The sequence below is a fragment of the Melospiza melodia genome, chromosome W (genome assembly GCF_035770615.1).
Source record: "Melospiza melodia melodia isolate bMelMel2 chromosome W, bMelMel2.pri, whole genome shotgun sequence".
Lineage (NCBI taxonomy): Eukaryota > Metazoa > Chordata > Aves > Passeriformes > Passerellidae > Melospiza > Melospiza melodia.
Window position 1 is genome coordinate 15550578 of NC_086225.1, and position 288358 is coordinate 15838935.

Sequence of the window (288358 nt, forward strand, 5' to 3'; positions counted from 1 at the left end):
GGCCTCCCCCAGTACTTCAGGGACTGGGACAGGGCCAAATAGGAGCTGGGTCCATAGCATGGCTGTTCTTTTACGTTGAAATTATGAGAAACAGGAGTAATAACAAAAATAACCCCAGCAGATTTTGGGCAGCCAGACCCTCCAGGCTTGGGCTGATGGGATACAGCCATGCCAAGGACCCCAAAGCCACAAGCACCACACCAGCCCAATGGAGACCAAAGCTCAGGATGACCCTATCTGGGTGCTACCCACACCAGAACTGTTGACTGGGGTGGGTGGCCCCACCACCAACCCCACGTGGTAGCCACTTTGAGCAGCATCTCTCCTGCCTGCCTCATCCCTGCCACTAAAAAAGACACTTGGCACAGCCTGGGATCAAGTGTACATTTTTATTTTTTAATGGAACATAAGCTCCTTTAGAAAAAACATTCATCTGGATGACAATACCCATAGAAAAACCCAGCAATTTCATTCTTTTTTTTTTTTATTTATTTATCATTTGTTAATTGCATTTATATTAAAGCAAAGTACATATTTCTTTTTTTTCTCATTTATACACATTGCACAATACATAAATAATCATGCTTATAAAACGTCTTTATATTTACAAGTAATAATATATTTATATATAACATAAAATGCATTTTTTCTTTAATAAATCTCAGGGGGTCTTAAGGAGTCCTTTTTTGTGTGTATTTCCAAAGCACTACAGTGCTAAAGTTCCAATGAGAATGCTCTCTTGTTCATTTAAACCTTTATATACAGAAAAATAGCTTATGTTAAGGTCTAAACATGCTCATTGAGCTAAGAAGAGTGCAAAAGTATCATACTAGTGTATGATTTCAAGAAGAAATGAAAGCACAACTGCATTATCAAATTGAATGTTACTGGGTTAACCTGATCTAAGAAGTTACAACAGACCGACTATTGTGAACACTTTTTCTTTTTTCTTCCCATTTGTTTTTTATTTGTTTTGTTGGTTTTGCTTTGTTTTGGTTTTTTTAGGATTAGGCTTCTGTTGCTTTATATCAGCTCAAATGATAAAGTGCGGTCCATGCAAGAGGTTTCTCTGCTGTTATTTTCTCCCCTTGCATCAATTCATGACCATACAAAATTTAAAAAAAAAAGCAGTAGAAGAATAAACACAGTGACAAGGTGCCAACTCAGCAACAAGAAAAAATAAAAATTAAAAAAGATGGGTAAAGACCTGGTTGGGAAGATTTTGCACCATTCTTTGGCAACAATGTGGGGTTAGCACTGCTGGGGAAGAGGTCTTGGTGTCATCGTCACCAGGGATGGGAAGGTGGTGCATAAAAAATACAAGTATCTTGTTCGTTTATCCAAGAGAAGGAACTGTAACATATAGCAAGTGGCTTCTGAATCCATTGATCACATAGGATAATCCTTTCAGAGGCATGAAATAATTATCTTATGTGAGCCACACCCTTTTCTCATCCTTCCGAGTTATTGGCCATTTATACTTTAAAAAACTAGGTTTATCAAACTACCCCAAAGCATAAAAAAATATTTCCAAAGATTTTTCTCAAAACAAAGGGGGGGACATACAAACTAAACAAAACAAAACCAGAAAGTTTGCATGAATAGCAAGCACTCAGAAGGAAATATTAGCAGCAAAGTAATATAAATGCCTTGAGTCCACTCTGTCTTGAGTTATCGGTTATTTAAAATAACCTCCAACCAGCATGGGCAACTGCTGATGAACTGTCTAGTGTAGCATTGGCCCCAGCCTTTCACAAAGCTGATCTGAAACGTAAATCCTGTCCATGGCTGCTGCATGAACTCATGGTCATTTGGTCTCTGCAAGCTGTACGCCTTCTCATAGTCAAAAGCCTTGATGGAAAAACCTGGAAACAGTTTGTGAACCAGCAACATCCTGGACTTGGGGTTGTCCAGTGTGGCTGACTTGATGAAGATGGGGTAACTGCTGCGGTTGTACACCCACACTCCATCCACTTCCCTGGTGAGCTGGATGCCGTAGCCAATCTTGCCGCGGACCTTCTGCACCAGTTGGCTTTTGTTTTCTGAGTTGAGCTGTCCGAGGCAGAAACCATTCCCCTGAGGTAGATCATAGAAGATATCCAGGGAGGGCTCTTGGACAGAGTACAGCCGACCCACACGTGTCTTCTCTTCCCAGTATGCCACCACACACCAATGTGACCAATCCCCTGGCTCCTGAAGAACTTGGGAATCTACAGAACAGGAGAAAAAAAGGAAGAAAAACAGAAATTTAGCACCAAAAGGGGTAATACAACCCAAAAGTGACACAATGCTGGCAGGTCATTGCCTGCCAATGTGTTCATGACGCTCTCCACGTACACACCAACACCCATGGCACATCCACCATTTCCAAAAGCAATGTTATTAGGACCATTTAAGTTGACCCAGATTTGGAGAATTCCTGTGCCATTTCAGCACCTAATTCTAGTTAGAATTATGAGTCTTAAATCACCATGTCTACCTTCAAAAGTGGCTTGAGACCTACCAGCAGCAACCATGGTGCAGTCATCCTCACTCAAACCATTACCAGGACCACCTTCAGTGGCACTAGGAGAGATGAGATGCTCTAGCCAGCTGCATTTACCAAGACCAAACACCCTAAATGTCCTTATTTTCACTCACCAGATAGTGGATCCACTTCCATAAATAACTATCTACTCGACACAGATGCTGAGAAAAAATGAGGTGCTGCTAAGAAAACCACATTGAAGGTCACCCCATGGGACCAGAGGGGGCAAGGAATCACCTACTCTAGTTCACAGGGCTTTTCCCTACCTGTAGTCAGAGCCTGGGTGGTGGAGAGAATGGAAACATTGGATGACATCCCAACTTGTGGGAAGCACTGAGAGATGGTGGGGACCAAAAAATCTCATACTTCTCAACAAAAACGGCCTAACCCCTCCTGAAATTCATTCATGTAGCTTTTTTTCTTTTACTTCCTTGCACATAGCTATCCTGTGCAAGAAGCAGGGATACAATGTAGCAGGAAAAAGCAAAGGGAGGCGGGGGGGGGGGAATGTGAAAAGCCCCTTTTCCTCATGAAGGATCCCTAACAGCCTGGCACTGCTCAGCAGGTAATTTGTTCCAGCCTTGGTAGTCATGTTAAGACCTGAGAACTATTTATCTCTGTAATTGCATTTAAAAAAAATCAACCTTGGTATGCTAGTGAGTGCTACCAAAATAATCCCCTGCAGCATGGGAGCAGATATGGTAATGGGAATAGTGGGTAACCCAGCACCCCAAAGCTCTTTCTGTGGACCCCCAAACCCCTTTGCTCAACATAAGCAATGGCAGGAACATGTTGGCTGCCCCGATTTCTTTATTTTTTGGTATTAAAAAGCCCATTTCCCCAGTGCAGGCATTTTTCTTCTGTCTCTGAGTTGTGTTTCAAGCCCTGCACTGTGCTTTTAAGAGAACAAAACTAAAACCCAGCCACACACTTTTAATTTCCTCATTTCTATCCCAGTGGGGGAAATATTTCTCCAGTTGCTGGAGGCAGCTACTAAAAATGGGCCTGGCTGTATATGCTGCATAATAGGGACCCTCCCTCCTGGGTGAAAGTGGGGATGGGAGTTCTGGCAGTGGGGAGGCAGTCCCTGGGACAGCATTCATCAAGGTGCACCCCAGTTTGTCCTTCCATCTCCCCTTTTCAGTGCCTCCCAAGACTTTGTTGCCAATAATTTTATATCCTGCTGAAATCTAGCACCACTCAAGGGAATGAAGGGGAATAAGGTGGGTGGTTTGAGTTACCTCTCTCCTAAACCAAATGGGGTGCCCCCAGTTGGTCAAGAAACATGCCCAGCATAGTGTTTCCTCCACCCATTAAGGAGGGTAATGCTCAGGAAATAGAGGAATTTGGGGGGATGCCCCTCAGTCCATAGAGGAGATACTACTGAATACAGGAGGAGAATGCTCCTTTATCCATCCTCATCTCAACCAGCCATCACTTCCCTCCCTCCAACTTCCTGCTACACATTAAGCATACTGAAATTCTTCTGGGTTTTTATTTATTTGGACATAAAAGCATCCCTTTCAGGAGGCAGCAGGGGGGAGAAGCCTTTTTCACTTGATATTTGTGCTTGCATTAGTGAAGACCACTTAACAAGTAGTTCATTGCTGCTTACAAAGAATTATTTGTCAGAACATTAAAAAAAAAAAAAAACAAACCCAAACCACAAAAAAAACAACTGCCTTGGCAATGAATGCCTTTATGGAGGGCTGAATGAATTCCATTAGGTTTTTCAATTATATGGGGTGACCAGACCTCAAGGACGAATCTTAGGTAATCCAGGATATTTTTTTTTAGGAGATGATACCAGCACACAGTATAAATACGCCAGAGCCTCTTTCATTTGTGGACTTCAGCTGTTGACTGGATGTCTAGTCAAAAAGACATGAGAATATAAGGGTTGAGCTTGGATAAGTAGGCTCAGGCCTCCCTGCTACCAAAGATGCTTTTCATGGTTGTTTGGACCCCAGCAGAGCTTCCCTGCTCCCACCTGTCTCCGTGATTCTGGCATCCACTGGGAAAAGCCAGTAGCATCATTTGGGCAGCAGAGGCAGGAGAGAAGGAAAAAAATTATGCAAAGATGTTTCCTACAGTGATGGATATTTTTTTCCCCAAAAGGCTTTTTTAGTGGCAATGAGCATGGATCTGGGCAAATGAAGCAGATAGATGGATTTTGCCCCAAAACACCCCATTGTGTTCCTCCTGTGCAACCTGGAGTCATGGCACTGACCCACTATCCAACTCCCATCTCTGTCTGCTGCCAACTCTCACAAAAAACCCAGATCCCAGGAAATTTGCAGCCACATCACTCAATGCTTTGGGATTCTTGTTTGAGTTAAAAACATCATGTTTTACAAGCTCCTTGGAGCAAATACATCCCTTTCTAAATGACTGGAAAACTCACAGCAAACAGGGAGTGTTCCCATATTCCAGCAAACTGATAATGTTTAATGCTATAAACATCTGCACTATTATTTCATTATTAAGTATCCCTCCATTTGCTGCTATCACTAGGTTATTAAGATTTTCCATGGTTTCACAGAATCAATTAGGTTGGAAAAGACCTCTGAGATCATCGAGTCCACCCTATAACTGAACACCACCATGTCAACTAGACCATGGCACTGAGTGCCATATCCAGTCTTTCCTTAAACACTTCCAAGGATGCTGACTCCATCACCTCCCTGGACAGCCCATTCCAATACCTATCACCCTTACTGTGAATAATTTCATTATAATATCCAACCTAAACATCCCCTGGCACAGCTTGAGGCTATGTCCTCTCTTCTGGTTGCTAGTTGCCTGGGAGAAGAGGCTGATGCCCATCTGGCTACAATCTCCTTTCAGGGAGTTGTAGAGAATGATAAGGTTCCCTCTGAGCCTCCTTTTCTCCAGATCAAACACACCCAGCTCCCTCAGCTGCTTCTCATAGTGAGACAGAGTAAAGATCCATTCTGAATTAGGTGAAGTGTCTAAGAAAGGTGAAAAGTCTGTGAGGCCAAAGCTGAAGGAAAAACTCGCATGCCGAGACAGCAAGGAGACAGAGAAAGAAAAACAGAAAAGACCACAAGGTCGATTTGCCCCCGACTTAGAAATTCCTTTGATAAAGAAGAACTGGTGCTAGATGTCACACGGAATGAATATGTATGAACTTATTGTGAAACTGTATGCATATGCATTTGGAAGGGGGATAGAAGAAGACCCGAGGTCTTCAGAGGCATGCATGCCTTGTTCGGGGACTTGCGTCCAGTGCGCGTCGTAAATAAACATACCGGGCTTTACAACTTTTATAAAGTTGTGAGGTTTCTTCTTTTCTCCGCAAAACATTATGGCGAGCCAGCCAGGAGTTCTCTGTCCCCGCAGGGGCAGGGGGGATAGACGGACCTCCAAGGCGCGCCCTAGGATTTTTTCCTGGTGGGGCTCCGTTCGTCTCAACTTGCCACCTGCGAGGACAGACAATGACCTGCTGGCCTGCGGAGGAAGATACGGTATGTACTGAGGGGCCCTGGGGAAGGGAAAGGAGAGCAAGGGAGTAAACCACCCAGAGACGTCTGGGTTCAGCTGATAGAGCAGCTGTATTAGAGATGGGGTTCATCGTTCTGATAGAGCAGACCGCAAGCGGTTCTGGGGGTGAGCCGGGTGAACCCGTGTATGTGTGTTGGGGGTTCATAGTTCTGATAGAACAGAACTGTTGAGCCCGTGTGTGTTTTGTTTGTATGCGTGTGTGATGTCCGGACACTGTGTTGCTGTATGGTTAATGTGTGCATTGTGTGGTCGGTGCACTGTGTTTCTAATCGTGCAAGTGTATAAGTGTATGGGGTATAAAAGAGAATAAATCTACAGTGTGGGGGGGTCAGTACTACCCGTGCTTGAAGCAGCCGAGTGAGGCCTGAGGCGCCGGCTGCAGCAGGCTGCGGGGGCAGGGACAGAAGTGCCCCACAGAGAAGCGAGTGGAAGAATGTCAGTGATGGTATTTATCGTGTTTAAATGTAGTGATTTGTGTAGATTTGGTACATTTTAACCGTGAGTATGAGTATGAGCTCAGAGAGTTCCTTTGCCTTGGATGTTTGATTTTGATTGTGTCCAAGAAAATTGATGTGAGTAAATGCTGAATTATGGTATGCTATGTTGTGTTGAGAAAAGCGAGCACTTTGAGAGATATGCCCTTTCCCAGTGGTTTTGTGTGGTGATTTTCTTCCGCTGCATTGTGGTAATTTGATTCTCAGATTGTATAGTAGTGTTTGTGGAGATTTTAAGATTTTGTTGCAACAAGAGTGGCATTTTACATAGGAGAACTATAGTACGGTGATTTATGCTTAATTACGATAGAGTTAAAGGAATTCCAAGAATTCCCCCCCTCAATGCAATTCAAGCCTTGGCTCTAGCAAATTTGAGATAAAGGAGGGGTGCGGGTGCGAGTGTTTGTGTCTGAGGGCATATCAGAGTTTCGGCTGTGACTAGCACAGCCTTTTTGCAAAGCAGTAAAACAAGTGTAAGTAGACACAGGGCTTAATTAGATTGTGCAAGAAGAGAACTAGAAAAGACTGATATTTTGTTTGATCAGAATATAGTGTCTATGTCACGTTTTTGATTAGCATGCTGTGTGAGGTGACAGTGGCTGTCCCCTGGGCACAGGGACAGCTCTGGCTGCCCCGTCTCCCCAGGGAACACGGGAATGGCCTGTGAGCAAAAGCTGGATGTGCAGTTATTATTGCAGTGCGGTGTTTATGAGAAACACTGTTTTTGCTGTTCTAATAAGTGTCAGGGCACATGTAAATTAGAGGTTTCTGGTCAAGTGGATTCAGAACCTAAGGTCTTAGAACTTGTGTGTGGGAACCACATCTGATACCTGCCACCTGGAGCTGTGTGTATAGGAGGAAAGTTGAGAAACTACTGTGAAGGTCTGTAAAAAGGTTTGAGTGGAAGCGAGATAGGGCAAGGAGAAATAAATAATGAGAACTGACCAGAGCAAAGAGGTTCCTAAATTAGCCCCTTTTGGGAAGGGCTCACTGGGAGAAGGCTGCCAGTAGGAGCAGCTCAGAAAATAAAAAGATTTATAATACTTCATTGCTGTTAGTACTGTTTTAAAATAGGAGGATAAATGGGATAGAGTTTTGTATGCTGAAATGTCTTTGTGTTTTAAGAAATCACCCAGATTTCTTGAAAAGGGAAAACAAGGCAAAGAGAAAGCAAATCAAACATGTTGTTCAGCATGCAGCATAAGATAGCAACGTATGAAATCAGGCAAGAATTATCATGCTGAAATGCAAAGCAATCACAGTTCACAAAATGAGTACATATGATTTGCTAAAGGCTCCTCCCAAGGTAAGGGAGGAAGGGTAAAGATGACCTCCCCAAAAAGGAAGAATTTTTGTTGACACAAGGGACATATATTAAGTTTTAAATAAAACTTTAGTACCTGTGGAGAATGTTTATGTTGCAGTGTGGGGAACAACTGAACAACTGGCCAGTCTGAGAAGGCATCCTTGTGCAAACCTTTAAAGTGATATGTGTACTATGTGTACCTAAAAGCTTTTGTACAATTCGCTCAATTTGCTAAACATTCTCAAATGAGAAAGGTTACTCTGGAGGCAAATGATATAAAGATGTTAGGCTTAACATTAACAGACACTGAAATTAAGAAAGACATTAGTAAGGGGATATTAGAATAAGTAAACAAGTGTTTTCAAGGGTATGGGCCTCTGCTGTACCAGGGAGAGTGAAAGATGCTCCCCCATGAGCATCAAGTTTAACGAAAGAACACAACTAGTGAGAACTTAGTAGTACCCTCAAAAGGAAAATATTGAAGGAATCAGCCCAATAACTGATAGTACTGGATTAAGGGCTGTCAATAAGATAAAACAGAATTTATACCCTGTGGTAGCAAATCCATATACCTTACTGACTTGTTTAACACCTGAGCTAACCTGGTTCACTGTTTTAGGCCTAAGAGATGCCTTCTTTTGCCTCCCTATCCACGAAGCCAGCCAGGAAATTTTTGCATTCAAACTCAAGCTCACATAGTCCATGTGCCTGAAGGCTTCAAGATTCCCCACTCCGATTGGAGAACAGCTTGCAAAGACCCAGAGTCCCGGGAAGCTCCACAAGAGGAAAGGAGGCTGTTGCAGTACGTGGACGATCTTCTAGTAGCCACTCGGATGAGGGAAGCGAGAGAAGCCTGGACGGTAAGCCTTTTGAATTTCCTAGGACTCCAAGGACGCAGAGTCTCAAAGAAAAGGCACAGGTAGTGAAACAGAAGGTAATCTACCTGGAGTAAGAAGTGAGTGCGGAGCAGCAGATTTTAAAGCAAAGAAGCCGTATGCCAAACCCTGAAACCCCAGACAATGAAAGAACTCCGAACCCTCTTAGGCATGGTAGGGTAGTGCCAGCTGTGGGTTTATAATTATGGACTGCTCGCCAGACCTCTCTATGCTCTTATTGCCAATGGAAACAGAGATCTCCACTGGACACAAGACACCACATGGGCCTTTCGCCAGCTAGAGAGAGTGCCCTCATGTCAGCTCCAGCTTTGAGACTTCCAGATGTAAGTAAACAATTCTTTCTATTTTTCCCACGCAAGGAATTGCCCAGGGAATATTGGCTCAGGACTCGGACCCTTACTGAAGGGCAGTTGCTTACTTCTCTAAGCAACTAGATGCAACAGCCAAAGGATGGCCAGGTTGCCTCAGAGCTGTAGCAGCAGTCGTGCTGAATATTCAAGAGGCATGCAAGTTTACCCTGGGACAAAAATGACTGTGCTAGTGTCCCACACAGTGTCTGCAGCACTGGAAGTAAAGGGTGGCCACTGGCTCTCACCACAGAGGTTCCTAAATTGCCAGGCCATCATGGTAGAGCAAGACGATGTAGAGATAGTGGTGACTAATATTGTCAACTCAGCTTCTTTTCTCAGTGGACACCATAGTTGCCTAGAGACCACCGAAGCTACCTACTCCCGCCACCCAGACTTAAGGGATGCTCCTCCGGACGATGCAGAGACCGGGTTCACTGACAGGAAAGCGACACTGCAAAGTTCACAGTGACTACCTGCAGAGAGGTAATCGAGTCTGGACCATTACCAACAGGTACCTCTGCGCAGAAGGCTGAGATAATTGCCCTGACCCGTGCCCTGGAAAGGGCAAAAGGGAGGAGAATAACCATCTACACAGACCCAAGGAATGCATTTGGAGTCATACATGCACATGGAGCCATCTGGAAAGAGAGGGGACTGCTGACCTCACAGGGAAAGAAGAGAAAATCCAGCTGCTGGAAGCAGTTCAGCTACCTGAAAAGGCATATTAAGGCACACTAGAGAGTGAGCTTAAAATTGGAGGAAAGAAATGAGCTGGCGGATGGAGAGGCAAAGAAAGCAGCAAAGGGTGAGGTACAGATTTTCCTCGAAGGTAAGCCATAATACAATAATACTAACCAAAAGAGACGTACAACTGCAAGGGGTGGGCTACCATTGAAAGAGAGCTAGTAATCCCTTCCCATTTTCGTGGTTACTAGTGAAGGAAGGGCACTAGAAAACACACTAGGGCCTAACTACTTAGAAGCCTTTTATAGAGTGTGGCTCCTTTTTTGAAATGACCAAGGCTGCGAGTGATACAGAGTGCATTACACAAATCTGATTGAAACAATCGTTGTATCGTTGTCAGGAATTTATATGCCACTATCACTCAGGTAAGCCGACAATGTGATCCTTGCCTCCAGACTAACCCCAAAATACGCCCCCGGCCAAAACTCGGTCAGACTGGGAGAGGCCATGGGCCTGTACAGCAGTGGCAAATTAACTTTTCAGAACTCCCAAGGAAAGGGGGCTATCAGTATTTACTGGTATTGATAGATACATTTTCAGGATGGCCAGAAACATTCCCCACCAGAACTGTCAAAGCTCAAGAGGTGACCAGATTATTTTTATAAGGAATAATACCATGCTTCAGAGTTCCAGGCACGATGTCCTCAGATAAAGAATCATATTTCATTTCCAAAGCAGTGCAACAGATTAGTGGCCACCTGGGCATAGATCAGGAACTTCACACCCCATATCACCCCCAATCAAGCGGCCAGGTGGAGAGAATGAATCATTTGATTAAGCAGCAAATCATAAGACTGAAGCAAGAAGTTAATCTACCCTAGCCCAAGCTCTTCCACTAGCAATATTGCAAATTCAAACTAAACCTTGAGCTAAAGGAATGCTGAGTCCTTTTGGAATGCCTTATAGAAGACCATATAGAATACAAAGGGAATGTCCAGAATGTCCACCTACATGGTGGCATTAAGCAAACAGCTCAGAGTAATTGAGAAACATGTGGCTGGAACTCGGAGCAGGGAGTTAGATAGCCTGGGGATGATGTATATGTTAAGTCTCTTACAGAGAAGACTTCGGAACCACAGTGGGACAGACCACTGCGAGTACTTCTCACCACCTTCAGTGCAATCAAAATCAAGGAGCAGAATGCCTGGATCCATCACTCTCGGGTGAAGAAGGCCCAGAAACCCCTTAAGGAGTGACGCCAGGAGACAATGAACTGAGATTAAAACTTACTCGGGCAAAATGAGTATATTGCGGTCGGGAGTAGCTCATATTTTAGTTTGTAGAATTGTATTGTGTGTAATCATAACTGAAGTTTCAGAACTTGAGAGTACCTCTGTTCAAAGTAATGCTAAATGGCCTTGGTCCCTGGCATTTAATCAGTATACTGGATCCATAGGAAAACCTTCTGAGATAAAAGATTTAAACATATCTACTGTAGTAATCCACGAGAATCAGGTATGTGAGGAGCAAGAATGGCAAGAACAGGAACTGTGGACTCTTCAAGGAATCAGAGGAGAAGAAATCAAAGTAGGGTGCCAGGTCATCAATAGGGTAGCTTATGAGAGACCAGATGTAATTAGTGTCTGAAGTCTGTGATAACCTAAGTGAATCAGACTGTTGGTGTAATTTCACCTTGATACAGCCTGTAGAAGTGACCTGCCTTTGAGCTCGAATTACTATCAGACTTTCATTTGAATTCAAAGTGGACACTGCACTTTTTACCACAGCAGGGCCTTATACACCCCATACTAGTTCAGACTCTACCCAAACTCCAAACTTGAACCTAACGTAGTAAAGAATGTGACTGAACAACCGCTCCTTAGGTCATTTTCCAAGCCGGTTGGCTGAACACTCAGGCAATGGCTGGTAAAGGGTGCTGAACTGCAGGTGGTAAATTAACCCAAGCAAGGAAGGTGATTTTCTTTATTTATAGCTATCCCTTTTCCTACTGAGATTTGGATCAGTGATTGTCCCAGTCTGAGGCAGTTGGATTCTGCTTAAAAGTGGTAGAGAGAGACCCCCCCCTCAGAGCTCGGCAGCAGGCTGTAGGATTTTGAGCATCACTTTTGTGCTGAGTGTTTCAAGTAGCAGAAACCTGATCCCAGTTTCTTCTGAGGCACTGCAATGAATTTAGGCTCTTCTCTCAGACTTCCCCTTCATTGTTTACTTGAGGCTTGGACCTGAAGCTAGGGGCAAGGTGGGTGAGGTTTCGTAGACCAGGAGAGACATTCCTGCTTGCCACACATCTGGGAAATCAGGTGCTCTGGAGGGGGAAGGAGATTCCTGAGGTCTCTACATTTCAGAACAAACATCTGCCTCAGATATGACCTAAACCTCTGTCAGATACACTTGTGAAGTGTGTCTGAATTTGCAGTGTGAGCCCAGCACATCCCTCGGGCAGGGAGGGATGGTCATAAACAGAAAGCAGTTCCTGTTCCCCATAACAAACATCTAACTGTGATATTAGGGACAGAATTAGGAGTTTTAAATGGAATTGATTCAGAAATACTGATGAATCAACTGGCCACTGCAGCAGGTGGCCTAACAAAATTGAAGCAGCCTTTACAGTAATCTCTATTGGCATTAGGAACTAGCCAGTGACAGATTTCAAAAGTACTGCCAAAGTAAGGAAGTATGAAAAGGCCGGGGACCAAGACCACAAGTTGATAGTAGAAGCACTTAGTATAGTTCAAGATAATGTGTCTTTAGCTTTCAGTTGTATACAAGCACAGTTATGGATACAAGCAACAGCAGCTCTGATCATATGGGAAAGGGGTGAAGGTAATTTTCCAGCTGAAATTCAAGAAATTGTGTTGGATAATGCAATTGATTTTGAAAGGAACTTTCAATCCTGGCAGACTATGGTGAATTTCACCTATGATCCTGTTTCTAATGTGGCAACTGCCTTTGTGCTTACCATACATAATGCCACTGTTTATGTTATCCATCCCATCATTGCCCTAGGATTAAACCATGAAAAAACAATACTCTATCCTTCAGAACATAGAGTGTGGGCACGAAAGATGAATGGAAAGTGGCAGACAGTAAACTTGGAATCCTGCTTTAATAGAGAACAGATGGGATTCATTTGTGAAAGCAATACTATTAATGCTCAGGATGTGTGTTTGGACACTGAACAGAGTATTTGTCACTTTGAAATTCATCCAGTCACTGACCAGAAAACTGTGCTCGTATATACTGGAAAAGGGTGTATGCCTGCTTGTGCTGCTGTACAAATTGATAGCAATGATGTTATTCTGTCTAGTAGAAACCATTCCAATCTCTGTATTTGTAATTTTGTTAAGATTATTGGGTGTGATTTTTGGTATTTGGTACCAGTAACATCCCACCAGCTGATTTAAGCCAATTACACAATGTATCACAGACTACCACCTACCCCTAGTGGGATGAACCTTACATTGGTAAAACAATTAATTAAGCACCAAGACCTATTGGAAGGCTTGAAAGGAATCCAAGGATGCGGAAAGAAAACCTTAATTACTGTCCAACATGATACAAAGGAGATAACCAGAGTTCTACAAAGAATAAAACAAAATGTGGATCATCACTGGTGGGATGTGATCTTTGGGTGGTCACCAACTGCAAATGGAATCTTTAATAAGTTGTGCCACCCCATTGTAGTTTTACTAATATTAGTTGGGATAAGATTAGGATTATCTATTATATTGTTAATTTGGAACTGTAGAATGCTACAACGAATAGCTGTACTAACATCTTTGTCAAACGTACATGGTGAAGCACTAAAAGACACTTACTGTCATGAAGGTTTTCATTAAGTAAAAGAATTTACTTATTTCCTAGGAAAGGGGGGAATGAGACAGAGTAAAGATCCATTCTGAATTAGGTGAAGTGTCTAAGAGAGGTGAAAAGTCTGTGAGGCCAAAGCTGAAGGAAGAACTCGCCTGCCGAGACAGCAAGGAGACAGAGAAAGAAAAACAGAAAAGACCACAAGGTCGATTTGCCCCCGACTTAGAAATTCCTTTGATAAAGAAGAACTGGTGCTAGATGTCACACGGAATGAATATGTATGAACTTATTGTGAAACTGTATGCATATGCATTTGGAAGGGGGATAAAAGAAGACCCGAGGTCTTCAGAAGTACGCATGCCTTGTTGGAGGACTTGCGTCCAGTGCGCGTCGTAAATAAACATACCGGGCTTTACAACTTTTATAAAGTTGTGAGGTTTCTTCTTTTCTCCGCAAAACAATAGGACTTGTGCTCCAGACCCTTCACCAGCCTTGCTGCACTTCTCCAGACCCACTCTAGCACCTCAATGCCTTTTTTGTAGTGAGGAGCCCAAAACTGGACACAGCACTCAAAGCGTGGCATCACCAGTGCCGAGTACAGGGAGACAATCACTTCCCTGGTTCTTCTGACCACATTATCTCTGATACAAGCCAGAAGGCCATTGGCCTTCTTGACCACATGAACACACGCTGGCTCATGTTAAACCAGCTGTCAAACAGCACCCCCAGGTCCTTTTCCGCTGAGCCACTTCCCAGCCATTCTGTCCCCAGCCTGTAGCGCTGCATGGAACTATTGTGGCTGAAGTGTAAGACATGGCACTTGGTCTTCTTAAACCTCATGCTCTTGGTCTCAGCCCATCTATCCAGGTCCCTCTGCAGGGCCTTCCTACCCTCCAGCAAACTGACACCCTCTTCCAACTTGGTGTCATCCACAAATTTGCTAATGGTAGATTCGATCCCCTCATCCAGATCATCAATAAAGATATTAAACTGTACTGGGCCCAACACTGATCCCTTAGGGGGCAGTGCTACTGACTGGCTGCCAACTGGATGTGGCACCATTCGCCACCACTCTCTGGGCCTGGCTGTCCAGCCAGTTCTTAATCCAGCGAAGAGTACCCCTGTCCAAGTCGAGGGCTGCCAGCTTTTCCAGGAGTATGATATGGGAAACGGCTTTGCTGAAGTCCAGGTAGACAACATCCACAGCCTTACCTTCATCCACCTGGTCATAAAAGGAGATCAGGTTGGTGAAGCAGGACCTGCCCCTCCTAAATCCACGCTGGCTGGGCCTGTTCCCTTGGTTGTTCTGTAGGTGCTATGTGATCACACTCAGAATGATTTGCTCCATAACCTTGCCTGGCACTGAGGTCAGGCTGAAAGGCCTGTACTTTCTTGGATCCTCCTTCTGGCCCTTCTTATGGATGGGCATCACATTGGCCAGCTTCCAGTCATCTGGGACCTCCCTGGTCAGCCAGGACTGATGATAAATTATGAAGAGTGGCTTGGTGAGCTCTTCTGCAAGCTCCCTTATCACCCTAGGATGTATCCCATCTTGTCCCATAGACTTGTGAGCATCTAAGTGGCCCAGCAGGTCTCTAACTGCTACCTCCTGGATTGCAAGGGGTCTATTCTGCTCCCCATCCCTGTCTACCAGTTCAGTGGGCTGGTTGTTCTGAGGATAACCGGTCTTACTGTTGAAGACTGAGACAAAGAAGGTGTTAATTACCTCAGCCTTTTCCTCATCTTTGGTAACTATATTTCCCCTGTGTCCAATAAAGAATGGAGGTTTTCCTTGGCCCTCCTTTTGTTATTAATGTATTTATAAAAACACTTTTTATTATCCTCTACAGAAGAGGCCAGATAAAGTTTTAATTGAGCTTTTGTCTCTCTAATTTTCCTTCTGCATGACCTAATGACATCCTTAAACACTAACACTTCCTGAGTTATCTGCCCCTTTTTCCAAAGGTGATACACCCTCTTTTTTTCCCCAAGTTCCTGCAAAAGCTTCCTCAGGGCTCCAGCAGGCTCCCCTCAGCATATTGTGCAAGCTTATTTTGAGATGACAAAAAAAAAAAAAAGGAAAAGGACTGAAAGAAAAGTGACTCTGCTCTCAGGAATTTAGGGAATTAGTTGTATTGATCACTCATAATTGGGTCTACAGAGAACGGCCATCTGCAGCAGAGCTCAGTTCTGCACAGAGTGGAGAAATCAAGGCAATGACTTGATGCCCCCAAAGTCTTTGGGGTAACATTGCTTGGAAATTTGGTGCAGATGTTCATCACCAGTAATGCCCCAGCACAACCACATTATTCGATTTTTTTTCCCATTTGTTTTATATCCTCCTGAATTTTCCTGCGTGGCTGACCTGACTTGACCAGTTATTTCCTAATACACAAGAGGTTGTAAGGTTTCCCACCACCTGCCTCAACTTTTATGAACATCAAATCCTGCCCAAAATCACTCAATAAAAGGCCACAGTCAGGATTTCTCTAGCGTTGAGTGTGCTCATGCTGCCTGTGGGCTTGGAGCATCATCCTGCTCTGGGCAGAGATGCTGCAGAAACTGCTACATCCATACAGAAATCCTGGAGGATGAGACACCAAAGCAATAACCACAAAAAATATTAAAAGCTGCTGAAATCAAGAAAGTTCAGATGAAGGTGAGCGTGGGAGATTCACACCATGGAAACACTCAAATTTATCAGTAATAGCTCCATGCTTGGTTCTCCCAAGCTGTGGCAGGAGGACACATCTCCCATCAATTGGAAGTGGCAGAAAAATTCTGGTATGGCTTTTCTCCTCAACACATGAACACTTTTAAGATGATGAAACCATGTCATCTGTACTTTTTTTCCCAAGCTCCACCAGTTTTATTAGGAGTTTGGAAAGAAAAAGTTCTTTTTCTTTCATTCAGGAAAAACCAAAGCATTTTATAAAAATGTAATAATAATAATAACAATAATAACAACAATAATAATAATAATAATAATAATAATAATAATAATAACAACAACGATGATGATGATGATGATAACACAGGTCCTATTCAGTTCTCAGCTCTCAGCCTTGTCCTGGTGCCAAGTTCATGAATGTAGAGGGGAGGTAAGCTGGATATCTTTTGTTTTGCTTGTTTTGTTTTGACATAACTAAAGGTTTTCCTGTAATCAAGGACCTTGAGAGAAAACATCAAGTTTAGCACACAGTGAGCTATCTCACCTGCTGGGACTACTCCCAGCCAATCAAGTCAAGAGCTGTCTAAATCATCATTGATATCTGCAATAATAACTTGTCACTGAAAATGAGAATAGAACTGTGTTCCTGATAAGGTTTTTAAATGTCTGTAATTGGATCTTTCCTCAGTGATATTAGGATTAGACCCAAACTAAATTATCCAATTGCAAAAGTGTTTCAAACTATTACTTTATATATATATATATATATATGCATTTATGGATTTTTTTAAGAGCACACCTTTGACCTAAAGCACCTTCTCATGCCCTTCCTAAACTACTCACCATCTCATCCTCTCTTCTCCTTCATTCCTCTGTGATCTCTAGGGCTGGATTTCCCACCAAACATCAACCCTGACACAACACTCACCATGGTATCATCTACCCATAATTGCTAATAAAAGTCTTCTAATTTTCATAGAACCATTGAATGGTTTGGGTTGGAAGGGACCTTTAAAGGCCATCTAGTCAAACCCCTCTACCATGAGCAAGGACACCTTCCACTAGATCAGGATGCTCAGGTTTTGTGGTACCCTCACCTTGGCCACTTGTGGAGGTGACATTGCACACACAACCAATAATCCAGCATGAACAGGTAAAGGCAACAGATAAATTACTGTAGATGTCCACCAAGAAATCATAGCACCAAAAGTAGATTGGTCTTATGGACCTGTCCTAGAAGGGCCAGGACCCAGATGGGAGCTCCTGGGGCAGCAAGGAGATCATAGCATCCTAGAATGGTTTGGGTTGAAAGGAAACATAAAAATCATCTAGTTCAAACTCCCTGCTATGGGCAGGGACACCTTCCTCTAGACCAGGTTGCTCAAAGCCCCATCCAACCTGGACTTGAACACTTATGGCGAGCAGGTGTCTATCACCTCTCTGGGCAACCTGTGCCAGTACCTCACCACCCTCACAATCAAGAATTTCTTCCCAATATCGAATATAACCCTGCTCTCTGTCAGTTTGAAGACATTCCCCCTTGTCCTGTCACTCCATGCCCTTGACAAAAGTCCCTCTTCAGCTCTCTTGTAGCCCCTTTAGGTACTGGAAGGTACTTTAAAGTTTCCCCAGAGCCTTCTCTTCTCCAGGCTGAACAACCCCAACTCTCCCAGCCTGTCTTCTTAGGAGAGGTGCTTCAGCCCTGTGATTACCTTCATGGCCTCTTCTGGACTTGCTCCAACAGGTCCATGACCTTCTTATGTTCCTAGGAGGCAGCTCTCTGCTGGAAAATGAATGCTGTGGGCACCACCAAAGAAGAGAAGAACCTATGGTCCTTCTTCCTTTATCCATCAGCACATTGTGCTTAAAAAAAGTTGGCTTGACTGGTGTCAGTACAACGTGTTGTTTAACTGGGGCCAAAGCTGAGAGCAAGCTCAGCACATCTCATGCCCAGTAATCTCTCTTGGCTGACCTTAAGCAGCATTTGCAAGCCTGAGGCAGAGCCATGACTCCCATCTTCTCTACTTGTTGAGATGGAAGAGAAGGTGACAAAAACCCCAGAACTTTTTATTAGTTTTTGCATGCTCTTCTGGACTGTTCTCAGGACAGTTTGTGGCATTCCAGTTGCAGTTTTACCCCTCATGCTACTGGCAAGTGCTGGTTTTGCAGGATATCAGGAAAAACACCTCCCTGAACTCTTACTCAAAAGCAAACATCAAGGCAAGGAAAACACCAAGTATGATGTGCAACCACACAACTCATCAAAACAAGGAAAAACAGGCACAAGAAAGGAAATTTTACTTCCTTTCTAGTTTCTCAGATAATTTGCAGGCTATTTGGGTAGGAGAACAAAAAATAAAAAAACAAAACAAAACAAAACAAAAAAAAAAAAACCCAAGAAAAATCCTTAAAGACAGATTTCCAGGTATGCTTAAAAAAAAAAAATTCAAATTAAAGAATATATCCTGCTGCAGAAAAGGATCTTTGTGCCTTTAACAGAGTTTGTGGCAGCCTAGAGATACCACCCATAGCAATATTTGCCCCAAACTTTTTATATCTCCCTACACACATTAGACACTTTCACCTCCCAGCTTTTGATGGCTGGGATGGTTTCTGAAAAGCTAATTTAGAGGATGGGATGGTCATTTGTTAAGCTCCTGTTGTTTGCAAAGAAAATAAACCCTTACATACTGCAGGGATGCCACCACCCAAGGTGGCCCATGGGGCTCCTCCTCCACACCAACACAAGAGCCCCCAAAGAGCTGAGGCAGTCAGTGACATCAACATATACTTAGAGAGTCTTTAATCTGTGGACTATTGACATGATAGACCATAATATCTCTTCAGGAGCTATTACAGCCCATTGCGTCCATAGGTACTTATGGAGTCCTTAATCTGCAGATTGACAGGATAGACCATAAATTTGTGTCTATGTCTAACTAGGCAGCTCTTATTACTCATCATAGTAGTCATGCAGGCTAAAGAGCCTTAAGATTATTTGTTAAATTTTCTAACAACTTGTCCACTCAATCATTTAAATGGCTCCTTGCTCCTAGCAAAATCAGTCAACCTTGCACAAAAATAAATGTCCAACTGATTTCCCCCATGAATTCAGTTGGATGATATTTTCTAAAGACTGGCAGCCAGAAGCCAAGATGTTGCCAATGGATTTGTAACCTTGCAAGTCCAATGGAAACAAAGGGGATAAAATGTGGCAGAAGCCAACAGGGGAAGGAGTCTGGGATTTCCTGATATTTCTAGGGAAATATTTCTTTGGTTCAGACTCATGCTAGTGGCAACCTACAAGCTTGGGAGTACTCTGCTCAGTCCCCTTGTGACCCAACCAAGAACTTCCATCACCTTTACCACAGCTGGGAAACTTTCTTGTGAAATCAGGACAAACACAAGGTTGGGTTAGACAGTGGGCAGAGATGACTGATCCTCTCAGGTTCCCACCCCAACTTGGTGGTGCCTTGAGTCAACCTTCTCCCAACCTGGAACCCAGGCCTGACCTTTGAGGGTTAATTTAGGGATAGGATAATAATAGCAAGAAAATAAAGTGAGAAAGGGTCCTTGCAAACATGTTCTTGCAGACCTACAAAGCCTCACAAGTGGGCACGAGTATGGCAAATGCCAAGGCTGGCCCAGGAGGAATGTCCAAGATTGGAAAATATGGGGTGATTGATGTCCCCTGCATCAAAGGATGATAAAGAAAGAACCAAAGAGAAACCACTGATTTCATGGAGTCCACCAAACTAGAAATTTGATTCATAAACATCTTATTAGTCACTGCTACTGTCTAATTACAGTGATTAATCAATTACCACAGCTAAAAACAACTTGAGAAGAGAAGAACCTTTTTTTTTTGTGCCAGCCAAGTAAAGCTGGAGCTACAAGGTGAGGCAGAGAATACACAGGCACACACCAAAAATGCCTGTCTGCCTGTGTCCAGCAGTTAGAGAGGAGCCAGCTGACTCCAGTTTCCTCCATACCAGGCTTTGGGCCTCATCAGTTATGCAAATTATAGAGTACCATGCTGTCTGAAGGAAATATTTTGACTCAGCCCAGAGGAAAGCCTTAGAGGAAGGGTGGGGGTAAAGTAGCCTGCCAAATCCACTCATAATATTTACAGTAAATGGGCTTCTTTGCTGTTGTTTAGTATACAGTCAGTCTAATTATTTTTTAAGTTTTCATTTAAAGAACCTTCTTTATCTGCATCTCCTTCTATTCCCCTCAAAGGTGTGGGAAAACTTTTCCCTTGTTTCAAAAAAGCAGTAGGATAGGAATCCCTTCCCCAAACCTCAACATGGCAGTCAGTTGGGATAAGGGGATGCTTCAAGAGGGAACACCCTTCCAGAAGGTTGCTGCTAACATCCACAGGGGTTTTTAAGATTCCTGGACCACCCCAATAGGCGCAAGGGCATGCAGATCTATGTGGAAAATCCCCAAAAATCCTATTTTGATGTTGAAGCCACAAGAAGCCACTGGGCCATGCCAACCCTGGGGTCACAGCCCCCCTCAACACAGACACCAAGCTTGGGTTTAGAGGATGAAGACCTTAAAAAGCTTTTGAAATTAAAAATAAAGCTCCACTGTCACAAGGTTGCCTATTACCCAGTGATGCCCTCGGGAGGGCAGGGATATAGTCCCTAGGAAAGCCACAGCTCTCCACAGACAACATATGACTGTGTGGGTGGCAAGTTAAAAACCTTGTAAAGACCTTAATAAAAACCGAAGCAGAGCAGTCTAAGATATCCAAACTGTCATGGTTATAGAGAAAAGGGGTGAAGTTTCTAACACTGTTTGATTCCATACTGCCCACATCATGGTGGCAGCATGGTTTCAGCAGGAGAAAGCCAGGGCAGAAGGGTAGTCATCTTTTTTTGGGCTCAAGGGAGGGGTTTTCAGGTTTTGGGGTCAGCCCAGCATACCTAGTCCCTCTCTGCTACCGGCAGTCCCTTTCCTGTTTCTCCAAGCCATGTTTTTTCTGGTTTGGTGTTGAAAGACAGCACTGGTGAGCCTAAGATGCTGCTCCTAGAAAAAGAAAAGGGAGCGAGCAGCAGCAGCATGGAGTGGAGCCCAGCCAAGCCATGTGGACTTCAAGCTGCAGCAGCTGCCATAGCTGCAGCCAGAACCCAAGCCACAGACAGAACCACGAAGCACTCCAGTCCTGCTCCAGCAAAGTCAGGCACAGGAGAATGGTCCCCTGACCTGTTTCAGAGCCCTGTCATGTCCCACCAGGTTTTGTCTTGTCCCTGTTTTTTCCATTGTTTTTGGCTAGGGTAAGAAAGCTCAGCAGCAAGCCTACCCAACATTTTGTCTTCCCATACACCACATGGCTCAGCAGAGGGCCAGTCGCCATTTTGCCTTTGTCTGGGAAACCATGCCGGGCGCTGTCTTCGAGAAGCGTTTTTGTTTGTTCAGTGGTGAATACCCTTTTGTGGGTAAAAGACTCTTTCTTTTGCACACTCTTTTATTAATATTTTTGTTGTTATTACGATTTTTCAGTAAATTGCGATTCCATCGTATAATCTCTTCTAGTGTTTCCTCCACTATCAGAAGGGGGGCAGGGGAAAAAGGGCAGCTTGAGTGGGTTTGATTTTCCCACTGGGTTTTAAACCACAATACAAACTGATACCTAATACACAGATGTGTGTTAGGATATCCCCCCAAATGCATTCCATGCAACACACATGGCATTACTGCCAGTCTCATTTCAATACAAAAAAAAATCTCTCTGCTCAGTACACCAACCAAGAATTCTTCGCAAAGACTGAAAACAGACATAAAAACATGCTTCCCTCCCACACCAAAAAAAGCCTGCCTCCCCCATGCTGCTCCCTGTGAGCAGTATCCCTCTAAGGGATGTAAACACATGGTAAAAGCAGGGTTGGAACAAAAGTCCTTCTCATGCTTGTTGTGCCCTGATCCATAACAATTATGAAAACTGTTTAGCTGGGCTGGCATTTGGAGCATTTACTGCATTCCTGCCGATAAATTCCAGTCATGAATCTGATGAAAAGGTCTCCCTGCCACCCCCTTCTCCCTCCCTCCTTCCTTCCCTTCATTCCTCCTGGCTTTCTTTACAACCTAATACCCTGTCGATGTGGGGCCAGGGCCTACTTAGGGGAAAAAAACCACCCAGTGCCAGACTGGAGAAAGCATGCAGACTGAAAAAGTTTGACTTTATAATCTAATCACACCTATTCCTAAAATCAGGCAGTGAAGCACGCTGGTGTACAGACAGGGTTGCTACCCAGGGATGGACCAATGGACAAACAGCATCAGCCCCTACCCAGGTAGGGAGAAAGCAAGGGATGGACAGACAGAATGGACAGTGTTTGGATGGAGTTCACAAGCTTGACCATGCACACATCCCTCCCCTTGCCTCTCACTTTGCTCTGGATTAATAACATGTAGAAATTATAGAGAATATTACATTCATTAACTAATTAACCCTCCTGATGCTCCGTCAGAGCTGGCACCCTCTTTTTGCAGATGGAGGCTGGCAGAGGTTTGCCCTGGACTATAAATCAGGGCAGGTGGGCAGCACACAGATTAAGAAAGAAAAAAAACAACCCAAAAAGCTCTTTGTGGCTCATCCCACCCCACTTTTGGGTGCAGCAGCTGAGGTGTGACCCAGACATGGACTGTGCCACTGCCAGCCAGGGTGGCACCACTGAGACCAAGCAGCATCCTCCCATGGTGTCCTAGGGTGACATTATGATGCTTGTATCCCCATCTGTATGTTCTGTTTGTTCTGGATATTATGTACTGTACCTTCAAGACTGGCTGTGAAGACCAAATGTTTTCTTTTGGTTTTGTTATTAGCCCGCTCCCCCACAGCTGGCGGAACACACAGACGGGGCAGTACATAGTGCTGCTTTTGCTTTTTGCTTGGCTTTTTGCTTTGCTCCTGCTTTGCTCTTGCTTTTTGCTTCTGCTCGTTAGTTAGTTTAGCTAAGCAGCCCAAATTTTTTCTTGGACTGTTTTTCCTTTCCCTTTTTTGGGACTACTCAAACCTGCTCCGGATTGGGACCTGGGAAACACCAAGTTTGCACCTTGTGGCCTGCAGCAGCTGCCCCTAGCACTGGAGGGACTGATAACAGAATGACCAGTCCCAAGAGAGACTTTCTGAATTTGTCATCTTTTTCAGAGCGGTGAGTGTTGTCATCCGGTATTGTTCATTTTGTGTGCTGGGGGGTGCTTTGCCTGTTAAATAAACAGGTTCTTTCCACTTCTCTCTGAGGAATCCTTCCCGAACTGGTTGGGGGGAGGGGCCGTGTGGGTTTGCTTTCTGGAGGGGCCCCCTTTTGGAGGTTTTCCCCCAAATTTGCCCTAAACCAGGACACATGGGGGCAAAGATCAGGTAATTTGGGGTGTCACCAACATCCAGCAACATCATCCTGCAGGGACAAAGCCCCAGGGGATCTGTGGCTCAGCACCACCCTTCAGCAAACCCAGCACCAATCACACTGGCTGCTCCAGAAAATAACCTTAGTGCAACATCTCAGGCAAGCCAAAGCTTCATGCTCTTGACACCCAGGATACATTTTCTATGCTTGGCTGTGACAAAGAACAGGAAAACTACAGGTCACTGTGTATGACTTATGGGTTTGTTCCTTTATCATGAGCTAAAAAGTCTCAGCCTGGCTTACAAAGAAAATAATTTCATCAGTTCAAACACAGTGATGTAACTTCAGGGTCCCAACTCTTTTTCCAAATAAAACTCCTGTTATTTTATTCCCACTCAAAGGATGATTTTATGGAGTTATTTACTCTGTCTGCTTTGCCTGGGAAGGTACTGCCAGAGCCCAGCTACAGGGTCATTGGCAGCTGTCCTGTGTGGGCAAGTAGGATCTCATCTTATGGTTTAATTTCTCAACTATTTTGTCATTTCCCCTGCTTTTCTACTCAAAATCTCACCTTGTACACCAACATGCAGACATACAACCCCTCTTGTATTACTTTGCATCACTGGCAGTGATCCCCAGCAATTTTTAGTATCCATAAATTCAACCCATTGCTTTCCATCACTTAAAATCATTAGATCCAGAGCCAACTTCACAGGTTGTAAAACTGAAGGATGTTTGAACTTCTACCACCTTCCCAACACCTGAGTTTCTCCAACACAAAGCAAACTCTTATTGATGCAGATTTGGCAGCTCTACAAACAAAATCTATTCAACCTTTATATGTATTATATAGAATTCTATAAAAATATAAAATATTTTCAATATACAGTGAATATATTTAATATATTCAACCTATATAAAATATATATTATATATTCATTATATATTGAATATACCTATATATTATATATAATTATATATATAGAATATATTTAGATATATATATAGGCTGAATAAATTTTGCTGAATATATAACTATCCATAGTCTCATTCATTATGTACACATATAGGTACATATTTGCAACAAGGCTTAACAGCCCAAGTGCTTCTGAATTATTCATTTAATAGCAATATTTGCCTTTCCACCTGCTCAGGAATTCAGGGAAAAAACAGGAAAGCCCATGGGAGCCAGAACTTTACCTCAAAGATAGCTCACCAAATCCCAGCACTCCACCAGGCATCTTACTTCATCCCCAAGGATGGGGCACAGAGACGGGTATTCACCATTGCACATGGAGAAGCATCACCAAAAGCCCACTGGGCATTTTACTTCATCCCCAAGGGAGGTTGAGGAAGCACCACAGAGCCCGGTACTCGCCATTGCACATGGAGGAGCATCAGTGAGAGCATTATCAGGACCTCTTGCAACCACCCTACAGTGCTTTGGCATTGTCAGCACAAGCCAACTGGGGAGCTGAAGCCAGGAAGTTTTTTATACAGAGGTTAAAAGGGTAGAAAAGGACTGAGACAGCTCTTACAGGGTGGGAGGTTTTTCCTCCTTGCAAGTTAAAACCAAGATAATGATACTGTGTGTGGACCAATTTGAAGGGTTGAGCAGCCAAACCAAAATTAGTCTCCCAGGCAAGAGCTTCCTAAGCCTCACAGTTTAGGAAAGAAAGCTGAGAAAAAGCATGAGAAAAAAAAAAATCCTTGGGAAGCTCGAGTTCACACTCAAGCAAAGGTGATCCAGCTAGTCAAATATTTTTCTGGCATAATAAAAATAAAATCAAGTGCTGGAACAGACTCCCTTGGAAAAGCAAGGCCTATAGGATATATTTTTCCTCCTTTTCTTTCTCCTCCTCCCCCAGCACTTTCTTTCACTAATAACTATATTTTCTTGTATTTTCTTTTTCTTGTCTCTTTTCTCCTAAAAGACTGATGCAATTTTCTGTCTTGTCCCAATGTTTCCTGTTAATTAATAGGGTGAAAGTTATCATCAGGCATTTAAATGACTACCCAAAAGAGGAAGGGAAAAAACACAGGAAAAATAAAGAGAAAAGAAAAAAGAAAGGGGAGAGAAAGACTGTCTATTAGCAAGCACCATGTCACATCCCTAACAGCACAAAATCCCCTGGAAAAAAAATTTTGGACCCAACAACTGAGACAGAGTAAAGATCCATTCTGAATTAGGTGAAGTGTCTAAGAAAGGTGAAAAGTCTGTGAGGCCAAAGCTGAAGGAAAAGCTCGCATGCCGAGACAGCAAGGAGACAGAGAAAGAAAAACAGAAAAGACCACAAGGTCGATTTGCCCCCGACTTAGAAATTCCTTTGATAAAGAAGAACTGGTGCTAAATGTCACGCGGAATGAATACGTATGAACTTATTGTGAAACTGTATGCATATGCATTTGGAAGGGGGATAAAAGAAGACCCGAGGTCTTCAGAGGTACGCATGCCTTGTTGAGGGACTTGCGTCCTTGTTGAGGGACTTGCATCCGGCACGTGTCGTAATAAAAGCATACCGGGCTTTACAACTTTTACGAAGTTGTGAGGTTTCTTCTTTTTTCCGCAAAACACAACTTGAGTCCATCAACAAAGACCCCCCCCAGGGGTGGCTGCCACAGCAGGTCTGTGTACAGGGGATGTGAGCCTCCACTCTTCCCTGGATGAGAATGGAAAATTCCTGCAATGCTTTCCCAGAAAAGCTCTTTTCTGGCATTAGAAGGAGGATGAGGAGAAAGAGGAGAAGAAATGAAAAAAAAAAAAAAAAAAAAAAGGAAAATAAAATTTAAAAATAAATAAAATAAAGTAAAATAAAATAAAATGCAGAAAAAGAGGCAGCTGGCAACATCCAAGATGTTGCTTTTATTAAAAGAAGTTAAAAGAATAAAAATCAAACAGAACAAAGTGAATAATCCAAAGCAAGTGAATAGAAATCCTGGGAGCTGCTGCGCTCCTTCCCTTCCTTGACCTTAGCCCCATGCAGGATCAGGCCACTGTCTCCTCTGTACCTTCCTCTTCCTCAGCAGCAACTGTGACTCAGCCAGTACCCCGGCAGCATCAAAGCCAAGCCAACAGGCTCAGCACGCTGATGGGGGGTGAAAACAAAGCAATTTAGGCAAAAAAGTGAGGGTGGTTAGAACAGAGACTATGCCTCAGCAGTTAATATCTCAGTGCTGAAAATAAACTGGAAAGGAAGCTCCTTTGTGACAGTAGGCAAGTGGCCAGGCAGGGGGTGGCAGAAGGACCTGGCACCTACCCGTTGCCCAGCCCATCACCCTCCTAAAGCACCTGATTGGGGCTGAGGAGGGAGTCCTTACACACCATTTATTCCATGTGCACTCGAAAATGGGGTGTATCTTTTTTAAAGTCAGCATGGAGGTTTATGATCTTGGCTGCTGCAGTTCAAAATAGACATTTCCCATGCCAGCAGCAGGGAAATGCATGTGGTTAGTGGCACTGGTTCCTCTAGGGTAAGTAATATCCACTGGCAGACAGTGGAGATGGAAACGATACAGCCCACATCCCTGCCAGCCTGGGGCTGCTTCTCTACAAGTGTTTTTGTCCCATCGAGTTTTAAATGTCCCCAATGATCTAGTTGCCAATGTTCATGGGGACAGCTTTTGCAAGCAGAGCATGGTCTGAATTGACACCTAACCTCCAAAATTCACCTTTTTATCCTCATTCCTCCCCAAAAAGTGTCAGGTTGCAGGATAAAACATGAGTGGTCCCCATCATGAAGGACTTGCTGGTGGTAGGGTCTTCTGCATTTTATTGTCAGCTGCTCTCAAAGGACCATTTGGTTGGGAAAATCTATCAGCATCCAGAAAAATGGATTTAATGGAGCTATACAGGGATGGATTGAAATACCCAGCATTTAATGGGGGGCACCACCTCTGACATAATTTCTGTTTAAAACCCATCATAGAGGAGTATCTAGGAAAGGTTCATAAGGCCCTAAAGCATTTAAAAAGTAATTATTAAATGGGTCCTATTTGCTTTGGGGGAATTTTAATTGGCGAAGAGCCCAGAGCTGGCAGGAGGATAACCTCAGCATCCCCACAGCAGCACAGGGGTTATCCCAGGGTGTTCCTGGGGGGGTCACTGCAGGGTGAGAACCTCCTTAAAAAAACCTCACAAGGCTGAAGGAGCCAGAGAGGGTTACCAAGCCAAAAGTCCCAGGGTTGGTGCCAAGCTCCTGGCTCCCTCCTCCCTGTCAGCCACAGTCAGATGATGTGCAAGGCAAGTTGAGAGGTTCCTAGTCTAACCCCTGATAACTGTCCTTTCCAAGACGGGATGGTGGGTTTTTAGGTAAGCAGGGAGGAGAGGTTATCTCTCCAATGAAGCTGGGAAGGAAAGGATGCAATGCCCTGTGATGCTCAAAACAAAACAAACAAAAAAACCCAAAACAAAACAAAACAAAAAAAAGTAGAAAAGTATGCATGCTCAAAAATAAACTAATAAATGACTTAAAAAAAAATCCCCAGCAATTGTTTATCCCTGGGACAAATATGGAATCCTAGTTCCACAGGAAGATGTCAATTTCAGATTATAATAGAATGCCAATTTGTAAAAAAAGGCACTTCACAGGTGGTTATAAACTCCATACAAAAGGGAGGTGGAAAGAGGGGAAATGGGAAAACACAGGCAGAACTCTGCCAGAGAAACTGCATGGGATGATCCTGTTTACATGGGGATATGTAATGAGGAGCCACTTTGGAGCACAAATAGCTCTGGATTTGGGCAAGGTGCTTCTTCCCTAGTGAGCAGATACCAGCAGGGATCAGAGCCATAGTGAAACATTTCTGACCTGTTTGCAATTTTGAAATGAAATATCATTCAGCCAAGTGGTCCCTTAAACCTGATGAGGTCCCACCACCAGAAGAACCAGAGAAGGGAGTGATGCTGATGCTTCTTCAGACTCCAGAGGTCTTTTCCTGTCTTTTTGTTTCAGAGGAGTTGGGAGGGAGAAACTGAGGCTGGGCTTGCTGCAAAAGAGCCCCATGGGTCTCCCATGGTCGAGCCTTGCAAAGCCTTACTTGGTCCAGCATCCACCAAGAACTGTCACTCAACATCCACTGGCTCCAGGAGACCCTGGGGCAGTTCCAGAGTCAGGAAAAGTCAACAGGATTGGGCTGAAATCTTGGTAAACTTCCAGGTTTGGTATTTTATGAATAACCCCTTAAATGGAGGAGGTGAGGACATAAGCCAGTCATCTTGCTTTCCCTCTGTGATGGCCAGTTCTGGGCTTCTTGAAGAGCTTCACTTTGCCAGCAGATCCAGCATCATCCATTTATCCTGCAAGAGAGACATCTTCTCACCCACCATGAGCACCATAACCTTCCATCAGTCTCACGCAATGCATGGGTCAAGAGGAAGATGTCCAGGGCTGAGTGAAGATCATAGCATGGAGAGCCAGCATTGACACAATCAAGCACCATCAGCTCACTTCTACCCTTGCAACAGAACTTTCTCCACGGGTCATATGGGAATTCAGCTCTGACTAATCCAAGGTCTCCAGACCACAGGCCAGCCACATCCAGGGTCTCCAAGCATGACTTTACTTGTTTGAAAGAAGAATTAGAACCAAAGATATCTGCCAAGAATGAGTCAGCTTAAAATACAGGGAAAACTCCCCTCTGTCTCCCATTTACAGAATTTATTTTTATCGACAATGGGATATTTTTGCTTTTTTTTTTTTTTTAACCACATTGAGGATAGAAAGGATCTAGGCTGAGCACAACCATGTCAGTGGGAGACACCATGAGCGAGGAGTCCTTACCTACCCACAGAGTGACCACCAATGAAAATAAATAAAGGTAAGGATAAGTGGAGCCAGTGCCTCGGGGAGAGCAAGGGGTACATCAGCTGGAGAATGGGATGGCTGGGGAAGAGACAGCAGAGGTGGGATGAGAAGAGGACACCAGCACAGCATGAAGGACTATCCAATATTGCATTCCTGGGCCAGGAAGAAGAACAGAAAATAGGAGGGGGAGGAAAAGAGCAGCTCAGATCAGTTATTGCAAAGGAGAAACACTTCCCATACATACCCCTGGCCTCACTGCTCCCCCTCCCAAATCCTCCAGTGCCTCTGGTATCCATCAATGAAACTGCTTTCAGCCTCCAGAGACTGAGACCCCAGTAGTGGCTGGATCTCAGACTCCTGATCATCAAAGGAACTTTGTGGAGAGATGCAAGGGCACTCATTTTGATCCCCTTTTTAATGCTCCTCTTGTCATCATTCTTTCAAACCCCCCCACCATGTGGTTTCCCTGACAGAATGGCTGTGAAACCCAGTCTGGCTGCATTCCCAAATTCTCATTGCTGAGAGCAATCTGCCTCACTAAATTGTGCTGTTCCAGCTTCAAGACATTAGAGGTCTACTGGCCTTGAACATTGCTACTACACCAGCATCCACTGCCCATCACTGGTGGTCAAAGCCTATGGTGCTATAGGAACCCACTACCACCAATTGCCCATAATGTCTTCTTCCTCAGCCACCTACTCCAATTTCCAAATCTACCAAAATTGGCTTTTTTTTCTGGCTTTTATAAAGCCATCCTTTAATCAAGGAGCATCAAGAAGAGTGTATAGCCCTGGTCTGGAGAGGATGAGGGATGCTGGATTCTCCAACCGGCATTATGGATCCCCATCTTCCCAAACTAGATAAGACCAAGCCAAAGCACTCGCCACATACCCTGCCAATAACCCATTAAAGCCCTCTTCAAATACATTTTTCTGCTAACTAAAATATGCAGGAAGGGGTAGAAAAAAAAGCAGGAGAAAGTCAGTTTTGGAGTATTGCAGCAAAGTGCATTTATTTTCCTTTCTTGACTGGGTCTCTCTGGTTGGGAATTTTCAGCTCTGCACTTCTGCTTGCAGAAGGGAGATGTCAGTAAATCAAAGCAAATTAAAAAGAAAATGCTCTTTCATGTGGAAGCATTCAGCTTTGTTTCAGGGCTTCAGTAACTAACTGTATTCCTTCATGAGTCAACTCTCCTATCAGCTCCTCATTAAATTAAATGGCTACAACTACATTTGGAGAGGAAAAAAGAGCAGGTAATGATCACAAAGAGTTCTGTTTCCAGACCTGGTGGGAAATGAACATTTCATAAGACCAAAAAAAATGCAATACAATGAAATTATAAAAATAGAATAAGCTTAAAAAGCATTTTCAGGGCCAAATGTGCTTTCTTTTGGGGAGAAGGCTCTATTGAGGAGCTGGAGGTTCCCTTTCCAGAGGCCTTTGGGAGGCACCCAGAACAAGCCATGTTATTTCCGGCAGCCCAAGCCCTCACTTCCCACCTTCCCTTTGGAAGCAGAGCAGCCAGACAAGATGTTATCAATAGGTTAACCCTTATAGAAAACCCCCTTTTAAAAGTGTGTACTTCTTTTGCTTATTTCATGTGGTATCCTGTGGAACTGAACTCTCTCCTTTGCAATGAGTGTATTTCAGAAGAAAAAAGGAAAAAAATCTAACAACATCCTTATTGTATTGTTTTGCTTCTTGTCTTTTTTCTTTTTATAGTCTCTTTTTTAATTCCCTAAAGCTATAGGCTCCAATAACAGTAACAAAAAAACCTCAAAACCCAAAAGTCTTCTGTATCAAAAAAAAATAGTGTCAAGTTTCTCTGTTCCCTCTCCCCCTTCTTTTGATTAATTCTCATTAGGGCCTTTGAGCAAACAATATGCTCTTCTCTCAAATAACAGACAAGGTATATATTAGACCCAAATGAAAACAAACAAGACTCACTTAAAGACATCCACACCAAATGCAATTCCTGAAGAGAGGCAGGGGCAGATGCGTGCATGCAGTCACCAACGACCTATTTCTGAAATTTGTTTCAGGGCAATGAATAAAAATAATAAATAAATCAAGGAGACATCAGCACAAAAAGAAGGACCTTCAAACATCAGTCAGTACATACAGGTATATGGTTTCAGACACTCTAATTCTGGTAGAGACAGAGCCCATCCACCAACTTGGCCCATCCAGGATGGAAGATGAGGTGCTGAAGACATCACACCTTGGAAAAGGGGTGGGAGTTGGACTAGATGACCGTTAAAGGTCTGCTCCAACGTAAAGCCCAAGAAGGGTGGGGAAACCACCCTCCAAACCTCCATCCCATAACAGCACCTGGAGGCTAAAGGAAATGGCAAACAGAAAAAATTATTAAAATCATAGAGTATCTCAAGTTGGAATAAATCCATAAGGATCATTGAGCCCAACTCCTTCTGCAATGCCCTCTGCAAAAAATGGGGCCACCTTTCCTTGCCAGGCACCATGAGCCTCACACAGATGCAGGATACTGGTTACCCTACCAGGAGCAAAGCCCAAGCACAGCTCTCATCCCAGAGACAAGAGGTGCCACCACCACCAAGTCAAAGAGACCTTGACACCAAATCCTTCTGCAAGGCACAACTGCACCTGCTCCCATAATCCATGTATCTGAACAAATCATCAGCCAACATCACTTAGCCTTCCCCAACAGGCCTCTTCCTGCCTCGGTCCAAAAATTAATGGGGTGTAAGTCTGAAATTCAAAGGAAATATGGGCTTTCGGGGATGGAGAACCTCACCTGGGATTTCAGCACATCCTCTGCATGAGAGGTATGCGACTGCTACTGAAATAAAACCTAATTTCCCCTTCAAGCGTGCCTTTCTCAACAAGGCACATCCCCAAAACTCTTCAGCATCACTTCGCCTTCTGTTGGGACCCTTGGTCAACTCAACCCACATCCAAGATCAAGAAAAAAAAGAGATGTCTTACCTGAAAGCCTCCCAGAGGCTAGACAATTAGTTCTCCCTGTTTCAGTGGAGGAAGGCACAGAATCTGGACAATCTGATGGAGCAGAGGCAAAGAAAAAAAATTCCAGTATATAAGCAGTTCTTCGCAGGTTCCCAGCAATGCCATGAGCAGAACACACATTCCAAAGGGCTTAGCAAAAAACAATTACTAACTGTCCAGCGCAGAGACTGTAGTTCATCAAGAAGCATCCACCCTAACTTGTTGCCTCAGTCAAGTCTGTACACTGTGCTTCCTCACCATCCAACACTGACTATAGACTGGCAAAAATTACAGACTGGCTGCCACCTCTCCGCCCAAGTCACTGGGTAACAAGATCAAGGTTGTCACCATTCTGATGCAAGCAAGCTCCCAAAAATGTTTAAATGCATTAGATACTTAAATATAGAAATGTTTTACACTTCCAATTTAGTCAACACCTGTAACTCACCAAAATGGGAACTAAAAAGGAAATGTATCATTGCTGCACTTTTGCAGCAAACAGTCTACATTTGCATTTCTCCACTCAATTTTTGTCACCACCAGTTGCTGGTCAATTTTATACCCTGCTGTCACCTCCTAAGGCAGGTGGGCAACTGGATTTACTCCTCCATACACCACCAAAGGGCAGAGTAAGATTGCCAGCCCTATTAAAAGTTCCTCCTGATGCATGAATGTAGTTGAGGTCAAGATTTGGAACTTGGCATCCCAAGCCTGTTCCTCCAGATGAGAACAGCCAGAAGCCAACACCAATCCCCTTGTCCTGCAGGCAAACTTCAACTTTTTGGTCACTACCATGTGTGGAACAAGCTCAAGGACAAACCTGAGAAGGCCTGTGAAGTTCACAAAACCTTCTGCTCCTCAGCAAGTTCCCAGAGACTTCGGGTTTTGTCAAATTTGGGCTCCCTAATGACATCACTTTGCTCACAGCTGTATCTCAAAGCAAGGGCCACCACCAGGAATCAAGATAATTTTCTCCCTACTGATAAAGTAATTTTTCAAGATTTCATCCCTGAAATCCAAATGGACAAGAAATTCCTGTCTGTAAAACCTCATTTTATCAGAGTAAAGCCCTAACAGGAATATACAGTTTAACAGGATATACTTAATCAAACCAAAAACAATAGGGGAGACAGGAAATGGACTTACTTGCAAAATACTGTATATGATGCCTTGTCATGAGAAATATGGGTGGTTAGTTGTGTCGGTGTGTTTTTTCCTTTGTTTTTTGGGTTTTTAACCCTTTATATTCCGGGCAGAAGATTCCCCCTGCCCCTCTCCTGGGATGGCTGCAACTGCTTGGGCAACAGATGCTTCCTGAATGCAGGCTGGACCACCCTGCTCTGCACTGGGCTCCTGCCCCCAGCTACAGCTCCCTGAAGAGTCCCTGTGGGATAGAGGACATAATTTCTCCTTTCCATGTTGTCTTGTTCTAGGGATCATATGCAACCAGGTCCCCTGTTAGCACATCAAACAGGATGGCAGGAGAGAATCCTATCCCAAATTAAAATGCATAAATTAAAATGCATAACCCTAGCAACGGGGTGAAGTGCTTTCATGACTTATCAGTTCCCTTCTTGTATCTCATCATCCACAGCCAGTTCTTCTCATCAATGAATTATCTTCTGAAGTTGCTTTAGAAATGCAATATTTCTCACAATATAAAACCATTGCAGAGACATACAATTAATCCTGGTGGCCACCAGCATAACTTTGCAACATGTCCAATAGCTCCTGGAAGCTGCCTAACCTTCAGCTCCCCTGAAATTCAAGGCCACAGGAAGGCATTCAGCTCTTCAATGACGTCTCAGTGGGTTTCCTGAACTCTCATACTCCAGCACCACCATGACTAGCCACCCAGGAGCATGATGGACACAGCAACTTGCAGCCCCTTGTCCCACTTAATGATGGGTCAAAATGCCTGCTTGAATTATGTGGAGGCACTGCTGTCCACCTTGCTTCCAACACAGCTGCAAGCAGCAGCTCCTGCAGGAACATCAGGGATGCTGAACGCCCACATGCCTCCAGGCTTGCAGGGTGAGACTAGCCCCGTGCAAACCACTGTCACCCATGCCTGCAAATGTCCCATGTAAAGAAGAGGGGAAGTCCTCTCCTTGATGAATGTCCTCCCCATCCCTGGAAGTGTTCAAGGCCAGGATGGATGGGGCTTTGAGCAACCTAGCCTAGTGAAAGGTGTCTCTGCTCATGGCAGGAGACTTGAAACTAGATGATCTTTAAGGTCCCTTCCAACCCAAACCATTCTAGGATTCTATGAATGAGCAAGCCAGCCTGGACCTCCAACCTTCCCACAGGTAACCTGGCCATCAAGGGCAGATCTTTCCACTCTGCCAGATCTAGTCTGCCAATGTACAAACTGATGTGGCATTTCACTGCCTGAAGCAGACTTCCAGCTTCTTGTCCACCCCTGCTTTCCTTCAGACAGTGACACAGCCTGTATCAGCCTCCATCACCTCCAAAAAAAACAGTTGAATCCCCATCATAATGGTTCTAATCTAAAAGAGGGGAGATTCAGACTACATAGAATAGAGAAATTTTTTACAATGAGGGTGGTGAAACACTGGCACAGGTTGCCCAGAGAGGTGGTAGATGCCCCATGCCTGGAAACATTAAAGGTTAGGTTGGATGGGGGTCTGAGCAACCTGGTCAGGTTGAAGATGTCCCAGATCGTGGCAGGGGGGTTGGACTGGATGAGCTTTAAAGGTTCCTTCCAACCCAAACCATTCTGTGATTCTATGATCATGGGCACTGGTGACCACTTTGAGAGCCCATATTGGTCCTGGTATTCCTGTCTGTCTCTCCATATCAAACACAAGACATGGCACTAAATACTTAAATATTTTTGTTACCACTATCACACTTGATGGAAAAGCAAAAGTTTCTTGCTGAATGCATATTCCCAGCTCTATCAGTAGATGCAGCTGCCCAAGTCTAAATGGAGGGACCATCCTCCCCCCAAGGTCCCAGGGGAGAAAATGGCTGAGACAGGAAACTCTTGGTCCCTCCCCAGAAGAAATGCCAAGAAACCCTGAGCTTGGAAAACCCACCTGCAACAACAGACTTCCAGGCTCCACTTCAGCCTGTTGCAGCCCAGTAAAGAGTTCAGCTGTAAAACAGATTTTTCTTTCAAAAAGGAAAAAAAAGGAGGATTTTTTTGGTGAGTAACCCAGTTGTTCCTGTGTTTCTGATAAGCAGCATTAATCACTTCCTATTGGCCAATAGGAATAACTTTTCCTTTCAAAATGGCACATTCATGTTCTGCAGCTTTTCTGTTTACACACGTTTTGCTACTTTATGTCATCACTTGCTGATTAATAAATATATCACTGGGCTAACTGAAAATGAGGTCCTAGCAGAGGCAGATTGGATGTTTAAACCCTGCTAACAGGTTTATCCTAACATCTTTGCAGGAAACTAAAATCAAGCTTTAAACCTTCTCTCCTGCAGCTCCGAAGCTCTTTACACCCCATGCCAGGATCATTGGTGAGTGGAAAGAAAAGCAATAAAGGCAGAAGAAATAGAAACTTTTGGGGAAGCACTGCAGGGATGCAGGCAAAATAATGCCAATCTCACACAAACCCACAAAATTTCGCAACCTGGCAGATCCTCAAAGTCTATTACAGAGCAACCATTCTGCATACCAGCACATGCTCAGGATGTTGAACCTACTCCAGATATCCTTCTTTCATTCATGACTCTTTATCTCCTGGCTTTTTCAAGCTGAGGCAAAATAGTTCATGCTTTGTGACCTGTTGTATTGTGTTCTTATATGTTTTAGTTGCATTAAGTTGTACTTTGGTTTATCCCAGTTTCTCCCCTGTTATAATGGTTCTGCCCCTGCTGCCTCCTCCCTTCTTGTTAATGTCAATCTCCCTACCTCCTCCCCCTGTTCCGCAAAAGTGGCTGAATCCTTCCCTTAACCCCTCCCTGGTGTCCTGTCCTTCACTCGATGGTCCATCCCCTCCCTCTAGAAACTTCTACCAAGGGCATCAAGCGATAGGTTCAGGCACCAGGGCCCCTCCCTCGGGTGGCTCTTATTGGTCCCCCTACCTGCCTGTTTCCCTGGTCCCCACGCCCTCCTGTATCCCCATTGGCAGGCAGGCAAACCCCTCCCTGGTTTACTCCCCTCTTTCTAACACCCTGCAGACCCCCAAATCGGGTGTCTTCAGCTGGCTGGTTTCCCTGGGTTTGGGATCTCTTTTGAGCTCTGGAAAAAACCTGGACTTTGCCCCCAACTGGAGTCCACTCTCCTTCTTCTGCCTACGTCGTGCTGCTGTCTCATCTGAAAGGTGAAAGCCTTAGCTGCTCTCCTGACCTCCCAAGGAACGGGAGAGTGTCTGTAGCTGCTCGCTGTGCCAGAGCAAGCCGGGGTGGCTCCGAGCACACACTCGGAGAGGCACTGCGACAGTAACCCAATTTTGAGTTAAACATCTTTGCCTATTTCCACAAGTCATAAAAGGACTTATAAGTGTTTCTTTAAAAGTGTGCAGAGGGGGAAAAAACAACAGTCCAGCCTCCAAAGGAACAGTATGCAAGGTGGGACCCCACACAGTACCAAAGCAACCTCAAAGGTGGGGTTTCTTTTAGTCCCAAAAAACTGATTAACAACAGTGTAACAAACTGTTCTTTTGGCAAAAAAAAAAAAAAAAAACAAAAAAAAACAAAAAAAAAAAAAAACCAAAACAATAACTTAGTATTGGTCTTCTTTGCCTCCATGTACCACCATGCCCTTCCTGACTGCTATGGCCATGGGACATGATCACAGAGACCACTGTGCTCCAGCCAACACTCCAGATCCACTAATTCTTGAGGAGCCAGGAGCTGCTCCTTCCTGACCTGCTCCCCTTTCTGATTCTCCCCACATCTCCTCCTTCTTCCAGACTGATTTATCTCACACCCGGCAAGCTCACTGCCAACCAAGCGTTTATGCAATCACAAAAGAACTGGTGCCAGCCTCAAACGGGCTTCTCCCCTGGCACCCTGACATTCAATTACAAGCAACAGGCATGCAAAGCTGTGCTAAAAAATAAGAAAAGAACAAGAAAAAAAAACATTTCAACCCCTTTTCCTAATTTTTTCAACCTGACAAGGTGGGATTAAGTTCCTTTAAAAAGACAAAGATTTCTAACAAGTCCATTTATCAAGGTTCATTTGGATTCCCAGGAATCAGGGAGATGAGGTGCTGGTTCCTAGCACAAATCCCTACAAAATTCACCTAGGGGTGCGGGACCACTGCCATTTCCAGCTGGGTCCCATGATTTTCCTGGCTGATTCGAGCAATGCAGGCCTGTGCTGCAGTGCAATCCCTCCTAGAGTTTCTTGTCAAAGCTTTAAAATCCTACTTTATGCAGAGGGTGTCTTAGATAAATTATATGTTAATTATATGTCTTCAAGAAGTGGCAGGATGCATAGAGGCAAGCAGCCCAAAAGCAAAATGCATAACAAAGGCTGGAGATGTTTCCCTTAGTTAAGAAAGGGATTGTTTTCCCTTTTATCTGTAGTCTGCATTGCAAAAAGTCCACTTACCACTTGGCTTGAGAAAATCCATTGAATATCTGGAGTAGGGTGGAGGGGGAGACTCTGGAATTAGAAAAGTACAGAGAAAATAAAGGCAGAGCCATGAGAAAGAAAAAAAAAAAAAAGATGAGAATTTATGATAAGAGTGGTATTCTTTTAGCAAAACTGTCTTAGCTCTGGGGGTTGGAGGCAGGGCAGAGGCAGTGATTGCCTTGATATTTAGCTGTCAGATAAACAAAAGGGGCCGTCTGGCGCCAACCTCCGTGCTATCTACTCGGGCTGTCTAAGCAGGGCCTCCTTGGCTCGGCGGAGCCACAGCAGCGCTTGGGCCGCTCGGCCCTTAATCCCCAGCACCGCGCGGAGACGGAGGAGAGACTGCTCCGCCCGCCGTGCCGGGGCGGGAACTCACCCCCTCCCCTCTAAACAGAAAAAAAATTAAAAAATAAACCAAGGCAATGGAAATAAGGTTTCGTGTGTAGGTTCGTTGGTTTGGTTTGGTTTTTTTTTTCCAGAGGGGGAAAAAAATTGGTGGGCTGGAAGGCGAATGGGGCTTCATCCCTCCATCTTCCCGTACCCCTGCTCCCTCCGCCGCCGTACCTAGCTCGCACAGCCGGCTGAGGTGGTGCGGGTTGCAGCAAACAAGCTCGGGGTGAGCCTTGCTGTAGGATTCACAGCAACATAATCGCTTCACTTCGGAGCAGTGGCGGAGGTCGGGCCAGCGGAACACCTTGCAGAGCAGCATCGGCAGAGGGTACCAGTGCTGGCCCAGCCGGGAGTCAGCCTTGGCGGGCAGCAGCAGGCAGGGGGTCCGCAACCCACCGCGGGACTCCACGGCGTGCAGCAGCTCCTCCAGCTGCCGCTCCTTCAGCCGTTTCAGCACGGCGTGGATCAGCGCCTTCAGTTCCGCCTCCGCGCCCGCCGACGCCCGCCCGCCGCAGCCCGCCTTGCCCGGGCAGCACCCGCACTCCCCGCCGCAGGCAGGCGCCCGGGCCTCGGCCTCGGTCACGGGCGCGCCGGAGTCGCCCGCCGCCACCTCCTCCTCCTTTCCGCCGGGTGCACGGCTCCGCCAGAGCCGCCGGACGAGCACAGAACGTTTGGTCCTGAACATACGGGACGAGAGGAGGGGGCTCCAGCTACAAAACGGGCATGTCGTCCGCCGAGCATGAAGGGGGCCGGGAGCCGAGACGTGGCGGCGGCCAGCGGCGGGCGGCGGCAGGGCCAAGGCGGGCTGTGACATGCGCCAGTCTCCGCGCTGGGGCCGCGGGTCCCACCGCCTCCTGCGGGGGGCTGCACTGGTCGCGCCTCCGCCCGCTGCGAGGGCGCAAGGGAAGAAAAAAATCAAATTAGGGAAAAACCGGGAAGGAGTGGGGAGCCGCTGCTCGCCTCGGCTTTGCACTTAAAAGAAAAAGCCCGTTTAGAACCTGCGGCGCCCGACACGGGAAGAGGGGGGCGGAGGCTGTCGGCGTCGCGCCGCCCTGTGAGACGGCGGAGCGCGGCCGAAGCCGCGGGAGAACCTTGGCTGCCCGGGAGCCGCAGTGCCCATCAACCCGTTCGCCGAGGAGGGAGTGCGGGGGGGGATAAGGAGGCAGGGATACGGCAGGGCAGTATCAAAGGATAAAAAATAAAAAGCGATTCAAAAGGGTGTGTAGTGAAAAAAAAAATTAGAAATATTTAAAAAAGCTGAAACACCAACCCTAAGTTTTGGACGTCGGTTTAAGCATCTGTCACAAAAGAGACGAACAAGCGCATCCACTGTTGTATCCCTTTTTAAAGCCCGGATCGTCTTGAGGGAGTGTTCGAGGTGGACTCTTTTCCTTCTTTTTTCCAAAGATTTTAGTCCACATGGACACACACATGGAATCATGATCCGACTGCTACGAAAAGAGAAGGGGGGGGGGGGGGGAGGAGAGTGGGGCTGTGTCCCCTCCTCCTTGCCTTCCCCAGCAGCGTGCCGCGGCGGGGGGAGCCGCGCCGAGCCAAACCAGCCGCCCGCAGCTCCCGGCGGTGCTTACGAGTGCGGGGCTGCCCATCGCCTGGCGACCCTCTCCTTGCTGCCAGCGCCTCTGTTTCGGTGTTTAGGGTTTTTTCCTCCTGTCTCCTCCTTCCTGCCTGCCTTCCTTCCCCCCCCTCCCACTTCTTCCTCTTCCTCTTTCTCCTCCTCCTCCTTTCTTGGCTTGAGTTGTTTTTTGTTTTTTTTTTTCTCCTTCCCTCCACTCTCTGCAACGAGCCTCCATCCCCGCACGAGCGCCTCCGTATTGTCCTTGCTGCCGGAGAGAGGAACCCCAGCGACAGAGCGGGGCACGGCGGGAGCGGAGCCGACAGCGGCGCGATGCCTGCGCCCCCTCTCCTCCGCCCAGTCCTCCGCTCTGCTCCCCCCCTGGCTCCGACGGCGACTCGCAGTGCGCAGCGGCTCCGCCCAGGCTTGGCCCCGGCCCGGCCCCGTCACGTGGGCGTCTAGACGACGTGTCGCTCCAGGGAAAAAAAAAAAAAATCTATATATTATATTTACCTCCAACCGCCTTGCACAATCGACGACTGGGGTCGCTGAAAGGTTGTGGGTCCCCCCGTCCTCGTTCCCCCATCCCAAACTCCATCCGTGCCCCAGGATGAGGGAGCCCCTTCCGGGAGCACGGCGAGGGTGCGCAGAGGCTGCTCTCTCCCCTAGACCCAGTGGGGCAGAGCAGAGGGAGCCTCCGGGGCCGGGGTGTGCCGGAGCCCACTGTAAGTATTGAAATATTGAACTAAATCAGTCATAAAAATGAAAAAGTTTATTTATATATATATATATATCGTTCTGGGCATCGAAAGAGGACACGGCACAAAAAGCAATAATAATACTTTCCACTTTTACAGCACTGGTCGCCAAAGGATGGGAAAATATTTCATAGAAGGTTGGTACACTTCAATTCTCACCAAATGCAAAGCAGAAATGATCAGCACATAGCACTCTGATATTCTCATACTACTAGTGGTAATAATCCCTTGCACCCTGGGAGCTCTGCAGATCTCACATTCCAATTGTGGACCTGCAGAGTGTTGAGAGTTTTTTGCAAGACAATGGACATATGCAACATATGCACAATCCAGCCTTCATAGAACCTGAGTAAGGTCACCATGCCCTTGAAGGACATGAAAGGAGAAGAACATGCTCAGAAGTAGACAGTTCAGGATGTAAAGGCAGACAAGAAAACCGCAGTGAGACGCATGAAGAAGAAAGACTAACTAAAATTAACTGAAAGCTTAAAACGTGCGCAAAAGGATTTAACCAATCATGTATTAGCTTGAGGTGTGAGCAGTAGAACACAATATAAATATAGCTTGCTTTTTTCAATAAATCGGCTTCACTTGATCATATTGATCATGGAGTGATGTCCTATTCCTGACCCTCTGCAGCAGAGGATGGGGAAACTGAGTCACCAAGAGGCTGTGCAGCTCTACCAGCCCTACTGCACTCTGTGGCAGAGCTGGGAAGTTCAGATAGACTTCCTAGTGCCAGGTTTCGCAGGGCAGAAGCCCCCAAGGGTCCCCATCACACATGCACTCCCATGGAGGAGTAACTCCTTTTTCATATAATAAGTGCAGGTGCATAAGTTGCTTCAAGGTCACTCACTAAGTCAGTTATCACATTGGAAGGAAAAACCAAGGCTTAAATCATGGCTGCTGAAAGCTAATCTAATTCTAAAACAATTGCACCCAACTAAATGCAATAAACCACATAAAACTAATACACCATGCAGGCAGGGCATCCCTGGGGTGCCTGTCCTGAATCCCTGCCTTTGGTGCTGGCAGGAGTACAGGAATAATTTTAAAGCCCAGTCATGCAAACGTTAATGTGAGCAGGTCAGTGGGAACAAACAAAGAGAATCTGGAAAGAAAGGAACCAGGAAAGAAGGAATAGGAGAAAGGCTCAAAGAGCAGGAGGTGCAGTTAGTTCAGATTTTGCCCCTGATCTCATAGGGGAAGAGTTCTTTACCGATGAGCGAGATAAAGAACCGCTTTAAATTAGAGATGCAGGTTTTTGAAAGTCTTTTTTCTGTTAGCTGTAATAAGTGGTAACATCTGTAGTGCAGAAGAAATTAGCTTGACAGGATGGCATTGGCATAATATGTGGCTTACTTGAGCCAATGCTACTGGAGTGGATTCCTTTTGTTTATCTTTAGCCATGCCCAGAGATCCTTTTCGCACATGTCTAATTGGTATCCCAGTGAGTAATTTTACTGGTTTTGCAAAGTGGGTAGGAGCTAGAGGAAAGCCATATGTAGGAACAAATCGATCAAGCGCAGAGAATCATTGGTGTAACATCACCAAAGGTGGTACAGAATTGGACATATGCTAAAGGCTGGGAATTAAGCCAAACGGCAAAGGCTTCCAAGCAGGTATGATAACACAATCACTGAATGAAACTGGACTAGAATCCCAAGAACTAGACCTGTTAGGATCAGTTCCTGGGAATTATTGCTTGTTTTTTAACTACTTTCTGGACCCAAAACCAAATAATATGAGCGATTTTCTAGTCCCACATCCCAAGAATAATAGTGTTGTTCTTAATCCCAATTCTCCATGGTATAAGAACATGGCCAAATGCAGCCACAATTGGACTTACCATGGCAGTGCTGGTGCAAATGCGACTGTAAGAAAGCTTCCACCAGGTATCTTTTTAATTTGTGGGGGTAGAGCCTGGCCTGCAATTCTGAGTAATCCATTTGGTGGACCTTGTTACTTAGGAAAACTAACCATGTTTGAACCTAGCATGCGAGAGATGCTGAATCAGACTATCTGGAGAGCAGGACATAGAACTAAAAGAGCAATCACAAGCTGAGGATCTAATTGTAATGATCATGTAGAGCTTTGGGGTGCTCCAGCAAGAATCATAGCATCAGTCCTTGTTCCAGGTGTTGCAGCTGCTCAGGCTTTGACTACATTGAATAAGTTGGGATGCTGGACAGCTAAGCAACTGAACACAACTTCAGCTATTCTAAATCAAATGCTCACTGGTGTAGGTAGTATTAGACACGGCACACTTCAAAATAGAGCCGCTATAGATTTTTTGTTGTTGGCACATGGGCACGGGTGTGAGGAGTTTGAAGGGATGTGTTGTATGAACCTTTCTGACAATTCTGGGTCCATTCACAAAAACCTCAAACAACTACAAGATAACATGAAGAAATTGACTGTGAATGACTAGGGTTTGGATGAATGGTTCAAGGGATAGGGAATAACTGGATGGTTGAAAGATATGGTAAAAGGAACTTTGTTAGTTTTAGTAGTTATTATTTTATTGCTTTATGTTATTCCATGCATAATCAAGTTGGTGACCCGCTTAGTAGAAAAGACAGTAAAGAGGGTCTGGCTGGTGCAAGAAGAAGAAGGGGGAATTGTGTGACGGTGTTCACAGGGGCTTTTGAATTGGGGAAGAGACAAGGATCTGACTCCATGTTTCAGAAGGCTTGATTTATTATTTTATTATATATATTACATTAAAACTATACTAAAAGAATAGAAGAAAAGGTTTCATCAGAAGGCTAGCTAAGAATAGACTACGAAGGAATGACAACAAAGGTTTGTGGCTCGGCTCTCTGTCCAAGCCAGCTGGGCTGTGATTGGCCATTAATTACAAACATCCAACATGGGCCAATCAAAGATGCACCTGTTGCATTCAACAGCAGCATATAATCAATGTTTACATTTTGTTCCTGAGGCCTCTCCGCTTCTCAGGAGGAAAAATCCTAAGGAAAAGATTTTTCATAAAAGATGTCTGCGACATGTCACCTTTATTTTAGTTAAATTAAAAAGAAAAGTGTTTGTAATTTTCTCTGCTGGGCTCATTGAGAGGAAAGAACAAACACTTGTCAGGTTATCTGTTGCCAATCAAAACCTCAATCAAGTGCTGATGTGGAATGATCAGGGAAATTCTTCACCTGTAGAATATAAAATTCTATCATATCACTTAAAACAATCTTACAATATAAGAAAAAGCAAAAACACTGCAAAGAAAATTCATTGCTCCAAGTCCAGACAGCTGAGTTTCAGGAGAAAGTCCATGGACTGAAGATGTTTCTCTTTGACATCTCTGAAAGTCCCTTTTGGTCCTGAAACAGACTTGCAGAATCCTGAAACAAAGAACTGCTAAAGAAAATCATCAACAGTTATCAAAAATCCATTGACAGTCATCAAACAATTTTGAGAAAATTTCTAGAATGTCTTGGCCACAGCCCTTTATTGAACCACTTGGGCTGAGGCTAATTTTTGGCTCTTCAATGCTTTTGAGCTGCTACTAACTCTTTCAACTCTTTTTATTTAATTTTTTTTTTTTTTTCGGAAAGAGCAGCAGCAGGAGAGGAGCCTGAGAGGAGACCCTGGCCCTCTTGGAAGGATCAGGAACCCCAGACCTGGCCCACAGAATGGTGGCCCAGGTCCTGACGGGGGAAGCAAAGCCCCCAAACCCTACAGCTGGCCGGGTGGTGGCCCTGGCCCAGGGAACCGAGCCAAACGGCCCAGACCCGGTCCGTGAGGCAAGCCGTGTTCTCACAACCTGGCACCCTGCTGCCAATGCCTGGGCAGCACGAGTGACCAAACGCTTCCTCCTCCCTTGACTACCAGTACAGACCAGCACCTGGGGAAGAGGAGCTTTCCCGAGAATCGTCATCTCGGATCTGGGGATGTTTTGTCCCCACAGCAAGCGAGCGATGGTCGCTTTCCGCTGTTTCTCTTGCCTCTGAAATGCAAATGCAAAAGGTGTTCCCGCTTCCTGCCCCTTGGCACCACCTCAACCCCCTCTGGGCTGGGGACCAGAGGCAGAACTCCCGGGAGCCACCTCTCCCTCGCCGCTGGGGTGCACGAGGGGACTCAGCCACTCAAACCCCCAATGAGAACCTCCCGACCAAACACGAACCGGCCCGCGAAAAACACTGAGTTGGAAAGCAGGCAGCCAGGCTGCGCCCACACTCAGCTGTTGGGCCATGCCTCCTCCACGGAAGGAGAGGCCGACGCCTCCTTCCCCTGTCCCAGCTCCCCCCGCAGGGGCAGCCCCAGGACAGCTCGAAAAACTCGGGGAGGAAGTCACCCTGGGTGCAGGTGCCGCGCCACCTTCCGCTGGGGGCGGCGGGACCGCGGGCGGCTCTGATGACAGTTCCGCGGGCTCGGCGTCGTTTTCAGCATCATCTTGAACTGGGACCGGTCCGGCGGAAGGCGGCGAGGCCGCCCGGCGGGCCAGTGGGGGCGGCGAGGCTGGAGGGAGTGCCTCCCCCGCCGGGTAGGGGACAGCAGCCACATGTACTCCGGGTTACGGAAGCTGCGGTGGAGACACAGACAGCAAAACCGGCGGAGCCGGCATGGGAGACAGTGGGACAGCCGGAGGGCGGGGGGGGGGGGGGGGGGGGGCGGGGCCGTGGGGTCGGCCCTTGGGGCGTCTGGGATCGGCCACACAGGTGCAGTCGCTGAAACAGCTGGAGCCGCAGGCGGGACTGGCCAGGGAGGCGGCCACACCCGTGGGGCTGGTTGGGACGGCCCCGCGGGCCCGGGAGGCGGTGCCGCAGGGACCGGCGCTGCCCGCAGGGCTGGGCAGGGCAGGGCCCGCAGTGCCGGGCGGGGCGAGACCCGCGGCGCTGGGTGGGGTGGGACCCGCGGGGCTGGCTCAGATTCCCCCTGAGGGCAACGAGGGGGGGAAAAACTGCTCCGTTTGATCATGCTCCAAAGGCGCAGAAAAAAACTCTTTGGCTGCGGGCAAAGCTTCGCCCCCCCACTGCAATTCAGGGGGGCTGGAAACCAGCAGGTCTTTTTCCCGCAGAGGGTCCTCTCTTGCTGGAAAAGGGGCTTGCCCCCTGCAGTCGGCAATCCACTGAAATGAATCTGCTTTCCGTTTCAAAACTGGGAAGAGCGTTTTGAATGGCGGATGTTATGAACAAAAATTCAGTTGATTTTTTTCTGTGAGAAAAAGGTTACCACTACTGCTGGGCTGCTGCCTGTGTTATAGTAATTACGGGTCGTTTTTGTTAATAGTTGTTTTTGTATCGGTAAAAGCCCTGGCTGGGGCGAGTTAATAGCTCTTCTCTCAGACAGTAAAGGGTGCGGTACCTCCCGAACAGTGAGGAGAAAAGACTTTGGAGGGGAGGGATACGCAAAATAACTCTAAGGACCAGCATGCTATGTGGGACCCCTACTCCAAACGTGCAGGAAGAACCCCAAAAACAACGAGCCACCTAAGAGCTGAGAGACTGGAGTGATGTCTGGACGTGAGGAGCCGAGTGCTGAGCCTGCAGAGATGCGGAACACCTTCGGAGTCCCTCTCGCCCTGACCAAGGGAGTCGTCCCGACGCCGGGAGCCGGCGGGAAGTGGCTGGGAAAACTAACATTGGATGGGATCACCACGCCCTAAAGGCTCCCACGAGGGCCTGGTACCCCAGCTCTGCTCCTAGTGGACAAAGCTGCGCAAAAGCTGTGCGTATCCTCCTCCTCTGAGTCGCCCTGGAAGAGACGACGGGAGACTGCAGCCCCGTTGAGCTGCCCAATCCTGAGCAGATCACTTTTAATAAAGGCATTAAGAAGGAGAAGAAGTCTCCTGGCCCTGTTTTTTTCAGCGGATAAACCTGAGGATATCCAAAATCCTGACACCGAGCCACAATAATGAATTCCATGCATTCCCATATGTACAAATCAAGGGCATAGAGCACATTCGTGAAAAACCCATGGAACTTTGCCCATCAGAAAAACTCATAGAAATGTCTATTCACCATAGGAACTCTGTCCTTATGACCCCATTTTTGCCAGAGGGTAATAAGTCTCTCCTCTGAGGGGGAGAATGGAAGCTCTGCCTCCGTAGGCACCCTCACCCACATGTGCAGCCACATTCTACGAAGGGCAGCATCGTCAGGAAGGGAAGAGTTAACAGTACCTTCTGACAGTGTCCTCCAGGCTCCAGCAGGCTGCTTGGTGCTGCTAAGCTTTCTGGACATCTTCTCTGGAGACATTCCAAAAGGATCTCTTAGTGGTCAGCCTTGGCTGTGAACTCTGCCCAAATTCAGGATCTTCAGTTCTTCAGCTCCTGGCTAGAATCCACTTCTGTGGTCACTTATGAGGTGACCATCAATGCCACACACTCGGGGTTTACCCAGTGTAGCAATGCTCCTCTGGGGTCTCACCAAGTGATGGATTCCTCTTCAGTCACTCGGGGTCACCAATTGTGACGGTGTTCACAGGGGTTTTCGGACTGGGGAAGAGACAAGGATCTGACTCCATGTTTCAGAAGGCTTGATTTAATATTTTATGATATATATTATATCAAAACTATACTAAAAGAATAGAAGAAAAGGTTTCATCAGAAGGCTAGCTAAGAATAGAATAGCAAGGAATGATAACAAAGGTTTGTTGCTCAGCTCTCTGTCCAAGCCAGCTGTGCTGTGATTTGCCATTAATTACAAACATCCAACATGGGCCAATACAAACATCCAACATGGGCCAATCAAAGATGCACCTGTTGCATTCAACAGCAGCAGATAATCAATGTTTACATTTTGTTCCTGAGGCCTCTGCTTCTCAGGAGGAAAAATCCTAAGGAAAGGATTTTTCATAAAAGATGTCTGCAACAGAATTGTTGCAATGTATCTGAACAACTTAGGCCTCAGTGTACACCAGCCATACCATCTCTAACTGTTCTTATCAGAATTTTCTCAGGGCACCATGGAATTCATCAAGGTTGCTAAGATATAAACTGTGCTAAAATAAGAACAAAGAAGCTGAGAGACTGCATACCAGGATCACAGTGACTAGATAACAGAGGACTGTAGAGCACCTGCATGGTAACCAGTCATGGACATTGAGAAATGGAGGCAGAGAAGGAGGGAACAAGATGAAGGCACCAGTCAAGAAGTGTGATCTTAGTAGTCTGTAGAATCTATAAAAGTGTGTGTAATGTAAACAATAAAGGGCTTCTGCTTGATCATATTGGTTAGTTGTTCAGGAGTCCTGGTTTACCCAGAATAATTACCTAACTGGGTGGTATGGGGAAGGACAAAAGGTGAAGAAAACTGTTCCATAATGCCCCGTCCATCCTGGAGAGGAATTTGCCTCTGCATTTAAATTTGCCAAAAGGTTTATGTGAGATTGTGTGCTGTGATTTCCATCAAGTTTAATGGTGCTTAAAATGTAACTGCTCCAACAACAAGATGCTGCTTGGTGAATTTCCTGCTGAAGGTTTCCATTAAATCCCTATAAACAGTGTTATCTGCAATTGCTCTAACTGTTTTTCACGCTCGCAGCCTAAATACCAGAGTTGAGGCATAAAAGGATGATCCCTCAAACTACTACCTTGGACTTCAGAATTCATAATGTTAACCCTGGAGATTGGGTAATAATCAAGTCATGGAAAGACCAGGTTCTGACCTCTCAGTGGGGAGGTCCCTTTCAGGTGCTACTCATGGTTGAATTGGTGGTGCGAACTACGGAGGGGAGATGGTCTTGTGCCCACAGAATTAAGGGTCTGGTGGAAGAACCAAAGGAATGGACCATAACATCCAGACCGGGTGAGACGAGATTGACTTTTAAGTAAAGACTGAAAGGCAACCAGAAAGGCCCTGGACATCCAAGAAATAAGGTCAGGCTTCCACCAGCCATCTTAAGGACTGCTTTGAGTGGGAGATTTGGATTGTATTGGTCACTGATGTAGTCGTCCTATTTAGTAGATGGGGATTGCTGGTGCCTGTTGAGGGGAAGTACATGGGAAACAGTGGAAAGTGCTGGGATGATTCGCTTGGGAATTGACAAGTGGAGTACGACAGGAGCTGGAGGGCAAGACCGGGTTGATCTGTGTGCTCGCCATTGAGAAGATTATATAACTCTGCTGTGGGCAGCAACCCTGTAGGCATGGTAGGTGGTGGTAGAAGCCATACTGGACCTCTATCATTCCCTTTCTGTCTATTCCTCCTGGAATCCAAACAAATTCTTGACCAATCATTTTATGTGGGTACTCTTTTCATTGCTCACACTATTTTCAATTTGCACTGTGTCCTGAATTGCCAAGCAAATTGTATTCTATTTGCCATCTGTATGGCAGTTGTCTTCTTGTTAAGTGGGCAGATTTCCTTATTTTTTTCACAACTAATCCTCCCTCGGGGAGACATCTGCTGATAATAGGCTATTGAATGTCACTGCATGACTGGTAAGAACTATAGCATCCCATTGTGAGATGCTCTGCCCAGAGGGAGGAGCCAAGCATTCCTACCCAGATATAATCTTGAGATTCTGGAACACCAGCTTCTCCAATGGATTTCCCTGAGGAACAGCTGCCTCTTCCACTGGATCTTCAGAGTCAGACCACACCCTTTCTACAGGATCACTGCTCCAACAGAACCACACCTGACACTCCAGGAGGACTGCAGCCACAATTCCAATTGGACTGATACCAACATCCTGACCAACAGCGTGTCAGGTTGTATTCTGACTCTGTCAGTGTTGTTTTGGTTTACTGCATTGTTTATTTTATCTTTTTATTTTCTTCCCTAATAAAGAACTGTTATTCTTGCTCCCATATTTTTCTTGAAAGCCCCTTAATTTAAAATTTATAGCAAGTCGGAGGGAGAGGGTTTACATTTTCCATTTCAGGGAAGGGTCCTGCCTTCCTTAGAAGACACCTGTCTTTCCAAACCAAGACACACTGTTATGACCCATCCAAATTATGCTGAAGAAGCAAAACAAACTAGAAAACCCCACAAAGAAGCCAAAGAGATCTATGAAAAGCATGAGTGGAAAATGGGAATTTATTGCTCTAGCCAAATGACTCTAAAAAGGAAAAAGGGGCATTGTTATAGATGATTAATATGATGATTGGCTCTCGCAATTAAGGGATGAATATTGTGCGCATGTTAAGAGAAGCTTTGTTGATGTATGGTTATGTTATTGTAGTTTGTTGTTTGGACACCTTCTGTTCTCCCCATAGTCCCCTTTTGTATTGTTGCCACCAAACAATCTTGGTTGTCAGAATTTTCAGGGACATGTGGAGAGAGGGTGTGTACATGTGCCCCTTGCATGGGGCAGTTGGGAATGGGAATAGCTTATTGCTGGGGAGGCTTGGCATGACAACACCTCACCTCCAATCAAGTTGCAAGAAGGTCTCCACCAATGGATGGCAAAGAAGAGTTGACTGGCAGACTTTGGGAGGGACCAGGGTTGGCTGATGCAATACCAGCGCTATAAAAGACAGAGCTGCCATTTTGTGGATGAGCCTCTGGCAGTCAGCCACAATCCCAGTGCTGTCCCTTTTTCCTTATTCAGTCCTTTGTTGTATTTGTTGAGGTTTAACGAACCTTTGAAATTTTAAAGTGAGCGGTCGCTTCTCACACTAGAAAAGGAGGATATAAATACCTCTTAGTCCTCACAGACCCTTTTTCGGGTTGGCCAGAAGCTTTCCCTTGTAGAACAAATAAAGCTAGAGAAGTTGTTAAAGCCTTAGTACAATAAATTTTTCCACTATTTGGAATACCTAGGGAAATTAATTTTGATAGGGGACCACATTTTGTAGCCCAGGTAGTGCAGAAAGTAAGTAATTTATTAAGAATACAAGGGCAAAAGCACAAACTTAGAAACAAAATAAAGAAGGGTACTTACTTTTAAGGCATGCAATATTTGTAAAGAATTAAAAATCAACAGAAAAAGGGGGGATTGAAAGGAGTTGATTAATAGCTAACCTATGTAAGAATGAGTTAACTATTAAGAGTCAGCAAATATTAATCATAAGCCTAAGAAGCAGGATGTGCCTTAGCCTTGTCAAGAGAAGAGGAAAAAAAACTGTTGAAACCAAAGGGAAAAAAACCCAAACACTGAACCAGCCAGCGAAGGACTGTGCATGCTTCAGAAAGAAAGGTGGAAAGTGCAAAGTAAGGAAGACTGGCAGCCTTCATCAGAATGGCCGCCGAGGAAGACTCAGAGCCTTCCTCAGTGCAACAACCAAAATACACTATGCTTGCACGCCACATATGCTAATGATATTAATGACTTCTAAGAAGTAATTTGTATAACCACTCCTATCCCAAGGAATGTAATGAATATGCATGAAATTTAACCATATATTGTGCTGTGTAAAGTGCTGAGTGTGTGTGTTAGGAGGAATGATCCCCCAAGTGCCAGGTGCCAAATAAAGCAAATACCTCACTGAGTCATTCTCTGAGGTGACCCTTGGCTCAGCGTTGAAGCGAATCATGGCCAGGGCCCAAGCTTTGACTGGTAAGCTTTCCCTAGAATACTTACAAGCAAACTTTTATTAATATAACCAAAAGAATGCATATAAGTAACATAAAATACTTATCTTCGAGCTAAATCTCTTTATACATACTTTATGTATTAACATTATCTGGATCCAGAAACATATTACAATCACACAGTTAACCTTAAATCTTTCTAATAGATAGTCATGTCAAAATTTACAACTTAGCAAAAACATAAATTAAGTTTTAATTATGAAATGGAATGCAAACATATTGACTTCTTTCAATTATTTATCTCTTCACTTGCTAAATGACATATATAATAATTAAATACACCAGCAGGAAACTTAATATTTAAATTAGCTAATTTTCTTTCACAGAAGATATATATAAGTTTATAAATCCAGGTCTGGAACATTACAATTATATTAACATTAACTCCCTAAGTGGTTTCAAAAGATAGGAACATGACTTCACAAGAGCTGATCTTCCCCTGAACCGGGGGACAGATCAAAATACCCAATAACTGGTAACAACACATCTTTCTCATGAATGGAGACAGTGATTAAACAGACAGAACCTTGGGAAACAATTTAAAATTTCCAGGGAATGTTTCTGCTTAGGGATGAAAGGAATGAGGGACTTGTCTTTACAAACAAACTGTGGGTCTGCTGATAAATAGAACTTGACACTGAGAGATGAAAGAAACAATGAGAAGAATCATAAATTCCATAAAGAATTCCACTGAGTGACACAAGGAAAAGACAAAGTGGTGGGGGCTATACATTAGAAGGGGGTCTTAGAAATTAGGCATTTCAGGAAAATCTGTACCTCTCAAGTACCTCAGCCAATGGGGAAAGAGAGAGGGACGTACGGCTGGAAAAATAGGATAAAAAGGAGGCTGCGTCCCTCAAAAATTTGAGAGACTCCAGGGGAAATGCCCCATGGCCTCTCCCTTTATTTGAATAAAGTAACAGGACTCCTCTGTCTCCTTTTTGGACATAAACCTCTGGTGTTTGTGGATTAATTCTCCTGACAATTTGGGGGCTCTTGTCTGCGATATTTCCACCATGCAGGGGTGGTGAGCAGTGAGTGGAGCTGAAGGCGTGCCTCACCCAGTTTCGGTGATCAGCTCCCCTTGCTGGTGGCCAGCACCAGGTGATAGATGGTGTTCCTGATACTGTCCAGGAGACAGATGAGTGGTGGACTGGGGGGTCTGTGAAGAGTCCACACAGGGAAGGACCACTGAAAATCTCACCAGTGAGTAAAATGGGATCTCTGGGGAGTAAACCTGGGACAGTACCCATGGAGGGTTTCAAAGTAAAGCCGGGAAGAGGTCCCAGCAAAAGGGATGACGATCCCAAAATATCTCCAAAGAATCCCTTGGAAGAATGTGGAGTTGGCTTACACATTCTCCCAGAGGTAATTAAGGACATAGATGCCCAAAGGGGGCAATAAGAGAAAGTCAAGATGGTGTCTCAAGAATCCATGGTCCAGGGCCATTAAGGGGAGTTGAGAAGGGATCTTGACAACAGAGGATGGATGGATGGATAGTGTTGGTGTGTTGGAACAGAATTGGTTGAAGGGGAGTATGGAGAGATATGGTTGAGGCAAGGAGTGGCAGGACTGGGTGCGGAGGTCCAGGATCAGGAACACAGGCTGGGGATCTGTGGGGACTGTGGGGCAGCCAGGGCTCAGCATCAGGCAGTGCCTGATCCTGCTACACCTGGGCAGGGGCGACAGTGGCTGTGGCCCCCATGAGGCTGCGGGACACCCTGGCCCAGTGAGCCCAGTGAGCCTGTGGGAGACCCTGGCCGCCTGTGATGCTGCTGACTGTGCCGACCTGGAGCGCTGGGCGGGGGACCACATTTGGACACTGCGGCAGGATAGACACCGACTCTGTTATACAGTGTGTGATAAAGAGAGAGAGAACAAGGAGGAAGGAACATCTGGGAAATGTAGATAGTACGTGGAAAGATTAGCACTTTCTTGTAAGGATTTTTTTTTGGTTCACTGGAGAAACGAATGGTTTTGAGCTGTGGGAGAATGAATACCCATAGGCAGTAGTGGAGGGGACTGGAGGAAGGACAGAATAAGCCCCTGGATGAACTGGTTAGGAAGCTTATGTAGGAAGGGATGAGGAAAAGGTGAAAGCAAAGGCAAAGGTGAGGGCAGAAGCGCCAGGTTTAAAACTAAAAAGGGGGAATGTATAGGGAGTTACCCTAAGTGAGATTAGATAAAACTGTTTATGTGCTAAACTTTTTACATCCTTTAACTGACTTACAACTACCTCCTGTATTCTATAATTTTTCTTCTTTGAATTCTAAATAGTCAAATGTTTGTAAAAATATTAAGGTATGTATCGATGCCAGGCAACCCCAATGTAGGGAATAATGTGCTCTGACTCCATGATTCAGAAGGCTGAACAATTGCTTTATTAAGCTATACTTTATTACACTAATACTATACTAAATTACACACTAAAAAGATACTAAATATAAATCCGTGACTGTCTGAGACAGCCAGGACACAGCTTTGACCCAATTGGCCAAGGAATCAAAACAACCTTCACCGGTATCCAATTAACAAATCCCTTTGGGTAAACAATCTCCATAACACATTCCACATGTGCAAAACAACAGGAGCAGTGAATAGAGATAAGAATTGTTTTCTCTTCTTCTCTGAGGTTCTCACTGCCTTCCCCAGGAAAAATCCTTGTGAAACTTGTGCCTGTTGCTCTCTGTGAAGAGAGCTGCGGCCACAGGTATGGGTTAAAGATTTGATTCCTGGAAGGTAGACTGGCTCAGTGGAATTAATAATGCAAAGGAAATGACGTATTCTGTTAGAGAATGGCCCTCATTGGGGTTTTGCTCATTGCTAAGTCTTATTTGGACTATATAGGAAGAAATAGGATAGGTGGTTCCACAGCTGAAGTAGAATGAGTCGGTGGCACTGGCCACTAGGTGGATTGAAGCACGGACCTTCAAAGAACATGCTGTGAAGATGATAATTCAAGGCAGAGCAAATGGGGATATTTACTCACGCTGAAAACTCAAATTTAAGTTGGTGGATGTTACCTTTACTTTAGTTCTTTGTATTTTTCTACAGAGAGATTGGTAGTACTGAGTAATGTGTCTTGTACCATTTCCTTTATACGGCACTGTCATTCCCAAAAAAGGGGAATTTAATGTACCTAGGGGAGAAGCGTTGCCTTTGCATAGGGATTTTGAATTAGTAATTTAGGTTCCACACTTTGAACAACTAGGTTAGTTGCCCATTATGACAGCAGCAACCAGTTGTAAAGTTAAGTGGATGCTACTTAGTTCTAAGTGGTGACTAGGCAGATGACTTGGTCTCTAATTCTGTGTGGAGAAAAATCTATTCAACTAAAAGTGAAAGCATCATCCTGCCATAAATGTGTCATTAAGGGAGTGTGGGGTCTCTAACAGCATTTGAAAATTCATTTTCTATGTGCTGTGTTGGTGCATCTTTATTGTTAGTGCATGGTTATAAACATCAGGATTTTGAGGGTATGCGTTGTATAGGCTTGTTAGGGCATAGTGAATCAGTTCATGGGAGTTTTGGATTTGAAGGAAGAAGTTAGTAGTTTGCAGGTGAATGAAGGATGGAAATAGTTGAGTGGTTTCCTTGCAAGTTGGGGTATTGTTAAATGGTTTGGCGGATCCTTGGAAGTTGGGTTGTTAATTTCACTTGTGGTTGTCATCATTGCTTTGTGTTACCCCTGTCTGCTTGGATATTTGCTAGGGCCCTCCAAAAGTCCTTAGCAGTTGTGTTTGTGGTTCAAATACAAACAAGGGGGAATTGTGAAAGAGGTTTTACAGTGACTTCTGTGAGCCAGAGAGAAGTTTGATAAGAGGATCCATGTTTACCCCTGTCCTAGGTTGATTATATGATGTTTTTATCCCCAATCATCTTGTTCTGTTTATGCTGAATAATAAGTTTTGCACCTTTAAGACTTGTTCCAGAGAGTGAAGGGGGGCAGAGAAGAAGCACGCAGTTTGTTTTCAGACACTGCACTCACTCCTCCACATTCCTCCTCCTGGACTGTGTTGTATGCAGATAGACACACAGCAGGATAGAGCTCTCCTTTGTTTTAGTTAGTTTTAGCTCGCTGAGGCAAAGATGTTTACTGGACTGTAGGTTCTTTTTCCTTTTTCTTTGGACCTGTTTAAACCTGCTCTGGACTGAACACCCAAAAGAGCACCGGCAGCTCGCACCTGTGGCCCACCAGACCAGGCCTGGGCCGTGGCATTTCCAGCACCGGAAGCACTGATAAGAGACTGAGCGAGCTGAGCTGCAACCCGGGGAGAGGACTTTCTGAATTTGTCATCTCTTTTGGAGCAGCAAGGGGTTTTATTGCTTAATAAACAGGTATTTTCCCACTTTTCTCCAAGGAGATATTTTCTCCCAAACTGGTTGGGAGGAGGGGCCAATTGAATCTGCTTTCCTAGAGGAGCCCCTTTGGGGGTTCTCTCCCAAATTTGCTCTGAACCAGGACAACCACTGAAAGAATTATCTACCAAGGTCGTTGACATAGAAACCAAGAAAGAAAGAAGGATAAATAAGAGAAACCTGCAACTGTCTATTCCAATAAGCACTTTGTTTGTCTTTCCTGGCCAATGAGTAAAGTGTAAACTTTGAGTTTTGTAAGAATGTATAAAAAGCATGAATGCTATAATAAAACCAGGTTTGAAGCCTTCTGAAAAAGGAGTGTTGCTTTGTATTGTGACTGTCTCAACTATGACAACCACTGGGTGCAGATCCTCTGTAATCTTGTTAACAGCTCTTAGGTCCTGTACTACTTGATCTAATCTATCAGTCTACATGTAATCTATCAGTACTACTTGATGTAACCTATCAGGTAAAATGGGAGTATTAAAATTAAATTGATGCTCTTTTTAGAGTCCAAACTGCAAAAAGTTCTCAATTACTGGCCTAATCCCTTTTCTATCTTCCTTTTTCAAAGGGTACTGCCTGATCTTAAATGGTTGTTTTCCTTCTTTAAGCTTAACTTGCACAGGAAGTGCATTCTTTACCCTCTCCGGTATGTTAGAGGCTCATACCCCAGGAAACACTTGATCCATTATTTTTGCTAATTTCATCCTCATTTTCAATTTTGGTCTCACTAATTGTTAACATTAAGCTTAGTATGTCTACATATTGTTGATCCTTTACCTCCAAAATAATCTCCCTATCTTTTAATGTGATCTTTGCTTCTAGCTGCTTAACAGTGCCTTTGGAATGTTGGGCATATACAAAAACCTATGAATTTCCACTTGTTTTCTAAGTTTATATATTGATGGCTTGCAAAAATATGCTTTTTCAGATTGACCAGTTGCTCCCCTTACTATAGCATAATAATTTGTCATGGACATTAAGGCTTTATTTAACACTGAGTAGGTTGCCTCTGTGTCTACTAAAAATAAACAAACTTAGGGTTCACAAGGGTAGCCCTTTGGACAAGCAACCTCTAATAAACTCAGTGTCTTCTGATTTCTATTTTTATTCATAGGACACTTCAGCTACTTATTTCTCACTCACTCTACTTAAACTTTGTTTCACAAAATTTCCCAGTCCTTTCTTAGTTTTCTTCTCACATAATCTAATCTTCAAAATCAGCTCAATTAAAGCGTTTCCACTGACACAGGGCACACTCACTTTGTTGCTTTGCCAAATAACAGTAATGTTGTCTTGTACAAACTCCTAAAGATAAAGTCCAAACTACTGAGGTAAAGGCACCCCTTCAATCTGTCTAGCCATGGTTAAAATAAATTGCTCTCATACAAAAGGTTGTCTCTGTTACAGTAAAAACTCTCATATGCCCACAAACACAACATAACCCCCCCCAACCTCCCAAATTCACGAGAGTCAAGGCTAAGTTGCTGCAGGAGGGAAATTCCTGGAATTCCTTTAATTTGTTTTAATACAGTTTAGCATACATAAATCATCACACTGTAGTGTGCTGTACTTGTTGCAAACAAATCTTAAAATTTCTACAAACACAACTGTACAGTTCAGAGAATTAAATTACCACAATGCAGGAGAAAAACTGCACAATCCCCTTGTATCCCAAATCCTGGGAATCAGTTATAATAAACTGTCTTTTTTACAGTTCTAACAGCCCACAAACACCTGTTCAAGCTAAAACTGTTGTAGAAAGGTTGCCTAAATGGCCGAACCCTTTCAACTCAGGCTCAGTCTTAACACACAGCTAACAACACAGCTGACACAAAACAAAATTACTAGTTTGTTACAATTATAACTTCTACACAATAACCAGTAAAATCTCACACTACACTAGATGAATCTAAAGTAATCTAAAGTTGCAACTTTACAAACTCCACAAGGAGAGGGACCACAAAGGCACCATGTTACAGCCTTCAACTCTTGCCTCTCAGGTTGCACAGACAGAGGATTGGTTAATACTCAGACACAAGGCATTGATGAGAGATTGTTTATACTCAAACACTAGGTGTCACAGGGAATACGATTCTTCACAACTAGAAAGTTCACACACACAAACTTACGGGGAAAGGGGTGTGTCTTAAAGTGCTCTCTTTTCTCAACACAACACACAGCATGCAACACTTCATCATCTACCTACATTAGCATCTTCTAACATTCACACATTCTGGACACAATCAAAACAACAGTACGCAGTCAAATAGCAGTAATACACTGGAATTTGCCTAGTTCAGGCCCAGAGGTGCTAGCATGTCCCATTGACACGGCCAATTACCCTTTAGCTGGCAAGTAAACCCTACAATGTTTGCAAGCAACCCTATGGTCCCTTGTTACACACAGGGTGTCCCCTTGTAACTTACCAACTGCCCCCTCAGCTATGCGTACGTACAACTTAAAAACTAATTTCTATAATTATAAACATATCCTTTGTTTGTAATGCTAGCAGTCTTGTCTGCCCCCACGATGAGCAGTCAACTCTCCTTTTGTCCCTTAACTTGTCGTATATGCATTAAGTTTCACAATAGGTTCATGCATATTTGTCGCCATTGAGTTAGGAACGGCTAAAAGAAGACAACATTGACTCCAACACTCAGAAGGCATAAAGCAAGGTTTATTAGGAACTACACATATTTATAGATGGGATCATTCACCCAGAACCTGATTGGTCCTTAAACAACATCCCTCACACCACTGGTTAATTAGAAACAACAGTTTCTTGTAAATCTCTTTCCATAAACATCACGTACAAGCATCCCACATGTTCACAAACACCAGGTGCAGAGATTAAGATAAGAATTGTTTTAATTCTTTCTCTGAGCTTTGTCACAATTTCCCCAGGACGATGCCTGGGAAAGTTATCTGTTTCTGACTAAACTGTCAGCATCCACAGGTCCCCCTTTTTTGTTTAAAGCAGAAGGTGGCATTTATAATCCTCTTAAGGGCCCATTTCAGAAAGGAGAACAAACACAGCTCAAGAGGTCCCTTTAGCAATCTGCCGGTTATCAATCAGAACCTCAATCAGATGCTGACTTAGAACGGTCAGGGAGATTCTCCAACACATACCATCGAATTCTTTACAATCATATCCTTTTACCAACATCAAGCCTTGTTGTTCCTTCTTACAAGAAATTCTTACTAATTCTAATACAGTAACAAAACATTCTTAGTTTGCTCAAAGAACTGGCAACTGGCAGTCTAACTTGCCAACAACCCTTTTCCAGAAACAAAGAAAAAGATAGAATGCTCATTCCCTACTTGGAGAGGGACCATCTGATTGATGATAGGCATCTTGATCATTGTTCAAAGGTTTCCTGTTCGCCACATTCTGTTTTTGATGTCGCAAGTCAGGGTAAACACACCTTACAGGTATCCACCACACCCCAGTATCTGTGGAAACACATGCATACCCATGACTCCAAGCAATAAGCTCGCACGGGGCCTCCCACTTATTAGTGGTTAGGTCCCATATCCAGACTTTCGCTCGAGGCAGGTGCGTCCCACCTGAAGACTGCAATGAGAAAAAGTGATTTTAAATTACAGGATTGTTTGAATTTTGTGGCACTGTAAGATGATTGTATATAGAGCTTTTTCCAATCATCTGTGGGGGTTTCTCCAGGCATTCCCCTTTTTTTTTTTTCCAGAACACGCTTTAAAATACTATGAGCATGTTCAACAACAGCTTGATCAGTTGGAGCATGTGGAATAGCAAGTTTATGTGAGACTCCCCATAGGTGCAAAAACTGCTGTGTCTTCTGTGAGAAATAGGCGGGACCATTATCAGTTTTCACAGAAGAAGGTATACCTAAGATCACAAAAGCCATCCTCCAATGGGCAATCACATCCCGACCCTTTTCTCCAGTATGAGCAGATGGCCACATAGCAGAGGAGAAGGTGTCAATAGACACATGCACATACTTAAGTCAGCCAAATGCAGCAATATGGGTAACATCTGTTTGCCAAAGCTGCAAGGCTTTTAGACCTCTGGGGTTTGTTGCATTAGTATTGATCAAGTTATAATAAGCAGCCCAGCTCAGGTCCATGAAGCAGCCTCTGGGCTGACTGACAGAAGTTTACAGCCAATGGGAGCTCTCCTAAGATGCATACATTGTATTGGTTCAGAGTCTGGGGGCACAGAGATAGACCAATGAGCTATCTCGACCCAGGTGTTTTGAATAGGCTATAAAAGGTGCCAGACACAATAAACAATGCTGTTTGCTGATGACCAGAGGGAGTTTTGTTGTATGTTATATCTCAGACATATGAACATCACGGATTCAACTGTAATACGTGGTGACCCCTGCTGGTAAAGGTGCAGCATGCCCATGACAGTCAGCACAAGAACTAACAATGTCATGGGCCTCAGTTGGCATTAAATGAAATCGTTTCTGCAGGGTATGTGCACTTTGATGGAAAAAATCATGCAATGCTTTAGCTTGAGCAATCTTGTCAGGCTGAGGCGCTACCCACGCAGGGTGAGCCAACCTGTCAGCCCTGGCATTAGCTTCTATTATGAAACCTGGTAAATTGGTGTGACTCCGAATGTGCAAGATGTAATACAAATGAACTCGGGGCTAAATTGCACACCACAAAGTTTTCAGTAGCTGAAACCAAGCTGCGTTACTGACTTCTTTCAGAAGTGAACAATCCAAACATTTGGTTATGTCTGCGACATAAGCAGAATCAGTGACCAAGTTCAGAGGCACCTGAGAAAATTTCTGGAATGCCATGGCAGCAGCCTTTAATTCAACCAATTGGGCAAAGCCTTATTCATGGCCTTCCAGCACTTGCCACCCAGATTCATCCTTCCAAGTAACAATGGCTTTCCCAGTTTTTCCTGAGCCATCAGTGAAGACGGTGGGTCCTTGCACTGGCACACAACTATTTTTTGGCCACAAAGATAGACTGGGTAATTTTGCCAACTGCAATAACTTATGACTGGGGAGATTATAGGCAATCTGCCCAGAAAAGTTTTTCAGGGCACTTTGCAGAGGAGCACTGTTAATGAAGCTCAATTCAAAGACTTCCCGCTCTATTGGAAGAACAATTTTTGTGGGATCAGCTGCCATTAATTGCAAACACCATTGATGGCATTTGATTATCAAATGAGCAATCAATTCAAACAACGTGGGTGCTGTCTTTTTTGGTTGATGGGGCAAGAAGACCCATTCCAAAATGTGCAAGGATCAAACCATTTTTCACTCCATTGGCCAATGATACCTGTAGGATGAAAATCTGGATTGGTAATGAAAACAGTGATATCAATGGAAAGATCTACTTGATAAACCTGATGAGCAGAAACAGTTTGTTGGACTTCCTCCAGCGCTCATTGCCCCTCAGGAGTCAATTTCTGAGGTGAATTCATGTTCAGGGTCCCCCCTTAGAATATTATACAGTGGGGACAATTGTGTCATGGTTAGCCCTAAATAAGGACGCAACCAACTGATGGTACCCAGCAATTTCTGGGCATCATTCAGAGTCTTAATGGAATCCATGAATTGCACCTCTTGATGCTGAATGGTTTGATCCAGAATTTTGACTTTTAAATATTTCCAAGGAGGATGCTGTTGATCCTTCTCCAGAGCCACTTGCTCCACTAGGACCTAGCACAGAAAATCACCGCTTTCCCAGTTGAATACAAGTAAGGAAGGAACGGTGGGGAATCTAATATTAAGACATGGAAAGCGATTTCGAATAAGGAACTAGTGCAATTGAGAAATATAGCCAAGGAACATGGACGTAGTTCGCATATCTTTAGAAATTTCTTAGAAGCCATGTTCTCTGCACGTCTTGCTTCCTCACGATGTAAAAAATATTTCACAATGCCTCCTGTCACCGGCAGAATATTTGTTATGAGATAGGCATTGGAAGAAACACTTAAAAACGTTATCAGATTCATATACTGCCGATGCTACTAAGACCAACTTTACGGTAGAACAGCTGGCAGGCTAAGGAGACTTACAAAAGCCAGCTGAACAAATGGAAACTCTGAATAAAGAAGCACTGCAGGATGTAGCAATTGCAGCTAAAACCTCCTTGCTTCTTATGCAGGATGAGTCAATGCCAACAATGCATTTTTCTACTAATAAACAAGGCATTGAAGACAGCTTTATAAAATTTGTGGACAGGCTTAGGGATGCTCTGGAGAAACAAATAGAGAGCACAGAGGCAAGGAAGGAACTCTTATGTAAGCTTGCTTTCAGCAACTGAAATGAGAAATGTAAGGCCATTTTGAGGTCTCTACCTGTGGATTCAAACCCTAATATAGAGCAAATGCTAGAATGCTGTACACATCACATGTCCACTGAAAATACAGTGGCCCAAGCAGTTGCTAAGGGTATTGCTGAAGGAGTTTCTGGTGCATATGCAGTCATAGCCTCTAAAGAACAAGCTAAATGCTGTCACTGTGGGGATCTTGGACATTATATAAAGGACTGCCCGGAGAGATCACCCCCCCCCGATACCACCGTAATTCTTATCAAAGACCCCAAAATCAGCAACGCTATCAGCCGTGTCCTTTAAATTCCTTGAGCCGCCCGCTGGACCTTCGGGAGCAGCATATAAATCAAAGGCCACCCAGACCAAATCACACACCAACCCAGGCTGCTCCAGACACAAAGAAGAAGCTCCAACCCATGGGACAGCCCAGATGGGTACCTGCTGGCAACTGGTAACTGCTTTGTCCATTGACTTTAATGATAAGAATGGTCACCATGTTCCCACAGGCAAATATGGACCTAAAGGGAGTCCTTCAGACATTTTAATTACAGGTGAGTCTCTTAATACTCCAAAGGAAATCTTCGTTGTTCCGGAAGTGCTGACAGTGCAGCCTGGACAAGAGATCCTCGTGCAGGTATACTGCATAGACTTACCATTTTTTCTTTCTAAGGGGACTCCAATAGCTCAGGCCTTCTTACTCCCAAAGAATCACAGGGAACAGATACCTCTCAACCCTACAGCTATATGGGCACAAGTCATGGGACCATCCAAGCCCACCATCGAGTGCGGCCTCTCCTGCAAAGGAGAGAATACCCACCTACCGGGGATGCTGGACACCGGTGCTGATGTGACCATCATCGCCTGTTCAGATTGGCCAGCACACTGGGATCTACAACCTGTTGCAGGCATGATTTCCAGGATTGGTGGAGCTACAGTATCCTTGAGAAGCAAGAACACTGTCATCGTTGAAGGGCCTGAAGGCAAGCTGGCAACCATCTGTCCATTTGTGGTAAGGGCCCCCATCACCCTTTGGGGCAGAGACATTTTATCCCAGTGGGGAGCTTCCCTACGTATTCCCATCCAGGATTTCTAACTGGGGCCACTGAGTTAAGCGTGCTGCCAGAAACACCCCGTCTCACTTGGAAAAACCACAAGCCAATCTGGACCCAGCAGTGGCCCCTATCAAAAGCCAAGCTGCGTGCCCTAAACACCCTCGTGGAAGAACAGCTAAAAAAAGGCCACATAGTGGAGTCTGACAGCCCTTGGAACTCTCCAGTCTTCATTCTACCAAAGCCTGGGACAAACAAGTGGACGTTTCTCCATGACCTTCGCAGAATCATGAGGTCATCAAGGACATGAGCCCTCTTCAGTCTGGCCTGCCCTCCCCATCAATGCTGCCTAGAGACTGGACACTTGCTATCATAGACATTAAGGACTGTTTCGTCAGCATCCCACTGCACCCTGAGGATGCTCCACGGTTTGCTTTCTCCATTCCCTCTATTAACAAAGAGACACCACTCAAAAAAAAATCATTGGCATTTTTTGCCTCAAGGCTTAAAAAACAGCCCCACTATTTGCCAGTGGTACGTGGCTCACATCCTGCCTACCATTCGGAAATCATTTCCAGGTGCTATCATCTATCACTATATAGATGACATTCTGGTGTGTGCTTCAGACAAAGCTTACTTGGACAAAATGGTTAAAAAGACTATTGAAGCCATTGAAAAGGCAGGAATGGAAATTCGTGAGGACAAAATCCAGTACACTGAGCCATGGACTTACCTTGGAGTCCAGATTCAGGAAAGAACAATCGTACCTCAGCAGATCACCATCAATGACGACCCAAAAACCCTCAGGGACTTACACAGCCTGTGCGGATCCATCAACTGGGTACGTCCACTGCTAGGAATTACATCAGAGGACCTTGCTCCCTTGTTCAATCTTCTTCGTGGACCCAAGGAACTGGACTCCCCCTGGCACTCTCACAGAGGAAGCCAGAGGTGTCATCATCAAAGTCCAGGAAGCCCTGTCTTCACGCAAAGCCCATCGCTACGACCCCAGTCTGCCTTTCCAGTTCATCATCCTGGAAAAAGCACCTCGATTCCATGGACTGATTTTCCAATGGGACCCTCAGCTGTGAGACCCTTTGTTGATACTGGAATGGGTTTTTACAAGTAGCCAGCCTACAAAGACACTTACCACCTACCAGGAGATTATAGCACACTTAATAAAAAAGGCTAGGACTCGCCTTTGCTCTCTTTCAGGTTGTGATTTTGAATGCATATATTTGCCAATAACCCTTAAAGACTTTGAGGATTTGATCAAGACCAATGCGAGTCTCCAGTTTGCTCTGGACAGTTATACAGGCCGAACTTCAGCAGAGATCCCACAACACGATCTTTTTAACCAGAATGAAACTTTCCATTTGATTCCAAAACAAATCCAAAGTAGAAAACCTCTCAAAGCTCTAACCCTCTTTACAGATGGCTCAGGGTCTTCCCACAAGTCGGTGATTACTTGGAGAGACCCCCAAACACAAGATGGGCAAACTGACATACAAATAGTAGAAGGATCGCTAAAAATTGCAGAATTAGCAGCTGTTGTCAGAGCCTTTGAAAAATTTAAAAATGAGCCTTTCAATCTGGTCACAGATTCAGCTTATGTTGCTGGACTAGCTACGAGAGCAAAATATGCTCTTCTCAAAGAGGTCTCTAACCCAAAGTTATACCAACTGGTCTCTAAATTAATACAACTGATATCCCACAGAAAGCAACCTTACCACATAATGCATGTGAGGTCTCACATGGACCTCCCAGGTTTTGTTGCAGAAGGCAACAGGAAAGCAGATGGATTAGCAATGGCAGCAGAAACTGCTAATATTCCTAACATCTTTGCCCAGGCAAAGTTGTCACAGGCGTTTTTAATCAAAATGTACCTGCCCTTATGAGAATGTTTAAGCTCTCAAAGGATCAGGCAAAAGCTATTGTGGCTACATGTCCGAACTGTCAAAACTACCAGATACCATCTATGGGGACGGGAGTCAATCCCCGAGGTCTGAATAGCTGCCAGCTGTGGCAGACAGATGTAACTCACTTGGCACTTTTTGGAAGGTCAAAATATGTGCATGTTTCGGTCGACACGTTCTCAAGAGCAGTGTTTGCATCATCACATGCAGGAGAAAAGACTATGCACACGATAAAACACTTTCTCCTCACTTTTGCCACCCTAGGTGTACCAAAGGAGATTAAAACAGATAATGGACCAGCCTATACCTCCCACAAGTCAAAGGAGTTCTTTAATGAATGGGACATAGCACACAAGACGGGCATACCTGTAAACCCCACAGGACAATCCATTGTGGAAAGGACACATAAAACCCTCAAAAGAGTCCTCGATCAACAGAACAGAGACACGAGAATCACATCTCCAGTGGAAAGACTTTGCAAGGCTCTCTATGTCATTAACTTCCTGAACTGCACAGCATCAGAGCCTGACCCACCAATTCTTCACCACTTTGCAAATACTACCCAAGCAAAGCTCACTGAGAAATCACCAGTGCTCGTGAAGGACCCTGAAACACACCAAATTTCTGGGCCTCATCAGTTGATTACCTGGGGTAGAGGGTATGCGTGCGTGCTACTACCATCTGGTCCAAGGTGGTACCCAGGAAAATACGTAAAACCATACTTAGGCAAAGCGAACACTACTCCAGCAGACGAAGGCAAGAACTCTCCTGAGGCAAACACAAGACCACCTCAAAACCAAACCAGCTCAGCCTGGAGACGAAGATGTCGCCAAACACCCATAAACACAAGGACAGACCGCCTCATTACAAGACAGCAGACAAAACAGAAAGCTAAACAACAGTCTGCTGCACCAGGCCATATATAGCCTTAACACAAAAGTGTTCTCTGAATTATGTATTTTAAAAACCTTATTATTCCCTCTTCCTAACCTTTAAACTCCTTAACCTTCTACACGCTCGTCCTCCCTTAGTGTAGCTTAGAAATTAAAAGCAAAAGGGGGGGAGGAGGAGAACACACAAAAGAACAAGGCAGAAATCCCTCTCATCATAAAGTTAATAAATTCTGCTTATAATCCCTATCAGAAGCCCTATTCCTGCACAAAGATGAAAAATATCTCCGTCGGTGATGTCCTCACCGCTGCCTGGATGCTCTACACCTTACCGCGTGCCTTCGGCTGGATTAGCCCTCAGCCCAGCCATAATGTTTGGGTAATCTTAGCAAAAACACTAAAACAAGACAACATGTGCTTGTCCATGGGGAGCATTGATAATCCACTTTCTACATGTCTAGTAGGAATTCCCTTTGTAGCAGATGACTGGCCTGTCTATAACTCCAAGGTTCTCCGCACCACAGGTAAGAGACCCAATGTGGCTGATACTTGGGACGAGTGGACAAAAATTCTGCCAGATGCTCGAGAGAAACTCCAAGAATTGGATCTATTGGGATCCTCCAAGGCCACATATTGTGTCAAATTTTACTTTAGGAGTCCAAAAAACAATTGGCAAGAAAATGACCAACACAAAAACACATATCAAAAACATGTTTCACCAATTAACAAAGCCTATAACCCTCACGATTGGTGCAATTACACGACTCTTGTGATTTCTGCGTCCTCCCTCCATCCCAAAGTATTACCCAAGGGAATGTTTCTCATCTGTGGTGACAGAGTATGGGCTGGGATCCCCTCCTGACTCCAGGGAGGTCCCTGTATCCTTGGAAAACTTTCTACCCTTATTCCAAACATCACCCTGTTATGTAATTGGAAAAAAGAAAGCAAATCAAAATGCCATTAAAGGTCCTACACTGAATTCGATGAAAATTGTGATCCTAGATTATATGATTGGAACAAACCAAAAAAGATTGCTGTCTCCCTGTTTTTACCCTGGGTAGCTGCAGCTAAAGTCCTCGGTGAAATCAATCACCTTGGGTGCTGGCTCAGTAAACAAGCTAACGCTACATCTGCAGCCTTAAGTGATCTCTTAAAGGAAGAAGAAACCACAAGACAGGCTTCGCTCCAAAACCGAGCAGCAATTGACTTCCTGCTGCTTGCCCACGGACATGGATGTGAAGACTTCGAAGGCATGTGCTGCTTCACCCTCTCTTCGCGTTCGGAGTCCATTCATGCGAACATCCAGAAACTGAAAGATCTCATGAAGGACTTGAAAGTAGAAAGAATTCCAGACTGGGTCAATGATCTTTTCAGGCAATGGGGACTAACAGGATGGGCTGCATCTTCGGTTAAGGGAATGTTGTTGATTCTCCTTGTAGTTGTTTTTGTGTTAGCTATGTTCTTGTGCCTTGTTCACTGTTTTAAAAGAACTATCGCGAATGCCTTTTTTGTAAAAACAGAAAGTGGAGTTGTAGTAAACCCCACAGGTTTAGAAAAAGCCCCATGGAGAATTTAATAATAGAAATGCTGACGCAGCAGCAAAGAAGCTTCCTGACTCCATGGACATCCACCCTATAACCTATCCCTATAACCATGTAAGGCAATATCTTGTTAACACTACTATTGGTCACTTATGGTCCCTCTAACCCTTTGCCATTGGTCAAGATTGGACTTGGGCCAAGGCTATAAAAGTAGCATACTGTACCCCTACTAACTTAGAAGAAGAAGAGCTGAGACCCTTCACGGACCCCTCCAATAAAGCCATATTCGTGGAACATCCAGCATCTTCTCCTTCTCCTCTCTCTCTCCGTCTGCTGAAGCCTCAAGCCAAGGGCAAGCTACCTAGCAAGCAAAGCTGAAATCATAAGAGCTGCCTAATCACTATAAGAGCTGAATATCCCCCTGCTTGGTAGGGGCTGACCCGTGGCCTTGGTCTGAGTGAGCTAGCCTCTGGCACTCAGTCCCCTTGGGGGCTGAGCTCTGGAGCTGTAATAGCTTGCTTTAGGATAAGACCAATTAAGGCTTCTTAACCATCAATGCCACACACTCAGGGTTTACCCAGCGTAGCAATGCTCCTCTGGGGTCTCACCAAGTGATGAATTCTTCTTCAGTCACTCAGGGTCACCATTTGTGATGGTATTCAAAGGGGTCTCAGGTTGAGGGAAGAGATGAGGATCTGACTCCATGTTTCAGAAGGCTTGATTTATTATTTTATGATACATATTACATCAAAAGTATACTAAAAAAATAGAAGAAAGGATTTCATCCGAAGGCTAGCTAAGAATAGAATACGAAGGAATGATAACAAAGGCTCTGTCTGAGACAGCTGGGCTGTGATTGGCTATTATTTAGAAACATCCAACATGGGCCAATCAAAGATCCATCTGTTGCATTCCACAGCAGCAGATAATCAATGTTTACATTTTGTTCCTGAGGCCTCTCAGCTTCTCAGGAGGAAAAATCCTAAGAAAAGGATTTTTCATAAAAGATGTCTGCAACAGTTAGATACGCCAATGATAAGTTGATGATTATTCAATGCTTAAGCTAAAGCTAATTGTTATATTATGAGCTCATTTATAGAAGGAAGTAGGGCAAGTGAACCATTATAGGAACATACTGAGACCAGTAGAACAATGCCCAGCACCTGGACTCGATGTCAATCCATTAGGAAGCAGGGGGCCTTGGATCATGTCAGAGGGTCACAGAGACCTGACAAAGACATTCCTGACTTCATCCCTGGGACCACTGACCCAATTCAAGACCACCAACCCAATTCAAGAGAAGAACCACGCACGCCTGAAGGACTAATAACCTCACTTTAATACGAGTGGGGATGGGAGGTGCTGCGGTTATGCATATGTATTATTTTGGGAAATAACTAGAAGGCAAAAATCCTTGTGTGGTTGGTCACGCATTTCTGGAACTACCCCCCCCCCCCCTTGTGCTGCCTGCCAGTGTAATAAGCATACCACTTTCTAACTTTAACTAGTAAGAGAGTCTTTGTCCATGACTTTTGGTTTAAACGATCAACACTTCCACGGCATACCTGGGATCATTCGGAGGCAATCACAGGTTCTCTGCTGCAGCCGTATCAGACATCTGCCTTCAGTTGTCCTTACAAACTTTAAATTGCACAGTTTGGAACAATATTTGAGCTATATGTTTACTATCAAATGGAGCAAGCAGGTCAGTGTTTAACACTCTGATAATTTGCATAACTTGTGAAGAAACAAGCCCATAATTTGCTACCTTATCTTGCAAATCTTGCACAACTCAGCATGCTATGACACTGTCCTTGTCAGCTTGTCCTGTATTTGGGACAGCTTTATACACGGGAAAGGCTTGGACTCTCCTTTGTGATGGAACACTGACTCCCTGATCCACCTGTGTCTCCTCCTCAGATGCTGGATTAACTACTTAACTGTCCCCTGTGGCCCCTTCCTCTGAATTTATCCTGTTGATGAGTCCACTTCCTGGCATTCCCACCTTCGGGGCGGGGGACCCAGCCATGGCGGACGGTGCGGGCTGTGGCAGTAATGCTGCAAGAGACATGCTGCCCGCTGATCTGCACGCAGCAGAGGGAGGAGGAAGAGGAGGCACTGGCAGTTGTGCCATTTCTGCAGATGAAAGTGGAAGGGCGGAAGAGACCACGACTCTCGTCACGTCATTTGTCGATCGTGAAGCTGTTGCCACCGCCACTTGTGCCCCAGAGGAGGGGTGGACTGGCAGGGGGAACGAAATCGGCAGGAACAAAGGTGCACTGGCAAGCACTGGCAATGTGGGGGAGGAGATGGGAACAGAGGAGCCACGTCACTCGCCAGCAGTGGAGGCAGTTGCGCCGCCACCTGCAGTGCAGGGAAAGAAGGAACTGGCGACGGGGCAGGGAAGCTGGCTGGCTGTACAAGGGCATGCCGCTTACTGCTTGTGGAGCAGAGAAAGCTGGTGCCACTTGGGGGGGCGAAACCAATCGCTGCAAGGGCCCTCCAGCGGTCTCGCGTGGTGCAGGGGGAGCCAGAATCATCGGCTGTGGCAGGCACACCCCAGTCGCCACCTGCAGCCCTGGGGAGCTAAAGGTGGCGTGAATGGAGGGGGACACTCCGCCAGGTCCAATCGAGATGTAGCTACCAAAGTCATTGGGGTTGGTGTTGGAGAAGGATATTTTGACTTTATATAATCACGGGGGGAAGGATATTTTGGCGGAACATAGTCCCTGGGTGAGGGGTAGATTCTGTGGGGAATCCCCATGTTTCTCGGGGGACTGGGTGGAACCGAGAAAGAGCAGGCAGCCGCCCGCCCAGCCCCCTCTTCCCCCGGGGTGTCTGTGTCCATGGAGAGAGCATCTTTGCTTTCTGAGTTCTCCATTTCACTTCCCCTTGGGGTCCAACCTTGCAAAGCTCTCGAAAGGACTCCCCAGATAACTGCTAACTGAAGTGCGGTCTTATCTCTGCTGATGACCTCGTTCCACAGGCAGTTGCCTAGTAACTGCCAAGTCTCTGGATTAAATGCAGTGTTCGCGTCTACTGAAAAGTCATGGGACCTTTCTCAGGCAAGTAAAGCACACAGGGAATGATCTGACACAGGAACCCCCATACGTGGCAAAGCGTCCTTCCATGTAGAAAGAACTAATCTCTCTTCCGTAGAAAGTTGGTTCCCCATGTTAAAGGAAACCTTTCCCAGCAGCCCGCCATGAAGCAGTAGTCTACCCCTGGATGTAGGCACTTCAGCTATGCTAGGAAAAGCCGTTCCACCCTAGCTCTTTGGCCTTGGGCTGCCACCTGTGGTCACGAAAAGACCAGCTGTCTTAAGGAGGCACAGGGAAAATCACTGTTGCCTCTCTTAAATGGAGGACAGAGGGTGTCCAGTCCATCCTGCAAGGACTGGCAGGGCCACCATGGCATCTCCCGGTGGGATAGATCCAAAGCATCCCGTTCGTCCTGCAGTTTCCGTAGGGGTGCCCAGATGTTGCCGTTGAGTTAGGAACGGCTAAAAGAAGACAACATTGTGGAGAGCCTGGTTCAAACATGGCTTAAAGAAAGAGGCCATGAAGGTATACAGCTGATGGAAAAGTAAAAGGCAGCTGTGAAGCAGCAGTTCCCAGGCTTGATTCCGTAAATAATTAGATTCTCAGCCACCTTTTTTATAAACAGCAGGATTCTCAGACAGTCTTCTCATAACAGTCCTTGGCTGCTCTGGGAACAGATATGAAGGTTTTGAGAACAGATATGAAGGTTTTGAGAACTTTTCATATCACAGTGAGAACACTAATTTTGGTTTCAATAAACAACCACGAGGTATTGTAAACAAAAGGAGGGGTTAGAGTTTTCTCTGTAACCTATCGTGAGCTCGGATTTTGCAATATGCATGAAGTTAATTAACACTATTATAAAAGGTGACTGATTTGATCAATAAATCGGAGTCGATGCTCATCAATCGGATGGTCGTCTCCCTTCACTTCAATACAACATTGACTCCCATGCTCAGAAGACATAAAGCAAGGTTTATTAGGAACTACACATATTTATAGACAGGATAGTTCACTCAGAATCTGATTGGTCCTTAAATGACCTCCCTCACACCACTAGTTAATTAGGAGTAATAGCTTCTTGTAAATCTCTTTCCATAAACATCACGTACAAACATCCCACATGTTCACAAACACCAGATTAAGATAAGAATTGTTTTAATTCTTTCTCTGAGCTTTGTCACAACTTCCCCAGGATGATGCCTGGGAAAGTTATCAGTTTCTCTCTCTGACTAAGCTGTCAGCATCCACACATATTCATTTCCCAGCCTGTTTCGCATCACAATTATTTCTTATCAGTCCTTGTGCAGAGAGCTCTCTGGTTGTCCTTCGGTTTCTCAGTATCTTGGTAGCCTCAGTTTTGGTTTGCTTCTTGTTTCAAGGTCTAAGGGGCCCCTCTTATCTCCCTCTAGCTTGGAAGTTCACATTCTTTTCACCTTGTTTGAGGTAGTTTTGCGAGCTACAGGCTGTTGCCGGGCTTCCAAGGGTTCCTCAGGGGTGAAGAGATAGACGAGAATCTTGACTCCATGATCAGAAGGCTGGATTTATTATTTTATAAGTTACATTAAGACTATACTAAAAGGAATAGAGAGAGGAGTTCAGAAGCTTGCTATGCTAAGAATAGAAAAGGAATGAATAAACAAAGGAGCTCTCTCTGATGATGTCCCAGAGAGAGCTTGGTCTTTGATTGGCCCTTAATTGTAAACATGCAACATGGGCCAATAACAGGTGCACCTGTTGCATTCCACAGCAGCAGATAACCATTGTTTACATTCTTTCTCTGGGACCTCAGCTTCCCAGAAGAAGGAAAAATACTAAAGAAAGGATTTTTCACAAAAGATGTCTGTGACAACAGGCTTTTGTGAGCACTGCAAATTAACAGACAAAACAAGTTAAAAAAACACACTTCATCTATGCAAGCAAGCTACAGACTAAAAAATTCAAAACAGCACACTTCACCTAAATCTGAAATGGATTTTGACTCTAAGTTAAGAATTAACTCCATGTCTCAGTTCCTTTGTGTGTCCGAAAAGATTTATGCTTAAAAGATGAAAATCTGTCTCTGTTAAAAACAAAGAGAAATTTTCCCACCTCCAAAGGCACAGAGGGTGCTCTTTAAAGGGTGCCACAATGTCCTCATCCCCACCGTGACATAATTCCACAAAGAGAGACCTACAGGGGAGTCAGGGCCAAGAGGACTGTAAGAGAGTGCTGAATATATGTGTGCTGATGTGAGCAGCTCTGTGTGCCCATGTGTTTTCTAGTGTGCCCAGGTGTGAGTGTACATATCCTGCTTTCCAGAGTATACATATGTGCTAGTGTATAGTGTACACAGCACTGTTCACATAGATGTACTGATGTGTACACGACATGCACTGCTGTTTACATGTATGTTAAATTACACACTCTCAAGTGTGAGTGTGCACAGCTCTGTGTGTACGCAGAGTGTGCACAGGTTCTATAAGTGCAAGCATGACTGTTTGGGACGTCAGTGTGTTAATGTGTATGATGACACTGCACATATTGCTGTGCACAAAATACATGCAAGCAGATCTTGTGCTTGTAGGTATGTGTGCATTAGTAGAGACTGTACACAGGTGAGTCTCTGTGTAGCACACGTGTGTGTGTGTGGCAAGTTGGGTGTACACAAGTGTGTGCTACTGACAAACACCACCGTGCACAGGGGCTCTGTGCAGGTGAGCAGGTATGTGTGTGTGTGTACTAGCTCTGCGCATGTCCCTGTGTGCACACACAGGCTGGGCATGCCCAGAGACATAGCTCTAGATACACAGCTCCATGCATCCAACTGCTCTCCCACCTAGAAAAGCAGACATGTGTGTAAATATGTATTTGTGCGTGTGTCACTACCTAGCTCTGCTAACTGAGGTAGCCCCTGACTCTCTGTGTACACTCTGTTCTTGTAAGGAGAAAACAATTTGCCTCTACGTTTGTTTGCCGAAAAGTTTATGTAAGGCTATGTACAGTGATTTCCATAAAATTTAATAGTGTTTAAATTTCCATTAAATCTCTATAAACAGAGGTATCTATAATTGCTGTAATTCACTGTTGTTCTAACCCACGTTCCCTAGAAACTGCTTCCATCAAAACAAGATGCCCAGCTAAGTGCTAAACCTCTCAGTGATTGTAATGCTTCCTAGGCCACACAGTTCCCTTGTGTCAGCAGTAGTAAGTTCAAATAATGAAACACATGAGGCAGTACTATGTGCATTGTCTTTAGTTTAACCCCTCAGTGGGGAAGTCCCTTTCAGGTGCTACAAACCCATGAATCGGCTGTGTTAACCACAGAGCGGGAGTAGACTCATGTCAACAGAATTCAAACCCCAGTGAAAGAACCCAAAGAATGGACTATAAGATCCAGACTGAGTGAGAGATAACCAAAGAAGCTTGAAGACATCCAAAAAGTAGAGTTGAGCTTTCACCAGTCAGCTAAAGATTATTTTAACTAACACTTTGGGTGAGGAGTTTGAACTGTATCATTTATTGATGTAATTATCCTATTTTAGTAGATAAAAATTACAAGCATCTGTTGAGGGAAGGTACACAAGGAACTGTGAGAAGTATTGGGACAGTTACCTTAAGAACCAATAAGTAAGGTAAAACAAAAAAAAATAGGGAAAGATTGGGTTGGCCCCTGTGTTCACCACCGAGAAGATTATAGCCCTGCTGCAGGTGGCAACCCCTAGGCATGGTAAGGTGGAAACAAGAAAGCCATAACAGACCTCTATCATTCCTCACTTGTCTCTTAATCCAACAGAGACTAAACGGCAAGACTGAATTGGCCTATATAATCTCATTTTGTCAATTTTCAAATAAATTTTTTTCTTGTTCCCACTGTCCTTGCCCACATCAACAGATGCTAGTAAAAATTATTTTTATTTATTTTTTGAGAAGTAAGGGTAAATGATCTGAATCAACAATAAGAGTTAATTGTTCGAGCCAAATGACTTACTGAAAAGGAAAAGGGAGGTTTGTTATAGATAAGTAATGTAATAGTTGGCTCTCACAATTAAGAGATAGATATTATGTGGATGTATAGTAATGTTATTGTAATATGTCATCCCATAGTCCTCTTTCCCCTCTTCCCTTTTAATAACCTTAGTAGTCTAGACATTTGGAGAGGGCCAATTTATTACCAGAAGGTACAGTGTAACAACACCTTACCTCAAATCAAGATGTAAGAAAGTAATCTCCACTAGTAGACAGCAGAGGAAGAGTTGACTGACAAAACTTTGGGAGGGACTAAGGATATAAATAGCAGAGCATCCATTTTGTAGATGAGCATGTGGCTGATAGTCACGGAGACTCCCAGTGCTGAAAATGTTTTCCTTATTCAGTCCTTTGTTGTAATTTTTGTTAAGGTTTAATAAACCTTTGAAATTTTAAAAGTGAGCAGTCATTTCTCACAAAGGGAAGGAAAGAAGGGATTACAGTCTGTTGCTTAGATAAGGTGTGGAGAGTTAGGGATCTGCGTGTGGAAGAAATCGGGATGTACGGTCAGTCAGGACATCCCCCCCCCTGAAGTCAGACCTTTGCTCCGTACCTGGCCGCATCCAGCCGGACGTGAGCAGAAGGAAATGACACTGACTGCCCAAACTATAAAAACCCTTGTGACCCCTCAATAAATGCCATTTGCTGTCCACCACGTTGGTGTCAGGAGCATATGGACCGAGTGACCCTGGGGTTAGGGCCACCGTGCCGGACTAAGAACCAGGTCACCACACCTTGAGAAGGCAACATCTGGTGCCGAAAACCCGGGTCATGATTACTGCCCGGGGTTCGGGGATCGCCTGGACGAGGAACCGGCGGATGCATAGCTGGGCTAGTGCAGCGGGGAGGACTCCCCTGGACCAGCGAGGAGCATGGACGTTATCGCGAAGGTTGTAAGTCAGAGCCACACGCAGTGGGGTATCGAGTGTAAGCTTAAGGATTTATTTCTCGCAGTTCCAAGACTGATTAAGCTAGGGGCTATAGAAAGCCCGGTAGAAATTCTCCATCCGGAGATATGGGATAATTGCACGAAGGCTCTGGCCGAGGAAACCATGTCCTCAGGCTCAGGGAAAACCCTCAAATCGTGGGGCAGAGTTATCCAGGCTCTGCAAAAAGCTCGGCAAGAGCAAGAAACCTGGAAAGCCGCGCGAACTTGTTTATTAGCCATGCCGCAGTTGGGGGTAGGGGCAGCGACGCAAACCGCGGAGGACTTTGACCCGGTCGGGCGCACGGAGACGCACACGCCAGAACCCCCTCAGCGACCGGACTCACCATCGGAGGGGGGGGAGGCGGGCAGACGTTTTGGCAGGAGCTAGCAGAGGAGGCGCGGAATGCTGCTATAATATAGGACCCCGAAGTGGTTGATAAAAAGGCACCCCCGCCATATGTGTTTGAAAATGGCGCCGGAGGGCATGACCAGGGCTGGAAGGATGATACGGGGGGTGGAAATGCAGAAGGCGCACTGAAAAGCACAAGCTTGGGCGAGCGGGGAGGACGGGCAACCCCCGAGAAGGAACGTAAGACCAATCAAACTGCTCAATTTAAATTAGGTCCTTATAGGGCAAGGACCTCCCCCAGCAGGAGGCGGGGGGAGCCCAGGGGGAGGGAACGGCCCGACCCCCACAAGAAGGGGCGGGGTCGAAGCCCGAGAAAACAGCAGAGCAGCCCGGAAATGTCTGGCCAGTCGACTTCCAGCTCAGATTCTACCTCGAGCCGGGACGGGCTCGAAAAGTGGTCAGAGGATTCCAACACCGACTCGGACTTTAACGAAAAGGGAGCAGCGGCATACAAGGTCACTAGCTGCAGCGCTCCTGCGTGGGTTAAGGGGATATCAGAGAAAGATTGAACCCCACTTACAGACTGGCGGAAAATAAAAATGGCTTGCGCGGAGTGGGCTCCGTCTGCCACACTGGTGTTCCCGGTCCGTGTGGGGGGGGCAGGCGGAAATCAAAGAACCTACTCCCCGGTAAACCCGAAAGACGTGCAGGCAATTGTTAAAGCGGTTGCAGACAAGGGGATTAATTCTGCCATGGTTTCCACACTCATTGACAGCGTTTTTGGAGGCGATGATATGCTTCCCTTTGATATCAAACAGACTTGCAGGCTAATTTTCAATGGGGCGGGGATGATCGTTTTTAAACAGGAATGGGAGGACAATTGTGTAAAGCAGCTAGCCTTAGTAACAGGGGCAGACCATCCACTGCACGGCTCCAGCATACAGAGGCTAATGGGCACAGACCCCACTATGATCACCCCCCAGGCACAGGCTGAGGGCCTGCGGGCCCATGAGGTTATGACAACAACCCGTGCTGCCCGAGAAGCCATCCATGTTGCCTCCAAAGTAATAGCCCAACCATCACCATGGTCCACTATAAAGCAGAGTGAGAGTGAGAGCTTCACTCAGTTTGTGGACTGCCTTCAGGCAGCATTAGATTCCTCTGCATTACCCTCAGAGGCGAAGGGTCCTGTGCTAGCAGACTGCCTACGCCAGCAATGCAACTCAGCCACCAAGGACATTTTAAGATCACTGCCACTTGGGTCCAATGTTGCTGCCACGATCAGACATGTTGCAAAGGAAGAACACCTAGCTCCCATCCAAGCAGCAGTTCACACTGCAATAACCAGTGTGATGGCATGCTTTAAGTGTGGCCAGGCAGGCCACGTGGCAGTAAAGTGCCCCTAGTCAGGACGTCCACCAGAAGGGAATCGCAGCTAACGGTAGTTCTAGCCACAAAACACAGATGCTAAAACTTACCTCCTCCTCATCCGATCTCTTAGCCAAACCAACCCTCTCCAATCCATTCTTAAGTGTGTTAAATGCTACCTTCTTATCGTTAAACCAATCCAACCTGAACCTCACAGAGTCATGCTGGTTATGCTATGATGCACAACCCTCTTTTTACGAAGGTGTTGCCCTCGATCTCCCATTCATCTTCTCAAAGTCAGACAATCCACGCCAATGCAGATGGGACACCCCTCGGAGAGGCATTACCCTAAGTCAGGTTATGGGCCAAGGCAAATGCTTTGGCAATGCAACCTTGGCAAAGCAGATGGGCGACGTTTGCCAGGAATTCGTCAAACTTAAGGGAGGGAAGTTGCAGTGGGTGATCCCAGCTGCATCGGGAATGTGAGTCTGTCAACGATCCGGGGTAAGCCCATGTGTACTCCTTGACAAATTCGATCATTCTACTGACTTTTGTGTCCAAATTTTAATTGTCCCCAGAGTCCTGTATCGCCAGGAAGAAGAGGTGTACCGCTTGTTCTAGGAACCCGACCGGCTCCACAAACGAGAAGTGATAATAGGCATCACCATCGCAATGCTCCTCGGTTTAGGAGCTACCGGCGCTGCCACAGGCATCTCAGCCCTTGCAACACAACATCAAGGACTGGCACAACTGCAGATGACTGTCGACGAGGACTTGCAGAGGATCGAGAAATCCATTTCTTCCCTAGAAAAATCCCTTTCCTCGCTCTCAGAGGTTGTCCTCCAAAACAGGCGAGGACTGGACCTTTTGTTCATGCAGCAAGGAGGCCTGTGTACTGCCTTGAAAGAGGAATGCTGCTTTTATGCGGACCACACCGGAGTCATTAGAGACTCCATGGCCGAACTAAGAAACTGACTAAACCTAAGAAAAATGGACAGAGAAGCTCAACAGGGCTGGTTCGAGTCGTGGTTCAACCGGTCCCCATGGCTCACCACCCTGGTTTCTACCCTAACAGGCCCACTCACTATAATCTTACTAACCCTAATCTTCAGGCCTTGCATATTAAACAAACTGGTGCTATTCGTTAAAAAGTGTTTAGAAACGGTTAACTGTTTGTCGAGCGCTGACAATTACTTTAAGGCATGCCAGTTACTAACACACTGACAATTTTATACTAATTTCACTAACCCATGAAATTTTGTAACCTCTACATTTTATAATCTTATACGATTTTTACTAATCATGAGGGAGGGGGGAAATGTGGAGAGTTAGGGATCTGCGTGCGGAAGAAATCGGGATGTACGGTCAGTCAGGACATCCCCCCCCCCCGAAGTCAGACCTTTGCTCCGTACCTGGCCGCATCCAGCCGGACGTGAGCAGAAGGAAATGACACTGACTGCCCAAGCCATAAAAACCCTTGTGACCCCTCAATAAACGCCATTTGCTGTCCACCACGTTGGTGTCAGGAGCATATGGACCGAGTGACCCTGGGGTTAGGGCCACCATGCCGGACTAAGAACCAGGTCGCCACGCCTTGAGAAGGCAACAATAAGGGCGGGTCTTTTGGAACCATGTGTGTCCCCCCACTAACACTCTTATCCTGCCGTTTATAGTGCAGGACCTGAAAATAGGTGAAACTAATAAACCCAGGAACTCCACGGTCCTAGATTCTTGTACCATCTTGAGCTGGGTTCCCTCCTCACACTGATGCTATTCAGTACTTGATTTAATGTAGGAGAAGGGATTACAGGCAACCTCATTCCGATGAGTCACAGCTATGTTAATTACCTAAAACAACCTTGCTTTTCATGAGTCACAGATATATCCAATAAGGATGAGCGTGATAAAAGGGTAGGTTGTGTGGTCAGAGGAGGATCCTGAGGAAGAAAGGAGTGAAAGTACTGAAATAATGATCCAGAGGGACTAGAAGATTGACCAAACAGGAAAGAGAATTGCTGCTGTAAAAGATCTGCTGTGAGGTCAGTCTAGGTCTGTAGTTAGAGCCTGCAGTCAGAGCCTGCAGTCAGAGTCTGCAAAGAAATATCTGCAGTCAGAGTCTGCAAGGGAAGTCTACACTGAGAGTTTGCTGTAATCAGAGTCAGTGAGTAGTCAGTCTGTGTGAAAAATGCATATATGATTGGATCTTCGCAAATATTAAAAAGAATATTATGTGTGGTATGTTCGAAAGTTATTTTGTAGTACTGTATTAATCCTTTTTAAGTAGTGTGTTAAATATAGTTTTAGGCTATAACATAATATTAACAGAGAAACTATGTGATGTAAGATACTTTTTTCAACTAGATCAAGAAATAGATAAGATAATTAAGAAATTCTTCGCACAGAAATATCAGCAACAAGACACCCAAAATCTCAAGAGAAGAATTATTGCCTCCTTATCGGGAAGAACCAGACTTCAAGGAGCCAAACTTTGATTTACAAGATGAGGAGGGAAGTTGACAATAACCAGAAAACACCCTTTGTTTGAAAAGAATTTTTGAATCATGTATGAGATATATGCATATGCAACAGGCTATTGCTTTAAGGGTTAATCCTTTGTAAGCGAGTCATGCTTTTTGGGGGCTTAATGCCCAGGAAGCATCCGGACATCCATAATTCTTTGCTTTTATTGTTCTTTATTGTCCTAACTCTGATTGTCCAAATTCTTATTGCTCTAATTTTATTACTATTTTTATACTATTTTATTACTATTAAACTTTTAAAATTTTAAAACAGACTGGCATTTTTCACAGTCTGTAAACAAAGTCATTTAAAAGAATTAACCAAGACCCATTTCACACTAATAAACAAGAGTGTGTGTCTCAACTAATTTCTGTCTCAAACAGGAAGTCTGCTTCAACAATTTAATGGATGCTTCCTGGGGATGCCATCTTACAGAGCATAGTAAACAATATTTTTCCTTTGAGTGGGAATGAGAGGGAGAAGAGGTTAAGTTACTCCATCCCTAGGAATTAAGTTATTGCAATATGTGAAAGGCTTGCTCCTATCGAGAGAATGGGAGGAGGTGGTAAGGGAAGCCACTATAAAATTGTTCAGTTTTCCGGCTGGAGGGGAGGCTTGAAGTGTCTGAAGGGAAAGCACAGGTGATAAAGGTTGAATGCTCGGGGTGCATTTTGACTTAAAGCTTGGGGTGTGTTGGCCCAGAGGGAGTCCAGGGAATTTTGGAGGTGCTGTTTCCCAGGACTGAAGGGGAGCTGTAACAATGTTTAGGATTAATAGGATATTACAAGACTGTGGTATTCACATACTCTTTGAACAGAGAGAGACATTGTTGTCTCTCCCAGGATTTTTCCTGGGGAAGGCAGTGAGAAAGCTCAGAGAGAGAAGAGAAAACAATTCTTATCTATTCACTGTGCCTGTTGTTTGGCACATGTCGAATGTGTTATGGCAATTGTTTACCAAAAGGGATTTCTTAACTGGACACTGGTGATGATGTTTTGGATTGATTGACCAATTAGGTCAAAGTTGTGTCGTGACTGTCTGAAAGGGTCATGAGTTTTTCTTTAGTTTAGTATAGTTTAGTATATAGTATACTATGCAGTGTAATATAATATAGTATAGCTTAATAAAGCAGTTGTTCAGACTTCTGAATCATGGAGTCATTGCACGTCATTCCCCAGCTGGGGGCCATCCTGCATCGATACAAGACCTGGATTAAAGACTTTTTATTCTGTGGCTTTTTAACCCAGCATAGCCCCAATGTTGTTGTGTAGACAACAGTAAGAAAGCAGAACTTAAAAAAAATAGGGGAAAGGTTGATTAATGCCCCAGCTTTAGTTCTCCGATGCCTGGAAAAGGAATTTGAATTGTATGTGGACTGGTTGCAAAGACTGATTTCTCCTGTGTGAATCATTCATGAAAGTGAAAATACTCTTTGCGTGATCCCATGCCCAAATTTAGGAATGATGAAAGAATTTGCAGAGCAGAGAAAATGCATAGGCTATTTCTAGTAACTTCAGGTTATGCTGAAGGTACCCAGAATGGTAGTGGACAGCATGGTCCTCTGATATGGGGCTGTGCCAGGGGAATTCTGGTGCTGGTATGTTTGCAAAGCGGGGTGATGGCCCCATTGTTTGCTCTAAGGGTAACTGAGGCTCTGTTGTCTGCAGAATTGTGCAGCCATGGCTGTGATGATAACTGATGGCAGGATTGTGTTATAGATGAGTAATGTAATAGTTTGCTCTCACAATTAAGAGGTAGATATTATGTGGATGTTAAAATGTATAGTGACATTATTTTAAGATGTCCTCCCATAGTCCTCTTTCCCCTCCCCCTTGTAATACCCTTAATAGTCAGGATGTTTAGAGAGGGCCAGCTTATTACCAGGAGGCGCAGCATAACAACACGTTACCTCCAATCAAGATGTAAGAAAGTAATCTCTGCCAATAGATGGAAGAGAAGGAGTTAACTGAAAAAACTTTGGGGGGGGATAAGGTTATAAAAGGAAGAGCATCCATTTTGGAGATGCTCCTGTGGCTGATAGTCATGGAGACTCCTAGCACTGCAATTTTTCCTTATTCAGTCTTTTTGTTGTATTTTTGTTTAGGTTTAATAAACCTTTGAAATTTTAAAAGTGAGCAGTCATTTTTCACAATTGTTAAAGTCTGGCACTGTGAAAAACGCCAGTCACTTGTTTTAGAATTTTAAAAGCTTAATAGTATAAAATAAAATAGTCATAAAAATAGTAATAAAAATTAGAGGAATAAGAATTTGGACAATTAGAGTTAGGAGAATAAAAGACAATAAAAAAGCAAAGAATTACAGACATCTGGGTGCTCTGCTCTGCCACATAACACACTTTGCTAACAAAGGATTACCTCTTAAAAGTAATAACCTGTTGCATATTCATATATCTCATACCTGATGCAAACATTCTTTTCAAACAATGAGTGTTTTCTGCTTATTGTCAATTTCTTCCCTTGCAGCAATTAGCAGAATAAATAGACACTACCACCTGATGTAGTTATGAAGTGAGGATGTATTGTCGGCGCCGGGCGCAAGTGAGATACCTCTCATGAAAACTTGTGCCCCGAGCCCTGGTCTGAACCACATCTTTATTCACCAAAGTGTTTCATATGCATTATATTGCCCAATCTTTCCATGCATATTCAACCCTTGGTCCCGCCTGTTTTCACCTCTCATGGTTATTAGATCCATGCCCTTCTGAGCATGCATTGGTCACAGTGGTGGTCTCATGGGGGTCTCTTGCTGGTCTCTGAGGCTGAAGATCGTGGTCTTCTTCACGACTGAACTTTTGAACTTTTCTCCTTTGCGCGTGCGCTTTGGTCCCTTGGTGCTTATCTGAGTACGTCTGTCGGTCTTGATGAGCTTGGAGACAGAGGACCCCCTTTATCTGGGTTTCTTGCATCCCTTGGTCTTCTCCTGATATTGTTCTTTATGCAAGAAGCTTCAGAAATTTGCATTTTCCTATTCCCTTTGTACTACAGCAGAGGATTCTTAAGTAAAAGGTTAAAATTCAACACATAATTCTATAAGCTAAAATTTAAATGCTTAATTCATATTGCTGTTATAGATGGATAATAAAATGATTTGCTCTCGCAATTAAAAGATAAATATTGTGTAAATACTAAGAAAAGCTTTAGTGATATATAGCTATGTTATTGTAGTTTAGACGTCCTCTGTTCTCCCCATAGTTCCCTTTTCCGCCCCTGTATTGTTGCCATCAGACAGCCTGGGTTGTCTAGGATAAGTAAAAAGAAGGCATGCACATGTGCCCCTTGTATGGGGCAGTTGGGAATGGAAAAGCTTGTTGTTTGGGGGGTGCGGCATGGCAACACCTGACATCCAATCAAATTACAAGAAAGCAGTTTCCACCGATAAATGACAAAGAAGAGCTGACTGACTGACAGACTTTGGGAGGGGCCAGGGTTAGCTGATGCAACCCCCAGGGGTATAAAAGGCTGAGCATCCATCTTGAAGATGAACTGGCCACGTGGTATGAACGAGGGGCAGTTCCCAGTGCTGCAGCTTTTTCCTTATGTAGTCTTTTGTTATATTTTTGTTAAGGTTTAATAAACCTTTTTAAATTTTCAAAGTGAGCAGTTGTTTTTCACAATGGGGGCTAGTAAACCGTGTGGTAGATAGGGAAAGGCGCTGCGGAAGATCTCGCGATGTCACGGAAAGCCAGGACCCCCTGTTCCTCTAAGATAAGAGATTACCCTAGGGGTGTGGCCCCACTAACAGTAGTGCTAGTAACTTTCCATTCCTTACCCAGTACTTTTCCATTCCTTACTAACCATAGATAAGAAGGACAAACCCCCTTTTGACGTAGAGAACCCCTAAGACTATAAAACCCCACGAGAAGAAGTAATAAACGCTTTTTGACCGTCCACCATATTGGTGTCTGCGTGTGTCATTGGCCCGAGCGACCCTGGAGAGTTTGGGTCGCCGTGCTGATCCTCATAACCAGATCGCCTGCCTTGATCCAGAAGGCAACATTTGGTGCCGGAACCCGGGTGCCGATCAGAGCCCGGGGAACGGGAATTTCTCCTGGACAGAGGACAGCGGCTGTGGCAGCAGGCCTGACCACAGAGGGAGGGACGTCTCCAGACCAGCGTGGACCATGGAAGCCATATCGAAGGTCATAACAGAGATGCATGCACAATGGGGTATAGAATGTAAACTTAGAGATTTAACTCTCGCATTGCCGAGACTGATTAGGCTTGGGGCTATTGAAAGCCCTGTGGACGTCCTACATTCGGACGTGTGGGATAATTGTACAAAAGCTCTGGCAGAGGACACTATGTCCTCAGGCTCAGGGAAAGCCCTAAAATCGTGAGGCAGAATTGTCCAGGCTCTGCAAAAAGCTCGACAAGAGCAAGAAACCTGGATAGCCACGCGAACTTGTTTATTAGACGTGCCACAGTTGGGGGTGGGCGCGGCGACACAAACCGCGGAGGTGCTTGACCCGGGCAGGCGCGCGGAGGCGCGAACGCCAGATCCCCCTCAGCGAGCGGACTCACCATCAGAGCGGGGGGAACACATGCGGGCGTTCTGGCGGGGGCTCGCGGAGGAGGCGCGGAACGCGGCCGGATTGTCGGACCCCATAGGGATTGATAAAAACGCCCCCCCATCATATGCATTTGAAAATGGCGCCGGATCGCGTGGTCAGGGTGGAAAGGAGGAGGCGGGGGGTGGAAACGCAGTCAGCCCGCTTAACAACGCATGCGCGGGCGAGCAGGGAGACGGGGCGGCCCCCGCGGAGGCGCGTAAGACCAATCAGAGCGCTTTATTCAAGTTAAGTCCTTATAGGGCAAGGACCTCCCCCAGCAGGAGGCGGGGGGACCCCAGGGGGAGGGAATGGCCTGACCCCCGCAGGAAGGGGCCGGGTCGGTGCCCGAGGAAAAGGCAGAGCAGCCCGGAAGCGTCTAGTTACTCGACTTCCGGCTCGGACTCGGACTCGAGCTCTGAACCCGAGATAGGGTTGGAGGATTCCAACTCAGATTCTAGCTTTAACAGAGAGAGAGCAGCGGCACGTAAGGTCACTAGCCACAGCGCTCCCGCATGGGTGAAGGGGTTACCAGAGAAAAACCGAACCCCGCTTACAAACTGGCGGAAAAAAAAAATGGCTTGCGCAGAATGGACTCCGTCTGCCACTCTGGTGTTCCCGGTCCGTGTGGGGGGGGCGGGCGGAAACCAAAGGACTTATTCACCAGTCAATCCGAAAGATGTGCAGGCAATTGTTAAAGCGATTGTGGATAAGGGAATTAATTCTGCCATGGTTTGCACACTTATTGATGGCCTTTTTGGTGGGGACGATATGCTTCCCTTTGACATTAAGCAGACGTGTAGAATGATATTTGATGGTGCAGGGATGATCGTTTTTAAACAAGAATGGGAGGATAATTGCATCAAACAGCTAGCCTTGGTAACAGGGGCAGACCATCCACTGCACGGCTCCAGCATACAGAGGCTAATGGGCACAGACCCCACTATGATCACCCCCCAGCTACTGGCTGAGGGCTTGCGGGCCCATGAGGTTATGACAACAACCTGTGCTGCCCGAGAAGCCATCCGTAATGCTTCCAAAGTGGTAGCCAGACCATCGCCATGGTCTTCTATAAAACAGGGTGAGAGTGAGAGCTTCACTCAGTTTTTGGACAAGCTTCAGGCCGCATTAGATTCCTCTGCATTACCCTCAGAGGCGAAGGGTCCCATGCTGGCAGACTGTCTACCCCAGCAATGCAACTCAGCCACCAAGGACATTTTAAGGTCACTGCCACAGGGGTCTAATATAGCTGCCATGATCAGACACGTTGCAAAGGAGGAACATCTAGCTCCCATTCAAGCAGCAGTTCACACTGCAATAACCAGTGTGATGGCGTGCCTTAAGTGTGGCCAGGCAGGCCACTTGGCAGTAAACTGCCCCCAGCCAAGGCGCCTATCAGCAGCTGCTCCACCACTCCAAGGGGGAGGTAGGGGGCCGTGCTGGGTGTGTGGAAGGAAGGGGCATTTAGCTAAGGAATGCAGATCCAGGCCCCAGGGAAACGGGAGAGGGAGGGGGCACCTGGGCCGCAGCCAGCCCCCTCCCACCTGGAATATGCAGCGGCCCAGCTACAGCAACCCCCAGTGGGGCAGGGGACCCTCATACCCTATGCCCCAACAGGGAGCAGTCAACTTTGCATCCCCCCCAGCAATACAATGGCAGAGTTGTGCAGCATCCTCAATACCTTTGTGTGGGATCTCAGCACCTCAGGATGGAGGTGCAGAGTGGCCAAGAACACCCTTGGGGGGCTCGGGAGTCCTGGAATGTTGCCAGAAGTGTCTGGTGGCTGGACTTTGATCCTACACAGGAGATGACACCTGTATGAGGACTGGGAGGATTTCACTGGGGTGAATGGTGAAGGGATAAGTTAATTAAGGTGTAGAACACAGGGTTTAGGATTTCTGTACAGGGGGGTCTAAAGAAGTAAGATGGAGGAATTGGGGCGTGTCCTGTTCTTCTTCTTCTTCTTCTTGGCCTCCATCTTCTGTGGTGATGGGGGCACTTTGAGATTGGTCTTTACTAGAAGTGCACCGGTTAATAAGGGTAGAAGGTATTGGGGAAAAATTATAAATATTGTATACGTAACTTCGGGTATAAAGATAAGTGACCGCCCTGGGGGCTCTCAGTGTGTGCCCATGGCTGACTTGCTGTGCAGACCTCTGTCGGGCTGAAAGAAAATCTTTTAGATAAACAATTAATAAACACCGAGACCGAAACAAGATCAGAAGTCTCTCCTCGTCCTTTGAAGCGCCGGGCTGTCCAAGGCCACCCTGGGCCTTTCCAGGCCACCTAAGCAGCTGAGAAACGGAGCAAGTGGCATCCCTGAGCTATCTCCGGACATAAATCAGTCGAAACAGAACAGGAAATCTACACCTTTGCACCCCCCACCGCCACAAGCCACGCCGGTGTCACAGGAACAGCAGGGGACGCCCCAGAGAGGGATCCCTGGGTGGCCTTGGTCATGAAAATAGGGAAGGAACCCCTGATGGTGTGGGGGACATGCCGCCTTTACGGCAGCCAGGATCCCCACGTCATAGGGTTTCAGTTTTGGGCGGACACGGGATCAGACTGCACGATTTTTCCCCAAGCACATTGGCCCGGACATTGGCAATTCAAGGAAGTCCCCCCAGTGAACGGAGTGGGAGGGCAGTCCCGGGCATGGAAAAGCACCCAGCTGGTGGCTATAACACTTCACACGAAAAAGGGACCAGAACAGACAGTAGCAATCTACCCCTACATTTTGCAAAATTCTCCACCCCTGTTAGGAAGGGACGTCCTTTCCATGCTCGGATTTCGGATTACAAATTTATCATGAGGGCCACTGCCGTACACCCTCCGCTGCCAATCAAATTGACTTGGAAATCATCAGACCCTGTATGGGTTGAGCAGTGGCCCCTGACAGAGCCTCGAATGGCAGCTTTGCTGGAACTGGTCGACCGCGAACTGCAAAAGGGTCACATAGAACCCTCTACCAGCCTATGGAACACCCCTGTATTTGTGATCCCCAAAAGGTCCGGAGAAGGCTATTGCCTCGTCCACGACCTGAGAGAAGTGAACAAGACGATCCGACCCATGGGTCCAGTCCAGACACTGCTACCCGCGAACTCAGCCATCCCCGCAGGGCAGCCGTGCGCAGTACTGGATATCAAGGACTGCTTCTTTTCAATACCCCTGCACCCTGAGGACAGAGAAGGATTCGCCTTTTCCGTGGCGTTTCGAAACGGCAAGCGGCCCAACCTTCGCTTCCAATGGAGAGTACTTCCACAAGGCCTTGTCGACAGCCCGACCATATGCCAAATCACCGTGGACAAAGCACTGATGCCAGTCCGACACTCCTATCCCACCGCAACCATCATCCAGTACATGGACGACATCCTGGTCGCAGCAACATCGACAAGCCAAGTAGATCACCTGGTGTCCACAATCACGGAGCCCCTTCAGGCCAACGGCTTCGAGATCGCGAGCGCAAAGATCAAGAGAGGACCCAGCGTGACCTTCCTGGGAGTAGGAATTACAAGCTCCTACATGACACCCCCAGAGATGAAGGTCAACCGAGACGTCAAGACGCTCCATGACGTGCAACGCCTGGTGGGATCACTGCAGTGGCTTCACAACATTGTCCTGATTCCTCCCAAGGTCATGGACCCTCTGTACGACCTCCTGAAAGGAAAGAACCCCTGGGAACCCAAGGAGCTGACGCCGCAAGCAACGAGCTCCCTCGACTTCATCGAAAACCAGATGTCCACTGGCACGCTTGCCAGGTGGAACCCAGCCGTGCCACTGGACCTGTACGTCCACTTTACACCGAAGGGGGGAGTGGGAGCACTGGCCCAAGGACTTGCTGAAAAGGCCCGACCGATCCAATGGGTGGTCCTCGGAAGACCCGCTCGTGCATTTTCCCCAGGAATCGAATGCATCGCCAGCCTCATCATGAAAGGCAGGAGACTCGCCTTGAAACACCTAGGGACCGAGCCGACAAGCATCCACCTTCCGTTTCGCAAGCAGCCGACCTCGTAGTCAGCCACAATATTGGAGTACCTGGCCCTTGCTCTCTCTGGCTTCGGAGGAGAAATCTCCTACTCCTCCAAGCCACCCTGGACTAAGCTGCTGACCGTAGTCGACATGGACATGCCACCGAAGGTCAAGAACAGACTGCAGCCTGGACCAACGGTCTTCACAGACGCTTCCTCCACGACTTCAACCGCAGGAGCAGTGTGGCAGGCAGGAGAGCAATGGCACTGCGTCAAAGCGTGTGACCCCACACTGTCAGTGCAACAGCTGGAGGCAGCAGCAGTGGTTTTGGCATGCGGACTCTTCCAAGAAGAGCACCTCAACATCGTAACAGACTCTATATTCGTGGCAAGGCTCTGCCTAGCCATGGCAGGACCAGGAGTGTCAACATCAACAGCAGCCCTAATGCTGGAAGAAGCATTCTCCTCACGACAGGGCACCGTGTCAGTCATCCACATCAACAGCCATGACCCAGTCAAAGGTTACTTCCAGATCGGCAACGACAAAGCGGACGCCGCAGCAAAAGGCGTTTGGACCTTGCAAAGAGCTCGTCAACTGCACGAGTCGCTCCACATCGGAGTCAAAGCACTGGCGAAGAGATGTGAAATCTCGACGGCGGACGCAAAACATGTGGTAGCCACCTGCCCTCATTGCCAGAAGTCACCCCTTTGGACCTACGGGGTCAACCCGAGAGGTCTCAAGCCCTCAGAAATCTGGCAGTTGAACTTCACCTGGTGCGAACTGCTGAAGCCCCGAGCATGGCTTGCAGTGACAGTGGACACTTATAGCGGAACGATCATAGCCACACAGCACCCCAAAACTAACTCCAAAACCACAATTCAGCACTGGCTGACAGCCATGGCTTGGCTTGGTATCCCCAAGCAGATCAAAACGGACAATGGCTCCAATTTCACCTCCAAACCAATACAGGAATTCGCCTCGAAATGGGGCATCTTGTTAGTGCAAGGCATCCCATATAACAGTACCGGGCAGGCCATAGTTGAGAGAGCAGACCAGACCCTGAAAACCAAGATAGAAGTGTTGGCAAAAGCAGAGGGCTTTGCCAACGCCATTCCCCCAGGAGATCAGGCACGTATGCTGGCAACCGCTTTGCTGGCACTGAATCAATTCCCTAGGGGAGATGAAACAAACAGTCCCGTCCAAAAACACTGGGTCACTTGAACGCTAGAAGAGGGCCCACAGGTGGTAATTAGAAACGAGCTAGGCGAGTGGGAATGGGGTTGGAGGCTGATGCTCACGGGGCAAGGGTACGCAGCTGTCAAAAAGGACGGCAAAATCAGGTGGTGTCCACTTAAGTCGATTAAACTGGACCTTCATAGCGAGCAGAATGAGACTGACGAGAATTGCGAGTCTTTGTTTACAGGACCTGCTCGTGGGACGTCCTCGTGACGCGTACATCCCGGTTCCAGACGAAAGTGACAGATCATCAAGCCGTCAGGCAGCACCCGAGAGACCTGCACGGGTGAGACCCAAGCACCAAGGGTGTTTCTGTGTGATTTTGCTGTTGGGGCTTGTCGCCAGAGGGCAAGCCAGCCCAGACCACTACCCCCATCGGCCCTTCAGGTGGGTCATGCGACACCTTAGTAGTGGCAAAGTACTCAGAGAAATCACCACACCAACACCCCATCCTTCGTGCTCCGCATCATCGACCTGTTTCCAGGACAGCCAAGGGTAAACCCCTATTCCCCACACGTCACACACTCATACCTACCCTACTGGTGCCCAGCTTCAAACCCTGGGAAAAGCTACTGCAATCACCCAGGGTGGGGATATTGTGGGCACTGGGGCTGCGAAACCATAGTTACAGATGCCAGACCATCGGGGCCTGGGTGGGATCCATAAGAGCCAGACAAATTCTTACAGTTCACCTGGGCACCCATCGGCTGCAAAACACCCTTCTTCTCTCATGGAAACTTCCATCGAAACCAACATAAAATCCCTAGATCTCGGGCATGCACTGATTACAACATGACGGTCTTGCAGCCAGATCACCCTTGCTGGGCCACGGGCAAAACGTGGACAGTGGTCCTTCAAGGGTCAAAAGAGAGGGTGAACGTGCAAATTATCAGGCTCCAACCGTCGGCACCCCAAGCGATCGGACCCAACAAAGCGATTAAAAGCGTGCCGAAAGGGAGAAACGCGACCTACCCCAAAACCTTACCCACAGGGGTCAGCAATGTCCCGACTGGTCAAGCGGAAACCTTTCAGATGAGCCGCTTAACCGAGTCAGACTCAGACCCAATCCTTCGTATGTTAGAAGCTACCTTTGTATCCCTGAACGAATCCAACCCTAACCTAACCGAATCCTGCTGGCTTTGTTACGATGTCAAACCCCCCTTTTACGAAGGAGTCGCTCTAAACACTCCCTTCAGTTATTCCTCAGCCGATGCCCCTCATCAGTGCAGATGGGATACCCCTCGCAAAGGAATCACCCTGAGTCAAGTCACAGGCCGAGGCAGATGCTTTGGCAATGCAACCCTAGCTAAGCGGGGAGGCAACATCTGCACCAAAATTGTCAAGCCTAACAGGAAAAACAATAAGTGGATAGTCCCATCCGCATCTGGGATGTAGGTTTGCCAGCGATTCGGAGTGAGTCCTTGTGTGTTCCTTCCCAAATTCCATTACTCTAACGACTTCTGTGTCCAAGTTCTGATTGTTCCTAGGGTCCTGTACCACTCAGACGAAGAAATATACCATCTTTTTTAGGGACCCAGCCGGATCCACAAAAGAGAAATAATGACAGGTATAACTATCGCAATGCTGCTCGGCCTGGGAGCAGCCGGAACGGCCACGGGTGTCTCAGCCCTAGCAACCCAGCACCAAGGACTGTCTCAGCTGCAACAGACCATTGATGAGGACCTGCAAAGGATTGAGAAATCCATCTCCTTTCTAGAGAAGTCGGTCTCCTCACTCTCAGAAGTGGTCCTGCAGAACAGGCGAGGCCTGGACCTCCTGTTCATGCAGCAAGGGGGCCTGTGTGCCGCCTTGAAAGAGGAGTGTTGTTTCTATGCAGACCACACGGGAGTCGTGAGAGACTCCATGGCAGAACTCTGGAACCGACTGGCTCAGAGACAGAAAGACAGGGAAGCCCAACAGGGCTGGTACGAGTCCTGGTTCAATCAATCACCTAGGCTAACCACTCTGATTTCTGCCCTGATAGGTCCATTGGCGATGCTGTTTCTAACAGTTACCTTTGGACCATGCCTGCTGAACAAGCTGGTCTCGTTCGTTCAGAGCCGCCTGGAACGGACCAACATCCTGTTCTTAGGCCGACGACAGTTGCTGTGAATTCAACCAGGGAACACTGCCAGTCACAAGATTTTCCAAACTTGTCTGGCGAAAGCTTACTCAGGTTTTCCAAAACCCCTTCCCTTGTCAAGTTACAACCTTATACCTCATTTTAGTACCTATGTATATGACTACCTCATTCATTTGTGAAAAAGGGGGGGGGAGATGTGGTAGATAGGGAAAGGCGCTGCGGAAGATCTCGCGATGTCACGGAAAGCCAGGACCCCCTGTTCCTCTAAGATAAGAGATTACCCTAGGGGTGTGGCCCCACTAACAGTAGTGCTAGTAACTTTCCATTCCTTACCCAGTACTTTTCCATTCCTTACTAACCATAGATAAGAAGGACAAACCCCCTTTTGACGTAGAGAACCCCTAAGACTATAAAACCCCACGAGAAGAAGTAATAAACGCTTTTTGACCGTCCACCATATTGGTGTCTGCGTGTGTCATTGGCCCGAGCGACCCTGGAGAGTTTGGGTCGCCGTGCTGATCCTCATAACCAGATCGCCTGCCTTGATCCAGAAGGCAACACCGGAATAAAAAGCCTCTTCACCTGTGACCCAGGAGATTTCAGACTAATGACACTGCTGCTGATTTCAGCAGATTGAACGACTTCTCTTGGGACCATCAGCAATTGCAGGTAAACCTGGAGACTACAAAGGGCTGTATAACAAAAAAGAAGAAGGAGAAGGATCTAGAAGATTGTGATTATAAGTGTGTGTATGCCCGAAGTGTGAGTGAAGTAGTGTTGGGAGTGTGATTAAGATAAAAGATCCTCATAATTGTTTTGGCCAAAATATAGTTCCGTAATTCCAGTATATGAACATGAGCTTCACGTTAGTAATATAGGGATCCATCCTGGTCTGTTAAAGCTTCAGGATAGTGGATGGTGGGAAACAGAGCGGGACGCGTATGAGAAGAAGGGGAGGGAACCTGGTAACTGGCTGGACGCATGGAAAAGAAGGGCTGAAATGCAGTGGGTGAGATGTGTAAAAGACAAAAGCAGGAACCCCCGGCTTGGCGGGACGTGTAAAATTAAGGAGTTTGTAAGAGCTCAAAAGCACTTGGAAGTCGCCAAGCTGAGAGCTACAGTATTAAAGTGATAGCGAAAATCACTATTCAGCAGTGTTTGCGGTCGTGCAGTGTCGCAGACATTTTTCCATAGAAATCATTTCTTTGGGATTTGTTCATCTTCTGGGAAGCTGAGGCCCCAGAAGAAGAATGTAAACAATTGTTATCGGCTGTTGTGAAATATAGCAGGTGCCCCTGTGATTGGCTCATGTTCCGTGTTTACAATTAAGGGCCAATCACAGGAGCAAGCTCGGGGACAGATTCCCTGGACATAGAACTTTGTTATTCATTCTTTCCTATGCTATTCTTAGCTTAGCAGCCTCTGAAACTTCTCTCCTTATTCTTTTAGTATAGTTATAATGTATTATATATCATATATCAATAAATCCAGCCTTCTGATCATCAAACAAGATTCCGTCTCTGTCTCACCCTGAAGACCTTCATCAGGTCGCTGTAATAGCGCAGGACACGGCGAGTTTAAAATAGCGTATGTTTTAGAACGACTAGTCTAGGTAACTTTCCCAGCCCACGACGGGGGGGGGGAAGAAAGGGGGAACGACCACGTGTGTGAAAAATGCATGTATTTTATGATTGGCTTTTCGTAAATATTAAAATGAATATTATACGTGTTGTGTTAGAAAGTAATGCTGTATTAATTCTCTTAAGTACTGTGTTAAATATAGTTTTAGGTTATAAAAATTGTTAAAATAGAAACTATGCTATGTAAGATACTTTGTTTAAAAGAAAGGACTCGCAGTGAGATCGCAGCCACAGGACACCTAAATCTTTCAGAGAAAAAGAATTTATTGTCTTCTTATCAGAAGAAACTAACTTCTTCCCGCCTCAAAGGCGCTGTTAGGATTCAGAGGAAGAAGTTCACGATGACCAGACAGAATCCTGTATTTGAATGGAATTTATGCATCATGTATGAGGTGTATGAATATGCAACGGGCTATTGTTCTTAAGGGTCAATCCTTTGTTAACGGGTGTCCTTTTTCTGGCTCGTGATGCCCAGAAAAAGGTAACCAGACGTCTGTAACTTTTTGTCTTTTTTGTCTCATATTGTCCTAATTCAAATTGTCCAAATTATTATTACTCTAATTTTATTACTATTTTTATAACCATTTTATTACTATTAAACTTTTGAAATTTCAGAAAAACAAGTGATTGATGTTTTCCACAATTTGGTAGCAGAGGATGGTTACTAACACCTCGCTGTCAGGGTGAGGAAGGCGTGCCTTGCCCTATTTGGCAGCCTCGCTCTGTTTCCCCTGAAGTAACCGACAGACGCAGGTTACATCTGTGGACAAAAGGAGGCAAGAAAACAAAGAGAAGGGAAAAAGGCTCCCTACAACCGCGGTAATTGGTCCCCTAAGACTAGTAGTGCGCACAAAGAACCCCGGAAGGAAAAGGGATTGGTAAGTATTTCTCAGGGGGGGCAGATACGGGGAGATGAATGTGTGTGAATGAGAGGCGGGCTGGTTGTCCCAGACCTGCCAAGTGACTGAGGAGTCTCCCATGCTGCGTTTCCGTCTTTTCACGAGAAAAACGGCCACTAAAGAGACAAAGTGAGTGATAAGACAGTGAAAGAATCCCCCGGGGTAACTGGGACTGGGTCTCAGGGAGGGGTTGGACCCCTCGGAGGTAGAGAGCAAGGTTTCCTAGCCCAATCCACAAGGAAATGGGACCAGAGGAGGCCCTAAAAAATACCTGCTGGGTTGAGGGATTTATATTCCAAGAGCATCCAAGAGCAGGGTTGAGCAGAATTCTGTCAGAGTGAGGATATGCCCGAGAACACTCAGGGGAAAAAAACACAGCTAGATTGAGGGATGAAAATTTTGCCCAAAAGTATCCGGGGTTGAAAAACACAGCCAGACTGAGGGATAAAAAAATGCCCAAGAACATCCATGTTGGACAACACAGCAAAAGAAATTAAATGCCCAAGAGCATCTGTAGTTGTACCCACACCACTGGGTTGAGGGACAGAAAATGCCCAAGAGCATCTGGGGTTGGACAGCACAGCTAGGTTGAGGGATATCCAATTGCACCAGGACTGGCCAGTAACACCTAAACTTGTAATAGGTGATGTGAAAGTAAAAGGTACCTTATTGTTGTTTTGTTGTGTGTGTCAGAGTGAGACACACACAAAGTCAGTCTCAACTTCCCGGGCAGGTGGGAAGGGGGAGACAGTGGAAAGAGGAGTGAGTGACCTGCACACCAGGCTATAGTTCCTGGGTAGGTGGGGACTTTTGGGCTGAAGAGAGTATGTGACCTGCAAACCAAGCTAGTGTTCCCTGGGTGTGTGAGGGGGCCATAGCTGAAGAGTGTGAGAGACACGCAGACAGCCTCACAGGTGAACAGGCACCGGAGGCTGCCAGAGACAGGGCCCTTCTAGGGGGCCTGGTGACACTGAGACCTGGAGGTCAACCCCAAGGCAAATGAGGGGGCCACAGGGACCTGTGATTTTCTAGCAATAAGGATCCACTTTGTGTCTTGAGGGTGTGAAAGAATGTGTGAGAGTGAATGAGAAATAAAAGTGAGTGAATGTAGACAAATGAAAGTATAGGTAATGTGGATTGTGCATTTTAAGCCTTACCATATCTCCTTGGAGGGAGGTGGATTGTATTGAAAAGCAGTGTGAGAAAAAGGGGGTTTTTGGGGTGTAAGTAGTTGAAAGAAAAGTGGTATTTAAATTGTTAGTAAAAAGTGAAAAACAGAAGCAGGGGACAAATAGATAAAATATTGAAAAATGAGACAGAAATTCAGTAAGGTGGATACAGGAAAGAAAAGCGGGAAAATATTACCAACAGAAATACCCCAAGACAGCCCTTTGGGAGTTATGTTAGCAAACAGAAATACAACTCCTTGCAAAATACAGGGTATGAAGAAGTTGAGAAGAAAAAAAAAACATGCAAACTTATGAATACATACTCTAAAAAGAGCATTAAAATATTTAGCACAAAAGAAAGGAGTTATATATTGATTCAAGGTATGCCTTTAGAGTAGCACACACCTTAAGAAAAATTTAAAAAGGGAGATTACTTAATTCAAGAGGAAAAGGATTAGTACATGAGAAACTTATTGTAGAGGTTTTAAAAGCATTAAAATTACCTAAGAGAGATAGCTATAGTACATATTAAAGGACACCAAAAGGTAAAGACCCCAGAAATAAGAGGGAAAATTTTGGCAGATCTAGAAGCTAAAGATGCAGCAGAAAATGGAGCTGAAAGAGTTAATATTAACTCCAAATGAGGAAAAATTGGAAATGTCAAAGTTTAGGGAATCAAAAAAGGGGAAATAAAACAAGGTAGGTGGTGAACAAGATAAATCAGGAAAATAGAAACATCTTGATGGAAGACAATTAGACAATAAAATTCTTACTAGGGAATAGTAGAGGACATGTATCAAAAAGCCCAGTGGGATACTCAGGCTTGGTGTGTTTGGTTTTTTTTAGGAACTATGGGTGCATTGAGATTTTTTGGAGTAGAAAAGCAAGTAACTGAAATATGTATAATTTCCCAAAGTATAAATAAAAGGGCGATGAGAAAAACAACATGAGAAGGTCATGAGTTAGCTCGTCGACCATTTCAAAGTATCAAAGCAGAAGTTTGGATTTGTTAAGCTCTGGATTTATTTGTAAAAACCGTTTAATCCAGAAGAAAAAGAGTATATCACATGCTGGGGAGGGGGGAGGCTGTAAGAAAATCACATTTTTGAAAGGCAATAAAAGAAAAACGGTGAAAGTATAAGGCTAGGAACAAAATACTGTCGCATCCATTCCCATCTGTTCCCCCACTTGTTCGCAGATGCACCACCCCACCCCCCCAGTCCTGTGCCGGCTCTGGCACAGTCCATCTGTCCCAGTCCGGCCACCTGGCCCGTGGCCGCTCCCCTGGCCGTGCCGCGGGGGGTAAGGGTCTGTCCTGCCGTGTGGAAATGTGGTTACCGTGCTGACCGCACCGAGGGGGGTCACGTCTGTCCCGTTTGTCCCATCCCCAGCTGCTCTGACTCTGGTCGGCTCCCGCCACTGCAGCTGGGGTCAGTCGCCGGCTTTGTCTCTGCCGGATCAGCACCCGTGAGCCATGTGAGGCCATCCACGCTTCAGCTCGGTCTGCACTGGAACATCCTTTAGGGGGATTCCGCCTGCAGACCCGGCCTTTGGAGGACCAAGACTCGGAGTTATGCCGAGTCTCTCCGTCCTGCCCTGATCTCCGTTCCCTTGGTAACCACAGCTCCGGCTGCTCAGGGAAACTCTCTAAAGGAATCACCTTATCGAAACACTAAAAGTTCAGTTAAAAGAAAGTCCTCTCCTGATTCTTCCTAAAAATACGGGCAAAAGGCTATAGAAGATGAATAAACTTAAGAGAAATAGGAAAATGGTCCAAGTAAGCAGAAGATCTGAAAATCTTTAAAGAGATGGGCACAGAAGAGGAGTAGGGAGGTCATAAGTTCTAATTTTTTCTGGGGACAAATACCATCTAGAGCCTGTTTCAGTGTGTTATAATAGCCTGTTTAAAACTTCCGGGTCCCTTCCCAGGTGTGCCTATACCTCTCTCCCTTCCCCCTCGCCCCCTTGCTGAGTGAGTCCTGTCAATCAGGCTTAACATTCCAGGAAGGTTGGTCAAGTTCAAAAGATGCCCCTATGCCCAGAGGTCATTGGCCTGTCTAGGTGTCATCTTCCCCTGAGACCCTGCCCCTTCCACCAGGTTGGTAGCTCACCTGCCCCTTCCCTCCCCCTCCCCTGGGAGCTTAAAAGGTGAATCAAGCCATACGGTCGTGATTCTGTTGGAGCTGTTGCCAAGATTCAGACCTCTGTGACCATGGAATAAAGCTCTGGATATAACCCTCCGGCAGAATCCGTCTCCTTCTTCCTCACCATTAGCCTGAAGCCTTCCCTCCTGAGGTAAACGGAGTTCCTACCAAGCCTGGACTTGTTCAGCTGCCCAGCTGCAACCACCAGCAAGCTAAAGGTGTCTCTGGGGTGATACACCACAGTTGCCGCCTTTGGCCTAGCAGCAAGGGTCAGACTGGCCCAGGCACAATCTACCTGGTAATATTGGGATTCATATTCCAATAGAGCCTGTGATAATTTTAAAAGTGGGTCCCCAAGAAAAAGAATTAGAATTTGTAATAGACACAGGGGTAGAGAGAACCTGCCTGTTAAATGTTCCAAAAGGTTATAGTGTGAGCAAACATATAGTGAAAGTAACAGGGGCAAAAAGAGAAAGTTTTACATTTCTGATCATTAAAGATGTGGTAATTGAGGGAAGAAACTAAAATTTGGATAGGAGATATGTTATTGGTCCCAGGGGCAGGTAGCAATTTATTGGGAAGAGTCTTACAATTGCAATTAAGAATAGGAGTTATATTAGAAAACGGGAAAATGACAGCTAGAGTTTTGAAATCAGGCCAAGAGAATGAAGAAAAAAAAATCAACAAAGAAGTTTCGGCTGGAGAATGAAATAGAGGAAGATTAAATATCGACCCCATAAGGGTTACAATTGAGAGAGAAGATTGTCCCATACGTGTACGTCAGTATCCTGTATCTTTAGAAAGACAGGAAGGTTTGAAGTCAGTAATAGAAAGACTAATAAAGGATGGGGCATTAGAACCTTGTATGTCTCCTCATAATATCCCTATTCCCCCAGAAAAGTCTGATGGGAGTTATAGACTAGTACAAGATTTAAGGGAAGTTAATAAAAGAACTCAGACTCACTACCCAGTGGTAAAATATCTTAGACGCGTAATAAATAAAAGTAGCTAGAAATCCAACCATGAGAAAATTGCAAGAATTTTATTCCTTCTCCCTCCCTCTTTAAAGAGGGAGATCAGAAAATTACCTAGATTATTGAAATATTTTAGATTATAGATTGAGGGGTACACACAGGTAGCAAAATTTGTGTATGAAAAATTGACAGAAGGAGATGATATAAAACGGACCAAGGAAGATATTGTTAAATTAAAAGAGTTAAGTTAAAACTAGTCTAAGTACCAGCTTTAAGCTTACCCTTGTTTGAAAAATCCTTTATCATTTATACATAAATGCAGAAAATGCAGTAGCTCATAAAATTTTAATTCAGGAGTGAGGAAGAGTAAAAAATATCTAGTAGTTTATATATCAAAGATGTTAGACCCAGTAAGCCACAGCTAGCCAGTATGTATTTAAGTTATAACAGCTACTGCAATCCTAGTAAAAGAAAGTTGTAAGCTTACTTTTGGAAATAAATTAGTTAGGTTCACGTCGTACCATCTGAGGTGTGTTGAATCAAAAAAAAAAAAGTAACAAGAGAAGAAAGAGAGAAGTTGAACTAGGGAGGTGGTTAGGAAACTCTGAGATGTTAGAATGTGAAGTGATGACATCTTGGTGCTAGAAGAGAGCAGAAGTGTGAATGCAGGTCTTTTGCACAGGGAAGTGTCTTAACACATGGTTGTTAGGGGGTTATTCAAATGCCGAACTGAGGTTCAGAAAGGGTTTAGCAGAACGGGCCCTCCTTGAAGAGAAAATAGGACAAGTTGACTAGAGAAAGAAAAAGAATGTCAGGAGCACCTGGGGACGCCAAGTTTGGAGTTGTCAAGGTTGGGAGGTGTCTGACCGCTCCCTACGAGCGGCAGGGTCTCGGAGGCTGCGGCAGGGACCGATTAATGGAGGTGACCTGGCGACGGTGCTGGGAGCAGAGGATGTAGGTTTGCCGGCCAGGAGCGGGCTGGCTCCGCGGTGGAGCTGCCCGGGTGGCTCCCAGACTGTCGGGGTCCCGAGTTCAGGATGGCAGCGTCGGCCCAGTAAGTGGGCCGAGAGAGAGAAGGAAAGAGAAAGAGAGAGAAGAAGAGAGGGAGAGGGCAAAAGGGACCCAGGGCATGCCCCCAGGGTCCCCATGTCCGTGGCTCTTCTCCCCTGCTCCGGCCCTGCAGCGACGGGGCAGCACCGGGAGAAGGGCGAAGAACAGCATTGACAGCAAGGCTGTGAAAAGAGGGGGAGTGAGCCAGGACTAAAAGATAAAATCAAAGCAGAGATTGCTGACTCTCCAAACCTCACAAAGTGGTTTGTTTTTCTTAAGTAAGAAGTTGGTTTTTTGGTTTTTTCTTTTGTGTGTTTTGTTTGCTGTTAAAGAGAAGGTTTTTCCAGAAGAATGGGTTTGTAAGGCAATAGATGTGATACATCTCGGGTTAAAATTGGTCTAGCTTTTCTTATTTAACTAACTGTAACTCACAGAAAGAAGAATTTGCCTCTGCAGCTATTAGCACTGCTGGATAGAAGAAGAGGCTGCTGTGGAGAAAGCTTTTAGCTAAACCCAGAAAGATTGGAAGAAAAGCGAATGGTAAAAGTTAATGCAGTATTATCTTTCTTTTATTACTATGCTATTAAGAAGTCCTTTCCAGGTACTACTGAAGCAACGATCAGAGTCACGGAAAGAGGGTGAATTCATACCAGCAGAATCAAAGGACTTGGAAGAAACCTGAGGAATGGACTATCACATTTATACCAGGTGATACCGAACTGACTTTCCAATGGAGACTGAGCGGTAATAGTTTAGAAAAACCCAAATGATCCAAGAAATGTACAAAGAATAACACTGAATTAAGAAGTAAGACAATGCTTATACCACTGGTTTCAAGCACTGCCTGAATAAAACATATCCTTCGGGGAGGAATACTTCAGATAGAAAGATCAAGACTGTTTTTGTATTTTGACCTTAGCCTGAGAATTGTACAGGGGAGAAGGGGAATTACCATTTCCATCAGTAAACTTTATTTGATTCATTCCAATACTGGACATGCTAGCTGGGTTATAAGTAAATACTTGAATTGTGAGAATAATTAGTATTATAGTTCACAAAATTTATGCTCTTATTGCAAAAAGTGTTAAAGTAATAACTTAGTTTTGTGAATGGGAATTATTAGTGCCTGTTGAATAAGAGATACCTGAAGAATGGTAAGAGATCACAGTTAAAGGGTGTCAAAAACAATTTGCCTGGAAATTAGTTAAGAGAAAGTGACAAGGAAGTAGAGAGCAAGACCAGATTGGCCTCTGTATTTCGCCACTGAGAAGATCAAATACACCTGCTGCGGGTTGCAACCTCACAGGCATGGGAGGTGGGAGTATAAGCCATACTGGACCTCTGTTATTCCTGTTTCTGGCACTCATTTGTTGTCTTTTCCCTTTCGGGATGCCAGCAGGATTGTGTCACAAATGCTACAGAAAGCATCACATGGAAAGAAACCAAAGTTCCTCTTTTATTACACACACCTATGTCAACAGCCACTGTTATAACCCATCCAAATTAGGAACCTGTAGGCAAAATGGAGTAAATTATTAGATTACAAGAAACTTAGGAAAAAGTGGTAATAGATTTCGAATTGAATGTCCAAAAGGAGAGAGATGGATTTGTTTTAAATTTAATCTTGAAGATACGGTTCAAGATTTGGTAAAAAACCAAATAGTAAACAAAAAGGTAAAACCAGTACAGCAATTGTTCTGGTTTGACCAGGAAGTGGGAATTCTGGGATGCTGTGGTCAAACCAATGGGTGCTCAGATTTTGATATCAGCACCTGATGTGGCCAGTGGGGTTTGGACACACCTCTGAGAACACACAGGGGTTAAAAACCAGAGCTGCAGCCCTGGAAGGCTCTCTTTGGGACTTCCGTGGGGAAAGGCTTTGGATCTCTCCCCCTGTCCCAGCTGTTGGCTGGGCGGGGGGAGGGGAAAAGCCACGCGGCCATGAGGTAGGCCCAGCCCAAGGATGGAAGGGTGGAAGAGACCAAGAGACATAAGACAGCCCCCCCCCCCCCCCCCCCCCCCAGGGAAGAGAGAGAGAGAGAGCCAGTGTCTGAATTCGATAGCGGCACCGGCCCAGGAGGAGAAGGGGGGAGTGTGAGGGCAGTGTGGGAGTTCCGGAGCTCTGGGACAGGCAGAGACTGAAATTTTTAACCCTTTTCTTACATGATTGAGACCTTGCAAAATGCTGATCCTCCTGGAGCTGAATGAGAAGAGAGATAAGAGATAAGATAAGAGGGAATGGGCCACGAGGGAAGTGCAGAAGACTCTTGAGTGGGGGAGAGATGACGGAGTGGCCTTTTGGCTGGACTTTTCTTGTGTGGCCATAGACTGAACCATTTTTTTTTCCTGTGACACAGAGACTGCATTTAGGGGGAGGCAGTGCCTCAGAACCGGAAGGGTTCTGTCCCAGACATTTCTTCACAGAAATCCTTTCTTTCGGATTTCTGCATCTTCTGGAGGCCAGAGGCTTCAGAAGACAAGGTAAACAATTATTATCAGCTGCTGGGGAATGCAACAGTGACACCTTGATTGGCTCATTTCCTATGTTTATAATTAAGGGCCAATCACCAGTGCAAGCCAGGGGACTGAGTCCTTGGCCACAACTTTGTTGTGGATTCTTTCTATCTATTCTTAGCTAGCCTAGCTGCTCTGCAAACCTCTCTCTATATTCTTTAATATAGTCTTAATGTATTATATATAATATCTTAATAAATCAAGCCTTCTGATTCAAGAAACGAGATTCACCGTCTCTCTATCACCAGCAGCGCCCACTCAGGTGCGGTAATAGGGTTCAGTGTGAGTACCCCTCGGCCCCAGGGGGTGAAAAATTGGCGGGGACAGATGTCCCGAAGGAGAGACTGTGCCTTTTCTGGAGGAGACAAGGCATCCTTGAAAGACAACCCTAGAAGCAGCTCTGGTCCATGCACAGTGGTGAGAGCACTGGGCATGGAAGGAAAGGTGTCACGATGGCAAAAGGACTTTCCGGGCGGTGCTGAGTGACATGGAAGCACACGAGGTTTCAACGTGTTTCCAGGGGAAGCCTATGGTGCAAGAAGGACTCCTCTCCTCTTCATGAACTGAAGATTGAGTATTCTAAAGGGTGGTGCCAGACTGAGAGTTGGTGATTTTGGGGGAATGTATTGCATTGGGAAATTTGGTGGGGGGAGGAGGAAAGTGCTTTTGTAAGGTTTTGCATTTTTTCCCTTATGTTTTTTTTTTTCTTTTTCTTTCTTTCTTCTTTTCTTGTAATTTAGTTAATAAAGTTTTCTTTATTTCTAAGCAGGAGCCTGCTTTGCTTATTCCTGGTCGCATCTCACAGCAGACACCAGGGAGAAGGTATTCTCATGGGGGCACTGGCTTTGTGCCAGGGCTAAAGCATGACAGCAATTCAACTCTGAATCGACCCCAAATTATCTGTTGAGTCGTATTACAAGACTCCAAGCAGTTACAGAAATGATAGCAAATAAAGCCGCCCAGGCATTAGAATTAATATCAAGTCAGCTAAGCCAAACAAAACCTGTAGTGTATCAGAATCGGTTGGCTTTAGACTATTTATTGGCCAGAGAAGGGAGTGTTTGTGGAAAGTTTAATATATCAGATTGTTGAAAATTGAAGACCACAGAAAAGTCATTCTAGAAAAAGCAAAAGAAATCAAAGAAGAAATATATATATATGCATATAATAACCCAGGTACCAGTCCAAAAATTAGAAAACAATGTTAAAACATATCTGGTGGGGTAATGTATTAGAAGAAATTAGGATCTTTCTTTTCTTCCTTGTGTAATCCCGTTTTATTTTGCCAGCATAGTCCAGAAGATGCCAGTAGATAAGAAATATTGCTCAAGCCAAATGATTTACAAAGAATAAGAGTGGGGATTGTGAAAAATGCATGTATTTTATGATTGGCTTTTCGTAAATATTAAAATGAATATTATACTTGTTGTGTTAGAAAGTAATGCTGTATTAATTCTCTTAAGTACTGTGTTAAATATAGTTTTAGGTTATAAAAATTGTTAAAATAGAAACTATGCTATGTAAGATACTTTGTTTAAAAGAAAGGACTCGCAGTGAGATCGCAGCCACAGGACACCTAAATCTTTCAGAGAAAAAGAATTTATTGTCTTCTTATCAGAAGAAACTAACTTCTTCCCGCCTCAAAGGCGCTGTTAGGATTCGGAGGAAGAAGTTCACGATGACCAGACAGAATCCTGTATTTGAATGGAATTTATGCATCATGTATGAGGTGTATGAATATGCAACAGGCTATTGTTCTTAAGGGTCAATCCTTTGTTAACGGGTGTCCTTTTTTGGGCTCGTGATGCCCAGAAAAAGGTACCCGGACGTCCGTGACTCTTTTTCTTTATTGTCTCATATTGTCCTAATTCAATTTGTCCAAATTTTTATTACTCTAATTGTATTAATACTTTTATAACCATTTTATTACTATTAAACTTTTGAAATTTCAAAAAAACAAGTGATTGGCGTTTTTCACAATTTGAGTCATAGACAATGAAGCAGGAGGGACCCCAGGCATGGCCATTAGGGCGGCCGTGGACCAGGCGGCCAGAACTGGGGCAGACAAATTCACCAGTGGGCCTGGGCCGGGGTGTGGGCAGGGGCGGGGGGGGGGGAGGTGAGGCACTTGGGATCCAGGTTGGGCGGAGCTGAAGCAGGCAGCAAGCCGGGACCCGGGACAGACGCCTGGCTCGCGAAAGGAGGGGGCAAGACTTGTTAAGGATCTGAAATAAATAGGGCAGGAGATCTTTCTCCTTTTTAATGCCTTTATTAAAAATCAGCTCAGGTGGGAAGAACCAATGGGTCGCACTCAAGCCGCCGCTGCTTCCAGGAGTGGCACGAAGGAGGAGGAAAAGTGCAGCTCTGTCCGCTGGTCAGCACGCAGAGCTGGGGCTTCCGTCCTAAGGAGTGCATCAGGAGATTCTTGCTCTTTCGGTTTCACATTCGAGGTCCTCTGTCCAGCCGACATCTTTTTAGGTTAGGGTGAGGGGTAAAAAGGGTCTTAGCGGATACTGGATTCTGTTCCTCACGTCTAGACATCACTTTGATCCCTCAATTCTGTGTTGGCTCGTTGTTTTTAGGGGTTTTTGCTAGGTTTGGTGAGGGGTTTCTTCATTTGCATGCCAACCCCGATGTCCCCTCCTCTTCACCATCCCAGGTGCCATCCTCCAGGAAGCAGCAGGGTGCCACTCAACAAAAAGGGGGAATTCTTAACCATCAACAACAGGTAGTTAATGAAAACGACAGGTGATGATAACAACAAATAGTTAGAACTCCACCCTGGCAGCAACTAGCCCAACCTTTTAAAAAATGGGCAACTTTTCTACTCATAACAGATCCCACTCTTTTTTCTGTTTTTTCCTCTTGTTCCCCTCCCTTTCCTTTTCCCTTTATCTTCTCTTGTTTTTTCACAGTGGTTTCTGATAATTTAAATATTTTTATTTTCCTGAAATCTCCTTTCCAACATATGGCATATTCTCTTTCTTCTAGATTAAAAGGTTCTTTTGACTTTACAAATTCATTTAAAGCCTGACAAATCCATTTTTCAAAAGAGCTGTATTTAGGCCAATAAACATGGTCAGATCGTATTTCCTTTTTTGGCCATTCAAGCATACAGAATTGTATCATCTTTACCTTGTCCTTTTTCCTTGTACAAGGTTTTTTTTTTTTTTTTCCCCAGTTGGCTAACATTACTCCCAGAGGGCTATCTTGGAGTATTTCCGTTGGTAATTTTTTTCTCCCATTTTTCTTTTCTGTATCCACCTTACTGGGTTTCTGTCCCATTTTTCAAGATCCTATCTATTCATCTCCAGCCTCTGTTTTTCACCTTTTTTTCAACAACTTAAATAACACTTTTCTTTCAGTTACTCACACACAAAAATAAAAAAACCCGACCTTTTTCTCACACTACTTTTCAATACAATACACCTCCCTCCGAGGAGTTATAGTGAAACTTAAAATATACAATCTACATTACATATGCTTTCATTTGTCTACATTCACTCACCTTTATTTCTCATTCACTTTTACACATTGTTTCATATCCTCAGGACACATATTGTATCCCTGTCGCCAGAGAATCGTGAGTCCCTGTTGCCCCTCTCGTCTTGGAGTTGGCCTCCAGGTTTCAGTATCACCGGGCCTCCTAGAAGGGCCCTGATTCTGGTCACCTCAGGTGCCAGTTCACCTCTGAGACTGATTTGCGTGTCACTCACATGCTCTAGCCATGGTCCCCTCACTCATCAGGGAGGACAATAGCCTGTTTGCAGGTCACCTACACTTTATGCCACAGCCCCCACCTGTCGGGAGGGGGGGGGGGGAACAACGGCTCGTTTGCAGGTCACTTGCACCTCTTTCCACAGGCCCCCCCTCCCCCCCCTTCCCACCTGCCTGGGAAGTTGAGGCTGATTTTGTGTTTGACTGACTCACACACACAACAGGATAACAATAAGGTACCTTTCACTTTCAAATCACCTATTACAAGTTTAGGTGTTACTGGACAGTCCTGGTGCTCTTGGATATCCCTCAACCCAGCTGTGTTGTCCAACCCCAGATGATCTTGGGCATTTTTTTAACCCTTAATCCAGCTGTGTGGTACAACTACAGATGCTCTTGGGCATTTAATTTTTTTGGCTGTGTTGTCCAATCCCAGATGCTCTTGGGCATTTTTTTATCCCTCAATCTAGCTGTGTTGTCGGACCCTGGATGCTCTTGGGCGCATCCTCAATCCAGCAGAATTTTGCTCAACCCTGGATGCCCTTGGAATGTAAATTCCTCAACCCAGCAGATTTTTAGGGGCCCCTCTTGTCCTGTTTCCTAGTGGATTGGGCTAGGAAACACTGCTCCCTACCTCCAAGGTGTCTTTACTGGCTGATATTCTTGCGAAAAGTTGGAAACGCAGCATGGGAGACTCATCACTCACTTGGCAGGTCTGGAATAACCAGCCCGCCTCTCATTCACACACATTCATCCCCCTGTACCTGACCCCCCGAAAAGTACTTACCAATCCTATTTCCTTTCAGGCTTCTTCATGTGCACTACTACTCTTAGGGGGCCAATTACCGGGGTTTTAAGGAGCTTTTTTCCCTTATCTTTGTTTTATTGCCTCCTTGTGTCCAGTGATCGTAACCTGCATCTGTCGGCCACACCAGGGGAAACAGAGCGAGGCTGCCAAAGAGGGCAGGGCGCACCTTCCTCACCCTGACTCTCTTAAAGCACTGGCAGCGAGGTGTTAGTAACCATCCTCTGCTACCATAATTGTGAAAAAGGCCAATCACTTGTTTTTAGAATTTCAAAAATTTAATAGTAATAAAATGGTTATAAAAATAGTAATATAATTAGAGTAATAATAATTTGGACAATTTGGATTAGGGCAATATGAGACAACAGAAACAAAGAGTTACAGACGTCCGGGTACCTTTTACTGGGCAGCATAAGCCCGAAAAAGGACACCAGTTAACAAAGGATTAACCCTTAAAAGCAATAGCCCATTGAATATTCATACATCTCATACATGATGCATAAATTTCATTCAAACAAAGGATTCAGTCTGGTCATCATCAACTTCTTCCTCTTATTCCTAATGGTGTCTTCATGACTGAGCATGGTGGGAAGAAGTTAATTTCTTCTGATAAGAAGGCAATAAATTCTCTTTCTCTGAAAGATTTGGGTGTCCTGTGGCTGCTTTGTGGTGCAAGTACCTAATTCCGTTCTTTAAAAAATATCCCACATACATAGTTTCTATTTTAACTGCAAAAGTTACCTTTTAACTACAAAACTACATTTACCATACTATTAAAATGTTAATACAGCACTACTAATCAATACAACAAATTACATATAGTAAATATCTGTGTAGAGCCACATAATATGCACTTTTCACATTACTATTTTCATTACTATTAAACTTCTAAAATTTTAACAAAAGTGAAGGGTATTTTTCACATTCAGGACCCCAGCTGTTGCTGCCCAGCCCTGCCATTTGTCTGTTGCTTCTCTGGGTTTTTGCTACACTGTAGCCCTGCACCTCCTGCCTGCTAGGACACACCTTGGCTCCTGCAACAGCTGCAGTTTCTGCTACCTTTTGCTTTCTACCCAGGGTAAGCCCACCATGCCATTCCAGCTGCTGCTCTGAGGTTCATGCTACAGCTCATTCTGTCATCCAGCAGGGCACTGGGATCGGCTGCCCCAGGGGTTTGTAAAGAAAACCCCTTTTCTATCTGTTCTGCCATTTGTGCCTGCCATTACCCATGTGAGAGAGATGTGACTGAGCTCGTGCCACAGCACCCCCTGCAGCCGTGGGGGAATCATGGCACCCGCCCTACCTGGCCTGGGAGCCAACAATGCCCCTGCCAGCTGTGACCGTAACAACACCAAAGGGGAAAGTGCCTGACAGACAACAGAAAGCTGTTGTTGGGTTTCTGGTTTTGTTTGTTGCTGCCATTGTTGTTATTTGTTTGCCTTGTTATACATACTAGTAAAGAAGTGTTACTCCTTTTCCCATATCTTTACCTGAAAGCCCGTTAATTTCAAAGTTATAATAATTTGGAGGGAGGGGGCTCATATTCTCCATTCCAAGGGAGGTTCCCGCCTTCCTTGGCAGACACCTGTCTTTCAAACCAAGACACATGCCATCCCAAGTTGTGGAAGTGGCACATATTCTTCATGAATTCCCGGGGTTTGGACTGTATAAGAGTGGTACCTCCAGAAGAACACTGGGGACCCCCACCACCAAGATCAGAAAAAGAGCTGGCAGAATGCCACAGGGACACATGTGGTGGTGACTATCCTTCTACCTAATCTATCTCTCTGTCCTGTCGCCCCCTCTCCCCCCATTTACTGTTAAACAAAATCCATACTATTGACTTTGGCATATGATCTTGTTTGCACCTTAATTCAGGCAGAGGCATCTTTTAATAATAGGACCCTAACATTATTTCAGGGTACCAAAACATTTTTTTTTGGTGTATGAAGTGGGATCATAACAGCCATCTATTTTGTTTTTCCCACTGCAAAAACAGGTATATGTCATGGTTTGACGCTGAGGCAATGCCAGTGCTCTCGTGAAAATATATTTTCCTTAGTGTCTGCTGTGAGACGTGACTAGGAATAGGGCAAAGCAGGCTGTAACTTAGGAATAAAGAAAAAAAAACTTTATTAACCTATAACTATATGTAGAAAGAAACACACACAGAACTCAGAATGAAAACTTTCCAAAACATTCCTCCTCCCCCCACCAAATTTCCAACACATCACAGTAAGACAAAACTGTGGATTCTTAATTCATTTACCACCTCTCAGATCACTAACTCTCAGTCTATCACCACCCTTCAGATAATCAATTCTCAGTTCATCAAGAAGAGAGGAGTCCCTCTTGTACCATAGGCTTCCCCTGGAAATACAGTTGAAACCTCTTGTGTTTCCATGTCACACGTGGCACCGCCCAGAGAACATTTGCCATTGTGACATCTTCCTTCCATGTCCAGTGCTCTTATCACTGCACATGGACCAGAGCTGCTTCTAGGGTTCTCCTTTTAATGATGCTTCACCCAGTTCCAAAAAAAGCAACAGTCTCTCACTTCCGGGACACTTGTCCCCCTCAAATTCACCCCCTGGGGCCGAGAGGTCTTGAGAACAGAGATTTTCTTCTTCACTGAAGACTGAGGGCACTAACCACCCTCCTCACCCGTTGTCTCTGTTCACGCCACTCCTTCACATAATACCACTGCACTCTCTTGGCTCTGAGCCATTTCCTCCCTCTGAATACAGTTTCTGTGTCACAGGAAAAAAAATGGTTGTGTTCATGGCTATACAAGAAAAGTCCAGCCAAAGGCCACTCCATCATCTCCTCCTGTCACTCTTGCGCTGAGGTCAGGGTAGGAACAGGCGAGAGGCAGGATTGTAGAAAAGGCAAAGAAGGCTTTATTCAAAAGAACTGCGTGGTTTTTATAGAGTGGTACTATAGATTCTATTCTATTGGCTAACTAACAGAAACATCTTTCTCACACACTGTCCTTGAGAGGAACAGAAAAATAAAGTAGAAAAACACCACCTGTAAATTGTTTATAGTCAGCAAGTTATCACATCTTTCTAGCTCCCTAAAACGACTCACAAGCTGCTGTGAGAAACACTTGCCATTTCTCTCTCTCTGTCCCACGGCATCCATATCCTCCCACCTGGGATTCTTCTCAACTTCTTTCGGACATTTTTCACTTGCACAAACTTGCATCACACTGGCTTATTTCTTCTTATTTCATGTCTATCTCTCTTCTCATTCAGGTCCAGGAGGATCAGCATTTGTAAGGTTTCCATCATCGCACCCGGCTGCGTGGCTTCCCCTCCCCCGCCCAGTCCGCAGCTGGGCGGGGGAGGTCTGACCTCTTTCACGGACAAACCCAAGAGAACTCCCCCCTGGGAGTTGTCTGCTTTTAACCCCCCGTGCTCTGAGAGGTGTATTCATGTCCTCAGCAGCCACACCCGGTGCCAATATTCAAATCTGAGCACCTATTGGTTTGACCACAGCATCCCAAAAAACTCACTTAGCTTTCAAACCAAGACATTCCTGCAGTTTGGACTGTATAAGAGTGGTACCTCCAGAAAAACACTGAGGATCTCCACCACCAAGATGAGAAAAAGAGCTGGCAGAATGCCACAGGGACACATGTGGTGGTGACTATCTATCTACCTAATCTATCTCTCTGTCTTGCCCCTGCCCCCTCCCCCCTCCCCCCCATTTACTGTTAAACAAAATCCATACTATTGACTTTGGCATATGATCTTGTTTGCACCTTAATTCAGGCAGAGGCATCTTTTAATAATCGGACCCCATCATTATTTCAGGGTACCAAAACATTTTTTTGGTGTATGAAGTGGGATCATAACAGCCATCTATTTTGTTTTTCCCACTGCAAAAACAGGCATATCAGGAAAGGGCACCTGAAAACAACAAAAAAGAAGTATTTTACATTCAGATAAATTCTACCATAAATTATCTGAAATCCAGATAACTTCTGCCATAAAACCTTTAACAGCAAACAGGAAATTTTCAACATAGAACTTTGCCAAGGATACCCATGACACACTGTCACCATCATGCACAGTTTTACAGGACACTGTTTTTTTTTTAACCCTAAAACTATTTTCTTTGGACAGCTTTTTTTTTTTCTTCCCTATGTGTTCAATTTCCAGGAACAACTTTTGCACAGAAGCACAGTAAAAGAAGTCTGTAAAGGACCTGACTCTGAAAGCTGGTGTTTCTAGCCCTCTATGGAGTATTTGCCAGTCAACAACAAAAAGACTTGCTATTGAAAATCCTCCCACAAACATCTAAATCAAGCCTCAGAGATAATCTGATTAGGATGCTGCTTGCTTGGTTCACTCAGATAACAGTGTAGACACCAGTTTAAGGGCTGCAGCCTTGATAGTGCCACTGGAATGAAGGGGTATGAGTGAAAGCACAGGATTAGGTAACAAGCAAGCCATGGCAGAATTCAACAGATTATAGAAAGCCTGACCCAATGAAACTGCCTCGCATGAAAGAAATAAAAATACAAATGCTGCTTCCAAAACAAAGTCCACAACCTCTTTCCTCATTTTACCCTGTTAAGGCTGTTAAAAGAACAATCAGGTTTGTGGTTCGTAGGAACATCATACCCCATGCATAAAGACTCATTTTTATCAACAAACTCTAGGTTATATGATTATAAATACAAGGTTGCATACAAACTGTCAGTTCCTCACGCCAGTCTGTTGCCACTGTGTCAATAGAAATCTGCTTCCAAAATGTTGATATTGAGCTGTTCAATAGAGTTAAGCTTCATTCTCCATAAGCTTTAGGGTCAGAGGGCGCAAACTGGACGGAGTCATGTATTAATGTTGCAGAATGAGCCATTTGTTGGCTGCAGGGAAGACTCGGACACTCACTATGAGATCAGCAAGTGCTGTTTATTGAAGAGAGCATCAGACACTTATACAGCAAGTAATAAGCTCATGAATATTCTGTAATTTACACCGTCCATTGGCCACACCACAACATCAGCTCTTCTTCATTCCTTAGGAGTTACATCTCTCTTTTCTCATGTCTCTTTCACTATTTGTTATCATACTGCAGCTAGGCCCAAGGACACGCTATCTTGAAGGTGCAAGACTTAGAATTAGCCACAGCCTTGTACTTTTCCAATTCTTAGCTACTCTCCCAACAATTCCCCTGTTTTTCTTTTTGCATAAGCAATGTTTGATTAAATGCAGCAGATATCATCTTTTGTACTATATTTTGTAATCACATGCAAAAGCAAGACAAAACTACTACTAACAAAGCTATAATGTTTACTATAATGCTGGCTTTATCGGTTAATTGGGTTACACTCTTTTTAACACAAGAATAGACAATTCTAATAACTACTATAATTGCAAGCAGTATTCTTAACTAGCAAAGTCATTCTTTTATAAGGGATTTGAGTTAGGGAGATAAACAGAAAAGAGACTGTCACTATCTACAGGATATGCTATAAGACAGATACAAAAAGAATTTTGTGCTGTTGCGAGGCTTAACTAAAATTCAGGTATGCTATTAGAATTTGCAAAAGTAAGCTAAATATTTTCACTAATGGGGTTTTGAATTTCTTTAGGAGTTAACTGATACTAAGTATAGAATGAGGGTAAGGCACAAATACATTTTTGTCACACTTAAAAGTGATTGCATGAGATCTTTTACAATAAGCTAAAGGAGTAATATATGTATAGATTTTGTTAGCATTGATTGCTTGGTAAGCTTGTTCTCTATTCTCAAACAATAGATATATATTTTAAACAGGAATGGTTTTACTTATAAATGCTTCTAATTATCTTTTCTAATTAGAGTTTCTCTGATGTTCATGATAATATTCTGTACATAAATCATAAAATAAACTTCAAGCTTAAATCTATTTTTGTTTTTTACATTTACTACATTCAAGCAAGACTTGAGGGATACAAAAGGCACACTTATTACATCTTACTTATACAATCGTTTTAACCCATCTTTAACATTTTTAAATTTTTCAAAATAAGGTTTCAAAGTCTAATTAGTTTCTTCTACTATAGAGCACTCATTACAGCAAAACAGCTGGTCAAAATGACGAGTTACATAAGAGGTTTTTTCTCAGTCTTTTAGTCTATTTGTGGCTTCTGATGTTTTCAAAGTCTATGCAGAGATTAAAAAGGCAACATAGTGGATATGCTAAGCCAAACCAGCTGAAATTTGGCCCAATGCATTCACCATGCTGATTTCTCTTTCACAGTCTCTGCCAGGAAGAACAAAAAGTCTTTTTTAATCTAAATGAAGAGCATCTTGATAGTAATGCTCTTTGGTGTTGCTCATCTATCATCACTGGTCTCTTAACTGCTTCATGTGCTGGAAAGGCTGGGCTCGCGTAGACTCTTGAGTTGTCCTTGCCGCCGAGCAGCACTGAGCCTTGAGCGTCAGAGACACTGTCCATGGCAGTGCCGGCTGAGCCGGGGAGCTATACTTGCAATCTGTTAAGGTACATTTAGGTTGCCAAGTCGAAACTAAGGCCCCCGCTGGCCGTGAGGCAGAGGGAGAAGCGCTCACGCTGGAAAAGTGCTCCAGTCTGCGCTCTGCTTGTGTCGGAGCAGGGCGACCCCCCTGCGCTGGGCTTCTTGTTAAGCAAGACGCGCCGGCAGGCTGAATCACTGCGTGCGCCGGACCCAGCGCAGCATCCGCGGCGGGGCGGGTTGCTCCCCCCATGGCAGGGCTCTGCTTCCCCCACCGCTGCCGCCGCTACCGCCGCTGCACCGCAGCATCTCTGGCGGCTTGGGTCACTCCCCCCGCGGCGGGGCTCCGCTCCCCCCGCCGCTGCTGCTGCCGGGAGAGCTCTCTACTCATGCCCACCACCGCTCAGAGCTGCCACTGCCACCTCAGGAGAGCTGTGGCTGCTCCTCATGGCACAGCGCTCATGCTGAGTTCCGAGTGGCACAGCTTAGCAGGCGCCCCAAGCTGTGACTGCTGCCGCCATCACAGCACGACTGCTGATTTATTGTGTGTGTACTTGCAGCGCCAGCATCACAACACACATTTTTGCAAGTCTATATGCAGCAATCTCAGGAATTCTCTTCTTAAGTCGACAGTTTATAGTCCCCGCTTTTCTAAAAAGCACTTAAAAAGTTTATACGCTGCTTGTCTGCTTATTACTTTCTAACTTGAATTTTCAGTGCTCTGCAGCCTTTTACAAGACGTCGGCAGCATTCAGTCAGTTGGACTCTCTTATGAGGTCGCCAGGGCACTGCAGCCCGCCCTTTCACCTCTCATCGGGTCTCTTGTATAGGGTCGCCTGAGATGCGGGGCCTGCTGTTTGTGCCTCCCGGGCTGTGCCGGGACTGACATCGAAATACTGCACTGGACTGTGGCTCGCAGGTTCAAACTTCTTTTAGGTCCCTGTTCAGGCGCCATTTGTTGCAGAATGAGCCATTTGTTGGGTGCAGGGAAGACTCGGACACTCACTATGAGATCAGCAAGCTCCATTTATTAAAGAGAGCATCAGACACTTATACAGCAAGTAATGAGCTCATGAATATTCTGTAATTTACACTGTCTATTGGCTACACTACAACATCAGCTCTTCTTCATTCCTTAGGGGTTACATCTCTCTTTTCTTATGTCTCTTTCACTATTTGTTATCATACTACAGCTAGGCCCAAGGACATGCTATCTTGCAGGTGCAAGACTTAGAATTAGCCACAGCCTTGTACTTTTCCAATTCTTAGCTACTCTCCCAACATATTAACACAGTGTGGAGTTTTGTTTTCTGTGAGAAGATGGAGTTGAGTTGGCTTGGCTGAGGCATCTCCTTCAGCTGGAGTCCAGAGGGAAGACCTGGATGTCAGATGGGTCCTAGTACAGGGCCACAGCAGAGTTGTAGACCAAGGACCAAACACAGGGGATGAAGAACTCCTCAGGTTGCTCCTCCTCCACATACTTGAATTCAGCTAGGGGAACTTCTGTTACAAGAAACCAAAGTCCAGTGAGGGAAGGTTTGCATGTCTTTGTAAACATGCAGCCCATGCGAACACTGAAGAAAGAGGTCTGGTGAAAAAATTAATGGAAGGAACTGAACTGTTAGACCTGAAAGAAAATATTTATGAGACAAAAAAGAAAATTATAATTTCCGCTTTGAACTGAATGCTACATTAGCATATTGTATTCAACCCTTTTACCAACGGTCACACTCAATTTGCCTCTTAACAAAGACTAAACATGTGAATCCTTTACAAAACACGAAGGTTTTAAGAAAAACTCATTTTTAGCAGCTCCTCAACAGCTTTCTTGCCTGTGCATGTACTGCCCTGTTTATTCCAGTTTTCCCTAAAAAGCACTGTGCTATTAATTGTACTCAGCTCCTTAGCAGGACAATCCTTCGTAAAGACTATAAGAATAAACACAGCCTTTGATATGCTTTCAGGAACCCACTGTTATTGCAAACTGACTTTTCCCATCTAAGTCTCAAAGCCTTTATGTATGTAGGAGTTTCCAGGAGAGGAATGCTCTTCCTCCAGGAAGCGAGGTGGGAAGCATGTTTAGGCTCTGTGGGTGGGCCACTGGGGTCCGGGAGACCACTTTCAGTTTTGCCACCGGTTCTTCTGTACTTTGGGATAAGTCATTACCTTTGTTCCTTGGTTTTCCCGTGGCTGAGGAGCATCACTATGGCAATGAAAGTGTAAAAACTCTGTCAAGTCAACTGCAATGCATCACCCATCAATCCCACTTCAGCCTCTAAGGCTGTAGCTGCAAGACCTGTGCACATAGACCTTATTGCCCATTGTTGTGGTTTGGAATGGGAGAAAAATTTAGGGAAGTGAGGTAAAAGCTTTTTGTGTAATTGATAGTCTGTTGAATCACTGAGAAGCTGAACGCACCTCTGTGAAAAACACATGTTAAAGGTGGAAGAAACCAGGGAACTCTCTTTCCCTTCCGGTCAGGAGTGTGGTAACGCAGCTGGGCACCCCCTGACATGGGGCCGGCCCAGCCGGCACTGCCGCGGGGTTGAGCCCCTTCCCTGGGGCCCCTGCCGGCCCCCAACATCAGCTACTAGGCAGGGAGAGGGGGAATGCCGCAGGGCCGAATGGAGCTGGCCTTGCTAACATCTAACTGCCTACTACACCCTCCCCCCCCTCCCAGTCCAGGGCTCAGCCATGCCCACCAGGCCCCGGGACCAGCCCCGGGTCAGTGCCGGGATTTTACTCCCATAGAAACCACCCACAGTCATCAAGCAGGGGCAAAGATAATTCACCCCTGGTGTGTTGCTGCTGCTGAGTTCTAGCCTGGCTGATTCAATCCAAACCACTTCCGTAATTACAACTCCCACCATCCCGACCGGGCTCCAGGTGGGATATCAACCCTTTCAATGCTTCAATCTTCCCTTGAGTGAGAGAAAGAAACAAAATAAAAGCATGTAAAGGAACAACATAAAAACATCATGGTCAGTGAAAAAGAAGTTGTCCCAGATGAGAGGGAAGAGAAAATACCTTGATCTTGGGCCTGAAATCCTCTTGTAAACTATGGAGAAAAAACTCTTTTTCCCTATAACACATAAAACTATGGAGAGATGAAAATGTTCAAATTTTAGATATTGAGTAAAGGCCTCTATACTAAAGTAAGCAGAAAATAAAGTAACTGTAATCCCACAAGAAGTTTAAACAGAGAAAAACAGAAGAATAATCCTGCATCTCCAGGAGAAGATCTCTATTTTGTTTTGTGGAGAAAGAGAAAAAGAACTCCACCACTTTGTGAAAGTTGTAAAGCCAGTATGTTTATTATTACAGCTCCGGACGCATGCGGGGACTGCTGTCCTCAAAAGGCATGCGTACCTCTGGGAACTTCTGGTCCCTTTTTATCCCCCTCTCAAATACATATGCATACAGTTTCACAATAGGTTCATACATATTCATTTTTACGAATTTCGAGTGACATTTGCCACTAGTTCTTCTTTATCAGAAAGAATTCCTAGGTCAAGCTGACTTGCTCTCTCAGCAGTTTCTGTCTCTCTTTATCTCTCCCTGTCTCCCCTGTCTCTCCCCCCCCTTATCTCTGTCTTTCATTGACACAGTTTTCCCTTTAGCCTCGGCCTTGCAGCCAGGCTACACAGGCTTAAAGATGTACCTTTATCCTAAATCACAATGGATTTCTACTCTGGGGGATTTTTACTTTGCCTCATTTCCCAGAGATGATTTTAGAGATAGATAATAAGAACTTTTGCCTCTGAACAACTCATCTTTAAAATAATACCTCATAAGTTAACATAACCCATCAACAAGCTGTGGGAAGGCTTGTGGAAGAGAAAAGAGACTTCATGATAACAGGTTCCCTGGGTGGCTGTTATTCATGACAAAATTAAAAACCATGAGAAAACTATTTTTTTCCTCTTGTGGAGAAGTCTCCATAACCTTAACAAGAGAGATTTCTCTACTTAAGTAAACTGAAGAAAGACTATTTTAGAAATAGTAAACTAACTGAAAAATTTAAGGTTTATTTCTTTACATTATCAGTGGGAAAGAAATGGTTGTGGGGGGAGAAGTATTTTGAAGGGTTTGTTTTGATTCTTACTACCTTTTTTCCTTTTAATTACTTTTAATAAAATTTTCTTTATACCTTTCTAAAGGTTTTAAGCCTGCTTTACCTTTCTCCTAATCCTATCTCACAATCAAATAAAAGTACACTAGCAATTAGCCAGCACTGAAACCCACCATACTCATCAACATATTAATTAAAAAATCTCAAAATTAGGGAAATCTGAAATTAATGAACCAAAACCACTACACCCATCCATATAGACACCTCTCCCTCCTGGAACTTACAGGCTAGACAATATAGTTTCCATGAAAGCCTAGTTTTTTAGCTTTAAGCAAAGCACGTCCAGAATTAGAGCACATCAGATGTGCCAACAAAGCCCATCCTAACTGGATAGACATGCTGCAACCTCGATTTTCCAATTTTCTAATTTCTTCCCTCCCAAAACATCATATACACTGCAAGCCCACGGTGTTCGCTCTCAGCAAGCATGTGTTTTGGGGAAGACATGAGCCTACTTTTGTACTGTGCTTTTTACTTCATCCACTTCTAAATGTTGACTGTGTCAAGAGCTTGACAGATTGTCCTGGGGTGACTTTATGATGTTCGTATCTGCATTTGTCTGTTTAGCCCAGAAATAAGTTTTGCACCTTTAAGATTAGTTCTGAGAGCGAAGGGGAGGGGGGGGAAAGACGAAGCACTCCATTTGTTTTCAGAAACTGCACTCACTCCTCCACATTCCTTTGGATGGACAGAGCTCTCCTTTGCTTTTACTTAGTTTCTACCTAGCTGAGGCAGAGAAGTTCCCTGGACTGTGTTTTTTCTTTTTCTTTGGAACTGTTCAAACCTGCTCTGGACTGAACACCCAGAAGAGCACCGGCAGCTCACACCTGTTATCAAAACCACATTACAATGATCACTGGGGTAAGATAAAACACAACCCATTTTATTATTTATAAAGTTGTGGCTAAGACTAAGAATAAACTCCATGGTGTGACATGATCAGAACAAGCATAGCAATGGCTAAGAAGCCTCTTTGCCCATTGATAATGAACGGATACCCTATCATCTTTCTTGAGGTCACAGTGTTCTCTTTCCTTGTGTAAGGGTACAAGACCCTTCTGAATGGAAGCGTCTCCTTTGAAGGGACACTTCTTAGCTGCTTGGCTTTCAGGGTTATGTATTTAACATCTATGCACTCAGGTTATTTGTATTCTTGCAGTCAGGAAACATGGAAACTTGTATAAAACTCGTAGAAATGGCTCTCGCTAGCCATTCAGGCATAGGGCGGAGCTTCTTCTGGCTATCGGAGATGGGACTAAAGGAAGGCTCTAGGGAGCATGATGACCCGGAGGGTGGTGGCATGGAGTAGGCAAACAGGGGAATGGCATGTCTCTGAGGGCGTGGCATGGCAGTTTGTGCAGCAGTTCTCGCAGGTAGGGCAAGCAGGCAGGGTTGCAGGTATCCTCCTGCTAGTGGGGTTTTTATTTTATTTTGCTTCATTTTTGGGGGGGGGGGGGTGGAGATTGTTTGGGGGTGTTTTGGTTTTTTTTTTCAGCAATGGCCTCTGAACGACCCAAACCTATAGCTAGTAAAAGTGTACCAAGTCAAACAGAACCCTCCAAGAAGGATGCATCTGTCCAGACCCCTTCCTCTACGGAGTGTTTGAGCCTGTCAGCAATACCAGGGGCCGGTGCAAAAGATCCCTGTGTGCAGTGCGAACAGATGAAGGATCTCCTCTGTCTAGTGGCCAAGCTTAAGGAAGAAGTAGAAAGACTAAGGAGTATTAGGGAAAGTGAAAGGGAAATAGATTGGTGGAGTTTCACCCTTCCATCCCTGAGAGAAGCCCACCAGGAGTCAGAGGACTCCCATGCCTCCTACTGTCAGGAAGGAGGAGGAGACCTAGTAGATGAAGGGGAGTGGAAATAGGTCCTTCCTCGAGGAGTTAATAAAAATTCCTCCTGACCCCCATCCCTTACACAGGTGCCACTTCAGAATAGGTATGAGGCCCTGGATCCAGAGGTTCAGCCAGATGACATCAAAGAAAATAATCTGCCTGGAGAGCCTCCCAATTATGCTTCATCTGTCAGATGGATCACTACCTCTAGGATTAAAAGAAAAGAAGGGTAGTCATAGTAGGTGACACCCTTTTGAGGGGAACAGAGGGCCCCATATGTCAACTGGACCCATCCCACAGAGAGGTCTGCTGTCTCCCTAGAGCCCAGGTACGGGATGTCATGAGGAGACTCCCTGAGCTGATTCAGTCCTCTGATTATTATCCACTGCTGATACTCCAGGTTGGCAGTGATGAGTCTGAAAAGAAGAGCACCAGGACAATTAAAAGGGACTTCAGGGCTCTGGGTCAAGTCGTTGATAGGGCAGGAGCACAGATAGTGTTTTGCTCAGTCCCTTCAGTGGCAGAGACAAATGATGAAAGGAACAGGAGAACCCACATTATCAACAAATGTCTCAAGGGTTGGTGCCATTGGCAGAATTTTGGGTTCTTTGATCATGAGGAAACTTTCATGGCACCTGGCCTGCTGGAGCCAGATGGGCTCCATTTCTCTGTTAAGGGCAAAATGATTTTAGCCCATAAACTGGCAGAACTCATTGAGAGGGTTTTAAAGTAGGTTTGAAGGGGGAAGGGGATGCAACTAAGCTCTCCAGAAACAAGTCCAAGGGTGGCAAGCCAGTCAGGGGAAAAATCAGCAGCCCAGCTGAAGTGCATGTATGCAGCATGGGTAACAAAAAAGAGGGGCTGGAAGCCATGGTATAACAGCAAAGCTATGATGTAGTCACCATCACAAAAACATGGTGGGACGACTCGCATAACTGGAGCCCTGCAATGGATGTCTACAAGATCTTCAGAAGAGACAGGATAGGGAGAAGAGGTGGAGGGGTTTCTCTTTATATTAGGGAAGCTCTTGATACCATGGAAATTGAAACTAATGACGATAAAGTTGAGTGCCTATGGGTAAGAATCAGGGGGAAGTGTGGAGAGTCTGGTTCTAGCATGGCTTAAAGAAAGAGGCCATGAAGGTATACAGCTGAGGGAAAAGTAAAAGGTAGTTGTAAAGCATTTCCCAGGCTTGATTCTATAAATAATTAGGCTCTCTCAAGCACCACTTTATAAACAATAAGATTCTCAGACAGTTTTCCCATAACAGGCAAACATTCTGTCCTTGGGCTCTCTGAGAACACTGATCCTGTTTTCAATAGACAAACCACAGGTATTGTAAACAAAAGGAGGGGTTAGAGTTTTCTCTGTAACCTATCATGAGCTCGAATTTTGCAATATGCATGAAGTTAATTAACACTGTTATATAAAGTGGCTGATTTAATCAATAAATTGAAGTCAATGCTGATCAACGACATGGTGGGTTGGCTTCCTTCGCTTTCAACAGGGAAGGTTAATAAGGCTGACATCCTGGTGGGAGTTATAGACCACCCAACCAGGAAGAAGAGGTGGAGAACTTATTCTACAAGCAGCTGGAGGATGTTTCAAGATCACCAGCCCTTGTTCTTGTAGGTTACTTTAACTTACCAGACATCTTCTGGGAACTCAACACAGCAGAGAAGAGGCAGTCCAGAAGGTTCTTAGAGTGTGTGGAGGACAACTTCTTGTCACAGCTGGTGAGCAAGCCTAAAAATGCGGTTGTTAAAGTGGTAAGCACTGCTGCCTATCTCTTGTCCCCAGCAAGCCTCTCCTGTCAAAATGCAGGCTGAGTTAACATTCAGGCAATGCAGTCAAACCTCCACTCAACACTCACCACAGCTGACTCAGCAGTAGAGGCAAGAAAGGCTCTTTTGCAAAGTTTTATTCCAGTAGAGTTACACAGTCGCTGAAGGACAAACCCGGGGAAAAGAGAAAAACTACATGGAGCAGGCAGCTTATAAAGGGGAAGGGGTGGGGGGCAGAGCTAAGGGGTGGGCAGAGGGGCCTGGTCTCCAGGGGTAGGGGGTGGCCACCAGGGGTACCAAGCCAGTGACAGGGGAAGGAGAAACCTGGGGAAGTTGCGACACCAGGTCCATGGGGGAGACTGTTTTTCCCTTTGGGAGGGATGACTCTATGGTAAGTAGTTAATGTTTCCAAGGCTGAGGGCTTGGGGATTGACCAAAGGGGAAGAGTTCATGGATGCTACACAAGCCTACCAGCAGAGGGACTATGCAAGATCATCTGTTTGCAAACAGAGATGGGCTGATGGGAGATGTGGTGGTTGGAGACCCTGTGGGGCACAGTGATCATGAAATTCCGGTTTTCAATATTTGGTGAAACAAGGAGGGGCATCAATAAAACTTCCACACTGGCCTTCTGGAGGGCAGACTTAGGCCTATTCAAGAGACTTATTTGAAGAGTTCCTTGGGAAGCAGCCCTTAAGAACAAAAGAGTCCAGGAAGGATGGGCATGCTTCAAAACAGAAATCTTGAAGGCACAGGAACAGACTGTCCTATGTGCTGAAAGATGAGTCGACAAGGAAAACTACCAGTCTGGGTGGGCAAGGAGCTCCTGAAGGAACTAAGGAAAAGAAAAGGGTGTATCACCTTTGGAAGGAGGGTCAGATATCTCAGGAAATGTTTAAGGGGGTTGCTAGGGCATGTAGGAAAATAATTAGAGAGACAAAAGCCAGGTTAGAACTCAAACTGGGAACTTCTGTGAAGGACAATAAAAATATTTCTGTAAATGCATTAATGGCAAAAGGAAGGGTAAGGACTACCTCCATTCTCTATTAGATGGGGAGGGAATTTAGTAACTAAAGATGAGGAAAAGGCAGAGATACTGAACACCTTCTTTGCCTCAGTTTTTAACAAAAAGACAGGTTGTCTTCAGGACAACTGTCCTTCTGGGCTGGTAGATAGTGTCAGAGAGCAGAATAGGCCCCCTGTTATCCAGGAGGAAGCAGTCAGAGACCTGCTGAGCCACTCAGATTCTCATCAATCTATGGGACCCGATGGGATCCATCCTAGGGTGATGAACTGGCAGATGAGATTGTGAAGCCTGCCTCCATCATTTACCATCAGTCCTGGCTCACTGGGGAGGTCCCAGATGACTGGAAGATGGCCAATGTGACGCCCATTCACAAAAAGGGCTGGAAGGAGGATCTGGGAAACTATAGGCCAGTCAGTCTGACCTTGATATCTGGCAAGGTTATGGAACAAATAATCTTGAGTGCCATCAAATGGCACCTACAGGATGGCCAGGGTATCAGACCTAGCCAGCATGGGTTTAGAAGTCTCTTTTTATGACCAGGTGACCTTCCTGGTGGATGTGGGAAAGGCTGTGGATGTTGTCTATCTGGACTTCAGCAAAGCCTTTGGCACTGTCTCCCATAGCATACTCCTGGAAAAGCTGGCAGTCACAGCTTGGACAGGTACACTCTTTTCTGGGTTAAGAACCATCTGGATGGCTGGGCCTAAAGAGTAGTAGTGAATGGTGTTGCATCCAGTTGGTGGCCAGTCACTAGTGGTGTCCCTCAGGAATCTGTGTTGGGGCCAGTTCTGTTTAATATCTTCATTGATGATTGGATGAGGGGATTGAATCCACCATCAGTAAATTTGCAGATGACACCAAGCTGGGAGCATGCGTCAATCTGTTGGAGGATAGAAGGACTCTGCAAAGGGACCCGGACAGGCTGGATAGATGGGCTGAGTCCAATAACATGAAGTTTAACAAGTCCAAGTGCCGAGTCCTGCATTTTGGCCACAATAACCCTCTGCAGTGCTACAGGTTGGGGACAGAGGGGCTGGAGAGTGCCTAGGTAGAATGGGACCTGAGGGTAGTGGTCGACAACTGACTGAACATGAGCCAGCAGTGTACTCAGGTGGCCAAGAAGGCCAATGGCATCCTGGCCTGTATCAGGAATAGTGTGGCCAGCAGAACCAGGGAAGTCATTCTTCCCCCGTACTTGGCACTGGTGAGGCCGTACTTTAAGTACTGTGTCCAGTTCTGGACCCCTCGGTTTAGGAAGGATGTTGAGATTCTTGAATATGTCAACACATACACAAGCCCTATGAGGAACGTATGAGGGAGCTGGGGTTGTTTAGCCTGGAAAAAAGGAGGCTCAAGGGAGACCTTACCACTCTCTACAACTACATCAAAGGTGATTGTAGTCAGGTGGAGGTTGATTTCTTCTCCCAGGTGACAACTGATAGAACAAGAGGACACAGTCTTAAGCTCTGCCAAGGGAAGTTTAGGTTAGACACTAGGAAAAAATTCTTCACTGAAAGAGTGATAAAGGACTGGAATTGTCTGCCCAAGGAGGTGGTGCAGTCACCATCCCTGGACATGTTTAAAAAAAGACTGGACATGGCACTCAGTGGCATGGTTTAGTTGATGAGAAGGTGTTAGGTCAGAGGTTGGACTAGATGATCTTAAAGATCTTTTCCAACCTAGTTCATTCTGTGATTCTGTGAAAATATGTAGATGTGGCACTTAGAGACATGGTTTAATGGTGAGTTTGGCAGTGCTGGGTTAAGGGCTGGACTTGATGACCTTAGAGGTCTTTTCTAACCTAGATGATTCTATGATTCTACTCCTACCTTGTGTTGCTGCTGTTACTAGAGTAGTTTGGTGTAAATACTGAGCATACAATTACACCAAGCCACAAAGGTGTCACCTGCATTATGCTTTACAAGGAAGATGCCTCCATGGACAGCATCATTCAACCCCAGGTGACTGTGCCATCTCCTACATGTCTCCATAGACAGCTTTTTCAGCTTCACTCAATCACAGCCTTGGGTGACAATGTGCCATCTCCTCCATTGATGAGGATGTCAGTGTCACCTTCCAGTATGCTCCAACATTCTTGTGCTGATACAGTGTGGCTTATGTGGGGGTCAGGCCCTTCACTACAGCTCTAACTTAGCTAGATGCCAATATTTAGGCTGGGAGGAACATTTTAGCCACGGGTGTAGCCATCATTGTGTAACAATGTATCTGAACAACTTAGGTAACATTGTGCCCCAACAAAACTATTTCTAGTTATTCTTATCAGCACCCTCTGGAATTTGTCAAGGTTACTAAGACATAAACTGTGCTAAATTAAGAAAGAAGAGGCTGAGAAACAGAATACCAAAACCACAAGAACTAGATAACAGAGGGCAGTGAACCACCTGGACTGTAACCAATCACATACTCTGAAGAGTGCGTGCAGAACGGATGGACAAGATAGAGGCACCAATGAAGAAATGCATGACTAGTGTGTGCAGTAGTTTTAGAATGTATAAATAAGTGCATAATGTAAACAATTAACAGCTTCTACTTAATCATATTGGTTAGTCATGCAGAAGTCCTGATTTCCCGCATCATTGTACTTGATTCTTTTGGTAGGTTAAACCTCATCCCAATCAAGCCTTCATGTACGTTTGTATTATTAATTTTTTTTAAGAGCTGATATTCTATTCTGCTTATCCTCAGTGTAATCTTCCCCACTTCCCTCCTGACTTGTGGTCAGACTAGACAGGAACATGTTCCGTTCAACATTACATCAGCAGAATGAATGACTAACCCTCATGATTAAACCATTGCAACATTTCTTAGAAGAGAAAAGCCCTTACACAGCTGTCATTCTTCATCCAAAAGGTGGCTGCACCCCAGTGCTGCAGCCTGTAGTAGTCCTTCTGGGATAGAATGGGAAAAAAAGTGATCAAAGATGCTGATTTGAGTTGAATTAAACACAGATAACTTTTTTTACCTTCAGGTCACAGATTCTAGCTACTGGTTTTGCAAACACTATGGTGGAAGACTGGGACCATTTGGGCTCTTGTGCAGCCTAGAAACATCTTGAGCTTTAAAACAGTAGGTAAAATTGTATTAGAAATTCCAATAGCTATATCTAAGATGTTCAGCTCTTACTATCCCATTATGTCTCAACTCAAAGGACAGCATAAAATAAATAAGTTAGCAGTCATATTTTCGGGAATAAGTCATGCATTGATTTTATTATTAAGCCTTTCTTCAGACTGATCAGTGTTGCCATATATTGTGATTGTATCATAGTAAATTAATAATCAATTTCATATGGATGGTGTCAAAAGATGGAGCACCTCTCCTATGAGGACAGGCTGAGAGAGTTGAGACTGTTCAGCCTGGAGAAGAGAAGGTTCTGGGGAGACCTTAGAGTACCTTCCAGTACCTAAAGGGGCTATAGGAGAGCTGGAGCGGGACTCTGGACAAGAGCATGTAGTGATAGGACAAGGGGGAATGGCTTCAAACTAAAAGAAAGTAGGCTTAGGTTTGATATTAGGAAGAAATTCTTTCCTATGAGGGTGGTAAGGCACTGGCACAGGTTTCTCAGAGAAGCTGTGACTGCCCCATCCCTGGAAATGTTCAAGGCCATATTGTATGGGGCTTTGAGCAGCCTGGTCTAGTGGAAGGTGTCCCTGCCTGTTGTGAGGAAAGGGTTAAAAGTGAAAGAAAGCTGAGGAGGATGGTAGATTGGCTCAACTGACCTTGCAGCTGGGAATGCCAAGGCCTGGAGAAAGGTGTGGGAAACCTGCTGTTTATCCTGTTTTGAGAAGTCGAATTCCTGTGTAGGGATAATGTAGGTGTTTGTAGAGACTTGGAGGGACTCTCATGGACATCCTTGAGCTTCCCGTTTTGGAAGACAGAAAACCAAAGCTCAGAGATCATAAAAAGCACAGATGAGTGCCCAGGCCCTGAATAAACTGGTGCAAAGAGTGGATCTGCTGCCTGCTTGCATGGACTGGGCCTAATGGTGCCTCCGTTCCCACTTGCATATCTCTGCCTGGGTGTTGCTTTGGGATCCTCTTGTTAAAAATGATCAAATCAGTAGCCAAATTTATAGAAAAATTTAGCAAAGATTTATTAGATCGGTAACAAAAATTAGAATTTTGAAAAACCACCACAACCAAGAATGCGTCTGCCCCGGACACAGGCGCTGGGTGAACTAGGGTCCACGGACAAAGTGGCAGCGTTTCCCCAGGAGTTCACCCTGAGTGCTTCCAGTGGCCAGCTTATATACAGTTTATTCTGCCTGGGGCAGGGATGACCACATAATTCTTTGTGTCCCTTTGCATGTAAAGTTGGATCCATAGATGTGTAGAAACAAAGAGAATGTCCAAAGCCTAGACAAATGTCTGAATGCCCAAGAGGAAGAGCCATTCATATGTAGTAAATGATGCCATCTCTTTAGTAGCAGAGATTTCATCAAATCCAGGTGCATGATCTCATGGGCTTCCTGAGATGTCCCATTGATCATCACCCAGGAAATTCCAGATGATATCTTCCAGGTGCTGGTGTCAGAGGAAATCCTCTCTGATGGCTCCAGCCTGTCTCCTACATCTGATAACAGGTCTGGTATAGTCCCAGAGCTTGTCCAGGAACGGGTTACAGTGTGAATACCTCTAGCCTCGACCAGGGCGATTGCAGACATCCTGGCTCAGGGATACCCTTATTCATATGATAACAGGGTTTGATTTTATCTCAACTCTGGGAATCAGTTATAATGTGAATAGGACTCTGTTCCTGGACAGAATGGTTTCACAAGCATGGGTTTAAACTTTACTAATATTTTATACACACATATACCTATTTCTATAGCATGAATTATCTCTACTACATATAGCACTCTGGTTTGTGAAGTCATGAAATAAATTTACTCTTTGCATTTCAGACGTGTTTTTGTGTTTGTTCCAGCTATATGCCTGTGTCAATTCACACTCTGCCCATGGCAGGGGGGTTTGAACTAGATGAACTTTACTGTCCCTTCCAACACAAACCATTCTAGGATTTTATGATTCTATGTACAAATACAATTCACTTTGTTGTTTAAGTTTTTTAACTCATTGCCCTGACATAATTGCGTCTAGTGGATGAAATAAACAGGGTATGAGACTTCTTCTCCTTTTAATGCCTTTATTAAAAGTGATCAGCTAAGGATTGGGCAGCTCGGATGGGTCTGCAGCTTCCCGTCTTTTCTCCCAAGGCGACGAGGAGGAGGAGGATATTGGCAGCTTTGTCCACTAGGGGCAGAGCTGAGGGTCCGGTCCTCGTGGGAGCTTTTAGGGTGTGGTGACCCCTTCTGATGTTACTATTTGCCGCCTCCCTCTGTCCGGTCCCTGCGTCGGGACGACTCCCGTGCTCAGGGTGAGAGGGACTACGGGGGTCTTCCGCATCTCTGCAGGCTCAGCACTCCGTTCCTGACGTCCAGACATCACTCCAATCTCTCAACTCTTAGGTGGCTAGTTGTTTTGGGGTTTTTTTTAGCAAGCTAGAAGCAGTAGCTTCTCATGGCATGCTGGTCCTTGGAGTTATTTTGCATATCCCCCCCCCCAAGTCTCTTCTCCTCACTGTTCGGGAGGTCCCCACCCTTCACTGTCTCAGAGAAGGGCCATTAACTCGGCCCCAGCCAGGGCTTTTACTGATACAAAAACAACTATTAACAACAACGACCCGTAATTACCATAACACAAGCAGCACCCCAGCAGCAACCGTGGTCGTGGTAACCTTTTTCTCACAAAAAAATTAGCAGAATTTTTTTTCATAACAGTGGAGCCATTATTTGCATTTCTCTCTAATTGTTACCAGAGGACATAAAACTGCAGCTAGTTTAAAACAAACCAACCTGAGACAGTACTTGAAAACCTGAGAGCTGGAGGTAACACTAGGATTTGAATTGCACAATTTAGATACAGATACCACTTATTAGCTCTGGTGAATCAACCTACCACAACACCCTATCTCCTTTTCTTCTGCCAGAGAAAGCAAAAGTCAGATTTAGTGGTCAGGATGAGGGTATAAACGAGACAGACCAAGAACTCTGTAGACTGTCTGCACTGTCAATCATGATTTGATAAAAAACCCACAAGAAATCCAAAGAACAGATGCAGCACTGAACTTGTTTGTTTTTTGGGGTTTTTTTTTGCAGTTAATGATTAGGTAGATAGCATCACAGACAGCCAGCAGCACCTGGCACTGCTCCAGGCAACACAGTGGCATTTGAGCAAGACTTGAGTCATACATTAATCAAAACATCCTCTTCCCTTCACAAATGAACCACCAGAGCTGCTTTCACGCTTCAGTGTCATGTCAGGGAATGATCTCCACTCAGATAATGCAATCAAGAGCAGATAGAGCTGCTTCAAGAATGATGGAATGAAGCTGTCTTTGCTTCTTCACTGATCTAGATGCTTTACTGGATGAAAAACTGACCTCATCAAAGAAATGGGGCAGTCACTGGAAAAGAAAGAAAGCAAAGAACTGGATTTACATAAAATTTATTATAAACAAAAATCTGCCAATTTTTTTTGTGAAAAAAAAAGGGTTGCAAAACCAGTCAAACAAGTTGCTGCTAAACTGAAGTTCTACCTGTTTGTTATTGTAATCACTGGTCATTGTAGCTAATTGCTCCTTTTGTATCGGTAAAGCCTGCCTGAGGCTAAGTTGTACTTCTCCCCAGACAGTGAGGGGAGGGGAGGGGACGTGGGAGGGGGGCATCAGAAGATGCAAAATAACTTCGGGAACAGCATGCCATGGGAAGGAACCCTGCCAAACTTACTGAAAAGACCCCAAAAACAACTAACCAATACAGAATTAAGAAATTAGAGTGATGTCTGGACGTGAGTAACAGAGTGCTGAGCCTGCAGAGATGCTGAAAACCTTTGTTGCCCCTCGCCCTAAGCCAGAAGACTTCGGCTGAAGGCAAAAACCTGGCTGGGGTCACTGGAGAGTTGCAAAAGACGGGGTTACACACACTGCTCTCGTGAGGACAGCACCCCTGGCTCTGCCCCTAGTGGACAAAGCTGCACATATCCTCTGCCTCCGAGTCACCGAGCTCCCCAATCTTGAGCTGATCACTTTCAATAAAGGCATTAAAAGGAGAAAAAGTCTCCTGCCCTGTTTATATCAAAACTGAAGAATTCTCTTTTCAAGTCCTCAGTTAGGAACATTGGTTTCTGAAACAGCAATCCAATGTGAGTCAGTATTTCCAAAACCAGATGACTGGTTGAGGAGAAAAGCACCATTTCCAAAGGAGTCAACCCATTTGAGAGTCAAATTCACATTAACTTTTCATCAATCTAAAGCTTCAAATTATTTCTGAAAATGGGATTTGGGTGCATTTGAAAAGCTTATCTTGTTTGGTAACCTAATGACATGCTGGCAAATTATGTGCCTTGTTATAGATTGAGCCGACAATTTGCCAAGTAAAATCAATTGAGAATTTATTGATTACAGCAGGCAAGGCAATAAGCAAATCAGCGCTGGGCGACAGGGGAGTCTCCGCTCCGCCACTGCTGCGCTCTTCTGATATTTCGTGGAGTTTTTATACAGTCCTGCTTCCAGATTGACGTGGTAGTACTCTGGGTATTCTTCTCTTGTTTCTAGGTGGTCGTAGTCCACCTCCCGGAGGTCTGAAGATGAAGGCCGGTATTTTCCTTATTTGATAAGTTTATCTGATTCCTGGAATTTTAAGCTGAGTTCCTGGAATCTTAAGTTTACTGAGTGGATAAGCTAATACTGTGCTATCAATCATAGCAAGCCCACCATCCAGATAAACAAATGTTGTGAAACCCATTGTCTTTGGTTTCACCTTCCTTATCCTTTTAAGTCTGGAAATTTCTTCGGCAAACAAATGGAAGTGGTGCAACAGTCTTACTGGAATAACTCTGTCAGATTTGATGAACAAACTTAAAGTTTTAACCCATTACAATTCCCCCCTTTTTCTTTTTAACCATTTTGTTCATCAAATCGTTTCTGTTTGTTTATTTCTGTTTATTAAATCTTTGCAATTCTCGTCTAGCAAGTTCCAACGTTTCGTCTTCTGAGTCTTGCTCGTACTTAGCCCTAATGAGCATAAGATGTGCAGCTTCCAAGCATCCTCTTACTATAGCAATCAACTTATTGAATATATATGGCCCAAATGTAAGCCCAAGCACTAGTAAAATTAAGGGCCCTGCAATGGTAGACAGTAGCATGGTTAACCAGGGAGAGTGGCTGAACCATGACTCGTACCAACTCTGGTGTGCTTCCCTTTCTTTCTTTCTTTGTTCCAACCGTTTTCTTAGTTCTGCCATGGTATCGATAACAACTCCGGTATGATCAGCGTAAGCACAGCATTCTTCCTTAAGCGCTACACATAGTCCACCCTGCTGTAAGAACAGCAGATCTAATCCTCTTCTATTTTGTAACACCACCTCTGATAAGGACCTACGGACTTTACTAATCCATCAATAGCTTGTTTGATTCTGCTTAAGTCCTCGTCGTGATGCCGAATTTTGCCCCAAAAGGCAAGAATAACTGCTTAAGAGACTCAGTCTAAGTCAGATAAGCAGGAGGTATTTTATTACGATGCGTCGGAGAAATCACAAAATGGATTTCTAAATTATGTACAGCAAAAGCGGGTTTTTATACAATTTTAAACAAGGATTACATCATTTATTACATGCATATTCATAGGTAGGTGGAGTCTTCTGGGAATTCTTGGTCTTCCTTAGTTAAATTTTAAGCTTTTCCTAATTTGGGCTTCTTCCTGTTATCTTTGGCATGTTTTTCCATGGCTTGGCTGAAGTTGCTGTTGTACTTGGCTTGATCCTAGCGGCTTGGCAGGTCACTTTAACTTATTGGCTTCCACTTCTGTTTCTTCAAATACTCTAATTCCCAAGTTTCTTCTGTGAGTGTATTTTAGATTACCTTATCCAAATATTGTGAGTGTATTTTACATTGCCTTATCTAAATATCTGATCAAAGTTCTTCCTGAAAGTGTATTTTAGGTTATTTATTAACTGCTGCGATTCCCTTGATATATTTTTGAGTGTCTTTTAATTCTTTTATTTTTCAGAAGCTATTAGCCATTATAGTAAATGGCTTCATTTCCCCCCTTTTCTTATAACTTACGAATTCTTTCGTCAAATTCTAACCCTGTAGGGCTCTGATATGCTCGTACCATAGCCCAGATCATTTGGGTTCTTTTCATTATGATTCTCAGTCTCCACCACATACAAATACTTGTGAGAGTTAATAGTAACAGAACTATGATTATTATTAGCGTTGGGTGCACCAGATAGTTAAAGACTTGTGTAGCTGTTGGGGAGTATCCTACAAAGATATCCCACCAATGATGCTGGCCTACTTGTTCTACTTTAGTCAGGACATTCTTTATTTTTTCTGAATTATGTTCTACCTGCCATACCATTCGTTTGGTTGTTTGATTTACCTTTTGTATCAATTCCTTTACTTTAGGATGTGTGAGCATGGCTTTAAGAACTTCGACGTCCATCCCTATTTGTAATTTCGGTATCTCTTGATATAGGTCGAAATCTGCGTTAATTAGCTGTTGAGTAGTTATTGGGACAGTATAATGAAAATCACAACCTACTATCTTGGTGAAGTTGCATACACAGAAGTTAGTCTTGTTAGTCTCTTCTTGGCAATTATCTATAGTGACGTTGTCACAAGCTGTCCTCACGCAAGCACACCCATTCCCTATATAGTAAACTTGTGATTGTGTTCTATTATGCGGAAGCATTTCAAAGGTACATACACTATTTTCGGCATCTAAGCATAGATCTTCTGCTTCTACTACAGCGTTTTCACAGACATAGCCTAATTGTCCTCTAGGAATACATGCTTCTGTGCTAACCGATTGCCACCTATTTTTGGTATTATCATAACTAGCCCAGACATTATGGTCTATTGGCTTGACAATAACATCTTGATGTATTGTCCCTAGAGTGAGGATAGGAAAGATAGCTCTTTCCTCTGCTGCACTAATGGTGAGGACATAGGCTTCAATGTGTTCCTGTTGAGGCTCATAAGTGAAATTTACTAATTGCCACCAGGCTTGGTGGTCCTTCTCAAATTGTGTAGTATGATTGTCCTTTAATATTGTTTCTCTTATTTCTTGAGGTAATATACCTGACGTTCCTTCTCTCATTATTCCTGCCGCTACTGATTGTACCCATTGTTGTGTCTGAGGGCACTGGATAGCTAGTGCAATTTCTTTGCTAAGTTCCCCTGTATAGTTAGCGAACTTCAAAAAATCCTCTTCAGTGTGGTTTGCTACTATGGTTAGCAATTTTACTACTAGCGATTGTGTTTCTGCTAATGTAAGCATGGATGAACTGAGGGGCATTTTTAGTTTTCCTAAGTTCGACGTGACGGTACTTAATTTATTCACTAATACTTCTTGATCTATCGTGTTTAATATACCAAATCCAGTGCCAATCCACCCACTTAAATCTCTTTGTGCTCTTCTACGATGAGACCTTGTTGCTAACCATGCATTCCATCCCTTAAGGCTTTGCTGTATAAACGGTTGGCAATCCTTCTGCAAATACGTAATATCGGTGTGGAAGTTCATCTGCACCTTTTTCAGGGAATAAGTGGGGTCTAACAATAATTTTTGTTCATTAGATTTTCTTATCACCTGAGGCCCTATCAAGGTTAGGTTATGTACTACTTTACATACCACCGGTGGAGTGGTTTCTTGGGGCAAGTCTAGATCTGGATACAATGGAATCACGTCTTCCGGTAATGCTACCTTATATGCGACAGCACGCTTAGGGAAGCCAAAACCCATTTCCAGGGCTTTCAGCTCCCTTTCACATGTGAACGTCATCGACTGATCCAATCTAAATGCCATCTCACACTGTGCTTTCCCTTCCTCAGGACCATTAGATGCTACAATCTTTCCCGCAGAGAAGAGAAGAGGGTGTAAGTCAAGGGTTATGTTTTGAGGATGTAGTTCCCCAAGCGGATCTTCTCTATAAATTACTGAATTTCGGGGTTGTGATCCGGGTGGATCTTCCCTGAAGTCACTCCACTGACATGAAATTGGGCCCTTCTGCTGAATCCAGACAGTGGGTTTCCCCATTTTCAGTGGACTAAAGGTGATTAGGTTGTGTTCAGAGGCTGCCATCAAGGGTTGAATTGTTAATACTAGCCGCCTAGTTTTTCCTTCTACTGGGTCAAGCTCTCGACACCCAATTTGGATTTGGTCTCCCTCGTACGCTACCATGGAGGGCTGATCCCATACTTTACTCGCGTATGGCTGATTGTTACGTAAGGCATAAACCTCAAAGTAGGGCCCCTTCGGTCCCGTTTCCAACTCCGGGTGGATACACTGGTGTGCATTAGACCATGGGTCTATTGAGACAGAGCCTTGGGGAAGAACTATACTTATCATTAGTCCAATGATCAGGGTTGTAAAGATCTGAGGTGGAGTCAGGATCATGATGTCTGCTCCTCTTGTTTATTCTCCGGAGCTTTCTTGACTCGTGAGTAATGGATCCACGTAGGTCGCTCCTTGATCCGAACCGCGGTGAAGGTAGTCAGCAACACTTGGAAAGGTCCCTCCCACTTTTCTTGTAGGGGTTTTCCTAAAAGATTCTTAACATACACCCAATCACCGGGATTAAACGGATGCAACTTACAATCAGGTTGTTTAGGTTGGTGCCCTATCACCACAGTAGCATTCTTATCGAACTGTTTCCCCACCGTAATTACATAATCATAAATGTACTGATTACCGATTTGGTCTATAGCGTCCCCATTTACAACTTGCATAGCATAAGGTCTACCATACAAAATTTCAAATGGGCTTAACTTTTCTTTTGATCTTGGTTTGACTCTCAGCCTAAGCAGAGCAATAGGCAAAGCCTGATACCACTGCAAATTAGTCTCCTGGCATATTTTGGCAATTTGCTGTTTGATGAGATGATTCATCTTTTCCACTTGCCCACTGGCCTGTGGACAATAAGGTGTGTGTAGTTGCCATTTGATTTGTAATGCTTTGCTTATTGCTCTCACCACTTTTGCACAGAAATGTGTACCTCTATCCGAAGAAATGCTTTTCGGTACCCCAAACCGTGGAATAATTTCATTCAACAGTACTTTAGTCACCTCTCTTTCCTTATTTGTCCTACAAGGGAATGCTTCAGGCCACCCAGAAAATGTATCAGTTAATACCAACAAATACCGAAACCCCCCTTTTCTTGGGAGTTCAGAAAAATCAATTTGCCATACTTCACCTGGGAATTTACCTCGATTTATGGCTCCTTGGTGTACCTTGGTTCCCGTGTTCGGGTTATTTTTCAGACACCGCTCGCACTGGGATGTAACGTGCTTTACAGTAGTAAATAATTTCGGTCCTGCTATCCTGGCTCGCAAATGTTGATAAAGCGGATCTAGACCCCAATGGGCCTTTTCATGCTCCTTCTTCACAATCTGCCACATTAGGTTCCCTGGTATTATCAACTGTCCTGTCTCTAATTGTCCCCATCCACTGTCTAACAGTTTACCTTTATTCCTTTGAATCCATCTATGATCTGATTCCTGATAATCTGGCTGGATATTGGTATCCAGCTCTCCTGGTATTAGGGCCACTATTTCTACTTCCCTAGTTCTTGTGGCAGCCAATTTAGCTTCTGTATCTGCCTTCCTGTTCCCTATTTCTGGAATAGTGTTACCTTTCAGATGTCCTTTACAATGCATTATGGCCACTTGTGCTGGGAGTTGGACCGCCTCTAGCAATCGCAGAATCTCTTCTGCATGTTTGACTGTTTTTCCTTGTGTAGTCAATAGTCCTCTTTCTTTCCAGATGGCCCCATGAGCATGTACAATGGAGAAGGCATATTTAGAGTCTGTCCATATATTAATTTGCATGTTTTCTGCCAATTCCAGGGCTCGAGTCAGAGCTATCAGCTCTGCCTTTTGGGCTGAAGTCCCTGCAGGCAAGGGGTTTGACTCAATTACCCTTTCTGTAGTAGTGACTGCATAGCCAGCCATTCTTACTCCTTGCTTCACGAAGCTGCTGCGATCTGAGAACCAGTTGTCCGCATCTTCGAGCGGCTCTTCTTTGAGATCTGGGCGACTGGAGTAGACGGCTTCAATTGTTTCCAGGCAGTCGTGTTCGATGGGTTCTGCTGGGGCTCTCCCTTCTAGAAATGAAGCTGGGTTCACAATGTTAGTTACCTGGATGGTTACGTCATCTGATTCAGCCAAGATGGCCTGGTATTTTAGGAATCTGGAAGGCGACAACCAATGGTTGCCTTTCTGTTCCAGCACGGCCGATACAGTGTGAGATACTAGCAGTCATCTTTTGGCCCAGCGTGAGCTTTCTGGCCTCTTCTATGTTAATTATCACTGCAGCCACTGCCCTCAGACAGCCTGGCCATCCTTTACTTACTTCATCCAATCGCTTGGAGAAGTAGGCCACAGCTGCCTTGTGTGTTCCCAACTGCTGTGCTAGGACTCCTAGGGCCATCCCTTGTCGTTCATGGGAGAACAGCCAGAATGGTTTTGATACATCTGGGAGACCTAAGGCCGGTGCTCTCATTAGCTCCAGCTTCAACTTCTTGAAGGCCCCTTCTGCCTCGGGAGTCCAAACTAGAACGTCCTTAGTTTCTTTCAACAGATCGTACAGTGGTTTAGCGAGTATCCCGTACTGGTAGATCCATAGCCGACACCAACCTGTCATTCCCAGAAAGGCGTGCAGATCTCTCACTGTCTCTGGTTTAGGCATCTGACAGATGGCCTCTTTTCTAGCTGCTCCCAGGGATCGCTGTCCTCTGGAGACTTCGTATCCCAGGTACACCACTTCTTTTTGTACCAGCTGTGCTTTCTGTTGAGAGACTCGATATCCACTTAAACCCAGGAAGTTTAACAAGGAAATAGTCCATTCAATGCATTCTTCCTCTGTCACTGTTGCTATTAGGAGGTCGTCTACGTATTGCAGAAGGGTGCCATCTCCCAGCGGCCTTTCCCACTGTTCTAATTCTTTGGCTAACTGATTCCCAAAAATCGTAGGAGAATTGGTCCATCCTTGGGGCAATACCATCCAGGTAAGTTGGGTCTTTCTTCCTTTATCTACAGATTCCCATTCAAAGGCAAAAATCCTTTGACTCTCGGGAGCTAAGGGAAGGCAGAAGAATGCATCTTTCAAGTATAATACAGTGAACCAGGCCAAATTATCCTTAAGTTTAGTTAAGAGCGTGTATGGATTAGCAACTAACGGATGTAGTGTCTTGGTTATTTCGTTTACTGCTCTCAGATCCTGAACTAGCCTATAAGCTCCATTAGGTTTCTTTACTGGCAGGATTGGTGTATTAAAATCCGATTCACATTCTACCAATAACCCCAGTTCCAGAAACCTTTTGATTATGGGCTCAATCCCCTTCCTGTCTTCTATTCTCAAAGGGTATTGTTTTCTTACCACTGGTCTTGCCCCGTTTTTAAGTTCTACAACAATCGGTGCTGCTTGTTTTGATTTTCCCGGTATATCAGTAGCCCATACTAATGGGTATGCCTCGCTCAGGATTCGCTCAAAATTGTGATTCTCAGGTTTAGGTTCCACACAACTGATTGTTAGGCTTAGGGCTGTAATCAGTTGTTCTTCTTTTACTTGAAATTCCAATCTGTCCTTATTGAACTTTATTATGGCTCCCAAGTTCTCCAGTAAGTCTCTCCCTAGTAGAGGCTTTGGTGAATTTGGTAAGTACAGAAACTGGTGAATTCCCATTTGTTTCCCAATTTTGTATTTGATAGGTTTCAAAAAGTAAGCTTTTTCTGGTTGGCCTGTTGCTCCCACAACTTGTACAAATTCATCACTTTTAGGCACCAGTTCTTGATTTAAAACCGAAAAAGTTGCTCCCGTATCAATCAAAAAGTCCAATTCCTTTTTACCTTCCCCTAGCTCCATTTTAACCAGTGGGTCTGCTAGGGTACGGCCCACCGGTCCCCCTCATTCACTTTCTTGCTGTGTGGTGGTAGTAGTGGCCATTAGCCTTCTCTTTAACTGGGGGCATTCTTGTTTCCAGTGTCCCGTCTGTAGGCAGTATGCACATTGATCTGGCCCTACTCTAGCTGGGTGGGGTTGGAACCTCCCTCCCCCTCTCACTGGGTAGCCTCTACCCCTACCCCTGGCTCCAGGTTCCGAGTAACCTGTCTTCTGAGCTGCTACTGCCACAGCCACTACTCGAGCTATCCTCCTGTCCTCCCTTTTCTTCTCCTCAACTTCTCTATTATTATATACCTTCCATGCCTCATTCAGCAAGGCCTCCAGGTTTTTATTTTCTGGATGTTCAAGCTTTTGCAATTTCTTCCTGATGTCTGGGTTACTCTGTCCCATCATTAATCCTAACAGGTGTTGTTTCCCTTCTTCCGTTGCTGGGTCCAGGGGTGTGTATTGTCTCATGGCTGCCCTAAGTCTATCCAAAAACTCTGACGGGGTCTCATCCTTTCCCTGCCTAATGTCATATAGCATCGACCAATTGATAGCCTTAGGGATCGCATTACGCAAGTCCATCGCTATCAGCTTTCTATACTGCACCAGTCGTCGATAGTGCTCTTCGTTGCCCGGGTCCCATTCTGGTTTACTGCTGGGGAAATTATCTTCTAGTCTCCCTGATAATACTTGAGCATGTAGTTTTCCTGTTTCCAATACGAGTTCCCTTTCTGTATCTGTCAATTCTGACAGCATCACCTCTATATCTTCCCAATCAATATCTAAATTCTTTGCCATTAATTCAAACCTCTTCGCTACTCCCTCTGGATTCCTCCTGAAGTTCCTTGCCTCATCCCTCCAATTGTTCAGATCACTCGTGGAGAACGGCACCTTTACCCTAGTCCTTTCTCCTACCATTGGCATAAGTTGTCGGAGAGGAGCTATTGTATGGTTCCCTTCTTCTTTTTGCTTTGCTTCCCTCCGTGCCACAGATCTGGTATAATACGAGTGACTGGTCCCTTCCCCGGGATCTTCCTCCTGTGCCTCAATGTCTTCCCTATTCTTTCTCTTCTCTTTTCTCTTTCCCTTTCCCTGTTCTTCATCTTCACCTTCTATTTCTGTTAATTCTTTTCCTACTACTCCCCTAGCGTGGTTTACACAGTCCAACCGCCTCTCGCTCTGCATCTGTCGCCTTTCTTCCCGCATCTGCCGGCGCCTATCCTGTTCCGGGCTACTGTCCTCATCTTCTGTTCCCCTTCCATCTCTCTTATCCTCTATCTGAATTACTATATTCAGCTTCTGTGAGTTGTTCTCTGCCTCCCTTTCACATGTCTCATTGTCATTCTTCTCACTATACTTCAGCTTAGAGACGTCGCCTCCTAGTGAGTTACTTTTATCCCCAGTCCTCGGTGTGCTGGTTTCTATTCTACAGGTACCTGATTTCCTAAAACCTCCATTCCTGGGTGTGCTACTATCCCCATATGAACTTAGTTCGGGCAGGCTGCGTGTCTCCCCTCGACTCTCTGCTCCATGTGGACTGCCTTCTTCCCTCTCAACTTCTAGTCTGGGTGGGCTGTCAGCATCCCTGTAGCTCCCCGACCCCTGTAGACTATCTGGTCCCTGTGGACTGCTTTCCCTCTTGTCAATTCCCGATTTTAATGGACTATCCTCCTCCCAAGTGTTGTCTAGTTTCTGAGGGCTGTGCCCAAACTTAGATTTCCACCATCGTTCCAGCTCCTTTAATGGGCTAGGATCCCCTTGTTCCTCCTTTGGCCTGGGAAGAGGCCCTTCCCGTCCTGGGGCGAATGGATGGTATTCCCACAGACTTATTTCACTCTCCTTTCCACTATCCCTTCTTGTTAATTTAAGACATTGTTGCTCAATGCTACATGCATCACAGCAATGTTCTTTAGGCTTTGAACCTTTCTTATCTTTTTCCAGGGCTAGTACTAGGGGGTCCTGAGGTGCTACGTTTACCCCGCACTCTTTTTGCCTCTTCGGTTTATTTCGTAGGGTAAAGAACATGTCAGCATACATTACTTCGTCCCATTTATTAAGTCGGCGGAGGAAAAGCATCAATTGCAAAATAGTGTTATAATTAGTTGTTCCCTCCGGCGGCCATTTCTCATAGTCATCTAACTTATACAACGGCCACCACTGTGTACAATATTTAAGGAGTGTCTTTTTACTTATGTTTCCCCCCGGGATCCCTCCCAAGTCCTTCCAGTGCTTTAGGATACATCCTAAGGGGGTTTTCATATTTACGTCCTTACTCTGTTGGCCTCCCATTGCTATTCCCTGTGTCTGTCTAACCAGATCAGTCTCTTTCTTGCATGTACTGTTACTAATTTATTTTAACACTTCATACACACAATCTCCAATCGCTTTGTCCTTTTCCAACCTGGCTTCTCGCAAAGAACAGGAAATGCGGAGTGGGACTCCCTCTCGCTTCGCAGCGATGCTGCGTCTCATTCACTCTCACTCATACCCACACCTTTATGAAATAGTTCCTACCTTATAGTCTATATCAGAACGGACTGTTTTACCAGGTTTGGTCACGAGAGGTCGCCTACAGACCGCGAGATACCGGTTTGCCAGACTCATGCAATCACAACTGTAGACAGTATAACAATTGCAGGGGGTGACAAATTTCTTCCCGGACGTCTATCAACTTATTCTCTTCTAAAAGATTACAGAAAGAGCGACAAGATGTTTCCTGTAAGATTTTGCAACAGACACATAGAATAGTCACGAAAAGATCACCGGCTGACAGACCCCTCAGAGAGCAATCCACAGTGTTATAACACAGTGCACAATGTTTAAAACAGTTCCCACACAGTAAAAACAGATCGAAGATACCAAGATAAACAAATACTCCCTCCAGCAGGACTTTAACCTGCGTTTTCTCTTTCTCTTTTTTTTTTTTTTTTTTTTTTTTTTTTTTTTTTTTTTCTTTCACAAAACCAATGCTGGGATTTTAACCCTAGCAAACCAATGCTAGGACTTCAACCCAGCTGGGATTCTTTACTGGGGCGTCCCCCAGCTTTCCCTTCGGGCGGTCACGTCTGACCCCCGTTTCCCAACAAAACGCTTTATTCCAAAACCAATAAAGAATTGAAATACCTCTTAATTGGAGCAAGAGATGCAGGGTACTCTTCGTCCACCGAAAGCACTGGTCCGGGGGGGAGTCTCTTCTGACAAAAATTAGTCAGGGGCGCCAGAGGGTCCCGACCCCGGACTCGGCCCTGGGAGGACCCCTCAAGGCCTGGATCTCCTGTCTGGTCCCATCTGGGTCGCCAGAAAATGATGCCGAATTTTGCCCCAAAAGGCAAGAATAACTGCTTAAGAGACTCAGTCTAAGTCAGATAAGCAGGAGGTATTTTATTACGACGCGTCGGAGAAATCACAAAATGGATTTCTAAATTATGTACAGCAAAAGCGGGTTTTTATACAATTTTAAACAAGGATTACATCATTTATTACATGCATATTCATAGGTAGGTGGAGTCTTCTGGGAATTCTTGGTCTTCCTTAGTTAAATTTTAAGCTTTTCCTAATTTGGGCTTCTTCCTGTTATCTTTGGCATGTTTTTCCATGGCTTGGCTGAAGTTGCTGTTGTACTTGGCTTGATCCTAGCAGCTTGGCAGGTCACTTTAACTTATTGGCTTCCACTTCTGTTTCTTCAAATACTCTAATTCCCAAGTTTCTTCTGTGAGTGTATTTTAGATTACCTTATCCAAATATTGTGAGTGTATTTTACATTGCCTTATCTAAATATCTGATCAAAGTTCTTCCTGAAAATGTATTTTAGGTTATTTATTAACTGCTGCGATTCCCTTGATATATTTTTGAGTGTCTTTTAATTCTTTTATTTTTCAGAAGCTATTAGCCATTATAATAAATGGCTTCAGTCGACTGAAATTCTAAGCTCCCTAAATTCTTTATGCTGAGTGATCAGTGAAGTCACCCCTGTTCCAGCCCCTACCCCCCCAACTGTGAGGAGGGCAGCTATTGTCAATGCCGTAAATGGTTCTCTTTTGACTAAGTAGTGTTCCCTTGTGGTGTGTTGGTCAATTACATAATCCATGGAATGATATATAATTCTAGGTATGATAGTCACTTGGATACAGTAGTCATTTGAGTGGTTGAACAATTTCAAAGATAAGCAGGGAGTTATTCCGATGCTCTGGCATACCCATTGTGTATTAGCAGCAGGCAGGAGCCATTCTGCAGGAGGTGTGCTGTCTTTTACTCGGATGATTTCCTCGCATAAGTGCTGCTTGTCTCTTGGTATAGCCCCTATACATCGCCCTTTCCCTGTTACCTGGGAGAGTGTTATTCCCTGAGAATTAGTATTTTCTTTGTCCCGTTTCCAATGACACTGACTAGGATTTGTCCCATTCACCCTTCTAGCTTTTGCAGTTACCCCAATTGCTTCATAGAAGGGAGGCTGGATATTATAACATAGCCAACGCCCCTCAGTTATGTTCGGGTTGGTCTTGTTTAGAATTCCAAAACTGGCCTGCATTACTTTCCACAAAGTGTTTTGCTCTGTTGTTTTATTCACTTGAGTGTTATCGATCTCTTCCCCAACTGTATTTAAGGGGTTGTTTTTGATTGGGTCTGAGGTTCGACCTACACTCACTTCTGGATTCAGTACCGGATTCGGTCCCACTGGTCTAGGATCCGATGGAGCTATTTTCTTTTTTATTAAGATGAGTTCTCCCCTATCTGTTCCTGGTTCCCACAATTGAATTCCCCATGTTTTCCCAATCAGCCATGCTGACTCTTCCGGCCGACTCACATTTAAATATAAATACTGGCACCAGTTCTCAGCCTCAGGACAGCATTCTCGTACTGCTCCAGAATGATCATATTTTGGAGGCGTACATCCTGGAGGCCCCTGGCCTACTTGCAAAAACTGATCATTTGCTATTCTAGCCCATGCCCAAGCAATTGTTTCGCAGCCCCAATATCCACAGAAATTGTACCCAGGATAATTACAGTAGCTTTTCCCAGGATTAGAGGCGGGACACATATAGAATGCTTTATATCTTCCGTCGAGATTCAAGGGATCCTGAGGTCTATCCCTTCCTCCCCAAAAGGTGACAAGTTCTGTTAGATAAACTTGGAAGGATGGTCCCCCCGGGGTAGTGATTGTTTTAATCACTTGCTGATCTTGCCACCTTATCAATGACCATTTAAAAGGTTGGTGTTCGGTTCCTTTTGCACCAACCCGCTCAGGCTGTAACAGACATAAGAGGAAAACCAGAACCTGCCAGAACAGACGGTAGGTGTCGCCTACGGATTGAAATATTTGCCAATTCATTCCCCGATTTAGTGACTGTACCCCTTTTCCTCTTAGGAGCTCATGTTCCCTCTGTTCCATGGTATTTCTTTTTGTTAGGTTAGAATCCATTCCTCCACAGGTACTTACCACTCTGCCTTGGTTCATCAACTCGGTTGCCTCGAGCTACGAGAGAGGTAAAGTCTTCTCAGCAGCAGGGGTATTTCTTCAGGAGGGTCTAACCTATCACCCTTATGCTGTTTCAGAGAAAGAGCTCATTTCCAAGGGGTACCAGGAATCGAATTCTAGGGGCACAATCTATGATTTTTGCCAAAACTTTACTCCCCCCTTTTTCTCTTATGGCTGATTCCACCGTCTATCCTGACAAGTTTTACATCGACACCATCAACAACCCTCCTATTGTTTCTGGAGTTTTACTTTTAATTCTCCTGGGGCACTGGTTACTTTCCAATCCGTAGTAGGCTTAGGCACTGGTCCTTTGATTCGGCTAGCATGCGTCCAGCCTCTCTCTGCTGACCTCACTGCTGTCTCTGTAGTGAGTAAAACAAGGTAAGGTCCTTCCCATTGTGGCGTTAATGAAGTCTCTTTCCATGATTTAATTAATATCCAATCACCCGGCTGGATCTGGTGCAACCAGAGTTCCAGTGGTGGTCTTTGGGCTATCATGCCCTTTTTCCACAGTTCTTCCCTATATCGTATTAGGGTGGTCAAGTATGTGTTAATCTGCTGGTCCCTGAGGCTGGGGTGGTCTTGGGGTGTATTTAAGTTGTAAGGCATCCCGTACAGCATTTCGAAGGGGGAAACCCTCACATCAGCCCTAGGCTGGGTTCTAATATTTAAGAGTGCCAATGGTAAACACTTGATCCATGACGACTTTGTTTCTATCATCACTTTAGTGAGTTGTTTCTTTATTTCCCCATTCATCCTCTCAACTCTTCCTGAGCTTTGAGGGTGCCACGGAGTGTGATGGTCCCATTGTATCCCCATTCTTTTCATTACTTCCTGAATGACTTTAGACACAAAATGTGGTCCTCTATCAGAGTCAATTACTTCCGTGACCCCATATCTTGGTATAATATTTTCAAGCAAAATTTTAACTACTGCTTGTGCAGTTGTCCTGGTAGTTGGAAAGGCTTCCACAAAGTGCATTAGGTGGTCTACTAGGACTAGCAGGTGTCGGTATCTCCCTACCTTAGGTAATTCAGTAAAGTCAACCTGGATGTGTGAGAATGGCCTATAAGCAAGAGGTCTGCCCCCGAAAGGACGTTCTCGAAGATAAGCTTTGTTCACTTTTAAGCAGGTTACACATCCTCTGACTACCTGTTTTGCTATGTTATATACCCCTACACACATATATTTTGTTCCAAATTGATCTACCAAGGCTTGTGTACCCCAATGTGTCTGCTCATGTAGTTTCTGTAGGATTTCCCGTGCCACTGCCTTTGGAACAATAGTTCTACCGTCTGGAAGTTTCCACTCGTGGTTAGAGTTCTCTTTTAAGCCCATTTGCAACAGTTTTTCCTTCTCTGTTGTAGCAAAACTATAAATATAACACAATCTTTCCTGATGGCATTGACAATATTCTGCATCTGGTTTGTAACAAATGCATTCTATGCCATCTGCCCCCCATGCTCCATAACATCTGCCACAAGACATTTCTTCTAGGCGGTCCCCACAGGCTTTGAACTTCTTCCTTTCCTCCAGGGGGTTCCCATTATAGTAGTCTGGGCAGCAGAGGCAATACTCCCAATCTTCGACTCCACACAATTTATATTTCTTTTCCCTCACTCTCAGTGTTAATACTGATACTGCTGCACGTTTTGCCTCTTGATCTGCTAAATAATTTCCCTGGATTCAAAAATCTAATCCCTTCTGATGTCCCCTTAAATGTACTACTGCAATCCTTTTCGGTCCCCTTAGAGCCTGGAGCACTTGTTTAATTAGTTCTTGGTGTACCAAATCCTTTCCCTGCGAATTAATTAATCCCCTTTCTTCCCATATTTTCCCAAACATGTGCACCACCCCGTATGCATACCTTGAATCAGTGTAAATCGTGCCAGTTTTATTTTGCAATCTTTTAAGGGCCCGTAATACCGCATACAGCTCACATGCTTGAGCTGACCAAGCTTTATTCAGCTGCCCAGATTCCAGTACCTCATAATTCTTTCCGCCAATTACAGCATACCCAGACATTCTCTTTCCCTCCACCACTCTAGATGACCCATCTACAAATAGTTTTTCCCCTTCTTCAAGTTCCTCTTCTTCTAAATCTGGTCTAATCTTGGTCTGTTCTTCAATAGTCGTCATACAGTCGTGGGTCAACTGATTCTCCTCGGGTTCCCCATACAAGAATTGAGTAGGGTTTTGCAAGCTCGTAACCTCTAAAGTTAATTTTGGGGAGTCCAACAAGATTCCTTCATATTTTAATAACCTGGAGTCTGTAATCCATTCTTCTGCTTTTTGTTGTAGTATTCCTCTAATGTTGTGCAGAGATAGGACTTTCAATTCCCCACTAAAAGTAATCTTATTTGCTTCTTCCACTAGTAATACACAAGCCACTATTGCCTGTAGGCAAGTAGGCCATCCCCTACTTACAGGGTCCAGTAATTTAGACAGGTATCCTATGGGCTTCTTTTTCCCTGCCCATTCCTGTGTAAGTACCCCATAAACCGTGCCATTCTCTGTGTTAATGAATAGATAAAAGGGCCTTTTTAGGTCTGGCAAACTCAATACTGGGGCTGTGACTAGGTCTTGTTGCAGTTCCTCTAATTGTAATTGGTCATTTTCATCCCATTTCAGTAAGCCCTCATGACTTAATTTGTTGTACAAAAACTTTATTTTACTACTGTAATTTTCGATCCATTGTCTACAGTACCCCACCAGACCCAACAACTGCCTTACTTGTCTCTTACTTTTTGGGGAAGGGAGTGAGAGGATCCCTTTAACCCTCTCAGGGTCTATTTTCTTCTCTCCCCTTTTCAAGTAATGTCCTAAGTATTTTACCTCCTCCTCCACAAATTGTAGTTTTGATTTTGAAACCTTGAGCCCCTTTAGAGCCAAAAAATTCAATAGTTAAACACTCTCTGTTCTAACCATATCTTCCTCCTTTCCTGCGATGAGGAGGTCGTCCACGTATTGAATCAAATTTACCCCCTCTCCTAATTGATATTCCTGGAGTATTTGCTCTAAAGCCTGGCCAAATAAATTCGGGGACTCAGTAAATCCTTGAGGTAATACCGTCCACCTCAACTGCTGTTTTCTGTGCGTCTCTGGGTTTTCCCACTCGAAAGCAAAGAAATCCCGACATTTCTCGTCCAGCGGACATGTTCAAAATGCATCTTTGAGATCGATTACACTATACCAAACATTCTCGGGTCCTAATCTACTTAGGAGGGTGTGGGGGTTTGCTACTACTGGAAACCGAGACACAGTTCTTTTGTTGATTTCCCTTAAGTCATGGACTAGCCGGTATGTCCCGTCAGGTTTCTTAACTGGTAAAATGGGAGTATTAAAAGGCGACATACAAGGTTCTAAAAGTCCTTTGCTTATTAGTCGGTCAATTTCAGCTTTTAATCCTTTTCTGCCTTCTGGGGGAATTAGGCATTGTTTCACCCGTACTGGGACATCGGGGTCCTGTATGGTAACAAAGAAGGATGGAATATTTAACTGCCCCACACTATCAGGGGTGTACCACACCTCAGGATTAATCCTCTTCTCGTCCTCCACTCTGAGGGGGCACAATCTGACCTTTAGTGCTTCGTTCTTTACTTCTATAGTTATTCCCAATTCGACAATTAGATCTCTCCCGAAAAGGTTAAAATCTGCCTCAGGAACCAAAAGAAAATCCCCCACCCCTATCCTGGATTCTGTTTCTATTAGAACTTCTTTGATAATTGGAACTTCAAACAGTTCCCCTTTTGCCCCTTTTACTACAACAGTTTCCGGGGAAATTTTACACCCCGCAGATAAACTTTGAACAGTTGATCTTTCAGCTCCCGTATCTACCATGAATTCATATTCTTGACGCTGGGGACCTATTCTAAGTTTTACCAAGGGCTCTTGATGTTTATTGTATGTCCCCAGCAGATAGAGGCCCTGACGCCCCTAATCTTCTTGAAACATTCTCTCACCCCTCTTCTTCTTGCGGCATTCTCTCTTAAAGTGTCCGTTATTCCCACAGTAAAAACAAACACTCTTCCTTCGTTCAATCCTTGAAGCTCCAGCTCCTTCCCTTTTGTCTCCTTGGAACATTCGTCCCTTATAATTCAGCTCTCTTCCTTCCCTGACAGCCACAGCCATCATCCTAATAAGAATCCCAAGATTACCAGGTAGATTGTGCCTGGGCCAGTCTGACCCTTGCTGCTAGGCCAAAGGCGGCAACTGTGGTGTATCACCCCAGAGACACCTTTAGCTTGCTGGTGGTTGCAGCTGGGCAGCTGAACAAGTCCAGGCTTGGTAGGAACTCCGTTTACCTCAGGAGAGAAGGCTTCGGGCTAATGGTGAGGAAGAAGGAGACGGATTCTGCCGGAGGGTTATATCCAGAGCTTTATTCCATGGTCACAGAGGTCTGAATCTTGGCAACAGCTCCAACAGAATCACGACCGTATGGCTTGATTCACCTTTTAAGCTCCCAGGGGAGGGGGAGGGAAGGGGCAGGTGAGCTACCAACCTGGTGGAAGGGGCAGGGTCTCAGGGGAAGATGACACCTAGACAGGCCAATGACCTCTGGGCATAGGAGCATCTTTTGAACTTGACGAACCACACAACGACCTTCCTGGAATGTTAAGCCTGATTGACAGGACTCACTCAGCAAGGGGGCGAGGGGGAAGGGAGAGAGGTATAGGCACACCTGGGAGGTGACCTGGAAGTCTAAAACAGGACATTACAACACACTGCAACATCTCCCCCTAGTTTTGTTTAAAAAGAAGAGGACTGGGTTTGTGGTGCAGAATGCTTGCCAAACCATGGTTGGTAAATCGGTTCTTCCTCTACAGGAGGGTCAGTGTGTTCCACTGAGGCTTCCAGGTCATCCATTGGAGCACTGAGGGCTTCCAAATGGTAGACCTCAGGAGGGGGAGATGAGCTTGAAATTAACTTGAGGACCATGCGTTTGATTAGTCCAAAAACAATGCTAACAACTACAATAACTAAAATAAACAGCACTAAAAACACAGTTTTCAGAATAGATCCCAACCAGCCCGAGAGTCCTCAGCCTTTGAACAGTCTATTCAGCCTGTTGTCAGTTTCTCTCTTGATGTCCGAGAACCTTTGTCAAGGTAGTCCATATGTGGTTTGGGCTGCGGCACTATGTAGAAGATCGCAGGTGGGATGATCACGAGTAGGACGAGAAGCAGGCTCGGTCTCATGGCGTCTCGAGGCTACACACGAACAGTGGGATCTAAACTGGTACAAGGAACTTGAGACAAACATATATTACAAACTATTCCAAATAGGAGGCTTAAAAGGAATTTCCTCCAGAGAACACATGTGACGTTTCCTTCTCCAGGCAGCATGAGCAACCTGGGGTGCTTCTGTAGATTTCTCTGAGACTTTGGGAACATAGGGCTTTACCCATTTGGAAGGAACTCACCTTAAACCAGAGGGGGTGGACACACAGGCATATCCACGTCCCCAAGTAACCAATTTGTAAGGTCCGATGATTTTCCAAGTCTCAGGGTCCTTTACTAAAACTGGAGGTTTTTCTTTCATCAACCTATGACTGCTCCCCCCAAAGTGGCGTAGGATGGATGGGTTCAGGCTGTCAAAAGAACAATTCAGAAAATTGATTGTGAATAGCGCCCTGGATAACCGGATGTGGGGAGGTTCCACCTTCAGAACCTGTTGTTGCCGGTCTAGGACTCTTTTAATATCATGGTGAGTTCTTTCTACAATGGCTTGACCTGTAGGGGAGTAGGGGATGCCAGTTTTGTGCTCTACTCCCCATTGCTGCAGGAAGCTCCCGAATTACTTGGATTTATAAACAGGCCCATTATCAGTTTTCAGCTCCTTGGGGATGCCCATGAAAGAAAAAGCCTGTAAGAGGTGCTTAATAGCATCGATAGATGATTCTCCTGTGTGGGCAGAAGCATAGATCGCTTCAGAAAAGGTATCTACACTAACGTGAACATATTTCTGCCATCCAAAAGACTGCATGTGTGTTACATCTGTTTGCCACAGTTCACAACTGTTCAGTCCCCTTGGGTTTGCTCCCGTACTCACTGTAGGGAGTGCATGTTTTTGGCAATTTGGGCATGTGGCCACAATCGCTTTGGCCTGTTCTCGAGTGATGTCAAACTGACGAACCAGGCCAGGTGCATTTTGGTGGAAAAGCTGGTGGCTGATTTTTGCCTGTTCAAAAACATTTGGGAGAGTGGCCATCACTGCAGGTGCATCAAGAGCATCTGCCCTTCTGTTGCCTTCAGCGATAAACCCTGGCAAGTCAGCGTGTGACCTGACATGCATCACATAAAATGGTTGCTCTCGGTGAGTGACTAACTTTACCAGTTTTGAGAGCAATTCGAAAAGTGTGATGTTAGACACTTCTTGCAGTATTGCTTGATCTGCCCTGGATACTACTCCTGCCACATATGCAGAGTCTGTAATCAGATTAAATGGTTCTGAGAACCTTTCAAAAGCCCTAACAACCGCAGCCAATTCAGCAACCTGAGGTGAACCTTCCACCTCAGCAATGTCCGTCTCCCACTGCAGGGTTTGAGGATCCTTTCAAGTCATAACGGACCTGTGGGACCTCCCGGACGCATCTGTAAAGACAGTCAGAGCCTTTTTTAAAGGTCTCCTACTTAGAGCACTTCTCAATTTTAAAGTAAATTGAACATCTTGTTTGAACAATTTGTGAGCGGACCGCGCTACCGAAATTTGTCCTGAGTAGGAATCTAGAGCAAACTGCAACACTTCATTTTCTTGAAACAGTTGTTCCAGTATTTTCATAGTATTTTGACCCGATTTTAACTCACCTGGAATGTGAATGCACTTAAAATCACATCCTGCTAACTCCCTGATCCGGGTCCTTGCTTTCCGGATCAGTTCTGCTACCAGCTCCTGAGGCTTTGTCAATCTCTTGGACCTTTTATGACTGAGGAAAACCCATTCTATGATCAAGAGAGAGTCCCTCTGGTCCTGGTCCTTTTTTGGTGTATCCTTTGCCTTAGGTGTTTCTTTTACCTCCCACTGGAAAATAATTCCATGGAGGTGTGGCAACTTACCTAGGATGATAAATTTGAATGGCAGGTCAGGCCGGCATCGGTTGGCCTGTCTTGTGGACATTGCAATCTGAACTTTTTCTAGAGCTTTCCGTGCCTCTGGGGTAATAGACCTAGGAGCACCTGGGCCCTCTCCCCCTTTCAATAAATTGAAAAGAGGGGCAAGGTCTTCATTAGTCAGACCGAGCCATGGCCTTACCCAATTCAAAGACCCACACAACTTGTGGACATCCGCAAGGGTCTTGATCCTTGGATTGATTTCTAGTTTTTGAGGAACAATGGTCCTATTTCAAATTTCTAAGCCCAAATATTTCCAAGGTGACATCTTTTGAATTTTCTTTTCTTGGAGCTCAAACCCTGCAACAATCAATGCATCGATCGTTAGGTCAAGCGCATGTGTGAGTAAATCATCATTGGGGGCACACACAAGGATATCATCCATATAATGATAGATGATGGCCTTCTCTGTGGCTGCACGCACTGGGGAAAGCAGGGAAGAGACATACCACTGGCAGATAGCTGGAGATACCTTCAATCCCTGAGGAAGAAAGGTCCAATGGTACCTTTTCATAGGGGCTTCTAAATTAATGGAAGGGACGGAGAATGCAAAAAGCGGTGCATCGTCAGGGTGCAAGGGGATTTGGAAAAAACAATCCTTAATATCAATAACAGCTAATTTCCAATCTTGGGGAAGCATTGTTGGGGATGGCATACCAGGTTGGGGAGAACCCATATCTTCAATTACATTATTAATTTGTCGGAGGTCGTGAAGAAGTCGCCATCTCTTTTTGTCAGCTTTTTGGATGACAAACACTGGAGAGTTCCATGGGGACATGGTCTCCACAATGTGGCCCTTTTTTAGTTGCTCTTCCACTAGTTCCTCAAGCGCCTTTATTTTTTGTTTACTGAGCGGCCACTGTTTCACATCAACTGGTTTGTCTGTTTTCCAGTTCAGTTTTTGGGTGGGGCGCTGTTGTTCAATGACTGCTGCACAAAAATGCTGTGGAGAGTCTGGAATATCAATTGTGACACCCCACTGGGCCATTAAATCTCTCCCTAACAAAGGTTCTGAATAATCTAACACAAATGGACAGATATTTGCCCATTGTCCGTTTGGTCCCTCGATTTGAATGATGCTTTTGGATTGTCTTGCCAATTGCAGACCTCCTACACCTCTAAGGTGACCAGCAACATTTTGCAAAGGCCAATGTGCTGGCCACTCTTGTATTGGAATCACTGTGCAGTCTGCACATGTGTCTACAAGCATCTCAATGCGTTTTGACTCCCCACCCCCACTGACATTACACCATAATTTGGGTTTGTCTTTCCCAATAACTTGGACCCGGGTGACTGTGGGCCCTTGTTTTTCAGTACTTTCAGGTAAAGACGGCACAGGGATAGCTTGTGCAACTATTTGTCCCTTGGGAAGAAACAGGGGTGGGTGGAAACAGTGTAGCCCAAGAACGAATTGCTCAGGATCTGATGTTGTCATTCCTGGAGCAATTTCGATCTCTTGTGGTGTGTGTTTGGTGTCCCCAATGACGATGTGCTTACAACAAATTCGGTTCCAAGTACCCTTCTGTTCAGGATTGACAGAGACAAAATGCCAGTCAGTGTCCTTCAGGTGGAGTGACTCTGTCAGCTGCAACCTGTAAGGCTCATTGACAGAAGACATGGTTAACACAGGATCACCTAAATCATAACAAAGGTTACTTTGTTTCACTTTCAACAGTGGACCAGCAGACCTGGTCTTTGAAGCACCTGCTTCACTTACACAAATATTAATATTATCGCGCACTTGATTTGTTTTGCTACCCTTATTCCCTTGGCCTGCTCTTTTTGTGTCTGCACGCCTGGCAGGCGGGCGCTCCCTTTTCAGTTTTTTGTTGTTGTTGACCCCCGGGGAGGGCTTGTAGTTCTCCTCCCCTGCCATTTCTAAATTCATCAAATTGCCTTTTCAGGGGGCACTGGTTACTCCAGTGCCCCAGGTTATTACAAAGCAGGCATGGTTTTGTGGGCTCAACCATTGCTGGTCTCCGCTGCTGCCCAGGGTACTGCTGTGCTGAGGGAAAAGGCGCAGGGCTGGCAACGGCGACACGCTGAGGTGGTCTTGGCAGCAGCCTTGGTCTGGTGTCTTCAGCCACACTCATCAGAGGCACTTTCCTGTTACAGACTAGAAGCATATCTTTTAGGGTAGGGGGAGGTTCTATAGGAAGGCTCAGGATTGCCAATCGACACTGTTCATTTGCATTTGTAAATGCCATTTCCTCTAAAACCGCTTCCCTAGCATTCTCTTTTTTAACTTGTATTTCAATGGCTCTAGTTAACCTTTCTACAAATTTCAAAAAAGGCTCTGATGGTAGCTGTTTAATTTTACTATAGGGCTCAAAAGGCCCCTCAGGTTGGAGGGAAAAGAATGCTTTTTCAGCTGCTTCTTTTACTTTCTCGAGTGTTTCTACAGGAATTGCAGTAGCTTGGATTGAGGGTAAAGACCATTGGCCCTCACCACAGAGGTGCTCAGTGGTGATAGGGGTACCACTGTTGTCCTTCTCTGTGTTTGGATCAGCATGCAAGCCTGGGAGAGCGTCTTTTAGCAGTTGTTTCCATGCTAATTCCCATAATTTGAATTCCGTGGAAGTCATGAGACAGGAAAAAAGCTGTTTTAAATCATGTGGGATCACCACAGTCCTACTCAGTTCAGAATTTAAAAGGCCATGGAAATATGGACTGTGTGGACCATATTCTTTATGAGATTTACAGATCTCTTTAATCAATTGTCGTCCAAAAGAACTCCAATTAGCAGTTGGAGCTGCCCCTCCCTGTGCTGCAGGCTGAAACATAACAGGAGCCAGTGACAACATGGGACTATGCATTGGGTCTGCTGTTCCCTGCTCTGTATCCCTTGAATCAGAAGCATTGGGATCACAGATACAGGTCTGGGGACAGGCAGTGGGTGTGTCCTCACCGTGGGAACTCGGGGAGGGGGCGGGGACACAATGGGCACAGGGGGCGGGGACAGGGGGCTGGCAAGGGGTAGGGATACTGTGGGAACAGGGGGCGGGGTCAAGGGGCTGGCAGGGGGTGGGGACACCATGGGAACAGGGGGCGGGGTCAAGGGGCTGGCAGGGGGCGGGGATGCCTGGTGACATCACATCAGCAGACACCCCTTGGGAGGAGTAGAGGGGCGGAGCTGAGGGTACTGCAGGAAAGGGTGGGGGAGGGGGAAAGGTGTCACGAGGAACAGGAGGAGAGGGGGATGGGGCTGGAATTTTGGAATGCTTAAGAGGATTTTAGGAAGAAGAAGACCAGGTTTGGGAAGATGCCACGTGGCATCCACCATCTTGTGGACCCCCTAGGGACTGGGGGCCATTTTGGGCATCACTGCTCTCTGGAAAGCTGACACGTGCTCTGGGTTTCAGAGGAGGGGAAACAGGGGATTGGGAAAGGTTCCACACAGCCTGGCCAGGGTCTTGTGGACAGGGCTTCTCAGGCATTTTAACAAACTCTGGGAGATGACTTCCCAATGAGTGTGCTCTCTTTAAAATACCAAGTTTTGGGGTAAGAAGTTTAGGGGTTTTAGAGCTAGGAGAGGGAGAAACCGGGAGAGCAGAGGTACATGGCTTGGCATTTGGCTTTTTCTCCAATTCCTTTTGTTTGAGCAAGGCTGTTCGAATTTGTAAACTCCAGAACACAAATTTAGCTGAGGGTGTATTCCCAGATTGTCCTAAGGTTATCAATTCATTCCCAACGTTATCCCAGAATTGAATATTGTGGATTTCTTCAGGGGAGATTTTTGGGAAGTGTAGAAAAAGCCATCTTATAAACTGTTTCAATTTTCCTTTTGAGAACTTCACATTACCACTGACTAAAATGCTAACAATATGATAATACACTCCTTTTTGTACAATGCTGAGATTCAAACCTATGTTAGATGTAAAAGGTAAAGTACTAAATCCTGCCTGACCAAAAACAAAGCCAAAATCAGCTACCGATTTCTAAAAAAAAAAAACACAGATAGGAAAGCAATATTGAAGAGACAAAAGCCTTACAATGCAGCTGTATATACTGCTTTAAAAATTCCCGGGCAGCAGCTGCAGGGAGCTGGGACACGCCCTGCCGATCCGCGGCAGACAAAACCTCCCCCGCAGAGCTGAGAGAGAGCAGCCTCCCCCCACGCCACGTGGCGAGCCGATACCGGGGCTGCCCCGCACCGCGTGTAGAGAACACCCCCCACCCCGCACAGAGAGAGAGTCCCCCGCGCAGAGAGGGCTCCCCCCCGCACAAAGAGAGGGCAGAGTCCCCCTCCCCCACCGACGCGAATTCCAAAAGACGGCAACACGCGGCAGAAAGCTAAAGCCTAGAACACAAGGGATTCCTTTGTGGGGCTGCGCAACCGAAATGCAAAGGCAAAAAAGGAACAGAACTCATGGCAAAGTCTGTTTTTGAGCTTCTGCTCCACCGAGAGCAGAGATACTCACCCGAAATGGAAGCTGTAGCTGGCTAGGGTCCAGGCAGGCAGGTCTCCTCACCGGAACAGGACCTCTCTATGGGCAGGAGAGGCTACCCTGTCCTTCCTCTGGAAAATCTGCTCACCAAAATGGAGCTGGGCTTTCCAGAGGCGCTGAACCATCCACAAAACTTCTTCTGGGAATATTCCTAAAGTCTCTAGCTGAGAGCGATGCAACCAAGGCTCCTTCAGCTGGGTGCAAGGCAGCCGAAAGCCTGCCCGAGGTACTAAGAGTCCATCTGGGGCTGCAGAGTCACTTTGCCCACCCAGGGACGCCAAATATTGGAATAAGAATCCCAATATTACCAGGTAGATTGTGCCTGGGCCAGTCTGACCCTTGCTGCTAGGCCAAAGGCGGCAACTGTGGTGTATCACCCCAGAGACACCTTTAGCTTGCTGGTGGTTGCAGCTGGGCAGCTGAACAAGTCCAGGCTTGGTAGGAACTCCGTTTACCTCAGGAGAGAAGGCTTCAGGCTAATGGTGAGGAAGAAGGAGACGGATTCTGCCGGAGGGTTATATCCAGAGCTTTATTCCATGGTCACAGAGGTCTGAATCTTGGCAACAGCTCCAACAGAATCACGACCGTATGGCTTGATTCACCTTTTAAGCTCCCAGGGGAGGGGGAGGGAAGGGGCAGGTGAGCTACCAACCTGGTGGAAGGGGCAGGGTCTCAGGGGAAGATGACACCTAGACAGGCCAATGACCTCTGGGCATAGGGGCATCTTTTGAACTTGACCAACCACACAACGACCTTCCTGGAATGTTAAGCCTGATTGACAGGACTCACTCAGCAAGGGGGCGAGGAGGAAGGGAGAGAGGTATAGGCACACCTGGGAGGTGACCTGGAAGTCTAAAACAGGACATTACAACACACCGCAACAATCCTAATCTGTCTTTTATGTCCTTCATCATCCCTTCTTACATACACCTTCTGAGCTTCCCTTAGGAGTTCATCCAAACCCCTGTCCTCCCAGTGATCCAGTTTTTCAAGTTTCTTCCTAATATCCTCCCATGATTTAGCTACAAAGTGCATCTTTAGAAAAAATTGTCCTGCTGGACTATCTTGGTCCAGTCCTGAATACATCTGCATATTTCGCCTAAGTCTTTCTAACCAATCTGTAGGGGTTTCGTCTTTCTTCTGCCTCTCGTGGATTGCTTTGTCGATATTTTGTCCCCTCGGGACTGCCTCCCTTTCTCCTTGGATAATTATGGTTCTCAAGTCCTGCATATGAGTTCTATGCACCGGGTCCTGATGGTTCCAATTAGGGTTCTGCAGGGGCCATTTAGTATCTGCAAGCGGACCCTGGACATGTTGTGCGTCCCAAATGTGCATTCCTGCCCTCCGAATCATGTTTTTCTCCTCAGTAGTAAAAAGAATACTCAGAATTGATTGTATTACTTCCCAAGTGTAGGTATTAGGGCCTAAAATTTGATCCAGTCCTTCGGCTACTCCCAATGGGTCTTCCAATAACTTGCCCATTTCCTTCTTAAATTCTCTGACATCCTCTGAATTAAGGGGAACTGATATAAACCTAATTCTAGCTTGAGCACCCCCCATTGGCATTTCCCTTAGGGGATAGAGGTTGAGCCTTTTGGTTTTACTTCGAGTCAGTGGTCCCCTTTGCTCACTAGGTGGCTCCCTTTGCTCGGGAGTCTCTGGGCCGTCAGGATAACTGTCTGGGAAGGGGAGGAGATCTTCATCCTGTCTTTCTGTTTGAACAGGGGGTGCATTTGGTGGAGGGGTATATGATGGCGGTATTAAGAGAACCTCCTCCTTTTTCTTATTTTTCTTTTTATAATTTACGCCACCACCCCTCTCCCTTAGAGGGTACATTTGTATTAAATTACTTGGTCTTTCAACCCAAACCCCTGCATAATCAGTCTCTTTCTTATTAAGATGGGGCTTTGAATTCACCCATATATTTAAATCCTGTCGGACCCAGTCCTCTTCGATCTGAATATGGGCCAATATACCCCCTGGGATATTTCCTTCCCACCCCAGATTTCTACACAATAGTGAATCATCCTGGTCTTATCTTTACCCTTCGTGCTAGGGTAATGTTCCCAATTATTTAACATGAATCCCAGCGGACTGTCTCTAGGCACTGGGGGAAGTTTACCAAGTTTATCAGATACAGACGGCTTACTTCTCGCCTGTCCCATCTTCTGGAGTACGCCCGCCCCGTCTCATGGAGTACACTCACACAACAAATCTGCTTTCACTTCCCCTGGTTCGTGGCCCACGTTCTCGCGAACAATAGGAAATGCACTACTGAGGGTCCGCAATCGCTTGGGGAATCTGAGCTGCCGGTTCCCCTCTCACTCGCAACACTCCAGGTTACCCAACCCAGACCGAACGGTTACTGCACGATACTCACACGTCCTGCGTCCTGCGTCTTCGTCCGGACCTTTGTGCACAAAGTTTACAGGGTCGACTGGTTCCCTTTGCTTAATGCCCTAAATTTGGGTTCGTCAGTGGGGTAGAAGCGAAAGTCGGACCCGAGGCCACCAGAGGTGGGGCGCCTCCTCGGTAAATCTGCCCTCCGCAGTTATCCCATCCGAGTCACGGCATCAAATTTGTTATAGATTGAGCCGACAATTTGCCAAGTAAAATCAATTGAGAATTTATTGATTACAGCAGGCAAGGAAATAAGCAAATCAGCGCTGGGTGACAGGGGAGTCTCCGCTCCGCCACTGCCGCGCTCTTCTGATATTTCGTGGAGTTTTTATACAGTCCTGCTTCCAGGTTGACGTGGTAGTACTCTGCGTATTCTTCTCTTGTTTCTAGGTGGTCTTAGTCCACCTCCCGGAGGTCTGAAGATGAAGGCTGGTATTTTCCTTATTTGATAAGTTTATCTGATTCCTGGAATTTTAAGCTGAGTTCCTGGAATCTTAAGTTTACTGAGCGGATAAGCTAATACTGTGCTATCAATCATAGCAAGCCCACCACCCAGATAAACAAATGATGTGAAACCTATTGTCTTTGGTTTCACCTTCCTTATCCTTTTAAGTCTGGAAATTTATTAGGCAAACAAATGGAAGTGGTGCAACAGTCTTACTGGAATAACTCTGTCAGATTTGATGAACAAACTTAAAGTTTTAACCCATTACATGCCGCATATTGCTTCAGCTAAATATAATAATATTGCCTGTGGGACATCTGTAGGATTGGATGGTATTAGCAAAATACATCAATTGGCAAAGAAAAAAGAGGGGACAGATTCAGCATCATACCAAGTCTTTATTATAAAGGTCATAATGAATATTTACTGCAGCAAGGATAAGTCCTAAAACCTGCCTTGCAGTAAACATAACCTATAAAGAGTTTGGGCAGAGGAAGGACATTTATATTTGTCTGTTCACAATGCCACTTGGAACTCTGGTCTCCTAAATCTCAATCTAGAGTCAAATTAATGGCCGATGATCTTGAAAAATACTAAACAGTCATGTCTGGTGAAATGGGCAGGAGACTTTTCTCCTTTTTAATGCCTTTATTAAAAGTGATCAGCTCGGGGGGGGGGCGGGAAACCGACGGGTCCGCACTCACGCCGCCGCTGCTCCCAGGGTGACTTGGAGGAGGAGGAAGAGTGCAGCTTTGTCCACTGGTCTGTGGGCAGAGCTGTGGATTCCGTTCTCACGAGAGCATCGGGAAAATCCCTTGTTCGCTTTTTCGGTTTGACTCCCAGGGTCCTGCCTCTAGCCGAGGTCCTTCCTTGGCTAGGGCAAGGGGCAAAAAAGGGTCTCAGCATCTCTGCAGGCTCTGGACTTTGTTCCTCACGTCCAGACATCACTTTGATATCTTAATTCTGTGTTGGCTCATTGTTTTTGGGGTCTTTTGGTAAGTTTGGTGGGGTGGGACTTTCCCGTGGTATGCTGGCTCCCAGGTCATTTGACACCCCCCCCCCCCCCCCCCCGCCGGATGTCCCCTCCTTTCACTGTCTGAGAAGGGTCATCCACCTGGCAGCAGGCAGGGTGGTACTGACAAAAGAAGTAGTTAACGAAAACGACTGGTGATTAAAATACCAAACAGTTAGAACTCCACCCTGGCAGCAACTGGTCCAACCTGTTCACTCTGCAACCTTTTAAAAAATATTGGCAGCTTTTTCTACTTATAACATCTGGAACCCCGTTAATGGTACAGATATACAGGTACACATGCAAACATTGACATAGTTAATTTTTCTATGAATATAAACTTTCAAGTGCTTTGACAAAACAGAACATAGGGAAGAAAATTTCTCAGTGATTGTTCTAAGATACTGATAGATTGAATTTTTTGCCATTACTTAATTGTTCCATGGAGATAGCACCATTTCATCTTTCTCCAGTTCTGTTTGTGTCTACAATGCTTCTGTTTGACTTAAGACAGAAAGTCTATGTGGCTTTGGTGACATATCTGTATGGGCTACACCACATCTGCCTGATATAATTTTTTTCTCCTCCTCAGGCTTGAAGCACTGACAGCTCAGCAGATGATGGTGGGGAAATGAAGGAAGCAAACAGGAAATCTAGAGTTAGCATGAGGCCCCACATCTCGTTCAAAGACCTGTGTAAGGAATAGGTGCAAATTCAAAGACAGAGAGGAAAACAGTGGCTTAGAGCACGCCAGGGGGTTTTGAAAAATAAACAAAAATCTCAAGGTGGTAAGAAGAGGTTCAAAACAATGTATGCATGGGCTAAATACAGTAAATATAATATAATAAAGACAATATTATGTATAATAATATGTCACAATCAGCTAGTGCTAGCAGGGGTCATGATGGTTCATTACATGATCTCAGAGTGCAAAAACAACACAGAGGGGATTACAGTATTGATCAAAACAAATACGCCTTTTATTGAATGACCACAGCAAATGCGATAGAGGGATTAGAAAAGAGATAAACTATAAAGAGAGAGAGAGAGAGAGAGAAAGGTGGTATAGCTACCAAACATAGAGACAAAATCCTTGTGGTCCAGTCAATGGGAAATTCGCCTAGTCACATTGGGGAGAATCTCAAAGTCCTGGTTAATTCAGGGGTCTATTATAGTCCTTCATCAAGGGGGGAGCAGGTAAAAGACAATGAAGAATAAGTCCATTGGAAACAGGTGTTTTGCGGAGAAAAGAAGAAACCTCACAACTTTATAAAAGTTGTAAAGCTTGGTATGTTTATTTACGGACACATGCGGAGAATGCTCTCCTTAAAAGGCATGCGTACCTCTGAGAACTTCAGATCTCCTTTTATCCCCCTTCCGAATACATATGCATACAGTTTCACAATAGGTTCATACATATTCATTTTTATGGGTTTCGTGTGACTTTTACCACTAGTTCCTTTTTATCAGAAAGAATTCCGAGGTCAGGCTGACTTGCCCTTACAGCAGTCCCTGTCTCTATCATCTTCTGTCTCCTCCCCTTTATCTCTGTCTTTCGCTGAAGTAACTTCACTGAGCTTAGGCCTTGAAGCCTGACTAAATAACATGATTTCTAACCACAGACTCAAAAATGTACATTTCACTTAAATTAAAATGGATTTCTATCCTGGAAAATATTCACTTTGCTTCATTCCCCCCTTTCCTAAAAGGAGGAAGTAAATTCTTTTACTTCGTACAAATTCCTATGACAACAAGTGTACTTAAGTGCTTTACCATGAACGTTTGATAATGGATAATCCTGAACCTATTCTAACTAATATTAACAAAACTACAGTAGGATGACACAACTTATTAAGAATTCTATTTGTGGTTAGTAACCACCTAAAGACCACATCCCACCAGTGATGATCTGCATTTTGTTCTATTCTTTGCAGAATTCTAGTTATTTCTTTTGTATCATGTTGGACAGTAATTAAGGTTTTCTTTCCACTTTCTTGGATTTCTTTCAAGATTTCCAGTAGGTCTTGGTGCTTAATTAATTGTTTTAATAATGTAAGGTCCATCCCAATAGGGGTAGGTGATAATCTGAGTTACATTGTGTAATTTGTTTTAACCAGCTGGTGGGATGTCACTGGGGCTGAGTACAAAAAATCACACCCGATAATCTTAACAAAATTACAAATACAGAAATTAGAATGATTTCTACTAGACAAAATAACATCATTGCTATCAATTTTTACAGCAGCACAGGCAGTTCTCAGGCATAAACACCCTTTTCCAGTATATACAAGCACAGTTTTCTGGTCAGTGACTGGATGAATTTCAAAGTGGCAAATACTCTGTTCAGTGTCCAAACACACATCCTGAGCATTAATAGTATTGCTTTCACAAATGAATCCCATTTGTTCTCTAGTAATGCAGGACTCCAAGTTTACTGTCTGCCACTTTCCATTCATCTTTCGTACCCACACTCCATGTTCTGAAGGATAGAGTATTGTTTTTTCATGGTTCAATCTTAGGGCAATGATGGGATGGATAACATAAACAGTGGCATTACGTATGGTAAGCACAAAGGCAGTGGCCACATTACAAGCAGGATCATAGGTGAAATTCACCATAGTCCACCAGGATTGAAACTTCCTTTCAAAATCAATTGCATTATCCCAAACAATTCTCCGAATTTCATCTGGAATTACCTTCACCCCCTTCCCGTATGATCAGAGCTGCTGTTGTTTGCATCTATAACTGTGCTTGTAGACAACTGAAAGCTAAAGACACATTATCTTGAACTGTACTAAGTGCTTCTACTATCAACTTGTGGTCTTGGTTCCCGGACTTTTCATACTTCCTTACTTTGGCAGTACTTTTGAAATATGTCACTGGCTAGTTCCTAATGCCAATAGAGATGACTGTAAAGGCTGCTTCAATTTTGTTAGGCTACCTGCTGCAGTAGCCAGTTTATTCACCAGTATTTCTGAATCAATTCTATTTAAAACTCCTAATCCTGTCTCAAATATGCCAGTTAGATCTTTTCTTATTCTGCTCCTGAGATATGCCTTTCTTTGTAACCACGTTTTCCAGCCCTTGAAGGATGTTTTTAGGAAGGAGGAGCAGGCTGTTTGGATTTTTGAGATGTTAATTTGCATTATCAACTCCACATGTTTGAGAGACCATTCTGGATTGAATAATAGCTGTTGTTCACTCACATTCTTTACTACGTAGGGACCTATTTCATACACTTTGGTTCAAGTTCGGGTAGAGTCTGAACTAGTATGGGTTGTATAAGGCTCTGCTGTTGTAAAAAGTGCAGTGTCTGCTTTGAATTTAAACGAAAGTCTGATAGCAACTCGAGCTCAAAGGCAGGTAACTTCTACAGGCTGTATCAAGGTGAAATTACACCAACAGTCTGATTCACTTAGGCTATCACAGACTTCCTGGTGTTCATATACACCAGGGGAGGTTGAGACACTAATTACATCTGGTCTCTCATAAGCCGTCCTATTGATGACCTGGCACTCTACTTTGATTTCTTCTCCTCTGATCCCTTGAAGTGTCCACAGTTCCTGTTCCTGCCATTCTTGCTCCTCATATACCTGATTCTCGTGGATTACTACAGTAGATACGTTTAAATCTTTTATCTCAGAAGGTTCTCCCATGGATCTAGTATACTGATTAAACGCCTGGGACCAAGGCCATTCAGCATTGCTGTGGATAGAGGTACTCTCTAGTTCTAAAACTTCAGTTACAATTACATACAAAACAATTCTGTAAACTAAAGTATGAACTACTCCCGACCGCAATATACTCATTTTGCCTGAGTAAGTTTTAGTCTCAGTTCATTCTCTTCTGGTATCACTCTCCAAGGGACTTCTAGGGCTTTCTTCACTCCAGAGTGATGGATCCAGGCATTCTGCTCCTTGATTTTGATTGCAGTGAAGGTGGTGAGAACCACTTGGAACGGTCCCTCCCACTGTGGTTCCGAAGTCTTCTCTGTAAGACACTTAACATATACATCATCCCCAGGCTATCTAACTCCCTGCTCCGAGTTCCAGCCACATGTTTCTCAATTTCTCTGAGCTGTTTGCTTAAAGCCACCATGTAGGTGGACATTCTGGACATTCCCTTTGTATTCTATATGGTCTTCTACAAGGCATTTCAAAAGGATTCAGCATTCCTTTAGCTGAAGGTTTAGTTCAAATTTGCAATAGTGCTAGTGGAAGAGCTTGGAGCCAGGGTAGATTAACTTCTTGCCCCAGTGTTACAATCTGTTGCTTAATCAAATGATTCATTTTCTCTACCTGGCTACTTGATTGGGGCAGTATGGAGTGTGAAGTTCTTAATCTACGCCCAGGTGGCCACTAATCTGTTGCACTGCTTTGGAAATGAAATATGATTCTTTATCTGAGGATATCGTGGCTGGAACTCTGAAGCGTGGTATTATTTCTTGTAAAAATAATCTGGTCACCTCTTGAGCTTTGACAGTTCTGGTGGGGAATGTTTCTGGCCACTCTGAAAATGTATCTATCAATACCAGTAAATACTGATACCTCCCTTTCCTTGGGAGTTCTGGAAAGTTAATTTGCCACTGCTGTACAGGCCCATGGCCTCTCCCAGTCTGACCGAGTTTTGGCCCAGGGGTATTTTGGGGTTAGTCTGGAGGCAAGGATCACATTGTCGGCTTACCTGAGTGATAGTGGCATGTAAATTCCTGACAACAATTCTTTCAATCAGATGTATGTTCTAGAAAGCCTGTGGAAATTACTACTTCAAAGTCAACACTTCATTTCAATGCACTCTGTATCACTCGCAGCCTTGGTCATTTTGAGAAAGGATCTACACTCTATAAAAAGCTTTTAAGTAGTTAGGCCCTAGTGTGTTTTCTAGTGCTCTTCTTTCACTAGTAACCACGAAAATGGGAAGGGATTACTGGCTCTCTTTCAGTGGTAGCCCACCCCTGGTATTTGTATGTCTCTTTTGATTAGTATTATTGTATTATGGCTTACCTTCTAGGAAAATCTGTACCTCACCCTTTGCTGCTTTCTTTGCCTCTCCATCCGCCAGCTCATTTTTTTCCTCCAATTTTAAGCTCACTCTCTGGTGTGCCTTAATATGCTTTTTCAGGTAGCTGAACTGCTTCCAGCAGCCGGATTGTCTCTTCTTTCCCTGTGAGGTCAGAAGTCCCCTCTCCTTCCAGATGGCTCCATGAGCATGCACAACTCTGAATGCCTTTTGCTGTTTCTAAGGCATGGGTCAATGCATTTATCTCAGCCTTCTGTGCACAGGTACTTGTTGCTAAGGGTCCAGACTCTATTACCTCTGCAGGTAGTCACTGTGTACTTAGCATGTCGCTTTCCACTGGCAATGTAGCTGCTCCTGTCAGTGAACCAGGTCTCTGCATCGTCCAGAGGAGTGTCCTTTAAGTCTGGGCGGCTGGAGTAGGTAGTTTCAATGGTCTCTAGGCAATCGTGGTGTACTGCTTCTTCTTGATTTCCACTGAGAAAAGAAGCTGGGTTGACAATATTAGTCACCACTATCTCTACATCATCTTGCTCTACCATGATGGCCTGGTATTTCAGAAACCTCTGTGGTGAAAGCCAGTGGCCACCCTTTACTTCCAGTACTGCGGACACTTTGTGGGACACTAGCACGGTCATTTTTGTCCTAGGGTAGACCTGAGTGCTTCTTGAATATTCAGCACAACTGCTGCTACACCTCTGAGGCAACCTGGCCATCCTTTGGCTGTTGCATCTAGTTGCTTAGAGAAGTAAGCAACTGTCTTTCAGTATGGACCCAAGTCCTGAGCCAATATTCCCAGGGCAATTCCTTGCGTGGAAAAATAGAAAGAATGGTTTACTTACATCTGGAAGTCTCAAAGCTGGAGCCGACATGAGGGCACTCTCTAGCTGGTGAAAGGCCTGTGTGGTGTCTTTTGTCCACTGGAGATCTCTGTTTCCATTGGCAATAAGAGCATAGAGGGGTCTGCCGAGCAGTCCATAATTATAAACCCACAGCTGGCACTACCCTACCATGCCTAAGAAGGTTCGGAGTTCCTTTGTTGTCTGGGGTTTCGGGGTTTGGCATATGGCTTCCCTGCCTTAAAGTCTGCTGCTCAGCACTCACTTCTTACCCCAGGTAGATTACCTTCTTAGATTACTTTCTGTTTCACTACCTGTGCCTTTTTCTTTGAGACTCTGTATCCTTGGAGTCCTAGGAAATTCAGAAGGCTTACCGTCCAGGCTTCTCTCGCGTCCCTCGTCCGAGTGGCTACTAGAAGATCATCCACTTACTGCAACAGCCTCCTTTCCTCTTGTGGAGCTTCCCGGGACTCTGGGTCTTTGCAAGCTGTTCTCCAATCAGAGTGGGGAATCTTGAAGCCTTCAGGCACATGGACTATGTGAGCTTGTGTTTGAATGCAAAAATTTTCTGGCTGGCTTCGTGGATAGGGAGGCAAAAGAAGGCATCTCTTAGGCCTAAAACAGTGAACCTGGTTAGCTCAGGTGTTAGACAAGTTAGTAAAGTATATAGATTTGCTACCACATGGTATAAATTCTGTGTTATCTTATTGACAGCCCTTAATCCAGTACTATCAATTATTGGGCTTATTCCTTCCCTATCTTCCTTTTGAGGGTACTACTCAACTCTCACTGGTTATGTTCTTTCCTTAAGCTTGATTGCCATGGGGGGCATTTTTCACTCTCCCTGGTACAGCAGAGGCCCATACCCTTGAAAACACTTATTTACTTATTCTAATATCTCCTTACTAATGTCTTTCTTAATTTCAGTGTCTGTTAATGTTAAGCCTAACATCTTCATTTGCCTCCAGAGTAACCTTTCTCATTTGAGAATGTTAAGCAAATTGAGCGAATTGTACAAAAGCTTCTAAGTACACATAGTACCCATGTTACTTTAAAGGTTTGCAAAAGTATGCCTTCTCAGACTGGCCAGTTGTTCAGTTGTTCCCCACACTACCACATAAACATTCTCCACAGGTACTAAGGCTTTATTTAAAACTGAATATATGGCCCTTGTGTCGACTAAAATTCTTCCCTTTTGGGGAGGTCATCTTTATCCTTCCTCCCTTACCTTGGGAGGAGCCTTTAACAAATCATATGTACTCATTTTGCGAACTGTGATCACTTTGCATTTCAGCATGATAATCTTTGTTTGACTTCATACATTGCTATCTTATGCTGCATGCTGAACAACACGTTTGATTTGCTTTCTCTTTGCCTTGTTTTCCTTTTCAAGGGCCAAGACCAGAGGGCGGTCTGATCTCACAGTCTCTTTGCCATTCTGGGTGATTTCTTAAAACAAAAAGACATTTCAGCATACAAAAACCCATCCCATTTATCTTTTTATTTTAAAAAAGTACTAACTGCAATGAAGTATTATAAATCTTTTTATTTTCTGAGCTGCTCTTACTAGCAGCCTTCTCCCAGTGAGCCCCTCCTCCCAAAAAGCGGTTAATTTAGGAACCTCTTTGCTCTGGTCAGTTCTCATTATCTATTTCTACTTGCCCTATCTCACTTCCAGTTTCTCAGTCTTCCTCCTACACACACACAGCTCCAGGTGGCAGGTATCAGATGTGATTTCCACACACGAGCCTTAAGATCTTACGTTCTGAATCAGCTTGATCAGAAACCTTTAATTTACATTCGGGGCATGTGCCCTGATGCTTATTAGAAGAGCAATACCAGCGTTTCTCGCACTGCAATAATACCTGCAAATCCAGCTTTTGCCCACAGGTCATTCCCGTGTTCCCTGGGGAGACAGGGCAGCCAGAGCTGTCCCTGTGCTCAGGGGACAGCCACTGTCACCTCACGCAGTGTGCCAGCCTCTTGATGCACCAAAGGCTCTGAGGAATTGCCTGCAAAGGCAGGCTATTCTGTTTATTACAGAGAACTCTAAATCCCTACAGCAGACTGTTCCCAGTCCAGACTTGCTATGGTACCAGCTGAAGTCTCATTAACTAATTCATCTCATTCATCTCTTCTATCTAAACTCTGTTTTCCAAAATATCAGTCTTTTCTAGTTCTCTTCTTGCACAATCTAATTAAGCACTGTGTCTGCTTACACTTGTTTTACTGCCTTGCAAAAAGGCTGTGCTTGTCACAGCAAAAACTCTGATATGCACACAGACACAGACACGCATGCACCCCCCCCCTTTATCTCAAATTCACTAGAGCCAAGGCTTGAATTGCTGTGAGGGGGAGAATTCTTGGAATTCCTTTAATTCGCTTTATCGTAGTTAAGCATAAATCACCATACCATAGTTCTTCTGTGTAAAATGCTACTCTTGTTGCAACAAAATCTTAAAATCTCCACAAACACCACTATACAATCTGAGAATCAAATTACCACAATGCAGTGGAAGAAAATCACCACACAAAATCACTGGGAAAGGGCATATCTCTCAGAGTGCCTACTTTTCTCAACACAACACAGCATACCATAATTCAGCATTTACTCACATCAGTTTTTCCTGGACACAATCAAAATAACAGCACACAGTCTAGTGATCAAGTCCAAACATCCAGGGCAAAAGAACTCTCTGAGCTCATACTCATGGTTAAAATGTACCAAATCTACACAAATCACTACATTTAAACACAATAAATACCATCACTGACGTTCCTCCACTCCCGTCTCCGCAGGGCACTTCTCTCCCTGCCCCCACAGCCTGCTGCAGCCAGCTTCAAACACGGGTAGTACTCACCCCCCCGCACTGTAGAGCACTGTAGATCTACTCTCTTTTATACACCGTGCACTTATACACTTGCACGATTACAAACAGTGCACTGACCACACAATGCATTAACCATACAGCGACACAGTGTCCGGACACCACACACACAACACACACAAACAAAAACACACACGGGTTCAGCAGTTCTGCTCTATCAGAACAATGAACCCCTGTTGCAGACATTTTTTCACAGAAATCCTTTCTTTCAGATTTCTGTGTCTTCTGAAAGGCAGAGGCCTCGGAAGAGAAGGTAAACAATTATTATCAGCTGCTGTGGAATGCAACAGGGGCATCTTGATTGGCTCATGTTCCTATGTTTATAATTAAGGGCCAATCACAAAGTGCAAGCTAGGGACAGAGTCCTTGGACACAACTTTGTTCTAGATTCTTCCTTTCTATTCTTAGCCTAGAAGCTCTGCAAACCTCTCTCTTTATTCCTATTTAGTATAGTCATAATCTATTATATATCATAGATCAATAAATCCAGCCTTCTGATCAAGAAACAAGATTCACCGTCTCTCTCTCTCACCAGCAGCGTCCCACTCAGGACGCTGCAATAAACCCCCAATACACACATACACGGGTTCACCCGACCCAGCCCCAGGGTCACTAGCGGTCTGCCCTATCAGAACCATGAACCCCGTCTCTACTGTAGCTGCTCCATCAGCTGTACCCAGATGTCTCTGGGTGGTTTACTCCCTTGCTCTCTTTTTCCTCCCCCGGGGGCCCCTCAGTACATACCGTATCCTCCTCCGCAGGGCAGCAGGTCGTTGTCTGTCCTCGCAGGAGGCAAGCTGAGACGAGCGGAGCCCCACCAGGAAAAAAATCCTAGGGTGCGCCTTGGAGGTCCGTCTATCCCCCCTGCCCCTGTGGGGACAGGGAACTCCCGGCTTGGCTCGCCATAATGTTTTCCGGAGAAAAGAAGAAACCTCACAACTTTATAAAAGTTGTAAAACTCGGTATGTTTATTTACGGCACTGGACACATGTGGAGAATGCTCTCCTTAAAAGGCATGCGTACCTCTGAGAACTTCAGATCTCCTTTTATCCCCCTTCCAAATGCATATGCATACAGTTTCACAATAGGTTCATACATATTCATTTTTATGGGTTTCGTGTGACTTTTACCACTAGTTCCTTTTTATCAGAAAGAATTCCGAGGTCAGGCTGACTTGCCCTTACAGCAATGGATTTCTATCCTGGAAAATTTTCACTTTGCTTCACAGGCACAGACAGTCTAAGTTCCAAATCAGGATAAGTCAATATAAGCAGGACCCATTGTTTCAGGACTGGTTTCCATGGGAAACCAGTCTAGGTCCAGTGAACACGACTGCGGGCAACACTTGGCAGACATTCCGCTTCAGTCAGGCCAGCACCCTAGGATCAAAATTATAGGGGTCTCAGTTTCAGTCCTTGAAAGGGGGCCTTCAATCTCTGCCCATCATTGTGATAGTGAAGCAGATGAAGGATTTTCTGAGGGGCACCACCAAAGTTACCCCAGCATTTGGCCGAGAGGTGGGGAAATTCATGTGCCATTGTCATGAAGCAGGTGCAAATATAGGGCAAGCTGCTACTTGAAGCAGTGTACCATGGCAGCAAACGCACCTGCAAACAATCACTTGGCAGGCCAGAACTCTGCTCAGGGTCGTCAGGATCTTGGTGAGCATCCACCTCAACCAGGCTAGTCCCATTAGGGTCTTCAGTGGTCCCGGTCTCTGTTCTTGCGACAGTCGTGAGGCAACTGAGGGAAACTTCAGACTGTCTCTTTCATAATAGAAATAGAAAAGTTTAAACAATCACATGAACTGTAGAAGAAAACAACATTTTTCCAAGGGAGTAAAATTCTGTAAGCCATGTAACCCTTACTCATGTAATGAGATACAATCTTCCTGGTCCAATAGGGCAGAGAAATTTATCTATAGAGTGACAACTGGTTTATCAAGTTAGGATCATTGAGACGTAATTTCTGTTTTCAGATCCCTCCAAATAAAGGTTTGTACAACCACAGCTGCAGGAAAATAAATGTTTAACAGTGAATTTGCAGTATAAGATGTGAACTACCACTAGAGAAGCAGATGTGCCTCTGGTGAGAGTTCAGCAATTATAATTTTTTTTAGACAATACTGAGAAGCCAGGTCAGTTTGGGAAAAATCAACCAAATAACTGTACCTAGATGTTTGTAGGTAAAAACACAATGATTATAAGAAGTGAAATATTTGCAGTAAGCCTGCTAGGGCATAAAGCTTTGCGGAGTACCAGAAAAAGAAAATTACATTTCTTCCTGAGATAGCCTCACAAACACTGATAGCTTTAAAGTCCTAGAAATTCAGGGATGCACATGCATATGAAACAGAGTAGAAATTTACCAGGGTAGAAATCCATTTTGGATTTAAGTGAAATGTGCCACTTTGAATTATTAAGTCTGTAGCTTGCTAGCATGGCTGTGAAATGCTGTTTTAATTTGTTTAGTCTGTTAGCTTTGCTGCGCTCACAAAAACTGCCTCAGCAAAATGCGAATTTCCAAGCTGAAGAGATAAGAAGTCCCTTGAACTTTGAAATGAAGGCAAGAGACAGATAAGATGACCAGAGAGTTTTCTCTATACAAAGACTAGTTGCAAGTTGTAACGCTAAATCAGTAAAATGAATATGCATGAACCTATGGTGAAACTCTATGCATATGTACAAGTAAGGGAATGCGCATGTCCTTTAGGGGGAATGATCCCCACATGCATCCAGGGCTGTAATAAACATACCAGCTTTATAACTTTTACAAAGTTGTGGAGATTTTTCTTTCCGCAAATCACATATACACTTGTTTCTTTTCTTTCCAACTAAGAAATATTGCTAATAAATGTCAGTAATTCCAAAACATGCCATAGAAATTATTTTTGTCTTCATACCAAGTCATTAATCTGTACAAATTCTAAAAGCACTGTATAAAAACATAAATTTGAGCATATGAAGAGGCCAGGTACTCACTTCAGGCTGCCCTGTGTCCACCTGTCATGGTTTGGCATGGGTGGAATTTAGGGAAGGGATGCAAAAGCTTTTTGTGTAACTGACAGTCTGTGGAACCACTGGGAAGCTAAACACGCCTCTGTGAAAAACACGTGCTAAAGACAAAAATTCCGGGAAAGCTGTCTTTCCCTTCCAGCTAGCAAACAGGTAACATGGCCACATTTGTCTGGGCCAGGGCGGGCAGGCCCTGTCACGGGGACAGGCTTCTTTCCCTGGGTGCCCTCCAGCCCCCCCATTGGCTGCCAGGCTAAAGAGAGAGTGCCACGGGACCGGACCCTTTCCAGGCAGCCCACTGGGCCCCATCCTGGCCGGGCTGGGCAGGCTGTGCCACCCGGCTGGATGCCTCTCCAGGGGTCCAGGGGACTCAGTGGCCGAAGCAGGGCCGCAGTTGTTAAGATCTTGCCATCAGGTCCCCTCCCCCAGCGCGGCCACCGCATGAGATCATGTGGCTGGCATCAGAGGCTGCCCTGCAACCCGTGCAGAATGGCCTTGTGGCTAGAATTGAATGCAGAGAAAACCAAAGCCCAGCCATGGAGCCAATCCTGACACAGCCCCAGCCGCAGTTCCTGGCGCGCCCCAGGCGAGATGGCAACCCTTTAAGTTCTTCAATCCCCCCTTGAGTGAGAGAAAGGAACAAGATGCAAGCATGTAAAGGAACAACATGAAGGCATCATGGTCAGTGAAAGAGAAGTTAACTCCCAGATGGTAGGGATGAACATATGCCTTAATTTTAGAACTGAAATCCTCTTATACGCTATAGAGAAAAAGAATCTTTTTTTCCCTATAATGCATGGAACTATGGGGAGATAAGTTCAAATTGATATTGAGCAAAGGCCTCCATGTTAAAGTAAGCAGATATTAAAGTAGCTGTAACCCCATGAGAAATTTGAATAAAGAGAGGAGTGATGAGACCCAGTGCCCCCAGGGAGAGAAGAAGACCTCTGTTCCCAGGAATAAACATTGTGACGGTGTTCACAGGGGTTCTTGGATGAGGGAAGAGACAAGGATCTGACTCAATTTTTCAGAAGGCTTAATTTATTATTTTATTATATATATTACATTAAAACTATACTAAAAGAATAGAAGTAAAGGTTTCATCAGAAGGCTAGCTAAAAATAGAATCAGAAAGAATGATAACAAAGGTTTGTGGCTCGGCTCTCTGTCTGAGCCAGCTGGGCTGTGATTGGCCATTAATTACAAACATCCAAGATAGGCCAATCAAAGATCCACCTGCTGCATTCCACAGCAGCAGATAATCAATGTTTACATTTTGTTCCTGAGGCCTCTCAGCTTCTCAGGAGGAAAAATCCTAAGGAAAGGATTTTTCATAAAAGATGTCTGCGATAAAACATGATTTTAGAAATAGATAATGTAATATATGTTATAAAGTAATTCATGCTTAAGGCAACAATGTATAAAATAAAAATTGTAAAAAGAATCTAACATCCAGCAAGCCTCTGACCATGAGCAACCTGGAGACAGATTACTACATTGGAATTACGAAACTCCTGCTGGTAGCAGGAGAACAATGTCTCATTTAGTAGTAAAAGAACGTGGCCAGGGCGGAGATGGGCTTCCTCAGGAGCCATCAGGGAACACCCAAGGGTGATCATTGCTTGGTAGATATCATCTATCAAGATAACCGAAGTCGCCAAGGAACATACATCTGAATACACTACTTCCCCTGACATGATCAGAGCCCGCCACTACCCGGGAATCAGCAATTGTCCAGCCCTGCACAATGAAAGAAACCTCCATACATATGCAGGGTTACAAAAGAAATTGGGGCATCTCTGCCTCAGGCATAAAAACTGTACAAAACAGCCTTGCTGGAAACTGGCATTGGTGAACAGAGGGAGATCTGGAGAGATAGAGGTCAGATCTTGGTTCACCCAGTGCCGATCCCGGGCTTGACACTGTCTCTGTGGTTTTTGAGGACCGTATTTTGGTCACGAAAATAAAATCTTTTCGCATTTATTAATTTGGCTTTCTGACTGATCATTTATAACAATAATGAGACCTTTTGCCTTTGAACAGCTCATTTTTAGAACAGAACCCCATAACTTAACACAACCTATAAACACAGCTGTAAAAAAAAAAAAAAAACTTGTAAAAAATGAGAAAGACTTCACAATTACAGATTTCCCCAGGTGGCTGCTAGCCATAAAAATTAAGAACCACGAGAGAACTAGCTTTTTTCTTGTAGAGAAGTCTCCATAACATTAACAAGAGGGACTTCTCTCCCTAAGTGAACTTAAGAAAGATTATTTTAGAAATAGTAAACTAACTAGAAATTTTAAGTTTTGTTTCTTTACATTGCCAGTGAGAAAGAAAAAGTTGTGAAAGGAAAAAAAGCGTTTTAAAAGTTTTGTTCTGATTCTTACTACTGTTTCTTTTGGTTACTGTTAATAAAATTTTCTTTATACTCTTTTAAAATTTTGAACCTGCTTTACTTTTCTCCTAATCCTATCTCGCAACAATAAATAAGTACACTAGTAATTAACCAACATTAAACCCACCACACTAAGTGCATTAGCCCAGAAATATAAAAATTAGTAAATACAAATGGTGCACTGAACAGAGACCTTTTCTCTTAGAAAACATCTGCACTTGATCACCCAGAGAATTTCATTGTCTTACCCCAATGTGGTGAGTTTGAAATTTTGATTCCTTCCTCCTTTTACTCTTGGGTGTTGGGAAGAGACTGGGTTAAGATGGAAGCAACATTGATCCACACAGGACAAGAAGTTTACCTCCACCTTAAAAAGTCTTTTCTTCAAGAAGATTTTGGTTTTTCAGAGGGGGAGTTGAAGTGTTTTGTACACTGGTTATTTAAGCATTTTCCTTATATTTCACGGAACGTAGTCTTAACTGATAACCTTTTGGAAGTAGTTTGGGAAAGATTAAGACCTGAGGAAGAACTCCATAAAGAATTCTATCCTTTATTTATTATGATGATGACATGTGTTCGTAATCTTGAGGAACAGTTAAAAAATAGTGAACCCCAGCTGAAAACCCCTCCTCCAGGTTCTCCTGTTTTTACTCCTGCTGCCTAGGTTGGCTCTCACGACTTGGCTGCGGCCACATGGTCGCATTCACATGCTGAAGATGGCGGAGACCACATGGCAGGAGTCACGGGGTCCCCCCATTCGCCCTCTGGTCCTCACGCCTCCTCCCACAGCTTTCACAGTCCCATGAGTGAGGGAGGGGGGATCAGAGGAGCTGCCCCTGATTGGAAAATTACAGCTGCACCAGTCTCTTACAATGAAGGGGAAACCCCACGTGCACTTGCAGTGCTGGAAAGGACAGTAAACAAAAGAACAGATGTGTTTACCTCGGTTGCTATAGCACCACAAGACACGTCAAAGGTGCTGAGACCCACTCCTTGCCCCGAACTGCTGCCCCCGCAGAAAACTTGTGGCCGCCTGTCGCCGCTCTGCATGGCCAGAGCGAGCTGACCGATGCAACCAAGCCTGGGTCGCGGCAGCCCACAGAACTGGGGCCGAGGGCGGGTGGGCGAGACCAGCGGGCAGGCAGCCCTGCCAGGGGATGGCTCAGAACCACAGTCCTGGCAGTGAAACTGATGCCTCCCACCCACCTGTGGGGCCTGCGCCACCGCAACTGCTCTGGAAGTCCTGCGCCTGGCATCAGCTCAGAGAGATCCCCAAAAAAATCCAGGTCTCAGCGTGGTCACCAGCACTGGGAGCAGGATGAACCCTGCACGGCAGTGCACCAATCTCAACACCAACATCAACAACAGATCCAGCACCAGCAACACCAACACAAACCCACTGGCCAAGGTAAAAAAGTCCTTGCCATGAACGTTTTGGGGACAGTAAAATGGTTCTATGTAAAAAACAGATACGATTTCATCACCCGGCATGATAACAAAGATGTGTTTGTTCATCAGACTGCTATAAAAAAATATAACCCCAGGAAATACCTCCGCAGTCTAGGAAATGGAGAAGTTGTGGAATTTATTATAATACAAGGAAGAAAAGGCCCACAAGTAGCCGATGTAACAGGACCCGGTGGAGTTCCAGTGCAAGGTAGTAAACATGCACCAAACAGCAAACTTGAGAAATATTACTCACATCATAGAAGGCCTCCACACTCCTACCAAGGAAATAAAACCCAAAACCAACAACCAAGCCCCAGCAACAGCCTAACAGCTGAAAGAGCACAGAACACCAATGAGCCGCCCTCAATCCAAGAGTCCACCTCCATAATTCTAATACCCTTCCCCAATTCCTGTGACCTCCCTGCCCCCCCTCCCACTTTCCCCTTTTCCTTTCCATTGTCCTATTACCCCTTTTTTATGTTCCCACAAATTCCTACCACCTTTTCCCCCTTTCCATGGCCTCCCTCCACTAACCCCTTCCCCCAGAGTTCCTTCACAATACCAGAGGGAGGGTGATTGGGAAGGAAAGAAAGGAAAGTTTCCTTAAAGTAACCATCTTTTTCTTAAAAGTTAATGATTTCTATTTGGAGTTTCCAGCAGACACACCACCACCTACACTACCTTGTACAGCCAACAACACTGCATCAGGTGGCAGAGAACCAGTCCTCTCTGAAGGAACCTTCTCCTGACTCAGTTTCCTCATAAACTGTACTAAGAAAACCCCACATCCATCCTGCCAGCTCTAAGAAAATCTGTTTGGACATTGGGGACTCAGAATTGTTTGCATTTTGAAAATTGTCTTATGGGCACTTCTGATTGTTTTTGTCATTTTGTGTTGATTCAGTTAATCCTTCAGAGAAGCTTTCTTAATAATATCGAAAGGAGGAATTGTGGAGACCCTGGGGGTCATTCCCTGGTTTAGGGAGACACAAGAAACTTACCTCAAAAAGCTGTTAAGACCCCATTGGCTCGTTCCCCTGTTCCTATGTCCCTGAGCTATTCCCTCCCTATTCCCTGATTGGCCCTCATCTTTGTACTGCCCCGAGACCAGGGTCACCTCCAGGCCCCTTAGAGATTGATAAGCTCAGACCCTCCTTGTGTGGTGCTGGGAGACCTGATCATCTCACCGCATGGCTGAATAAAACATCTGTGGATATTATGCAAAGGCCCTTTTTGCTTCCTTACCCTGGACTTTACTAGCAGTAATTCAGGCTGCAACAGTACACTAGTAATTAACCAACACTAAACCCACCACACTAAGTGCGTTAGCCAAGAAATGTAAAAATTTGTAAAATCTTTAATTAGCAAACCAAAACCACTACACCACCTCAGAAACATCTGACTCTGGGCTGCTTCTACACAGGACATTAAATAAATTGTACCACTGGTCAGCAGCTTCTTCAGCAAATCTGTCGGGAAAGGTGCCATCTGAAGAGAAGGCTCTGGGGAGACTTTATTGTGGCCTTTCAGTATCTAAAGGGGCATATAAAAAATATGGAGAATGACATTTTATACAGGAAGATAGTGATAGGACAAGGGGCAATGTCTTTAAAGTGACAGAGGTCAGGGTTAGATTAAACATCAGCAAGAAATTCTTTCCTGAGAGGGTGGTGAGGCACTGGCACAGGTTGCCCAGAGAAGCTGTGGATGCACCATCCTCAGATAATGAGGCCTCCGCTGGGCTTCAAGGTGTCCCCAGCGGGCTGCAGCAGGGTCCAGATAGCGAAGTCCTGTTCAGCACAGGCCTGTCCGCCTGTCTGAGTTCCCAAGCAGTTCTTAGCTGCAGGCAACCTTAGCAAGCTTAAGTGATATCAGCTCTTTTAGCGATTATCAGCTAATTGTGATTTCAGCTCTTAGCTTGCTTGGTGCCACAGGCAGGCAGATGCAGGGAGAGAGAGGAGAAGGCTGTGTGAGGTTCCACAGTGATGACTTTATTGAATCTTCTGCGAAGGTTCCCAGGGACAGCTCTTCTGCTGAGCTGGGCAAAAGTAGCTCTCTATATAGGTTACAGGGGTTTTGGAAATTGTCCAATAGGGTCAAAGGAAAGTGACCTATAGTCTTACAGAGAGATAAGCAAGGGTCCGAAGGCAGAAGAGAGGGGCTTCTAAGGTCCAGTCATCATGACTCAGCATTTCCTATCTTAGGCTGCTGAACACCAGGGAGCCCTTGCAGGTCCCGGGCCTGCTACACTTGGAAGTGTTCAAGGCCATGTTGTATGGGGCTTTGAGCAATCTTGTCCCAGCACAGCTGGTCTGTAGCTGGACAGATATATCTGGCCATAAACAGAAATCCAATTCGGCTAAGCCTAGTTAATTATAGAAAAGAAATAAACAAGTCCCTGGGTGAGCAATGGTGGGATGGATTTGAACTCAGACAGGGACCCCAGCCAATCTCATTCAAACCAGAATGCAGACATATCATTTGTCGTTATAGAGCACGACACAGTACAAAGTACCACGACTCCATCAGAAGAGTGCAAGAGAGATTTATTACAGCAACATGTTGCTTTTATACTTTTTCAAGATATTTACATTCACTTAACATATACATTCACTGCCCATTGGTTATAGGAAAGAAACAAAATTCTCAGTAGGTGATCAAGGAGTCACGTCATTCTGTGAGCCAGCTAGAGTCTGATCTTAACTTTCTCTCCTTCATCACATCTCCATGGTGACAACCTTGGTGTCTTCCTCAGGAGAGATATGGGGTTTTCCTTTATCTTCAGGAGGCCTTTGCTGGCTCACAAGAACAGCACAGAATGTCTCTCCAACAATCACTGGCCAGGGAGCTGGGCGGTACAGAGACCCTAACCAATTAACTGTCCAAGCACAGAAGTTTTGAACCCCCCTATAAAAGGGGACGCCAAACAATAAACTGAACTGTTTGTTGCTGACCCTTGGTGAGTCAAGTTGTATATCTGTCTCCAACCAATGACCTAATGTAATAAAATTTCATCTAGTGGAAGGTGTCCCTGCCCATGGAAGGGGGATTTGAACTATGTGATCTTGAAGACCCCTTCCAACCCAAACCATTCCAGGATTCTATGACAGTGTATGATCTGTCAATTTAAGTACGCGCAATGTAAACTTTAAAAAAGATGTGAGAAATGACTAATCACTTTTTAAAATTTATTAAACTTAAACAAAAACTACAAAAAAGGACTAAATAAGGAAAAATTACAGCACTGAGAGCCCCCATGGCTACCAGCCACGTGCTCCTCTTCAAAATGGATGCTCCCCCTTTTATATCTCTAGCCCCTTCTAGAGTCCTGTCAGTCGACTCCTTCCTTACTGTCTAGTGGTGGAGATCACTTTCTTACACCTTGATTGGAGGTCAGGTGTTACTATAGTAACAAGCCAACCCTCCCAAATTCCCTGACTACCAAGGCCATGCTGTGACAACAATGCGGGGGGGGGGGGGGGGAAGGACATATTACAGTAACATAACTATACATCTACAAAACTTCTCTTAATATATATATAACGTTCAACCCTTAACTGTGAGAGCCAACTGTGTCATTACTCATCTATAACAAACCCCCCTCTTTCTTTTTATAAGTTGGCAGCGATGGAGAGAGAAGGGAAGACTGATTCAGTGATCAGTGAAATAAACAGGGCCAGGAGACTTCTTCTCCTTTTTAATGCCTATATTAAAAGTGATCAGCTCAGGATTGGGCAGCTCAGCGGGGCTGCAGTCTCCCACCGTGTCTCCCCGGGCGACTCAGAGGAGGAGGAGGACATGCACAGCTCTGTCCACTAGGGGCGGAGCTGGGGGATCTAGTCCTCATGGGAGCCTTTAGGGCATGGTGGTCCCCAACAGGCCTTCCTACTTTTGCCAGCTGTCTTAGCAGGCCCTCATCTCCGGGGACTACTCCCATGGTCAGGGCGAGAGGCTCCAAAGGTGTTCCGCATTTCTGCAGGCTCAGCACTCGGCTCCTCACGTCCAGACATCACTCCAGTCTCTCAACTCTTATTTGGCTCATTGTTTTTGGGGTTTTCTCCGTGGGTTTGGAGTCGGGGGTCCCACAAAGACTGCTGGTCTTGGAGTCACTTTGCATAACCCCTCCCCTCTAGGTCTCTTCTCCTCACTGTTTGGGAGGGTCCCCACCCTTCACTGTCTCAGAGAAGAGCCATTACCTCGCCCTAGCCAGGGCTTTTACTAATACAAAAACAACCATTAACGACAACGACCCGTAATTACCATAACACAGGCAGCAGCCCAGCAGTAGTGGTAACTTTTTTTCTCACAGAAAAAAATCAACTGAATTTTTGTTCATAACAATCAGAATTTGATTTTATTGCAGTATACAAACACTTATATACTATTTCAGGGAGACTAGTAATGTGTACTACAATAATTAGGTTAAAATCACATACACAAACTTATGCATATAACAACACCTCTTGCTTGCAGTTTAATGGGATTTTCTTTTTCTGGTAAACCTGTTTGATTTAAGCTTCTTGCAATCTAAGTCTAATTTTCAAAGTTCCGTTTGTTTTTGCCCAGCCATCCTGTTATCAAATATCTTATGTTAACCAGGTCCAAAGTCCATCATCTGTCTTGTGTCCCCCAACATTCCAACATCTCCCCCCTTCCTTTGGACCAAAAATACTCTTTTAATGGCCTTAATTAATCTCTGCACACATTGAAAGGTATCATGATTAATAAAATTATTATCAAAATTACCACATACATACCTATCCTAAAGAGAATCTTTTTGTTAAAAGTTGCCGCCACTAAAAGGCTCAGGCTTGATCTTTATAAACGAAAAACATTCCTGATGGCAGTTGCATTACTGGATTTAGAAAGGGTGCCAAAAGTGTAATTGTACCAAAAGTTTTGATTCTTATACACAGGGTGATAGGGAGAAACATTTTTAGACTGATTCCTTACCATTTCTATAAAATTTACACAAAAATCCAATTTCACTGAACCCAGGAACTTTAATTCTTGGGGTTCCACCAAGGGTGTTTCAGGAGTGTAAGGGATCCAATTTGATATGATTTGGTTTGCTTTCAAAATTTTTTAGTGTAAATATTAGTGTAAAAATTTGAAGGGGCTATATTCCCCCATAAGTTTGTTTTTTTTTAATAACATGTGCATTTCTCATTATGAACATGAAGGTAACATAAAAGCATAACACTATGTTAACAAAAAAAATAAACTTCTAGTAAATAAAAATAAATCAGATAATAGATAACAATTAGTAGCACATGAAAAATAAAATGGTGATTTAAAACAATACATTATTAATTATCTTAAATATTGTACTATTACTTAGAGTTTGTAGTAATTGGCAAGCTTTATTTTTTAAAGTGAGGGCTTGGAAAATCATTCCCGGGTAAGATTTCCAAGTTCACCTTAAAAGGAGGTTTAGCTATTATAGGTCCAAATTTGGTAAGTCAAAATTACTTGAATATAATTTTGGTGCAGAAAATTTTCTCTACCAGTTGAGGCCAGGACTTGGCCGGGGTGCAGGCTTTTACCTGGAAGAGTCTTTTTAATATATTTTAGAAAACTCTTAGTAATAATTGTTAGAAAAGTAATATGTCTTATAAATAGTTATACAACAAGTGAAGGTTTGTAAAGTAGCTAGCTTTCTCATTTATCCTTAGTTAGTCAATGGTACCATAGACAAATAGCAAATGAATAAAGTAATGCTTGTTATAAAAAGTCAGTGAATTCACATAATAACATCAACAACATAATCAGGGTTACTAATATATCAGTAGAAACTGTCATAAGAAATTGAGGTTATATTTTCCTAGACATTTATGCATATAAGACATTAAAGCAAAAAAGTAAGAAAGAAGCCATTAAATAACTCATAATCAATAATGGTCATAATGTTGTTAAAAACAAGACCAGACTCCTGGTACTAAAAGTGATTTCAGCATTTATTATAATAAAACAGAAAGGCCTAAAGCATGGGGGCTTGCGGGCCAAGCAGGAGCATTCCTGTCGAGGATGCTGCAGCGCCAGCGCTTGGTCTTCTTCAGCAGTGATGTGTCCAGTGTTCCAGGTGGAGCGGCACAGATTCAGTGGGTCAGATGCCCCTTTTTATCCTGTTTTTTGTCCCTTTGGATTGGTTTCTTTTTGGATCCTTCATTTGCATGAATGTTTAAGGCACTTGATTGGCCCATTACAGTTCTGTTCAGGCTGGCTCGGTTTGCTTGGGGGGTGGTGCACTTTACTGAAGTATAAGATGATATATTGAGTACCGTATTTCTTATAACTACCTTTTAACCCCTTTTACAACATAATAACCAAACTTTTTAACAGTACATACTTAACAATTATCAACTATTTTACAACAGTTTCTGTTATGAACAAAAATCCTGCCAATTTTTTTCTGTGAGAAAAAGGTTACCACTGTTGCTGCTGGGGTGCTGCTTGTGTTATGGTAATTACGGGTGGTTGTTGTTAATAGTTGTTTTTGTATCAGTAAAAGCCCTAGCTGGGGCGAGTTAATGGCTCTTCTCTGGGACTGTGAAGGGTGGGGACCTCCCCAAACAGTGACGAGAAGAGACTTGAGGGGAGGGATATGCAAAATAACTCCAAGGACCATCACGCTGTGGGGGAATACTGCTCCAAACGTACTGAGAAAACCCCCAAAACAACGAGCCACCTAAGAGTTGAGAGATTGGAGTGATGTCTGGACGTGAGGAGCGGAGTTCTGGGCCTGCAGAGACGCTGAAAACCTTTGTTGTTCCTCACCCTGCATTCGAGAGCCCCTGGGCCGAGTCTCGGAGGGAGCGAGACTGGGACCAATTCAACATCGGAAGGGGTAACCACGCCCTAAAGGCTCCCACGAGGACCTGACCCCCAGCTCTGCCCCTAGTGGACAAAGAGGCGCATATCCTCCTCCTCCTCGTCGCCCTGGGAGAGACGACGGGAAGCTGCAGACCCTTCCGAGCTGCCCAATCCTGAGCTGATCACTTATAATAAAGGCATTAAAAGGAGATGAAGTCTCCTTGCCCTGTTTATTTCAGTATCTAACCTATTTGTAACAATATGGAATTGCTTCTCATTCTTCAGTATTACTTATGTTATAAATGAATATTCTAATTTAATAATTAAGGAAATTTATGAAATAATCAAAGTATAAATTTGGAAAAGGCCACAAGCAATTCGACTCTGAGCCAGGCGATCAGAGGTGGGGAAACCCAGTATTTGGCTTCTATCACACCAAAGTCCCCGTGGGTGTCCATATGTCATTTCTAAGGGGTTTGTTTTATGCAGTCTTTTGGGCTCTGGAAGGCACTCTTATTTAACGTATTATCATAGTTTCTTTCTTTCTTTCTTGCTGCCGCATTTCCCGGAACTGGTGAATAATTGCTGAAATCCTGTCAGGTGAAAATCTTCTGGGATAAACTTCTGGCATCTACTCTTATCCTAATGATGATGCCTATGAAATGCCTCCTGCTGGGGTCTTGTCAGATGAAAAAAATCCCTTGAAATATACATCTCTGGAGACAGTCGTCCTCCTGGCGTTTGAATCTCCATCCTTATCACTTAGCCTATTACTGCTTGTTGCCCGACACTGGCTTTAGTACACAAAATGCTGTGGTTTTTAATTTCCTTTAACATGAATTATTTTATAACATATATTTCACTTATAAAAAATAAAATAGCAAAAAATTGTTTTAATTTCTATAACAAAAATAGTGTTATCTTGCAATTTAAATGAGCAAATTTTGACAAAAATTCCCTCAGACTTTGTCATTCACTTGTATAGCAAAGGAATTATATCTTATAACTCAAATAGGTATACTTCAGCAAAACTTAAAATCAAGTTCACTAAAACTTAATCTTAATAAAGTATCTCTAAAAGAACTTAAAGTTAGCATCACTTGAGACTAAACAAAAATCAATCTTAACAAGAATTAACTTATTTAAAGTCTATTATTACAAAAAGGTTACTGAAAATTTGTCATATAACAGTTAAACATCAAAGTTATCAACATGCAAGTAAACAACTGTACTGAAATCTTTACAATAAAATTACCTTGTTAGAACTATGGAGTAAAAAGCAAGCACTTAACAAAGCTGACAATGGAGTTGAGTCTCAAAAAATCAGTACAGATAAAGTTCAAGGTTTGTCTTGAATTTGAGCTAAAGAATCTTGAATATATGACTTATCTAATTCCTCTTAGTGAACTATGTAGTTTTGCTGTTACTAATATGTAAAAAGACACCGCCTCTATACCAACACCTTTGAATTTGTGGAGGTGTCAGTGTCCCAATGACTCCTATACAAAATTTGAATGCATAAAAATTCCCCACCATGTTAACACATCCCTCCCCCACAAAACCAGGGGGACAGACAGCACAAAAAGTTTAACTGTGGCTATCTGCCCACCAGGCTCTGTTATTTGCACCAAGTGTTGGCTTTGCAGGCTTTCACGATTCCCACCCATGCCTGGGAGTACCTGGGGCACAGTCATTAGTGGCCACTCACTGGGCCACTGGCTTTTTGAGATAACAGTCACATTGGCTCCTGTAGCAGAGTCCTGTTAGGAGTGTCTCTGCCTTTCAGAATCACTTAGCATTGGCATGTTGGATGCTCATATGGACTATGTTGTGTCCATAAAATCTGTGGGACCCCTGTGGTATCAAAAATCCCCCCTCCCTCTTCTCAGTTATGGGGGGTGCAGATAGGGGTTGAAAGGAATAGTGGATTTGTCTTTACAAACATCCTGTGGGTCTGCTGGTAGATAAAACTAGCACTGGGAGATAAAAGAAACAATGAGAAGGATTCCACTGATTCTGTAAGAATTAAAAATTAAAAGGGAGGGTTATACATTAGAGGAAAATCTTCGGGAAATCTTCGCTATCGGGGAGTCTGTACCTCTCAAGTACCCCAGCCAATGAGGAAAGAGAGAAGAGAAATGCAGCCAGGAAACTGAGATAAAAAGGGAGGCTGCATCCTCCAAAAATTCGAGAGATCCCAGGGGAATGCCCCATGGCCTCTCCCTTTATTCGAATAAAGCCAGAAAGGACTCCTCTGTCTCCTTTTTGGACATAAACCTCTGGTGTTTGTAGATTAATTTTTCTAACAACTGTAGGCTCATCTGGGATCTTTCCACCATCTGGGGCGGTGGGCAGTGAGCAGAGCTGGAGGCATGCCTCACCCAGTTTGGGTGATCAGCTCCCCTTGGTGGCTCTGAGCGATTGATTGGGTTCTCGAGACTGTCCAGGAGACAGATGAGTGGCAGACCAGGGGGGTCCATGAAGAGTCTACAGGGAAGGACCACTGAAAATCTCACCAGTGAGTGAAATGGGATCTTTGGGGAGTAAACCTGAGAAAGCACCCATAGAAAGTGGCACAGGTGAAACAAGTACCCATGGAAGGTAGCACAGGTAAACCTGGGAGAGCACCCACAGAGGGTAGCACAGGTGAAACAGGCACCCATGGAAGGCAGCACAAGTGAAACAGGCACCCATGGAAGGTAGCACATGTACACCTGGGAGGGCACCCATGGAGCATAGCACTGGTGAAACAAGCACCCATGGAGAATAGCATAGGTAAACCTGGGAGGGCATCCATGGAGGGTTGCAAGAGTAAAGCCAGAAAGGGGCTCCGGCAAAAGAGATGACGATCCCATAATACCTCCAGAGAGTCCCTTGGGGACAATGCTGAAGTCTTAGAACAGATTATATATTCACCCAGAGGTAACTATAGAGATCATGGTAAAATATTGCTATTTTGTGTAGCCAGAGTATGAGTTGCCAAGGGGGCATATATGTCCACCTTACAGAACAGATATAATTCATTTGTGTTGAATTTTGTAGAAGTATTTAGAAAAAAATTGCAAAGGAAGGATTGAAAGGGAATGTGGGTTGATATAGAATAGACAATAAACAAGAGAAATCTATGTATTAAAGGAAATAGGAGAAGAAGAAAAAAAAGAAGAAAACAGTAAAGATTGAGATGTTTTTCAGCACCTTCCCCCATCTCATCCTGCAGTGTTGCCAGCTGACCCAAAGACAGCTGCAGCTCCCCTGTATCCTCAACTGCCAGTGCAAGGGGAGCAGGGAAATGTTGTTCCTATGCCTTCATCTGAGAATAATGATGGTGTGGGGGGAAAGGAGCAGCATATTGTATCTCCCCCTAGAACTAGAAAAAGAACTCAAGACATCAGAAGCCCCCCAGACCCAAGAGACAGGGGTACACCAGATGCCACTCCGCCAAGTTTCTTTAGAGAGTCAAGGGAGAGGATTTAAGTTTGTAATTGTACCACTTACTACCCAAGATATAAGAAGACTGAAAAAAGAATTACTCCCATATTTAGATGATCCCATAAGGGTAGGAGAAAAAGATAGAGGAATATTTGAGAAATGCAGATTATACATAGAAAGATTAAAACTTTCTTTTAGAGATTTTGTTTGAGTCATCGGAGAAATGAATGATTCTGCAAAAAGCTCGGCAGCTGTGAGAAGATTATGCATTTTATTCAACCCCTATTAATAGATATGAGACAAGTTTGAAATGCATGAATTCCTGTTTGTTCCTAATTGTGATTGTAATTTACTGAGAAAAGATTTAATAGCTAAAGTGAGAATGCAAATTAGTATTGTAAAAAATTACACAGAGTCCAACACTGTAATATCTTTATGCAAAAGGTCTGAGAAAGCTTATGCTGAAATAAATCCGGAAGTGTATGCAGTCCCAGAGAAATATGGAAAAACTAGACATAAAGCCTCTCCAAATTGCTTTGAAACAACCAAGACAAGTAGTGTCTAAAAGGCAATACCCTCTTTCAAGGGAGGGAAAGAAGGGGCTACAGCCTGTCATTGAGTCCCTGCTAAAGGCAGGTCTCTTGGAGCCTTGTATGTCTCCCTATAACATCCCTATCCTGCCAGTTAAGAAACCAGACAGAACCTACAGAATAGTGCAAGACTTAAGAATAATAAATGAAATTGTTAAACCAAGGCACCCACAGTTCCAGATCCCCATACAATCTTGAGTCAAATCCCTTTTTCACATCAGTATTATTCAGTACTGAACTTAAAAGATGCTTTCTAGAGATGTCAGATTACAGAGGACACTAAACAGTATTTTGCCTTTGAGTAAGAACAAGAAGAAAGAAGAAAAATGGTAAAGCAACAATTGACATAAGCAGTTCTTCCGCAAAGATACACTGAGTCGCTGGTTTTGTTCGAGCTAGCTTTGCAGAAAATATTAAAGAAAGTTTACTCCACCCTCAGGTTGTTGCAGTATGTAGATGACTTGCTTTTATCGGAAGAACAAGAAAAAGTAGCTGAAGAGACTACTGTAAAGCTGCTTAATTTTCTTGCTTAGATTATCCGAAAAGAAAACACAGTTAGTAGAGAAAAAAGTCAAATATTTAAGACACATTCTAACTAGAAAGTTACAGTGTATTAATCCAGACAAAATACAAAAGATTTTACAAGTACCATTATCCCAGAAAAAAAAAGAGTTACAGCAGTTTTTAGAGTTAGTAAGATACTGCCAAGCATGAATTGAAGATTTTTCTGTTGTGGCCAGACCTTTATATGACTTTTTGATGCAAGATACTCCTAATGTTGTGGTATAGACACCAGGAGAGCAAAGCTTTAAAAACTTAAATTAGTTAAAGCTCCAGTCTTATCTCTTCCAGACTCTGAAAAGAAATTTGAACTATATGTAGATGTTTAACAAGGTCATGCTAAAAGAATTTTGGTGCAAGAGCATGAGAGAACAAAGCGGCCTGTTGCTTATTTTTCAAAATTGTTCGATCCAGTAGCCAGAGGCTGGCCTCACTGTCTGCAGAACTGTGCAGCCACAGCCCTGATGGTGGCTGAGGCCCGAAAGCTGTCAAGGAGAGGGTATCTGATTGTTAAAGTTTCACATCAGATTAAAGCTTTGTTAGCTGAGAGAACCTCTGAGTAGATGACCAGCACTCAGTTGTTACAGTGTGAATCTTGTTTGATAGAACAGGAAGATTTAGAATTTAGAAGTAAAGAAAAGTTTAACCCAGCCTCCTTTAGATGGCCCTGGGAAAGGGGGCCCAGAAGAGACCCATGGCTGTGTTCGAGTGGTTAGCCTCCAGACCTTAGCTGGAGAAGATTTGCAAGATGCTCCCTGGACTGAAGGGAAAAAAATGTGTGTACTGATAGGTCTTCAAAGGTGATAGAAAAGAAACTATTTACAGGCTACTCTATTGTAAATAGAAAGCAATTAAAAGAAGGAAAGAAGTTACCACTCCACTCACCTGATCAGCTCAGACAACTGAACTGTGAGCGCTTGTGAGAGTCTGTGAATTATACCAGGACAAAACAGAGAATGTTTTTACTGATTCTAAATATACATATAGAGTGACACATGCATTTAAGAAACTATGAAAAGAAAGAAGTTTATTCACCTGCAAAGGAAAAACGTTAGCTCATGAGAGCTTAATCTCTCGGCTATTAGAAGTAGTGAACTCACCAAAAAAGTTATCAATAACACACATCAAGGAGCACCAGGCAGGGTGCTCAGAAGAAGTAATAAGAAACCAACTGGCGAATGAAGAAGCTCAGAAAGCTGCATTATTGCCAAAAATCTCTAAGATGCTCCCTTTGCTCCCAGTAACTGCACCGCTGCCAGAGAAACTGTCTTTTCCACCAGAAGAACTTGAGATAATTTGAAAGAGTGAAGCAGAGGAAAGAAAAGATAATTGGTTTACAAGGGATGGTAAGCAGTGGATACCAAAAGCTCCGGCCTTACAATTGTTAAAACAACTTCATGAAGAGAGTCATTGAGACTCCCAAAGACTGGCAGAAGCCTTCCTCAAAATGTATGCTGCTGTGAGTATTTTTATTCTAGCTAAGCAAGCTATTGAGGGTTGATTTGTGCTAAAACAAATAACAAGGTTACAAAAAAACTTGCCAGAAGAGGGAGACCTTAAGCTGCAAGTCCCTTCCAGAGATGCCAAGTGAATTTTACTGAAATCCCCCAAGTGGCAAGATTCAAATACCTTCTAGTAATAATATGTCAGTTAACAAGGTAGCCAGAAGCATTTCCAGCTGTTTCAGCAACTACAAGATAAGTTATTAAAGTATTTTTAGAACAAATAATTGCAAGATATAAGATTGTAGAAGAAATAGACTCAGATAAGAGTACTTATTTTATGAGAAAAATTCTTCAAAGAGTTATGAATGCCTTAGAGATACAATTAGAATCTCCAAACCCCCTAGCACCCCCAGAGTTTGGGCCAGGTTGAGAAGACAAATGAAGAGATAAAGAAACACCTCCTGAAACTGGTGATTGAAACTGGTGATGCTGTGAGTGTGGCTCTTGCCACTAGCTTTGGCAAGAATGAAGTCCAGACCTGTGACGGTGTTCACAGGGGTTTTTAGGTGAGGAAAAAGACGAGAATGTTGACTCCATGTTCAGAAGGCTTGATTTATTATTTTATGATATATATGTATAACATTATAACTATACTAAAAAGAATAGAAGGAAAAGTTTCATCTCAGAAGTCTAGTTAAGCTAAGAATAGAATGGAAAAGAATGAAAACAAAGGTCTGTGGCTCAGACAGAGAGAGAGAGCCAGCTTTGCCGTGACTGGTCATTAATTCCAAACATGCACACGAGACCAATCACGGATCCACCTGTTGCATTCCACAGCAGCAGATAACCATTGTTTACATTTTGTTTCTGAGGCCTCTCAGCTTCTCAGAAGAAAAAAATCCTGAAGAAGGATTTTAATGAAAAGATGTCTGCGACACAGACCCAAGAGAAATGTTCAATTATCTCCCTTTGAATTAATGTTTAGACTTCCTTACCCTTGTAATTCACAGCCTAGTGAGGGGGTAGAAATAAGTGATGTATATTTGAAACAATATGTAGCCAAGATACTGTCTCTTGTGAAATCTTTTTGACAAGAAGCTCAACTAGAACAGACCCTACCTTAAGACTTTGCTGTTCACAACATCCAGCCAAAAGACTGAGTCCTAGTTAGAGTAGAAAGAAGCACCCCTAGTAGCGAAGTGGTATAGACCTTTCCAAGTGTTGCAGACCACAGAAAGAGCTGTCAAAACAGCTAAACACAGGTAGACCCATCACACTCAAGTCAAGGTCTCTGAGGCCCTTAAAGTTTAGACATCTCAGCTAGAGGAGAAAGATGAGAAGCCGCGACTGACACTCCGCAGAGATAGAGCAATAGCCAGTGCATCAACATCGGGGGAAGCCCTGTGTGCCTACCCACTGACTGCCTGCTGAAATAATCTGTGTAGGCATCCCTCCTCTCAGATGTCCAGTCATTAGAGGCCAATCTTTGTTGTCATTTTTTTCTTTATGTTAAGCTGTTTCTGTGCCTTCTCTCACCACAGGTGGTGTAAAAGAATACGTGAAAGTGAAAATTAAATTAAGAGATTAGATTACACCATTAGAATGTTTCTCTCAATAATCTTACCCTTATATTGTCAGTTAAGTTAGAGCCAAAAGTGAGAAAGTAAATTTTAACCTTAAGAAGTAGCAAAAACCTTTAACCTTAGCAATAGTTAAGTCTGCAGACAGCCAAAGAGATCTAAAAGCTGGCCATGATTGGCCAATTCAGTCAAGCCTAAATAGTGAGTTAGTACCCTGAGTGAAGTCCACAATAAAACAAGATTTTGAGATGAAGAAAGAAGTCCATAGCAGCTTCATTCTTCTGAAAGAAGCATTGATTGTCTAAATAGAACAAGAAACATATATGTGAGAAAAAGCATTTGTGACTCGACTTTAAGTTTAGATTGTTAGACCCCCAACTGCTCTCCTTATGATTGTTCCAGATATCAAAGCAGATAGAATCAAACACATGTTAAGCTCACTAATGGTAGCTAAGTAAAGTGTTCCTTCAATAATTTCCAAAAATATTTTGAAAGCTGTAAAGCAATGAAGAGAGATACATTTTTTTTGGTGAAGAAAAAATAACAAAAAGAATAAGCAAGTTATCTCATGCACCAGTCCAAACATAGAAAAGATGAGAATAAGAAAGAGACATGTTTTTGTGGCTACCTGGTAGACTGAGTTAACTAGTCTTTTGGGGTTTTTTTCGTCATATGTGCTGTAGCAACTCTAATCTTTTTACTATGCATGATCCCTTGCTTAGTACAACTTATTCAACATTTGATCAAAGAAATGCAAGTAATAGCCATGCCTACTGATCCAGAGAGAGTTACAAAAAGACAGAAATTGATGTCTCTGCAAATAATTGCAAAACCAAAAAAAAAAAAAGACCCAAGAACAGAAAATTAGGTCAATGATACCTAAAGTTTGTAAAGACAAATATTAAAAAAATAAAAGAGATTGAGAGGAATAGTGGATTTGTCTTTACAAACAAGCTGTGGGTCTGCTGGTAGATAAAACTGGCACTGGGAGATAAAAGAAACAATGAGAAGGATTCCACTGATTGATGAATGGGAAAAGATATTTGCTTTTACAAATAAACTTTAGGTTTGCTGATAAATGAAATTAGACATTAAAAGATGAAAGAAACAATGGGGAAGAAAAACCCCTAAATTCTGTAAGAATTAAAAATTAAAAGGGAGGGTTATACATTAGAGGGAAATCTTCGGGAAATCTTTGCTATCAGGCGTATCGGGGAGTCTGTACCTCTCAAGTACCCCAGCCAATGAGGAAAGAGAGAAGAGAAATGCAGCCAGGAAACTGAGATAAAAAGGGAGGCTGCATCCTCCAAAAATTCGAGAGATCCCAGGGGAATGCCCCATGGCCTCTCCCTTTATTTGAACAAAGCCAGAAAGGATTCCTCTGTCTCCTTTTTGGACATAAACCTCTGGTGTTTGTAGATTAATTTTCCTAACAGGGTGGTGCCAGGGAAAATATGAGTTGAGCTATATGGCTCCTGGCTGGGACTACACAGGTCAGCTGGGAGGTCCATGCCATGAGTCAGAGTCAATAGCTCCTGGGAGAACAAGCAAAGTATGCATACGCTGTCCAGGTGGTCTGAAAAACTCCAGTGGAAACCAAACGAACAGGTAAATGAACGAACAGGCTGCCTGTGGTCCGGTGAAGGCTGCCTGGGGCGGTGGCTGGGCTGAGACTTGCGGTGGTCCCTCTGAGGCATTGGCTGGGGCATCTGTGTCTTTGCGTGGTGCCACACTTTGCACTTTGGCTCCGGTTTCCTGATATCGGGATGCCCTTCAAAATCATACTTGGCATTGATTACAACACCAAGAGCAAATAGTGGGAGTTTTGGATCTGGTCTCCCCCTTATCAAAACAGTTCTTTTCAAATGCCAAGATTTACCACAGGTTTGGGGGTCCCCCTCCATAGGGGCCTTTTTCTTTAGTTGAATCCAGTTATCATGAGGGTCAGGAGGGAATGGATCAGTCTCATGATCTGAGTCTATCGGCCCTGGATCGAAGGGCTCCCCCTCCTCACTGCTAGATCTGCGGTCAGCGATATAAACTCCTAATGATCGTGAGAAAGGATGCTTCCCCCTCCTTTGTCTGGGCAGGGGCGAGGCTGATGGCTGCAGCCACTCTTCAGTATCAGAGGTGCCAGTTTCAAGTGGGCAAGGAGAGTCAGAGCGAGGAGAGACAGAGCGGGGTAGGGGGCCAGCAGCATCCAGCCATTCTCACTTTTTCAATGTCTTAATGTCCTCCTTTAGGATGGGGGAGTCATGCTTGTCCAGAAGGGCAAGCATGGTTTCATAAATGTTTCTCTCTTTGGACATTTCCTTTCCTATTTTTAGTTCCTTTAGTAGTTCCCCTGGCTCACCTGTCAGACGCAGCAGACAGGTGGTTGTGGGCCCAGATGCAGTTCTCTCACCGTCACAATCAGTTCCAGGGGCTTGTCAGCTGCCACCAGTCAGGCCGGTTCATTTCCTCACATGGAGGTACCAATTGTCAGCGATGGAGAGAGACGAGGAGACTGACTCAGTGATCAGAATCCGATTTTACTGTAGGATACAAATGCTTATATACTATTACAGTGACTTGATGAGGGTTCCTCAGGGTGAGAGAGATGGATGAGAATCTTGCTTCATGATCAGAAGGCTGGATTTATTAATATATGATATATAATACATTATGACTATACTAAAAGGAATGGAGAGAGAAGTTGCAGAAGCTGATAAGCTAAGAATAGCATAGGAAAGAATGAATAACAAAGTTCTGTGTCCAGCAGAAAGCAAGGACAAACTCTCCCGTGAGTGGTCAGCAAATCCAAACACTCACAGAAGCCCAATCACAGGTGCACCTGTTACATTCCACATCAGCAGATAATTATTGTTTACATTCTCTTTCTGGGGCCTCAGCTTCCCAGAAGATGAACAAATCCCAAAGAAAGGATTTCTATGAAAAAATGTCTGTGACAATATACTATTTCAGGGAGACTAGTAATGTGTACTACAATAATTAGGTTAAAATCACATGCACAAACTTATGCATATAACAACACCTCTTGCTTGCAGAGTTTAATGGGATTTTTTTTTTCCGGTAAACCCACTTGATTTATTCTTCTTGCAATCTAATTTTCAAAGTTCCGTTTGTTTTTGCCAAGGCATCCTGTTATCAAATCTCTTATGTTAACCAGGTCCAAAGTCCATCACCTGTCTTGTTTCCCCCAACATTCCAACATCAAGTCATTTGGCTTGAACAATTAACTCTTATTTGATTATTTACTCTTAGTTCTCAAAAGAAAAATTTTTGAATGAGTCATGCTAGCATCTGTTGATATCGATGAGGACAGAGGGAACAGGAAAAAAAATCTCAGGTTCTCCTTAGGTCCACTTATTGATGAATTGGTTGGACAGACAAAAAAGAATCATAGAGTTCCGGTACAGCTTTTTACCCTCATCTACCATGCCTATGGAGTTGCTACACATAGCAGGTGTATCTTAAGGGCAAATAGAGAGGCCAACTCAGTCTTGACCTCTAGTCCCTTGTCCAGGTTTAGAGCAAATTTGGGGAAGAATCCCCCAAAGGAGCTCCGGTGGGAAAAGCAGATCCAATCGGCCCCTCCCCCAACTGGTCCGGGAGGAAAAAATACCTCCTTGGAGAAAGGTGGAAAAAAACTGTTTATTAAAGAGTTAAAACCAAAACAATATCAAACAATTAGACCCCTTGACACTCTAAAAGAGATGACAAACTGAGAAAACCCCGGGTTGAAGCTCAGCTCACTCAGTCTCTGATCAGTCCCTCCGGTGCTGGAAATGTCGCAGGCCAGGCCTGGCCCGGTGGGCCACAGCTGCAGCTGCCGGTGCTCTCCTGGGTGTTCAGACCAGAGCAGTTTCAAGAGGTCCAAAGAAAAGGGAAAAAAAACAGTCCAGGGAACTTCTCTGCCTCAGCTAGCTAACACTAACTAAAAAGCAAAAGAAGAGCTCTGTCCCGCTTGTCTGTCCGCAGACAACACAGTCCAGGAGCAGGAATGTGGAGGAGGAGTGCAGTGTCTGAAAACAAACTGCGCGCTTCTTCTCTCCCCCCCTTCACTCTCTGGAACACTCTTAAAGGTACAAAACTTATTATTCAACATAAACAGAATGAGACGATTGAGGATAAAAGCATCATATTGTCAACCCAGGACATTCCAACCCTTATCCCCATATCGTCTGCTTACTACCAAAACTAATATAAATTCTAACTCTACAAGTACATACACGATACATCCATTATACAGCTATACACAGACAATGGTAATAACATTCAGCAAACAGTGATATTTACACAGGTTTTATCCAACAATGAGATCTCTCTGAGGTACACATCATGTTCTTCCATCTTTTTGCATTATCCACCATGTGCAACCTGGTCCCTGAGCAAAATCCCCACAAATGGGTTTGTCTGTATTCGAGGCAGGATTAATCCAAACTGTTCCCTAATAAACCTCTGACACGTACCACTGGGACTTTGTCTCCATCTACTCTCTGCAAAGGCTCAGTTTGGGCAGGGTCCACTCGGTTAGTAGAGCCTCGGGTGTTAACTAACCAGGTGGCTTTTGCCAGATGCTGCTCCCAGTTTTTGAAAGATCCCCCACCTAATGCTTTCAATGTGGTTTTTAACAGTCCGTTGTACCTCTCCACTTTGCCTACAGCTGGTGCATGGTAGGAGATATGGTACACCCACTCAATGCCATGTTCCCTAGCCCAGGTGTTGATAAGGCTGTTTTGAAATGAGTCCCATTGTCTGACTCGATCCTCTCAGAGGTACCATGTCTCCACAGGACTTGCTTTTCAAGGCCCAGGATGGTGTTCCAGGCCATAGCATGAGACACAGGGTGGGTTTCCAACCATCCAGTGGTGGCTTCCACCATGGTCAGCACGTAGTGCTTGCCCTGGCGTGTCTGAGGCAGTGTGATGTAGTCAATGTGCCAGGCCTCCCCATACTTGTACTTGGACCACTGCCCACCATACCAGAGGGGCTTCACTCGCTTGGCCTGCTTGATGGCAGCACATGTCTCACAGTTATGGATAACCTGAGAAATACTGTCCATGGTTAAATCCACCCCTCGGTCTCGTGCCCACTTATAGGTGGCATCCCTGCCCTGATGGCCTGAGGCATCATGGGCCCATCGAGCTAGGAATAACTCTCCCTTATGTTCCCAATCTAGGTCTATCTTTGACACCTCTATCTTTGCAGCTTGGTCTACTTGCTCATTGTTTTGGTGCTCCTCGTTAGCTCTACTCTTGGGAACATGAGCATCCACATGGCAGACATTCACAGGCAGTTTCCCTACCCTGGTAGCAGTCTTTCCACTCTTCATCAGCCCAGACTGGTTTTCCTCTACACTGCCAGTTAGCCTCTTTCCACCTCTTCAGCCATCCCCACAGAGCATTGGCTACCATCCATGAATCAGTATAAAGGTAGAGCTTTGGCCACTTCTCTCTCTCAGCAATGTCCAGGGCCAGTTGAACAGCTTTGAGTTCAGCAAGTTGGCTTGATCCACCTTCTCCTTCAGTGGCCTCTGCCACCTGTTGTGTGGGGCTCCATATGGCTGCTTTCCACTTCCGGTTCATTCCCACAATGCAGAAAGAACCATCAGTAAAGAGAGCGTATTGTGTATCTTCTGCTGGCAGTTGGTTATATGGTGGAACTTCTTCAGCCCGTGTCACTTCTTGTTCCCCTTCATCAGCGAGACCAAAGTTTTCACCTTCCAGCCAGTTTGTAATTATTTCTAGAATCCCAGGGCGATTCAGTTTTCCAATACGGGCGCGCTGTGTGATAACAGCAATCCATTTGCTCCATGTAGCACTGGTGGCATGGTGCGTAGAGGGAACTTTTGCTTTGAACATCCACCCCAATACTGGTAGTCAGGGTGCCAGGAGGAGTTGTGCTTCAGTGCCTATTACCTCCGAGGCAGCCTGGACTCCTTCATAGGTGGCCAAGATTTCTTTCTCTGTTGGAGTATAGTTGGCTTCAGACCCTCTGTAGCTTTGACTCCAAAATCCTAGTGGTCAGCCTCAAGTCTCCCCAGGCACCTTCTGCCAAAGGCTCCAGGACAAGCCATGGTTCCCAGCTGCAGAGTAGAGCACATTCTTCACCTCTGGTCCTGTCCTGACTGGGCCAAGGCTACTGCATGAACAATCTCCTGCTTGATCTGTGCAAAGGCTTGTTGCTGCTCAGGGCCCCAGTGGAAAGTGTTCTTCTTACGGGTGACCAGGTAGAGAGGGCTCACGATCTGACTGTATTCGGGAATATGCATCCTCCAAAAACCTATGGGGCCTAGGAAAGCTTGTGTTTCTTTCTTGCTGGATGGTGGAGACATTGCTGTGATCCTGTTGATGACATCGGTGGGAATCTGATGCTGTCCATCTTGCCACTTCACTCCCAGAAACTGGATCTCTTGAGCAGGTCCCTTGACTTTGCTCTTCTTGATGGCGAAGCCAGCTTTTAGGAGAATCTGGATGCTTTTCTCCTCTTTCTCGAACACCTCTGCTGCTGTCTTCCCCCACATAATGATGTCATCAATATATTGCAGATGTTCTGGAGCCTCACCCTTTTCCAGTGCAGCCTGAATCAGTCCATGGCAGATGGTGGGGCTGTGCTTCCACCCCTGAGGCAGTCGGTTCCAGGTGTACTGCACGCCTCTCCAGGTGAAAGCAAACTGAGGCCCGCATTCTGCTGCCAGAGTAATGGACAAAAATGCATTGGCAATGTCTATAGTGGCGTACCACCTTGCTGCCTTGGACTCAAGCTCGTACTGGAGTTCCAGCATGTCCGGCACAGCAGTGCTCAGAAATTGAGTCACTTCATTCAATGCACAGTAGTCCACTGTCAATCTCCATTCTGCTTCAGATTTACGCACAGGCTAAATGGGACTGTTGAAGGGTGAGTGGGTCTCGCTGACCACCCCTTGGCTCTCCAGCTCACGGATCATTTTGTGGATGGGGATCACAGCATCTCGATTCGTTCGGTACTGTCAGCGGTGCACTATTGAGGTGGCAATTGGCACTCGTTGCTCTTCTACCTTTAGGAGTCCTACTGCAGATGGGTTTTCTGACAGTCCAGGCAAGCTGTTCAACTGCTTAATACCCTCTTTCTCTACAGCAGCTATTCCAAATGCCCATCTGAGTCCCTTTGGGTCTCTGAAATACCGACTTCGAAGGTAGTCTATGCCCAAAATACATGGGGCCTCTGGGCCAGTCACGATAGGATGTTTCTTCCATTCATACCCAGTCAGGCTCACATCAGCTTCCACCAAAGTGAAATCCTGGGATCCCCTTGTCACACCGGCAATGGAGACAGACTGTCCCCACATGTCTCGACTGAATTAATGTACATTGCGTACCAGTATCAACCAAAGCTTTTTACTCTTGTGGTTCCGATGAGCCAGGCCAACGAATCCACACAGACCAGAAAACACAATTTTCCCTGGCCTCTACCTGGCTAGAGGCAGGGCCCCTCTAAGCCTGGTTATCCTTCTTTCCCTGAGCATATGTCTTGGATGTTCCTTCAAGGGGATTGGACATGTCATCATCATCATACCTGGCAGTTCGGCTACGGGCAACTGGAGCTGCTTTCCTTCTGGTGACTTCCTTCAATTCACGCACCCGTCGTGCCAGAACAGCAGTAGGTTTTCCATCCCACCTTCCCAAGTTTTCTCCACAATCACGCAGGTAGAACCACAGCTCATTTTGTGGGGTGTACCGTCTCTCACCATCTGGGAGACGTCTGCCTTGGATACCAGAACCTCTGATCCGTACTGCCAAGATTTGGAGAAGGTCTTCTTTAATCTCCTCTCTGAGCTTCTTGTGATTCTCCTCTATCTTATCCTCTAATTTATGCAGACGTGTTTCTACTGCTGCAATTCTGGCATGTGTTGGGCCATGCACAGCATCTGCATATGCTCAGAGCTTCCTTGCCATGTCAAGCACAGTCTCATCCCTCTCATCCCTCTTCATTATGGCTAAGGCAGAAGCATATTCATGCGGTCCAAGTCGCACAAGTTTTCGCCACATCACAGGCGTGCATGGTACTAAGTCTGGGTTCTTAGTTGTCACATCCTCTGAGAAGATAATTGCTGCCACTGCCATTTCTCTCAGGCGTTGGATCCCTTGCTCTATGGTCTTCCACTGAGTTTGTTGCATATAAAGATCATCTGCACACAGGTATCTTTGTGCAACACTGTCCAAGACCGGTGACCAGTGGCTGCGTGGATTAGCCCCACTCATCATTCCTTGGTTGATGACAGGATCCTGTGACAGGGATCCCAAATGCCGTGCTTCAGGGCCATCCAGAATTATAGCCTCGCCTGCAGCATCCCAGAGCCGAACTAACCAACTAATTATGGATTCATCAGGTCTTCGGGTGTAATCCTTCCATAAGCCATGAAGGTCCTTCAGGGAAAAGGACTCAATATTTGCGTCTGATCTTGCACCTGCTGCTTGGACTCCTGATTTTATGTCAGGAGGCATCGAGGTTCCTTCTCCTGTATCACCATCATCATCCACTGGTCGATTAGTTTTTTCCATGCATTTCCCACTTCTAGTACTGGTAGCAACAGCCATGGGTTTAGATGCTGGCTTAGGTTCACTGTCTGGTCTGGCTGCTGGCTTCGTGCCTGGGCTGTTGGCTACAGCTTGAGTGACTGGGATAGCTGATTTATCCCCCTGCCCCCCTGTCTCTGTCTGCTGCCCTACACTATCTAACAAAGTGCGATAACCATAGGCCAGGGCCCAGCTTATTGCAATTAGCCTTTTCTCCTTAGAATCGTCATGGCACTTCTCTTTTAGGTATTTCCCCACTTCAACTGGGTTCTGAATTTGCTCCCGTGGAAAATCCCAGTCTACAGGATCAGAAAATTCCTTCAGGGCTTGGCCTATATTTTCCCACTGTCCACACCACTCAGGATTTTTCACGCCTGCATCTGCTTCTGGGTCAGGGGTCTCACCAGCTCCTCTGGATATCTCAGCCCTCATTCTAGAGAAGCTGCAGACCATATAGAGGAAGCCTACCAGATAAAATACCAGAAAGATGGTCTCTTTAACATTCAGGGGAAACTGAACATTCTCAAAAAGTGACATAACCGATCCAAAGGAGAAGAAGGAAAGGGAAGGCTGGAAAGTCTTATTCTTGGCTCCTCCTCTAACAGACTGAGTGTAATTACTAATAAATTCCCAAAACGTACTACTGGAATTGGGATGCAGGGTAGGATGAAGAAACCATAAACCATACATATCATAAACAGACGCCAGTATCTTTGCAAATGCTTTATAAATCATTATCACCAAGGCCACCACAACAGCTATTCCAATCCGTACCACTCTACTGTAAAAATTACTTGTTATGGACAATAATCCTAGCGACCAGAAAGGTATTGAAACCTCAAAAAGGTCTAGAACCCAGAGCCACACGAAGGCTTTCACACCCAGAGACACCAGGGATTCAAGCAGCATGGCTACTAACTGCTTTAACAACAACAAACACAAAATTAACAGAGCTTTTTTCCACCTTTTCCAGCCACGTGTTGGGCGCCAATTCATGTATTTGTCCAGGTTTAGAGCAAATTTGGGGAAGAATCCCCCAAAGGAGCTCCGGTGGGAAAAGCAGATCCAATCGGCCCCTCCCCCCAACTGGTCCGGGAGGAAAAAATACCTCCTTGGAGAAAGGTGGAAAAAAACTGTTTATTAAAGAGTTAAAACCAAAACAATATCAAACAATTAGACCCCTTGACACTCTAAAAGAGATGACAAACTGAGAAAACCCCGGGTTGAAGCTCAGCTCACTCAGTCTCTGATCAGTCCCTCCGGTGCTGGAAATGTCGCAGGCCAGGCCTGGCCCGGTGGGCCACAGCTGCAGCTGCCGGTGCTCTCCTGGGTGTTCAGACCAGAGCAGTTTCAAGAGGTCCAAAGAAAAGGGAAAAAAAACAGTCCAGGGAACTTCTCTGCCTCAGCTAGCTAACACTAACTAAAAAGCAAAAGAAGAGCTCTGTCCCGCTTGTCTGTCCGCAGACAACACAGTCCAGGAGCAGGAATGTGGAGGAGGAGTGCAGTGTCTGAAAACAAACTGCGCGCTTCTTCTCTCCCCCCCTTCACTCTCTGGAACACTCTTAAAGGTACAAAACTTATTATTCAACATAAACAGAATGAGACGATTGAGGATAAAAGCATCGTATTGTCAACCCAGGACATTCCTGTTATTAATTACACCTGTATTGGGTGTTGAAGGGAAAAGACAGACGAGGAATGATAGAGGTCTGGTATGAACTTTTTGCCCCCACCTTACCATGCCCATGGGATTGCTGCCTGCTGCAGGGCTATGGAACCTTCTCGGTGGCAAACACGGGCCAACCCGGTCTTGCCCTCTATTTCTTGTCTTCCTAAGCAAACCACCACTTCTTAAGGTTCTCTGTCTACCTCCCCTCAACAGATGCTTGGAATCTCCATCTATTAAAGCAGGACAATTACATCAGTAACAGATATGGTTCAAACTCCCTGTCCAAAGTATTACTTAAGAGAGTCTTCAAGCTGGCTGGTGGGAGCTTGACTCTGGTTTTTTTTTCTTCTTGGGGCTTCTTTGGTTATCTCTCTGTCTCTGCTTGAGAGTGGCATAGCCGATTCAGTGGTTAGCAGTACCTGGAAGGGACCTCCCCACTGAGGGGTCGGAAGCTCGTCTTTCTATTATTTGATCAGTACTTAATCTCTAGGGTTACCATTATGAATTAATGCTTTAAACCCTTCTCCTTTTGTACCCACTACTTGCAAGGTATTTTGACTCTTCTCATATCCCTTTTCAATTGTATAAACGCAAGTTCTTTGTTTTTAATTCCCATGCTCACCACATATTTAAATTCTTCTTCTTGGGGACTTATTTTATTAAGGGCTCCTGATGATATTCTGTTTCCAGGAGACAGAGTCCTTGACATCTCTAGTCTTCTACCTCCCCTCTTTGCTCGTTCTTAGAAACCTTCAGATCCCTTTCAAGGCAATTTCTCTTGAAGTGTCCGTTTTCCTTACAATAAAAACAAATTTGTCCTTCTCTAATGGCAGTTAGCATTACTCTGGCCTTTGCCTTCTCTTCATCCCTCCTGATGTATACATTCTGACCTTCTCTTAAGAGATCCTCCAATCCCCTTTCTTGTCAACTATCTAATTTCTCTGGTTTCCTCCACATATCTAGACACGCATGGGTGACAAAATACATTTTTAGTAAGATCTGTCCAGCTGCTGTTTCAGGGTCGATATATGAATATTGCTTCATATTTTTCCTCAGCCTTTCTAGCCCCTCTGTTGGGGTTTCTTCCCTCTTTTGCTGTTCATCAAATGCTCTATGAGCATTTTGGCTTAGTGGGGCCACTTCTTAATTACCCCTTATAATTAATGTTCTCTACTCCTCCATGTTTTGCCTTCCCCCGGGGTTGTTGTGGTCCCAATTAGGGCATACTGTGGGCATTTTCAGATCCCCAGGAGGTCCTTGCATGTGTTCCCATTCCCATATCTGCATCCCAGCTGCCCAGATCATCTGTCTTTCCTCTGGTGTAAATAATATGGCCATTGCTGATTGCATTTCTTCCCATGTATAAATATTTGGGCCTAAAAATTGGTCTAACTGTTCTGCTAACCTGATGGGTTCTTCTAGTAATCCTTTTAATTCTTTTTTGAACATCCTCACATCAGAGGAATTGAGTGTTACAGTTACAAACCCATTTCCCCCATGCACTCCACCCAGTGGTACTTCTGTCAGAGGGTACAAGCCTATTGCTTGCTTCTGAGACAGAGTGAAATTCCCCCCCAAGTAAAGATCCATTTTGAATTAGGTGAAGCGTCTAGGAGAGGTGAAAAGTCTGTAAGGCCAAAGCTGAAGGGAACACTGCAGGACAGAGATAGTGAGGAGACAGAAAAAAAAACAAACCAGAAACGGTTACAAGGCCAGTCTCCCCTGGCCTAGGAATTCTTTTTGATAAAGAGGAACTGGCGATAAATGTCACGCAGAATTAATATGTATGAACCTTTTGTGAAACTGTATGCATATGTATTTGGAAGGGGAGATAAAAGGAGATCTAAAGTTCTCAGAGGTACACATGCCTTTTTTGAGGAGAGCCATCTCCGCATGCGTCCAGCGCTGTAATAAACATACCAAGCTTTACAACTTTTACAAAGTTGTGGGGTTTTCTTCTTTTCTCCGCAAAACAGTTCCTATTCCTGAATTTGTTCTCCTCCTCCTGTGTCATTCTGTTTTTAGTATTTTGACTAGGCCCACCAGAGAGCAAGGGAGGTGCGGTCAGAGCCAGTGAAGGAGGAGGCTAATAGTCTAACTGGTCCCATTCTTTACTCTGTTATTTTAAACTCACCCACCCCTGAAGGTGGACTTTCTGCTTCCCAACAGGCAGCATAGTCACTCTCTTCTTGATTAAATGGCTTCTTAGTCTTTACATAAATGTTTAAAGCCCGACATACCCACCCTTCATCTGACCCATACCTCGGCCAGTATACATGGTTGCTCCTAATTTTCCTTCTGGTTCATTCTACCATGCAGTACTGAATCATTTTGTGTTCATCTTTATCTCTAGTATTGGGGTCATATTTCCACTGGGCTAGTTTCCTTCCTAGTGGGCTATCTGGGGAGATACCTATCGGTACCTCCTCAATTTCTACTTATCCCTTTGGGTATTCCCTACTTGCCCATAGTCCCATCCTGATCAGCTGATCACAGGTCCTCCCCTGACAGACCCCGCCTTTCCAACCACAGGCCCTCCCGACAGAGCCTGCCTCTCCAATCGGCCAACTACAGGCTCTGCCAACAGAGCCTGCCTCTCCAATAGGTTAGAAAGAAAGAGAAAGTAGAAAAACAGAGAAAGGTATAGAGAAAGAAGGAAGAAAAACTCCTTACTTTTACCCTGGAAGGCTGGAACAAATAAAAAATCCCGCCTGCAGTCTAGGAACTTCCGTGTGATTGGGTTGGCCCTTCTACTCTTTCACCACTTGGGTCTCATACCCCAATGCCTTTTGGCGTGCTAGGGTAACTGCTGAAAGCTCCCCCCCCCCCCCCCCCCCATGGGCTCCCACTGCCCCGCGTCTTTTATGCTGGCAGATTACTGCAGAGAAGTCTCCGCAGTCCGGCAATCCCGGGTCGGTCAGTCCGCCGGGCGCCACCGCTCCTGGCACCCCTGAGACACTGTGGCCAGCCCAGCGCCAGGGATTTGCCATGAGGCACCCATCACCAGCTGCGCCGCGTGCAACCGTGCCTGTGCTTCCAAGCTGCCACCCCACTCCCAGCCGAATTTGCAGAGCTGGAGATTATAGTGCTGGGTTTAGCCACTCCAATCACACTCTCGCATTCTCACACACATGCAAATACTCACAATTTTCGTCTGCTTTTTCTTCATTTAGTCCTCTATTGTCCCCGATGCTGACCTGCAATCACCGATGGTTGCAGGAGAACTCGACAGACCTGCCGAATTTGTGGCAGGGCATGCTTCTCCTTCGAAATCTCCTACAGCCACGGAGACTATGTTTTTGTCTGGGATGAGCTCCCAGTGTGAGAAACGACTACTCACTTTTTAAAATTTTATTAAACTTTAACAAAAACTACAATTAAAAGGACTAAATAAGGAAAAATTACAGCACTGAGAGCCACCATGGCTACCAGCCATGTGCTCGTCTTCAAAATGGATGCTCTCCCTTTTATATCTCCAGCCCCTTCTAGAGTCCTGTCAGTCGACTCCTTCCTTACTGTCTAGTGGTGGAGATCTCTTTCTTACAGCTTGATTGGAGGTCAGGTGTTACTATAGTAACAAGCCAACCCTCCCAAATGCCCTGACTACCAAGGCCATCCTGTGATAACAATGCAGGGAGGAGGACATATTACAGTAACATAACTGTACATTTACAAAACTTCTCTTAACATACATATAATGTCCAGCCCTTAACTGTGAGAGCCAACCATCTCATTACTCATCTATAACATAAAGAAATTGGCATTAATAAATCAGTTGGGAACATCTCACTTTTAAGTATTGTGTAAATCGGGGGGGGGGGGGGGGAATCAACTATTTGAAGGTCTCAAACTGGGCAAAAGCTTAACTTGTCCTAAATCTATATGGTCACTGTTTGGACCACTCTGCCACAGGCAGAAAAAATATATATTAAGTTTAGCAAGCAAGCAAAGGCAGGAGAAGATCAGTTATGCTGTCAACCAGCAGATCTGAAGCAGATAACCATCCCTGGAGGTTTTTAAAAGACATGATATGGCAATTAGAGGCATGGTTTAGTTGTGGGCTTGGCAGTGCTGGGGTAAGCATTTGACTTGATGATTTTCGAGGTCTTTTCTGACCTAAATGATTCTATGATCTGCAAAATGTTGAGATGCTCAGTCCCTCCAGAGGAAGCTCATGGTGCCTTCAGAGCCCCAGCATTATCTGGTCAATGGAGAAACCCTTATACAAAATGTGAAAAACACCAATCACTTGTTTTTAAAATGTTAAAAGTTTATTAGTAATAAAATGGTTATAAAAATAGTAATATAATTAGAGTAATAAAAATTTGGACAATTTGGATTAGGACAATATGAGACAACAGAAAAAAAGAGTTACAGACGCCAGGGTACCTTTTTCTGGGCAGCATAAGCCCGGAAAAGGACATATGTTAACAGAGGATTAACCCTTAAAAACAATAACTTGTTGCACATTCATACATCTCATACATGATGCATAAATTCCATTCAAGCACAGGATACTGTCTGGCCATTGTCAGCTTCTTCCTCTTAAACCTAAAAGCGTCTTCATGTCTGAGCGAGGCAGGAAGAAGTCCGTTTCTTCTGATAAGAGAGCAATAAATTCTTTTTCTCTGAAAGATTTAGGTGTCCTGTGGTTGCTGTCTCGCTGCGAGTTTTTTCTTTAAAAAAAGTATCTTACACAGCATAGTTTCTATTTTAACATTTTGTTATAACCTAAAACTATATTTAACACACTACTTAAGAAAATTAATACAGCATAACTTTCTAACATAACACATATAAAATTCATTTTATTATTTGTGAAAAGCCAATCATAAAATACACGTTTCACACAAAACAAAAATGGCTTGTGATGGTTTGGACTTGGCAAAGATCAAAGTAATTTCTCCCATACAATTTGATTATTTGCAACAAAGTGAAGGAGTCTAAAGCAGAGCGAAGCAGGCATGAAAAAGGCAAAGTGTTGTACAAGAGAAGCCTGATAGGTGAAGACAGCAGAGAAATAACTTGTGTATCTGGGCAACAAATTCTGTTCCAACTTCTAGATAACAGTTACAGATCTGTATTCCCTTCATTAATCTTTTTTAAAAACAAAGACAATACTATAAATACCAACCAATATTCCAGTTGTCACATCAGAGACAATTATCTGCTAATTATTGCACACTTTTAATCTAATTGATATATTAAACTTTAACAATGAAGAAAACCTAACCAGAAAATTCTTAAAAAGGCATATGAAGCTGTTGTGCTTTAGGAATGCTACTCCCTAATTTAGTGTTCCCACTGAAACTCCAAACCACACTGCTGCTCACTCCCTCCCCCTTCAGTAGGCTGGAGAGGAGAATCAGAGGCACAAAAGGTGAAGATCACAAGTTGAGATAAGAACAATTTACTGGAAACATCAACAATACTAATGACAGAGGGTACAAGAAAAAGAAACATTATTGCTCACTTTCACTTTGGAACCCTCCCCTCCCCCCCCCAGAAAATATCCAACTGCAGTCTCATGTCAACTGAACCCCTCCCTCTGGCTTGGGACCAATGTTACCCTACCACTCTTTCTACCATGCTTGCTCAACCAGAAGGAATCCCTCCTCCTCAGCAGAGACTCACTTCTCCTCTCCCCCAGCAATGAGGTGAGGTGGGAGGTGGTATAGAATAACCTCTGGGTCATAGCCATGTTCCCTACTGGCTACTGCAAAAATGTAACATCGTCCTGTCTGGAAACAGGACAGAAGCACATGAAAGGTTTGGAGAAAATTGTTGCAGCAGACCTCTCGTTAGGGGTAGAAATGAGCCAAGACACAGACTCTCATTTAACAACATGAAAAGGATCCCAGTTTATTCTATTTTACAGCTTAGCCATCCTGACTCCGACTACAGCAAGCTCCTACTGTTGGCTTCTCTGACAGATTCTGACTACTGGCTATTTCCTGATGGCATATGATGCAAGTATTTCCTTGCTGCCTCTGACCGCATGCTTTTAACTAGCTCGACTATGACTGCAGGCTCCAACAGCAGGCTCTATCAGACTCATACTGACCTCATAGCAGGTCTTTTGCAGCAGCAACTCTTTTCCTTGTTTCATTCTTCTTTGTGTCTCTCTGGATTGTTCCTTCTTTCTCAGAGCTCCTGTACCTCAAGATCTTCTTCCTCAAGGCACTCCCTGCCGCACCAACTGACCCCTTTTATCACACTTATCTTTATTAGTCAAGCTGTGACCCATTAAGGGCAAGGCTGTTCTTCTACTTTGGTAATTAGTACAATTGTGATTTATCAGGGGTGAGGTCACCTGTAATCCCTTCTTCTACACCTACAAAAATAATCCTGCTAAATAATGAAGGTATACTAATATGTATAGCTACTCAAAGACATGGTGAATCTACTCTAGACAAATCTTAGAGACAACTATATATTATATATTTTGAGCAGTAAGTGTTATTGTTTAAGTCAGAGCTTTTAATAGCAGACTAACCTAAAATAGGAGGAATGTTGTTTACTGTGGAAATGTTTAGTGCTCCAGATAACATCACAGAAAATTGCTTCACCTAGGCTAATACACCATGCAATTGTTCTGAAACAAACCCCCGATAAAACTCTCACTGTTGCCTCACCCCCTCTACTCCCATCAAAACCTCAGCCATTGATCAAATAAAACTCTTCCCATGATGTGTGCCATGCAATCAGCAATGCAAAACAAGCACAGGGTGTTGGATGAAAGTGTGGCAATGAAGGAAATACCTAAAGACCATGAAACACGTTCTTGTGTTTCATTAAGGCACCAGAGCAAGCACTCTGCCTTGCTGCAGGAGGGACTCACCTCGGGAACCCTGTCTAGGCAATGTCAAAATTCTGACCCAGTAATATTTATATATTACTCTTTTATAATTTTTTTTTTTTTCATAGGAATTGTCATGCCCAGGGTTAGATTTTTCTTCCCTCACCCTGGGAAATGAGCTGGAAATATCACCATCTGTCTTTACTGACTCAGTCCCACCCTATGCTTGTTGGTAGAGTTGGTCACCACCTATGAAGTCTAGCACTGACCTCCCTGCTCTTCAGGATCTAAGCTAGTGTCCTAGGGTGACGTTATGATACTTGTATCCCCAGTCATCTGTTCTGTTTATGCTGGATATTATGTTCTGTACCTTCAAGACTGTCTCTGAAGTGCGAAGTTTTATTTTGTTTTGTTATCAGCCTGCTCACTCCCACACAGTCGATGGGACAGAGAGGAGCAGTACATAGGGCTGCTTTTGCTTTCTTTTTTGTGCTTGCTTTCACTTTGCTCTTGCTCCTGCTTTACTTTTGCTTTTGCTTCTGCTTGTTAGTTTAGCCAGGAAGTCCGAATTTTCCCTGGGCTGTTTTTCTTTCCCTTTTCTTGGAACCACTCAAACCTGCTCTGGACTGGGACCTGGGAAACATCGAGAGTTTGCACCTTGTGGCCTGCAAGAGCCATCCCCACCACCGGAGGGACCGATAACAGAGCAACAACTCCCAGGAGAGACTTTCTGAATTTGTCATCTTTTTCAGAGCGGTGAAAGAGTTTTGTCATCTGGTATTGTTAATTTTGTGTGCTGGGGGGTGCTTTGCCTGTTAAATAAACAGGTTATTTCCAGTTGTCTCTGAGGAATCCTTCCTGAACTGGTTGGGGGGAGGGGCCGTGTGGGTTTGCGTTCTAGAGGGGCCCCCTTTGGAGGTTTTCTCCCAAATTTGCCCTAAACCGGTACAGCTAGGAAGGGACTTGCCTTAGATTAAGACAATTATACAGGGTGGAGACTCCAAAATGAGTTACCTCTCCCTTAGTTTTAATCTCTCCCCTTTCACCTATCAGGAGAGACAAATATGAGAAGGCATAAGGGAAAAAAGTACCAGTTTACTAAAAATAAAAAAAAAAACCAGCAATAACCAAGATAATAGAAATAACTACAAGATACAAAGGTGCTGAGTCACGTGGCTCCCCTGGAAACAAAGAGAACAAGATGTTGGAGAAACCCACTCCTCCCAAGATGACAGCCAGTGTAGCAGCTTGCATGGCCCAGAGGACAAAGACACGATGGCAGAGAAGCCCCTTTTGGTTCAACCTTCCCCTTGGAACAAAAACCCAGGAAGGTGGGAACTTACAAAGCAGTTCTGGTGGTAGATGGGGGGTGAACAGGGCAAGTGACTTCAGCGGCTCCTCATACGGATTCCCTTCAAGGTCCTTCACCATCTTTGTTGTCCTCCCTTGGATGCTCTATTATAGCTTTATATCTTTATTATATTGTGGTAACCAAAACTGCACACAATATTCATAGTGAAGCCACACAGTGCAAAGTAGAGTGGAACAGTCCCCTCCCTCAACCAGCTGGCAATGCTTTGCCTGATGCACCCCAAGACACAGTTGACCCTCCTGGCTGCCAGAGTACTGCTGACTCATATTCAACTTGCCATCTGATGCCTTAAAAATCTAGAAACAAAACATCCCACATTTGAGACAATATTAATATCGGAAGTAATAGAAAAGATGCTCTTTAATTGGAGGCCTCCAGGTGCAAGTATGGAAAAATGCCCCCGTGACATAGACCAAGTACATTTTTATTAGTTTATCAAATTAGTATAATTTACAAAAATCCCCAATTAGAAGCACAGTTAAAGAAGTAATTCCCCCTCTTAGTTCAACCTCTTGTGTAGACCCCCCTTCTTGCTATTAGCTTTACATTGTTTATGAGAAAGTGTCTTGGGAGGGTAGTTCGTCCTTGGTTCCCAGAAGAAGCAAGATTAGGACTGGGTCTTTGGAATGTGTTTTGTCTTTTGGTCTAATAGGGTAGGAAAATACTGGAGTTTGCTAGGAACTATATAACTATACAAAAATAGAATGTTAGGTTGGAAATGGGGATGTGTATTCTATTCCTATCTGTTAGAAGTGGGGCAGTTATCTTCTGTTAATTGGGCAGTTTTTTTTATCTCTTCCACAACCAATACTCCCTCCAGAGAGATATCTTCTGTTAATGGGCCATTGAGTCTCACTGCATGACTGATAAAACTACATCATCCCATTGTGAGAAGCTCTACCCAGAGGGAGGAGCCAAGCATTCCTAACTGGATATAATCAGAGATCTGGAAGGCCACAGCAAGCCTTTTCCACTGGATCCCCAGAGGAAGACCAGGCCATCTACACCACCACTGAATCTTCAGAGGAAGACTACACCCTTCTACAGGATCACTGCTCCAACAGAACCACATCTGTCACTCCAGGAGGACTGCAGCCACCATTTCAATTGGACTGCTACCAACACCCTGACCAACAGGGTGTCAGGTCATATTCTGACTATGTCAGTGTTGTTTTGTATTACTGCATTGTTTATTTTGGTTTTTTATTTTCTTCCCTGATAAAGAACTGTTATTGTTGCTCCCATATCTTTGCCTGAGAGCCTCTTAATTTCAAAAATTATAACAATTTGAAGGGAAAGGGTTTACATTTTCCATTTCAGGGGAGGCTCCTGCCTTCCTTAGCAGACACCTGTCTTTTCAAACCAAGACAAATAGTCTACAGAGCTACAAATATATATGAAGAAAATATAAAAGCAAAAACCATTTTGGCATCACATCAACCAGGACCCTCAGGTCCCTTTCCGTGGCACTGTTTTCAAGTATTTCATTCTCCAGTCTGTACATATATCCAGGGTTGCCCCATCCCAGGTGCAGAATACAGCACTTGCCCTTGTTGAACTTCATATACTTGGTGATTGCCCAGTCCTCTAACTTGTCAAGGTCTCTGTGCAGGGCCTCCCTGACTTCAAGGGAGTCAACAGCTCCTCCCAGTTTTGTACTGTCTGCAAACTTGCTCAGTATCCCTTCCAGTCCAAGTCATTTATGAAGATGTTGAAGAGCACAGGGCCTAAGATGGAGTCCTGTGGAATCCCACCAGTGACAGGTTGCCAGTCTGATGTCACCCCATTCAATATATCTCTTTGTGTCCAACCCGTGAGCCAGTTGCTCACCCAGCGCATGATCTGTTTATCCAGATATGTGCTGGACATTTTGTCGAGAAGGATACTGTAAGAGGCAGTATCAAAAGCATTACTGAAATCCAAAAAGATTACATCAACTGACTTCTCTCAATCAGCTAGGTGGGTAACCTTGTCATAGAAGAAAATCAGGTTTTTAGTGGGGCTTCTCTCTCATGAAGCGGTGCTGGCTGTGACTGATGACTGCATTGTCTTTCAGGTGTTTTTCAATACCTCCTAGTATAATCTTCTCCATAACTTTATCAGGCACTGAAGTGAGACTTACAGGCCTGTAATTTCTGGGGTCCTTCTTCTTGCCTTTCTTGAAAATCAGGACAATGTCCACCATTTTCCAGTCAGCTGGGACCTCTCCAGATTCCCAAGACCATTGAAAAATCATTGAGAGGGGTTTCACAATGCCATCTCTTTGAGGATTCTTGGATGAATCCCATCAGGCCCCATAGATTTGTAGGGATCCAGCTGGAGCAGCAGATTCTGCACAGTTTCAGGGTTGAGTGGGAGTTGATCATTCTTGCAGTCATGGTCCTCCAGCTCAGGGTTCTGAGATCTCCTTGATCCATCATCAATGTTGAAGATGGAGGTAAATAAAGCATTTGATACCTATGCCTTATCCATGTCCCTGTTTGTGAGGTGACCATCCTCATCCTGGAACGGGATGATGTTATTTTTACACTGCCTATTTCCATTAATATATATGAAAAAACTCCTTTTATTGTCCCTCATGTCTGGCCAGATTCAACTCCAGTTGCAAGGAGAAAAACTGTGTAGAAGAGAGTGTAGTAGGGCTTGATAGAGTAAGGATTCAACATGAGAACACAGTCAAGAAAAATCAGTCTTTGTTTGCAAGCTCAAAAGATTGTGGCTTAAAAGTTACAACCTTAGGAATCATAAACCTAGACTAAATCCCCATGGATTCAAGATTCAGGATTGAACTCATTCATCTGATTCTGCACAACCACAACCCCAGCTACAGGAAAGATATGGTGACCTAAACCAGCTGCCCTCTAAATCCTTACAGCAGAGTTCTCAGCAGCAACACTGATTTACATGAGAAATCCCCTGCTCAGCCAGGAAAAAGCCAGCTACATCACTAATGATCCTAAGCAGGAACAAAAAGCCTGTAAATCAACTGGAGAGAAGCTTTGCAACTTGTAACAAAGGTTGTGACAAAATAAGTATGGTAATGTAGTGGAGGCAGCCATCAGCTGACAAAGTACATCTCTTCCTCATTCTCACTTCATGGTGTAGTTGTTGTAAACATTCAAGATGTTTCTCTGATTTATGCATTTAATTAAAGATATCTGTAATATCCCAGTTGTTTACATTTAACCCTATACTGCAATGAAAGTTGTAATTTTGTCTGGGATTTATATTCTGTACTCACATTTATTATGATTCTTTGATTAAAACATTCCTACAGAAGCGAAACTGTGTCAAAATCATGAAAATGGAAAATATTATAGTCCATCATCTATTTCATTCATCAACCAGGGCAGAAATTTTCTGAGGACTGTTTTTCTCAATCTTCCACATGTTAGAGTATCCTGGGTAATCCAAAATGTTATTGTATTCTGTATCTATGTGCCCACATTTTTTACTGTCTCTTTAAGACCTGGAACCACAACCAGAAACAGAACGACAAGCAATGGGGATTTGCTGGGGTTCCTTTAAAAAGTCAGATTTGCCCAAGCAGACCTCTTTTGCCTCATGGTTTTTGCTCAAGGCAAAGGCTTTGCTTTTTTTTTTTTTCTTTTGTTTTTCTCTTGCATCTTGGGCTGCCTCAAGATGAATTTCATGAGTACCTAACTGTAGCCACAGCATTGCACTGGAAGGAGTGGAGCAGCCTCACTCTGTGCAGTCCTCAGCCCATCAGCAGTGCCTGGATGAAGCGAGAAGGCAGTCGCCCCAGCCCAGTTTCCTTGCTTTCCCTTGCTGTCTCCTGACAAGAGGAAGGCCAAGACCCTCCATGAGTTCTAGCCCTTGACCAAGTACCAGCTGCCAGTGAGCCAGCTGCATTTGCTGAATGACTTGTCACCACCAGAGATATAAGAGGGGTGAGGGGAGGCCTGTGGCTATTTTTTTCCCTTTGTTTTTTGAGCCATGCAGGCGACTGCAGAGGCTGCCTACCTGGGCGGGGGGGGGAGGGGGGGGGTGTCACTCTGCCATTTTAAGTGTCTCTTTGTTCCGGGGGAGTCTGCAAAATTTCAGCAACTTTGTAACTAGTGACTACTACTGATATTTTTTGCCTATGGCTGCTTTGAGGGGTTTTTTTTTGGTAAACTTATTTTTTCACTTATATCTGCTCACACTTGTTTTTCCTTATTGGTGGAACGGGATTGGTTAAAAGTAAGGAGAGGTAACTCATCTTAGTGTCCCCATTATATTGTCTTAAACCATGACAAATTTGGCACCCAACTAAAAGGGGCATGAGAGAGAAAGTAAAAAAATAACAATTTCGCCTGAAACAGTTGTTGTGGTATTTTCAGAGACCCTCATCGTTGGAAGGAATGAATCTGACTCCATGTTCTTAGAAGGCTAATTTATTATTTTATTATCTATATTATATTAAAGAATACTATACTAAAACTATACTAAAGAATAGAGAAAGGATACAGACAGAAGGCTAAAAGATACTAATTAAAATCTCATGACTCTTTCCATCATTGGAAACTCGGACTCTTTCCGTCATTGGCCAATAAGTAAAAACAATTCACATGTTGGATAAACAATCTCCAACCACATTCCAAAGTAGCAAAACACAGGAGAAGCAAATGAGATAATATTGTTTTCCTTTTTCTCTGAGGCTTCTCAGCTTCCCAGGAGAAGAATCCTGGGCAAAGAGATTTTTCAGAAAATATGACAGTGACACATTTGTCTATTGGGTACAGAACTCACTGGCACTGTGCTACTCGGTCTAATTATAGGGGTGTGGCACCTAAGCTTATATACTTCTCCATATATATGGTACAATTTGCCTGTGGTTTGGCTCTTTTTTGGATCAGGGACACAAACCAAGATTGCTTTGTTGAAACACTGCAATATCAGCTTATGTAGAGATAACATCAAAGGCAATGAGGATTATCTGGGATGTGTATCCATTGCTGTGTCTGTCCTGGTCTCAGCTGCTACTTCTGGATGTTTATCAATAATCACACCCAACCTGTTGGGGGAACAGTAGGGAATGATTTTTCCCTGGCTTTCATCTCCTTCTCCCCCTTCAGGTCTGACACATCACCTTTTGAGAATGTTCATTTCCCTCTGAATGTTAAAGAAACAATATGTTTGTTGCTTATTCTGCTATGTCTCCTCCATATGGCCTACAACACATTTAGAATCAGGGCTGAGATTTCCAGGGATGTTGCCCAGAGATCTGCCCCACTGGTGGAAAATCCTGAGTGGCATGGGATGTGGGAGGATATAGGCCAGGGTCTGAAGAAACACTCTGCCCCAATAATTTGGAAGTTTCCCTTGGAACAAATTCATAACCCAGATGAGGTAGCAGAATATCTGAAAGAAAATTGCAGTGGCAACTCCAAAGAGGGGGAGCTCATTGCACTGTTCTGGGCCCTGGGTAATGCTTATAGCATGCTGCTCATTACTGTACAGCAGTAGCTACAGCCAGAGGGGAAGGACAACAAATCTACAGACACCATGGTCACAGGCTAGCATAAAGTCAGAAGGGCAGCCTAAACTAATAGCAGTTGCCCCTGTCCAGAGGAGAAAATACAAGATCAAATCCATTCACCCAATGGATGACAATGGGGAGGCAGGACCCTCACAGCCAGCAGAGGAATCAGAATCAGAAATAATCACTGAATCTTTATCCTTAGAAAGCCTCCACAATCTGAGCAAAGACCTCACCCCACAAACCCACAAGTCTATATTGAGCTGGTTGATTCAAGTCTGGGACAATGCAGGTAATGGTAAAATTCTGGGTGGTACTGAAGTGAGGCACTTGGGGTCTTTGTTGAGTGATGTAGTTATTGACCAGGGGATTGTGAGGAGGCCAGAAGCTCTCAGTCTCCAGACACAACTCTTAGCAAGTGTGAAGGAGAGATACCTTTGGCAAGAAGATCTCCAGCTGCAGCAAGGCCCTTGGAAGACCATGGAGCAAGGAACCTAATGCTTGCAAGAACTGTCTGTGATAGAGATTGTTTTCTTAAATGTCATCTACAGCACTAAGAGTCCAGACCTTGTAAAATGTACAAAACTGATGTGGCTCAAACTCGCATTGCTCAGGACCCAAGTCTACACCCAATTCCTAGTGACACTGCAGTGAAATGAGGGAAACAAGACAGTGGGCACTATGACAAGAAGGCTCCAGACACATGAAGACCCTGTCCACACCCTGACACAAGCCCAAGTCTTGGCAGTAGAAACAGACTTGACCGAGCATATGTGGAAATTGGAAGAGAGGATTGAAGAGAGATATCAGAAAGTCAGAAAGGACCATAAGGAGGGTCTTTTCCAAATTTTGTCACTACAGACCAGATCCCCTGTTCTCAGAAGCAGGTGTCCCCCAGCAAGGGAGAGAGACTACACCCCATGAGGTGATCTGTGGTTCTTCCTGTGTGAGCATGGGGAAGATATGAGAAGATGAGATGGAAAACCTACTTCTGCCCTGGCAGCACAGGTGCATAAACTAAAGGAGGAAACTACTAACAGAAGGCATTTTACAAGAATGAATGTAGCTCCAGTTTCCCATGACCGAGCTGCTAGGCATAACAGAAAGGAGGATGATGTCTGATGCCCTTGAAGCTGTTGCCTTTTTTGGCCCCTAAAATCAGGAGCTAGACATGGTTAGGTTATAAAAATGCGGTTACCTTTTATGAAGGGTCTCCTCAGGTGCACCACATGCTGAAATACACACTGAAAATACGCCAAAGGTGCACACATTCCATAGAGCAAGTGCAGTTTTATAAGTTTAGCAAATTAGCATAATTGACAAGAATCCCCAAGTAGAAACACAGCTGATAAGGTAATTCCCCCCTTTAGTTCGACTCTCTTCTGAAGTCCCCCTTTTGCTACTAGCTAAACTTTGTTTATGAGGAAGTGTCTAGATATGATTTGCAGAAGAGAGGATAGGGCCTTAGGAATGTGTTTTATCTTTCTTTCTTATAGGGTAGGTAAAATGCTATCTACAAATCTATATAGTTATACAATAATAGGCTACAGAGCTACAAATATATGTGAAGAATATATAAAAGCAAAAATCACTTTGGCATCAAAGGCATCTCCAGAATGCATACCCAGGGAGGGAACAATAGCCAGAATTAGAGGGGCCTCGCCTCTAGCCAGGTAGAGGCCAGGGAAAATTTGGTTTATTGGACTATTTAGACCTAATGGCCTGGTATATCAGAACCACGAAAGTACAAGGCTTTGGTTGACACTGGCACACAATGTACTCTGATACCATCAGGACATGGGGACAGAACCTGTTTATATTGCTAGGGTGACAGGGGGGGTCTCAGCAGTTGACTGTTGGATGCTGAGGTGAGCATGACTGGGAAGGAGTGGAAAAACCACCCTGTTGTGACTGGTCCAGAGACCCTGTGTATTCTTGGTATTGATTACCTCAGGAGTGTGTATTTCAAAGACCAAAAGGACACTGATGGGCTTTTAAAACAGGTGCTGTGGAGACAGAAGACATTTGACAATAGAACACCTTGCCTGCTCTCTCTCAACTCTCCCTTATGTTGCCAGTCTAAGTCTATCTTCGACATGTTTATCTTTGCAGCTCAGTCTACCTGCTCATTGTTTTGGTGTTCCTCATTAGCTCGACTCTTGGGGACATGGCCATCTACTTGACAGACTTTCACAGGTAGCTTCTCTACCCAAGAGGCAATGTCTTTCCACTCTTCATCAGCCCAGACTGGTTTTCATCTATGCTGCTAGTCAGTCTTTCTCCACCTTTCCAGTCAGCCCCACAGAGCATTGGCTACCATCCATGAACTGGTGTAGAGGTATAACTTTGGCCACTTCTCTCTTTCAACAATGTCCAGGGCCAGTTGAACAGCCTTGAGTTCAGCAAGTTGACTTGATCCACTTTCTCCTTCTGTAGCTTGTGCAACCTGTTGTGTGGGGCTCCATATGGCTGCTTTCCACTTCTGATTCATCCCTACGATGTGACAGGAACCGTCAGTGTAAAGAGTGTAGTGTTTTTCCTCTGCTGGTTGTATGGTGGAGCTTCTTCAGCACATGTCACTTGCTCTTGTTCCTCTTCATTGATGAGACCAAAGTTTTCACCTTCCAGCCAGTTTGTAATTATTTCCAGAATCCCAGGGTGATTCAGGTTTCCAATACGAGTGTGCTGTGTGATGAGGGCAATCCATTTGCTCCATGTGGCGTCAGTGGTGTGGTGAATAGTGGGAACCTTTCCTTTAAACATCCAACCCAGCATCAGTAGTCGGAGTGTCAGGAGGAGTTGTCCTTCTGTGCCAATCACCTCCGAGACAGTTTGAACTCCTTCATAGGTGGCCAAGATTTCCTTCTCTGTGGGAGTGTAGCTGGCTTCAGACCCTCTATAACTTCGGCTCCAGAATGCCAGTGGTCGGCCTCAAGTCTCCCCAGGCACCTTCTGCCAAAGGCTCCAGGATAAACCATTGTTCCCAGCTGCAGAGTAGAGCACATTCTTCACCTCTGGTCCCGTCCTGACTGGGCCAAGGTCTACTGCATGAGCGATTTCCTGCTTGATCTGAGCAAAGGCTTGTTGCTGTTCAGGGTCCCAGTGGAAATCATTCTTTTTGCAGGTGACCAGGTAGAGAGGGCTCATGATCTGGCTATACTTGGGAATGTGCATTCTCCAAAAACCTATGGAGCCTTGGAAAGCTTGTGTTTCCTTCTTTCTGGTCGGTGGAGACATTGCTGTGATCTTGTTGATGACCTCAGTGGGAATCTTGCCACTTTACTCCCAGGAACTGGATCTCTCGGGTAGGTGAGACAGAGTGGAAATTTTCCAGAGTAGAAATCCATTTTGATTTTGGTGAAATGTGCATCTTTGAATTAAGTCTGTAGCTTATTACTGCGCCTGAGTGGGTCGCAGCTGGTGAGAGAGAGACGGTGAATCTTGTTTCTTGAATCAGAAGGCTTGATTTATTAAGATATTATATATAATACATTATTACTATACTAAATAGAATATAGAGAGAGGTTTGCAGAGCAGCTAGGCTAGGCTAAGAATAGATAGAAAGAATCTATAACAAAGTTGTGTCCAAGGACTGAGTCCCTGGCTTACACTTTGTGATTGGCCCTTAATTATAAACAAAGAAAATGAGCCAATCAAGGTGCGTCCCATTACATTCCACAGCAGCTGATAATAATTGTTTACCTTGTCTTCCGAGGCCTCTGGCCTCCAGAAGACACAGAAATCTGAAAGAAAGGATTTCTGTGGAGAAATGTCTGCGACAGTAGCTTGCAAACATAACTGTTTGGTCTGACTGCCTGTTCTTGCAAAAAACCTATGCTCTAAGAAACTGCTTCAGCTGAAGGACAGAGATAAGGGAGGGCCCCTTGAACTCTGAAACAGATGGAGAGACTGTGGGAGACAGGGCAGGGTGACCCAGGAGTTTTTTCTGTACTTTCTGATAAAAAAAATAGCTACAAGGGTACCTAGCTGCAAGTGTAATGCGAAATCAGTAAAATGAATATGTATGAACCTATTGTGAAGTTCCATGCATACAGATTAGTAAGGGAGATAAAAAAAAGAATCTGGAGTTCCCAGAGGTACACGTCTTTTTAAGGGGATCGATCCTCACATGCGTCCAGAGCTGTAATAAAGATACTGGCTTTACAACTTTTACAAAAGTTGTGGAGTTTGTTTTCTTTTTCCGCAATTCATAGGTCCCTTGACTTTGCTCTTCTTAAAGGCAAAATCTGACTACTAGCAGAATCTGGATGATCCTCTGTTTTTTCTCCAATACTTCCATTGCTGTGTTCCCCCACACAATGATATCATTGATATACTGCAGGTGTTCTGGAACTTCACCCTTTTCCAGTGTAGCTTGGATCAGTCCATGGCAGATGATGGGGCTGTGTTTCCACCCCTGGGGCAGTCGGTTCCAGGTGTACTGCATGCCCCTCCATGTGAAAGCAAACTGAGGCCTGCATTCTGTTGCCCGAGGAATGGAGAAAAACAGGCTAGCAATGTCAATAGTGACGTACCACTTTGCTGCCTTGGACTCCAGCTCGTACTGGAGTTCCAGCATGTCTGGCACAGCAGAGCCCAGCAGTGGAGTCACTTCATTCAAGCTACAATAGTCCACAGTCAATCTCCATTCTCTGTGAGACTTGTGTGGAGGCCAAATGGGACTACTGAGGGGTGAATGGGTTTTGTTGACCACCCCTTGGCTCTCCAGCTCATGAATCATTTTGTGAATGGGCATCACAGCATATCGATTCATCTGATACTGCTGGTGGTGTACTTTCGAGGTGGCAATTGGTACTTGTTGCTCTTCAACCCTCAGGAGTCCTACTGCAGATGGCTTTTCTGATAGTTTAGGCAAGGTGTTCAACTGTTTAATGTTCTCTGCCTCTACAGTAGCTATTCCAATTCCAAAAGCCCACCTGAGTCCCTTTGGGTCTTTGTAATAGCCATTGTGGAGGAAGTCTATGCCCAGAATACACGGGGCCTCTGGCCCGGTCACAATAGGATGTTTCTGCCACTCCTTCCCAGTCAGGCTCATCTCGGCTTCCAACAGGGTCAACTGCTGTGATCGCCCTGTCCCCCCGGCAATGGAAACAGGTTCCGCCCCCACATGTCCCTATGGTATCAGGGTACACTGTGCACCAGTATCAACTAAGGCGTCATATTTTAGTGTTTCCCTCCTTGAACTGCCAGGACAGAAGTAGGCTTCCCATCCCACCTTCCCATGTCTTCCCCATGGTCACGCAGGAAGAACCACAGGACAGCTTGTGGGGTGTACCCTTTCTTTCTAGCTGGGGGACATTGGGCTCTGACTTTGGGGCCTGTGACTTGCACTGGTGCCATATGGGAATTGTTCCTCCTTGCCTCCTCCCTCATCTCTCTCATCTCCCCTTTGAGATCCTTTGGTGACACAGCCCACTGTCTCTCGGTTGGTGTCAGCATTAATTGTTGCATTGAAGGTGGTGTATTGAGATGGCCATAGATTTGCCAGACTCCACAACATTTGCTCTGTGTACCTGACCTTGTTGGGGTCATTATCATGCTATCCATCCCTCCTAAAGAGTACTTCTAATACTGCCACTTCTCTCAGCTATTGGATCCTGTCCTCAAGGGTCTTCCAACGCATTCTATGATGGTGCTCCTGCATTCTGTCCCTGTGGACAAACCTCTCTCTGACACTCATTAAAAGCCGCTCCCAGAGGGAAAGGGACCCTGACTCCGTTACAAAAATCTGATTCCTACCTGAGTCCTGGGTCCAAGGGTCCCAAATTTTTTGCCTCACCACCACCCAGTTGCACGCCTGTACCCATAGGGTCCCAGACCCGAAATAATCAGATTGTATAAGCTTCACGTCCCTGTCGTACAATGTCTTTGTGCAGATTATGGAGATTTTCATACGTCAGGGACTCAGTGATGATCACAACCTATGGAAAATATGAAAGTTAAAATCCTAAGGCATCAGTCTTGATGAACTTCTGGGACAAGGTGCATATGCTGCCCCCACAGCCCAAGGTAATATGTTTTGCGCAATACTACAGCAGAGCTCTGAGTTAGCCAAAAAGGCTCTTAAAAGACTTCCAGAGATCGGATGAAAGGACTCTTCTTTTGCATCCATTCAGAAAGACCCTCAGGAATCATATGTTGCATTCATTGATAGGTTGCAGCCAGACATTAGTAGGCAAATAGAAATGGAAGAAGCAATCACTATATTGTTAATACAACTAGCCTTTTAAAATGCTAATACAGATTGTCAGAAAGCACTGCTCTCTGTAAGGAATGAGTGCGCTAATTTACCCAGCTACATTAAAGCCTATCTGAATGTGGGGACAGAGGAGTACAGAAAATCTGTTTCAGCTGCATCCTTCGAACAAGCCTCTAATACACATTAAAAAATGGGCTCTGCTGTTTTAATTGCCGCCAAGAAGGCCATTTACTGAGAAATTGTCCCACTCAAAGGAAAGGACAGCTTCAGCCCTGGTGTGTCCTGTCCCGTCCGTCCCCCCCCCACCGCCCCCTCCATGTCTCCAGTGAAAAAAGGTTATCACTGGAGTGCAGCTTTAGGGCAAAATTTGATAGACGGTAACCCTCTCAGCCCTCAGCAGGGAAATGGGGGAGGTGGCGCAGGACCAAGTGCCCCTCAAACCAACAGGGTCTTTGCAATCCAAACCCAAGAATCTCAGTCTCCTCCCTTCTTGCCAACACCCGTGGGAGCTCAGGTTTGGACTTACCCCTCTCAGACAATGCCCTAATTACAGACTTGACTAGTCATGTGCTAAATACAGGGGTTTATGGACCTTTACCAGAAGGATTGCTTGGACTTTTAATTGGTAGATCGTCTGCCACACAGTCTCATAAAACATGTTGGTGCAATTGATTCAGACTATTTAGGGGTGTCCTGGTTTAGGGCAAAATTTGGGGGGAAACTTCTGAATGGGGTCTCTTTAGAAAGCAGACTTAAGCAGGTCCTCCCCTAATTGGTCTGGGAAAGGATTTCCTTGGAGAAAAGTGGAAAAAAATGTTTATTTAACAAGCAAACGGTTTACAAGCATAAAAAAAAAACTGTCTGGGGAACTTTTTTGCCTCAGCTAGCTAAAAACTAATTAAAAGCAATGGAGAGCTGTTGGGAGTTTTTTGCAGGACAATGGACATCTGCAACATATGCACAATCCAGTCTTCATAGAACGTGAGTAAGGTCACCATGCCCTTGAAGGACACGAAAGGAGAAGAACACGCTCAAAAGTAGACAGTTCAGGATGCAAAGGCAGACAAGAAAACCACAGCAAGATGCATGAAGAGGGAAGACTGACTAAAATTAACTGAAATATTAAAATGTGTGCGTAAAGGATTTAACCAATCATGTATTAGCTTGAGGCGTGAACAATAGAGAACAGTATAAAAATGGCTTGCTTTTTGTAATAAATTGGCTTCACTTGATCATATTGATCATGGAGTGATGTCCCATTAATGATCCTCCACAGATAGCTCTCTCCTGCTCTCCATGCTGCAGACAACACAGTCTAGGAGAAGGATGTGGAGGAGCAAGCGCAGTTTCTAAAAACAAACTCTGCACTTCTTTTTCTCCCACTTTGATGTCGGAACTAGTCTTAAAGGTGCAGAACTTAATATCTAACATAAACAGAACAGACAATTGAGGATATAAGCATCATAAAGTCACCTTAGGACATTCCACCCTTTATCCTTATATTGTCAGCTTACTACTAAAGTTAATATATATTTTAACTCTATAAACATATACACTTTTATATATATATATGGTATACAGCTAGATATAGGCAATGGAGGTGACATTTAGTAAATAGTGATATTTATCTATGGTTTTTACTTAGTAAGTAGATTTTTTTGTGGTACACATTGTGTTGTTTTATTTTTTGCATTATTTACTATGTGTGATTTGGTTTTTGAGTAAAGACAACTTTACGGATGGGTTGATTTGTATTTGAGGTAGAATTTATTTAAATTTTATTTTTTAATAAAGTTTTGATATGTATTATTGGGACTTTTTTTTTTTTTTTGTTTATTGTATGTAGGGGTTTAGATTGGGTTGGCCCTGCTCAGTTGGTGGAATTAGGTGTTTTTTGTTAGATGTTGTTATTAATTTCTGAAAGATCCCCCACCTAATGTTTTTAAGATGGTTTTTAATAGCTAATTTTATTTTTTGACTTTATTTGTACTTGGTGTATGATAAGGAATATGGTACCCTTAATGTTCTGTTTTTTAGTTTAAATTGTTTTTGAAATGAGTTTTGTTGTAAATTTTTAGGGGTACTATGTTTTTAAAGGATTTGTTTTTTAAGGTTTAGGATGGTGTTTTGGGTAGTGGTGTGAGGTATAGGATAGGTTTTTGTAGCCCCACATTTGATTGGCAAGGGATAAACCTCTCAAGATGTGTTTGTTCTCTCTTCTGCAAGGGCCCAGCAGAAGAATTACAAACGTAGTCTCCTTTTCTTTTTATTATAGTAAGAGGGGTGAGATGTCACCCCACATTTCTCTTCACAGAGAAAAGCAAGGCACATCTTCCCAAGAATATCTCTGGGTTTCACATTCTCTGAACCTCAGAGAAAGGAAAAACAATTCTTATCATTTGCTGTGCCTGTGTTTGTGCTAAAGTAGAATGCAATATGGAGATTGTTTACCCAAAGTGATGGTGTTTTGTTTCCTTGGCCTATCAGGGCCAAGTGTGTGTGTGTGTGTGTGTTGGGACTGTCGGGTGACAGTCACGAGATTCAGTGCAGGAGTGCAGAGTTGTGTGCAGGGTTGAGTGCTTGGCAGGTTCCATTTTAGATGTATAGAATAGTATAGTATAATAAAGTAATTAATTAGCCTTCGGATAACATGGAGTCAGATGCATCGTTCCTCCATCATCGGGGACTTCTCAGCACAGCAATAGGTTTTTAATTAGTGGTGGCTTTTACTATTGTGAGTATATAGTGTTTATTTTGGTGTGTTTGAGGTAGTGTAATGTAATAACTTGCTAGGTTTTTTATATTTATATTTCGATTATTACCTACTATATTGTAGGGATTTTATTTGCTTAGCTTGCTTGATTGCAGCATATGTTTTATAGTTTTGGATAGCTTGAGAAATATTGTTTATGATTAGATTTATTCTTTGGTTTTATGTTTACTTATAGGTGGCATTTTTATTTTGATGACTTGAGGCATTATGAGTGTATTGAGTTAGGAACAAATTTCTTTTGTGTTGTTAATTTAAGTTTAGTTTTGATACTTTTATTTTTGTGGTTTGATTTATTTGCTTTTCAGGTGTTTTGTATTTGCTTTATTTTTTGGGATATAGGCATTTACATGGTTGACTTCTATTGATAGCTTTTTTAATTTGGTAGTCATGTTTTTCTATTTTTTAGTAACTTAAATTCGTTTTTTTTATGTTGTTAATTCTCAGGACTTCTGCTGGTCAGAGTGACCCCGAGATGCGTTAGAAAGTCTCTTTTCCCAGCCCAGTGGTCAAAGGAGTCAGAACTCTTCAGCTCTTGGTCTCAAGGTTGTTTATTGTTTCTTATCTATAAAATTCTTTCTCTGGCCTGCCAAGGTCCGTTCAGCAGGTCAGACAGAGGCACACTGACACCCTCAGGGCAGTGTTATCTTTTTATACTAAAAACTACATGTACATTATTTACAATAACTTCCCAATACCTATCACCTATGTCAGAAAGTGAGCTCCTACTCTAAACCAATCTAAAAGTGCCAGTATCACAGCAGAAGATGGAGGCCAAGAAGAAGGAGGAGAAAGGCCGAACATGCCCAGATTCCTCCATCTTGCCCCCTGAACTCCCATTCTAAAAACCCCAAAAAATCTATTTTTCACCCCGTGACAAACTAATTATTATTCTACTTAGACTTTTGTGGCTTGCAGATCCTCATATAAGGATGGTAATTTTTTCCATGGGTCATAATCAAAATCACAGGTGTCTTGGGCTCTGTGCCAGGGTCTCTGAGCCCCCTGTTAGGGGTTCGAGCAATCCAGGACAGCCAGAGGGATGTCCTGAATTCCAACAGTTAACGAGCTTTCAAAATTTTTTTATTAACCATCCTCACGGAGTAATAGTAATTATTTATGAATTAGTGTAGAGGTAGAGTTTTGGTTACGTTTTTTTTTAGTAATGTCTAGGTCTAGTTGAACAGCTTTGAGTTTGGTAAGTTGGCTTGATTTAGGGTATTTTTGTACTTTTTGTGATTTGTTGTGTTGGATTCTATATTGTTGTTTTTTGTTTTTATTTTATCTTTATAATGTAATAAAAACTAGGTGTAAAAAGAGAGTAATGTGGGATTTTTGTGGGTAGTTGGTTGTAAGGTGTAGGTTTTTTACTATCTGTTATTTGTTTTTCTTTTTTGTTAGTGAGACTAAAGTTTTTACTTTTAGGCTAATTTGCAATTATTTTTAAAATTTCAGGGGAATTTAGTTTTCTAATATGGGCGTGCTGTGTGATGAGAGTAATTGGCTTGCTTTATATGGTATTGGTGGTATGGTGGGTAGAGGGAACTTGTTTTAAATATTTACTTTAGTATTGGTAGTTGGGGTGCTAGGAGGAGTTGTGTTTTAATGTTTATTATTTTTGAGTCAGCTTGGATTTTTTATAGGTTGTTATGTTTTGTTTTTTTTTTTTTTTGTTGGGATGCAGTTGGCTTTAGACTTTTTGTAGTTTTGACTTTCAAATTTGAGTGGTTGGCTTTGGACTTTGGGATAGGTTATGGGTTTTGGTTGTAAAGCAGAGCACATTTTTTATATTTGGTTTTGTTTTGATTGGGTTAAGGGTTATTGTCATAGACATCTTTTATGAAAAATCCTTTCCTTAGGATTTTTCCTCCTGAGAAGCTAAGAGGCCTCAGGAAAAAAATGTAAACATTGATTATCTGCTGCTGTGGAATGCAACAGGTGGATTTTTGATTGGCCCATGTTGGTTGTTTCTAATTAATGGCCAATCACAGACCAGATGGCTCAGAAAGAGAGTCTGATACAGCTGCCTTTGTTATCATTCTTTCCTATTCTATTCTTGGCTAGCCTTCTGATGAAATCCTTTCTTCTATTCTTTTAGTATAGTTTTAATGTAATATATATCATAAAATAATACATCAAGCCTTCTGAAACATAGAGTCAAATCCTCATTTCTTCACTCATCCTGAGGGTTATTGTATGAGTGATTTTTTTGTTTGATTTGGGTGAAGGTTTGTTGTTGTTTAGGGTTTTATTGGGAGGTGGATTTTTTTGTGGGTCATTAGGTAGAGAGGGTTTATAACTTGGCTGTATTTAGGAATATGTATTTTTTAAAAGTTTATGGTATTTTAGAAAGTTTGTAGGTTTTCTTTGTTGGTTGGTGGAAATATTGTTGCAATTTTACTGATGATATTGTTGGGAATTCGATGTTTAGTTACTTTATTTTTAGTAAGTGGATTTTTTGAGTAGGTCTTTTAATTTTGGGGGTTTTTTTGATTATGAAACTAGGTTTTAGGAGAATTTGGATAATTTTTTTATTTTTTACAAAAGATTTTTGTTGCTGTGTTCTTTTACATAATGATGTTCACAGAATTCACAGAATGACTAGGTTGAAAGAGACCTTCAAGACCATTGAGTCCAATCCATGCCCTAACACCTCAACTAAACAATGGCAGCAAGTGCCATATCCAATTTTTTTTTAAACACATGCAGGGATGGTGACTCCACCACCTTCCCGGACAGGCCATTCCAGAACTTTATGACTCTTTCAGTGAAAAATTGCCAAAGTCCATCGGAACCTGGGCTAGCTCTGTACGCTCCGGTAGCCTGGGGTTTGCCCACAGCTGAACCTGAAGAGCTGCAAGCTCTACAGTGCACGCTGTTACAGCCATGGCAGGGACCAGGCGAAGGAGGAGGCTCTTTGTATTGAGGTTCCATGGGAAAGTTTATTCCAGGTGAAGGGAGTAAGGCAGAAGAGCCCCAAGCACCTCAGTGCAAGGGGTTAAATACAGCTACAAATCAGGGCGTGGATACAGAAAATCAACCAATAGGGGGATTTCAAGGGTGGAGCAAGGGGATTACATCAACACTGTAGTGTGGGAACTCAGCACATCCCTCTGGATGTCCAGAGTTGCTGAGAAACCTCTCGGGGGGGCTCGGAGACCCTGGCATGTTGCCCGGAACACCTGGTGGCTTGCTTTTTATTCTTCTAATGAATTGCCACCTGTCTATGAGGACATGAGAGCCACATGGGTTTGAATGGTGTGAGAATGATGTGTTCACAGGGTGAAAATACAGATTTTAGGATTTTTGGTATAGGGGTTATGGGGACAAGATGGAGGAATCAGGGCGTGTCTCGTCCTTCTTTCTTCTTGTTCTCCATTTTCTGCTGTGATGTTGGCACTTGGGGATTAGTTTAGAGTAGAAGTGCACTGTCTAACATAGGTGATAGGCATTGGGAATTAAAAGTAAATATGATATACGTAGTTTGTAGTACATAAGGACGACACCGCCTCGGGGGTGGTCAGAGTGCTTGTGGCTGCCTTGCTGAGCAGATCTCGGCTGGGCAGAGAGAAAATTTTGTAGATAAGAAATAATAAACAACCTGAAGACCGAAAAAGTGAAGAGTCCAGACTCATTCTTCAAAGCGTGGGCTGCCCCAGAACCATCCCACGCATCTCGGGGCAGAGACTAGACAGCTGACCCCAAGACTGTGGGACCAATAAGGATAGGGGGAGGAGAGGGAAAGGTCACATGGGCCAATGGGGCATCATGGATTAGGGGATTTCCAAGTGAGTGTTTCAATCAGGGATTGGCCCAGGGGGTGAGTAGCAGGGAACATTCAGGAAAAAGGGGCAGGGTTGCCTTGACAGGCAGGGAAGGAGGGCAGGGTTGCCTTGATAAGCAGGGAAGGGACTAGAACAAAGGGAGGGGAATAGCTTGAGGGGAAGCTTTAAGGAAGAGTACAACTTAGGGAAAAACCAACTTGGGGAAAACGTGGGGGGATAACAGAATGAACCATTTAACAATAATTTAATGAAATAAACATGAACTGCAACAAAATACTTTTTCCTAATATCCAACCTGTATTTCCCTCGGTGCCGCTTGAGACTGTGTCCTCTGGTTCTGTCAGTTGCTGCCTGGTGAAAGAGACCAACCCTCACCTGACTACAACCATCTTTCAGGAAGTTGTAGAGAGTGATAAGGTCACCTCTGAGTATCCTGTTCTCCAGGCTTAACAACCCCAGCTCCCTCATTCATTCCTCAGAGGGCTTGTGTTCCAAGCTGTCATGGTTTGACACTGGCACAATGCCAGTGCCCCCATGAGAATACCCTCTCCCTGGTGTCTGCTGTGAGATGTGACCAGGAATAAGCAAAGCAGGCTCCTGCTTAGAAATAAAGAAAACTTTATTAACTAAACTACAAGACGATAACTAAACTACAAAGAGAAAGAAGGGGAAAACAAAACCCACACAAGGAAAATGAAAACCTTACAAAAGCATTTTCCTCCTCCCCTGTACCAAATTTCCAATACAATACCTATTCCAAATCACCAACTCTCGGTCCGGCACCACCCTTTAGAATACTCAATCCTCAGTTCATCAAGAGGAGAAGGAGTCCTTCTTTGTGCCATGGTGACCTCTTCCTTCATGTCCAGTGCTCTCAACAATGAACATGGACCAGGGCTGCTTCCAGGGTCGTCTTTTTAAGGATGCCTCGTCCCACTCCAAAAAGGCACAGTCACAACTTTGGGACATCTGTCCCCCCCATATTTTTCCACCCCCTGGGGCCGAGGAGCACCAACTCTGAACCCTTCTGGCTCTGGGGCATTGCTCCCCCTGGACGCAGTCTCTGTATCACAAGGAAACATGGCTCTGTCCATGGCTCCACAAAAAAGAGTCCAGCATAAGCTATTCCATCATCTCTTCCCACTAAGGCTCTTCTCTCTCTCCCTTGCTCGGACCTCCATCTCACTTACTCAGTTCCTTCTCCATCTTCTGCTCCATTTCCTCTGCAGGAAAGGTCAATGCTCTGCAAAGTTTTCATTATCCACAAAGGGGTTATAAACTCCTCCAAGCAGTCAGACACAGCATCCCCACCCTCTTCTCCGCTGGCCAGCTGTGCGGCCAGCACAGGATATCAAATTTTGAGATAACAGTCCCCAGCACGGCTCTCTCCTCTCTCTCTCTCTTTCTCCGATGGGGGGGTTGCCCGGTGCATGGCTATACAAACTCCTGGTGCTTCTCCCTCTCCTCCACCCTTGGGCCGGGCCTACCTCATGGCCGCGCGGCTTCCCCTCCCCCCACCCAGCCGACAGCTGGGACAGGGGGAGAGATCCAAAGCCTTTCCCGCCAGAAATCCAAAGAGAGCCTCCCAGAGGAACAGCTTTGCTTTTTAACCCCTGTGTATTCTCAGAGGCGTGTCCAAACTTCAGTGGCTACACCAGGTGCTAATATTAAAATCTGAACACCTATTGGTCACCACAGCATATCCCAAAAAAAAACCCTACTTCCTGTCAGTCAAACCACGACCCTCACCATCCCTGTTGCCCTCCTCTGAATGTGCTCAAGCATCTCAATGTGCTTCCTAAACTGAGGGGCCCAGAACTGGACACAGTACTCAAGGTGCAGCCTCACCAGTGATGAGTATAGGGGAAGAATGACCTCCCTTGTCCTGCTGGCCACACTATTCCTGATACAGGCCAGGATGCCGTTGGCCTTCTTGGCCACCAGGGCACGCTGCTAGCTCATGTTCAGCCGGCTGTCAACCAGTACCACCAGGTCCTTTTCTGCCTGAGCACTGTCCAGCCACATTGTCCCCAGCCTATAATGTTGCAGGGCGTTATTGTGGCCAAAATGCAGGACTCGGCACTTGGATTTATTAACCTTCATCCTATTAGACTCTGCCCATCCATTCAACTATTCCAAGTCTCTCTCTAGAGCGCTCCTACCCTCCAACAGATCAGCACACGACCCCAGCTTAGTGTTATCTGCAAATTTACTAATGAAGGACTCAATTCCCTTCATCCATGTCATCAATAAATATATTGAACAGAACTGGCCCCAGCACAAACGCCTGAGGGACACCACTGGTGACTGGCCCCCAGCTGGATGCAGCACCATTCACCACCACTCTCTGGGCCTGGCCATCCAGCTGGTTCTTAACCCAGCAAAGAGTGCTCCTGTCTAAGCTGTGGGCTGCCAGCTTTTCCAGGAGTATGCTGTGGGAGACAGTGTCAAAGGCCTTGCTGAAGTCCAGGTACACAACATCAACAGCTTTTCCTGCATCCACCAGGTGGGTCACTTGGTCATAAAAGGAGATCAGGTTGGTCAAACATGACCTACCCCTCCTAAACCCATGCTGGCTGGTTCTGATACCCTGGCCATCCTGTAAATGCTGCGTGATGACAGTATAAACTGTTCCATAATCTTACTAGGTACTGAGGTCAGGCTAACCGGCCTATAATTAACAGGATCCTTCTTCCGACCCTTTTTGTGAATGGGCGTCACATTGGCCAGCTTCCAGTCATCTGGAACCTCACCAGTGAGCCAGAACTGTTGGTAAATGATGGAGAGAGGCTTTGCAAGCTCCATCTGCCAGTTCCCTCATCACCCTGGGATGGATCCTGTCGTAGTTGAGATGGTCATGGTTGAGACTGAGAAAATACAAAACAACACACTCCATTTTCAGAAGGCTTCAAAATCCCATTTTATTTTATCATGCATGCTTTTTATACATTCTTACAAGACTCATAAGTTTACACTTTACTCATTGGTCAGAGGAGACAAACAAATGCTTATTGGAATATACAGCTGCAGGTTTGTCTTTTTTATCCTTCTCTCTTTCTTGGTTTCTATGTCAAAGACCTTGGTAGGAAATTCTTTCAGGGGTAAACATGGATCCTCTTATCAAACTTCTCTCTAGCTCAGGGAAGCCGCTGTAAAACCTCTTCCACAATTCCCTCTTTTTTTGTATTTGAACCACAAACACAACTGCTAAGGACTTTTGCAGGGCACTTGCAAAAATCCAAGCAGACAGGGGAAACTCAAAGCAATGATTACAACCACCAAGCAAAATTAAGAGTCCACCTTTCACCAATACGCCAAACCGTTCAACAATACTCCAACTTGCAAAGAAACCACTCAACCATTTCCATCCTTCATTCACCTGCAAATTACTAACTTCTTCCTTCAAATCCAAAACTCCCGTGAACTGATGCACTATGACCTAACAAGTCCATACAACACATACCCTCAAAATCCCGATGTTCATAACCATGCACCAACAAGAAAGATGTGCCAACAAGGCACATAGAAAATTAGTTTTCAAATGCTATTACAGACCCTGCTGGGGCTGCATTTCTCTTCACAGAGAAAAGCAAGGCACAACTTCCCAAGGATATTTTCTGGGAATCGCAGCAAGGAACCTCAGAGAAAGAAAAAAACAATTCTTATCTCATTTGCTGCTCCTCTTGTTGTGCTCATGTAGAATGTATTCTGGAGATTGTTTACCCGAGGTGACCAATTGCATCCACGTGTGGTTGTCGGGACTGTCAGCTGACAGTCACAAGTTTTCAGTAGTTAAGTAGTTAGAAGTGAGAAGTAAGTATGATATAGTATAGCATGTATCTCTTTAATATAGTATAGTATAATAAAGTAATTAATTAGCCTTCTGATATTATGGAGTTCTGTGCACCATTCTTCCCTGCAGCTGGGGTCGCCCTGCAAATTCGATACCCCACAGTCCCTTAAGGATACATTTATGGCAGGATGACGCTTTCACTTTTAGTTGAATAGATTTTTTTCCACACAGAATTAGAGACCAAGTCATCTGCCTAGTCACCACTTAGAACTAAGTAGTATCCACTTAACTTTAAAACTAGTTGCTGCTATCATAATGGGCAACTAACCTAGTTGTTCAAAGTGTGGAACTTTAATTACTAATTCAAAATCCCTATTCAAAGGCAACACTTCTCCCCTAGGTACATTAAATTCCCCTATTTTGGGAACATTGGTGCCATGCAAAGGGAAATGCTACAAGACACATTACTCAGTACTACCAACCTCTCTGTAGAAAAATACAAAGAACTAAAGTAAAGGTAACATCCACCAACTTAAATTTGAGTTTTCAGTGTGAGTCAATATCCCCCATTCGCTCTGCCTTGAATTATCATCTTCACAGCATGTTCTTTGAGGGTCCGTGCTTCAATCCACCTAGAGGCCAGTGTCACCCACTCATTCTACTTCAGCTGTGAAACCACCCATCCTGTTCCTTCCTACATACTCCAAATAAGACTTATCACAATGAGCAAAAAAACCCCAACAAGGGCCATTCTCTGTCAGAAAACACATGTCCTTTCCTTCACATTATTAATTCCACTGAGCCAGTCCACTTTCCAGAAATCAAATCTTTAACCCATACCTTAATATTTTTACGAACATTTGACTATTTAGAATTTAAAGAAGAAAAATGATAGAATATAGGAGACAGTTGTAAGTCAGGTAAAGGACGTAAAAAGTTTAGCACATAAACAGCTTTATCTAATCTCACTTAAGGTAACTCCCTATACCTTCCCTCTTTTTATTTTTAAACCTGGCACTTCAAAACACCATGAGCGCATTCAAAAATTACTTGGCCTATTGAAATATGGGGAATGATCAACACTCCAGGGATGAAAAATCATCTGCAGTTTTTGTGAAACATATGCTGGGCCATTATCTGTCTTTACATATGTTGAAACACCTAAAATAGAAAAGGCATGGCAAAAATGATGAATAACATTCCAAGCTGCTTTACCTGCCAATGCTAATGCAACCATGGCATGAGCAAAGATGTCAATTGTAGCATAAACAGACTTTAAATGGCCAAACTCAGGCATTTTTATAACATCTGATTGCCCTTCTTACAAAGGGAGTAGGTGTCTAGGATTGGTACCATAATATTATGAAATATGAGTCATATGCCAATCAGGACAAAAAGAAATAATTGATTTTGCTTAACTTTGTGACAAATTATTGCCATCGTGCCAAAGCACCTTGGTGAAAATTGATGAGATAACACATTAAGTATAGGAATGTGCCTCTTGTTGACAGAGTGACAAAATTATCCTTTGTCCCCTTAAAAAGGAAATAAGCCCAGAAGTTTGTCTCCTCAATTTGGTAAAAAGACACCTCAAAGGACCTTTGGGACTTCACCTCAAACCTGGGGCTGCCCAATTGGACAGAAGCCAAAAAGTTCCACCTGAGCAATTTACTAGAAAAAGAAGAGAACAAAGAAACTAATCACTTTTGTGAGGTGTTTTACCAGGGGCAAGGATCTTGCACCTGGCTCAGTTTTCCTCTGTAAAGAGCTTTGTTATTTTGCCTTTTATTAAAACCTTTTTGTTTCCAACACTAACACAGAAGCAATTCTGCTGATTTTATGCCTTCTAAGGTAGCTGAGCTATCTTGGGTATGAAATAGATCTCCGAGAGCTTTAGACCAGGCTCGAGGAGACCCATATTTCAATTAGGTACTGCTTTTACTGCCAAAGCAGCCACAAGGTAATCCACATCGACCAATTAAGGAGACACTTGTTGAATCATAAATTCATATTCCCAACAATCATCCTAGTTCCAAGGTACAGCAGCTTTTCCAGTTTTTCCACAATTCATCTGTAAAAACTGTTATACCTTCCACTGGAACAGGAAAACAAATTTGTTTTCCCTGAAAAGGAATGTCCCTAGTCAAAGTCAAAATAGGATGAGAAGGTAAATGATACATTATTTAACCTGTAAAGTAAGATAAAGCAGATTACAATTCATGATTGTTCTGAAAACACCATTCAAAATACTATTATACAAGTATCACAATAGTTACAGGATCATGGCCTAAGATTTTATGACAATATTTGCGACCCTTGATAATGATATCTGCAAAAAACTCATGAAGTCCTGAAACTGTTTTTTGAGATCTGAAAGATAAATATATCCATTTCAAAGTATACAATTTCTCTTTCCAATCATCATTCCATTGACACAATATTCCATGGTATTTTTCTTCTTTCAAAATAAATAAACACCAACAAAATTATTTATTCTGTTAACAAGTTTGCATGTCAAAGCTAATTCAACTTCTTCCATGACCTTTTTTTTACTGCATCAATCAAATATCTCTTATTAGTAGAAGCAATCCCTGACAATAATTCAAACAAAGGTTGCATTTGATGATTAGTTATCCCTAAATATGACCTAATCCAACCTACCGCATCAACCAATTTTTATACATCAGTAACAGTTTTAACTTCAATATCTAATTTTACAGTTTGAGACATAATCTGAGTATTGGTTATCATAAACCCCAAATATTTCCAAGGCATCTATTTTCGTACTTTCTCTGTGGCAATAACTAAACCTAAAAGTTTTCAAATTTGTTACAGCAAGATCTGACAACTGTTGTTTATTATCAGAAGACAACAAGATTTCATCCATGTAATGACTGCAATAGCAATTACTAAATTGCTCTTGCACCTTTGATAAGGCCTGTGCCAAAAAAACATTAGAACTTTCCATTGTATCTTGTTCAGCCAATGGAATGGTAAAAAAGCAATCTTTTAAATCAGCGATAATTATCTCCCTTCCCTGTGGAATCACTGCAGGTGTTGAAAGACCTGGTTGTAAAGCTCCCAGTGTAACCATTTCAGCATTTATCTGCTGTAGATCATGCAAAAATCTCCATTTTCCTGATTTCTTTTTTATCACAAAAACAGGGGTATTCCATGAGCTAAATGACTCTTCAGTATGTCTAGTTTACAGCTGTTCTGCTACTAATTCTTGCAGGGCAGTAAGCTTTTCAATTGGAAGGGGACACTGGTCAATCCAGACAGGTTTATCTGTCAACCATGTCAGGGTTACAACTGGACACTTAAGGCCCTGCATCACAGTCATCCCTACTAAAATTCCATAGTAATTTTAATGCCCCATTGAGATAAACAATCTCGTCCCCATAAATTACATGGGGCTTTCGCAACATAAGGCCTGGTGTTAGCTTGTTGGCCATCAGCATTTTTTACATTAATCACAATGGCAGACAGACCACCTGTAGTAGAGCCACCCAGCCCCATGATTCCAAAACCTGCTTGAGTGAGAGGCCATGACTGAGGCCAAAAAAGCTGTGAAGTTATAGTTACATCTGCTCCCATGCTAATCAAACCTGTCATTATTATGGTCTCTGGATGATGTCTATTGGCTGTAATGATGCATTCCTTTTCTGGGCATTGATCTGTCATTTTTTGAGTCCAAAATACCTGAGGTGCTCCTGTAGATCCAAGAACTACTGTATCACAACTCCGATTCACTGCAATTGGAACATAACTCACAAAAAGAACAAGTTGAACAATACAAATGCATTTTGAATAGTAACAGGGGGTTCACTAACAGATACCATAGCATAAATTTGTCCCACTGTCGTGGTTTGAGAGGAAGTGAGTTTTTTGGGATGCTGTGGTCAAACCAATAGGTGCTCAGATTTAAATATTGACACCTGGTGTGGCCACTGAGGACATGGGTATGCCTCTGAGAACATGGGGGGTTAAACGTAGAGAACTCTCAGGAAAACTTTCTCTTGGTTCCAGTCAGGGAAAGGTTCAGAGCTCTCCTGCCCAGCTGCTGCTGGCTGGGCAGGGGAGGGGAAGCCACGTGGCCGGGTGAGGTAGGGCCTTGGACAGAGGGGAGGTGAAGAGGCCCTCGCAGGATGGAAGGGTGGAGGAACATTGGAGAGTCATCGGGCAGCCCCCCCCCTCTCAGGAGAGAGAGAGAGCCAGGCTGTGTCTGTGCCACCTTGAAATTAGCATGGCCGGCCGAGAAGGAGAAGGGGGGAGTGTGGTGAGAAGGTGCCCGGCAGGGCAGGCGTGGGAGTTCTGGACAGGCGGAGACTGAGACTTTTAGCCCTTTTCTTGGATGATGGAAACCTTACAAATGCTAATCCTCCTGGAGCTGAATGAGAAGAGAGATAGAGATGAGATAAGAGGAAATGAGCCATGAGGGAAGTGGAGAAGACTTTTAGGTGGGAGGAGGTGATGGAGTGGACTTTGGCTGGACTTTTCTTGTATAGCCATTGACGGAACCATTTTTTCCTGTGACACAGAGACTGCATTTGGGGGGGAGGCAATGGCTCTGAGCCAAGAGAGTTCAGTGTTGTTATGTGAAGGAATGCGTGAACAGAGACATCGGGTGAGGAGGGTGGTGGTGCCCTCCGTCTTCAGGGAAGAAGAAGATCACTGTTCTTGAGACCCCTTGGCCCCAGGGGGTGAAATTTGGGGGGGACAGGTGTCCCAAAAGTGACAGACTGTGCTCTTTTTTGAACTGGGCAAAGTACCCTTAAAAGGAAAACCTTAGAAGCAGCTCTGGTCCATGCGCAGTGGTGAGAGCACTGGGAACAGAAGATGTCATGATGGCAAATGATCTGTGGGCGGTGCCACATGTGACATGAAAACACAAGAGGTTTCAACTGTGTTTCCAGGGGAAGCCTATGGCACAAGATGAACTGAGAATTGATTATCTAAAGGGTGGTGATGGACTGAGAGTTGGTGATCTGAGGGATGGATGTATTGGAAATTTGGTGGGGGGAGGAGGAATGGCTTTGGAAGGTTTTCATTCTTCCTGTGTGTTTCTTTTTACATATAGTTTTAGGTTAATAAAGTTTTCTCTTCTTTATTCTTTAGTTGGAGCCTGCTTTGCTCTATTCCTGGTCACATCTCACAGCAGACACTGGGGAGAATGTATTTTTATGGGGGCACTGGCATTGATTTCAAAAAGGGAAGATGGACATCACTATCATAGATTAATGGTCCTAGAAAATAGAAGCTGGACCCCACCATCTGGGATGCACATCTTGGGATGTACATCCTGGAATATTGAAATCTGGAATAGATCACAATAGAGTACAGAAATTGGAAAGGAATCAAACATCACCATTGTTATAAATGATCAAATCTGTAGCCAAATTTATAAAAATTCTACAAGGATTTATTAAGTCAATTAGCAAAAATAGAAAATTTGAAATCCCACCACAGCCAAGACAGCGTCAGCCCTGGGTGCAGCCGCTGGGTGCCCTTGGATTCCTAATGACAGAGAGACAGCGTTCCCCCGAAGGTACATCCTGAGTGTTTCCAGCGACCAGCTTATATACAGTTAATTCTGCCTGAGGCAGAGATGACCACATAATTCTTTGTGTCTCTTTGCATGTAAAGTTGGATCCATAGATGTGTAAAAACAGACAATGTCCAAAACCTAGACGAATGTCTGAGTGCCCAAGAGGAAGAGCCATTCATATGTAATACATGATGCCATCTCTTGAGTAGCAGAGATTTCATCAAATCCAGGTGCATGATCTCGAAGGCTTCCTTGAGATGTCTCATCGATCATCACCCAGGAAATTCCAGATATCTTCCAGGTGCTGGTGTCAGAGGAAATCCTCTCTGATGGCTCCAGCCTGTCTCCTACATCTGATAATGGGTCTGGTATAGGCCCAGTCCAGCAGTCCGGGAACTGGTTACAATGTGAATACCTCTAGTCCCAACCAGGACGATTGCAAACATCGTGGCTCAGGGCTACTATGTTCGTATGATAACAAGGTTTGATTTTATCTCAACTCTGTCCGGGAATCGGTTTTAATGTGACTAGGACTCTGTTCCTGGACAGGGTGGTTTCACAAGCATGGGTTTAGACTTTACTAATATTTTATACATACACGTACTTATTCCTTTAGCATGAATTATCTCTACTACATATAACAACCATCATAGATTTACGATCCTGAAGTACAGAATTGTGACGTAAAAAATTGGAAATAGAAACTGCTGGGAAAGCTTATGAATATGCATGAATATGATCAATAAATACCAGCAAGCCCAGCAATCAGTGTGCAGTTGGAGGGAAAAAACCCCACCACTGTACCCAGTGCTGGTTTTGCTCATATGTTAGCATATTAATTAATAAATTTATTACTGCTTGATCTATTGGCTGAGTTGTTTCTCATTTCTAACAGTGAGGGAGGGGTCCAGGTTCCTCTAGGTGGAGCGGCAACACAGATCTCTGAGCAGCTATCAAGCCTTTCGAAAGTCCTGAGAGGAGCCTAAGGCCGCCATCAGCCGAAGGGAGGTAGGGAAACGGCACAGGACGGCTCCAGCCCTGCCCCTACAGATTTCCTCCAACTGCAGCAGACACGGCCCCCACTGTCTGGGCGCAGCTATCGCCCCGCCTTGCACAGCTTCTGAAAGGACAGCAAGGGCGGGGGGAGGGGGGGCTGCCAGGGGGGTTCGAGGCGGGCCTCGAACAGTCATGTCCCTCCCCCACAGCCGCAGCACCCCATCCTGGGTGCTGGAAGCCCCTAGGCGCAGGGTGGGGAGGGGGAAGGGCAGAGGCTCCTCCAGGAGATCTTATCACCGGCTTTTCAGGCAACGAGGAATACAGAGTTAATTAATCCATCCATCTGTTCAAGCCAACGAGGAATACAGAGTTAATTAATCCATCCATCTGTTCGGGAGTGGAGGGACAGATGACTGGGGGGGGAATGGGGGGACAAACAACACAGCTTGTTCTTAAATTTGTCTCTTCTATGAATGCATTTCGGCAGAAGTAACATATTTCAACTTAGCATTGAGTTCGATTAATTGCTGTGCTAAATGTGAAAAACACCAATCACTTGTTTTTAAAATTTTAAAAATTTAATAGCAATAAAATGGTTATAAAAATAGTAATATAATTAGAGTAATATTAATTTGGACAATTTGGATTAGGACAATATGAGACAACAGAAACAAAGAGTTACAGACGTCAGGGTACCTTTATCTGGGCAGCATAAGCCTGAAAAAGGACACACGTTAAAAGAGGATTAACCCTTACAAACAATAACCTGTTGCATATTCAAACATCTCATCCATGATGCATAAATTCCATTCAAACACAGGATTCTGTCTGGTCATCCTCAGCTTCTTCCTCTTAATCCTAAAAGCATCTTCAGGACTGAGCGAGGCGGGAAGAAGTTAGTTTCTTCTGATAAGAGAGCAATAAATTCTTTTTCTCTGAAAGATTTAGGTGTCCTGTGGCTGCTATCTTGCTGGGAGTCCTTTCTTTAAAAAACATATCTTACATAGCATAGTTTCTATTTTAACATTATGTTATAACTTAAAACTGCAATAAACAGGGAAGGAGACTTTTTCTCCTTTTAATGCCTTTATTAAAAGTGATCAGCTCAGGATTGGGCAGCTCGGACGGGTCTGCAGTCTCCCGTCATCTCTCCCAAGGCAACGAGGAGGAGGAGGATATGCACAGTTTTGTCCACTAGGGGCAGAGCTGGGGGTCTGGTCCTCGTGGGAGCCTTTAGGGCGTGGTGACCCCTTCCGATGTTGGTTTTCACCGCTTCTCCCCGTCCACTCCCGGTTTCAGGACGACTCCCGTGCTCAGAGTGAGAGGGACTACGAAGGTGTTCAGCCTCTCTGCAGGCTCAGCACTCCGTTCCTCACGTCCAGACATCACTCCAATCTCTCAACTCTTAGTTGGCTTATTGTTTCAGGGTTTTCTCAGTACGTTTGGAGCAGTAGCCCCCCACAGCATGCTGGTCCTGGAGTCACTTTGCATGCTCCCCCCACCACGTATCTTCACTCTTTGGGGAAAAGTACAACTTAGTCTCGGGCAAGGCTCTGCTAATACAAAAGGAGCAATTAGCCACAACAACCCGTGATTATAATAACAAAACAGTCAGAACTCCAGCAGTAACAGTGATCTGGCTGATTTTTGTAACCTTTTCTCACAAAAAAAATTGGCAGAATTTCTGTTCATAACAATAACTATATTTGACACACTACTTATGAAAATTAATACGGCATAACTTTCTAACATAACACATACAAAATTCATTTTATTATTTGTGAAAAGCCAATCATAAAATACGCATTTTTCACACCAAAGAAAGGCACAGTCTTTCTTTCTGTGAAAAACAGAATTCACTGCTTACAGTTTTTAAAAGTTTAATAATAATAATAGTAATAGCAGTAGTAATAGGATAAAAAAGGACAATATTTCCAGTGCTGAGGTGCTCCTGGCCAACAGCCAAAAAACACACTGGGGTATACAGACAATGTTATCATTCTTCTGTTACATAGCTGAGATACATGCATTATTCAAACATTCCTGTGAACTTTCTGATGCTTTGGGAACTCCTTTGTTTGAGTTCTTCACACTCTGGCTTATCTGCATCACATCCTGGGTGTCAGGCTGAAATAGAGATTTTTGGAGTTCACTCGAGTTAGCAATATGTAATAAGCATTTAAAGTTTAGTCTGCAGAACTATGTGTTGAATTTTAACCTTTTTACTTAAGAAACCTCTGCCATGGTACAAAGGGCATAGGAAAATGCAAATTTCTGAAGCTTCTTGCATAAAAGAACAATACCAGAGGAGACCAAGGGATGCAAATAACCCAGATAAAGGGACTCAGTCTCCAAGGCCGACAGACATACTCAGATAAGCACCAAGGGACCAAAAGCGCATGCGCAAAGGAGAAAAGTTCAAAAGTTCATTCATGAGGAAGACTACAATCTTCAGCCTCAGAGACCACCGAGAGATCCCCGTGCAACCACCACAGCAAACAACACATGCCCAGAAGGGCATGGATCTGATTACCATGCGAGGCGAGAACAGGCAGGGCCAGGAGTTGAATATGCATGGAAAAGTTGTGCAATGTATTGCATATGGAATACCTTTGTGAATAAAGATGTGGGTCAGACTGAGGCTCAGGGCACAAGTTTTCATGAGAGCTATCTCACTTGTGCCGGGCACTGACATACATACCCACTTCATAACTATATCTGGTTGTGGAGTTTATTTATTCTGCATATCGCTTCAAGGCAATATATTTTATTTCTTCTTGTGTCTCCATCCTGCTGTTTCACATCCTCTGATAAGGATTCAGTATGCCCTCCTTAAATTTAATATGGTATTCTCTAATTGTCCTCAGGTGCTCTGGTTTGTGTCACAGTTATCACTTGGACAGGTTCATCAGCGGATGGCCTTACACTGTTTTTTAGTTACACAAAAGCCATTTTTTTTATGTTTTGCTAAGGTCCATATTACAATACATTCACTACAATATTATTTCCATAAGTGATACATAGATATTATATTTATTACACTACTATTTCTATTACCGCGCCTGAGTGGGTCGCAGCTGGTGAGAGAGAGACGGTGAATCTTGTATCTTGATCAGAAGGCTGATTTATTAAGATATTATATATAATACATTATGACTATACTAAATAGAATATAGAGAGAGGTTTGCAGAGCAGCTAGGCTAGCTAAGAATAGATAGAAAGAATCTAAAACAAAGTTGTGGCCAAGGACTCAGTCCCCTGACTTGCACTGGTGAGTGGGCCTTAATTATAAACATAGGAAATGAACCAATCAAGGTGTCCCTGTTGCATTCCACAGCAGCTGATAATAATTGTTTACCTTCTCTTCGGAGGCCTCTGGCCTCCCGAAGACGCAGAAATCCGAAAGAAAGGATTTCTGTGGAGAAATGTCTGCAACATCTCACCTTTCTAAATTGTATAAAATAAAAGAAAAATGCTGATGTGGAATGAACAGGAAATTCCTTCACCTATAAAATATAGAATACTAACAATTCACTAAAACAATCCTACAATATAAGAAAATTGCAAGAAACAATGCAAAGAGAATTCAAGTCCATGCAGCTGAGTTTCAGGAACAGTCCAAGAGCCGAAGTTGTTTCCCTTGGAATATCTGAGACTCCTTTTGGTCCTGAAACAGACTTCTGCAAAAGAGTTCCATCAATAGTTATCAAAAACAATTGACAGTCTTAATACAATTTTAAACAATTTAAAACAATTTGTACAATTTTGAAATGTCCTTTCTGGCCTTTCAGTGCTTCAGTGCTTCAGAGCTGCTGCCCGCTATTTTCAATCTTTTTTATTTAATTTTAATTTTTTTTTTTTTTTTGATCAAAAAGCAAAAGAGCAGCAGCCAGCTGAGCAGAGCAGTGCCAGAGAAGGAAAGGCCCTGGGGGCCCTGGCCCATGCTGGGCCAGGAACCCCAAAACTGGCTCACAAAGGGGGACCAGGACCGGTAGGAGAAACCAGAGTCCCCAAAAACATAAGGAGGCCAAGTGATGGCCCTGGCCCAGGAACCTCCTGAGCCCAACGGCCTAGGCCAAACTCATAAGAAAGGCTGTGCATATCCACAGGCCTGAACCCTGCTGCCAGCACAATGGCAGCACGGGTAGTGAGATGCTTCCTTTTCCCTAAACCACTGAGGCATGCCAGCAGCAGGGAAATAGAAGCCTTCCCCAGCAATCCCATCTGGGGTCTGGAGATGTTTGTTTCCCACAGCAAACCAGCTATGGTCTCCTCCAACTGTGCCCTCTCCCTCTGCAATGCATCGGGTTTGTCTCTCATCCGCCCCGCGGCATCATCCCCATCCCCTCCGGGCTGGGGATCAGAGGCAGAACTCTCTGGATGCACCTGCCCCCCCATGCCACTAGGGCACAAGAGAGGCGGCGGCCTCCATGGGACAATCCCCGAAAAACCACCCCCCAAACCGCCGAGAATGCTGATCTTAAAAACAGGCAGCTGGACTGCCGCAACAGTGAGCTGGCGGGCAGCCCCCGCTCCACGGAAGGAGAGACCCCCCGCCAGGGCGGCTGCTACAGCAGCCAGTCTGGGATGGTCCGAACTAGAACAAGCAGCCGGTTCCAGGGCAGTCTCTGACGCCGACCCGGAGGGCAGAGCCGCTGGGACGTCCGGTGGAAGCAGCGGGGGGGAAGCCGGAACTGGGGAGGGAACCACGCTGAGCGTGGGATCCGCCGCGGGCTGCTCCGAGGGTCCTGCGGGCTCAATGCCGTTTTCAGCCCCATCCTGAACAGGAACTGCCTCAGCTTGAGGCGGCGGGGTGCGTGGGAACACGCTGTTGCTGCGTCCCTTGGCTCTGGAAGCGGCGGCGGGCACGGCACGGGCAGCAGCGGAGCCGGGAGAAGCGGCGGGGCATCGCTGTTGCTTAGCAACAGGTCAATCGCCGAAAGAGCTGTCTCTTCTGCCTTCTCCGACACAGGCTCTGGCGGGGGCAGGGAGGCCGGTGAAACCATGGGCGGGACCTCCTGGAGAGGCGGAGACGGGATCTCCTGGAGTGACGGCTCTAGCAGGGGCGTGGAGGAAACCTCAGAGACCGGTGCCGCTCCCATGTCTGAAGGCGGAGTCTGAGAGGCTGGCGCTGGTTTGAGCGGCCACTCCCATCCCCCCGGAGAGAGAGAAGGGGGGGAAGGAGAAGACTCCATCTGAGCATGCTCCGGAGCAAGAGTAAAAAAAACTTCTTCGCCCGGCGAAATTTCAGCCCCCCCCACCGCGAAGCAGGGGGGGGGAAAAAGCCCAAACTCATCACCCACCGGGTCTTCTGCCAAGGGTGGTGGAAACGGAGCTTGTCCATAACAGTTAGAGATCCATGGAAAAAGAGCTGCTCTGCGTTTCAGAACTGGGAAAACCTTTATAAATGCTGGGTAGGTAGAAGGCAGGACACGTCCTTGGCTCCAGATGAACTGGAAAATGGAGTCCATGCACTCCCAGACAAAAACATCTAAAGCATACAGGACATCAGTAAAAAACCCAAAAAGCTTTGCCCATCTAAAGAATTCATAGATATCTGTTTCTGACAAAAGGAAACCGTCTTCCCTGCATCAATGTTTCCAGAGGGCCATGAATTTCTTCTCTGAAGGAGTAAAACGAACCACGTACTTCAAAGGGTATCTCCCCCATATAAACAGCCATAATTTTCTTGCGGCTGAACCCTCAGGGATAGAAAAGTTAACAGTACCTTTTTCAAAAGTCCAGCTTGCTCTGGCCAGCTCTGCAGGTATGCTGCTCTTGTCTACCATGTTTCCTGAAGGTTTTCCAGAAGAAGGTTCTGTTGTGGTCAGCCTTGGCTGTGAACTCTGTCCAAATCAGGATCTTCAGCTCCTGGCTTGAATCCACTTCTGTGGTCACTTCAAAGCAACCATCAAATGCTACACATACAGGATTTTTACCCAGTGCAGCAATTTGCTCCTCTGGTCTTATTAGATTAATTTTTGCTCTTACACAAGGGGTCACCAGATATTACCGCGCCTGAGTGGGTCGCAGCTGGTGAGAGAGAGACGGTGAATCTTGTATCTTGATCAGAAGGCTGATTTATTAAGATATTATATATAATACATTATGACTATACTAAATAGAATATAGAGAGAGGTTTGCAGAGCAGCTAGGCTAGCTAAGAATAGATAGAAAGAATCTAAAACAAAGTTGTGGCCAAGGACTCAGTCCCCTGACTTGCACTGGTGAGTGGGCCTTAATTATAAACATAGGAAATGAACCAATCAAGGTGTCCCTGTTGCATTCCACAGCAGCTGATAATAATTGTTTACCTTCTCTTCGGAGGCCTCTGGCCTCCTGAAGACGCAGAAATCCGAAAGAAAGGATTTCTGTGGAGAAATGTCTGCGACAATTTCTATGAGTAACACAGTGCATACCTAAGCTGATAGATTATATTAACAAGCAGCTAAAAAGAGTTATAGTTGATGCTCATTCTAAATACTTATAATCGCTAGCAATGTGCATAAGCTAATACATAAATGCGAAAGCCAATATTATCTGGTCATTTTTCACAGCAGTTATATATTAAACCTCCTGAAGAAGCTTTTGCTGATGGGATGAAAATCCCGCAAACATCTTTATGTTAAAAAATTGACAGAGCTTCCATTTAACTTTGTGAAAAATGCATGTATTTTATGATTGGCTTTTCGCAAATATAAAATTAATATTATATGTGTTGTGTTAGAAAGTAATGCTGTATTAATTCTCTTAAGTGCTGTGTTAAATATAGTTTTAAGATATAAAAATTGTTAAAATGGAAACGATGCTATGTAGGATACTTTCTTTAAAGAAAGGACTTGCAGCGAGATAGCAACCACAGGACACCTAAATCTTTCAGAGAAAAACAATTTATTGCCCTCTTATCAGAAGAAATGAACTTCTTCCCACCTCGAAGGCACTGTTAGGATTCGGAGGAAGAAGTTGACTATGACCAGACAGAATCCTGTATTAGAATGGAATTTATGCATCTTGTATGAAGTGTATGAATATGCAACAGGCTATTGCTTTTAAGGGTTAATCCTTGGTTAACATATGTCCTTTTTCAGGCTCGTGCTGCCCTGAAAAAGGTACCCGGACATCCGTAACACTTTGTCTTTATTGTCTCATATTGTCCTAATTCAAATTGTCCAAATTATTATTACTTCAATTGTATTACTATTTTGATAACCATTTTATTACTATTAAACTTTTAAAATTTTAAAAATAAGGGATTGGTGTTTTTCACAACTTTTAAAGGTAAATATGCGTTTATAGCACTTAAGTACTTCTTTGTCTAATTTACACAGATGCAACAAAACATATCTCTAGTTCATTAATATAAAATTCCACAAGATCTATTAGGGACCCCTTAATTTTTTTCATGTCTAATGTTGCTAGCTATGCTTCCACACTGAAACACGGCATTTGTGGCCAAATCTCCCTAATGTTCAGAAGTCTCTAAAATTTATAATGAATTAACAAAATTTAAAGCTGCAAAAACTACATAATTTTTTCTGACTACCTACATAAGTCCTAAATAACATTTTATGAAATAATTACTGCACCAAGCCTACGGTGAGAAACGATAGTCACTTTTTACATTTCAAAGGTTTATTAAATGTGAAAAGTGCATATTATATGGCTCTACGCAGATATTTACTATATGTATTATGTTGTATTGATCAGTAGTGCTGTATTAACATTTTAATAGTATGGTAAATGCAGTTTTGTAGTTAAAACGTAACTTTTGTAGTTAAAATAGAAACTATGTATGTGGGATATTTTTTAAAGAAAGGAATTAGGTACTCGGCAGCAGATAGCAGCCACAGGACACCCAAATCTTTCAGAGAAAGAGAATTTATTGCTCCCTTATCAGAAGAAACTAACTTCTTCCTGCCTTGCTCAGGCATGAAGATGCCGTTAGGATTAAGAGGAAGAAGCTGACACTTACCAAACAGAATCCTTTGTTTGAAGGGAATTTATGCATCATGTATGAGATGTATGAATATGCAATGGGCTACTGCTTTTAAGGGTTAATCCTTTGTCAACGGGAGTCCTTTTTCGGGCTTATGCTGCCCAGAAAGAGGTACCCGGACTGTCCATAACTCTTTGTTTTTATTGTCTCGTATTGTCCTAATCCCAATTGTTCAAATTTTTATTACTCTAAGTATATTACTATTTTCATAACCATTTTATTACGGTTAAACTTTTAAAATTCTAAAAACAAGTGATTGGCGTTTTTCACATTATGCCTTAACAAAAATACAACAAAGGACAGAATAAGGAAAAATTACAGCACTGGAAGTCTCCATGACCAGCAGCTACATGCTCATTTACAAAATGGATGCTCTGCCTTTTATACCCTTAGTCCCTCCCAAAGTTTTGTCAGTCAACTCCTTCTCTGCTATCCATTGGTGGAGATCACTTTCTTACATTTTGATTGGATGTCAGGTGTCATCATGACGCGCCTCCTAGTAACAAGCCAGACCTCCCCAAACGCCCTGACTACCAAGGCTATTACAAGGGAGAGGGGAAAGAGGACTGTGGGAGGACATATTACAATATCATCACTATACATTTACAAAACTTCTCTTAATATACACATAATATCCATCTCTTAATTGTGAGAGCCAACCATCACATTACTCATCTATAACACTACTAATCTGAGAGTAGAATGGTAGCATCAGTTCATCAGTTTTAGAAATACATTCTATCATAGTGGGGAAGGAGAGGTGGTATGGGAGAAATTAAAAAAAAATTACCTCTATCTTTACTCTTACATCCCAAGTTTAAGTCAGAATTGAACCAAAGCAAGTATTTTCTGGAATACATACAGAAATAATTTCTTTAATCCAATTAGAAAAACACCATTAGAAGACTTAATTTCTCTCCACCTGTTAAATAACTATTTAAGTATATAAGATATTTTCCAAAACCTTCAAGAAGTGAACAGTCAAATACTAATTCTGCTCTTCACAGTGGGCAGATATTTTTTAAAAGTTTTGTTTGCACTCACCAGTGAGATTCCTGCTGCTTGCAGGACAGCTGTACTGGAGCTGTAAAATTATAAGAACAAATTGAATTTTAAACAAGAATCTCAGGGGAATGTGGACATTAAAAAAAAGACTAATCAAAATTATGCACAACCCATACTGATATCTGACTTTACAGCTTAAGAATATACTGCATATCAGTACAACTACTACTGGTTTAACCATATCTTCTTCCAGTAGCCAAAGAGACTTTTATCACAACAAATACAGAAATGGTTTTCAAAATCATAATTTTACACCAGCTACCCGATAATGTATGATGGATTATATAGTGCTGGAGATTCTGTTTGATATGAAGATGTTTTATGATTATTAATTTGTCCCTTACCTAAAAACAATTCATAGTAACTGATTCAGTTTCTACCACAATTGGGCAGCTGAGCTGGATGTGACACAAGTCATGCTAAACCTAGCACAATTTTATAATCTAAGTAGCTACTACCTTGTTAAAGTTAATGCTTTATGGAAGGGGTGTTAAGATTACAATTACACATAAAGATTTTCTCCCTATTTCACTCTCAAACATAAATAAAAGCTGTCCAATTGCCAATGTGATGTTTCCAAAAGAAAAATTCAACTGCCTTTTAAGCCTCAAACAAATGCTTACATGTTAATTAGAAGGTCTGCATTTCTTTGTATACTGGTATATTTTGCTCTATTTCAAAGATTTTACAATTGTTTTGGCATCTGTACTCTTCCACAATTGGTCATTATGCATATTTTTACAACAGAGCTACCTACCTCTGCTTTAAATGTTTCCCACAGCTAGAAATCTATGTACAGCATTAAAAATACATATTGCACAGAAGGCAAAATCTGTTTTCCATGTACACCTAATTTTGTATTATACTATATATCATGATTTACATTGCCTATCTTCAAGATCTTTTGCAAATGAAATTATACTTGCCAAAGCGTGCAATAGGCTTTCCACTCTAGAGAATACACTTTGAAGAAATATCATTATCATCTTTAACCATCCACTTGGACAACAGTTCATTGGCCAGGAAACAGAATTTCTTCCTTTGAACACCTTCAGTCAGTCATCAGCATGTTAAAAACATTCTGATATCCTCCATTAATCTGGTAAAATCACTGGAAATACCAGAGCCACTCAAGTTTAGTAATAATTTGCTATAAATACTTTTCTACTAAATTTAGCAGAAAATATTAAGCATTAGAAGCTGTGCTAGTAAAGCATCAGCACAGGACTGGAAGAGGAGCTGATGGTTCCTTCCGCCAGGTGAGAGTGCTGAGCAGGGCCCATTATTCCTCGGGCTGTCCATAGGCTTTTCCTGATGCAGCAGCAATGTAAAGTGAGAAAACAGTCCAGGGAGAGAACAGAAGGGGGCCTTTCCAAGATCCTGGCAATTTAAGGAGCAATAACAATTTTTCAGTCACCCCAAATGGAGCAACTTCAACATTTTTTTACTTGGGAATTGACAGTACAAAAGAACAAACAACAGCGCTTGGCATGAAAGTATACAAGATAATACAAAGCCTACTAATTAAGATACAAATTCTCATTTAAACTATTTACCACTTTTGTTAAATATTAGCTTTCAGAAGTATGAAAACAAACTAGCAAGAATGGACAGGAACCAAAATGAGCCTGAACAGACCTGTTGTACTGCAGCAGTAACCACTGAGAACTAGAAAATGTTGTTTCACAAAAGCAGAATGGAAATTATGTCATTTTATAGTCTTTTCATTAATAATAAATGCTACTAAGAAAACAAAATGAGAAATACAGGTATGAACCCCTCTCGTTCTGTATTTGAGCACATACAAAGGGACAGCAAGCACAACCTCCAAACCCTGAAAGATTCCTGGAGTCCCTGGCAGGGAGCACCCAGGTGGGAGCACAGTATGTGCCAGTGCCCCTTAAAATAGAAACTTTCTCTTCCCCTGGAGTTGCTAGATAGAGCTTAAAGACTAGTTAGCAAAAACGATAAAAGAATGTAAAGGTGTGCACACAGGATGATAAACGTTGCTGAAATCAGTGGAGAAACAGATGAGGACTACAGTGGGGGTTTTTTTGCAAGTTATGTAACAAGAAGCAACAGCGCATGGCCAAAGAAAAAGTTCAAGGAAAGGTCGTCTATAATATCGAGGGATTCAGTGATTACGACGACCAGAGACCCCTTTAGATGACCCTCTAGGACCATAAAAGGACTTCCAGTAGGAAGCGGATACATGCAAATTAGTTCTAGGAAAAGTGATGTTTATGTATTAGCTAGAAGGTACATTGTAATTAATACGTATGATTATGATGGAATAAATACCCCGTTGTCAGGTTTCCCCACACACATCAGATTAAAGGAGATACCCAGCACTGATAAATAATGCCTGCTTTCTAATGCTTCAAATTGTGTTAGAAAGTTTATTGTCTGGCCGACATCAGTATCATCCCGGGAGTGGACACCCTGTAGAGCCGGCGGCACCGGGAACTCTCTGCAGCGACGGTGCTACAGCACAAGTGCAAGCCTCTGTCGTGATATGGTGCGAGCCACGAGGTAACGGTGGCCACCAGGACAATCAGGATATTGCGGGGAGTGTAGCAACTCCGTGCACTCTCGCCCCTTTCGGAGCTGGCACTGAACGTCAGGAACGGAGAAGAAACCCGGCGGTCCACCCGCCCACGCACCTTGGCCGCCCAGCCAGCCCCTGCGCTGGAGCGGACCCAGAGGTACTGCCAGTGCCCCGCTTACCCCGTCTACGGCAGCCGTCCGCTCGTCCTGTCACATCTCAACGCTGAGGTGGTCAATACCACGGCCCTAGTACCTCAGCAGGCCTGGCTTGCTGCCAAGACGGCTTCCACGGGTGTGGTTAGCCACGCCCCCGCCACAGAGCCCATTCCTCGCAACGGTCGCCACCCACAGCCCCCGCACAGCGCAGGCGCGCGCCACTTCCAACTACTACGTCTCCAGCGCGGCCCGCTGCACATGCACAGATGAGGCACGGAGGGTGAGGCGGCAGCACCACCACGAGGCATGCCGGGAAGTGTGGTCTGGGGTGGGCAGGCTCAGCTTCCGCCGCTACTCATCTCTCCGGGCATTACCTCTCCCCGGGGAGATCGTCGTTCTCCAGATGAACCCTTCTGAGGGCAGGAGGCTTTCCTCGATAACCCTGGGAAGCTCAGGGACATGGGCTTGCGGTCATAGCCATTGGTGCTGCACCTGGGTCAGGGCAATTCCAGACATGAGTACAGACTGGGAGGAAAAGTCATTGAGAGCAGCCCTGAGGAGGACTCAGGTGTTGGTTGAGGATGAGCTCAACATGAACTGGTAACGCCCACTCACAGCTCAGAAAGCAAATCGCGTCCTGGGCTGCATCAAAAGCAAGGTAGCCAGGAGGTCAAGGGAGGTGATTCTCCAGCTCTACTCTGCTCTGGTAAGACCCTGTCACCGAAAACTTCAGCTAGCTTTTTATCTTGGGCTTGCTATTCTGGGGTTACATTTGAAAGGTTCACACATTTTGAAGGAACAACTATTAGGATGCTTTTCTCTGCCACCTCTTTAGCAATTTTATCTGCTAATCAATTTCCTACATTAGTTGGCATATTTCCAAACTGATGAGCTACACAATGTGTGAGAGCCACTTTAGTTGGTAATTGAACACTTTCTGGTAATTGTCTAATAATGTCTCCATAATTGACAGGAGATCCTTGTGCTGGAAAGGAGCCCTCTTTCTTTTCCATTGGCACGTACTACTCCAAATGCATAGTTAGAATCAGTCCATATGTTGACCTTCTTACCTTCAGACAATTCTAGGGATCGCCACAGAGTGATTAACTCAGCTTTTTGTGCAGAGGTGGTAACAGGTTGATTTCAGTTACCTCGGTTTGGATCATTACTGCATACCCACATTTCCACTTTCCTTCACACACAAAACTTCTCCCATCTGTGAACAGTTCCCAGTCTGAATCTTCTACTGGAGTATCCCTTAAACCTTCTCTGCTGGAGGAAACCTGCTCAATAGTTAGAAGACAGTAATTATTGGAAAAAGGCTCCCAATATTACCAGTTAGATAGTGCCTGGGCCAGCCTGACCCTCGCTGCTGGGCCAAAGGCAGCAACTGCGGTGTATCACCCCAGAGATACCTTGGCTTGCTGGTGGTTGCAGCTGGGCACTGAACAAGTCCAGGCTTGTTAGGAACCCCGTTTACCTCAGGAGGAATAGCTTCAGGCGATGGTGAAGAGAAAAAGGAGAGGATTCTGCTGGAGGGTTTAATGTCCAGAGGTTTATTCCATGGTTACAGAGGTCTGAACATGAGGAACTGCTCCAACAGAACAAAGACCGCATGGTCTCATTCACCTTTTTAAGCTCAGGGACAGGGGGAGGGGAGGTACAGGTGAGCCACCAACCAGGTGAGAGGGGCAGGGTCTCAGGGGAAGATGACACCCAGAAAGGCCAATGACCTCTGGGCACAGGGGCATCCTTTGAACTTGACCAACCACACGACGCCTTGCTGGAATGTTAAGCCTGATTGACAGGACTCACTCAGCATGGGGGCAAGGGGGAAGGGAGAGAGGTATAGGCACACTTGGGGAAATGACCTGGAAGGCCAAAATGGGACATTACAGCACACCACAACAAGTAATGTTGTAAGGCTTCTTGGCATTCTGGTACAGATTCAAGGAACATAACTAGATTCAAGACAGTAGTAATTTTCAGTTCCACATCATCCTGTTCCAACGGGAAAACTTGATATTTAAGCATTCGACTTGAGGATAACCAGTGACCCCCTTTTGTTCTAAAACAGATATAACCACGTGTGGAACATAAACAATTATTTTCTGGCCCATGGTCAATGTCTGGGCTTCTTCTATTAAAAGGGTAGTTGCCGCTACAGCTCTAAGGCAGGTGGGCCATCCTTTACTTACATTGTCCAGTTGTTTGGAAAAATATCTCACAGCTCTTTTCCACGTCCCCAACCTCTGATGTAGCACACCTAATGCAAGGTATAAGCATTAATGTGCAAACAGCTCAAAAGTGTGGAGAGGGCTGACAGCTGGTCTGTGAGCCAAAAGACTGAGTTAGCAGAAGAAGTTGATAAAATTTGTGTTTACCCCAGAAAGGAAGAAGACAAGGTTATTTTCATGGGAACCGAGAGAACAGAGATAAAAAAGGATATTTGCAGTTAGAGAAACAGAACGAATATGTGCCTTAAAGATTTTTGTAAATGCTTGCCAAATATGTTCACGCAAATTGCTTTGTACCAATGAACACAATGAGCAATTTTATTGTGACCAGTGATTTAATTACACACTTTGTTAAGAAACGTGCTTTGTTAATAAATGTATAAAAAGAGAACATGCAGCAATAAAAGAGGTCTTTAATATGTTGCTCAGTGTATGTCATGTCCGTCTCTACAACAACACAAAAGGTTTGGTCAAGTCAGGTAATACCAACACAGGGGCTCATATTAGAGGTCTCTTTAGGTCTCCGAAAGCTATATGGCATTCTGAGTCCACTGTAATACCTCCTTAGAGTTTCTCAGGGACTCATATAAAGGTCTTACTAACAGTCCATAATTAGGAATCCATAGCTGACACCAACCAGCCATTCCTAAAAAGGTTCTTTACTCAGATAGTCTCAGGAAATGGTAAATCCTGGATATGTAACATGCTCTTTTGCAATTTGGCCCTTCTTGGATACCCTGTAAGCAGCTTGTCACAAAAAGTTTAGTAAACTTACAGTCATTTCAATGCATCCAGCGTGAGTTCCTGTAGCAATTAAAATATCATCTACATACTGCAGCAAGTGATTTCTTTGTTCTCCTTTTTCTCTATCTCCAATTCTTTTGCCAATTGGTTTCCAAGCAAAGTGGGACTATTTTTGAATCCTCAAGGGAGAACAGTCCATGTTAATTGGGTTTTATGTCCCATTCAAAGGCAAACAAAGGTTGACTTTCAGTGTCAAGGGATATGCAGAAGAAAGCATCCTTAAGATCCAAAAGTGAACCATTTATCAGATTCCTTAATTGTAGTTAAAAGTGTATAAAGATTTGCTACCACAGGGTGTATGTCTTGCAATATTTTATTAATAGCACTGAGATCTTGCATTGGCCTGTATTCATTAGTATGTGGCTTCTTTACCGGTAGGATAGGAGTATTATATTCTGACTCACATTCCCCTAGTACAAATGTAGCAATTAATTCTTCTAACCCTTTTCTAGCTTCTAATTTCAAAGGATGTATTTTCTGCCTTACTAGTCTGGTGTTAGGTTTAAACTGTATGGTGTTAGGTTTAAACTGTATTCTTACTGGTTCTGCTGCTTTTGATTTCCCTAGAACTCCAGCAGCCCACACCAATGGAGTGACAGTATTTTCCACCTCCTCTGAGATTCCTTGTTGCTTTTGGTTGCTGTAGGAACATAAAAAAACCTGGGCCTCCAGGGCTTTACTTACTGGCATACTTGTATTTGTCCATTTTCAAATATTTGTGCATTTAATCTGCTTAAAATATGTCTCCCTAACAAAGGCATTGGGCATTTAGGCATATATAGAAATTGAGGTGTTAACCACTGTCTACCTACCTTGAATTTTAAAGGCTGGAGAACCAGCAGATTTTTATTCTCCCCAGTGGCACCAATGGCATTTACAGTATCTTGCCTAAAAGCTCCTTTACATGTATTTAGAACAGAGTAAATTGCCCTGTATCCACCAGAAAATCCACCAGTTCATTCCCCAGCATCAGGGTAACCAGGGATTCAGCTGAAGACTACTCCCCCAGTTCCCTTCATGCTTCATCTACTGTTAAAAGCCTTGCAGCCTGATCAAGGTTGTGCCTATTTCTTCATAGGTAGTCACACTTCAAATTAACTTCTTTTTTACATCTTGCACACTGATTTCTACCTAGAGGCCGACTATGAGAGCCACTCCTCTCTGGGTTCCCTTGATCCCTTATTTCATATCCTCCCCCCTGGGCTTTCAGGCTCATTAAAGCTGCTATGAATTTCCTATCCCTGCTTTCCTTGACATTCTCTCAGTTATTATATACTTTGCAGGCGGTTTCCAATAATCTGTTTATGTTTCTAGAATCTTCCCCCTCCAGTCTCTGAAGTTTCTTTTTAATATCTGGAGCCGACTGTCCCATGAATAAAGCTGCTAACTGTAACGCATCTCCCTCCCTTTCTGGCTGCAAGTTAGTGTACTTTCTGGCCACATCCATTAATCATTGGTGAAAATCAGAAGAGGATTCATCTTTTCCTTGGACCACTTGATATGACTGACATATTTATAGCTTTTTGGAATAGCATGTTTCACCCCAAATATAACTAGACTTTGATATAGCATCAATAATTCCCTTTGACTCAGGATTTAGGATCCCACCAGGGATCTGCAAGAGGGAAATGCCAATCCACCATTCCCTGCTGAACATTCTGGGCATGCATTCTCTCAACCTCTTCCCTTGCTTTTGCTATTACTATAATTCTTTCACCCGGAGTTAGCAGTGTACCTAAAACTACCTGTATGTCGTTCCCATCCAGATCCTGAGTCTTGATGATGGTTTCAAGATTTTAGCCACCTTCTCAGGATCTTCCCCAAATGTTCCTGCCAATTCTTTTCAAGATCTTAAATCTGTCATTGAGAAAGGTCCCTTAACTGTAATCAGTCCTTCTGTCCCCATTGCCTGCTGGAGAGGGACTTGGATCACTGCCTTTTCCTCATTCCTTCTCTTTCCTCCTGCATGTGTTCTCCCTGCCACCTGACTAAACCCTTCATTGTTTTCTGAACCCTAAATCCTTTCTTCCACTCCTCTGTCAGCTTGACCACTTGTGCTTCCTTCACCTGCAGCTGGAGGGAGGAACCTCCTCAGCTGCAGCCTCAGCTCCTCTCTACCTCCTTCCAGGGCCTATAACAGTTCCATTTCTTCCCCTGCACAACCATGCTTCATACATCACTTCCCAGTTTTACATGACAACCATGTTCAGGAGATTTCTGCCTATTGTACTGATAGTGGGGCCCTGGGAAAATGTTAAAGATAGACTCTGAAAATGTTAGGCTTTGTGTTTTGTCAGATCACTGCACCTGCGTAAGCAGTATGATAAATGATATAATTGTTAGATGTGATGATTGTTTAGTAATTAAATATAATTACTGTATAATCATAAGAAGAATAATGAGAAACTATGTTGGAAATTTAAAGGGAGCTATGCTTGGCTAAAATCTATGTATACAATAGAACAATATAAGTTTAATAATTAACATAAAAGTTATATAACGATAGAATATAAAAACATGTTCATCTCAAATGTATAGTCAGAATCAGATTTGAGTTGAAATACCCCAATTCCCAGAGCTCTTAATAAAAGCACCGACATAATCATTTTTGTGATTATGTGTTTATGAACGCTAACAGTACTTCTCCAAAACTAACACCATAGAATCAGTCAGTTCCCTTGGTATCAAACCACACATCCTTCTCAAATCTTGACTGTTTCTCAATTCGAAGAACAGATCTACATAAAGCACTTTGTTCCACCTCTCTTTTCTCTGGCAATATTACATTAACTGTAAAACCATATAATAATCCACACTACCATTAACAGGCCACTTCTCTTGATCATCTAATGGATACTCTGGCCACCAACAATTACAGCATTCTATTAACTGTTTCCAAGTTAAAGGGCTGCCTTTAAACTTTTTTCATTGTTGTAAAATACAACTTTAAGGTGAACATCTTGGTATTCCCCCTTCCCGGGTTTGTGAAGACAAGCCTAATCCCATTATGATACCAAATCTCTAATTCCCTGACAACCACTTTAGTGTCAGAGCCACAATTAATGCAAATCCAGACCTTGCATTTACTAAAAAATAACTGAAGATTAAAGACACTCTCAATAATTAACACTAAAGCAGTAAGTCTCACTGTGCCAACATTTGAGAGCACTCTAAACACACAAGTCTAGCTTAGGAGATGCTTTGACAATTTATGTTCTAACATTCACAATAAACAAACATTTAATACACATCAAATACTTTTAAACTTACACAATAAACAAGCACTTGCATTTAACACTCTTACAGCGAATGAATTTTTCTTTTTTAAATATATATACACTACGGGCATCCCCAAGTCAGGCAGGCTCAATAATACTGTAACACACATTTACAAAATAATTTACATTTAAGGCATTAATGCTTATCATAGAGTTTTAATAGGTGCAGAACACCTGGCAAACCTCTCTACAATGTGGCTGATGTGCATGCAGCACTGTGTCCAACTAATGCAAAGGCAAGTAGGACTTGAACCCATGTCTGCACCTTCTGATTCTTGCTCATAATAGTTTTCCAACTAGACAGTAGGACTCAAACCCACACCCTTTGACACTCACAGTTTTACAATTATATTTAATAGAAAATAGCCAATTATATCATCACTAGTGATTCCTTTTTATAACCCAAATATCGCACTCCTTTTTTACGGTTGTATCACCACTTTTATAACCCAATTGTATTATAGAGCTCAATTTCTGCAGCGATTTTCAGCTGCAGCTTATGGTTAGTTATACCTTTTATGCCTTCAGTAATGCTTTAATAAAAGCCATGGGGCCTTGCCCTGAACTCACTAGATCAGATCAGAGGACCTCCCTGAAAAACCTTTGGTGCATGCTAAAGCCTCTCTCAATCGTATGAATCCGTGGCACGTCAGAAGCAGTTGTCTCATCTGGGTCACCAAAAATTGTCGCGAAAAACATTGGGATAAATTAAACTCTCTAACATTCTTTTTTAGTATTAGGGAGTAAGCATTACTTTATTCTGGCCAGGGTGCATAGGGATGGCTCCACCTACATGCACACGACTTTAAAAACTTTTCATTTATTTATACATTTTTCGCAAACAAAGAAATTAATGTTCAGTGGTTCTAAATTACATAATTCTCTTCATTAATTAGTATTCTGTCTTCTATTGGTTATTGATTTCTCACTTCTCGTGCTAATTAGTCCACATTTTTCGTTCTTTTTATTATCTTTTTCCCAGACAGGGAGTCTCCAGCAGATAATGAATTGACTTTGTTAGTCTCTTCTTTATCTTCTGGTTACTTCAACATATCCTTGGAGGGCTATATATTCTGGATTCCAGATGTTCAGACTTTAGCTGCCCCAGCCGTTGTTCATTGAAGCTTGTCAGGGTTAGTTTAGCAAAACCTAAAGTTTCAGTAATCTAATAACCACACTCTAGCACTCTGTGGGAAAAGCTTAGCTACGTGCTGGCTAAAATGGAAAATTACACTGCTTAAGACTAATACACTGATTGTGATTAAAATAATTAATTGAAAAGTTAATTAAACAATTAATTAGAAAAATTAATTAGGACGGTTATATAATTTCAAACAACCTCACCTGGAAGCATAGAGGCATTTAAGTTGGGCCCCCAATGAAAATAGCTGATTTTCAGTTGGGAGTGGCTGGAAGAAGGAGAAAACTGCACAAGGAAGATGATCCCTACTTTCATGTCTTAGGTAGATTAATGCAACAGAATTACTTCTCAGTGAATGCAGATTTAGTTAATCTAAGTGTAAATTAATTTTTTCTTCATTTCCTTTACCTGCAGCCTCTGAAACAACTGTTCTTTCAGCAATAAAATTCTGCATTGTACAGAGATCAAGAAGGAATGACTCCAAGGACTGAACCTTAGCAGTATGCCCAAAAGCTCCCAGAAGGCTGGGGTGTGATTGCTATATTTCAGTAATAACAACAAATTGTAATACTGTCTGTCCTGGATTGCCAAGCAAATTGTGTTTTATTTGGCATCTATATGGCAGTAGTCTTCTGTTAACTGGGCAGATTTCCCTATTTCTTCTACAACTAATCCTCCCTCGGGAGAGACATCTGCTAATAGGCTATTAAATGTCACTGCATGACTGATAAGAACTATAGCATCCCATTGTGAGATGCTCCACCCAGAGGGAGGAGCCAAGCATTCCTACCCAGATATAATCTTGAGATTCTGGAACACCAGAGCAGCTTCTCCACTGGATTTCTCAGAGGAACAGCTGCCTCTTCCACTGGATCTTCAGAGGAAGACTACACCCTTTCTACAGGATCCCTGTTCCAACAGAACCACATCTGTCACTCCAGGAGGACTGCAGCCACGATTCAATTGGACTGCTACCAACACCCTGACCAACAGGGTGTCAGGTTTTGTTCTGACTCTCTCAGTGTTGTTTTGGTTTACTGCATTGTTTATTTTATCTTTTTAATTTTCTTCCCTAATAAAGAACTGTTATTGCTGCTCCCATATTTTTGCCCAAGAGCCCCTTAATTTAGAATTTATAGCAATTCGGAGGGAGGGGGTTTATATTTTCCATTTCAGGGGAGGCTCCTGCCTTCCTTAGCAGACACCTGTCTTTCTAAACTAAGACATTGTCATTAGATCAGCTTTGTGGGGAGAATTTAAATGTGTTCTATGAACACATCTGAATGAAGATAATTTTGTGCAGAATTCATTATTAGTTTAGTCATCCTTAGGGGCTGATCATGTTCAATTCCTTGCTTTCAGAATCAGGCCTATGACAATAATCAGCAACATAAAACTTTCTCAACTTTTAAGATTTTTTTGCATATACTTGCAGTTTCTAAAACATGTATTTAAATTAGGTCCTTGGCATCCAGCTACCTTTGCAAACCAACACATGGAAGGTACCATGACATTTAGACCTGCCCATAAAAAATATATTCAAAATTAGTTGATTTGAATTATTTTTCAACTATTTTCAAGTACTGATTTTTTTGATCCCTTCCTCAATAGTATTTAAACAGAACCAGACAGCTTTAGTGCTGAAGATCTTAGGACTAGATTTGCAGAAGTACTTTGAGCCCTAAAGATGCCTACTCTGCAATTTTCTAAAAGTCTTTGGTATAAATGAAGCTGCTACATCATTATGTGCCTAAGCCCTTTTGTAAATCTTGGTTTTAGTGAGTAACAAAAATATGGGAATTTTCTCAGTTAAATTCAATTTACTTGATATATATTATTTGTCCTGGTTTAGGGCAAATTTGGGAGAAAACCTCCAAAAGGGGCCCCCCCCAGAAAGCAAACCCACACGGCCTCTCCCCCCAACTGGTTCGGAAAAAAATTTCCTTGGAGAAAAGTGGAAAATTGTCACCCTAGGACAATTATTTTCTCATGTAATTATTTCTTTAATTTCTGTCTACTTATTTTTCTTAAACAAGGCTTTGACCACTTCTTTGCATCCCAGCAGATGATCAGGTTCAGGCAGTTCCTTTGCTGTCACCTGATTGTTTTACTATTCACAACACAATAGGATTATTGACCTATTTTTGGAAAAGAATAGGAACAGAAGAGTTGCAACACCAATCTGCCGGAACTTCCAATGAATTATCTTATTCAAGAAAGTTGCATGATGTAGAATACTCAAGGTAGAATTTAACTGCAGCTGATAAAAGTACTGAAACCTCATTCCAGAAAGCACAAAATGGTATAATTTTACTCACATTATCTTCCTGGCTTGCTTTTTGCAGTCTTTTCAGTAGGCCTGGTGTTTACAGTGCTGGCTGGCACACTGCTAGAAACTGAGTTCACCCTACAGTCTAATTTACTATACACTTTATTTTCCCATGTTAGTCTGTTGTACTTCCTCGTATAATATCCTAAATAACTCAATGAATTATGTACACTTTCTAAAATGACTGCATACATTTACAAAATGAAGGAGCCCTGGTACAGCTCTTGCTCTACTTTTTGTTGTGCTCACATCTGTTAGGGGTAAACATACTCTAAAATTTAGGCCTGTTTATGAGATGCCCAACATTTTAAAACAGCGGCTGAGGTTACCTGCCCAGGGACAGGAAGCACAGAGAAGGGACAATCTTTTCAGATATCCTCACAATGTCAGAACACGTATTTCTGTCCAGCTGCACACTTGCCATCAATCTCAATTTCTACAGCCATTTGAAATACATGGGAGTGACTTTCTCAGGCAGTTTACTCCTTTCTCATTGCAAGGTGATTCCAGACCCTTAGAAAGTTCCCAGTTTTCAGATTTAGAGCATAAACTGTGAGACTAGTGGTAGCAGAGGAACTTATTGTTTAGGGTGAGATGGGGGTTGATTGGTTTAGAAAACCCAATCCACACCAGCAAAGATTACACCTACCATTTACCAGGTGAAGTTCTCATTGATAAAGGTACAATTTGTTGCAACAATGTGGGCAAAATATCCAATGATACAGAGATCAAAAACAATGGGAAAACAGCATAGCCTTTTAATACATATCTTAGGTAGGATTTTAGGGAAAACAAATCTTAAATAACAATCAAAAACTACTGAAATGGTTTTGATTTTGAATCTTTTAAAGAGCACTCTGTTTTGGCAGAGAGGACAAAGCAGGAATTTATTGAAAGCGAAGGGAGACGACCCATCCTTTGATCAGCATCGAACTCCAATTTATTGATCCAACATGCACGTTTTTATAACCGTTTTAATTAAGTTCATACATATTGCAAAACCCGAGCTCATCATAGGCTACAGATTAAACACTAACACCTCCTTTTGTTTTCAATACCTGTGGTTTGTTTATTGAAACCAAGATTTGTGTTCTCACCCTGATATGAATGGTTCTCAAAACCTCCATGTCTGTTCCCAAAACAGCCGAGGACAGAATGTTTACCTGTTATGAGAAGACTGCCTGAGAACTTAGCTGTTTACAGAAACAGGCTGTGAGAATTTGCTCCTCACAGCTGCCTTTTACTTTTCCATCAGCTGTATATGATTAGGGCATGTCTGAACAAAACTCTATAAGCCAATTCTGAGCAAAACTCTCCAACAGGAATTAATTTTTATTCCTTACTAAACACAGGGACATCTAAAATGTTTCACAATTGGAATGCAGGTCATTAGCAGAATGCATCTTCTCAGGAGGAGGCAAAGCTGGTCTTTATTATGAAGTCAGTAGTTTTATGGTCTCCTTCTGCCTGGGGCCTGTCTCCAGGTTTTCAAAAACTTTGTTACCACTTTATATATTTATAGCTCAGAAGCCTAAGGACAATTTTATGAAGCAACTTATTTTTAAATAAAATCCTGGTTTATTATAATTCAAATTCCTCAAGCATGTTAAAGAGATTTTAGTTGGAGGGTAGGGTTTTTATGAAAGACAGGTCTGCAACATTCTAAACCACTGCAACACAATATAAAGCAACAATTCTCTTGCATCATGCCTCTGCTGCTTTGCTTCAGGAAAGAAAGGCACAATATTTCCAGGAAAATTATTAATGGAAGTATGATATCAAGACTTTCTGCTTTTAGTAAGTTAATTTTACATATAGCGTAACTCCTTTAGCTCATCCCCAGATTTGACATGAAAAATCTAAACTCTTCATAACTTAAATGTGACACTTCTGTCACCACAATGCAATCCATAATTCTTAAGCAAGGTCAAGAACTGCCATAGCTTTTAAGGTGAAAGCCTGAAAGAGTACACTAGCAGTTAATTAAATTAGGATGCTAAGATACATTTACCTTTCAAAGCTAGATTTATTCAGAAGTTATTAAACATAAACTCCAATCACACCAAATAGATGATAGATGAAAAGCAGTTCCAGTGAGAAAAATAGAAGAACTTGATTTTTCAAACATTTTAAATTAATGTGCTAGCCGCCGTTTAGTGATAAGGGGTTTTATTCAGCTAAAACAGAAAAAGAAGAAAAGTCTCAGCACGAGAGGAAAAATACCACCAGTTCGTATTGGACACAAGGGAATAAAATCCTTAGGATTGAATTCTTTTAATCCATTTTCTTGTCACAAACTTTTCTGTACCTCTTTGTGGCAATTCCAATTGCAACACCATTGCTTTCAAACTGCAAATAAAAGACAGCATGATAAATGGGATGTTAAAAAAGGACTTCACACCCCAAACAGTAACAGCTGGTGATGAAAATGACTTTTAGAAGCAGGGCCAGTGATCTATGAAATCTGCAGCAAAAACCAAAGTGTTGGTGTCTCTTTAGCTTTACAAATAGTTATTACTTCAGGAGGGGAACGAGGGCAGAGTCAAGATATATAAATCTTTGCATTTTGATAGAGGAGATAAATAATAAAAGCACAATTTAGATGCACTAAACATTTTCCTCCATTACAAGAGGCAGAGGTGGCTAAAGAGTGTATTTTGGGGTTTTTTTAATTCTGCTTCATGTATCTGGTGTAATGTACCAATTATTAAACTTTTTTCTTCTCTTTTTTCTTCTCTGAAAGAACAGCCAGTCATTAAAAAAAATTAACTAAGCTGTTTCAGAAAACAGGTGCAATTCCTATCTTTCCAAGACCTACCAGAAGCTGTCTTGAAGTATTTCTAGTTGGCTCAGTACCAGCAACTCCCTTTCATAAGAAAATAGCCACAAAAATGTCTAAAATCATGCAACAATTTACTCTTTTGCTGTGCTCCCACTTAACTATGGCTGGGTACTTTATCTGCAGTTTCCCTGGTTAGCTAAATGCATTAATCTTACTTTATAAATTCCAGACTCATCTTCCTGATCTCTTTTCGTGGCTGAAGGTGCCTGTGGATTTCCACTGCTGCCTCCTTGACCTTGTTTTGTGGCTATTGTTTCTTGCACAGCTTTCTTGGGCCACACATGCTTAATTAAAGGTGCAATAATGGGATAGATATAGGGTTCCAGGAATTTCTTGTAGACCCAGAGGAGGACCGGAATGACAATGCAAGGAATACACACCATAGCTTCCTCTTGTTCTGTGACAAAGCTGGTGAGGAAAAAAACCAAAATAACTTAGGATGACTGTTTGTATGCCAAGAGCTAAAAAAAGTGTCTTTAAATAATGAAGAAAGATTTTAGTTGATATCCAAACATAAAAGATTCTTAAATTATAGACTAGCTGTTAATGTTTCAAAAATGCTGTGTGTTTCAATTTTATAAAGTTCTCAACAAGGAAAACATTCTTGATATTTTAAAAAAGAGCTTGCTATTAATTCATCAGTTCTACAGCTGCAACTCTGAAAAACAAATTCAGAAAATAAAGGTTTTTGCTTAAACCACACAAAAACAGTTTAAGCAGCAAGCTGCAGATATTGCAGATATTAGCCCAGTTCTTACTATATTATAACAGTGGGTCCAAAAGGTTTGCTTTTCATATTCCCTTTTTATTTAAGGTGAAATTAGACAGCAGGACTCCAATCTACCCAATGGCTGGCTATCACTGAAGGGCAAGTCAGTGGGAGGGGAAGAGAATCCCAGTCAAGATTTGAGAGAAGCAAAATATGGGTTACTTCTTCCTGTGCAAGAGGAATCACTTGATCCCACACCAATCCCATACAACTGGACAAATGATTAGAAAATTAATCCTTCCCTCTCTCCCCAAACCAGGAGGAACTCTTCAAAAACAGGAGCCTAAAGTCTGTGATGAAAAAAAGGGGAAAACCAAAGCACAGGAGCAGAAAAGTTCAACTGGGAGAGGAAGCAGTTAAGTAGGATTAGAGCTGTCCCTCTCAGTGCTGATGAGCAATATATATTGTATTATATTATATATATCACTGCTGAGCAATATATACACTCTGCTGCACAGCAGCAACTTTGCCCTTTACATTCCACCTTTCTAGGCTGCTATCTGAATTCTTACATTAAGAAGCAAAACAAAAGCTTTCCAAGATGGAGAATGAAGACAGATGTGCACACTTCATCTGGGATCAGTTTAACTTTTCTTTGAACTTTCCTAAAGATTTTTAGCCCTGTGGAAGAACAAAATATCAATTTTCAGTTGACTACTTCAGAGTGTAACTTTGGCTGCTTCAAATATAGTTTTACAGGATCTACTTTATGAAGTCAGAGAGAAATCTTCAGTCAAAAGAACACAAATGAGTTAATCCTTTAAAACGATTCAAAAAGATAATTCAGATACTTTCTCTGCCAGAACTTCCTAGATACAAAATTTACAGCAATATCTTGTGAATTCGTCCACCAGCTAAAGAACGTGGCTGGAGGGAACACCCCAGGCTGGCCTTCTGAGCCAACTGTACGTGTCTCTGCAGCCAGTTTCTGTGAAGATTTCAGACCAAAAAATAAGTCGTACCTCTGCCAGATGTAAAAGCAAGCCATTGGAAGTATAACACCTATCCTAATGGACTGAAATACCGTTTACAAGTTTCTTCTGTGATTCGGTGATGCTCTGTTCCTTGATTAGCAAGAAAAAAACCAAAAACGCACAAAAAAACCCCCAAAAAACAAAACAAACAAACAAAAAATCCCCTGCGGTGGCGTTTCCCTCTCCCGCTGAATTAAAGCCGGGAGCACAAATATTTTTCCGAATCGGTGAAGTTCCACTCAACACTCAAACACGTGTTGAAACCTAAGAGCTCCACACCTTAACATAGGCTATCACATTTCGCGGTTCGTCCGCTCCCGGTTAACGGAGCCGCTCTGGGCCCATAGAAGGGCAGACCCCAGCCGAGATAGAGAAGCGGCAGATCACGAAAGGACCCTGGGGGAGGTCGCCCACACTCACCTCCGTCGGCACCAATCCAGCGCTTCTACCAACACTCGCAGCTTCCTCTACCACACCGGAAGTAATCCCACGCTTCCGACTCACTCGCGGCCAATAGGAGAAGGCGGCGTTCGCGTCATGTGGCCGACGCCCCGCCCCCAGGAGCCGCATTAGCGCCCGGCGGTAGCCGCTAGCAACCGCGTTCCGGCTGCAGCCACCATCAGCCACCCCGAACGGGCCAGGACAGTGGGGCAAGAAAAGTGAATGCCTGCGTGTGTTCCAAATTATCTCGCTTTATATATGAATAATAGCGGTAAGTCAACAACATCCCCAGCGTTGCAACAACAAGCGTCCCGACTACTGTGCTCACTTGCCTGTGGCTGTCCCACAGCAGCACCCTTCTGAAGCCAAAACAGAGAAACACACAGGATAAATCTAAACTTTCTCATTTTATTTATGTACATCTGGCAGAGCAGATTTAATCCCGGGCCATTAGCTTTTGCTTCTTCAGCTTCTTCTGGGATATCTGAAAAACAAACACAGAAATGAGAAAATGGCAAAATGAGAAAACACCTTCTCAAAATATGTTACAAATAAATTTACAGTTATCTTTTGAAGATACTGAGAACTGTTCTCCCTACAAGTACTACATTGCTTACAGGCTCGCAATTTAAATCTTATTGCGGCACATCCCAGTTTCACACACATGGACTGAGGAAGGGAAGAACAAACTCCCTGTACTATATAAACCCCTGAAAATCATTTTCTGCAGTTATCCATGTGGTGTTCACAATAAATATTGAGGTTGCTCAGAAAGAACTTAGTAGGTTTTTTCATAGGTATTCCAAAGGTGTTCTAAGATAGTCATCGCAGCAACCCTTCTGCCTGAAAAATGCCAAGAATGAACTCTCAGCTCTCCTGCTGCTGACATTAAAGAGGACTTAAGGGTATGATGCTCTACCTTTTTCTTTTGAGCAACTTCCTCCTCTGGCTTGGGAACGATCTGCTCCTTCTCGGTGAGGATCATCTCGATGTGGCAGGGGGAGCTCATGTAGGGGTTGATCCTACCATGTGCTCTGTAGGTGCGTCGGCGCATTTTGGGAGCCTTGTTGACCTGGATGTGCTCAATGACCAGAGAATCCACATCAAGACCCTAGCAGGGAGAGGAATAAAACTTTTGACTTGTTTTTTATCTTCAAATAAATAGTCTCCACAGCAAAATTCTGAATAATCATGCCCCCTCCCCAGACACATACCACTGCTGGCAAATAAAACACCTGAATTCTGCAGTGTCACAGAACTGAGCAAGCTCCCAAGTCAGAAAAACAGAGACCTCCCCTCTACACATCACAATTTATTTAAAATTATGCCAGTGGCTCAGAAAGAGACAATTATTATTTCACAGTTACTCCAAAGGTGTCCTAAGACAGTCACCACTACCATCAAAATTACTAAATTAAGCACTAAGTATATTACAAAGATACAAACTGACCAAGAGTTCACGTTTTGCTTTGTTTTGTAGTTTTTAGGAGACCTAAACACCACTTAAACAGTTGATAACCACATGCAAACTATCTCCCAGTGAAAAATTATTACTCTCATTTTAACTTGAAAAATGCACACAGCCTAATTCAAACAAAGAGTATACCAACACCTTGATACAATTCAGTTTCATTGACAAAGCAGGCATTACCTGGCTTTCCATGCCAGAGACACCCAGTTCAGGAGTGCTGACACACAGCACAACATGAACACTTTGCATTCACTAATACTGACACAGCCTACCTTGAGCTCAGCATTGCTCTCTGCATTTTTGAGCATGTGCAGCAAGAACTCTGCACTCTTCTTGGGCCAGCGTCCCTGCGTCCAGCCCCACTGTTTGGCCTGGAAGAAGACAACAATTAATCCCTTTTTGTCCCAGTACAATACAATTTACCCTTCAGGCACCATTAACTTGCCATTACATCCCCTTCTATAAAGATTGCATACCAAAACAATTAAATTTGATCAATTACTTGACACTGCAAGTAGATGCAATGCTGTACTGGAATTAAAAGCAACTTTTTTCTCCCTCTTGAGCAACCTGGTCTAGTGGAAGGTGCCCCTGCCCATGGCAGGGGGGCTGGAATTAGATGATCTTTAAGGTCCCTTCCAACCCAAAGCATCCTATGATTCTATATTTTAATACAAAGTTATAATCAACAGTGACACACTATTCTCCATACCATCTCAAATTCATCTTTTCCTCTTAACCAGACACAGCATCCTTCTCACATTTTTATCTTGAGCCTCACCTGGGCGCATCTACCAACTCCCCCGTTGTAGCGCTGGAAGGGAACACATTGCTTCTTCAAGGTGATGTCCTTTAAGTACTTGGTGGCCTTGCGGATGTGCATGCCCTTGATGGCCTGGGCAGTTTCTCGAGTGTTCTAGCAATATTGAGTACAGTGAAGTTGTTAACACATCTGTACAAGTTACAATGTGAGCAAAACCACTCCTCTGTCCTGGATCCTATTATTATTGCTACAAACTCAATTTAAAGGAAGCACTCACACACATACAAAAGCTCCACGCCTAAATTAAGAATGAAGAATAATTAAGAAGACTTTTTTTTTTTGCTACCTACTTTTCTAACCCTTGGTGTGACTGCCATTACTGAATTTGCAGCTCTAACACATCTTGATTGTTTTTTACCTAATGCCTAGATCTTTCCAACCAACAAAAAAATTTGAGTAGTTATACTTTTCATAGCTCCTCCTTGGTCACTAATCCAAAGAAGCAGGAGCCTGAAGGATAAATTCCTACTAAAATGTCAGATATGGCACCTCAGAGGAAGTGATGAGAACACAAGATAGAAACAATCTAAATATCTCTGTAAGTGAATTATAAAGGGGAGAAACAAAAGAAAAATTAAAGGTAAAGTATTAGTGCTTAAGACATTAAATGCAGGTCAGAGAGTAACTATAACCCTACCTGATCATAGTAAAAAAGCAAATCAAGACAACTGAAATATCTTTTCACATGAATTATGTACCACTATGGAGCAGAAAAGCATATGCTCAGGCTTGGTTTCATGGTTAACTCAAACGTGTCCTGGATTTACTGCCACACCTAAACTTTTTCCAGAGGGACCTATGCCCTCATGCCAAACATCGCATGCCTCCCCTGCCATACTTCTTGAGCAGTAGCATAAGCAGGTGAATCCAATGTTCCTTCCAAACAACCAGAAAGGCAGAGTAAGTCAAATGAAACAAATGTCACATCTCACTCTAGCCCCATTCCTCCTGGTAAATTCACTGTAACTGTTTTCCTAGTGTATTTTATTATCTGTATCAGAGGGAAAACTCTTTAGGACATGTTATCTTATTTTTGATCCTGTGGATGAAAACCATTACAAGCAGCTAAAGCAAATATAGGCCATAACCTACACTACACCACCCTTAAGTAACCATGTAATGACACAGAATAGGAGGCACTTCCTCCAAAAAATGCCCAACAAAATATAACAAAAGCAAACCAAAACCAAATGAAATTGCATTTCTTACTATGCACACACTGCCTACCTTGAAATGCACTCGCAGGTTGGATCCCCGTGATTTGCATGCTGCAGAAGAAAAAGAAGATGAACTTCAAGATTTAAAATCTCAATTGCTTTGGTCAAGTTCTACTCGAATATTCATGAAAACAACTCACATTTCGTGGGATTGTCTGGATCCAGAGAGTAGCGCACCATTTTTGGATCTCAGCTGCAAAAAAAAAAAATTAAACCCCCCCATAACAAAGCTTCTAACACTGATAAGAAGAACCTGGATTGTTTACCTTACTGCCGATAACTACAGGAGCTGCTCAGGAATTACACTGTCATATCACAATTTAATCCAAAGGTGTCCTAAAAAAGTCATCACTACTACCATAGCCTCTCCCTAGGGCCTGTTTCCACCTCACACCGGACCGCTACCCCCAAGCTCACTATCTCCAACCCCTACCCGTCCTCCCCCGCACCAGCCCTGCAAATACCAAGGGTCAAATATATTGAGGCAGACCGAGACTTCAAGACCTCGCCCCCTCATCGCCTCTCCAGGGCGCCCTGAGCAGGATGGAGGCGGATTAAGACGGCTCACTAACGGCCGTAAGTCCTCACCTCCAGACAGCGGCAGGGAAGAGGAAATGTAGGAGGCGTCGCGAGCATCTAGAGCCGCCTGCTCTCGCGAGAATCCTGGCGAAATTTCGGCCAGGGAGCGCAGCGGAGGTGCTGCGCTGCGCCTCGCAGAGCGAATAGACTCGGAGAGACTGTCGGTAAAGGCGCGGCGACGGTGGGGGGTGAGGGACCGGTCAGGACGGCATATGCCCATGTGCGAGCCCGAGGTTTGGAAGTAAAACATGCGTGCGCATCAGCCAGCGTCCTTGTGTCTGTGCGCGGTTCACACGGTCTGTTCACTCTCAGTTCAAGGTCACTGTTGTTTGCAGATTTGAAATCAGCCGAAACCAGACTCGGGAGCAAGCCCAAGGGCTGCAGCTAGATGGCAGCTTAGGATGAGAATAGTGAAGAACATCGTTTAACAGATTTCCAGGAGACGAGACCGAAGAGATTCATGTTTATAAATCAAAACTGGTATTTAGTGCACCATTATAAAAAAAATTTCAATTACTTGTTAAAGTAAAAAGCTTTGGGGTTTTTTTTTTTGGTTTTTTTTTTTTTTTTTTTTTTTCCATTTTAGGCAGCGTTTGCAATTAGAACTGCCTGGGAAATCTGACAAAGCAGTGGTTCAATAAAACCACAACGTTTCCTGAAAGTGGAACCCAGCTCCAGCAAAAGGCTCATAAAGAAAAAATTGACCGAGTGGGAAGAAAAAGGGAAATTACTTCCCAAGTAGCCAGTAGTCCAGGCACCTCCCTGGCACGAGAGTCTGGATTTAACTCTGTGTTTAGAAATATGCCTTACTGTCTGTATAAATGCTTTGAGCAGGAGGCTATTTTTGAATCTCTTGTTTAGGGCTAAAATCTCCCATAGCTCTGAAGCTAGAATTTCACCCAGATGGAAAAAAGAAAATATCTGAACTATGGCAAATATTTACATGGCTGGAAACTGTAGAGCTCTAATTGTGGCTGCAGCTCTCTTATTTATCTGCCTTAAAATGTGCCTTTGCTTTCAAGGGAAAGCTTTCTACAAATTAAATGTACTGCCAGTGGAGGATAGGGGCCTTTTCATGGGAAGTACCTTCACATGCAGCTTCTTGTTAGCAGCAGATCACAGAAACAACAAAACATTCAGAGAAAGCTGGAATAGAGGTGTGAAACATAAGTAGTTGACAGATGGTGGGAATTATTACCTGGTCATTGTGTTCATCAATTAAGTCCAAAGCAAATGGCACATTTTTTGTTACTTAATTCTGCTTCCCCAACACAAGGAACTGTTTACACTCAGCTGCTGAGGGCATGCAGTGGAGGAAGCATAAAGGTGGGAGCTTCTGCTGATGGTATCAGGAAATGAGATGCATGTTTTCAGCTTTGTTGGGAGGTTAACAACTGCTCTCAGAGGCAGCCTAGCACATATCTGGTGCTGAGATGAGGATTGAGTCAGCTGAGCATTCACCCTTCTTGAGATTTACCCAGATTATTCCCCTAGTGCACCAGTTGCCTTGGATATTTAGCTTGTATGAGCTGACTAGAAAAGAACTTTTGTATCTTAAGCAGAAAATATAGGCATGTAAGTCCAAAATCATGTTCCTGAAAACTGTGTAGGAGGCAGCCACCTCCTAATTCCACTGGAATCTCAATTCCACAGGCTGTGCTGTGCATGCCCAGGAAGACCTCAGTCTTTTAGCAGGCATTGAATGCAAAGATCCAATGCTGTTCAGACATGAACTGTTCCTCTACTTTGTGTTTTGAAGCTTCTGCCTGTAGCATCCTTCTGTAAAGGGCTCATCACAAGGGTGGTGCCGTCTTGAGTTTTGCCTTTTTTTTCTTTCTATATTCTCTGTATTCTTTACACATATATTTCTCTCTCTGTAGCCTATTATTGTAACTTAGCTTCAGTATTTTCCTAGGCAGAAAGACAAAACTAATTCCAGGATCTCTATGCTATTTCATTTCTCATTAGAAACCAAGGCTGAGAGCAGCTCTTCAGACATATTTTTTTATAAACAGAGTTTAGTCCTCATCTGAGGGGAGAGGATTAGAAGGTGCTAGAGCTGGGAGCCATGACTTCACCGAGTGTGCTTCTAATTGGGGACTCTTTTCAGATGCTAATTTGCAAAATCTATGAAAATTTTACATGTATCATGCGAGTTATGCATCTTCAGCATTTTCCACCTGACGAATTGTGCACCTAAGGATCCTTATCTAAAGCTAACCCCTTTTTATCACCCTGTGTCTGGCTCATATTTCTAGAACCAGAGAAAAAGGCATCAAGGGCAGTAAAGGTTTCTACCATCTCCTCATGGTAAAAAGGGACAGTGCCGATCTTAACCCAACAGCATGGTGGCCACAGCACACTACCAAGACACAGGAGACCCATTTTCAATTTTCTTCCCTTGAGAGGTTTCAAAGCTTCTCCTTAACCACAAGGCTAGAGACTATTCTAGGGCAAAGATGTTCCCACCCTGCCTGCTGCAGGTTTTCTGCAAAGCAGCCCGCAATGTGTCTGCTTCAAATGTCTTCTCTGGATGTGCTCCTGGGGCTAGAAGGGGGCTGCATCCCTTAACCTGCCCTGGAAGAGCCCAGCAGGCAGCAGGGAGTATAGAGATACAGGATTGTTGTCTCATATTAAGTCTTTTTGTGGCTTTAGTTGTAAATAAACAAGTGGCTTTATCAGTCCTATTGAAATTGCCAAGCCCAATGTCATCCTAAGTGACAATCAACGACCATCCCTCCTGTCCAGAGTGAGAGGTGAGCTCCTAGACTGGCCAGGATTATGTTTTCATGGCAGGTCTGGAACCAAAAAGAAAACTCAGTTCCAGCCTGTCTTGGTTTGAAAGATAGCTGTCTGCTAAGGTAGGTTGGAACCTCCCTTGGAATAGAAAATATAACCCCCTTGCCTCCAAATTATAACTTTAAAATTACGGGGCTTTCAGTCAAATATATGGGAAAAGGAATAACAGTTCTTGAGTAGAATGTATATGTATAACAAGGCAAACAAACAACAGCAACAACAAAGAGAAAAACCCAGAAACCAAATAACAGCCTTCTGTTGGCTGTCAAGCACTTTCCCCTTTGGTGTAGTTATGGCCACAGCTGGCAGGGATGCTGTTGGCTCACAGCCAGGCAGGGCAGGTGTGAGAGACTGAGGCACAGATTCAGACTGGCAGGGAATCTGAATCGTTTATTCAAAGAAACAAGCTGGTTTTATACACTTTTTCAGTGCACAGTATTTCCTTACATGGTAATTCTCACTATGTGACCTATCCCATTTTACCACATCAGCAACACGTGTTCTAAATGTCCTTCTGCAGGGTGATCATGTGCTGTTCACCTGTCAGTCAGCTTCCAGCAGGCTTCTCTCTGTAGGGGTCTGCCGCGTGACACCTCCTTCCCCCTCAATGTCAGACAGAGACAAGCCTCTCTGTGTTGCCATGTGCTTCTGCAGATGCATCCCACAGCCTTCAGCTCAATTCCATCCCACCTCTTCCTACAACTCCCTCTTTTATGTTTTATTCAAACAGGAATCATAAAACAAAACACTTCTACCATTAGAATATGTTTGGCCCACTGTCTAAACCAAACAAGCTCAATTCCTCACAAAAGCAGTATCTTTCCTATGAATAAGGGGATAAATGAAAACACCCAATAACTGGTAACCACACACATCTCTTTCCCATGAATGGAGACAGTGATTAAACAGATAGAACCTTGAAAAACAACTTAAAATTGTCTAAAAACTTTACCATCACCCAGACTCTGCAATTGCTGGAGAGTCCCATTTCACAGTGAAGACTCAGAGAGCCTTTCCTGGGGAGGACTTCCAAGTTTACCTTGAAAGGGAGTCCAGCTTTTATAAGATCAGATTAGCAAGTCAAAGTGACTTGATTACACTTTTAGGGCAGAAACACCTGGATCTGATGGTATAATCCCCAGTCAGCCAGGGCTAGGGCTTGGCCAGAGCCTCAAGCCTTGACTGAGACGGTTTCCCTAAAATACCTACAAAATTGCCTAAAAACTTTATTAATATCAGTTAGAAACATGACTTCAGAAGATTTATCTTCCCCACAAGATGATTATGAAGCTGAGGTATCCAAGGCTGGTCGGACTACTCTTGCAGGTACCCATCTTGGTCTGGAATCGGTGGAAACACAAGCATATCCTCACCCCCAGGTTATCAGTGGGAAGAGGCCTTCCCTTTTTTCACTTTCAAGATTCCTAACAAGTACCTTAGCTTTTTCTAAGTGAGCCTGTGATTCACCAAAACGTTGTTGGATGGGATTTTGGTTGTTCTGAATGCAATTCAAAAAATTGACAACATAAAGGGCTTTCTGCAGTCTTTTGTGGGAGGTATATCCCATTCCCACACTCCCTCTTTTTTGTTTTACCATCACGGACTTGAGAGTGCTGTGGGCCCATTCCACAATGGCTTGATCTGTAGGGGAATGTGGAATACCCGTGACATGACACATCCTCCACAAATGAAAAAAGTTGGCCATCCATTTGGATGTATAGGCTGGCCCATTATCGGTCTTTATGGAGACAGGTATTCCAAGGGCTGTAATAGCAGACACAAAATGATGCTGGACTGTTGCATTAGCATTAATCAAGTTATAATAAGCAGCCCAGCTCAGCTCCATGAACCAGCCTCTGGGATGACTGACAGAAACTCACAGCCAATGGGAACTCTCCTAGTATGCAGGCATCTTTATTGGATCAGGGTCTGGGGGCACATGGATAGACCAATGACCTGTCTCGACCTGGGAGTTTTGAATGGGCTATCAAAGAAAGCCCTGGACAATAAATTGTGTTGTTTACTGATGACCAACAGGAGTTTGTCGTGTGTCATGTCTCAGACATACGAACATCACAGGAATTATTAATGTAATACGTGATGACCCCCTGATGTGAGGACAACCAGTCCAAGGACCCATGGAAATTGCAGAGAGAGACGGAGTGAAAAGCTGAAAAATCAAAAGGCCAAAAAGACCCCGGAAATAGGCAGCAAAGGCTGCAGGAGCTAAGTCTTGTGACAAAGATTGCAGAAAATCACAGCTAAAGGGCTGTGTGGAAGAGAAACCAGAAAATCTGGAAAAGGAAGAGGCTTGAAAGAGCCCAGAAGCTGCAGCAAAGACTGCAGGAATTAAGCTGTGCAACAGTTTGCAGAAAATCACAGCCAAAGGGCTGTGTGGAAAGGAAACTGGAGAAGTTGAAAATAGAAGAAAAACCCCACGGGAGACATGGAAAATCTCATCTTTAAGCAGGAAACCCCCATTTTGAAGGTATGGAAGGATTCTTTTATGGCATGGGATATAGATTATGATGAAAAAGCATTATCGGTATTAATTAACTGGTCGGAATGTTATGGATTTAAATTAACTAAAGACACTGCTTTTGACTTTAATATCTGGAAACATACGGGTAAAATTATCCTGCCAGCAGCATCCAAAGGTGATGAAAATGCAATAAAAGTTATAAAACCATGGAGGCTCTTTTGGGATTTAATAAGACTATTAAATACCGAATTATATGGGGAGGAAAACACACTGGATGTGTTTTCGGGGGGAATGCATACTGTGAGAAATAGCTACTCACTTTTCATAGTTTAGGAAGGTTTATTAAACCTTATCAAAAATGCAACAGAAGACTGAATAGAGAAAAAGGTTACGGCGCTGGGAGTAAAGGATTTTTCCCGCCATGTGCTCAGCCCCCTCACAATGGAGGTTTTCCCTTTTTAACCCTATAACCCCTCCCAAAGTTCTGTCCATCAACCTGTTATAAATTATCAGCCAGAAATCAAAATTAATAAATGCAAAAGATTTTATTTTCGCGATCAAAATACGGTCCTCAAAAACCACAGTCAAAGAGACAGCGTTGAGCCTGGGACCGGCGCTGGATGAACCAAGATCTGACCTCCATCTCATCGGATATCCCTCTGTTCATGAATGCCATTTCCAGCAGGGCTGTTTTATGCAGTTTTTTATGCCTGAGGCAGAGATGCCCCAATTTCTTTTGTAACCCCGCATATGTATGAAGGTTTCTTTCACTGTGCAAGGCTGGACAATTGCTGTTTCCTGAGTAGTGGCAGGCGCTTATCATGTCAGGGGAAGTAGTGTATTCAGATGTATGTTCCTTGGTGACTTTGGTTATCTTGATTGATTATATCTTGATTGATTATATCTACCAAGCGATGATCACCCTTGGGTGTTCCCTGATGGCTCCTGAGGAAGCCCATCTCCGTGCCAGCCATGTCTTTTATTAGTAAACAAGGCATTGTTCTCCTGCTGCCAGCAGAAGTTTCGTAATTCCAATGTAGTAATCTGTCTCCAGGTTGCTCGTGGTCAGAGGCTCGTTGGATGTTAGAGTCTTTTTACAATTTTTATTTTATACATTTTCCCCTTATGCATGAATTACTTTATAACATATATACAAACCCCTTCTTCGCTGTCCAGGAGTGGAGATCTCTTCCTCAAATGCTGATTGGAGGTCAGATGTCGCCATAGTGACAAGCCAGCCGTCCCAGATGTCCCAACCCCAGATGTCCCTCGATAATCATGCGAGGGGGTTAAACATAACTATAAATCTATAAAACTTTTCTTAACCCATATACATGATGTAATATATGGTAGTGATAATTCATGCTAATAATGTATAGTATAAAATATTGTGAAATCCAAAAGCATGTCTTTTGACCATCCCAGCCGGGAGCAGCTGTCTATTTAGATTCTACTAGTTCCCAGACACAAGTTAAGATAACGATTGACGCCCTTAAGTAAGAATAGAAGCTTCCAGGGTGTTGATCACCGGTTTTCCGAGTTGGGAGCCACCCAAGAGAAATTATCGCCTTGCCGATTGCATCTATCAAGATAGTCAGCGGCGCCAAACTGATACATCTGCATACATAGCTTCCTGGAGCCTATTGCTGCTGACTACACACCTGTGGGATCTCAGCACCTCGGGACAGAGGTGCAGAGTAGCCGAGAACACCCTTGGGGGGCTCGGGAGTCCTGGAATGTTGCCAGAAGTGTCTGGTGGCTGGACTTTGATCCTACACAGGAGATGACACCTGTATGAGGACTGGGAGGATTTCACTGGGGTGAATGGTGAAGGGATAAGTTAATTAGAGTGTAAAACACAGGGTTTAGGATTTCTGTACAGGGGGGTCTAAAGAAGTAAGATGGAGGAATTGGGGCGTGTCCTGTCCTTCTTCTTCTTCTTCTTGGCCTCCATCTTCTGTGGTGATGGTGGCACTTTGGGATTGGTCTTTACTAGAAGTGCTCTGGTTAATAAGGGTAGAAGGTATTGGGGAAAAATTATAAATATTGTATACGTAACTTCGGGTATAAAGATAAGTGACCGCCCCGGGGGCTCACAGTGTGCCCATGGCTGACTTGCTGTGCAGACCTCTGTCGGGCTGAAAGAAAATCTTTTAGATAAACAATTAATAAACACCGAGACCGAAACAAGATCAGAAGTCTCTCCTCATCCTTTGAAGCACCGGGCTGTCCCAGGCCACCCTGGGCCTTTCCAGGCCACCTAAACAGCCGAGAAACCGAGCAAGTGGCATCCCTGAGCTATCTCCGGTCATAAATCAGCAAAGAGAAACATGGAAATCAACAACTGGCGTTCGCTGCGTGGGCTACTCCCCACCAACCCTTTCGGGGGGGGATCAGCCCTGAAGAGCTGAAGAGCTAAAGAGCTGAAAAGCCAAGAGGGCAGCTCCAATCTAGGACGAGTTCCCAGGAGAGGGAGAGCACTGATAGCTCCTGAGGAGAGAAGCCTGAAGAAAAAAAAAAAAAAAAGAAGAGAAAAAAAAAAACGGCCAGAAGAGTCTGCAAAAAAACAGCAGTCACTGAGAATTACATCTCTCAGCTTCTACCGAAGACAGTTCGTAGCAGAGCAGCCCAGAAAGGAACCAGGAAAGGCGCCCCTGGATCCACCCCTCGTGACCCGCTGGACGGACACTGGGAGCCTTCGGACAGCTCTGACGACAGATTCAGTGAGAAGGTCAAAAAATAAGAACATAATTGCACACTCTCCCAAGAACGACGGGAAATTTTGTCCGCCTTACAAGGCGTGGCTCAAGCACACACAGAAGGGATCCCAAAGAAAGAATTAAAACAGTTATTGTTGTGGGCAAGGCTTAATTACCCACTTGCCGAAACATGCCTGCTATTCGAAGTGGGGTTTTGGCAGGAAATCAATAGGCACTTATATTTCTCAGCGACAAAAAAAGACGAGACAGCGTTAAAGCTGCTCTCGCCGGCAAGAGTAATGCTAGAAAGGCATTTCGGTACAGTCGAAAAGACTGGGAGAGCAACGAAAAGTTGCGGCACCCTCAGAAGGAGGGGGGGAGCAACGCTCCAGGAAAAAAAAAATTAGCTCTGGCCTCAAGAAGCCAGGGGGAAAGGGCTCTCGAGAAAAGAGAGCAGGAAAAAATATTAAAGCCCCGGTCCCAAAACCCAGAAACCCCAGGAAACTCCTAAAGCGTCCTGAAACTCCGGAGAGTACAGGGGAGTCAGGATCGGAAGGGGGGGTGAAGGGGGGAGAGAAGGGATCGGGGGGGGGCGCTTCCTCGCGGGGGGCACGGCGCGGCAGCGGCGGAGCCGGCGGGGAGCGTGGGTGAAGAGATACCGGGAGACACATGTCCCGGTGCGGCTTTTGTCAGCGCGGCGCCGGGGGGTGGCGGCCGCCCTGGCCGGCAGAATAGCGGAGACGCGCGCGGCGGGCAAAACTCGCAAGAACCGGGGGGGGGAGTCACATACCAGCGCGGGGGCGGTAAACACGGGCGGCGAAATGGGGGAAAATTGCGCAGCCCCAAAGGGCCACCGTAGTGAGACGCGGGAGGCACGCTGTTGTGACGTCAGACCCGGTGCGGGGGTCGGCTCGGATCGCGGAACGCGCCCGGGGGCCAGCGGGGGGCGGGCTGTACACACCGGTGGGAGGAATGGACACAGCGTCGGAGGGGGAAGAGACAGAATCAGGGACAGACCGAGGGGAGGAAGCCTCGGAGGTGGAACAAGAGGGGGAGAGTGACGTCAGCTCGGGAGAGACAGGGAGCGGCTCGGAGAGCACGCATGCGCAGAGAGTAGAGCGCGGGCGGGGGCGGGCCAGGTCCCCTGTGACGTCTCGGGCGAGGAGGGGCCGTGCTCGGGATCCTATGTCCGAGGGGCTCCACACCCTCTTCAGACTTGGTACCTCTGGATGAAAACCCTCGGAGTCCCAGTCCCTTCCCTTCAAGGGAGACGTTCTGGTGTTCAAGCTCCATTTCCAGCTGAATTAAAAGCCAGACAGACACGGTCTCAAAACGAGATCACGAACACGGCAGTCGACAGGACGAGGGGCAGTCGAGCTCATGCTGTCATCCGAGCTGGGGAGGCCGGTGACAGCGCCACCTAGTGGGGGGCAAGGGTTTCGCTTGTATCTCCACAGAGCGAGGTCTGACGTGGGTGTCGGCACGACACGTGAAACCATTTCGAGTGCGAGAACATGAAAACGCGGATCCGAGAAAAAAGATCCAAGAAAGAAAGAGACGAGTACTCAAACAGGAGTCGAGACTCAGACTGCACAGAACGATTCAGAAGAAAAATAAAAAGAGGCTAAAGACTTTGGGGGAATTTTCTCTAGGGTCTTGAATGACAAGCAGAACAATGATTTCACGTAAAATCAGTTGTGGGTTTCATGATGCTTATGTGCATCATTCTTTCATTCATTGCAGTAAGCAATGGGGGTAATTTACCTATTACTCAACCAAGGCAAAATGTATGGGAGACTTTAGCTCAGGCAGCAAATTTAGATAGTATTTGCCTGACACATTCAAGGCCAGTTCCAGGGCACTCCGCAGTTAACATTTCGCAGGTCATTAAAGATCCTGTGAAAGAGTGGTGTGCTTGGACACATCTACTTCCTGTGGCTTCTACAGAACCTCAGGAATTGGAGATTTTTGGGTCCATGACAATGGAACTCTGCATGCAGTTTGAGGCTCCGAATGTCACAAAGGCGAAAACTGTTGATTTGACTCCCATTCATGAATTCTATAAGAATGCGTCAGCATGGTGTAAATATACAGAAAAAACTACCAAAGGATCGATCCAAGTCCCAGTGCAATTGCCACGGGGTTTGTTTTTAATTTGCGGGGACAGAATTTGGCACAGCATTCCTGCTAATGCCACGGGAGGTCCATGCAGCATTGGGGAAATTTCAATGCTATCGCCTGATTTGAACATGTTAAGGGAGAGAAAACGCAGAGAAAAAAGATCAATAGAACAATGTGCAGCAGATTGCAATGATAAAATATTTTCTTGGGACAAGAAAGCGAGTATTGCTACAGCAATCTTCTCACCTCAAACAGCATCAGGGGTGGCCTTGACTCAAGTCGACCGCATGGGTTGTTGGTTGAGCAAACATGCACGGTCTGTGTCTGTCGCATTGGATGGCATGTTAAAAGACATCAGTGGTATAAGGCAGGCGACTCTTCAAAACAGAGCGGCGATCGATTATCTATTGCTCGCTCATGGACATGGGTGTGAAGAGTTTGAAGGGATGTGCTGCATGAATCTCTCAGATCATTCAAGGTCAATTCATGAAAGTATCAAAAATATAAAGGACAGCATAAATAAGCTTGGCGAGATCACAGGATCATGGATCGATCAGCTGGTAGACTTCTTTGACATCTCTCCCATTTGGAGAGGAATTTTAAGAGTAGGATTCTATGTTTTAATAGTTCTCTTAGTCCTCATACTTGTCGTCCCATGCATATTTGCATGTTTAAAACACGCTATGAATCGGATAGCAAAAGAGGTCTTCCTGGTGCAAACAGAAGGGGGAGATGTGGGATCTCAGCACCTCAGGACAGAGGTGCAGAGTAGCCGAGAACACCCTTGGGGGGCTCAGGAGTCCTGGAATGTTGCCAGAAGTGTCTGGTGGCTGGACTTTGATCCTACACAGGAGATGACACCTGTATGAGGACTGGGAGGATTTCACTGGGGTGAATGGTGAAGGGATAAGTTAATTAGAGTGTAAAACACAGGGTTTAGGATTTCTGTACAGGGGGGTCTAAAGAAGTAAGATGGAGGAATTGGGGCGTGTCCTGTCCTTCTTCTTCTTCTTCTTGGCCTCCATCTTCTGTGGTGATGGTGGCACTTTGGGATTGGTCTTTACTAGAAGTGCACCGGTTAATAAGGGTAGAAGGTATTGGGGAAAAATTATAAATATTGTATACGTAACTTCGGGTATAAAGATAAGTGACCGCCACGGGGGCTCGCAGTGTGCCCATGGCTGACTTGCTGTGCAGACCTCTGTCGGGCTGAAAGAAAATATTTTAGATAAACAATTAATAAACACCGAGACCGAAACAAGATCAGAAGTCTCTCCTCGTCCTTTGAAGCGCCGGGCTGTCCCAGGCCACCCTGGGCCTTTCCAGGCCACCTAAACAGCCGAGAAACCGAGCAAGTGGCATCCCTGAGCTATCTCCGGTCATAAATCAGCAAAGAGAAACGGAACTGAAATCGACACACACCTGGACCTGGCTTTTGTCCAGCTCTGCACATGGAAAGAAACAGCGATGCATGTGAAGAGATACAAAGGAAATTTGGTCATCTTTGCCTCGGGCAAAATAAACTGTATAAAACCTTTCTGCAAGAAGCAGCATTTGTGAACCGAGGGGGAGACTGACACTCTGGAGGTCAGATCCCGGTGCATCCGGCGTCGACCTCGGGCTCCACGCTGTCTCTTTGGCTGTGGTGGTTTTGAAGACCGAACTTCGGTCTCGCAGACAAATTAATAAATCTTTGCTAAATTTTTGATAATTTTGTCTCACGATTTGATCATTTATAACAATGATATTTGTCTATTAATTGTGAGAGTCAATCGTCGCATTACTCATCAATCCCTTTTTAAGCCCAAAAAGCACGTGGCTGAACACAATGGCCGGCTATGCCGCCTCACATGGCCGAGCTGGACTGAATAATCCCCCACATCGGCATTGTTCCCGGGAGAACCGTCCCCCGCAGAACCCCTGCAGAGAGAGACAACCACCGCACAGCGAGATGGAGGGGAGCGGCGGGATCCTGACCGGCAGCGGCGATGCGCCCATACCAAAGTGCCATGCGGAGCTGGGGTGTTCGATACCAGCATCCTGAAAATGCCACCCAGTGTCTGCCCCGCACAGCTGCTGCAGGGGCTCGGACAGCACCGCCAATTCGGCTGGGCAGCCAGTGAGCATGACGCAGCTCCAGCTCCGTGCTGGCCCCGGGATCGCACCCCTGCCACCGGGGCCGACCGTGCCCCTCATCGCCATGGAAACAGCCGGACCGCCCTTGCCCGGAGCTGGTTGGCTCAGCCCACAAACTGCGCCCACAGCCCCACTTCCGCAAACCACGCCTGTCTGCCACTGCAACACGGGGGTGGAATCTGAGATGACATCGCTACAAATGCCCGGATGTTACCACGTCGTCACACCCGGAAGCACACCAGAAGCAGGAAGCTCCAATACCATGATACAGAGCCTCGTTCCCAGCACCAGCCCCCGACATGCAGCTGTCACTGCCGCAGCACCATGGCAGCTACAGTCAAGGTCTCAAGGCGAGGAAGCCCCTACAACCCTGCTGACGCCAGCTCCAGCCCCTTTGATGTTCCGAGCAGGAAACATTCCCACCCGAGACCCGGTAATCTTCTGGACAGAGGTAAAACAAAAGGCTGTAGATTGTGGAGATATAGAAGAGGCTGAACTAATTTCTGTACCCATGAGCTCACCATCATCCGAGAACTGGCAACAGGTTGAGGGAAAAGTTACAGCATTCCCAGTGGTGCAAGGTAATGGGACAACACCTGTCAAATACATACCCTTTAATTGGCAAATCCGCTCAGAGCTATGCCAGCTAGCTGCTAAGCATGGGTTAGGATCGCCTGCTGTTGCAAATATGCTTTGATTTATAACACCTAGTGAATTAACTCCCTATGATATGAAGCAGCTTGCAAAACTCTTTGGTAGTCCAGCGCAATATATGTTTGAATTGAGCTGGCAAGCATAGACAGAAGATCAGGGACTAAAAGGCTCAAGAGCTTTGCAGCAGAACCCATGTTTTGTGGCAGGGATCTCTCAGCTTATAGGACTGTCTCCCATGGAAGACCCACAAAGCAAAGCACGTTTAAACCCCTTTATTCTAGCCCAAGCAGAGGATTTAGCGATGAAGAAGCAAACAAAAAATCCTAACAGCTCCAGCCCAGACAGGAAGCTTCTACCAATCAAACCCCAACAAAACTTCACAGACACCCTGCCTTCTGGTATTTTGACAATAGGAAAGGTTCCGTATTCCAAAAACTATAATAAACTGATAATGTATGGTGAAAGTAAAAATATTGAAAAGGTACCACAAAAGAATTACAAAATTGTTCAACTGTTTGTTAACTATGCCTTAGAATTCATAGTACAATATCTGTCATTACTGTTTGTCGCTGACGGACACGAAAGAATACAAGCACACCACCTCTCTCAAGGTGAAGGAAAAAGGGGAAGTTTTATTCTCTGACTCCAATATTTATAGTTTTACAAAAGTGACAGTGGATTGGAAGGTGACAGTAACACCTCTGCAATGGCACAGGTCAAACCAACAGTCCATCAACTCTCTCCTCCTCCATAAAGGAATGAAAACCAATGAGTTATTTACAGAAAGTGTGTGAGAAAGTTCACTACAAGAATGTCAACATCAGAAGGCTTAGAAAATCTCAAAAAACCAGGGCGACATCTCACCCTTTTCCGTTTAAAAAAGAAAAAGGAAAATGAACAATGTGAAGAGGAAAATAGGAATAACACTCAGTGTCCACTTGCAGAGGAATCATCGGAGTGATCACTCTCAACGTCTGCATCCGAATCATCACTCAATGATTCCCCTGCTTGATGCCTTTCAGGTTGGTCACGGTTTCCATCCTGCTCATCAGCTGGATTCTGTCTCTGGGGTCGCAGATCAGGGCGAACACATTTGGAAGGTACCCAGCGTACCCCAGTATCTGTGGATACACAAGCATACCCGCGCCCCGAAGCGATAAGGTCATAGGGGTGAAGCCCTAAAGCAGATAGCCTTCCAGAAGTAATGGGTTAAAACATGGAATGAGAGGCATGTAAAGAAGGGCCTAGCACTAGAACACACGGAGAAAGCACAGCACTAGGAAAACAGAGCAACAAATTAGATAAGAGGTAGAGCATCATGACAGGGGAAGAGATAGGTATAGGAGAAACTAATGGGCTAAGCAGGTGTAGAGTCAGCAATGTCGAAACGACCCTAAGGGTTTTGCCAAGCCACGGGATCTAAGCCAAATACACCGGGAATTGACCAAATTAGGAAAGGAGTTCAAAAGTTTAAAGAGGAAGACTCATCGGAAAGACCCCGTCTATGATGAAGGCAACAGGAACGACCACCTGAAAATTCCCCAAAAGAGATGTCTCCACCTACGCTCCGCCCACGCTCCGCCTACACCATGCCCCATATGAATATGCATGATTATGTATCTGATCTGATGTAATCCTATACCCAAAATTGTATATAAGGCTTGCTTTTGCTATGTGAACTCAGAAATCCATTTCGTGATTTCTCCGACGCGTCGCTAATAAAAATACCTCCTGCTTAATTGACTTCAGCTGAGTCTGATTAGGCAGTCACTCTGCCTGTTTGGGGCAAAATTCGGCATCATTTCTGGCGAGCCAGCCAGGAGATATGGCACCAGACAGGAGATCCAAGCCTTAAGGGTCCTCTCCCGAGCCGGGTCTGGGGCCGGGGTCTTCTGGGCGCCCCTGACGGCTTTTCGTCGGGAGAAGCTCCTTCCCTGGACCGGTGCTCTCGGATGGACGCTGGCTGCATCTCCTGCTCAATTAAGAGGTATTTTAATTGCCTATTGGCTTTAAGAGGTATTTGAATTGTTTGTTGGTTTTGGGATAAAGCGCTTTGTTTGGGAAACGAGGGTCAGACGTGACCGCTCGCAGGGTAAACCGGAGGGACGCCACGGTAAAAATCCCTGATTTTACGGGTAAAGTCCCGTAAATACGGGTTAAAGTCCCGTAAAAACGGGTTAAAGTCCCGTAAACACGGGTTAAAGTCCCGTAAATACGGGTTAAAGTCCCGTAAAAACGGGTTAAAGTCCCGTAAACGCGGGTTAAAGTCCCGTAAAAAGAGTACAAAAGGAAATGACTAGGTTATGGTAGAGAAGAGTTGAACTTGGTATCTTTGGTTTGTTTTGCTGTATGGGAGATTGCCTACTGTTCTTTGAGAGCAGGAGAAAGATGTGTTAATTGGTGGTTTTATGTGTTTGTTTTATGTGTCCGTTGTAAAATCTTATAGGGGACGCTTTTATTACTTTCTATGTAAACAGATTGGAAATGTATGTGCATGAACTTGGGAACCCGGTATTTCACGGTCTATCGGCGACCTCTTGTGACCAAACCCGGTAAAACAGTCTGTTCTGACATAAGACCATAAGGTAGGAACCTTTCACTATACGGGTGTGTGTGTGGAGTGAGTGAGACGCAGCATCGCTGCGAAACGAGAGCGGAGTCCCGATCCGCATTTCCTGGACGAAGCGAATGGAAATTGTGTGAATGAAGTGTTAAGGTATATTGGCATATAGTACTTGTGGAAAAGAGCACGAATACAGAGAATAGCCATGGGAAGCCAACAGAGTAAAGATATAAATATGAAAACCCCCTTAGGATGTATCCTAAAACACTGGAAGGACCTGGGAGGGATTCCAGGGGGAAACATAAGTAAAAAGACACTTCTTAAGTATTGTACACAATGGTGGCCCCTGTACCGTCTTGATGACGGAGAAAAATGGCCACCAGAGGGAACAACTAATTATAACACTATTTTGCAACTAATACTCCTCCTCCGCCGGCTCAATAAATGGGATGAAATAATGTACGCAGACATGTTCTTCACCCTAAGGAATAAACCTGAGTGGCAAAAAGAATGTGAAATTAACGTAGCCCCTCAGGATCCCCTAGTACTAGCCCTGGAAAGGGATAAGAAGGGTCTAAAGCCCAAGGAACGTTGCTGTGATGCATGTAGTGGAAATGAGAAAAAGAAGGGTGTGGGACCTACCTGTTTTTATTGTCATAAAAAGGGGCACCTGCAAAGAAATTGCAAAAAGAAACAGCAAGATGAGAAAACTTCTCAGGAGAGTCAGAAAGGGCAAGGGTTTTGTCTAACGAAAAAGATCGAATTACACCTAGAAGAGCCCTTGATAATAAAGCTAAGAGTAGGTCCTCAGAGTGAAGAATTTGTATTTTTAGTAAATACAGGAGTTTCTTGGTCAACAGTGACAAAATTACCCCAGGGATGTGAAGTGAGTTGTGAGCAAGTTTCAGTAGTCGGAATTACAGGAGAAGCTTTCCCTGTTCCTATAATAAAAGGGGTAAAAATTGAAACAAATAACAAATTTGGAGTAAATGATTTATTGTTGGTACCAGAGGCTGAGGAGAATATGCTAGGCAGAGATCTAATAGTAGCCCTAAATTTACAGATAAAACCCTGTGAAGGAAAACTTGAAATTTATTCTTTACCTAAAGAAGATGATCTAGAAATTGATGACATGGGTTGGCTTTCAGGTGAAGTAGAAAAGTTTAGAGTGAAGGAGTCTAGTCCCTTTAGTCCCTCCTGGTCAGCGCAAGCTTGTGGATTTTAAAAGGGCAAAAAGGGACTATTTATACAGACTCCAAACATGCTTTTAGTGTAGTACATACTTTTAGAGAAATTTAGAAGGAAAGGAGACTTATAAACACTCAAAGGAAGAGGTTAATATATGGGGGGATAGTTCATATAAAGGAACACCAGAGAGGGAGGGATATTAAAGTCAGAGAAATAATTTGGCTAATAAAGAAACAAAAAGCAACCTTAAGAAAGAGAGATATTGAAATCATGACCTCACAAAAAAAAATAGAAATTCAGCAAGAGACTCTTTCCCTTCCGCTAGTAGAATTGACAGCTATAAGGAAATTAGGAGCAACATTTAAGGAGGAGAAGTGAGTTTTTTCCTGATGATAGAATTATGATGCCGAAACCAGTGGCACATTAAATCTTAGATAACTTGTATAGATGGACATATTGAGAAGCAAGAGCCTTTGTGATCATTTTTTTTTAAATTTTTTAGATGTATGAAGATATTTGAAATTTAAAAAAAAAAAAAAAAAAAAAAAAAAAAGCAAATTACCCAGGGGTGTCTCACCTGTTAAAAGGTAAATAAGAAAGTGCTTAAGAGCCCTCCCTCTGGAGAATGCAAAACAGCCTAGCGGCTATTTCAAAAGATCCAGGTTGATTTTGTAGATTTGTTTAAAGTAGGTCGGTGGAAATATTTGTTATTTATAGTAGATCAATTAACTCAGTGGGATAAAGCACAGTTTAAACAGTACTTTTGATTAATACGGGAGCAACTTTTTCAGTTTTAAATCAGGAATTGGTACCTAAAAGTGATAGATTTATACAATTTGTGAGAGCAACAGGCCAACCAGAAAAGCCTTACTTTCTGAAACCCATTAAATACAGTATTAGGAAACAGATGAAATTCATCAGTTCTTATATTTACCAAATTCACCAAAGCCCTTATTGAGAAGAAACCTATTGGAGAACTTAAGAGCCATAATAAAATTCAATAAGGACAAATTGGAATTTCAAGTAAACGAAGAACAACTGATTACAGCTCTAAGCCTAACAATCAGTTGTGTGGAACCTTTACCTGAGAATCACAATTATTACAATTTCAAGCAAATCCCGAGCGAGACTCACCCATTAGTCTGAGCTACTACTCGAGCGAGACTTACCCATTAGTCTGAGCTACTACTCGAGCGGCAGATAAAACAGCTGTTAATTTAGCAGTAACCTAGAACTCGCTCTTTGAAGTTTTAAAGGAATAGAGAATAGAGAGAGAAACGGAGCAAAATGCAGACAAAAGTCAAGGCTGAAGTAGAAGGGGGCTCTGATGGGGAACTTAGTGAAGAAAGTTCGGATGCCATGGGAGTTACCTGGCGTGCTGCCAAGGCTTCTGGGAAAGCTGCCAAGGCCTTGGGGAAAGCTCCTTATCAGTCTCTTCTTCTTACTTCTCACTCCTTTAGCTAACAGGCCCACCGCTAGCCCCTTTCACAATCCCCCTGAAATCAAATAAGCAGCACCGATTGTTGTTAAACTTAAAATTGGGGCAGAATCAGTGGTAAGAAAACAATACCCTCTGAAGATAGGAGAAAGAAGGGGATTAAGCCCATAATCAAAAGGTTTTTAGAACTGGGGTTATTGATAGAATGCGAATCAGATTTGAATACACCAATCCTGCCAGTAAAGAAACCTAATGGAACGTATAGGCTCGTTCAGGATCTGAGGGCAATAAACGAAATAACCAAGACATTACACCCGGTGGTTGCTAATCCATATACGCTTTTAACTAGGCTAAAGGATAGCCTGGCCTGGTTCACCGTATTAGATTTGGAAGACGCATTCTTCTGCCTTCCCTTAGCCCCCGAGAGTCAAAGGATTTTTGCCTTTGAGTGGGAATCAGTAGATAGGGAGAGAAAGACCCAACTTACCTGGACACGGTTGCCCCAAGGCTAGTCTAACTCGCCCACGATCTTTGGGAATCAGTTAGCCAAAGAATTAGAACAATGGGAAGGGCCACCGGGAGATGGCGCCCTCCTGCAGTACGTAGACGACCTCCTAATAGCGACAGTGACGGAGGAAGAATGCATTGAATGGACTATTTCCTTGTTGAATTTCCTGGGTTTAAGTGGATATCGAGTCTCTCAGCAGAAAGCACAACTGGTGCAAAAGGAAGTGGTGTACCTGGGATACGAAATCTCCAGAGGACAGCGATCCCTGGGAGCAGCCAGGAAAGAGGCCATCTACCAGATGCCCAAACCAGAGACGGTGAGAGACCTGCGCGCCTTTCTGGGGATGACAGCTTCATTCTTAGAAGGAAGAGCCCCAGCAGAACCCATCGAACATGACTGCCTGGAAACAACTGAAGCCGTCTACTCCAGTCGCCCAGATCTCAAAGAAGAGCCGTTCGAAGACGCGGACAACTGGTTTTCAGATGGCAGCAGCTTCGTGAAGCAAGGAGTAAGAATGGCTGGCTATGCAGTCACTACTACAGAAAGGGTAATTGAGTCAAACCCCCTGCCTGCAGGGACGTCAGCTCAAAAGGCAGAGCTGATAGCTCTGACCCGAGCCCTGGAATTAGCAGAGAACATGCAAATTAATATATGGACGGACTCTAAATATGCCTTTTCTGTCGTACATGCTCATGGAGCCATCTGGAAAGAAAGAGGACTGTTGACTACACAAGGAAAAACAGTCAAACATGCAGAAGAGGTTCTGCGACTGCTGGAGGCGGTCCAACTCCCAACACAGGTGGCCATAATGCATTGCAAGGGGCATTTGAAAGGCAATACTATTCCAGAAATAGGGAACAGGAAGGCAGATACAGAAGCTAAATTGGCGGCCGCAAGAAATAGGGAAGCGGAAATAGCGGCCCTAATACCAGGGGAGCTGGATATCAATATCCAGCCAGATTACCAAGAATCAGATCATAGGTGGATTCAAAGGAATAAGGGCAAAATACTAGAAAATGGTTGGGGTCAATTAGAAACAGGACAGTTAGTGATACCAGGAAACGTGATGTGGCAGTTTGTGAAGGCAGAACATGAGAAGGCCCATTGGGGCCTAGATTCGCTTTACCAATAGTTGCAAACCAGAATAGCAGAACCAAAATTATTTACTACTATTAAACACGTTATGTCCCAGTGTGAATGGTGTCTGAAGAACAACCCGAATACAGGAACCAAAGTACACCAAGGAGCCATAAACCGAGGTAAATTCCCAGGTGAGGTATGGCAAATTGATTTTTCTGAACTCCCAAGAAAGAGGGGGGTTTCGGTACTTGTTGGTATTAACTGACACATTTTCTGGGTGGCCTGAAGCATTCCCCTATAGGACAAATAAGGAAAGAGAGGTAACTAGAGTACTGTTGAATGAAATTATTCCACGGTTTGGAGTACCGAAGAGCATTTCTTCGGATAGAGGTACACATTTCTGTGCAAAAGTAGTGAGAGCAATAAGCAAAGCATTACAAATCAAATGGCAATTGCACACGCCCTACCGTCCACAGGCCAGTGGGCAAGTGGAAAAGATGAATCATCTTATCAAACAGCAAATTGCTAAAATATGCCAAGAGACTAATTTGCAGTGGTATCAAGCTTTACCTATTGCTCTGCTGAGACTGAGAGTCAAGCCAAGATCGAAGGAAAAGTTAAGTCCTTTTGAAATTCTGTATGGTAGACCTTATGCTATGCAAGCTGTAAATGGGGATGTCATAGACCAGATCGGTAATCAATACATTTACGATTATGTAATTGCGGTGGGGAAACAGTTCGATAAGAATGCTACTGTGATGATCGAGTACCAACCTAAGCAGCCTGATTGTAAATTGCATCCGTTTAACCCCGGTGATTGGGTGTATGTTAAGAACCTTTTAGGAAAACCCCTACAAAAAAAGTAGAAAGGACCTTTCCAAGTGCTGCTGACTACCTTCACCGCGGTTCGGAGTCGACGTCCCTGGATCCCCGGCTGGCCCGTGATCCGCGGATGCACAAGGTCAGCGAGGGCGCCCATCCCGGCCCCTCCCTGGCTGGGGCCAAGCTGGATTTGCACCACGCCCACGCCGGAGTGAAGGTCAAGCAGAAAGGGCTGGATGATGATGAAGAGGACTTGGAGAGGGAGCTAAGGGAACGAGCTTTCCTCATTCCCTTGGAGCCTCTGCCGGGCGTTACGTTACGGGATCCCCGCTCCCAGCTGCGGCAGTTCAGCCACATTAAGATGGATGTGACCCTGATGAAACCCAACTTTGCCAAGCACATTGTGTGGGACTAATTGGATTTCTTTGTGGAGGTTGTGATAGAAAATTTTGGAACGTACAAAGTTGTTTACTAGACCTCCAATGTTATGAGTGTAGCTGCAAAGAAGCAAGGGAAAACGACCATTATTTGGCCTTAAAGAAATTCGCCAACAGACCCATTTTAGAGGCTAGGGAATTGTTTGAAGCTCCCGAACAAATTGTATTAGGGTGGTGCCATTGGAAAGTACACCGCTAGTTACAATATTGTTTGAAACTTAGTCGTTCTAAGGTTTTATCAACCCGTTGCTATTCTTCTGTCCCACGACATCCACTAACAAGTGACCAAATTGGGCCCTTTAAAAGACAAAGAGATTTAGACACTGAACTAGAAAAGGTTATTTTACAGGTAGAACAAATTCACATCAAGCAACGAGAGCGCCAAAAGAAACAAAATTGACAGCTAGACATCATGACCCCGACTCCACCTCAAACCTTTACAAATAGGGATGGACGTCAAGATTCTCAAAGCAATGCTTGCACACCCTGAAGTAAAGAAATTGGTGCAAAAGGTGAATCTAACAACTAAACGAATGGTATGGCAGATAGAACACAATTCAAAAAGAATAAAAAATGTCCTGACTGAAGTAGAACAAGTAGGCCAGCATCACTGGTAGGACATCTTTACAGGATATTCCCCAAACAGCTACACAGGTCTTCCATTACCCGGTGCACCCAATGCTAATAGTAATTGTAGCTTTGTTATTACTAACTCTTACAAACATTTGTTTGTGGTAGAGACTAAAGAGCATAATGAAAAGGACCCAAATGATTTAGGCGATGGTACGAACCTATCAGCGTCCTGTGGAACCAGAACTTGACGAAAGAATTCGTAAGTTACAAGAAAAAGGGGGGAAATGAAGCCCTAAAGCAGATAGCCTTCCAGAAGTAATGGGTTAAAACATGGAATGAGAGGCATGTAAAGAAGGGCCTAGCACTAGAACACACGGAGAAAGCACAGCACTAGGAAAACAGAGCAACAAATTAGATAAGAGGTAGAGCATCATGACAGGGGAAGAGATAGGTATAGGAGAAACTAATGGGCTAAGCAGGTGTAGAGCCAGCAATGTCGAAACGACCCTAAGGGTTTTGCCAAGCCACGGGATCTAAGCCAAATACACCGGGAATTGACCAAATTAGGAAAGGAGTTCAAAAGTTTAAAGAGGAAGACTCATCGGAAAGACCCCGTCTATGATGAAGGCAACAGGAACGACCACCTGAAAATTCCCCAAAAGAGATGTCTCCACCTACGCTCCGCCCACGCTCCGCCTACACCATGCCCCATATGAATATGCATGATTATGTATCTGATCTGATGTAATCCTATACCCAAAATTGTATATAAGGCTTGCTTTTGCTATGTGAACTCAGAAATCCATTTCGTGATTTCTCCGACGCGTCGCTAATAAAAATACCTCCTGCTTAATTGACTTAAGCTGAGTCTGATTAGGCAGTCACTCTGCCTGTTTGGGGCAAAATTTGGCATCAGGGGCCTTCCCACTGTTTGGTGACTAAATTCCGCACCCGAACCTTCGCTCGAGGCTGATGTGCCTCGTCTGCCGCCTGCAATGAGAGATGGTGATTCAAAATGACAGGGTTATTTGAGTTCTGCGGCACAGTGAGATGATTGATTGTACACAAAGCTTTTGCCAATCCACTGTGCGGGGTTTCACCCTGCATTCCCCGTTTTTGTTTTTGAAGAACCTGCTTCAGAGTACCATGAGCGCGTTCTACAATAGCTTGACCAGTCGGAGAATGAGGGATACCAAACTTGTGCGAGACACCCCACAACTGCAGGAACTGTCGCACCTTTTGTGATGCGTAAGCAGGACCATTGTCGGTTTTCACAGCAGAAGGTATGCCCAGAACGGCAAAGGCCTGCCTCCAGTGGGCAAGGACATCACGGGCCTTCTCCCCAGTGTGAGCCGAAGCCCGCATCGCAGAAGAGAACGTGTCCACAGTGACATGCACATACTTGAACCGGCCAAACTCGGCAACCTGGGTGACATCGGTCTGCCAAAGCTCCAAGGCCCTAAGGCCTCTGGGATTTACCCCTGCTGGCAGAGGCGGAGCAAGTGCATGGCAGTCATCACATGACTCGACAATGTCACGAGCCTCAGTTGGCGTTAGCTGAAACTGCTTCTGCAAGGTATGTGCATTTTGGTGGAAAAACCCATGCGATGCTTTGGCCTGTGCGAGTGTATCAGGCTGAGGCGCTACCCATGCTGGGTTGGCCAACTTGTCAGCCCTCACATTACCTTCCACTATAAAACCTGGCAAATCGGTGTGACTCCTCACATGCAGAACATAAAATGGATGAACTCGGGCCTGAATGGCACACCACAAGGTCTTCAGTAACTGAAACAAGGCAGGATTACTGACCTCCTTCAAAACGGAATGACCCAACCGCTGTGC

General features: G+C 44.2%; 3 protein-coding genes and 3 non-coding genes across 8 annotated transcripts; all 6 read right to left on the reverse strand.

Annotated features, from left to right (window-relative positions):
- Window positions 1-1671: 1671 nt before the first annotated feature.
- LOC134431480 (mothers against decapentaplegic homolog 7-like) lies at window positions 1672-39062 on the reverse strand. 3 transcript variants are annotated; one of them, XM_063179493.1, is made up of 5 exons: window positions 38552-39062; window positions 37964-38017; window positions 35742-35744; window positions 32405-32476; window positions 1672-2210 (listed from the first exon to the last, which is right to left on the reverse strand). In XM_063179493.1, exons 1-5 carry the CDS (start codon window positions 39060-39062, stop codon window positions 1672-1674), a joined length of 1179 nt encoding a protein of 392 aa, XP_063035563.1. The 3 variants fall into 3 exon arrangements, with proteins under 3 accessions (XP_063035563.1, XP_063035562.1, XP_063035564.1); XM_063179492.1 differs by lacking the exon at window positions 35742-35744 and adding an exon at window positions 37274-37276; XM_063179494.1 differs by lacking the exon at window positions 35742-35744.
- Window positions 39063-39087: 25 nt separating this feature from the next.
- On the reverse strand, window positions 39088-139070 carry LOC134431521 (uncharacterized). Its single transcript, XM_063179520.1, has 5 exons — window positions 138958-139070; window positions 131999-133109; window positions 45380-45598; window positions 45018-45245; window positions 39088-39265 (listed from the first exon to the last, which is right to left on the reverse strand). The coding sequence occupies exons 2-5, from the start codon at window positions 132952-132954 to the stop codon at window positions 39088-39090; spliced, it is 1581 nt and encodes a 526-aa protein (XP_063035590.1). The 5' UTR covers window positions 132955-133109; window positions 138958-139070.
- A 122244-nt stretch (window positions 139071-261314) lies between these two features.
- LOC134431420 (large ribosomal subunit protein uL22-like) lies at window positions 261315-265048 on the reverse strand. Its single transcript, XM_063179434.1, has 7 exons — window positions 265026-265048; window positions 264578-264630; window positions 264448-264488; window positions 263179-263313; window positions 262670-262768; window positions 261846-262037; window positions 261315-261410 (listed from the first exon to the last, which is right to left on the reverse strand). The coding sequence occupies exons 2-7, from the start codon at window positions 264615-264617 to the stop codon at window positions 261363-261365; spliced, it is 555 nt and encodes a 184-aa protein (XP_063035504.1). The 5' UTR covers window positions 264618-264630; window positions 265026-265048; the 3' UTR covers window positions 261315-261362.
- LOC134431563 (small nucleolar RNA SNORD58) lies at window positions 261689-261760 on the reverse strand. The gene has a single exon (XR_010031018.1). It is a non-coding gene; the product is annotated as a small nucleolar RNA SNORD58 (small nucleolar RNA).
- Window positions 262257-262326, reverse strand: LOC134431564 (small nucleolar RNA SNORD58). Its single transcript, XR_010031019.1, has one exon. It is a non-coding gene; the product is annotated as a small nucleolar RNA SNORD58 (small nucleolar RNA).
- LOC134431565 (small nucleolar RNA SNORD58) lies at window positions 264726-264794 on the reverse strand. The gene has a single exon (XR_010031020.1). It is a non-coding gene; the product is annotated as a small nucleolar RNA SNORD58 (small nucleolar RNA).
- Window positions 265049-288358: the final 23310 nt, after the last annotated feature.

Excerpts from the sequence above, each read along its gene's own strand:
- LOC134431521 (XM_063179520.1), bottom strand. The coding sequence starts at position 132,954 with ATGATCCTGACTCCACCTCAGATCTTTACAACCCTGATCATTGGACTA. Across the intron at positions 45,599-131,998 it reads CTTAAGGGATGGAATGCATG|GGGGAATCTGAGCCAGCCCC; the intron begins GTTAGCAACAAG and ends CGTTGCCCTCAG. Across the intron at positions 45,246-45,379 it reads CTGTTTCAGCGACTGCACCT|CTTCCGTAACCCGGAGTACA; the intron begins GTGTGGCCGATC and ends TCTCCACCGCAG.
- LOC134431480 (XM_063179493.1), bottom strand. The coding sequence starts at position 39,062 with ATGTTCAGGACCAAACGTTCTGTGCTCGTCCGGCGGCTCTGGCGGAGC. Across the intron at positions 38,018-38,551 it reads CAGCCGGCTGTGCGAGCTAG|AGTCTCCCCCTCCACCCTAC; the intron begins GTACGGCGGCGG and ends TTCTAATTCCAG. Across the intron at positions 2,211-32,404 it reads AGCCTCTGGGAGGCTTTCAG|ATTCCCAAGTTCTTCAGGAG; the intron begins GTAAGACATCTC and ends CCTGTTCTGTAG.
- LOC134431420 (XM_063179434.1), bottom strand. The coding sequence starts at position 264,617 with ATGGTGCGCTACTCTCTGGATCCAGACAATCCCACGAAAT. Across the intron at positions 262,038-262,669 it reads AGAGCAATGCTGAGCTCAAG|GGTCTTGATGTGGATTCTCT; the intron begins GTAGGCTGTGTC and ends TCTCCCTGCTAG. Across the intron at positions 261,411-261,845 it reads AAGTTGCTCAAAAGAAAAAG|ATATCCCAGAAGAAGCTGAA; the intron begins GTAGAGCATCAT and ends TTTGTTTTTCAG.